Source organism: Podarcis muralis, chromosome 16 (genome assembly GCF_964188315.1).
Source record: "Podarcis muralis chromosome 16, rPodMur119.hap1.1, whole genome shotgun sequence".
NCBI classification, from domain to species: Eukaryota; Metazoa; Chordata; class Lepidosauria; order Squamata; family Lacertidae; genus Podarcis; species Podarcis muralis.
This window is the reverse complement of record NC_135670.1, coordinates 41527507-41744786: the sequence shown is the minus strand read 5'-3', so window position 1 is coordinate 41744786 and position 217280 is coordinate 41527507. Positions and strand designations below refer to the sequence as shown.

The 217280-nt window shown below is 48.5% G+C and overlaps 9 protein-coding genes across 23 annotated transcripts; 4 read left to right on the top strand and 5 right to left on the bottom strand.

The window, feature by feature from the left end:
• Positions 1-20789: 20789 nt before the first annotated feature.
• ASPHD2 (aspartate beta-hydroxylase domain containing 2) lies at positions 20790-29495 on the top strand. 3 transcript variants are annotated; one of them, XM_028710420.2, is made up of 4 exons: positions 20790-20897; positions 24351-25686; positions 27436-27549; positions 28393-29495. In XM_028710420.2, exons 2-4 carry the CDS (start codon positions 24882-24884, stop codon positions 28500-28502), a joined length of 1029 nt encoding a protein of 342 aa, XP_028566253.2. In that variant the 5' UTR covers positions 20790-20897; positions 24351-24881; the 3' UTR covers positions 28503-29495. The 3 variants fall into 3 exon arrangements, with proteins under 3 accessions (XP_028566253.2, XP_028566254.2, XP_028566255.2); XM_028710421.2 differs by lacking the exon at positions 20790-20897 and adding an exon at positions 21194-22349; XM_028710422.2 differs by lacking the exon at positions 20790-20897 and adding an exon at positions 23538-24110.
• Positions 29496-30271: 776 nt separating this feature from the next.
• On the bottom strand, positions 30272-48343 carry HPS4 (HPS4 biogenesis of lysosomal organelles complex 3 subunit 2). 5 transcript variants are annotated; one of them, XM_028710414.2, is made up of 14 exons: positions 47962-48100; positions 47276-47784; positions 46151-46241; positions 45710-45853; positions 45044-45151; positions 44329-44445; positions 44127-44221; positions 43255-43327; positions 42187-42223; positions 36753-36849; positions 35891-36068; positions 34852-34984; positions 34001-34109; positions 30272-31479 (listed from the first exon to the last, which is right to left on the bottom strand). In XM_028710414.2, the coding sequence occupies exons 2-14, from the start codon at positions 47314-47316 to the stop codon at positions 31308-31310; spliced, it is 1395 nt and encodes a 464-aa protein (XP_028566247.2). In that variant the 5' UTR covers positions 47317-47784; positions 47962-48100; the 3' UTR covers positions 30272-31307. The 5 variants fall into 5 exon arrangements, with proteins under 5 accessions (XP_028566247.2, XP_028566251.2, XP_028566248.2 ...); XM_028710418.2 differs by lacking the exon at positions 47276-47784 and having other exon boundaries at positions 47962-48343; XM_028710415.2 differs by having other exon boundaries at positions 35990-36068; positions 47276-48100.
• Positions 48344-48536: 193 nt separating this feature from the next.
• On the top strand, positions 48537-53025 carry SRRD (SRR1 domain containing). Of its 2 annotated transcripts, XM_077920256.1 has the most exons (7): positions 48540-48982; positions 49994-50034; positions 50204-50475; positions 50556-50654; positions 50848-50999; positions 51468-51513; positions 52282-53025. In XM_077920256.1, the coding sequence occupies exons 1-7, from the start codon at positions 48765-48767 to the stop codon at positions 52468-52470; spliced, it is 1017 nt and encodes a 338-aa protein (XP_077776382.1). In that variant the 5' UTR covers positions 48540-48764; the 3' UTR covers positions 52471-53025. The 2 variants fall into 2 exon arrangements, with proteins under 2 accessions (XP_077776381.1, XP_077776382.1); XM_077920255.1 differs by lacking the exon at positions 49994-50034 and having other exon boundaries at positions 48537-48982.
• A 162-nt stretch (positions 53026-53187) lies between these two features.
• TFIP11 (tuftelin interacting protein 11) lies at positions 53188-71979 on the bottom strand. 2 transcript variants are annotated; one of them, XM_028710410.2, is made up of 14 exons: positions 71895-71979; positions 67263-67331; positions 66515-66742; positions 66099-66252; positions 65336-65492; positions 64603-64730; positions 63831-63983; positions 62137-62652; positions 61067-61173; positions 58401-58569; positions 57528-57771; positions 55969-56111; positions 54856-55021; positions 53188-53896 (listed from the first exon to the last, which is right to left on the bottom strand). In XM_028710410.2, the coding sequence occupies exons 1-14, from the start codon at positions 71969-71971 to the stop codon at positions 53541-53543; spliced, it is 2667 nt and encodes an 888-aa protein (XP_028566243.2). In that variant the 5' UTR covers positions 71972-71979; the 3' UTR covers positions 53188-53540. The 2 variants fall into 2 exon arrangements, with proteins under 2 accessions (XP_028566243.2, XP_028566245.1); XM_028710412.2 differs by having other exon boundaries at positions 66515-66725; positions 71895-71912.
• Positions 71980-85800: 13821 nt separating this feature from the next.
• Positions 85801-107961, bottom strand: LOC144325741 (uncharacterized). 2 transcript variants are annotated; one of them, XM_077919966.1, is made up of 3 exons: positions 107485-107961; positions 105974-106071; positions 85801-89958 (listed from the first exon to the last, which is right to left on the bottom strand). In XM_077919966.1, exons 1-3 carry the CDS (start codon positions 107643-107645, stop codon positions 88892-88894), a joined length of 1326 nt encoding a protein of 441 aa, XP_077776092.1. In that variant the 5' UTR covers positions 107646-107961; the 3' UTR covers positions 85801-88891. The 2 variants fall into 2 exon arrangements, with proteins under 2 accessions (XP_077776092.1, XP_077776091.1); XM_077919965.1 differs by having other exon boundaries at positions 105974-107961.
• A 138-nt stretch (positions 107962-108099) lies between these two features.
• TPST2 (tyrosylprotein sulfotransferase 2) lies at positions 108100-123600 on the bottom strand. 4 transcript variants are annotated; one of them, XM_028710032.2, is made up of 7 exons: positions 123345-123599; positions 114295-114392; positions 112672-113597; positions 110557-110755; positions 109390-109440; positions 108828-108876; positions 108100-108585 (listed from the first exon to the last, which is right to left on the bottom strand). In XM_028710032.2, the coding sequence occupies exons 3-6, from the start codon at positions 113508-113510 to the stop codon at positions 108847-108849; spliced, it is 1119 nt and encodes a 372-aa protein (XP_028565865.1). In that variant the 5' UTR covers positions 113511-113597; positions 114295-114392; positions 123345-123599; the 3' UTR covers positions 108100-108585; positions 108828-108846. The 4 variants fall into 4 exon arrangements, with proteins under 4 accessions (XP_028565865.1, XP_077776093.1, XP_028565867.1 ...); XM_077919967.1 differs by lacking the exon at positions 123345-123599 and adding an exon at positions 122288-122641; XM_028710034.2 differs by lacking the exon at positions 109390-109440 and having other exon boundaries at positions 123345-123600.
• Positions 123601-127268: 3668 nt separating this feature from the next.
• Positions 127269-137369, bottom strand: CRYBB1 (crystallin beta B1). The gene is made up of 5 exons (XM_028710267.2): positions 136988-137369; positions 134975-135093; positions 130243-130375; positions 129928-130073; positions 127269-127609 (listed from the first exon to the last, which is right to left on the bottom strand). Exons 1-5 carry the CDS (start codon positions 137120-137122, stop codon positions 127429-127431), a joined length of 714 nt encoding a protein of 237 aa, XP_028566100.2. The 5' UTR covers positions 137123-137369; the 3' UTR covers positions 127269-127428.
• A 1050-nt stretch (positions 137370-138419) lies between these two features.
• Positions 138420-145196, top strand: CRYBA4 (crystallin beta A4). Its single transcript, XM_028711022.2, has 6 exons — positions 138420-139444; positions 140335-140389; positions 141240-141358; positions 142033-142174; positions 143549-143691; positions 144247-145196. The coding sequence occupies exons 1-6, from the start codon at positions 139377-139379 to the stop codon at positions 144392-144394; spliced, it is 675 nt and encodes a 224-aa protein (XP_028566855.2). The 5' UTR covers positions 138420-139376; the 3' UTR covers positions 144395-145196.
• A 20796-nt stretch (positions 145197-165992) lies between these two features.
• On the top strand, positions 165993-200241 carry PITPNB (phosphatidylinositol transfer protein beta). 3 transcript variants are annotated; one of them, XM_028709230.2, is made up of 12 exons: positions 165993-166118; positions 172071-172101; positions 173629-173774; positions 174197-174288; positions 176029-176036; positions 177200-177274; positions 178179-178262; positions 194090-194167; positions 195583-195693; positions 195929-196051; positions 197479-197564; positions 198682-200241. In XM_028709230.2, exons 1-11 carry the CDS (start codon positions 166099-166101, stop codon positions 197524-197526), a joined length of 816 nt encoding a protein of 271 aa, XP_028565063.1. In that variant the 5' UTR covers positions 165993-166098; the 3' UTR covers positions 197527-197564; positions 198682-200241. The 3 variants fall into 3 exon arrangements, with proteins under 3 accessions (XP_028565063.1, XP_028565062.1, XP_028565064.1); XM_028709229.2 differs by lacking the exon at positions 197479-197564; XM_028709231.2 differs by lacking the exons at positions 165993-166118; positions 197479-197564 and adding an exon at positions 166314-166415.
• The last annotated feature ends 17039 nt before the right edge of the window (positions 200242-217280 follow it).

Genomic DNA, 217280 nt, shown 5'->3' with positions numbered 1-217280 from the left:
GGCTGCTTCTCCAGTATTCCTGGGGCAGAAGGAAGGCTCCCTGGAGGAAGAAGGCAAATGCGTGACTTGCCCAACAAGGGAAGCCAGATCCAGACCCTTTGCTAAGGGAGAACCGCATCCTGCAAAGAGCCCAGCTCCAGAAACCCAGCAATTCACCAAAGCTTAGGTGATCAATGGCAATTCAGAGCTTAATGCCAACCCCAGGACAAACCCTGTAGAGCCTTACCAAAGGGGGGTTTCCTGACTCAGGAACCCCACAAAGTGGAGTCCCCGACTTCATTCATTCTGTTAGTCAGTCAGTCAGTACCCCACTTTTCCCCCTGATGGGACTCCAGACAGCTTACAGCTAAAAACACAGAAAGAACAATAATTAAAAAGCAATTAGACATTGATAAGATTAAAACAATATACACATATAAAATCTGTTAAAACCATACCAATATAAAATTGACTTGAATACTACAAGCATTAATAATTTGGGACAGAAGGTGAATACCAATACAGAGTCTATTGAAAAATTATTACAGGAATCTGCTTCGACCCGAAAGATAGCTGAAGAAGCAAAAGATATTGCAACTGCTACTCAAGAGAAGATACCACCAGTATATAAGCAATTGGAGGATCACGGTTTGATATTGTCTATGATTGAATTGAAAGAGAAACAAAGAAATTTAAGAATCAGGGCTGTACCAGAACGTGAGAAAGATAATCTGGCTGACTTTCTTACACAGGAATTTACTGATTTTTGGCAACAGGACTTGGGGAAGGAAGAATTTAAGATAGTGAATGCATTTAGACTTGGAAGAGGACAAAGGAGGAACAAGGTGAGGGACTGCTTGATTACGCTTCGAACAAAAGAGGAGAGAGACAAAATTTTGAATCTGCACTATCAAAGGACTTTGGAAATTCACGACTCAAGTGTGGAGATATTTAAGGACATTCCAAAACATCTTCTGGACTTAAGCCTTAACTACGGAGACCTAGTTGCCCTGTTGAGAAGAAATAGAATTCTCTTTGGGTGGGAATTTCCTCAAGGCCTATCCTTTAAATACAAAGGAAGAAAGATAAAAATAAGATCAGTTAACGATAAAGACAGGTTTCTGAAAGATCACGAAGAAGATCTACAGAAAGAAGCGGAATCCGGAGAAGAGCCAAAAGCACTGGAAAAAGAAATACTAGACATAGCAAACTTATCTTTTGGATTGCACGGTCCAGAGAAAGAGACACCATTGACAGAACAAGAACAGACACTTGGTGCAGTAGGAGGCAAAGCGAAGTAACCCCATCATGGCTCTGCAACTTTTAAGTTGGAATTGTAACGATCTGAACTCTCCTCGGAAGAGAAAAAGTGTTTTTCATTTACTAAAAAAGGAACAATTGGACTTGATTTGTCTACAAGAAACACATGTAACAAGGTTACACAGGAAACTACTTATTAATAAGAGATTGGGACAGGAGCTTATCTCATCTGACAAAGTTAAAAAAAGAGGAGTCGTGATATATGCAAAGGAGAGATTATTACCAAAATTAATCTTTAAAGATGAACAAGGAAGATTCCTGGCAATTGAAATTCAAGTTCAAGGAGAGAAATTTCTGATTGTAGGAATTTATGCACCGAATGAGGGGAAATATCAATTTTTTTAAAAGTTGCATGAGACCTTACTGGACTATTTGGATTACAATCTGATTTTGATGGGGGACATGAATGGAGTAGTATCTACAAACATGGACAAGGCACAAAGACAGGTAGTTACCAAGGATGGTAGACTACCAAAAACATTTTTTGAGATGACAGACAATATGGATTTAGTGGACATTTGGAGAATAAAGAACCCCTTGGGAAGAGAGAGAACCTTCTTTTCTGAAGCCAAGATGACATGGACTAGAATTGACCAAATATGGGTAACTAGAGGAATGGCACCAAAGATAAAGAAAGTGGAAATCTGCCCAAAAACTTGCTCCGACCATAACGCTGTAAGGATGGAGATGAAGCAAATATCAACTGGCTCCTTCAGATGGAGGATGAATGACACCTTATTTAGAGATGAAGAAGTGTATAAAAAGGCCCAAAAAACTTTGAGAGATTATTTTGAGATAAATATGAATACCAATGTAGAAAAAAGAGTAATCTGGGACGCAAGCAAAGCTGTTATGAGAGGGTTTTTGATACAACAGAATGCAATAAAGAAGAGAAGTCAAAATGAGAAGAAAGATAAAATTTTGGAGAAAATAAAAGAAAGTGAGAAGAAATTGAGAGCAAAACCAAAGTCGCAGGAGATTTTGAGAGAAATAAAATTATATCAAGTACAATATATGGAAATGATGAATCAGGAAATAGAATGGAAAATTAAACAAATGAGACAAAAAACATTTGAATCAGCTAACAAATGTGGGAAATTGCTGGCTTGGCAAATGAAAAAAAGACAAAAATTAAATGCTATTACAAACCTAGACGTGGAAGGAAAGAACATACATAACCCAATTGAGATTAGAAACTGTTTCCAGAGGTATTTTAAACAATTATACACACAAGGGCTACAGAAAGAAATGGACGTAGACCGATTTTTGAAGACAAATGGATTACAAAAAATCTCCCAAGAAAGCAAATTAATGTTGAACTATAAAATATCTGAACAGGAAGTAGAAGGTGCCATTCAAAATATGCAATTGGGCAAATCTCCAGGACCGGATGGGCTGACTTCTAGATATTATAGATCTTTAAAAGAGTGGCTATTACAACCTTTGAAGGAAGTTTGCAATGAAATTCTGGAAGGGAAGAGGGCACCAGAGTCGTGGAAAGAGGCGTATATTACACTTATACCGAAAACAGAGACTGAAAAGACTCAGCTTAAGAACTACCGCCCTATATCGTTACTTAATGTGGATTACAAAATTTTTGCTGACATTTTGGCCAAGAGATTGAAAAAAGTATTGATGGAAGAGATTCATAAAGACCAAGCGGGCTTTCTTCCGGGAAGACACTTGTCTCATAATTTGAGGAACATAATTGATATCTTGGAAAAACTAGAAGTGAATATAAACACTATAGCAGTTCTGATATTTGTGGACGCGGAGAAAGCTGTTGACAACATCTCTTGGAGTTTTATGAAAAAGAACCTACAGGGGATGGGGGTAGGCCAAGGTTTTGAAAATGGTATAGGTGCAATATACTCTGAACAAAAGGCTAAATTAATTGTAAATAATGTGGTGACGGAAGAATTTAAGATAGAAAAAGGGACACGACAGGGGTGCCCAATTTCCCCATTGCTTTTTATATCGGTCCTGGAGGTTCTGCTGAATATGATTAGAAGGGACCGGTTGGTTAAAGGTATACAGGTCGGAGCCAAACAGTACAAACTGAGAGCATTTGCAGATGACTTAGTATTGACGTTACAGGAGCCAGAATCTAGTACTAAAAGGGATTTAGAACTAATTCAAGAATTTGGTCAAGTGGCAGGATTTAAACTGAACAAGTTAAAAACTAAGGTTTTAGAGAAAAATTTAACACCGATTGAAAGAGAGAGGTTTCAGAATGAGACAGGCTTGACTGTGGTTAAGAAAGTGAAATACCTGGGGATTAATATGACAGCTAAAAATGGGAACTTATTTAAAGATAATTATGAAAAATGTTGGACGGAAGTGAAAAAGGACTTAGAAATTTGGTCAAACTTGAAGCTTTCACTGTTGGGTCGTATTGCTGTGATAAAAATGAATGTATTGCCTAGAATGCTGTTTTTGTTTCAAACATTGCAAATTGTGGACAAGATGGACTGTTTCAAGAAGTGGCAGAGAGATATTTCTAGATTTGTCTGGCAGGGCAAGAAGCCCAGAATAAAATTTAAGATATTAACTGATGCAAAGGAAAGGGGTGGATTTGCCCTGCCAGACTTTAAACTTTACTATGAATCAGCAGCCTTTTGCTGGTTGAAAGAATGGCTGCTTCTGGAAAACACAGACATTTTGGACTTAGAAGGTTTTAACAATGTATTTGGATGGCATGCATATCTGTGGTATGACAAGGTTAAAGTGCATAAAGTATTTAAAAACCATATTGTCAGGAAAGCATTGTTTAATGTTTGGATAAGATATAAGGAATTATTGGAAAATAAAACCCCAAGGTGGCTGTCACCAATGGAAGCAAAAGCACAGAAAAAGCTCAATATGGAGGCCAAATGGCCGAAATATTGGGAAATTTTGGAACAAGAGGGACATAGACTGAAACTGCAGAGTTTTGAGAAACTAAAAAACAAAGTGCGAGATTGGCTTCATTATTATCAGATAATGGAGGCATATAATTTGGACAAGAAAATTGGCTTCCAGGTGGAAAAATCAAAATTAGAAACAGAACGGTTAGAACCCAAAACTAAGATTTTGTCAAAGATGTATAACTTGCTGTTGGACCCCAGTCAAGCTTGCAAAAATCTATCATTTGCCCGATAATAAATGTTGGAAATGTAAAGAAACTGAAGGTACATTCTTTCACCTTTGGTGGACGTGCCCAAGGATTAAGCCTTTCTGGGAGATGATATATAATGAAATGAAAAAGGTATTTAAATATACCTCTCTGAAGAAACCAAAGGCCTTCCTTCTGGGCATTGTCGGCCAATTGGTGCCAAAGAAGGACAAAACTTTTTTTATGTACGCTACAACAGCAGCAAGAATACTCATTGCAAAATATTGGAAGACACAAGATCTACCCACTTTGGAAGAATGGCAGACGAAGGTGATGGACTATATGGGATTGGCAGAAATGACTGGCAGAATCCGAGACCAGGGAGAAGAGTCGGTGGAAGAAGATTGGAAGAAATTCAAAGACTATTGTCAGGGGCTCAGGGACTGAGCCACAGGAGAAGGAGGAGATGGAGAGCGAAGGGGAACAATCGGAGGGGAGCGCAGGAGGGTGTGACAGTGACCAGAGAGATTCCCTGAGTCTCTCCAGTGAATCAGAAGATTCCCAGAAGGAGGCCCCCAGGGTCAGGGCAAGGGGGGCCAGTGGGGAGTCGCCAAGCGGCAGCTGGAAATCAGGGCTAGCTTCCCCACCAGAGCGCAGCGGGGGGGAAGAATCCCACAGATTAGAACAAAAGCCTCCTCCTGCAGGAGGAGAGAGGGAGGCAGGACTGACCACGCCTCCGTCAGAGAGTGGAGGGGCGGAGGAGAGAGCAGGGCCGGCCAGCCTCCCTGAAGGAGAAAGCAGTGAAGGGAGCAGTGTAGCCGTTAGGAGGAAAGTGGGCGGCTGGGCGCGAGCGCCAAGTTCAAATGTAGAGGCGCGAGGGACAGCAGAAAATTCGGATTGGGAGCCAGGTCCCAAAGCCCGCCGGAGACAGGGGGAGGAGTCAGAAGAATCCGCCTCCGAAGAGTCCAGGAGGGTTGGGACCCCAGAGGGCAGGAGGACCCGGAGGCGAAAGGAGCAGAGGGAGGAAAGGAAGAGGTGGAGCAAAGCTCGGGTATTGAACTGGTGTAAAGGAGGGGCGGATTCAGACGGGACTTCGCCGGTCTAAGGACTCAGACGTAGCGCTGCGCGCCATGGATGTCAAACCAACAATGAACCACAATAAAGACTTTTGTTTATAAAGAGCAACTGGCGTTGGTCCTTTGTGAGCTGGGACCTGAGGCACCGCTGACAACTATCTACAGAAATATTGTAAAATTAATGAATGTTAGAATGATGTTGGATAGAAATTAAGTGGTTTCCAGCTGTAATGCTTTAAGAGAAGATTTGCTGAATAATTGACTAGAAATTGGAATACAGAAAGGGGAAGCATGAGGAAGTCGGGGAAGTAAGGTATAAGAAAATAAGATTTGGAACTATACTTGTTTTTTTCCCTTTGTTGTTTGTTATATGTATTGTATTGTTATGTTTTGTTTTTGTTGTTATATGAAAAAACCCTTAATAAAAATTTATAAAAAAAATAAAAATCAAATTGGCTGCAAGCCAAAGGCCAGGCGGAACAACTCTGTCTTACAGGCCCTGCGGAAAGAAATCAAATCCTGCAGGGCCCTGGTCTCATGAGGCAGAGCGTTCCACCAGGCCAGTGTTGAAAAGGCCCTGGCTCTGGTTGAAGCTAATCTGACTTCCTTAGGGCCTGGGACCACTAGGGTGTTGTTATTTATGGACCTTGAGGCTCTCCGTGGGGCATACCAGGAGAGGCGGTCCCGTAGGTACGAGGGTCCTAGGCCGTGAAGGGCTTTAAAGGTCAAAAGCAGCACCTTAAATCTGACCCTGTACTCCACCGGGAGCCAGTGCAGTTGGAAAAGCACTGGGTGAATATGCTCCCATGGCAGAGACCCCGTAGGAGCCTCGCTGCAGCATTCTGCACCCGCTGGAGTTTCTGGGACAGCTTCAAGGGCAGCCCCGCGTAGAGCGAATTAAAGTGGTTAAACCACAGAACCTAGGACTTGCCTATCAGAAGGTCGGCAGTTCGGATGCCCGCGACGGGGTGAGCTCCCGTTGCTCAGTCCCTGCTCCTGCCAACCTAGCAGTTCAAAAGCACGTCAAAAGTGCAAGTAGATCAATACCGTATTTTTCGCTGTATAAGACACACCAAACCATAAGACGCACCTAGTTTTTGGAGGAGGAAAACAAGAAAAAAAATATTCTGAATTCCAGAAGCCAGGACAGCAAGAGGGATCGCAGCTCAGCCATCCCTCTTGCTGTCCTAGCTTATGGGATAGCCGCGCGCAGCCACTCCCGGGAGAGGCTGAACGTGACTAAGCAAGAAGCCAGGACAGCAAGCGGGATCACAGCGCAGCGATCCTGCTTGCTGTCCTGGCTTATGGGATACAGCCTCTCCCTGGCAGTGGCATGAATTCTCCCCCTGCCCAGGAGAGACTGTGCACGGCTAAGGCTCCCCCAAGAGCCTCACTCCCTTTAAAGAGTGCGTGGAGTGTGTGTGCAGCTCTTGGGGCCCCCAAGAGCCACACACATGCTCCGCACGGCTCTTTAAAGGGAGTGCTGAGCAGAGCCTCCCGCCTGCATTCGCTCCATAAGACGCGCGCACATTTCCCCTTACTTTTTAGGAGGGAAAGGTGCGTCTTATAGAGCGAAAAATGCGGTAGGTGCCGCTCCGGCAGGAAGGTAAACGGCGTTTCCGTATGCTGCTCTGGTTCACCAGAAGCAGCTTAGTTATGCTGGCCACATGACCCGGAAGCTGTACGCCGGCTCCCTTGGCCAATAAAGTGAGATGAGCGCCGCAACCCCAGAGTCTGTCACGACTGGACCTAATGCTCAGGGGTCCCTTTACCTTTACCTATCCCAATTGTAACTGGACAAGGCCAATTCAACGAGTGGCAAAAAACGATTTTGAGGTTTGTATGGCAGAGCTAGATGCCTAGAATAAAATTCAAACTGGGCATGGTTGGCCAATTGGTGCCAAAGAAGGATAGAACTTTCTTTATGTATGCTACAACAGCAGCAAGAATACTTATTGCAAAGTATTGGAAGACACAAGATCTACCCACTCTGGAAGAATGGCAGATGAAGGTGATGGACTATATGGAACTGGCGGAAATGACTGGCAGAATCCGAGAGCAGGGAGAAGAGTCGGTGGAAGAAGATTGGAAGAAAGTTAAAGACTATCTACAGAAATACTGCAAAATTAATGAATGTTAGAATGATGTTGGAATGAAGTTAAGTGGTTTTAGCAGCAATGTTATAAAGGAGTATGTAAAAATGGATTGTTAACAGATGAGAATCTAAAGTTATAATATATTAAGATAAAGGATTAAGATAAAAACAAAGAGGGAAAGGATTTGCTGAAATAACTAACTGAACCGGAATACAAAAAAGGGAGGTGTGAGGAGGTCAGGGAAACAAGTAAATGAAAGATAAGACATGGAAAGATTGATTTGTTTTTAATTGTCTTTACCTTTCTGTATTTTGTACAGTGGTACCCCGCAAGACGAATGCCTCGCAAGACGGAAAACCCGCAAGACGAAAGGGTTTTCTGTTTTGGAGGCGCTTCGCAAGACGAATTTCCCTATGGGCTTGCATCGCAAGACGAAAGCCCATAGGGAAATGCTGGCGGTCGGGAGCAAAGACTTTCGCCCACAGCCGGCCTTCAGAAGAGGTCTTCTCCCCGTGGGAAGACCTGCCCCAGCCGCCCCGCTTCGGAACGCTGTTCCGAAGCGGGGAGGGGGGGCGGGAAGACCTGCCCCAGCCGCCCCACTACGGAACGCTGTTCCGAAGCGGGGAGGGGGGGCGGGATCACCTGCCCCAGCCGCCCCACTTCGGAACGCTGTTCCGAAGCGGGGAGGGGGGGCGGGATCACCTGCCCCAGCCGCCCCACTTCGGAACGCTGTTCCGAAGCGGGGAGGGGGGGCGGGAAGACCTGCCCCAGCCGCCCCACTTCGGAACGCTGTTCCGAAGCGGGGAGGGGGGGCGGGATCACCTGCCCCAGCCGCCCCACTTCGGAACGCTGTTCCGAAGCGGGGAGGGGGGGCGGGATCACCTGCCCCAGCCGCCCCACTTCGGAACGCTGTTCCGAAGCGGGGAGGGGGGGCGGGATCACCTGCCCCAGCCGCCCCACTTCGGAACGCTGTTCCGAAGCGGGGAGGGGGGGCGGGGACACCTGCCCCAGCCGCCCCACTTCGGAACGCTGTTCCGAAGCGGGGAGGGGGGGCGGGAAGACCTGCCCCAGCCGCCCCACTTCGGAACGCTGTTCCGAAGCGGGGAGGGGGGGCGGGATCACCTGCCCCAGCCGCCCCACTTCGGAACGCTGTTCCGAAGCGGGGAGGGGGGGCGGGGACACCTGTCCCAGCCGCCCCACTTCGGAACGCTGTTCCGAAGCGGGGAGGGGGGGCGGGAAGACCTGCCCCAGCCGCCCCACTTCGGAACGCTGTTCCGAAGCGGGGAGGGGGGGCGGGAAGACCTGCCCCAGCCGCCCCACTTCGGAACGCTGTTCCGAAGCGGGGCGGGGGGCGGGAACACCTTCTGAAGGCGGGCAGGGGGCGAAAGTCTTTGTCCCCCCTGCCTGCCTTCCCAGGGGCTTTTAAATCGCCCCGGACAGCGGAGAAGTCCTCCGCTGTCGGGGCGATTTTAAAATGCCGCCCGCCAGCATTTTAAGATCGCCGGGACAGCGGAGAAGTCCTCCGCTGTCCCAGGGTTTTTTAAAATGCTGGGGGTGGGAAGAAAAGCCCTTGTCCCCCCCCCCCCCCAGCCTTCAGAAAAGGTCCGGGGACAGACTGTCCCCGGACCTGGTCTGAAGGCGGTTTCCCTAGGAACGCATTAATTGATTTTCAATGCATTCCTATGGGAAACCGTGCATCGCAAGACGAAAAAACCGCAAGACGAAGAGACTTGCGGAACGAATTAATTTCGTCTTGCGAGGCACCACTGTATTTTGTATTTTTTTTCTTTTTTCTCTTTTTCCTATTTTTGTAATCTTTTCTGAAACTTTAATAAATATCATTTAAAAAAAAAGAATAAGATTCAAACTTTTGACAGATAAAAAGGAAAGAGGAGGCTTATCACTAACGGATCTTAAGATATATTATGAAGCTGCATGTATAACATGTTTAAAAGAATGGTTCAGTTTGGAAAATATGGATATATTAGATCTGGAAGGGTTCAGAAATAGATACGGGTGGCATGCATACCTTTGGTATGACAAGATTGGAGTACATAAGGACTTTTAAAATCACGTCATAAAAAGACCACTTTATGTAGTTTGGATAAGATATAAAGAGTGGTTTGAAAGGAAGACTCCATGGCGGCTGTCACCCCAAGAGGCATTTTCAGATTATGGTAGACTCATAATCTGGGGAACCGGGTTCGCGTCTCCGCTCCTCCACATGCAGCCTCTGGGTGACCTTGGGCTAGTCGCACTTCTTTGAAGTCTCTCAGCCTCACTCACCCCACAGAGTGTTTGTTGTGGGGGAGGAAGGGAAAGGAGAATTGTAGCCGCTTTGAGACTCCTTTGGGTAGTGATAAAGCGGGATATCAAATGCAAAACTCTTCTCTCTTCTTCATTGAAAAGATTAAACATGAAAGGAAAATGGTTGCCTTACAGAGACATGTTGTCAAAAGAGAATAATGTAATTAATGTAATTATTTTATCAAGTTGGATGGAATACCATCAAATGAATGACATCTTTTCAAAGGATAAAAAAGTAAGAGAGTTTGAACAAACAAAATCAATAATAGAAACTGCGGTACTACAAAATAACAAAAAATACTGTCCAATGTCTATGAGTGTTTACTAGAACGGCACACAAAAGTTGAAGAAATCAAAAGTGTCACGATTAAATGGGAAATTGAGTATGAAAAGTGGATAAAATTATGGAACACTGAGCTAAAGTTCACAGCGTGTACATTGTTAAAAGAAAATTTGTTTAAAATGATGTGCAGATGGTACCTCACGCCAATTAAATTGTCAAAAATGTATAAAACAGGAAATAAGAATTGTTGGAAGTGTGGGGTGAAAGAAGGCAGTTTCTTTTGACGCGCAGCATAAATTAATAATGCAGAGTTTTAAAGAATAAAAGCTTTACTGAGTTAAAATAAACTTCTTCATAAACAACATGGTTCCAAACAGTTTGACTGAGATTACATACTGATTCTGTTCACAGCTGAAACAGACTGACTCTCACTGACATCTTACAGAGAGCACAAAAGAGAAAACTGGCTACTAAGTCACATGTCAGAATGACTCAGCAGTTAGCAGTTAGGCCTGGATAACTTTAGTAGGCCCCAAATGATTGTGCAGTCCCAGCACTTCCCAGCCTGCTTTGCTGCTTCTGCTCTCATGTGTCTTTGTCACTTGACATCTTTCACACATGGTGGACATGTGACAAAGTGAAAACGTATAACAATAATAATTTATTATTTATAACCCGCCCATCTGGCTGGGCTTCCCCAGCCACTCTGGGCGGCTTCCAAAAAAATATTAAAATACTATAATACATCAAACATTAAAAGCTTCCCTTAACTTATTGAGAAAACATGTATAATGAACTAAAGAAGATCTTTAGGTATACGTTTTTGAAAAAAACAGTCATTCCTGTTGGGAATGGTGGGAAAGGATATCAATAAGAATAACCAGAAACTGTTTTTATACACAACAACAGTGGTGAGGCTTTTGCTGGCCCAGGTGTGGAAACAGCAACAAATGCTAACAGTAGAAAAGTGGCATTATAAGGAGTATGCAGAAATAGCCAAACTAACAGCAAAATTCAACATCAGGGTGATGAAATATATCAAAAAGAATGGGGAAAATTTATGTTATATATAGAGAAGATGATGTGAAATAGAACTGAAATAAACCTCATAATGGGAAAATACAAAGAAATTTATTGGACAATAATATCAAAATGAATTAAAAATGTATACTATGACCAAGGTTGAACAGTATTTGTAAATGAATATAGACAGACAACAAGAACTGTATATATAGAAAGATTTATTTGTTTATGGACATTTCATGGACAAAAATTGAAGAACAACAACTACCGTATATACAAAATGGATAAAGACGATGCAAAAAGACGACACAAAAAAGCCAGAAGAAGGAAGGAGGGAAGTCAGCTCTTGAGAGCAAGAATAAATGTAAAATGTAATATAATATGTGTATGTATAGTATGTAATTATAAAAAACCAATAAAGATCACCTTAAAAAAACCAAAAAAACCAGCATTGCCCCAGCCCTTTCATTCAAAGTGATCAGTTCCAAAAGCCTTGGAGCACTGAAGGAAGAAGCCAGTCCAGCTTCTCTCAGGAGGGAGTTCCAAAGCTGCCTGGCAGCCGCCACCACTGAAAAGGCCCTCTCCTTTGTCCCCCCCCCCCCAAGCCTGCCCGTTGTCTCCCCCACAGATCTCAGAGCCCAGGCAGCTTTGTACGGGGGAACACGGTCTTTCAGACGGCCTGGACCGAGGGCTTTATAAGTCATAACCAGCCCTCTGAATTGTGCCTGGAAACAGACCAGCAGCCTAAAACCAGCCCCAGTCCACAGTCTGGCCGCAGCTCTTTGGGCTAGATGGGGTTTCTAAGCTGTTATGTACTGAAGTTCTCACCCTGGGCCAGCAGGGGGATACTGTAGATAGTTCAGGTCTACATGTGCAAATAAGGGATCGAAAGTGACGTTCAGTGATTGGAGTTACAGAAAGTTGTTACAGTTACATTGTACTGGAGCTCTATATAAGCAGGCTAGCTGAACCCTTCAGTTCAGTTCTGTTCTAGCCTCTGAATAAACAAGAGCTGTTTGAAGAATCGCTGTGTCGTCTGATATGTTCACCCACAACTGACAGTAAGAGCTGTTTGACAGTGGAATTTGCTGCCAAGGAGTGTGGTGGAGTCTCCTTCTTTGGAGGTCTTTAAGCAGAGGCTTGACAACCATATGTCAGGAGTGCTCTGATGGTGTTTCCTGCTTGGCAGGGGGTTGGACTCGATGGCCCTTGTGGTCTTTTCCAACTCTATGATTCTATGATTAACACAAGCACTTTTTTATTTGCTTCGCAGAAGAGGGTCCTTCACAGCCATGCCAGTCATCCTATGGCTGGTTGCTTCCTCATAAGCCCCATTTCTCTTTAAAAAAAAAAAAAAAAGATATTTATTAGAATTTTACAAAATGAAAAAAGGAAAAAGAAAAATACAAAATAAAAATAGATAAAAAACAATTCCATCTTTCCATCACTTTCTTTCATTTGCTTATTTCCCGGACCTCCTCACACCTCCCTTTTTGTATTCCAGTTCAATTTGTTAGTTCAGCAAATCCTTCCCCTCTTTGTTTATCCTAATCTTTAATCTTAATATAATGTAACATTAAATTTTTTGTCTGTTAATAGTCCTTTTATTTTTCATACTCCTTATAGCGTTATAGCTAAAAACCACATAACTTTTCATCCAACATCATTCTAACATTCATTAATTTTACAATATTTCTGTAGGTAGTCTTTAAATTTCTTCCAATCTTCTTCCACCGACTCTTCTCCCTGGTCTCGGATTCTGCCGGTCATTTCTGCCAGTTCCATGTAGTCCATCACCTTCATCTGCCATTCTTCCAGGGTGGGTAGATCTTGTGTCTTCCAATACTTTGCGATAAGTATTCTTGCTGCTGTCGTGGCATACATAAAGAAAGTTCTATCCTTCTTTGGCACCAATTGGCCGACTATGCCCAGGAGAAAGGCCTCTGGTTTCTTCAGAAAGGTATATTTAAATACCTTTTTCATTTCATTATATATCATCTCCCAGAAAGCCTTAATCCTTGGGCACGTCCACCAAAGTTGAAAGAATGTACCTTCAGTTTCTTTACATTTCCAACACTTATTATCAGGCAAATGATAGATTTTTGCAAGCTTGACTGGTGTCATGTACCACCTGTATATCATTTTCATAATATTCTCTCTTAAGGCATTGCATGCCGTAAACTTCATACCTGTGGTCCATAACTGTTCCCAGTCAGCCATCATAATGTTATGTCCAACATCTTGAGCCCACTTAATCATAGCAGATTTCACCGTTTCATCCTGAGTATTCCATTTCAACAGCAAGTTATACATTCTTGACAAAGTCTTAGTTTTGGGATCTAACAGTTCTGTTTCCAATTTTGATTTTTCCACCTGGAATCCAATTTTCTTATCCAAATTGTATGCCTCCATTATTTGATAATAATGAAGCCAAGCTCGCACTTTGTTTTTTAGTTTTTCATAACTCTGCAATTTCAGTTTGTTTCCCACTTGTTCCAAAATTTCCCAATATTTCGGCCATTTGGCCTCCATATTGAGTTTTTTCTGAGCCTTCGCTTCCATCGGTGACAACCACCTTGGGGTTTTATTTTCAAGCAAATCCTTATATCTTGTCCAAACATTAAACAATGCTTTCCTGACAATATGGTTTTTAAATGCTTTATGTGCTTTGACCTTATCATACCACAGATATGCATGCCATCCAAATACATTATTAAAACCTTCCAGATCCAAAATGTCTGTGTTTTCAAGGAGTAGCCATTCTTTCAACCAGCAGAAAGCTGCTGATTCATAATAAAGTTTAAGGTCTGGCAGGGCAAATCCACCTCTTTCCTTTGCATCTGTTAATATTTTAAATTTTATTCTGGGCTTCTTGCCCTGCCAGACAAATCTAGAAATATCTCTCTGCCACTTCTTGAAACAATCCATTTTGTCCACAATTTGCAATGTTTACAACAAAAATAACATTCTTGGCAATACATTCATCTTTATCGCAGCAATACGGCCTAGCAGTGAAAGCTTCAAGTTTGACCAAATTTCTAAATCTTTTTTCACTTCCGACCAGCATTTTTCGTAATTGTCTTTAAATAAGTTCCCATTTTTAGCTGTCATGTTAATCCCCAGGTATTTCACTTTCTTAACCACTGTTAAACCTGTCACATTCTGAAGCCTCTCTCTTTCAATCACTGTTAAATTTTTCTCTAAAACCTTTGTTTTTAGTTTATTCAATTTGAATCCTGCAACCTGACCAAAATCTTGAATCAGTTCCAAAACTCTTTTGGTACTAGATTCTGGCTCCTGTAATGTCAGTACTAAATCATCTGCAAATGCTCTCAGTTTATACTGTTTAGCTCCGACTTGCACACCTTTAACCAACTGGTCCCATCTAATCATATTCAGCAAAACCTCCAGGACTGATATAAAGAGCAGTGGAGAAATTGGGCAACCTTGTCGTGTTCCTTTTTCTATCTTAAATTCCTCCGTAACCTCGTTATTAACAATTAACTTAGCCTTTTGTTCAGAGTAAATTGCACCTATACCATTCCCGAATCCTTCTCCCACCCCCATCCCCTGTAGGTTCTTCATAAAACTCCAAGAAATGTTGTCAAAGGCTTTCTCTGCGTCCACAAATATCAAAACTGCCTTAGTATTAATATTCACTTCTAGCTTTTCCAAGCTGTTAATTATATTCCTCAAATTATCAGACAAATGTCTGCCCGGAAGAAAGCCTGCTTGGTCTTTATGAATCTCTTCCATCAACACTTTTTTTAATCTCTTGGCCAAAATATCTGCAAAAATTTTGTAATCCACATTGAGTAATGATATGGGGCGATAGTTCTTAAGCTGGGTTTTTTCAGTCTCTGTTTTCGGTATAAGTGTAATGTACGCTTCTTTCCACGACTCTGGTGCCTTTTTCCCTTCCAATATTTCATTACAGACTTCCTTTAAAGGTTGTACTAACCATTCTTTTAAAGTTCTGTAATATCTGGAAGTCAATCCATCTGGTCCTGGAGATTTGCCCAATTGCATGTTCTGAATGGCACCTTCTATTTCCTGTTCAGATATTTTACAATTCAGCATTAATTTATTTTCTTGAGAAATTTTTTGTAATCCATTTATCTTCAAAAATCGATCTATGTCAACTTCTTTCTGTGGCCCTTGTGTGTATAGTTGTTTAAAATACCTCTGGAAACATTTTTTAATCTCGGCTGGGTTCTGTATGTTCCTTCCTTCCACTTCTAAATTTGTAATAGTATTTAATTTTTGTCTTTTTTTCATTTGCCAAGCCAACAATTTCCCACATTTGTTAGCTGATTCAAATGTCTTTTGTCTCATTTGTTTAATTTTCCATTCTATTTCCTGATTCATCATTTTCATATATTGTACTTGATATAACTTTATTTCTCTCAGGATCTCTTGCGACTTTGGTTTTGCTCTCAGTTTCTTCTCACTTTCTTTTATTTTCTCCAAAATTTTGTCTTTCTTCTCATTTTGGCTTCTCTTCTTTATTGCATTCTGTTGTATCAAGAACCCTCTCATAACGGCTTTGCTTGCGTCCCAGATAACTCTTTTTTCAACATTAGTGTTCATATTTATCTCAAAATAGTCTCTGATAGTTTTTTGGGCCTTCTTAATTACATTTTCATCTCTAAATAAGGTGTCATTCATCCTCCATCTAAAAGAGCCAGTTGATATTAGTTTCATCTCCATCTTCACAGCATTGTGGTCAGAGCAAGTTCTTGGACAGATTTCCACCTTCTTTATCTTTGTGGGTTTTTTTTATGAATGATATTTTATTGAAATTTTCACCTTATTACATTAAAAAGAAAAAAGAAAAAAAGAAAAAACAAAAAAGTTAAAAACACATAAAGTTTACATCCTTATTTTCAATAACATATTTCCCAGACTTCCCCATACCTCCCCTTCTTGTATTCCAATTCAAATTATTAGTTCAACAAGTTCTTGTCCCCAATTCTTAACCTATTTAAATTTAATTCATTTTAGAAAAACCAATTTAAACTTATAAACATCAATATTTGTACATCAGTGCTCATTCTTAAAACCTTTTTCTAAAGTCGACCCAAATTCCCTTCCACGAATTCCCCAATTTTCATACCAATAGCAAAACAGAATGAAAAAGAAAACAGAATATAATTGTACGCCCTTTGGATTCCCAAACCCCACCCCTCCCTTTCCTGGTTTTGATCCCCAACAAATGTCCATCAGTCTTAGTCTACTATCAGCCTGGAGACCCCACGTCCGAGGCTCTTAATTCTCTCACAGTTCCTCTCTGCCGGTTTTTTTGATAGTCCTTAGTGTTAAACACCAGATCTCGGAGAAGCTCTGTCCCAATAGGGTCCATGTTTCTTCCAGCCAGACCTCCATACTTAAAAGTGGAGCCCGAATCTTGTTTCTTACTCCTTTTAAGTCCAAATGTCCCAAAAGCTCCAACTTCCACCTTAATCAAATTTGTAATCCATAGGTCTTCAGATCTCCACATAAGGAGATCTCTCCATTCTTCAATCTCCAATTCAGACCAGATTTTCATCATCCAGTGCTTATTTTGCTTTGTAACCATCATGTCAGGCCTCTGGCTCTCCTTTGTCATTTGCCACATTGCATCTCCTCCTTCCTTTTCTTCCAAAACAACATATGTCTCTTTCCGCCTTCTTTATCTTTGGTGTCATTCCTCTAGTTACCCATATTTGGTCAATTCTGGTCCATGTCATTTTGGCTTCAGAAAAGAAAGTTCCCTCTCTACCCAAGGGATTCTTTGTTCTCCAGATATCAACTAAGTCCAGATTATCTGTCATCTCGAAAAAAGTTTTCGGTAGTCTACCATCCTTGGTGACCACCTGTCTTTGTGCCTTATCCATATTTGTAGATACCACTCCATTCATATCTCCCATCAAAATCAAGTTATAATCCATGTAGTTCATTAAGGTCTCATGCAACCTTTTAAAGAATTCAGATTTCCCCTCATTCGGTGCATAAACTCCTACTATCAAGAATTTCTCTCCTTGAATTTGAATTTCAATTGCCACAAATCTTCCTTGGTCATCTTTAAAAATAAATTTCGGTGATAATCTCTCCTTTGCGTAGATCACTACTCCTCTTTTTTTAACTTTGTCAGATGAAATAAACTCCTGTCCCAATCTTTTGTTAATCAGTACTTTTCTATGTAGCCTCATCACATGTGTTTCCTGTAGGCAAATCAAGTCCAATTGTTCCTTTTTCAATAAATGAAAAACATTTTTCCTTTTCCGGGGGGAGTTGAGACCATTACAATTCCAACTTAATAGTTGCAGAGCCATAATGTGGTTACTTTGCTTTTCCTCCAACTGCACCAAGTGTCTGTTCTTGCTCTGTCGGTGGCGTCACTTTCTCTGAACCAGGCAATCCAAAAGATAAATTTGCTATATCTAGCATTCCTCTTTCCAGTGCTCTTGGCTCTTCCCCAGATTCCGCTTCTTTCTGTAAATCTTCTCCGTGATCTTTCAAAAATCTATCTTTGTCGTCAAGTGATCTTATTTTAATCTTCCTTCCTTTGTATTTAAAAGACAGGCCTTGGGGGAATTCCCACCTAAAAATGATTCTGTTACTTCTCAGCAAGGCGACCAGGTCTCCGTAGTTAAACCTGAGATCCAAAAGATGTTTTGGGATGTCCTTAAATATCTCAACACTTGACTGATAAATTTCCAAGGTCTTTCGGAAGTGCAGATTCAAGATTTTATCTCTCTCCTCTTTTGTTCGAAGAGTAATGAGGCAGTATCTCACCTTATTCTTCTTTCCTCCTCTTCCAAGCCTAAATGCACTCACTATCTTAAATTCTTCCTTCCCCGAGTCTAATTGCCAAAATTCTGTAAATTCCTTTGTAAGAAAGTCAGCCAAGTTGTCTTTCTCAAGTTCAGGTACAGCCCTGATCCTCAAATTCGTTTGTTTCTCCTTCAATTCAACCATAGAAAACATCAACCTGTAGTCGTCAAGTTGTCTGTGTATCGGTGGTATCTTCTCTTCGGCGGCAGTTGCTATCTCCTTTGCTTCTTCAGCAGTCTTTCGAGTCTGGGTGGATTCTTGAAGCAATTTCTCAATAGACTCTGTGTTAGACCTTCTGTCCCAAGTTATTTATGCTTGTAGTGTTTTGGTCAATTTCTCAATCCCCGGAGGTAGACCTGCTCCTCCAAAGGGCAGCTGCTGTTTCCTCTCCCTGATCTCCCACACATACATCTCTTCCCCCCGCCGCTAAAATGATGCCAGGAAGTTAGATTGTGCCACAAGATAACCCTCCTTCTAGAGCTATTGAAGGGCAACCGCTGCATGTGTCTCTTGATGATCATGTGAAATTGGTGCTCGCATAGACCTCGGTTCCAGTGCATTTCCCAGGAGCTGCAGTGGCCTCTTAAGACCTCATAACTTGGGAGTTCATAGTTTATTCATTTTATTGCATTTCTATGCCACCTTTTTCCTCTGCAGGGTGCAGGAAGCTGCTTGACAGTGAAACAGTCTTCCTCGGAAGGTGTTAGACTCTCCTTTACCCTCCGGGTCCCTTCCAACTCTACAGTTCTCTGATTTCTATGATTTTCTGGCCATAGTTAAACAACCATCCTATGCTTTTCCAACTAACATTATTGAGATCTGGTCCAAAATTAGAACAAGCAGGTAAAAGTGTGCTACAGTTTGGCCTGAGATGGAAACAAACCCAAGCAACTCTTTGTGTGCAGAAGGGTATTCCACATTCCCATCACTTACTTCCATGAATCTTGCACCTAGAGACAGTTGTTATATGACAGAAATACTCACTGTTTCATCTGCTAAAACTGAGAATCTCAGGAAATAGCAGGCCTTCACAACAATAGTCTCTCTCAAAATCATGCCACACAACTTTATTCCTCTGCGTTCTTGCATCCCCTGCAAAATGTCTATTCTGTTGCCTGTGGCCCTGGTCTTACCACAAAGAGCAAGGTCCTGTGACTCATAACACCCAGTGTTACATATTGCAGCTTCTGTTCATTCATTCCATCATTTATTGGATTTCTATCCCACCTTCTTCTCCGAAGAGCTCAAGGTGGCGAACACGGTTCTTCCCCTCCCCACAATAACCCTGTGTTGAGAGAGGCAGTGACTGGCATTCAAGGTTCATGGCCGACTGGGGATTTGAACCCTGGTCTCCTGGGTCCTAGTCCAACACTGTAACCACTACACCACACTTTCCCCTAGTACCTCTTGCATATGACATTAAGCAGCATTTAGCAAGGCATGGTAGTCCTTTCCAGGGAAGGCAGGTAGCAGCTCAAAGCCAAAGTCCTTTTAATAAATATTAGGAAAGGGAGATGGGGGCAGAGCTGATCTCACGCACACATTTGGGAGGAATCGGGTATCTTTGGGGAGGCCTGACTCAACTTGCAAGGAGGAGAGCTCACAACTAGCAGAGCTAACAGTAGCCAAGAAGAATCTTATTCCTGCTTCATTTCAGCTGCCTGACCCACTTTGGCTGCAAATAAAACAAAAGCAGCAGGAAGTTTAATCTCCTAGAGGGCTTAACTCATTGCTCACCAGACTGGAGCCAAAAGCCTTTGGGATGCCAAGGTGGCTGACCCCAGAAGAGCAGGCAGCCCTGGAAACATGCAGAAGGAGGAGCCAGGCTTACAGTGGGGTTCCCCATTACAGGGCAAGCATGCCAGAAGCATGAAGTTGGCAGCTACTGTACCTTGGAAGGAGCTCAGAGCATCCCATGAAAGAGTAACTCCATCTTCATACTTTGTAGAGTCTTGGAAGAGACCGAAGGTGGCTCGTGCCAGTGGGGATGGAGATCAGTCTGCTCTCCTGGAAATGTTTGTCCGCTTTACCTGAGAATTGTAGAGTTGGAAGGGACCCAAGGGTCATCTGGTCCAACCCCAAGCAATGCAGAAACCACACCAGAAGAATCCATGAGAGGTGGCTATGTGACATCTTGCTTAAAAATTTCCCGTAAGGAAGAGTCAATCACCTTCTGAGAGAGTCCATTCCACTGTCGAACAGTAGGCCTGTGATCCCCCAGGACCTATTCTGAGCCCACTGACTTCAGTGATTAGTCCTGAGTGTGGCTTGATTGTACGAAATTGTTCTAAGCAAATTAGAGTTGGCTCCTATGACCCGCTCACGCTGGCCGGACACTGAGGTCCACCTGGAGGGTCTTATGGTGGCTGTGTCCTGGGAGGAGTGAGGCTGCAGGGAACCAGGCACAGGGCCTTCTCCGTGATGGCCCCGCCCTGTGCAATGACTTTGCACAGGCTTCTGGAGAAGGCAGCCCTGTAGCGGGAAGCTTTTAACGTTTAATCCTCTTTTGGTAGATGCTGGAAGCCGCGCAGAGCGGCTGGGGCAACCCATACAGATGGCTGGGGTACAAATCATAAAAGTAGGATGACATGATGGTGAAGATGATCCTTTCGCAAAGCAAAGGACGCCGTCCCGCCTGCGGTGCTTTTAGCCGCGCCGCTCTCCGCCCGCAGCAGGCGGCCCTCTGCACATGCCCCGGGCCCGCGCGGCGGCGGCGGGCGGAGAGCGGCGCGGTCCTCCCGCCGGGGCGGGCGCTGGCTCGGCGGCCCCTCCCGCGCGGCGCCGACGTCGGGCTGCTGGGAGTTGTGGTCCGCGCTGCCGAGCCGCCGCCGGAGAGCCTCGCCGTGCCGGGAGCGCCGAGGGCTGCCGGGAGCGTCGGCGGGAAGCGCGGGCAGCAGCAGCAGGTAGGTGGGCCGCTGGGCAGGTGGGCGCCGGAGAGCAGGCGCGTCTCCCTCCGTGGCCGCCTCGGCCGCGCCGGAGCCGGGCGCTCGGTCCGGGCGGCGGGCGCAGCCAGCAAGTGCGTCGCCTGCCGCCTCCGCGAAGAGCGCGTGGCCCCGATCCCGCCCGCCGGGGGACGCGAGGGCGGCGCTCTGCACATGCTCGAAGGCGGCCCCTTTCGCGCCATCTCGGGCTGGCTGGGCCTCGGCAAGCGAGCGGCCGACCCGGCGGCTCTGCAAGCCGGAGAGCCCCGCGGAGCCAGGGCGGGGAGGACTCCCGGGCCGAGCCCTTGGCGCCCGAAGGAGCTGGGACGCCGGGTGCGCCGGGGAGGCTGCGGGGGCGTCTGGCTCGGCCGTGCGACTCACAGCCGAGCCCCTCCTGAGCACCTCTTCTTCAGGACTACACCGGCAGGGCAGGAAAGTACTCTGCACATGCTCGGGAGGCCCTCTTTAAACGTGTTCTGGGCTGGTCAGCCGTTGCAACTGAACCTGGACTTCCAGAGAATATGAACAGGGACTGGGGGAGGTGCTCGGAGTTGCTGCTCTCAAACCCCTCCGCTCATGCTCAGGAGTACTTCCTGGCATTCCAAGGCTCCACGGGACAAGAGAAGTGGGGAGGAGGACGGACCTCCAGGCGCCCCATCGCCTGCCCCCAAGTGCTCCAGGCAGCCCAGGCCCCCTGACTGGGATCCTCGGGCAATTGCTTTGGCTTGGGTACTCCCCCAGGCGATGGCTTTGGCTGCTCTCCAATGCTCTAGGAACCATCTGCTTCACCCCGGCTTATCATCCTGGGAGGTTTCCCTCCTTGCCTGCCAGGAGATTCCTTGAGAGCAGGGGAGGGCTCTCCCCCACCCCCAATATTCTTGCACACACACACACACACACACACCCTTACACCTCCTGTGCGTGACACTTCCTGCTGCTTCTGCACCTCAGTCCTTACATAACAGCTTTTCCTGCCTAGGAGTTTCTCCACTTGCCACTCTGGAGTGTGCAGTACAAGTGCAGTTTGGAAATGGATACTCTCCCCTCCTCTCTCCCCATCCTTTCCTGTGCCCTCAATTCCAAAGTGACAAGGCTGTTCATGCAAACACGCTGGAAGCAGCCTGAGCAGGTCCTGGGCACGTCCAGACCAGAGGAAGGAAATCCAGGCAGCGTTTGCTTCCTGCATGGGAAATGCCATCATAAACTGGTTTGCTGCTGTGTCACAGTATTTGCTGCCTGCCCACCAATCCACTTCCATTTGCCATGTGGCAGTGCTGGCCCCTGGTTGGTGTCCACGTCTCCCAGAACCTTTCAGCACCAGTACCAGGCCTGGGCTCCAAGGTGGGCCAGCCGGAGGCAGGAAGGAAAGGGCTCTGGGTCTTGCCAGAGGACCCAACACTCAGGAGGCTGCAGAGATCTCAGCCTGAGCAGAAGGTGAGCCCAGCTCTGGGTTTGTTGTAGCATGGAGATGGAGACCAAGTTAATTAAATTTCGGGGGCGGGTGTCTCCCAGCAACGAGGAAGCTTTTTATTGCCTGCTTGGTTGGATTGGGTGAGTTACCTTATTTCCTTGGGGTTCTTTTTGCAGCGCCCATGGGGTGCTGTGGGGCTCATTCTGGAACTTCACCAAGTGCCTGGAGCCTGGGTGTCCAGAACACAGTCAGGCAAGTAGTCTTTGGGGGTTCTCCCAAGTCTGAGGACCATCGTTTGGGGCTTGAGTTGAAGAAATGCTGTGGCAGTGGGCTCTCACGTCCTGCGTTTTGCTCTCATTGAGGCTGCTCCAAAAGCCCCCTGTTTAAATGGGGCAGTGGAATGGTAGCAGCAGAACAAGGGCCGGGTCTCTCCATGAGGTGGTCTCTGCCAGCTGTGCCCTCTGCTCAGGACAGGGTCCTGGCCCAACCCCCTTTCTGGGGACTAAGGGACCACTGGACCTCTGGTCCTGGCTGGTTTGGAATTGAGAAGTTCTCTCCCAAAGTCTGTCTCTGCTTGTTTGCAGCACAAAACACCAGGGATCTTTCTGCCATCCCAGGTAAGCAGGAGCCGCCTTGCGAATCTGGTGGCCCTGAGCCTGAATGCTCTTTGAGGGGAGTCTGGCTTTGGGTAAGGAAAGCTCTGCTGCGCAAGGCAGCCTCCTTCTGCTGACGTTTCCCTGGCACCTGTACAGGCTGGATGGGTCCTCAGTCGGACCCAGCAAGGTAGTTCCACCAGGGGAGCAGGCCTTCCTTGCAGAGCAGAGTAAATGGAACCACTCTGGGAGGTGATGCTGTTTGCAGCAGCACTCCAGAAGGGGCACTACCTGCCAGCTGGCAGGCGGGTGACTCAGGTGCCAATTGCCACGTTTGTGGTGAGTGGGTGGGACGCATTGTCAAGGGTGATTGACATGTGCGTGCGTGGGGGGGGAGTGGGGAAGGTGCCTCCTGCCCCTGCTGAGAGGGTGGGAGGGCTGAGTCTGGCGCTGCTGATTCAAATCTAGAGAGATGGAGCACAGGGCAGGCAAGCAAAGCTGGCAGGGCTGCTGGACTCCAGAACCATCTCTGGGAGCTGCACAGAGGGAGGGAGGGAGGGAGGGAGGGAGGGAGGGGGAGGAAAGCCAGCCTGCAGGTCTGCCCTGTCCTGTTCCACCACCACCCCCGCCCCGCTCCTGGACCAGCTTGAGGCATCCAGTGATTGGGAGCAGTGCAGCTAGAGCACTCTGCTCACCTAGAGAGCCAGCGTGGTCTAGTGGTTAGAGTGTCAGGCTAGGGCCTGGGAGACCAGTGTTCAAATCCCCACTTGGCCATGAAGCTCACTGGGTGACCTTGAGCCGCTCACAGTCTCGCTCAGCCTAGCCCAGCCCACAGGGTAGTTGTGAGGAGGAGGAGTTGTGCTCTCCTGTGCACCACCTGGAGCTCCGTGGAGAGAAAGGTGGGATGCAGTAAATTAAAAAAATAAAAATAAATCAGCAGTAGCCCAACCCTGGTGGCAAAATGACATGGGAGATGTGAGGGTGGGTTGTTGTTATTTTAACCGAGTGATGGGGAAGAGGGGTATTGCTGCTTCTGGCGCCACATGGGAGCTCATCTCAGCTTTGTCTACGTGCCAGAAGGTGATGGCAGATCAGAAGAAAGGTGTGTCCATGCAGTGCAGTTGGCCTCCCTTGAAGACTCTGGCCTGCGTCCCACTTGAGGGGGGGGCACAACTCTGCACAAGGGCCAAGGTAGGAAGCCTCCAGGGGCCGTCCAGACTTTCCTGCCCCCCAACTGCCATCTTCCCCCAGAGTCACTGGCCATGCCAGCTGCTGGAAGCTGGAGCCTCACAGGGTCTGCAGAGCCATCCTCCCTGCTTTTGGGAGTCCTCTACAACCTCCACACACAAGTGGAAAACAGGCTGGACAGGCAACGGGGCTCAGATGCAAGAGGGACCCGTTTTCTCAAGGCTCCTTCCTGTTTTCTTGCAGATCCTTCAATGTGAACAGAAACTGGGACCCTGACCGGGTGCTTGTGGAGGGAGCATGCGCCCCTTGTGCATCCGTTTAACCTGGGCAACAAATGAAGGAGGCCCCAGAGACCAGAGGACTCTGTTGCGGGTGACAGCAGCTTTGCAGGAGTGAAGTTGTTCCACAGATCCCAGATCTTATGGGGCTCCATGGCGCTCATTGGCTTGGAAGCAATGTGGGAGCATCTGTGGAAAGGCAGCGCCTGAGCTGAGCAGATTCTCCACTGTGCCCCTGGCTGCTTGAATTCTGGAACCTGCCTTTCAGGATGGCTGCCCCTGAAGCTTTCCCAGGTCTACGGCCCTGACGCAGGAGCTAGCGAGCCGCCACAGATGCAGCCTGTCCCCCTCCGGGACCCCCTGGCACTGCCTGCCCATGACTGGCCTCTCCCCACTTGCCCCTGTCAGCCTGCGTGGTGCGGGTGCCTGTGGAGATCTCGAGAACTGACTCTCCCTTGCATGCGCTAGAACCCGGCGCCCGTTCCGCTGCCCCAAGATGTCTCTGGAATGGCTGGCAGGATGGAGCGGGTCTCTGGACCGGCTGAGGGACTTGATCGCCAGTGGGATCCAATCTGTGCGGGACTGCGACACCACCGCCCTGGGCACCGTGGCCTTCCTGCTGGCCATGTTTGTGTGGTACTGCTACCACGTTGGGCGGGAGCAGCCCCGGACGTACGCCCTGGGGAACTCTCTCCTGCAGGGGGTGGACACCAACGGCCTGCAGAATGGCTACACCCACTGCCACTCCCCGGAGTGCGTCCGCTGCGCCCACAGCGACGGCCTGAACCAGAAACTCTACCACAACCTGCAGGAGTACGCCAAGCGCTACTCGTGGTCTGGGATGGGCCGCATCCGCAAGGGCATCCGCGAGCAGGGCCGCTACCTCAGCAGCCGCCCCTCCATCCAGAAGCCAGAGGTCTTCTTCCTGCCCGACCTGCCCACCATGCCCTACTTCCCCCGCGATGCCCAGAAGCACGACGTGGAGCTGCTGGAGCGCAACTTCCAGACCATCGCCTGCGAGTTTGAGGCCCTGTACAAGGCCTTCTCCAACTGCAGCTTGCCCCAGGGCTGGAAGGCCAACAGCACGCCCAGTGGCGAGTGGCTGACCTTCTACCTGGTCAACCAGGGCACCTGCGTGCCCCGGAACTGCCGCAAGTGCCCCCGGACCTATCGCCTGCTGGGCAGCCTGCGCACCTGCATTGGCAACGTTTTTGGGAATGCCTGCATCTCCATCCTGACGCCGGGTGCCGTTATCGCGGAGCACTACGGACCAACCAACATCCGCATCCGCTGCCACCTGGGTAGGCACCTTCGGTTTACCTTCAGTTCTGGCCTCCTCCCTTTCAGGAGAGCCTCCCTTGACTGTGCCCTTAGCAGTCAGGGGCTCTGGGCACAGACGGAGCAACCGTCCTGGATGGAAGCACAGCAGCTTGGAGGGCAGCTCAGCCCCCTTACCTGCTGGGTGGCAAAGATTCTGGTGGGCAGCTCTGGGGAGCATCATGAAAGCGAGGCTGACCTGTGGCCCTCCATCTGTTGCTGGACTCCAGCTCCCAGCGGCCAGCCTGCCCAATGGTCAGGGAGGGCAGGAGTTGGGGTCTGCAACTGGAGAGGCCCCACAGCTACCCCATCCCTGCCTTGCTGTGGACTTTGCAGAAGTTGAGGCCTGAAAAGGAAGCTTTGCTACTCCTCCGGGGGAAATTTTCCCTTGAGGTGTGTGAGCCCTACACCTTACAGGTGCAAAGAGCACACACACCCCACTCCATACTTTGTAGGGTGGTGTGGTCCATGGATCTGTTCCTTAAAGGAGGGAGAAATTCTATAGGTCCTTTAAAACTGACGTGGGTTTCTTCCAGACGTCATGGCCCTCTGCAAATTGTTCAGGGCGCAGAGTTCCTTTTCAAGTCCTCTGTTTCCCAAGCAATTGATGGGCAGCCCCCTAAGAGTTAGAACAGCGGATTATGAAATGAGGAAACGCTGGGAATGCAAAGGGGGCCAAAAATCCACAGTAGTCTTGGGAATGGGCTCCCTCCGAAGGTGCTGGAGTCTCCTGCGCTGGAGATGGTGGCAGAGAGGTTGTGGGTGGCCATCTGCCAAGGAGTCTTTAGCTGCGATTCCTTCATTGGACCAGATGCCCCTTGGAGTCTACTACATCTCTACAATGTCAGGATTCTGTGCTTTCCTTTCCTTTTTTCCATGCAAAAGTCTGCACCCGACTGCATTTCCTGCCTTGCTTTCAAGTAGATAGCAAACGCAGCTCTCATTGTTTGCTGGGTGCAACTCGTGCTGCCAGGCTGGGCTGCTGCCATAGCAACCCCTGAGGCGGTCTTGCGTGCTTCCAGCCTGCCAGCCGGCCAATCTGAGACTGAAGCCTGGCGGATGCCTCCCTGCCTCCCATTAAAAGTGCCACAACGGCTGGTCTTGTTCAGCCAGGTAGGGCTGGCGTTAAGCGGGGTCAGTCTCGCACGGAGCTTGGCCTGGCGACTGCAAAGTATTTGGGACATGTTTGTGAAGGACAGCTCTAGGGCTGTTGCCGTGCCAGCCTATTCAAAGCCTCCCTGTCCCGATGCCATCCCAGGTGCCAGAGAGGCAGAGCGGTGTAGCTGGACTAGGTCCTGGGGGACACCAGGGTTTGAAACCCCCGTCAGCCACGAAACTGACTGGGTGACCTTAGGCCAGTCTAGCCTTCCTCACTGGGTTGTTGTGGGGATTAAATGAGCTGGAGAGCACCATATAGGCCACATGAGCTCCTTGGAAGAAAAAAGGTGGCTAATAATAATAATAGCATAGGGGGGTGATCATCTCCTTGGTGCCCCTCAAGACCTCTTCCTAGCGGAAAGAGTACGCTGGACCTGGTGGGCTCTGGATCCAGCCTGGCAAAGCAGCCCCTCTGTAGCAAGCCCAGGACTGCTAAAGGTAGAGGGCAAGATTGTAAAATCCACCCGCCTTCAGGGAACAAGGAAATGCAGGTGTTTTGGCTGGCTGGTGTTGGGCTGCTCCCATTGCCGTTCCTCCTTGGCTCTGCCCATCATGCATCTTCTTTCTTCCTGCAGGACTGAAGACCCCCAGCAATTGTGAACTTGTTGTGGGAGGGGAGCCCCAGTGCTGGGCGGAAGGGCGCTGCCTGCTCTTTGACGACTCTTTCCTGCACACGGCATTCCACGGTGGTAAGTCTGAAGCCCTGACACACCCAGAGGCTGGAGTGTGCCCTGAGGTGTTTTCCCAAGGGGCTGATGGGGGAGGGGAGGGCTTTGCTGGAAACAGGTGTGTGTGTCCCCCTAGTTCCACGTGATTCCCAAGCGCTGAGAAGGAAAAACCCTCTCTCTGCCTGACTCCTTGCAAACCTGCCTCAGTATGTCCCATGGCAACTTCTGACCCTTGCAGTCAGCTTCTGCAGGTCTAAATGACATTTCAGGTTGTTGGAAAAGGTACTTGTGTGCATGAGCATGGGAGAAATATGGAGGAGGGCAGGGAGAGACACTTTCAAGTGTTTCTTCCCACCGCCTTGAGGGCTAGCAGCTTGATTTTTTAAAAGAATAAAGATAACACCAGGCCTGAGTGCATGGTCCTGTGAAGCGCTCCCTAGTCCTGTTCCCTCTTGCATGCTGATTAACCATGGGGTGCACAGAATACTGGGGACTCTTTTCAGCAGAGCACAAAGGGGGCGCATCCTAACAGTGTTCTGACCAGAGCTGGGGAGGGGCTTTGTCCTGCAAGACCCAGAAAACACATCATGGTTCCAGCCGGCCTTAGTGGGGCTGCTGCTCCTGCCCCTCCACTGAGATACATACATACATACATACATACATACCTTCACAGCCATAGGAGACCTCATTAAACTGCCACGGCTGGGAACTGTAGTTTGTGAAGGGGCTGAGAGTTGTCAAGAGGCCCTGCCAGAACCGTTTATGGTGGCATCGTAGTACCCTAAAGGTATGGTAGTAAGAGAGATGGGACCTGGCGACCAAACTCACCCGCTGAACTGCTTGTCCTTCCTTTTCTTCCTCCAGGAGCCCCCGAGGAAGGACCCCGGGCCGTATTCATGGTGGACCTCTGGCACCCAAATGTCGCTGCTGCCGAGCGCCAAGCCCTTGACTTCATCTTTGCTCCCGGACGATGACGCAGCTTCCTTGGGCGCAGCAGGCTGGAGGGCAGGCAGAGGGTGCCATGCGGGGTGGCCTGGAGCCTGGAGCCCCCTCCCCAGTTGGCCTGCCTGTGCGAGGGTCTCACACACACAAACAAACTCCATGTGTAGCTCCTTTGCACCAGGTTTTTGGTCGTGGAAACTTCCACCTTGCAGTTTTCTCTTTCCTATTCTTTGCTTTGGGGGGGGGGGTGTGGAGGAGAGGCTCCCCAAGTCCTCCTTCCCACTCCCCACCTGCCCCCCTTTCTACTCTGTGGTTGGGCACCGTGCCACTGTAGTGTGTTAACGTTGCTGTGTTTTGCAGTGTCCTGACTTTAGAAGCTAACAACCCTGATGTTATTGATGAATGTAGCCATGTCAGTGTCACCTTGTCATCTTTAAAGACAAAAGCACCCCCCATTGGTCTAACTCAGAGGTGGGGGGGGGGAGGGGGCTCTTCTTGCTGTAGCTTTTCATGGGGGCTTGGATGGCCTGGGGTCCATTCTTCCCCCTACCTGTAAGAAAACAGGCCCCCTCCAACATCTCTATGTGCAACAGGTGAAAGCAGAGGTAGGGGGGACAAACTCTGTCCTCCCCCTAGCATAGAGCAGTGGTGTGGGACCCCCAGCCCCCCTCTCTCTCAAGCTTTGCATCAGCTTGCTTTGTGCCTTCTCCTCCCTTTTGGCCCCTGCTGCTTTCTGTCCTGGCCTTGAGCACTTGCTGCACATTCCTGCAAGGAAGAGGCGGATGCAGAGGTCGAGGGGGGTGGGTTGACCTCCTGGTAACTCCCCCCCCCCAGCTGCCAAGGGGAGGCTGAGCAGCCTGTCATGTATCTGGGAGGTGCAGAGTGGGGGCAGAAGAGGATTTATTTGATGCTCCCCTCCCAATCAGTGGCTGGAGGGAGACTTAAAGCGCAGTGTGTTACAGCTGGGGATATTTGTGCCGGCAAAAACCACAAAGGCTATCCAATAAAAAGAAGTTTTGCTTAAAGATGCAGTTGGTTTGTGGGAGGAGGCTGTGGAGCCCCTCCTAGCTGGAGTGGGCACAGAGGGTAAGCTGCCTTACGGTCTCCACCTCTCTTGCCCTTGGGGGCTGGGCTGTGCCTGGCACGACTCTCTTTTGTAGTTGCAGGAACCCCGGGAAGGAGGGGATCTGAATGGCAGCAGCCTCAAACACCTCCAAAAAGCGGTTGGGGGCACACGTGTGCCCCTTCAGAGGGAGGCAGGGAGTTTACAGCCCCCCCCCCAAGCCCGTCTGTGCCCTTGGTCTGCCTTTGCCAGATGTGTTGGACTGCAGCTAATAGCTGGGTTCTTGCATTGCAGGCCCTTGGGATTCCTTCCAACGCTTGACCCCCATAAGAACGTACGGTCAGGAGGGAGGGCAGGACTGTGAGTGGTGCATTTGAGCAAGCGTAGGGTGAACATGTGGGTCCAGGGTGGAGCATGACCCAAGGCTCCCTCTGCAAAGTGCTCCTTCCAGTCTCTCTCTCTCTCGGTGTGTGTGGGCAGCCTTCCCCACCCGCTGCCAGCATACGGCGCTCACAGATGGCAGCAAGTGGCCCTTCTCTGCAGGCAGCAGCGCAGAAGCTGTTTTGGTTCCCTGCCTTTGTTGCTCTTGCAAACACCCCTTCCTGGCGCAAGACCAAGCCACCCACAGCCCTGCTGCCTTCTGGTAACTCCCCCCCCCCCCCCAGCCTGTGCTCTCGCGACTCGCCTTCTGGCAGGCGAGGGGGGCTGGGGTGCCAGTGGGGCAGGAACAAGTGGGGCTTTTCTGGGCGGCAACTTTATTGCTGTGCTGGGGGACCTACAGAGCAGAGGGTAGGAGCTCCGGCCTTCTCAACACGCCCCCTCAAGGAAGGCAGCCAGTCGCTTTTCCTTCAGAAACATCTGCGACACGATCCAGGCACTTGATGCAAAGCGGAACTGGCTGAGAGCTGTGCACATGTTCCCACTTGCCCTGAAGGAGTACAAAGGTGCCACCACCTCAGAAGGCAGGGGGAGAGGAATGCATGGGCCCGCCGGTCCCCATCAGCACCATGTCCCTGTCTCCTCAAGCCCTGTCAGCCGTGACGAGGGTGGGCCAGCATCACGAGGGGAGTGTGCGCTGCCATTGGCAGCAGGCCATCTTTGGCGGAGGAGTCGATGTGCCCGTGCGCAAGAGCCAGGCAGGCCCCAGGGAGGAGGTGGGGGGGTGCACATGGCAGGAGGCTTAGCTGCAGAGCAACAAAAATGTCTGGTCAGTTGCCGGGGGAGAAGCTCCAGGCCTCCCCCCACGGTTTCAGAGCTCATCTAAAGCATCAAACAGCATTCAATAGAAAGCAAAGACAGAAACATCTGGAGGGCATCAAATTTGGAGAGGGGACGGTGGCCTGGTTTAGAAAAAGCCCTCCAATAAAAAGGGTTTTGAAGCTACACCCCTACTAAGCTCCACAGGAAAAATGAGCAGGGCAAGGAGCAAAAGATCTTTCTAGAGAAGCTAGCTCTCCAAAGGCAGGCAAAAGTCCATAGACGACGAGTGTCCAATGATGCGCTTTTGGGAGGGACGTGTTCCCTCAGAGGAGCTCTCTGGGAAAGCAGGGGAGCTATGATCTTGCCCCTTGGAGTGGGTAGCTGGGGGGTGGGCATCCATGTGCTCTCCCAGCTGGAACTGAGCCAAGGGGGGGCTTCTTCCAGCCATACGGTGGGGCTCTGAAGTCCTGACTGCCCTCAACCCATTTCATGGAACCAAAACAACAAAGACTCTGGTAACACTGTAAGAAGTCCCGGAGGATCGCAGCCCATGCAAGGAGGAGCCTCCTGGGTCTCAGAGAAGGTTCACTCCATGCTTGAGCAGCTTCTGCTTCGCCTTGCTGGCCAGGCCAAAGGCGCTGTCGTGAGGGTTGGGCATTCCTGAGTTGCGCAGAGGGGAGGCCACCTGCTGGAAGTAGGTCTCCTGGACGGCACTCCGACATGCGTACACAGCAGTAGAGGCGTTCCTGTGGGGTGAGAAAGCCATGTTTCACAGGTGTGACCAGAAGGCAGGAGAGACGCAAGCTTGACCCCATGCCAGTGCCTCTGCTGCTGCAAACAGGGATCAAGTCTAGAGAAGAGCCTGCTGGATCAGGCCAATGCCACCCCCCCAGCCCAGCATCCCCATAGCAGCCAGCCAGATGCCTCTTTCTTGCAACAAGGATTCAAGCCCAGAGCCCTCTTCCCCAGCAACTGGGAGGCAGAAGCATTCCTCCTTCCAAGTGGGAGGCAGAGCAGAGCCACAGTGGCGAGGAGCCATTGGCTGCCCTTTCCTCCACGAGAGAAACCTCTCTGTGAGGAAAGCCCAAATCTGCTGGGCCTTTTTAGTTTACAGGTGGTGGGAAGAGAGAGGAGATGTAGGTTCATGAGATCACATATGGTGTAGAGAAAAGGCAAGGAGGAAACTGGAAGCCAACAAGGTCATCTCTATTTTCTGGAACACACTTAAAGGACACTATTCAATTATAAGCAGATTTTCAGGGGAAACACAAAAGAGAACAGCTGTTTTTTGGTCAGCATTCTTTCAGGCAAGGAAGTTACACCTTGTCTGCTTCACTTGGGATCCCCATAGAAGCACTTTTATGCAGATTGTGTGAAGTAACGCTGCAGAGATAGACATGCGCCTGCATATGGAGACCGCTCAGTAAATGGCGGTTTTCTAGGGATCCCCCCGGCAAGGTGGAAGCTCAGTCCAAGGACAGGCAGCCGGCATCAGCCTTTCCCAACCTGGTGCTCTGCAGGGGATGCCAGCATGGCCAATGGTCAGGGGGAGCCCCACAACAGCCGGAAGGCAAAAGGCCTCTAAGCCTCATGAATTTCTCTGGCGATTTCCAAGAGAGCCTCAGCTGGCCTTCTTGAAAGCCAACGCAGGGTGTCAGGAGTGGCAGAGGCAAGCCTGGCCATGGCTTGGGCACATTAACAGCTGTGCTGAATGCAAGAGGAGGAGGGGCAGGGGGTCCTCTTCAACAAGCAAATGAAAACCCCACTTTTTGCTGAAAATACACAAACATAATGAACTGGAGCCTCAAGGAGAACTGAAAAAAGCGAGCAACTTGCTTGGTCAACGCAAATGACGAACAAGCAGGGAGTGGGCTGGTTAATGGGCATGGCTAATCTTTCAAAGCTTGCAGTCTTTCCTTTCAGCATAAATGTATTTGTCCTAGTTAGACCAGGGTGTGGCTTTGGTGTGCTGACATATGGTTGTCAAGCCTCTGCTTAAAGACCTCCAAAGAAGGAGACTCCACCACACTCCTTGGCAGCAAATTCCACTGTCGAACAGCTCTTACTGTCAGGAAGTTCTTCCTAATGTTTAGGTGGAATCTTCTTTCTTGTAGTTTGGATCCATTGCTCCGTGTCCGCTTCTCTGGAGCAGCAGAAAACAGCCTTTCTCCCTCCTCTATGTGACATCCTTTTATATATTTGTACATGGCTATCATATCACCCCGTAACCTCCTCTTCTCCAGGCTAAACATGCCCAGCTCCCTTAGCCGTTCCTCATAAGGCATCGTTTCCAGGCCTTTGACCATTTTGGTTGCCCTCCTCTGGACACGTTCCAGTTTGTCAGTGTCCTTCTTGAACTGTGGTGCCCAGAACTGGACACAGTACTCCAGGTGAGGTCTGACCAGAGCAGAATACAGTGGCACTATTACTTCCCTTGATCTAGATGCTATACTCCTATTGATGAGGCCCAGAATTGCATTGGCTTTTTTAGCTGCCGCGTCACACTGTTGGCTCATGTCAAGTTTGTGGTCAACCAAGACTCCTAGATCCTTTTCACATGTACTGCTCTCAAGCCAGGTGTCCCCCATCTTGTATTTGTGCCTCTCATTTTTTTTTTGCCCAAGTGCAATACTTTACATTTCTCCCTGTTAAAATTCATTAAAATTTAAAAAAAGTATTTAAAAGTATTCCAAGTGCAATACTTTACATTTCTCCCTGTTAAAATTCTCCCTGTTAAAAGGCTGTTATCATGCCTTCAGCTGAGAGGAAAGGGGGGGGGGGTGAGCACATGTGCAGAGCAGCAGGTGATGAGGAATGGAAATAAGCGGCCAATGCAGCCTTGGCCCCTCGAGCCAGGAGGGAAGCTGCCTCGCTCTGCCTGCTGGAACGCCACCATCTGCTTGCCAGCGTCACGGCTTGCTTCCGCCTGAGTGATCAGGGCCCAACAGCAAAACCTCCTTCCTCCCTGGCCAATTATAAGCCCTGCTGGCGCTCAGCCAACCAGCGGCTCTCACAGCGCCTGAGCAGCCGCCAGAGAAAGACGCTGCTTCTAAACCTTCCAAGGGCTGCTCCTTACTCTGAGGCCCAGATCTCATTCTGGCTCCAGAGACAACTGGCAGCTCCCTCTGCATGCCCACCTGCACCCCGGGCTTATTCCTGCCCTGCGTGCTTATGAGGCTCGCAGGCAGGAAGAAAAGCCAGGTGGGAGCTTTTTCAAAGGGAGCACTGTCTGTCATCTGCACGCGCACAGGGGCCTCCCCACCTTACCTGACCATTATTTCTGAAGCCGTGGGCAGCTGGTGGAAATTGGCATGGATCAGGCTGGCTGCCCTCAGGAAGGAACGGTCTGCAGGGCTATTAGCAGGCAGGAAGTTGGCTGCAACATGAAGGAAGGAGGAGCCAGGGGTTAGAATCTCAGGACGGCAGAGCTGGAAATCCAACCCTCGGCAATAATAATAATAATTTTTATTTATACCCCGCCCTCCCTGGCCAGAGCTGGGCTCAGGGCGGCTAACACCAGTAAAATTACAGTATAAACATAATTGGGAATCAATTTAAAATACAGGTTAAAATGCAATTTAAAATGCAGCCGCGTTTTGAAAGTAGCCCATAGATAAAAACCATAAGGGGAGGGAAACATAAGAGTCAGACTTGAGTCCAAACCAAAGGCCAAGCGGAACAGCTCTGTCTTGCAGGCCCTGAGGAAAGATGTCAAGTCCCGCAGGGCCCTAGTCTCTTGTGACAGAGCGTTCCACCAAGTCAGGGCCAGTACTGAAAAGGCCCTGGGCCCTAGTTGAGACCATTTTTGGACCTCCAAAATGTTGTCATTTGTGGACCTTAAGGTCCTCCACGGGGCATACTAGGAAAGGTGGTCCCGTAGGTACGTGGGTCCTAGGCCGCATAGGGCTAGGTGAACCACGATGCAATGTAGACCAGAAATGGGCTGAATAACAGCTTCCAGCATTCAGAGGTCTGCTGCCCCTGTCCCTTCCATACTGCCACGATAGCTGGAAGCCAAGAAGGACCCAAGAATCCCTAAGAGCAGCTCGACGGCTCCTGGCCGCTGACTCCCACAGAGCAGGCTCTCTCTGAGGCCCCCCTGCCCCCTCAGCACTTACTGGCCAGAACCTTCTGCACGGAGTCATAGTGCGCAAAGCCGTAGGTGACCTTGGCTGCAGAGAGGCTGTCCTTTGGGAGGGTCTCCTTCAGGTGGACCTCCAGGCCGTTCAGGGAGGCCAGGCTGCTGTGATACTGCAGGCCAAGGGAGAAAATTAGCTCACTATGCCTGGAGAAGGCACCTGCCCTGCGCACAACAGTCCCAGACCAGGCCAGGGCCAGCTCACACAGGACAGCGCTTGCTGAGCCGTGGCAGGGCCACACGGTTCCCCAGCCACGTGCCCATTGGCCTCGTCTCCCCAAAACATCCTCCTGCACACCCTTGGGATCAAGGCACAGCTTGTGGCTGCCAGGACCCTGCAGAGCCCTCCTAAGAAGGCTGACCTGGGAATCCCAGAGCAGAGCACACCCAACTGCACTTGGGTGTCTGGGGGCCAACACTCAGTGACAGAAAGTCCCTGGGCTCCATCCCTTCTGGCCACTCTACAGCATCGCAGGGGTAGTGAAAGCACCTCTTCTGACCAAGCTCTTTCCATTTGAGCACAGTGATAAGAAAGCCATTTCAGGGGGAAGGGAGGCTCCTACTCTGGCTAAGGACTGCAGCTCAGAACATCCCCCTGGCATGCAAAAGCTCCCAGGGTCAATCCCTGGCAGCACCTCTGGGGCACGGCTGGGAATGTCCTGGCCTGAAATCCTGGCAAGCAGCTGACAGAGCAGTTGATACTGAGCTAGATGGTCCAGTGGTCTGACTAGGTGCAAGGCAGGTCCCCCGTTTCCTCCCTCTCCAGCTCCACACTAGTTTGGTGCAGGCTCCTCTCATCAGCCCTGCCAGAGAGCCATGGAAAGTGGGACTTGCAATCCCTTGGCTTCTCCACCTCTTCCTCCCCAGGGATCCTGCAAAAACAAGGGACCCCTGCTGGCAGGAAGGCCATGGTGCAGGCTGCCACTCCCCAGAGGCCGAGCCACTTTGCTTGGTGGCAACCAAGGCTCAAGGGGGGGATGGGGTCCTTTGGCAGTAAGATGAACAAAGGAGTCTCTTACCACATCCTCAACAGAGGTTTTGGTGTGTGCAAAGTGCTCTTCAGCCAGGAGGGAGAGCACCAAGCCTCGAACATGGTGGACATACAAGACCATCCTTACCGAAGTGGTGCCACCTGACCCACCAGTTGCTCCAGCAGAAATCGGGCCATCTTTGCAGCTGCCTGGGCTTCCCTGGGACCTGAGAAAAAGAGAAAGAGGGAGACTTCTCTCTCTCTCCTGTAATTCTCCAACTAAAGATCCCCCAGTAAAAGTGGCTTGCAGAAGATTTGGGGACAGACCAAAGGAAGCCCTTCTTCACACTTATGGACAGGGAAAGCCCCCTTCTACTCCCTCTGCTCCTTCGCCAGATCCAAGGACTCCAGAGTGATTCCAGAGTCACCTACATGCTCCATTTGTAAAGGAATGGATGTGGAACAGCCCCACTCAGGGCTTCATCAGAGAGACAGGGTCTTCCTCCTCTGAATCTCTTTTCAATAGGGAAGCCCTCCAAGGGAGCTGAGGATGTGTGTGTTTGCTTTGTGCTATTTAGAGGTTTACTTACAATCAAGCAGTATAAACATTTTCTTAAATAAATAAGTTAGGACCTGCAGGGCAGCCCTAGTTTAGCAAGGAAAACTTAACTTGCAAAAAATACCCTGCCTTTACTCACAGCCCCAGTGATGGATACTGTTGGGGTTCAGGGGATTTGCAAAAAAGGATGGAAGTGTGTTAAACACCAATGCTTCCCTGTCGGCTTCCCTGTCTGACAGATCACACATAGCAGATCCAGGGTGCAAAGGAGGAACATATGCAGAGTCTGAAAGGAGGAACCAAAGCCAGGGCTGGCGAGAGGCCCTTGGCGGAGCTGCTGCTCCTGTCTTACCTGATCATCCACTCCACAGGGAAGTCCCGGAGGGCAGCTGCTTCATCATCCAAAAGGTAAACGGGGGTGATCCGGACCCCTGGAGGTAAAGGGGGCTCTGCAAAAGGGGTCAGAGCGCTGCTTAGGGAAAGGAAGAACGAGTCTTGGGTAGACTGTTTGGACCTATAAAGCGCAGCCCCAGTGCAAAGGGTACCTTCTGATAACCATGACGTTGGAGCATCGAAGGGCTTGCACACAATTACATACTGAAAAAATGGATTCAATGATGAAATCAGGCAGATTCTATGGTAAGGCGGGTCAAAAGAGAGGGCGGGTTTATGGGAAAGCAGTTCTAGGGAATTATATCCTTGAATGCAGGTTATACGACAATATTAGGGGCTGTTATTTTGATCCTCTTTTAAAGAAAATGAAATTTGGGGTGCTAAAAGGAAGCTGGGTTTCCTGCTCAGGCCACTGTTGTCTCCTTGGCAGGAAAGGCTGCTCTGCATAGCAGGAAGGCATGTAGCCGCCACTGCTGCAAACTGCCCTGGAGAGCGGAAAACATGAGAGACGCATATTAAAACAGTAAAGTGTATTATGAGACAAATGTTTTTAATACATTATATGCTTTACTATGAATCTGTTTCAAATTTATTACTCCTAATCACTAATTTTACTAATTACTAATTTTAAGTAGTGAGCACTATTTTCTTTCTTTTTCAATATAAGTTTATTTAAATTTTGTTTTCTGGCTTAAATTTTGTCACCTTCCTTTGTGCTGCTATGGTCCAAAGATTACTGCAATAAAAGTTATTCTGTTCTACAAAGTGATCCTTTTGTCTGTCTCCAATATGAACCAGCCCAGACCCTGCACTCCTCTTCATCAGAGAAGCCTCACCAGGCAAGTGAAGGGTGACCAGGGCCTTTTCAGTGGTGGCCCCATTTATGAAATGCTCTTCCCAGGGAAACCAGCTTGGCGCCATCATCACCATCAGGCTTTAGGTGCCAGGCTAAGATGAGACCATTTTTTTTACTCAGGCCTTCGGTAATTCAGTCGCCCCATGAGGCACTGCTCATCTTTTAGCAGAGCTGGGTAGATGGTAACCCAATTAATATGTCACTGGGTGCACATTTAATGCATTTTCACATTTATTTTTTTAAATTTTCTGAATTTAACTGTTTTATGCATGGTATTTTATCTTGTTGAGTCACTTTATTAATATTTATTTATATACATATTTATAGACTATTTCCCCCTTCATGGATCACTGCCTTGCAGTGGCGAAGGGGCTTGAATAACTCAGAGAAGCTATGAACTATGCTGAGCAGGGCCACCCAAGATGGACAGGTCATAGTGGAGAGTTTTGACCAAACGTGATCCACCTGGAGCAGGAACCGGCAAGCCACTCCAGTATCCCTGCCAAGAAAACTCCATGGACAAAGACAACAGGCACCAAAAAGTTATGACGCTGGAAGATGAGCCCCTCAGGTCAGAAGGCGTCCAACATGCTACTGAGGAAGAGCGGAGGGCAAGTACAAGTAGATCCAGAGCTGATGAAGTGGCTGGGCCAAAGCCGAAAGGACGCTCAGTTGCGGATATGCCTGGAAGCGAAAGGAAAGTCCAATGCTGTAAAGAAAAATATTGCATAGGAACCTGGAATATAAGAACCATGAACCTGGGTAAGTTGGATGTGGTCAAAAATGAGATGGCAAGAATAAATATTAACATCCTGGGCATCAGTGAGCTAAAATGGACAGGAATGGGCGAATTCAGTTCGGATGACTATCATATCTACTACTGTAGGCAAGAAACCCGTAAAAGAAATGGAGTGGCCCTCATAGTCAACAAAAGAGTGGCGAAAGCTGTACTGGGATGCAATCTCAAAAATGATAGAATGATCTCGATACGAATCCAAGGCAGACCTTTTAACATCACAGTAATCCAAGTTTATGCACCAACTACTGGTGCTGAAGAAACTGAAATTGACCAATTCTATGAAGACTTACAAGACCTTATAGAAGTGACACCAAAGAAGGATGTTCTTCTCATTATAGGGGATTGGAATGCTAAAGTAGGGAATCAAGAGATAAAAGGAACAACTGGCAAGTTTGGCCTTGGAGATCAAAACGAAGCAGGGCAAAGGCTAATAGAGTTCTGTCAAGAGAACAAAGCTGGTCATCACAAACACGCTTTTCCAACAACACAAGAGACGACTCTACACATGGACATCACCAGATGGGCAGCATCAAAATCAGATTGATTATATTCTCTGCAGCCAAAGATGGAGAAACTCTATACAGTCAGCAAAAACAAGACCTGGAGCTGACTGTGGCTCAGATCATCAGCTTCTTATAGCAAAATTCAAGCTTAAACTGAAGAAAGTAGGAAAAACCACTGGGCCGGTAAGATACAATCTAAACCAAATCCCTTATGAATACACAGTGGAAGTGAAGAACAGGTTTAAGGATTTAGATTTGCTGGACAGAGTGCCTGAAGAACTATGGGTGGGGGCTCGCAACATTATACAGGAGGCAGCAACTAAAACCATCCCAATGAAAAAGAAATGCAAGAAAGCAAAGTGGCTGCCCAACGAGGCCTTACAAATAGCGGGGGAGAGAAGGCAAGCAAAATGTGAGGGAGATAGTGAAAGATACAGGAAATTGAATGCAGATTTCCAAAGAATAGCAAGGAGAGACAAGAAGGCCTTCTTAAATGAGCAATGCAAAGAAATAGAGGAAAACAACAGAATGGGAAGAACCAGAGATCTGTTCAAGAAAACCGGAAATATGAAAGGAACATTTCGTACAAAGAATACCATAATAAAGGACAAAAGTGGTAAGGACCTAACAGAAGCAGAAGACATCAAGAATAGGTGGCAAGAATGCACAGAGGAATTATACCAGAAAGATATGGATGTCTCGTACACCCCAGGTAGTGTGGTTGCTGACCTTGAGCCAGACATCCTGGAGAGTGAAGTCAAATGGGCCTTAGAAAGCACTGCAAATAACAAGGCCAGTGGAAGTGATGGTATTCCAGCTGAACTATTTAAAATTTTAAAAGATGATGCTGTTAAGGTGCTACACTCAATATGCCAGCAAGTTTGGAAAACTCAGCAGTGGCCAGAGGATTGGAGAAGATCAGTCTACATCCCAATCCCAAAGAAAGGCAGTGCCAAAGAATGCTCTAACTACCGCACAATTGCACTCATTTCACATGCTAGCAAGGTTATGCTTAAAATTCTAGAAGGAAGGCTCAAGCAGTATGTGGACCGAGAACTCCCAGAAGTGCAAGCTGGATTTCGAAGAGGCAGAGGAACCAGAGACCAAATTGCAAACATGCGCTGGATTATGGAGAAAGCTAGAGAGTTCCAGAAAGACATCTACTTCTGCTTCATTGACTATGCAAAAGCCTTTGACTGTGTCGACCACAGCAAACTATGGCAAGTTCTTAAAGAAATGGGAGTGCCTGATCACCTCATCTGTCTCCTGAGAAATCTCTATGTGGGACAAGAAGCTACAGTTAGAACTGGATATGGAACAACTGATTGGTTCAAAATTGGGAAAGGAGTACGGCAAGGCTGTATATTGTCTCCCTGCTTATTTAACTTATATGCAGAATTCATCATGCGAAAGGCTGGGCTGGATGAATCCCAAACCGGAATTAAGATTGCCGGAAGAAATATCAACAACCTCAGATATGCAGATGACACAACCTTGATGGCAGAAAGTGAGGAGGAATTAAAGAACCTTTTAATGAGGGTGAAAGAGGAGAGCGCAAAATATGGTCTGAAGCTCAACATCAAAAAAACAAAGATCATGGCCACTGGGCCCATCACCTCCTGGCAAATAGAAGGGGAAGAAATGGAGGCAGTGAGAGATTTTACTTTCTTGGGCTCCATGATCACTGAGGATGGTGACAGCAGTCACGAAATTAAAAGACGCCTGCTCCTTGGGAGAAAGGCGATGGCAAACCTAGACAACATCTTAAAAAGCAGAGACATCACCTTGCCAACAAAGGTCCGTATAGTAAAAGCCATGGTTTTCCCAGTAGTGATGTATGGAAGTGAGAGCTGGACCATAAAGAAGGCTGATCGCCGAAGAATTGATGCTTTTGAATTCTGGTGCTGGAGGAGACTCTTGAGAGTCCCATGGACTGCAAGAAGATCAAACCTCTCCATTCTGAAGGAAATCAGCCCTGAGTGCTCACTGGAAGGACAGATCCTGAAGCTGAGGCTCCAATACTTTGGCCACCTCATGAGAAGAGAAGACTCCCTGGAAAAGACCCTGATGTTGGCAAAGATGGAGGGCACAAGGAGAAGGGGACGACAGAGGATGAAATGGTTGGATGGTGTTCTTGAAGCTACCAGCATGAGTTTGATCAAACTGCGGGAGGCAGTGGAGGACAGAAGTGCCTGGCGTGCTCTGGTCCATGGGGTCACGAAGAGTCGGACACGACTAAACGACTAAACAACAACATAGACTATTTCATAAAATAACACTGTAAAAGCATACAAAAAGTTATAAATGGACATCAAGTAGCCGTTGTGGAAATATGTGTTAATTGCTGGCATAAGCTTACCAGAATAGAAAAGTTTTCAGCAGGTGTTTAAAAGTGGCACCAAAGGTGCCTGCTGAAATTCTTGTGGCAGAGAGTCTGGGCCAATGGCACTAAAGGATCCGTTTCTGGTTGCGATCCAGTGAGCCTTGCCAACTGGGGGAACAATCAGCAATGCTCCTGCAGATGAGATGCTTTCTTTTTTAAGCAGATCCCACAAAGAGTAGAAAGCTGTTCTCTCAGGGGCTGGAGAGCAATGCTTCCTTGCTGTTCCATAGGATCATTTACCCGCATAATGCAAAACAGCCTGCCAGGGAATGGAGTTGAGCTCACCTGAAATGCCTTTCGTGGGATCACTACCCTACGTTAAACAGCCTCCAGACCACAAACTCTGGGGAGAGGGGAGGGTGAGTAGCATGGAGGTCTAGGAGCCAGCCATGTGTCAAGACCTCCATGGAAGCGGAGGGGTGAGAATGCAAAGGTCTCCAGGACTGGGAAGAACTGGGATGAGGGAAGCTCTCCGAGTAGCGCCAAGGAATCTGCAAGATGGGAGGAGGCACAATGCCTGCTGCCTAAAGATGCAGCCCTCTCCGAACCCCCCCTCCACCTGAGCACCCTTTGGATGTAGGAGTCTGTTCTGCTATGGGTTGTAGGCATCAGAGCTCAGACTCTGAGCATATGTGGGGCCCATTTCCCCCTTGCTGTGTTGTACCTCCAGCTTCTACACTCCTACACAGGTGGCAGGGCAGAGGAAAGGGCATGAAGGCCCAGCACCCAGAGACGCAAGACGGCTCCGTGCGGTCTCTCATGCAAGTAGTCCCTGGCAGACCCAGCCACCCACCAAGGCAGTCTCCCCCTCTGCCAGCCCAGCACGCCTCTCCCCTCCCTCCCGACACTTACCCTGAGTCTTCAGCACAGCCCCTTTTCCCGCCTCGCCCTGAAAGGGAAGGCAGAGAGTGGCACTGGGTGAGCTTGATAATAAAACAGCCAAGGCAGATGCCGGCAAGGGTTCCAGACTGGAGATAAGGACAGAAGAAAAGCCTGCTGGATCAGGCCAAAGGAGGCCCGTCTAGGTCTCAGAGTGGCCAGCCAGATGCCTGTGGCAAGCCACAAACCAGGAAGCAGGACCTGAGCACAAGAGCAACTCTACCCTCCTGCGGCTTCCAGCAAATGGAATTCACCTCCAACTGTGCAGGCTAAGCACTGTGGCTGGGAGCCATTCATAGCCCTTTCCTCCTCCTCTTCCTCCATGAACTTGTCTGATTCTCTTTTAAAGCCATCCCAGTTGGTGGCCATTCCTGCCTCCTGATGGAGCAAATTCCACAGTCCTGTATCTTCCAACATTCAGCTTCACTGAACGTCCACAAGTTCTAGTGCTATGAGAGAAAGGGGAGTTGACTTCATCCACTTTCTCCATACTAGGTATCATTTTATAAACTTCTGTCAGGTCACCTCTTCCTCGCCTTTTCTCTAAACGAAAAAGTCCCAAACGTGGCAACCTTTCCTCAGTGGGGGTTCCTTCGCCACCCTTTTCTGAACCTCCTCCAACTCCACAATATTGTTTTTGAGGGGAGGCGATCAAAACTGCACAGTCCTTCAAATGTGGCTGCACCATAGATTGGGGTGATGGCATTACACTGGCAGTTTTATTCTCAATTCCTTTTGTAAGATTTTTACTTAGAAAGTGTCTTCTGCTTCCGGGAAGAGTTTGGAGCTGTGGTTGCCTCGAGAGAAAACCTGGACATTTGAGGCAGGTGGTGGGTAAGGAGTGGCCATGAGAGGTTAGAAAGATCTAGTGAAGCCTTTTTAGACTTTCTTCAGCAATCATGAGAACCAGAAACCTGACTTTTAACATTAGCTTTCAGATTCCACCCCTGTACAGTAAGGAACCCATGCAACATGTTTTTCTCAGGTGCTGCGCCAGCACCGAACCACCCTTCTCCCTCCCTTGGCTGAGCTGAAGCTCACCTCTGAGGCTACATCCACCTCCTGCAGCAGAACTCGGGCAGTGAGGTCTGGCGGCAGCTGAGTGCTGACAACCCTGGGCAGGGATGGGGAAAGGAGAGATGGCAAGTATTAACACGAATGTCCCACTGGTTTCCTGAGGTTGGATGCTGTGTTCCCTCCTGGCTCTCAGCTGAGCACGGTGACCTAGGGAGAGCTGCAAATGCTGCTCAGAAACATTCAGTCGTGGCTTGATTTACCCGGAGTGGGCTGTGTGGCCCAATCCTTCCCAGATTCCAGCCACAAGACAGATCCCTGCATGCAGGGCAAGTCCTTTGGTCACCCTGTCAATCTCACCATCTGGGAGGCCCAAAGGGTGAGTCTATAGAAGCAGACATAGGAAATAGTGGGTGAAAATGTGGATTATGGCCTCTGTGAACAAATGTGAGGACAGTACAGAGCAAGTAGCAGGGCTGAATGACATGTGCACCAAACACACTTGCTCTGGAGTGCAGGAGGCTGCCTTAGACAAAGTCAGACTATTTGTGTTCACCTTCCTCAGTACTGTCTACACTGGCTGGCAGTGGCTCTCAAGGGTTCTAGGCAAGGGGGGTCTCTCTCCCAGCAGGTGCTATTGGGGATGCAAAGCAGGTGCTCTCTTAAAAGCCAAGCTTCCAGTCCTCAGCTTTCTGAAAGGGCTCATTTAACCTGGAGCAAGTCAGGTCCGTAGTCCATTCAGCTGTGCACTGTCTTTTCCAGCCCACCTTGGAGATGCCAATAGGGACTGAACTGAGGACCTTCTACATGCAGAGCAGGTGCTCCAGCACTGAGCTACACCAGCCTTTCTCCAATGGGGAGAGTGCAGGAGAGTCCACACAAGAAGTCATGAAACTCACAGCCCCTGGTAAGAAATGCATCCCGCCCGGACATGGAGGGTGCGCTGGCAGGTCTGCAGGATGAGAGCCGCTTTCAGCAGGAGCAAAGGCTCCACCTGGAGAGAGGAGCACAAAGGAGGCTGTCAGGGCTTCCTGACACCCTGTGGGGAGGGGAGGGGAGGGGAGAAGCCCCAAAGAAGCAGCAAGGTCTGCAGGGAGTTACTTTGGTTTTGTCCAAGGCCCAGAGGGAGTTGAAGATCCGGTGTAGGTCAGTGGTGTTTTGCTGCAGGTGCTCCACGTAGCGATCCCATGCCTGGTCCAGCTCCTCCTGGGCACGTTCCTGGGAAAGGACACAAGAGGCCATGTCAGCGGAGAGTTTATCCCTGGTGGGAGAGTTACAGGCTGCTTGTGGGCTGCAGGAAACTGTCCAACAGAAGCCAGGGCAGCAAAACGGAAGAGAAGAGGTCCCTAAGATTCCACAGGACTCAAGATTTCAGTCCGGGAAGCAGATCTGCACATCAGGACTCCGTTCTGGAGGACAAATAAAAGGAGCAGCCAAGGTGGAAATGTGCCCAGGCCCTTGCAAAGGGCTTTCCCCCCATGGCCAGCCTCTGAGCATCTTGGATTTGGGGGGTAGGAAGGAGAGGTGGGTCTGGATTGCCTTGAGAGACCCACATAACTTTCAAGTCACACAAAAGCCTTTGCTTAGAGAAGCCCACCTGTGAGGGAAGGCTGCAGCAGGCTGCAGAAGCCCCTCTGCAGGGCAAGGAGGCTGCAGAGAGCAGGCCAGCCTGAAGGTCAGCCAAGGCAAGACTAAGAGGTGTGGCTCAAGGCTGATGTGAGGGTCAGAACACAACAGGAAACAGGAGCGAAATGGCTAGGAGTCAAGGCAGCATCTGCTCAGCAAGGCCCCGCCGCCCCCTTGGACCAGCAATCACCATGTAAGCCTGGCGAACAGGCCCATTGTAGAAGCAGAAGAGTCCCATCAGCTGCTCCAGGAACCGCCTGCAGCTGATGTCAGGGAGGTCAGTAGTGCAGCCCAGCACCTGCAGCAGAGAGGAGGGAGGGAGACTCTTGATGAGTCCCATGGAACCAAGCCAAGCCAGGCCTATCTAATCAGGGCACTCAGATCCCCCATGACAGCCAAGAACATCCCTCTGAGAAGCCCACAAGCAAGGTGGGAGGGCAATCGGTGGCCCTCAGGAGGAAGGCTGCCTCTGAACATGGGCCTTCCATTCAGCTATCAGAGCAAAGTTCTCCCAATGTTATATAGAGGAGCACAAGAACAGAGCTGGAGAATCACCTGGATGAACATGTTGCTTACATCCCAGAAGCTCCAAGAAGCCCAGAAGCAGGGATGGCAGGCCAGTGCCTCTCCCATGTCTGCTCCTGGCAACTGGCACTCCAAGGTAGGCTGCCTCTGTTCCATTCAGCTAGCATGGCTAGCAGCTTCTTCCCATATAAATGGTTGCCATCATGCAGCCTGCCTGCACACCCACACCCATCTTTGAAGATTTCACCAACGCCAGCTTTATTCCTTCCTCGGGCTTTATTCCCACGCCCAGAAGAGCAACAACAACCTGTGTCGCCTTGCACTGACTCACCCAGATGTAGCTTCCATCCACTTTCACAGAGAGCTTGAGCTTCCTCAACCGTATGAGGCCAGGTGGAGAGCCCGAAATCTCCTCCATGCAGCGAACCACGCCAGCTATCTGTCCACACAGAAGCTCCTGATGGTCCAGAGGAGTCTGAGAGATGTGGGGAATGAAGAGCCACAAAATGGTTATGCTATGGATTAGCCTTGTCACATCCCAGGCTATGGAGATCTGCCGAGCTTGGAGCAAGAACGGACAAAACCACCACAGAGTGACAAAAGATTGCATCAGAACAGAGCTCTACCCCCGATATTACTAGGTCCCTGCCCCAAGGAGCAAATAGTACAATGTTTGCCAGCACAGAGGGATGAAGGAGAGGGCTACGGGGCCAACTGAGAACAAATAAAATTCTCCGCACGCAGATTTTGTGGGGAAATAAGGTAGCCCTACCTGACGGGGGTTGAAATAGCAGATCCCAGCCTGCGTAGGATCTCCTTCTTCCTTCACCTTTGAGCCGTCATAGAGGAAAAAGCAGTTCCACCTGGAAAACATCAGTGCCATGGCGTTCAGGATGCATCACCTCATGGGAGCAGTCAATATTCTCCAGAGGGCAACCTAGTTTTTCCCCAGGCAAGGGGGATCCGTATATGGTGATGTGGGGAAGCTATACAGTGGTACCTTGGGTTAAGTACTTAATTTGTTCCAGAGGTCCGTTCTTAACCTGAAACTGTTCTTAACCTGAAGCATCACTTTAGCTAATGGGGCCTCCTGCTGCTGCCGCCGCGCTGCCGGAGCACGATTTCTGTTCTCATCCTGAAGCAAAGTTCTTAACCTGAAGCACTATTTCTGGGTTAGCGGAGTCTGTAACCTGAAGCATAACCAGAAGCGTATGTAACCCGAGGTACCACTGTACTCCATAATTCTTGAAGGCATGTTTAGAAGGGAAGAGATTCAAAGTACAGCTACTGACTTTCCAGGTGACCTTGACGCTTCTTAAGAGAAAGGTTTCAAGTGTGTCAGAGACTCTTCACTTCCCTGCTCCTTGCATCTCAAAGGAACACACAGGGGCTGAAGAAGGCTAAAAGAAGCTGCCACAGAAACTAAGGAAGGGCACTGCCCCAGTACGAAGCGAATGAAACCAACCAGCCCACCCTTATTTAAATAAGAACATAACCCAAGAGCCATGCAGTCCAGCATCCTGTTTCTTACAGTGGCCGGCCAAATGCCCCTGGGAAACCCACAAGAAGGACATGTCGGCAGTAGAGTCATCTCCTGCTGCCATTCCCTGCCGACATGTATTCAGGGGTATGTTCCCTCTGCTGTCAGAGATAACAAAGAATCACTGCAGCAAGTAGCTGCAAATAGCCTTCTCCTCCATGAATTTGATATTGGAGGCCATCACATCTTGTGGTAGCACACTCCACAGTTTAAGGATGCACTGTGTAAAGAAACACAGGAATTGTGTCCTTCTTGAAACTCTCACTCTCATTTGCTCAACGTTGGAGTTTCAATTGTTTGTTTTTTAAAGAGAAAGATTGTAGGAAGCAGCCCCTAGGATGCTGTAATGGTACTTACCAGCCCCTGGAGGTTGGATCAGACTGCACACAGTCCGCCATTTAACTCAAATTCTCTTCACCACATCTCATTATCTTCACAAAGAGCTTCTCATCAGAAAAAGGTAGAAGAGGACTAGATCCATATTCCAGACAGTGGTTGATTGCTCCAAGAACCCATCACATACTTAGGTCCTGAGTGGGTTCTGAATAGGGATGGCCAAATCCCCCCAATGGGTGGCGGGGGGGGGGGGGGCTTTCTTAAAGATGCTGATGCCAACAGGTCCCCCTCAGCGTCATTTTCATGCCAAGCACATTCACCAAATATGGATGCTCAGTCAGACAGGACAAGAGAAACAACAGAGACCTTATTTAGCATCTCAGCAGCCATTTGGATGCCAGTTTGGGGACTGAAGAACGTTTTAGCTGAAGCTTCCAAACCAAGATTCTTTGAAGCTCTGTGTGTGTGTGTGTGTGTGTGTGTGTGTGGAATGTCTTGTGATTCCTGCTCCAGGCGTGGCTTCCTTCACTCTAAAATTAAGAACTGGATTAACGTATGAAGTCTGCTGCCCAAGTCATGTGACCCACAGCAGCTGATAAGTGCCCAGCATCCAATTTTAACAAGAGAGCCAGGATGGTGCAGTGCTGAAGGGGGTCAGAGTAGGACTTAGGCAAGGGTGGCTTAAAGATCCGACGAGGATAGCCAACCTCGCAGGTTTGTTGTGAGGTCCTGCCCCTTGAACACGGCACTGTGTCTTGAAGGAAGGGCAAGATTTTGAAAAGGAAACGAGAAGAAACCCAGCCAAGAAACTGCTTGCGTGTAGTGGCCGCGCCCCAATTCCACTGGTGAGCTCAGGGAGCCCAACTCTCCACCGGGGCTCGGGCTCTCTCGGCGAGGCGCCTCTGCAGCCTGACCCGAGGTGGGGGGAAGGACAGGAACGAGGCTCCCCAGGCCGTGGGGGGGAGAGCGAGGCCCCTCTGCTCTCGGGCTCCCTCTCCGGGCTAAAGTCCGGCGAGGAGAGGGCGGCGTGTGAGGCGGCAGAACGCAGAAGCCCCCCCACCCCGCGGGGAAAGAGGCGCTCTGTCCATGCTCAGAGGCCAGGCCTGCCCACTTCCCGAACCTGAGAGACAGAGAGAAGCCGCCAAGGGGCCCCGGCCTCTTCCGGGTTCCACCGCCACGCGCTCAACGGTCACATGACCGGCCCGACCCGCACGTGACGCGCAGAGAAGGGGGCGGACCGAGGCCTAGGGCGAAATGCGCAATAAACACATCCGGTTTGCGATCGAACCGGATCGGAGGAGAAAGGGAATGAACGGGCCAAAGAGAAGCGCCCTCGGAGACACTCCAAGGGCTGCCTCTGCCCGGGCTCCAACTCTGAGCCCTCCCTGCCCAATATTGTGCACCGTTTGTTGCGGAGTGGCGGTCGTAGCGTCGCTACTGCCCCGCATATGGCGGCTGCCGAGTGGGTGAGGGTAACGGAAGTGGTGTGTCTGCCACGCGCCTTTCCTCTATGGTCTCTACGGGTGCCGCGGAGGGACTCTCCTGGTGGAATCGCGCTCGCCCCTGGCTTTGCATGGAGCGCTGCCGAGCGGGCGAAGGCTGGGACGCCCCGGGAGGGAGCAGGAGGCGGCGGCGGCGCCAGCGGCGGAGAGAGGAGCGGGGCGGCGGAGAGGCCGAGAGCCCCGAGGACGCGGGAGAAAGGCAGAGGCGGCGGCTGCGGGAGGCGTGGTGAGGGGCCGTGGATCCTCCTTGGGCAGGGGCAGTCTACCCCGAGGGGCAGCTGCGGGTGGCAAATCACGCGCGGGCCGCCGGGAGGCTTCCGGGGGAAACCCTTCTCGGGGGAGCAGGCCAGGAGCGGGCGGGGCCAGTGGGCGTGACTTGGGACTTCCGAGACGGCACTCCAGCCAGAGTCGGAGAGCCCAGCAGGAGGGCAATCGGGGCATTTTCGCCCGCGGGGGAGGGGGCGGCCCCGGCTTGCCAAGAGGGCCACATGCAGCTTCAAGGCGGGCCTGAGGTTCCCCCTGGGCACGGCAGACTACCTCTGAATGCCCAGCTGCTGCAGGGCAAATCCCAGGGGAAATGTGCCGCATTCCTGCTCTGCTTCTGAGCTTCCCAAAGGCTCATAGCTGTGAAGGGGCCTCCTTGAAGTATCTGACTGGCTGCTGTTGGAAATGACGCCTTGGTCTGTCGGTCTTCGTGGAGCTGGTTCCCTCAGATGTTTTGGACTACAATTCACATTATCCTCAGCCAGCATTATTGTCTTTCCATCACTCGCAGCATCACAGCTGTGATAACTGCAGCTGATGGGAACTGTAGTCCAAACTAGCTGCAGAACTGGTCTGTAAACGGTTCTAATTTGCAGTAGATATATATATATAAGATATATATATATATATATATATATATATATATATATATATAATGTCCAGTAGCAACTTAACACTTCTAAGTTACGTGTGGGTTGGCAATTTGGCAGCAGTTGGCCAACAGGGAACTCTGTGTATGCTCAAGGATGCTGCTCCCTTATTACTTCACATATCCACTTGCATTTAAATCAGGTTCTGGGATTAAATCCTGATAAGTTTCTGCTAGTATCCTCAAAACCATCATAAAGAGGCTTACTGGATCAGACTAAGGGTCCAGCTAGTAAAGCCTGCTGATCCCACAAGATCCTTCCAGCCCTAAATTCCACCTTCTGTAACATAACTTCTTCCTCTTCTCCCTGCCTTTCTGTGACAGTTCAGAACTGCAGAGCTCAAAATTCTGGGATTCAAGCCTCGGTAAGTCTTGCATCTCAAGAGAGACCTTGGATTTTTATTTTGTAGCTACAGCCTTGGATTTGTGCCTGTTTGTAAGCAAATCTATCCAGGGGTGAAGGTGGTGGGGAGGCAAGATGCAGTCATGGCTGAAGTGGTATTAGTCTATATTGCACCCTCTTTCATTGCTCAGGAACCATCTTAAAATCCCTCCCCAAACACCCAGCAGCAGGGAAGGGGGTAACCAGACCTTACGTGGAGAAAGCCCTCTCTGCCTTTGAGAAGCTGCAGCTCACACCACCAGCTGAGTCAGTTCTTGAGCCCAGCTCCCAGCTGCAGCAGGAGCCCAGCCGCAGCAGAGCCCAGGACTTGCAGTGTGTGTGTTATGGCATTGGGAACTTCTCCTCTTGCGTTCAAGCGCGATACCAGCTGGCCTTCCTCCTGCTGCTGCTTGAGGAGCTGAAGGTGAGGGTCACAGCTGTGGCGGACTTGGGAGCAAAGCTCGCCAGAAGCACACAGGCAACATTCCCTCTCTCCCCTTGCAGATCCCTGAAGATCTGTGTTACATATTTGACCCTGTCTTTTCCACGCTGGAAATCAAAGTCCTTGCCCATCTTGGGCTCACTGTGCTCCTGGAGAATGAGGTGAGCTCCAGGAAGAGAGGAGCACGAACTCAGGGAGAAACGTGCCCAGGGATCAAAACACACAGCTGAGGACTGTGGCCTTTCTCAAAATGATTGATACCAAAAGTTCACAGCTGTTTAACTCCTTTAGCTCTTGTGGGGTGGGGGTTGGTTGCAGTTCTTGCAAGATAACACCCCTCTTCCTTGCATCCAGGAGGGAAAACGCTGCATCCACAATCCTACCATCTTCTACATGGTCCACTGCGGAAAAGCTCTCTATAACAACCTGCTCTGGAGCAACTGGTCCATAGAGGCCCTTTCCAAAACAGTCATCATAGGGAACAGCTTCAAGGGCATTGAAGACAGGTAGGGAACCCTTCTGCATCACCCAGCCCAAGAGCAGGCAGGGCTGCTGCTGCCCAGTGTCTATACAAGAACAGAATTGGCATTTTCCACTTGTCTTCCCAGGAAAATCTGGGTTTTGAAAATTCAACTCCTTTTTGCAGTGATTTCCTAAGAATTTTTGCAAGTATGGTAGTCTCTGAAGGCATTTAACCACACACAGAATGGGGAAGGCTTTGCTCTGCCTCCGCAGTTGGAGGGAGGGCTGCTTCTCCCCACAAGAGGGAGAGCGCTCTTATGCTCAACTGGCTTGCAAGTTTCCCACAGACATGTGGCTGGTCCCTGTGGGAACAGGATGCTGGATTAGATGAGCTGTTGACCAGACCCACAAACCCTCTGGATGTTCTTAGCTTAGCAGCACCCTCTGCTTAGTAGGCCGTGGTGTTGCCTTTGTTGCAACTGCCAATGATTTCTAATGCCCTTTGCTCCTAGGGTGCTGAGCAGGATATTCCAAAAGGACTACAGTTACATTGCAAAGGTATGGCTTTGTTGCTTGAATAACAGCGACTGTTCACCATCCAGCAGAAGCCCTTAATGCGTCAGCTCCTAACGGGGGGATGGGATCCACGCTTACCAACTCTTCTCCCTTATTCCCGCTTGGCTGTGTTCTCAGCAGCTTTGCTTTTGCTGGGCTTATAAAAGTGTTCCAAGAGCTGAGCACCCAGCTTCAAAGGCAACTCTCTTTACAAGCTAACTCCCTCATAAAACAAGCTGACTGAGGCTGCCCTTCTATCAAGCCCCACTCAGTGGAAAACAGGCATCTGGTGGGTCAGGGCATAGCAGAGCTCTTACACAAGAGTGGAGCTGCTCTGCACCCAGCAGACATGGAACCTGCTGGATTGCTTGAGTAGCCTTTGATGTGAGCTGGCTTTGGAATCTGCACATCCATTTTAGTCTTATTGGGCACTGTAAAACTTGAAAGCATGCCACACAAATACTGAGATCAGTGGTTAAGATAGGTAATGGAAAAGCTAAGGACCTGTCACCCCTCAGACTGGATTTCCAATTTCCATCCTGGAGGGATATGTCAGGTGATGACAACAGAGGATCACAGGTTCCCCAGCCATAGGGGATGAATTCTGAGTCGTCAAAATATCTGGTGTAGGGGCTTTCATAAATGTGGCACGTGGCTAGCTGTGGATCTGAGCCTGTTGCTCTCCTCCTTTCTCAAGGGCCAGATCAACAGCCCTTGAGAAAGGAGGAGGGCAACATTAACTGCCTCTTTGCTGTGCTTGACCATTTCTAGGTTTTAATAGCAACAGATGAAGAAGCCCTTCCTTCTCACCCTCAATACTTGGACATATTTAACGACACCTCTGTCCACTGCTTTCCTCTGGAGAAACTGAGGGACCTTCCCCCAGAGATCTGGAAGCTTCAGGAGGAGCCAGTTTACCCAGATGAGGATCAGCCAGAGATCATCAGAAACAAGAAATGAAATTCAATTCCAGAGGCTATGGACTGGAGGTGCAGGGCTGGGTTTGGGTTTCCTTCTTTGGAGAGGGGCTTGAGTTACTTCTGGTGTTGCAAAGAGTTCATGTTCATGTTAATGTCACACACACACCCCACCCTAAAGCAGATAACTAGCCACACTGTCTATTTGTGTGTTGCTCTATGGCATCTCCATGGGACAAATGAGGCATGCGCAGCATGCACAAGATGCCAAAGCTCTCCTTGTCTCTCTCTCGCTTGTTCACTGAGCGGCAGAGCTTGGGAGGATCAGTGGGGCAAACCCAAGCATCACCACTATCTCTGTTCAACTCTGGTCTGGTACCTCCTATGAGAGTTCCCTCATGGGATGGAAAAAGGGGCAGAGATCTGGTGGTGCTAGGCAAGCTGCCCAGTAGGACTGGGCTCCCTCATTAAGGGGGAGAGCCATTCACACTCCCAGCTGCTGCTTCACAATTAAGGCAGCAACTTCTCAGAAAACCAAGTTTCTCCACAAACCTTGTATTTCTAATAATGTTTTTAATTAAAAGCAACACACATTGAACTTTTGTGGTCATTTCTTATTGCCAGTTACCTCCTGCCTGTTCAACATTGTGAGCACGCCCTGACTCCTGCCAGGTCAAACTGCACCAACAGTGCTGTGATCTCACACTTGGAACTACTGTCTCACTCTAGCTGCTGCATCTCAAAACAGAGCTCAAAAAAAAAAAGTTGACATTTTTATTCAGGGCGTCAGCATTTTCTAGATGCACTGATTGGAAGCTCAGGTGGACTAAGGCTGAGCAAAGGGTGGAGGTGCTTCCAATCAGATTTAGTGGTTATGGTACTTGGCCCCCAGCCCTAGATACAGGGGGCTAGACACCTCACAACATTAGATGCACTTGGTTTGCACTGGTCTTTCCGCAGCCTGGCAGGAGAGTTTCAGCATAGCCCTCAACCCACACGCACTGGGGCAGCTCCCGCTCAGGGACTGCCTTCCTGCACCTCCCGGTCCCCAGTGAATGAGGCAAGGCAGCCTGCAAGGCAGTGCTGTGCCCCCTGAGTCCCAGCACCTTGTCCTCACTTTGCCATGTCGATGAGGCTCTGCAGGGAGGTGGGGACCCAGGTCTTCTCCCCCTGCACAAAGACCACACCCCGGTCAATGTAGATGACGATGCGGCCAAAAGTGTAGAGCTGCTTCCCTTCATGCCGTTTTCCAATGACTGGCATGAAGACGATGTTGTGCTCCTCCGCCTTGGTCTGGATGAGGTCCTTGAAATTCATGGGCACAGAGCCTGCGGCCATGCCGATCCCGCGCTGCGCCATGTTCTCAGCCTCCCGGCGCTCCTGCATCGCCTCATACTGGAAGTCCTTCCGGCGCTCTGTGTGTGTGAGGTAGGCAATGTTCTCGCGGGCCCCAGGCTGCATGTAGCCACCTGGCAGAGGAGCAAAGGGAGAGAGATGAGATGGCAGCTGGCAAATTTTTGCAGCCTGTGCTCTGCACACGCCCTCCTAGCACACAGCCAGAGCCCAAGGGAAGAGGACACAGGGGGTCACACAGCCTGCAAGGCTGCCCAATGAGCTGGAAAGGTGGAGCGAGGGGACAAAAAGCAGAAGAGGAGCCCTCAGCTGGATCAGGCCCAAGTGGGCCCATCTGGTCCAGCATCCTGTGTTCTCGGTGGCCAACCAGATGCCCCAGCGGGAAACCCGCAAGCAGAACCCGTGCACAAGAGCCCTCTCCCTCCTGTGGCTTCTAGCAACTGGTATTCAGAAGCATCACTGACTCTGACAGGGGAAACTGAGCACAGACATCCTGGCTGGTAGCCTTTGATAGCCCTTTCCTCCTCCATGAACCTGCCTAATCCTCCTTGAAAGCCATCCAAGTTGGGGGCCTCCTGGGGGAGCAAGTTCCATAGTTTAATAAACTATACACTGTCAGTGCAGTCCCTGTTGTTTCTCCCACTGTGCTGATTTTGACGAGGTAAGGAATAGCAGACCTTCTGAAATTGAGGCAAAGAGGAAGAGGAGAACCAACTGCTCTGGAGAGCTGGAAAGGACTATAAGAAACATGGGAGCTCATAGTGCAATTCTATGTGTGTCTCTTCAGAAGGACGACCCCTTGGATTCAGTGGGATTTACTCACGAGTAAGTGTGCAAAGCAAGGGTAGCCCAAATGGTGATCTCCAAATGTGGACTACCACCCTCCCCAATGGCCGCTTGAGGCTGGTGAAAATCGTGGCCCTTCTACAGGGCTCTGCAGCCTCAGTCTCTTCCATTTTCCTCCTCTATGAAAAGGGACACTATTGTTTTGAGCGACTGTTTCCAATGATGATCCTTGAATTACTTCACTGCCAAGCCAATGCAACATTTGTGTTGGCAACCATCACTCACGCACCGACACTGGAAGAGACCGCTCTGTTCATGATGTCCAGAGCCTCGTTGAATTTTTCCTTGATGGAGGGATGGGCCAGCACCTGGTCGGAGAACATCGACTTCCAGCCCAGGTACCACTTGGTGATCTCTTCGTAATTGGGGTTGTTGCTGAGCCAGGAGCACAACACCTGCAGGAGGAGGAGGGTCAGCAGCAGGGAGACCACAAGCAACCCACCCCACCCCCCAAGGCAGAGCTCACAGATCAGGGACTCAAGGCTTTACTTGGGCTGCGGACGGGACAGGCTCACGAGGAAGCAGCGTCCGATGCATTTATGATCCAGGGACAAGTATTTCAAGGGAAACCCAGAAGCCACCCAACTTCCAAAGGAGAGGGCCAGCAAAGCCCCTGGCAGCTCACATGGAACTGTAAAGGGGGGCACTGGTCAAAAGGAAAAAAACAAGTTCCAGCAACACCAATCCACCCCTGCTAGCAGAGAAGCCAGAAAACCAAGCAGGTCCAGAGAGATCAGATGAGCAGGAAGGGAAAGGGAGGAAAGATAGCACACAAGACGTTTCTTGTCAACTGTCCCTCGACAGAGATAATTATGTGGTGATTAATGATAACTGAGTTGTAAATCTTGGTTATCACATCTCTCTGGTCCTCTACTCTGGACTGTATGTACACAAAGGTGATGGCTGGCTGGTGAAAGACCCTGTGTGAGAGGCAAGGAAAGGAAGAGCTCCCAGGGTGGGAGGCTGGGAGAGGAAAGGGAAGCTCCCAGGTGAGAGCTGATGGGACACCCCCTTCTGTATGAGACATGGGTGAAGACCTGCCTTTGAGAGAGGACTTTGCACTTTTGTTGTTGTTGTTGTTCTAAAAACAGCCATAATAAAAGTTTTGTGGCAAACAGATAAATCAGGTGAGCCTGCCAAGCTGCAGGGCTCCAGTCCATTTCAGCAGGGGTACCAGGGGCAGGGTGGGGATTCCTTACTGCCTCTTCCCTGGAGCCACCCTTAAGCAAAAGCTGAACTGAATGTGAGTTCACAAAACCCAACACTGCTGTTTGTGGCAACCTCAGATGTCCCTAAGAAAAAGTGTGGCTGAACCCAGCCGGACACTGCTGGAGTCACACACCTGCAACCACTTGGGGAAGAAGTGCTTCTCCAGGATCCCCACAAGGCTAGAGACAGAGATCATCCCTTCCCAGTCCATCACCCAGAAGAAGGAGTCCATGTGCTGCTGGTGGGGGTTGATCATCAGCTCGTTCAGACACAAGCCTGTGGAGGAATGTGGAGACGGCAGCAAGCTTAAACCAGCTCAGCCTAGAGAGCAGAGGGACTTCTTTGCACGTGCACCCCCCCCAAAAAAAATGTTGATGTTCTCCCCTCAGGGAAACCAGCAAAGCTGCAACCAAGATAAACTTTGTAGGGATGATCGCTGGGTCCGGAGCACACTCCCCACCCGCAGGCAGCCTCAGCCTGCCTGCATGCGTGACCTTGGGGTGCGGAGCACACTCCCCCTCACAGACAAAGCCACAGCTGTCTGAACATCGTGCCCTCTGTCTAACCTTTTGTGATCTCAGTAGTCTGCGGTGTCCTGTCTGTGACCTTTGTCTCCTTCGTCATACACTGTGCAAGGGGAAAATGACGCGGTGGAAACAGGTGCCAAAATAACTTTGTACCACACCACGAGCTCGGGACTGGAAGAAGTATAAAGGTCACAGCCCAAAATGTATCCGCCTGGGTTTGCATATTTGTGTCAATAAAAGGAGCCTCCACAGAGCTGGCCGGCAGCTTGCATGCAGCTCACTTGTGCGCAGCTCACCTGCATTATCAACTCCTGCCTCATGTCCTTCACTTCAGAAACAACTTTCTCTAGTGAGGATCCCAAAAGCTCTTTCAAGCTGTAAGAGAGCAACTGCTGAACTCCCTGTTCCTTCTTCAGATACACTGAAACAGAAGTCACCAGACCCTTATATATAGTTAGAGGGTGGGGAGGGTTCACCCATTCCCACCACCCTTCTGAGTAATACCCCTCCCCACCCTCTCACTATATATAAGGGTCTGGTGACTTGTGTTTCAGTGTATCTGAAGAAGTGTGCATGCACACAAAAGCTCATACCAAGAACAAACTTAGTTGGTCTCTAAGGTGCTACTGGAAGGAATTTTTTAAATTTGTAACTCAGCAAGACAGCAAGCCAATAGGAAAAGTGTTCCAGAGCCAAAATCAGCTCCGGAGGCTGCTACCTGCCTGACCCCACTATCCACCCTGCCTCAAACTGACACCCTACCTACCTACCAAACAAACAAACCCAAATCATTGGATCAGCAAGAATTAAAGTGAGTTTAAGGCACGTGCAAATTCTGCATGCCCACGCTTTGGTCTCTGCCCCTCTTGCATGTGCTTCTGTGGGACAGTCCTGCTTCCTTAACCCCAGAAAGGTTTCTTGAGAGGCAGGGCACCCATTTTGCATGCAAGAAGGTCCAGGTTCAACCCGTGTCACTGTCTCCACGCAGGACAGGGAACATGCCTTGCCAGAAATCCCGGAGAGCCAGTCACTGTGTGTGTAGGCAATGCGGAGCTAAATGGACCTGTGGTCTGTTTTAGAAGAAGGCTGCTTCCCGCAAGGCCTCCAACCCCAGTCGCCCGCCTCCTGGTCTGCTGCAAAGGCAGCCCTGGGGGAACCGACTCACCCAGCTTGGGCACAATGTTCTTGATCATGAAGGCCTCCCAGGACCCCGGGGTGAAGACCTCCTTCCAGGGCTGCAGGATCAGCTTGGCCGAGGAGTCGCTGGGGTGCCATTTCTGGAGGGCGTTGGACAGCTTGTTGCGGATGGGCGAGTAGAGTGGTTCGAGCCGGGTGTGCATTAAGGGCAGCCAGGGGTGGATCCACGAGTGGATGGGGACCGTGTCCGTCAGGGGATTCCAGCTTTCCACCTTGAAGCAAGAGCAGCAGTAAGCCTTATGGGACACCCAGAGGCATTAACTTACTGCTTTTCTATCCCACCTTTTTCTCCAAGGAGCTCAACGTGGCATATGTAGTTCTTTCCTCCCTCATTTAATCCCTCACACCAATCCTGTGAGGTAGGCAGACTGAGAGGCAGTGACTGGTACAAGGTCACCCAGTGAGCTTTGCAGCCATATAGGGATTGGAACCCGGGTCTCCCAGGCTCTAGTCTGTTCCTTTAACCCAAGGGTAGGCAACCTAAGGCCCGGGGGCCGGATGCGGCCCAATCGCCTTCTCAATCCAGCCCACGGACGGTCTGGGAATCAGCGTGTTTTTACATGAGTAGAGTGTGTCCTTTTATTTAAAATGCATCTCTGGGTTATTTGTGGGGCATAGGAATTCGTTCATATTTTTCCCCAAAAAATATAGTCCGGCCCACCACATGGTCTGAGGGACAGCCCATGGCTGAAAAAGGTTGCTGACCCCTGCTCTAACCTCTACACCACGCTGCCTTTGCAACAAGGGCTTTCTGGTTAAGCCTCCTGCCCCACGCAACAAGCCCTGCTGAAACTTCAACGCCCAGTGTGCCTGAAAGGAGCCCCAAGAGCCCCTCGTCTACCTCTTTCTGCAACTTGGGGCAGATCAGCTGGTCCAGAATGTTGTCTAGTATCCAAACAGGAATGATGTGCCCCCAGCTGTCAAGGAAGTCCACCATCGGGATGCAGTTCCGGGGCTGCCACTGTGCTACCACGTTCCGCACGTACGGCATCCAAGTCTCCCACATCAACCTGAAGGATTAAAAATCTCAATTGAGCGGGGCCAGGGGCAGATCCAAACCACGCTTTGCTTCTTCAATAGGAACTAGGGGTGCTTTAAGAGATTTCCTTCTGATGGACAATGCAAATGCAGCTACTGTGTCTTCAAAACCTCCTTTCCCAGCTTCTCTCTTGGGCTTAGGGCAAGTCTGAAATCTCTCTCTCGTGATGTACACATGCCTAAGCAAGTTTGATGGACTCAAGGGTATATAGGCAGCAAAATGCTTTTCCATGTCATCAGCTTTTGCATTTCAAGCCTTAGCCAGAGAAAGGAGGTGCATGGTCTGCTCCAAAGCTTTTGCTGGACTCCCAGCTCCCATCAGACTCAGCCTGCAAGGCTGACGTCAGGGATGAAGCAGGTTGTTGCCTATGCTATGGTCACCTTCAGGTTAGATTGCTGCAATGCATGATGTGTGGAGCTGCCTTTGAAGACAATTTGGAAACTGCAGCTGGTGCAGAAGTCAACAGCCAGCTTATTGACCAGCGCAGTAAAGATTTAGTAAAAATTTGAATTATTAAGGAGATGCAGGGAGAGAAACTATAATATAAGGGTCCACAAAAGGGGGGAAGGGAAGTCCAAGGGAATAAGTTTATTGTTTTGCTTTTCTTTTTAACTGATGCTTATAAAATTTGAAAAATTGAGAAATAAAATTTTATTGACCAATGCAGGGGTAGTCTGAACCACATAATACCACTTCTGGCACAACTGGCTTGCAATTCACTTCTGGGCTCAATTCAAGGTGCTGGCTTTGACCTATGAAACCTTTCGTGGCTCAGGACCCCAATAACTCAAGCACCACCTCCCCCCCCCCCCCTGCATGAACCAACCTGGAGCCTGGGTTAGTCATCCGAGGCCCTTCTCCATGTGTTCCCTCTGAGGGAGGCATGAAGGGTGCCATTCTCAGTGGTAGCTCCCCATTTATGGAATTGTCTCCCCAGTTGCGTGGGGGTTGTGTGCTTGCATGAAACTGTAATTGAAACACCCTATTCCGCTGCCGCAGCCCTCCACCCTGCCCTGTTAGTGACATCTTTTATGACATTTTTGGGTCACTTCCAGGTTTGGCACTGGACAACATAGTGGGAGTTTCCTGTATCTACAGTATTTTTAAGTGCCAGGCAAAAACACTTTTTTTCCATCAGGCCTTCAGCCTTTGATTTGGAGGGTTTTGATATACCGTATTTTTCGCCCCATAGGACGCACCGCCCCATAGGACGCACCTAATTTTTTTTTTTGGGGGGGGGAAATAAAGAAAAAAAAATTTCCCCTCCCCAGGCACGGGGCAGGCGCGGGGGAAGCCCGAGCTTCCCCTGACCCCAGCCCACAGAACAGCCTGATATCCGCAAGCCTAGGGAGCCGCACTGGTCTCCCCAGGCTTGCAGAGAGGTGCGCGAAGCCCGGGGGCGCTCTTCAGCGCGCACCAGGCTTCGGAATGCAGGCAGCTCTGCGCTACCCTCCGGAGCCCCGCACGACTTCGCGCCAGGATCCAGAGGGTGGCGCAGAGCTGCAGGAAGCCCTGGAGCGCAGGCAGTTCCGCGCCACCCTCCGCGGCTTCGCGCCGGGATCCGGGGGGTGGCGCGGAGCTGCAAGAAGCACTGGAGCGCAGGCAGCTGCGCGCCACCCTCCGCAGCCCCGCACGGCTTCGCGCCGGGATCCGGAGGGTGGCGCAGAGCTGCAAGAAGCCATGGAGCGCAGGCAGCTCCGCGCCACCCTCCGCAGCCTCCTACGGAGGGCGCCCCGTGCTCCGCGCTGCCGGCTGCCGCCCGCAAGCCGTACACGCCCGGGGGGAGTTCCCCCGGGCGCGCAAGGCTTGCGGACACCTCCGCGAAGCACAGGGCGTCCTACGGAGGGCGCCCCGTGCTCCGCGCTGCAGGCTACCGCCCGCAAGCCTTGCGCGCTCGGGGGGAGATCTCCCAGGCGCGCAAGGCTTGCGGACAGCTGCGTGAAGCGCGGGGCGTCCTCCGAAGGTCGTCCCGTGCTCCACGCTGCAGGCTGCCGCCTGCAAGCCTTACGCGCCCGGGGGGAGTTCCCCCGGGCGTGCAAGGCTTGCGGATAGCTGCCTGGAGAGCGAGAGGTGTCGGTGTGCACCGACACCTCTCGCTCTCCAGGCTTCAGCAAAAGCCTGCATTCGCCCCATAGGACGCACACACATTTCCCCTTCATTTTTGGAGGGGGAAAAGTGCGTCCTATAGGGCGAAAAATACGGTATGTGGCCTGCTTCAATGCCTTTTTATAATTATGAATGCATGTTGGCTTAAATTTATGTGCTCCCTTTTTTTGTAAAGCACTTTCAGTTACTTTTGTATCTATAAAAAAGCAACTAATAAGTGCAATATATAATTATTATTAAGAAAATCCTCCCCGCAGCATTAAGGAAGGAATTGGATTAGCCAGGCCTGTTTGACCAGCACACGGCTGCTCCTCCCTTGGAGAGAAACTTCCCTGCCAAACCTGCACAGACGCTATGTTCACCTGTGAAAAGCATCCGAGGCAAGGTCCTGCCCACCGTGCGACAGCAACTGGTCGTTTTCCAGCAAGCTCTTCCACTTGGCTAGGATATCAGTGCCATACATGTGATCCTAGAGAGGAGAGGAGAGGCAGTGTGTTAGGTGTACAAGGCAATTGAGAGTCAAACGAAAAAAAGGGAGCTCCTATTTGGAGAAAGGGGACAGCTCTTTCCCCAAGGCTGGCATGGCGTATTGGGTTTATTTGGAAGGCTTTCTATTTGGTAAGGTGTTCTTCCTCACCCTGGACGCTTTTGGGGTGCGATGGCCAGAGTGTAGGACTCTTGGCTAGGGAGATGCACCTACAAAGTTCACAGGGTGACCATGCGCCAGTCACTCTCAGCCTGGCCTGCCTCACAGAGTTGTTGTGAGCAGCGGCATAGGTGCCCGCTGCGGCGCGTGCATCCTGCAGCTGGGGGCGGGGTGAGCCACCCATGGGAGCAGGGCATGCTGCGTGGAGCCTCTCCGCAGCCTCCCCTTCAGCTGTAGGGAGGCTGAGGGAGAGGCAGTGGGCAGATGCAAGCCTCACACTGCCATTTCAGGTAGCGCCAAGCCTACAGGCGCTCAAGCCACCACCTCACTCCCAGGAAGTACACGTGGCTCAGGCACGCTGCAGGCCCCGTAGTAATGCCGGCTCCTGCAGTATGGCACCCAGTGTCAGCCACATTTCTTTACATTTGTTGACTGAAGTAAAAGCTTTAGTGAGCCCTATTTTAATTTATTTATTTTATATATATAAAAAAACTCGTATTTTTGTCATTTTGTCCCCCCCCCACCTCAGTGATGACACCTGGGGTGGCCCGCACCCACCACACACCCCTTCCTCCGCCACTGGTTGTGAGGATAAAAAGAATAAAATGTTTGCACTCCCCTGCTAAACTCATTGGAGGGAGAGCAAGAAAAAAAGTAATTAAGAAACCCTTTATAGGCAGAAGGACAATTGGGGTTTGGGAAGCTGAGCTTGGCCAGAAAATGTGGGTGTTTGGCCACCCAATTGGCATGGCCCTTTTGCTGCTCCTGGTCTCTGAACCCACCCACCTTCAGAGGGTCCCAGTTTTTGAAGTAGTCCTTGACGAGAGGGAAGACAATGGCCACAGCCAGGTCCACGCGGTCGGACATCCGGTACTCTTCGTAGTATTTGTCCTGGAGGGTCTCAAAGATCCTGGCGCACTCAGGCAGGGTCAGGGGGTCCTTGCAGTTGGGCTGCATCCGCCTCTCACACTCCTCCACCAGCTCCAGGACCTCGCTGAGGTTGCGCGTGTCTGCCTCCTCCCGCTCCAGGACCTCCGCCATCTTGTCGATCTCATGGGTCAGGTTGACCACCATGTCCCTCTCGTACTGCAGCTGCCGGTCATTCTGGATGATCTCCTGCTCCGTCAGGTCAATGAGGAGCTGCAGGTTGTGCTCCAGTTCAGGCAGACTGAAGGCCTGCGCCTTGGAGTCCTTGCCCAGCGGTGGAGGCAGCTGGGGGTTGTCGTCAGGGATGTTGTGCTTCTGGCTGATCTGGCTGTAGCTGTAATAGACTTTCTGCTCCCGGCCGGTCATGTCAATCACCTTCCAAACAAGCAAACAAACAGAAAACCCCCAACAAGTTATAAGACCACTTTCAACCAACAGCAGGTACTGCTTCGTGGTGTCCTGGTGAGCAGAATCTATACAAAGAGGGTAAAACAATACTTTTCAGAGGGCCAATTTGGGCTGCTGGAGTAGTAGGCGACCTTTCAAAGTCCAGTCAATTCAAATTCCAAAGCTTGCATATTCCAGATGCAAACCTAAGTTTGGTACACTGCAGAATTACATTGCATCTTCTAATGAGCCCAGCACAGCCCAACACTTTTTGCCATTTGCAGTGATGGGACCGTCTGCAGGCTCCAAGGGAATGGTTCACAAGGGTCAGGGCATGTCTCTCCACTCCCACTTACCCCAGTGTGACCTTGGCTCCACCACTGCCCTCTTCTCCTGGGAAACCCAAGGGCTGACTACCATTTATTTCAGAGGACAGGGCAGGACTTAGCCCTAGGGCTCATGAGCCAATAATGAAATTAACCACAGACACCCAATGCCAACCGGCCATTTTTAAGAGCTGTACTTCTGTATGTCAAGGATTTGGGCTTCTAGGGAGCACGTGGGCTCTTGACTTCCCTTTCCAGTTCAAATCAAGCCAGGCAATTGTTCCAGAATGCAGCAGAGCTCTCTGTTGCTTTTCAAGCATTACATACAGAGGCAGGTTTGGACTTGCCAGCATGAAAGGGCACAAGAGCTAACAGGTCAGAATAGGTCATGCCAGTCACCTGCTTACAACCTCAATCCTGGAGGAATATTAAGGGAAAAGAAAGACACCTAACTCTTGAACCTGGGAGAAAAGCTTCCTTGGCTCATCATCTTCTGTATTTCCCTCAGCAAAGGGACCTGTTGCAAGCCAGTCAAAGCTCCCCCTCGCTGAGGACAAAGGTCAGAGAACGAGCCAGGAGGAGAGCGCTCTGAGTAGTTACTAGCCAGGACGGCTCTGCTGTGTCTCCACTGTGGAAGGCAGCAATGCTCCCAAAGACCAGTTTCTGGAAACTGCAGGAGCGAGGGCTCTCATGCTTGGACCTTGCTTGTGGATTTCCCACATGCAGCTGGTTGGCCACTGTCAGAAGATGATGAACTACATGGGGCCCCCTTGGCCTTATCCAGCAGGCTCTTTCTTTTTCTGAAACCTGCCCCATCTTGCTTTGGACAATCAGCCTCACCTTCACTTGTGCCAGCTCCTTCTGAGGTGCCGACAGTTGCTTCCCAGCCCGGCCTTTGGCTTTCAGTTCCTCCACAGTCTTGTAGGTGTACTTTGGCTTCTTCTTGCCCCCACCTGGGTCCTTCCGCCACTGGCTGAGCTCCTTCTGGAACTCCTGGGATGAAAGAAGAGATGGGAGAAGTGCAAGATGGAGGAGGGAAACACTCCACTGGGGACTGCAGAGCACCAAACCCTTTCCTTGGTCTGGGGCTGAGCAGGGAATATTGCCAGTGGACTATGTCCAGGGGAGGGGAGGGGGGGTTCACTCTTTTAAAGGTCTGCGCCAACAGGCACCAACCAACCCTAGCTCTGGTCCACAATATGGTCTTCTACAGGACATGCCTGAAAGCAAAAAGCAAGGCTTTAACTCTCTCAGTCCTACCAGCTGCCAACATAAGTTGTTATGTGTACAGAAATGAACTGCCAACCCAGGTTCCAAGAACTGCTTTGTACCCCGTTTAAACATTTGCCAAGGGAAGAAAGAATCACAGAATTGTAGAGTTGGAAGAGACCCAAAGCATCATCTAGTACAACCCTCTGCAGTGCAGGGATCACAGCTGCTCTCATGCACAGAGCCAGATACAACAGTCAAATGCAGAAGGCAGTTTTTGTTAGGATGTAAACACCATTGTAAGAAATCACTACATTTCTTCCACACAGGTCCCCAAATGTGGCAATGAGGAGAGTTGGGGGAGGGGGAGAAATGAGGAGAAGGAAAGGGGGGGCGGGAATACCTCCTCTGCCTCTTCGTCTGAGTCAACAACAGGGAAGTCCTGCAAGGACTGTGTGGTTCGCTCAGAGCCATACGCCCCTATGGCTGCCTTGCCTTTCCTCTGCTTAGCTTCAATAGGGTTGATGATACCTAAGAAAATTCACAGCTGTTAGTGAAGTGAATATAAGAACACAGAATGATCAGAGCTGCCTGGAAAGGGAGGCAAAATAGCCCAGCAGCAGCTCTACTATTCCCTGCGCTTGAGCCCTGGTTGGCTCTTCTATTTTCAGAAAGCCTGCCCCCCATATATTTCCCCACCCACATCAAAAAGAGCTGATGGGGTTGCATCTCTTGGTCTTAAAGGGCCAGGCAGTTAATTAGCCCTGTGGCACTCTGGGAAAGGAGTGCTGCTGCTTCCCCTACTGTTCATCCTGGATGAAGTGCAATTTTCCTATCTGGACATTTCATGTTAACCAGAATCTTTGCAAGTAGCCACTGTTTAACGCCTTCCCCAACCTGGTGCCTTCCAGATGTGTTAACTACAAGTCCCATCAGCCTCTGCCAGCACAGCTGACGGTCAGGTTGGCCAAGGCTGGTTTACAATTTCTGTGCCAGTTTTACATACAGATCAAAATTAACTGATAGGCTGATTCTGCTTGAAGGAGAAAGAAAGGCAGATACCAACTTGGTTTTTGTTTTCCTGGGGTCTTCTTTAAAAGCCTGTACAACAAATCAAGTGGGGTGCTGGGCCATACCTTGAGCATTCTTTCCAAGGCCCCTTCCAGGCACATAGCCCATTTTTTGAAGAAGTTTCTGCCCAATTCCTTTTGTATGCCTCTCCCAGCTACCAAAGTCCATAAAAGATTTGGTTCCTCCTATGAAGCCCTTCTGGCTCGGTTTGAAATTGCCACCCTGTTAAAACACACACAAAAAGATGAATTAAATATCATAGTTCATGGGTAGGCAAACTAAGGCCCAGGGGCTGGATCTGGCCCAATCGCCTTCTAAATCCGGCCGGCGGACGGTCCAAGAATCAGCATGTTTTTACATGAGTAGAATGTGTCCTTTTGTTTAAAATGCATCTCTGGGTTATTTGTAGGGCCTGCCTGGTGTTTTTACATGAGTAGAATGTGTGTTTTTATTTAAAATGCATCTCTGGGTTATTTGTGGGGCACAGGAATTCATTCATATTCCCCCCCCCAAAAAAAAAAAATCTGCCCCGCCCCACAAGGTCTGAGGGACAGTGGACCGGCCCCCTGCTGAAAAAGTTTGCTGGCCCCTGTCCTAGTTCATTCAGTGCCTGGCTCTACTGACAGCTCTATTACTAAAGCACTGGTGTGTCTCAGGCCAGACATTTATTTGGGGTGTTTATAGTTGAGACTGTGCACATTCCACACCAACAAAATCCAGACTGTGTGGTTCTTCCTGTTGCGGTTAGTGCTTCCTGAGGTTCTTTAAGACACTCCAGAACCACAATTAAAATGCAGTGATTTATGGCCCAATTAACTAAGAACTCACTGTCTTTAACTTCTTTGGCACAAACTCTTTGGGGATTTCTTCCTGCTTCAGAGGCTTCTCATCCTCATCAGAATCTTCATCTGTTATCTCATCAGCTGCTGGCTTCTTTAGCCCAGCACTGATAAAGTTAACAGGCGCCGAGTAATCTTTAGACCTAGGTTAAGAAAAAATACATTTATTCAGAGATGTTTCTGTAGTCTACAGATATGCATTTAGACATGAGATAGCTTTTTCCTGATTAAATTCACTGTTGAGAGACATCTATGCTACTTGTCAAGTTAATAACGCAAAATCAGAAGCTGACATATACAATCAAGGGAGGTGTTAATCAAGGGTTTGGAAACAGGGGTGCAGAACCTTCAAGAACAGCCTCACAAATCACAACATTCCCGATCACTTCCTCGGGGGGCCAGTACCGTTTGCCCCCAAAGCTGGGCCTCTCATCATCAGAATCGTGCTCAGCCCACATGCCATAGGTGGCCTCCTCCTTGGTCTGCCAGTGGCGCTGCCGGTTGGGATTGAACTCATTCTGAAGGTCCCAGTCGGTGATCTCAAATTTCTCCATCTCCACATCGTCATCAGCAGCAGCGTCATTTTTGCCATACAAATGGGACAGCGACATGATGCCTTGTTGGAGTAAGAAACTGGCATAGGTATGGGGAGAGGAAGCAGAAGATGAAGAAATAACCCAGGAAGCTCCCTGTGCACACTCCCCAACCCCTCAACCTGCTCCCTGACCTAGCTCTCTCCCTCTGACCATTCCTTTCCCCACTCCTTGTCTATATGTGATCCCCTGCCTGCCCCTCATCTCCCAAAATACACAAGCCACCTTGACTCTACTCCTAAACCTGGCCCCAGGTTCCTCTACAATCTTAACCTTTGCTGCTGCCCACTCTCCCTCCTGGTTATTCCTACAATTACCCCAATATAAAATGATTAAGGGTATGTGTGCCTCCCCGATTTTGGGACTTTTTAATTAAGAGAAAAGGTGAGCAAGAGGTATGACAAGATAGGAGTAAGTGAATAGAGGCTCTTCTCCCTCTCATAGCACATGACATTGGTGTTAAGAGTGTCAGATGAGGGCCTGGGAGATCAGGGTTTGAATTCCCCAACTAGCCATAAAGCTCACTGGGTGACCTTGGGGGAGTCACTGCCTCAGCTTACCTCACAGGGCTGTTGTGGGGACCCAGGAGGGGGAGAATCAGCTTGAGCTCTTGAAAGAAAAGGTGGTGCCTAAATGCAACAAAGAAATATAATAATGATGACAAGTGAGGTGCGCGTTGGAAGATTCAGGACAGACCCAAGGAAGCACATTGTTAAGTGACGGAACTCCCTCCTGCCGGAGGCAGCGGTGGCTATTAACTCGCAGGGCCTCCGGAGAGGACTGGGCAAACTCACAGAGGGTGGTAAGGCTAGCGATGGCGACCAGGCAGGTTCTTTTTATCATATGTGCTGTCTTGTAGTAAGGTTGAAGCTTACTGGGATACAATATATAATGAACTGAAAAAGATGTTTAAAATGACAAACTTGTAAAAAAATCCCAGAAGCCTTCCTTTTGGGAATTATAGGGACAGAATAGAATAGAATAGAATAGAATAGAATAGAATAGATTCTTTATTGTCATTACACAAGTGCAACATTGCACAAGTGCAACGAAATTGGATGCCATCCCTTAAAACAACAAAAGCAAAACAACAACAACAACCAAACAAACCACATTCCAGCCACACCCACACCAACACCCATCAAACTCCCAGGTCACACTATCGAGTTACAGCATTCAAAAAGGCCACAGCTCTTGGATAGAAACTGTTTTTCAGTCTATTTGTCTTTGACTTGATGTTTCTATATCTCCTGCCAGAAGGCAGTAGTGCAAACAGACTGTGTCCCGGGTGAGATGAATCCTGCAGGATGTTATTTGCTTTCCTAAGACAACGGGAACCGTACAGTTCTTCCAAAGATGGGAGAGGATGACCAATAATCCTTTGGGCTGTGGTTATGACCTTCTGGAGCACCTTCCTCTCCCTAGCTGTACAACTGGAGAACCAAGCACAAATACAGTATGTAAGAATGCTCTCTATGGAGCCTCGGTAGAAGGACACCAGCAGTCTCTCACTCAGATTGTTCTTCTTTAAAAGTCTGAGGAAATAAATTCTCTGCTGGGCCTTCTTCACCAGAGCAGTGGTATTTGCGCTCCAAGTCATGCCCTGATCGATAGTTACTCCCAAAAACCTGAATTCCGCCACCCTCTCCACCCGTTCCCCGTTGATATACAAGGGCTGAATGTCCGCCTTTTTTTTCCTGTAATCCACCACCAATTCCTTGGTCTTAGCCGTATTAAGAGCCAGATTGTTCTCTCCACACCAAACACAGAGCCGCTCCACCTCGTCCCGATAGGCGGACTCATCCCCTCCTGAAATGAGCCCTACCACCGTAGTGTCATCAGCAAACTTGATGATTTTGTTGCTGGAATAGATGGCTGTACAGTCATACGTATAGAGAGCATAGAGCAGGGGACTCAACACACAACCCTGTGGTGAGCCGGTGTTAAGGCTAAGGGCTGTGGACATATGTGACCCTACTCTAACCCTCTGAGAACGTTCTGACAAAAAATCCAAAACCCAGAGACAGGTGGAGTTGGAGAGTCCAATCGCCTCTAGCTTGGACACCAGTCTATGGGGGAGGATAGTGTTAAAAGCAGAGCTAAAATCCACAAACAGCAGCCTCACATAACTCCCCGGCTGCTCCAGATGGGACAGAGCAGCATGGAGAGTGGTGTTGATAGCGTCTTCTGTGGATCTATTTGCCCTGTATGCAAACTGGTAGTTGTCAAAAGTTGATGGAAGACAGGAAATAATGTGACGGCGCACCAGTTTCTCAAAACACTTCATGATGATTGGAGTCAGTGCAACTGGTCTATAGTCATTCAAACTACTGATTGTGGATTTTTTAGGCAGAGGAACAATAGTTGACGACTTCAGGCAGGGTGGGACAATAGACTGGTGTAAGGACTTATTGAAGATCTTAGTAAAGACCCTCGCCAGCTGATCCGCACAGCCCTTCAACACCTTTCCAGTGATGCCATCAGGTCCAGCCGCCTTCCTCGGATTCGCCATCCTCAATACCTGTCTCACCTCATGTTCCTCTACCGTGAATGAGGGGCCCCTATGGGCTGGTGGCTGTAATACCGGCGTCTCAGGTGGCTCCTTCTCGAAGCGAGCAAAGAAGAGGTTAAGCTCCTCCGCCAGCAAAGGGTCACCGTCGACAGCACCAAGGTTAGGTTTGTAGTTGGTAATATGCTGAATCCCCTGCCACATCTGTCTTGTGTTGTTGCTCCTTAAATTATCCTCAATCCTCAGCCTATAATCCAATTTTGCCCGTCGAATACCCCTCCTCAAGTTTGCTCTTGCTACACTGTAAAGCTGCACCTCGCCTGACCTGAAAGCCCTGTTCCTTTCCCGCAACAGGCACTGGACCTCTCTATTCATCCAGGGTTTCTGATTGGGGTAAAACCGGATGGATTTATTTACTGTGACAGTGTCTGTGCAGTGATTGATATAGCACAGAACTGCCGCCGTGTGCTCCTCCAGGTCTGAACTATCGAAAATATCCCAATTGGTTCTCTCAAAACAGTCCTGCAGCTGGTGAATAGCACCTTCAGGCCAGATTTTAACAGATTTTAATATTGTGGGAGCCCGTTTCCTGAGTGGGATATATGCTGGTACCAGGAACAGAGACATATGGTCGGACTGGCCCAAGTGTGGCAGCTGTAAAGCCCTATAGCCGTGATTTACATTCGAATAAACTTTATCCAGTGTCTTGTCCCCTCTTGTGGGACATTTCACATGCTGATAGAGCGTTGGGAGCACTGTTTTAAGTTCAACATGGTTGAAGTCTCCCGCAATGATGTGCACAGCTTCAGGATACTTGTCTTGCTGGCTGCTGATAAGGTCCTGCAGGCATCCCAAAGCCAAGTTGGCATTGGCATCTGGTGGCACGTACACACCAGTTAACATAACAGCTGTGAACTCCCTAGGGAGATAGGCTGGTCTACATTTAACAGCCACATATTCCAAATCCGGTGAACAGTGACTGCCCACAGTCTTCGAATTATTGGACCAGCATTTGTTCACATATACACACAGCCCCCCTCCTTTGGTTTTTCCGAAGTCCATGCCTCGGTCATGACGATGTACCGCACAGCCTTCCAACTGAATAGCTGTGTCTGGTATGGACGGTTGAAGCCATGTCTCAATGACAAATAAAACGCAGCAATCTTTTACAAGGCTGTTCTTTGCTGCCTGCAGCCTCAATTCATCCATCTTGTTGGCAAGAGATCTCACATTAGCAAGAAATATGCTAGGGAGCGGTGGTTTAGATGGACTCCTCTGCAATCTTACCAGGACGCCAGCCCGACAACCCCGCCTTTGCCTCCTGTCTCTACGCCGCCTTCGCCTCCTCCCTGGAGGCATAGTAATCCATGGAGAGCCCGGTGGCCTGGCTACTCCCACAGGAACGTTATCTGGGCGAAAATAATCAGCTCTTACAGCTTGTTCACACTGTAACCCGACCTTCAGAAGTTCCTGCCTGCTGTAAATCTTTCTTGCCCGGCCAGACATACTCAGACCAAGTAAAAATAATAAAAACAAAACAAAACGCTGAGGGAGAGCACTAAGCCGCAGCGTCTATGCGCGCTGCCATCTTGTATATCTTGTATCCGGTTACTGGCTATTGGATTCCCATTAAACCACTCCTTTCCTTATCTGCTTGTTCAAGGCTGAATTAATTTTCGGTCCTCTTCACAATCAGGAAGGTGCAAATCCCGTGTAGACAAATGGCATCCCAAAGCCAGCGCCCTACAGCAGCTGAACTGTCAGTTGGACTTTAACTGCCAGTTGGACTTTACCTGGCTACTCCCACAGGAACGTTATCTGGGCGAAAATAATCAGCTCTTACAGCTTGTTCACACTGTAACCCGACCTTCAGAAGTTCCTGCCTGCTGTAAATCTTTCTTGCCCGGCCAGACATACTCAGACCAAGTAAAAATAGTAAAAACAAAACAAACAAAACAGAACGCTAAGGGAGAGCACTAAGCCGCAGCGTCTATGCGCGCCGCCATCTTGGATCATCAACTTGTAAAAAAATCCCAGAAGCCTTCCTTTTGGGAATTATAGGGACAGAACTACCCAAACCCAAACTGTATAGAAATTTATTCATGTATGAGACTACAGCGGCAAGAATGTTGCTTGCCCAAAAAGGGAAAGTCCCAGCAAAAGAAGAATGGATGCAAAAACTTATGGAATATGCAGAAATAGAGAAACTTACCAGAAAAATAAGAAATCAAAATAACAAACTTTTTATAAAATAATAGAAATGGTTTATTGAATATTTATTAAATATTTACAAACAAACTAAACAGATAAGAACATTGGCAGGATTACTGTAATAACCTGCAGATTTAAGAGAGTATGTATATAAATTAGTTGAATAAATGAGTAAATTAATTTGGAATATGCAGAAAACATTAAAAATAAATTTAAGGAAAATCAGGAGGGGGAAGGAAGTCGAGTTTTGAAATGTTAAAATGATTGCAAAATTATTGAAGTGTATAAAACTGAAAATCAATAAAAGGGGATGGCGACCAGGCAGAGTGGCTCTGGCCGGGGCCGCAGCTGAGCCTCCCTCCGCAGCACCACGGAGCCTCCAGGCCCAGCGGCAGTCTGCCCGGGACTCCTTTGGAGGCGCCGCGCCTGCTGGGCCCCTCCCGCTCCGCCCCCCCCCCCCCGCCTCACTCACCGCCTCGCCCGCCGGTCGCCCGAGGCAAAGGAGACGCGCATGCGCAACCAGCCGCTTCCGCCGGAACCAGGAACCATAGATGCGGAAGGAAGGGCGCCGGGAGGGAAAAGGCCCCTCCTTCCCTCGGACTCGGTGGTCCTGGCGGAGGACGGAGCCCTCTCGGAAGGAAGGAAGGTGGGGGGAGAGGATCCCCTGACCATGGGCAGAGTGCCCTTCCTTCCAGACTGTGTGTGCCCCGCCCGCTCCCCAATTCGGAGCCCGCTTTTGTTTGGCTCTTGGCGGCGAGACTTTTGCAGCCCGCATTCACACGTGGCGTCGGCAACACGCGGGTTCCAGAGGCGTGTCCGGGAGGGAAGTCTTTGCCAAAGCAGCCACGGCTCCAGCTGGAGGAGCAGGCAAGCGGCCCCCGACCCCTCCACGGAGCCCCTTGTGGGCTTTTGATGCTTCTTACTTGCCCGGCTTGTGGGTTTAGAATAATTTATAAATGAGCCAGTAGATTCTGGTTTATTTGGCCAGGTTTATAATCCTCCTTTCAACAACACTTTGTAGATTTTTCTTTTTACAATCAAGAGGTATATAAATTTTATGAAATAAACACCAGAAAGTTTCCTAGCTAATAATTGCTGCCAAGTGTGTTCATAGAATTATATAATTGTAGAGTTGGAAGTGTTGCCAAGGGTCATTTAGTCCATCCCCTTGCATAGTTAAGAGAGTCCCTGACAGATGACCCTCCAGCCTCTGCCTAAAAATGTTCCTTGAGGGAGAGTCCACCCCTTCCAGCTTGACGGAAAAAGGTAAAAGGCGGATCTACACGGATCCTCGTGAATTCATATGATTTTTTCATTCAAATTAAATAAAACCACCATGATACTGTAGACCATGTCTTACTCTGTAGAAAGCATCAAAAAAATCACGCATCCACTGTTTCGGGGGGGCGCAGGGGCGCAAAAACATGGTTAAAAAACACGGATCCTCATGGATCCTCATGATTTTTGCACTAGATCAGCCCAAACTCACTTTCAAATTACAAATCATGTCCAGGGGCACAACATCCACCACAGAAATCACGCATCCACGGCTTCCTGGCGAAACCGTGGCCCAAAAACGTGGTTTTCAAGAACGGATCTTCATGGATCCACACGCTTTCTGCATCGGGCCAACCCAAACTCACCGTCAAATCACATATCATAGTAAGGGGCACAGCCTACAACACAAAAAACTCGGATCCACACCTGCCTGGCCACGCCCTGGCCCAAAAACGTGGTTCCGAAGCACGGATCCTCATGAATCCTTATGATTTTTGCACTAGATCAGCCCAAACTCACCGTCAAATCACACATCATGTCCAGGGGCACAGCTTACACCACAAAAAACTCGGATCCATGGCTTCCTGGCCATTCCATGGCCCAAAAACGTGGTTCCAAAGCACGGATCCTCATGGATCTTCACGCTTTCTGCATTGTGCCAACCCAAACTCACTATCAAATCACACATCATTCCCAGGGGCACAGCCTGCACCACAAAAAACTCGGATCCACGGCTTCCTGGCCACTCCATGGCCCAAAAACGTGGGTCCAAAGCACGGATCCTCATGGATCCTCACGCTTTTTGCATTGGACCAACCCAAACTCACCGTCAAATCACACATCATTCCCAGGGGCACAGCCTGCACCACAAAAAACTCGGATCCACGGTTATCTGGCAATGCCATGGCCCAAAAACGTGGTTCCGAAGCACGGATCCTCATGGATCCTCACACTTTTTGCATTGGGCCAACCCAAACTCACCGTCAAATCACACATCATTCCCAGGGGCACAGCTTACACCACAAAAAACTCGGATCCACGGCTTCCTCCCCACTCCATGGCCCAAAAACGTGGTTCCAAAGCACGGATCCTCATGGATCCTCACGCTTTTTGCATTGGACCAACCCAAACTCACCGTCAAATCACACATCATTCCCAGGGGCACAGCCTGCACCACAAAAAACTCAGATCCACGGTTATCTGGCAATGCCATGGCCCAAAAACGTGGTTCCGAAGCACGGATCCTCATGGATCCTCACACTTTTTGCATTGGGCCAACCCAAACTCACCGTCAAATCACACATCATGTCCAGGGGCACAGCTTACACCACAAAAAACTCGGATCCACGGCTTCCTGGCCACTCCATGGCCCAAAAACGTGGTTCCAAAGCACGGATCCTCATGGATCCTCACGCTTTCTGCATTGTGCCAACCCAAACTCACCATCAAATCACACATCATTCCCAGGGGCACAGCCTGCACCACAAAAAACTCGGATCCACGGCTTCCTGGCCACTTCATGGCCCAAAAACGTGGTTCCAAAGCACGGATCCTCATGGATCCTCACGCTTTTTGCATTGGGCCAACCCAAACTCACCGTCAAATCACACATCATTCCCAGGGGCACAGCCTGCACCACAAAAAACTCGGATCCACGGCTTCCTGGCCACTTCATGGCCCAAAAACGTGGTTCCAAAGCACGGATCCTCATGGATCCTCACGCTTTCTGCATTGGACCAACCCAAACTCACCGTCAAATCACACATCATTCCCAGGGGCACAGCCTGCACCACAAAAAACTCGGATCCACGGCTTCCTGGCCACTTCATGGCCCAAAAACGTGGTTTTGAAGCACGGATCCTCATGGATCCTCACGCTTTCTGCATTGGACCAACCCAAACTCACCGTCAAATCACACATCATTCCCAGGGGCACAGCCTGCACCACAAAAAACTCGGATCCATGGCTTCCTGGCCACTTCATGGCCCAAAAACGTGGTTCCGAAGCACGGATCCTCATGGATCCTCACACTTTTTGCATTGGGCCAACCCAAACTCACCGTCAAATCACACATCATTCCCAGGGGCACAGCCTGCACCACAAAAAACTCGGATCCACGGTTATCTGGCAATGCCATGGCCCAAAAACGTGGTTCCGAAGCACGGATCCTCATGGATCCTCACACTTTTTGCATTGGGCCAACCCAAACTCACCGTCAAATCACACATCATGTCCAGGGGCACAGCTTACACCACAAAAAACTCGGATCCACGGCTTCCTCCCCACTCCATGGCCCAAAAACGTGGTTCCAAAGCACGGATCCTCATGGATCCTCACGCTTTTTGCATTGGACCAACCCAAACTCACTGTCAAATTACACATCATGTCCAGGGGCACAGCATCCACCACAGAAATCACGGATCCACGGCTTCCTGGCCATACCGTGGCCCAAAAACATGGTTTTCAAGAACGGATCCTCATGGATCCTCACGCTTTTTGCATTGGGCCAACCCAAACTCACTGTCAAATCACACATCATGTCCAGGGGCACAGCTTACACCACAAAAAACTCGGATCCACGGCTTCCTGGCCACTCCATGGCCCAAAAACGTGGTTTTAAAGCACGGATCTTCATGGATCCTCACGCTTTTTGCATTGGGCCAACCCAAAATCACTGTCAAATCACATATCATAGCCTGGGGCACAGCCTACACCCCAAAAAACTCGGATCCACACCTGCCTGGCCATACCGTGGCCCAAAAACGTGGTTCCGAAGCATGGATCCTCATGGATCCTCATGATTTTTGCACAAGACCATCCCAAAGTCACTATCAGATCAAACATCATGGCCAGGGGCACAGCATCCACCACAAAAATCACGGATCCACGGCTTCCTGGCCATACCGTGGCCCAAAAACGTGGTTCCGGACCACGGATCCTCATGGATCTTCACGCTTTTTGCATTGGACCACCCCAAACTCACTGTCAAATCACACATCATAGCCAGGAGCACAGCCTACACCACAAAAGTCACGGATCCATGACTTCCTGGTAAATCCATGGCCCGAAAATGTGGTTTTGAAGGACGGATCCTCATGGATCCTCACGCTTTTTGCATTGAGCTACCCTAAACTCACCGTCAAATCACACATCATGTCCAGGGGCACAGCCTACACAACAAAAAACTCGGATCCACGGTTATCTGGCAACGCCATAGACCAAAAACGTGGTTTCGAAGCACGGATCCTCATGGGTCCTCATTATTTTTGCACTAGATCAGCCCAAAGTCACCATCAGATCAAACATCATGGCCAGGGGCACAGCATCCACCACAAAAATCATGGATCCACGGCTTCCTGGCCATACCGTGGCCCAAAAACGTGGTTTTGAAGGTCGGATCTGCACGGATCCTAACGCTTTTTGCATTAGGCCACCCCAAATTCACTGTCATATCAAACATCATGTCCAGGGGCACAGCCTGCAGCACAGAAAACTCAGGTCCACGGTTATCTGGCAACGGCATGGCCCAAAAACGTGGTTTTGAAGGTCGGATCTGCACAGATCCTAACGCTTTTTGCATTAGGCCACCCCAAATTCACTGTCATATCAAACATCATGTCCAGGGGCACAGCCTGCAGCACAGAAAACTCAGGTCCACGGTTATCTGGCAACGGCATGGCCCAAAGACATGGTTTTGAAGCACGGATCCTCATGGATCCTCACGCTTTTCGCATTGGGCCAACCCAAACTCACCGTCAGATCACACGTCATAGCCATGGGCACAGCCTGCACCACAAAAATCACGGATCCACGGCTTCCTGGTCATACCGTGGCCCAAAAACGTGGTTTTGAAGCACGGATCCTCATGGATCCTCACGCTTTTTGCACTAGATCAGCCCAAATTCACCATCAAATCACACATCATCGCCGGCGGCACAGCCCGGACCACAAAAAACTGAGATCCACGGCTTCCTGGCCATACCGTGGCCCAAAAACGTAGTTTTGAAGCACGGATCCTCATGGATCCTTACGCTTTTCGCATTGGGCCAGGCCAAACTCATCATAAAAGCTTTTTGACACCTAATCGTCTCCGCCTCTCATTGCGCGGGAGTCTCCTGCGCAGGGTGGGCGTGGGTAGCGGAGTGCCTGGGCTCTCTTCACTGACTTCCAGGGAAGAATCCCGGAGCCCTTCCACCTCCTCTTCCCATTGCTCTCCTGGACTCTTGGTGTCACGCGTATTTCCTTCCCCTTCCACCAAGCTGAGTCTCCCCCTTGTGCTAGGACCTTCACCTGCAGAATCTGAGACCCTCTCCCTCTCCCGTGTCTCTGATGTCAGTTCCCTGACAGCTGCCATTAGACCCTGGATTGCAAAAGAAATAATACAGTACTGTAGGAAAAACTATTTTGAAAGACAAGACAAATATTTTCAAGTGGAAATTGATGCTGTTCCTCCCAAGAAGAGACAAATCTTGAACGAGAGTTATATTACTGTGTCTCGACCTTGCCCAGAGGGATGGAAGGATACACTAACCTATTGCTCAGATATTTTACCTTCCTTGTTTGAAGGCTGCTGGCCACTATGTTTCTTGAAGGAAGGGGGCAGGAGGCCCAGTGGTGACCTAACTATGGTTTACTGTGAAGGAAACTGCAAGGACTGGTACCACTGCTTTCACATAGGCATTGATTCAAAAGATCTTCCAGAGGTTTTCGTGTGTCCAGACTGTCAATCCACTGTGGCCAAATAGATTTTGAAACTGCAAAGTGTCATATTCCACAGGTTGGTATAATACAGCAAAATCCAAACATATAGTTTTCATCATCATGGCAGGGATGGTCCTTTTCCGTAGAATTCTTATTTATGGAGTTAGTTTTTATATCCTGCTTTTCTCTACTTGAAGAAGTCTCAAAGTGGCTAAAAATCTCCTTTCCCTTCCACCCCCACAACAGACACCTTGTGAGGTAGGTGGGGCTGAGAGAGTTCAGAGAGAAGTGTGACTGGCCCAAGGTCACCCAGCAGCTGCATGTGGAGGAGCGGGGAAGCGAACCCAGCTCACCAGATTAGAGTCCACCCCTCTTAATCACTACACCACAGAATCGTATCTCTTAAAACTCTGGAGCAAGCTGTTCAGTTCAGCCTTGTAGTGATACTGATTTGAGGAGGAAAGGTTGGTGATGAGCAAGATCTGTTCCCATTTCCCAACACAGAGACCATAGAGCAGTTTCTTTTGGGAGCTGATCCTGCAGAGTGTTTCTGTTCAGAATTTCCGTGGCAGAAATCGGCTAAGTGCCTTTATAAACATTCAGCTTCTCAAATTGGAGGTGGAGGGCAGAGAAGGTGCTAGTCCTTACCTCCCTCCTCCCAGCCCCATGATCCGTTGCCCAATGGGCTGAATTTCAGGGCTTTTGCATGCAAAGGGCAAGCTTGTTCTTTACTTGTTTAGATCTTTAAACTTGGGAACAGATATTTGGCTCCATGACCACAATGACCAAAAGGTTCAGCTTCTAGAGGACTGGAAAGATCATGATTGTACTTCCCCTACCCTCAGCCCTAACTCCGTTGAGTATTTTTTGTTATGAGACTGAGTGTTTGGGGCTGATGCCGTGGCATTCTTGTCCGGGGGCTTGATGGAAAAACAGAAAAGTGACCCTCACCTAACTCTCCAATGCCCTTCAACAAGAATGCTGTAGGAAATATTGCTAAGCCCAAAGGGAGGCAATTTGCTTCAGCTCACCTTGTTAATGGCAGAGCAAAAGCTATGCGTGTGTCATTCTCAACCAGTCTACTTTCAGGACTGATTTTAGAACCCTCTTATATCAGGCCACATGGTCACTGGGGTGGCTCCATCATGCAACCATGACTATCCACACAGGGACCATCTATTTTTGTTTTTTTCTGATACTGGATTTTAAGTTACAGTTACATCTTTTAAAACAACTGTCAGTATATCACACTGTATTGAGTGCATGTCGGATCTCGTCTTCAGTTTTCCTTTTTCTGTGAACCGTCCCTTGGAGCTCTCCGGGCCCCATCCTGTTATTTGGCTCTGCCCAATGACCCACCCTTGCATCGCAGTGTTCACCTTCTGTTGTCAGATATTTCGGTTTTTAAGCCTTTGTGCTTTTTTATGTTTGTACATATTTTATGGGCTAATAGCCGTAAATAAATGAATGAATGAATAAGTATCACACTGTATTCCCTGACAGGTTGCTAATACACCAGAGGACAGGGTCAGAATTCAAAATGACCTGAATAGCCTAGAGAGCTGGGCCAAAACCAACAATATGGAGTTCAATAGGGAGAAATGTAAGGTACTACACCTGGATAGAAAAAATGAAATGCACAGGTGGGGGACACTTGGCTTGACAACAGTACCAGTGAAAGGGATCTGGGAGTCTTGGTCGACCACAAGCTGAATATGAGTCAACAGCGTGATGTGGCAGCTAAGAACGCCAATGCAATTCTGGGCTGCATCAATAGGAGTATAGTGTCTAGATCAAGTGAAGGAATGCTACCACACTATTCTGGTTGGTCAGACCACACCTGAAATACTGTGTCCAGTTGAAGAAGGATATTGTCAAGCTGGAACATGTCCAGAGGTGGGTGACCAAAATGTAAAAGGTCTGTAATCCAAGCCCTATGAGGAGAGACTTAGGGAGCTGGATTTGTTTAATCTAGAGAAGAGAAGATTAAGGAGTGACATGATAGCCATGTTTAAATATTTGAAGGGATGTCATGTTGAAGAGGGAGCAAGCTTGTTTTCTGCTGTTCTAGAGACTAGGATGCAGAATAATAGATTCAAACTATGGGAAAAGAGATTCCACCTGGGCGCGGTAATCCAGTCAGGGAAAAAGGGAGGCATACTATGTTTAGGGCACCATTTCCAGCCTCTTCTCCTTTTCGGGGTGAGAATAGTGGATCCTAAAAAGGGCTGCTCAGTCATGGATACAGCTGCTGAGCTGCTCAACTGCCTTATTCCTTGAGTCAGAACGACTGAACGCCCATGTGTCGGTTCATGACTAGGGGCTTCACATTCCTGCCCCTGTAGCCATTTAGTGATCGCCATGGGGGTTGGGTTTGGGGGGGTTGGGTTGGGTTTTTGGAAGATGCCTGTGCGTGAATTTGTTTTATGTGTGTAGATCAGTGCACACTGACCAACGCACAGCCTTCGCAGTAGGGCTCTGTTCTGATGGCATGAGTAGTCACGACGAACTGGTGGATCCTATCTCATGCAGCCTTCATCCGCCTTCACAGCCGTTGTAACACACTGCTTGTTATCACCCGCCTGTTCTGCCATTGAGGACTTCTTGGCTCATTCTTTGTCTAGCTCCTTCCCTGTTATGTACTAAGCTTGGATCCTAGAACAATAGGCAAGTAGGATCCTAGAATGCAAGAATTGATTGGCTTGCAGGAAAGACCAATCAGGCTCCAGGAGGGAAGCAGAACCAGCCATTCAGACGGGACTCATTGTGTAAATAATGTATATAAAAGCCTGAGGTTTTGGGGGAAATTCAGTCACTGTTTTACAAGCTGCAATAAAGAGCATGAAATCACTACAGGACTCTGAGCATATTTAATTTTCTTTGACCTTACCACCTTGGGTGACCCTGCTGGGAGTACGAGATTCCCAACGGCTTCACTCACAAGGGTCATAGGAATGTGCAAGCCCACTCACCATGACAAGTGAGAGAACTGAGATAGATTGCACTGAGCCCTGGTCTCATTAGACAAAGTGTTCCACCAAAAAGGCTCTGGCTCTGGTTGAGGACAGCTGGATATGTTTTGGGCCAGGGACCACCAGTAGGTTGCTGTTAGATGAGCATCACACTCATGGGGGTGTATTGGAAGATAATTCCCACAGATAAGAAAGGTCACAGACTGTTTAGGGCTTTAAAGATTAGCACCAAAACATTGAACCTGATTTGATACTCCACCTGGAGCCAATCCAGCTAATTAACAACCAACTGAATGTGGGCTCTCCACAAAGTCCAAGAAAGAACTCATGCATCTGCATTTTAGACCATTTGGAGTTTCTGGAGCAGTCTCAAGGGTAGCCCTGCATATCTCTCTCTCTCTCTCTCTCTCTCTCTCTCTCTCACACACACACACACACACACAGACACATATTTAAACCCTGCACTCCCCGGCTCAGGTGTATAGCAAGTTAAAGTACTCTAGTACTGTATGCAGGTGACTACTGCATGGATCACCATGGCTAGGTTGGAAAGGGACAGGTACAGTGCCGATTGCCTAACCTGACATAGATTCAAAAATTCCAGTTTGGCTACATTTGTGACCAATGCCTCCATAGAGACAGAAGCATCCAGGATCACACCAGGACTCCTGATGGCAGCTACAGGTGACTATTGCACCCCATGAAGAGCTGGGAGCTGGCAAACCAAACTGAAATTATTCTGGCCCAGCCATTGGACGCCCATCTTTAAAGGATAGAGATTCAGCCGACACTGTTTCCTCCATCCCAGCACACCCACCTAAAAATTGGCCAATATATCCAGGGTAGCATCTGGCCAGGGCCATGAAGCAGTAGATCCATGATGTTTGTGGTCAGATCTGTGGTTATCTACAAGATATGTGAATGAAGGGTGAATTTGGGGTTCCCCAATGCAAAAAGTGTGATGATCCATGAGGATCCGTGCTTCAAAACCATGTTTTTGAGCCATGGAGTGGCCAGGAAGCCATGGATCCGTGATTTTTCTGGTGCAGGCTGTGCCCCTGGAAATGATGTGTGATTTGCCGTTGATTTTTGGTTGGCCCAATGAAAAAAGCGTGAGGATCCATGAGGATCCGTGCTTCAAAACCACGTTTTTGGGCCACGGTATGGTCAGGAAGCCGTGGATCCATGATTTTTGTGGTGCAGGCTGTGCTTCTGGACATGATGTGTGATTTGACGGTGAGTTTGGGGTGGCCCGATGCAAAAAGCGTGAGGATCCATGAGGATCCGTGCTTCAAAACCACGTTTTTGGGCCATGAAGTGGCCAGGAAGCCGTGGATCCGAGTTTTCTGTGGTGCAGGCTCTGCCCCTGGGAATGATGTGTGATTTGATGGTGAGTTTGGGGTGGCCCGATGCAGAAAGCGTGAGGATCCATGAGGATCCGTGCTTCAAAACCACGTTTTTGGGCCATGGAGTGGCCAGGAAGCCGTGGATCCGTGATTTTTGTGGTGGATGCTGTGCCCCTGGCCATGATGTTTGATCTGATAGTGACTTTGGGATGGTCTTGTGCAAAAATCAGGAGGATCCATGAGGATCCATGCTTTGGAACCACGTTTTTGGGCCACGGTATGGCCAGGCAGGTGTGGATCCGAGTTTTTTGTGGTGTAGGCTGTGCCCCTGGAAATGATATGTGATTTGACAGTGATTTTGGGTTGGCTCAATGCAAAAAGCGTGAGGATCCATGAAGATCCGTGCTTTAAAACCACGTTTTTGGGCCACGGTATGGCCAGGAAGCCGTGGATCCATGATTTTTGTGGTGCAGGCTGTGCCCCTGGATATGATGTGTGATTTGACAGTGAGTTTGGGTTGGCCCAATGCAAAAAGTGTGAGGATCCATGAGGATCCGTGCTTCAAAACCACGTTTTTGGGCCATGGATTGGCCAGGAAGCCGTGGGTCCGAGTTTTTTGTGGTGTAAGCTGTGCCCCTGGACATGATGTGTGATTTGACAGTGAGTTTGGGGTGGCCAAATGCAAAAAGCGTGAGGATCCATGAGGATCCGTGCTTCAAAACCACGTTTTTGGGCCACGGTATGGTCAGGAAGCCGTGGATCCGTGATTTTTGTGGTGCAGGCTGTGCCTCTGGACATGATGTGTGATTTGACGGTGAGTTTGGGGTGGCCCGATGCAAAAAGCGTGAGGATCCATGAGGATCCGTGCTTCAAAACCACGTTTTTGGGCCATGAAGTGGCCAGGAAGCCATGGATCCGAGTTTTCTGTGGTGCAGGCTCTGCCCCTGGGAATGATGTGTGATTTGATGGTGAGTTTGGGGTGGCCCGATGCAGAAAGCGTGAGGATCCATGAGGATCCGTGCTTCAAAACCACGTTTTTGGGCCTTGGAGTGGCCAGGAAGCCGTGGATCCGAGATTTTTGTGGTGTAAGCTGTGCCCCTGGGAATGATGTGTGATTTGACAGTGAGTTTGGGTTGGCCCAATGCAGAAAGCGTGAGGATCCATGAGGATCCGTGCTTCAAAACCACGTTTTTGGGCCACGGTATGGTCAGGAAGCCGTGGATCCATGATTTTTGTGGTGCAGGCTGTGCTTCTGGACATGATGTGTGATTTGACGGTGAGTTTGGGGTGGCCCGATGCAAAAAGCGTGAGGATCCATGAGGATCCGTGCTTCAAAACCACGTTTTTGGGCCATGAAGTGGCCAGGAAGCCGTGGATCCGAGTTTTCTGTGGTGCAGGCTCTGCCCCTGGGAATGATGTGTGATTTGATGGTGAGTTTGGGGTGGCCCGATGCAGAAAGCGTGAGGATCCATGAGGATCCGTGCTTCGGAACCACGTTTTTGGGCCTTGGAGTGGCCAGGAAGCCGTGGATCCGAGATTTTTGTGGTGTAAGCTGTGCCCCTGGACATGATGTGTGATTTGACAGTGAGTTTGGGTTGGCCCAATGCAGAAAGCGTGAGGATCCATGAGGATCCGTGCTTCAAAACCACGTTTTTGGGCCACGGTATGGTCAGGAAGCCGTGGATCCGAGTTTTTTGTGGTGCAGGCTGTGCCCCTGGACATGATGTGTGATTTGATGGTGCGTTTGGGTTGGCCCAATGCAAAAAGCGTGAGGATCCATGAGGATCCGTGCTTCAAAACCACGTTTTTGGGCCTTGGAGTGGCCAGGAAGCCGTGGATCCGAGATTTTTGTGGTGTAAGCTGTGCCCCTGGGAATGATGTGTGATTTGACAGTGAGTTTGGGTTGGCCCAATGCAGAAAGCGTGAGGATCCATGAGGATCCGTGCTTCAAAACCACGTTTTTGGGCCACGGTATGGTCAGGAAGCCGTGGATCCATGATTTTTGTGGTGCAGGCTGTGCTTCTGGACATGATGTGTGATTTGACAGTGAGTTTGGGTTGGCCCAATGCAGAAAGCGTGAGGATCCATGAGGATCCGTGCTTCAAAACCACGTTTTTGGGCCACGGTATGGTCAGGAAGCCGTGGATCCGTGATTTTTGTGGTGCAGGCTGTGCCTCTGGACATGATGTGTGATTTGTCGGTGAGTTTGGGGTGGCCCGATGCAAAAAGCATGAGGATCCATGAGGATCTGTGGTTCGGAACCAAGTTTTTGGGCCACGGTTTCGCCAGGAAGCCGTGGATACGTGATTTTTGTGTTGCATGCTGTGCTGCTGGCCATGATGTTTGATCTGATGGTGACTTTGGGCTGATCTAGTGCAAAAATCATGAGGATTCATGAGGATCCGTGCTTCGGAACCACGTTTTTGGGCTAGGGCGTGGCCAGGCAGGCGTGGATCTGAGTTTTTTGTGGTGTAGGCTGTGCCCCTGGCTATGATGTGTGATTTGACGGTGAGTTTGGGTTGGCCCAATGCAAAAAGTGTGAGGATCCATGAGGATCCGTTCTTGAAAACCACGTTTTTGGGCCATGGTATGGCCAGGAAGCCATGGATCCGTGATTTCTGTGGTGGATGTTGTGCCCCTGGACATGATGTGTAATTTGAAAGTGAGTTTGGGCTGATCTAGTGCAAAAATCATGAGGATTCATGAGGATCCGTGTTTTTTAACCATGTTTTTGCGCCATTGCGGCACCACGAAACAGTGGATGCGTGATTTTTTTGGTTCCTCCTACCGACTAAGATGTGGTCTACAGTAGCATGGTGTTTTTATTTTGTTTCAATATAAAAATCATATGAATTCATGAGGATCCGTGCCTCGGATCCATGTTTTTATGGTGCTGCAGCGCGGCAAATTGTTGGATCCACGTTTTTTATAGTCCAGTTTGTAGGCGTGCCTTCTAGGTGTGATTTGACACTGCATTTGTTGGAATTATTTTTAAAAAACTGGAGGATCCATGAGGATCCGTGTAGATCCGCCTTTTATGCAGACCCCAGCTTGACTATGTACTCAGGAATAGCACCTGCTCTTCCTGAAGATCTAGACAGGTTCTAGGTTGCACACACATTTTTCTTCTATTATGCTATCTTCACACAGGGATATTGTCTTTGGGAATCCACACTATGGAAAACGGGGTGGGGGTGGAGAGAGAGGCAGGCAGGCAGGCAGGGCAGTGATTTGACAAATTGTCTCCAATAGATTTCCACTTCTCAGTGGATGTGTTACTGGAAACTGGTGGGGGAAAACAAACAGCCTGCATTGCTTCAAGAGCCTTGCCGGCCAAAAGACATCAGAGTGGCCACCGCCATTTCTTTCCATAAAGGACTTGGGCTAATGGGGGGGGGGCTGACAAACAGGGGGAAGTTGTATTGTAAGGACATTTTCTCTCTTTTTGACCTCCAGCCCTTGTGCTTAAAGGTTAAAGATATGTGTACAAGCAGCAAGAATAGTCTCAAAATTACATGATTGCCTCAAGATATCCAACTAATATAGGACTAGTAAATAGTATCTTCTATGTATTTTGTGTTATTAAGTAGGAATGTTGCTAATTCCTACTTAATATGTCTGCTAATTATGTTACAGATAGGTAGCCGTGTTGGTCTGCCATAGTCAAAACAAAAAAAATTCCTTCCAGTAGCACCTTAAAGACCAACTAAGTTAGTTCTTGGTATGAGCTTTCGTGTGGTGGGAATGGGTGATTGGCAGATAGCTGTGATGAGCCTTCTCACCCCTTGCTTTTTCCTGCAAGACCTATTGCAGTCGTCAAGAGTCGTCAACAGGCTCATCACAGCTATCTGCCAATCACCCATTCCCACCACACGAAAGCTCATACCAAGAACTAACTTAGTTGGTCTTTAAGGTGCTACTGGAAGGATTTTTTTTTGTTTTTGCTAATTATGTATTACTCCCACAGAGGGGGGACCCAATTTTGTGTATAATTGTTATTATGTTTAATGTATAGTGCATACCTATGAACAGTAGAAGTGGGACGTTGGTGGCGCTGTGGTCTCAACCACATTCTTGACAAGTTCTTAGTATTGGGTTCTAACAATTCTGTTTCTAATTTTGACCTCTCCATCTGGAAGCCTATTTTCCTGTCCTGTTTAAATATCTCATTTATCTGAAGATAATGCAACCAGTCTCGTACTTTGGACTTTAATTTCTCATAACTCTGTAATTTAACTTTTTCACCATCTTGTTCTAAAATTTCACAGTATTTTGGCCATTTAGACTCCATATTGAGTTTTTTCACCTCTTTGGCTTCCATTGGTGACAACCACCTGGGAGTTTTACTTTCCAATAAATCTTTATACCGCATCCAAACATTGTATAACGCTTTCCTAACAATATGGTTTTTGAAACCTTTATGCAATTTTACCTTGTCATACCATATATATGCATGCCAGCCAAATCTATTATCAAACCCTTCCAGATCCAAGATGTCTGTATTCTCAAGAAGCAGCCAATGTTTCAACCAGCAGAAAGCTGCCGATTCATAGTAGAGTCTTAAGTACGGCAGGGCAAACCCCCCTCTATCTTTTGCATCAGTTAAAATCTTAAATTTTATTCTGGGCTTTTAGCCCTGCCAGACAAATTTAGATATGTCTTTCTGCCACTTCTTGAAACAGTCCATCTTGTCCAAAATCTGCAACGTCTGGAATAAAAACAACATCCTAGGCAATACATTCATCTTGATGACAGCAATTCGGCCTAACAAGGAGAGTCTCAACCTTGACCATATTTCTAGATCTTTCTTTACTTCTGTCCAACATTTGTCATAATTGTCCTTAAATAAGTTCACATTCTTAGATGTTAAGTTTACCCCCAGGTACTTCACTTTTTTCGTTGTCACTAAACCTGTTTCACTCTGAAACTTCTCTTTTTCGGCCAATGTTAGGTTTTTCTCCAACACTTTCATTTTCTGTTTGTTCAGTTTAAATCCTGCTACTTGACCAAATATCTCAATTAGTTCTAATACTCTTTTAGTACTAGTATCTGGCTGTTGCAAGGTCAATACTAGGTCATCTGCAAATGCCCTTAGCTTGTAATGTCTGGCTCCGACCTGAACTCCTTTAACCAACTGGTCCCCTCTGATCATGTTTAACAAAACCTCCAGGACTGATATAAAAAGTAAAGGGGATATTGGGCATCCCTCTCGTGTACCTTTTTCTATGGGTATTTCTTCCGTAACCACATTATTTACAATTAACTTTGCTTTTTGTTTAGAATATATTGCACCTATACCATTTTCAAAACCTTGGCCTACCCCCATCCCTTGGAGATTCTTCTTCATAAAGCTCCAGCAAATATTATCAAAGGCTTTCTCCGCATCCACAAAAATTAAAACAGCCTTCCTATTAATGTCCACTTCTAACAGTTCCAAAATGTCTATAATGTTCCTCACATTATCTGACATATGTCTCCCTGGAAGAAAGCCAGTTTGGTCCTTATGAATCTCCCCTACCAACACTCTCTTCAGTCTTTTTGCCAAAATGTCTGCAAAAATTTTGTAATCCACATTAAGTAGTGATATAGGGCGGTAGTTTTTAACCTGGTTCTTTTCAGTCTCAGTTTTCGGTATAAGTGAAATAAAAGCTTCTTTCCACGATTCAGGTGCCTTTTTCCCCTCCAAAATTTTGTTACAAACTTCCTTCAGTGGTTGTACTAACCATTCCTTCAACGCTTTGTAATATTTAGCGGTCAAACCATCTGGTCCTGGAGATTTTCCCAGTTGCATATTCTGAATGGCACCCTCTATTTCTTGTCCTGATATTTTCTCATTCAAAATCATTTTGCTTTGCTCTGAAATTTTTGGTAATCCATATTTCTTGATAAATTCTTCTATTTCCTGTTCGTTAACTGGCCCTTGTGCATATAATTTCCTGAAGAAACTTTGAAAACAATTACTTATCTCGTTTGGTTTGTAAATAATCTTTCCATCCATTTCTAAACTTGTAACAGTGTTCAATTTTTGCCTCTTTTTCAATTGCCATGACAGAAGTTTCCCACATTTATCTGCTGATTCAAATGTCTTTTGTCTCATTTGCTTTATTTTCCATTCTATCTCTTGATTCATCAATTCCATATATTGCATCTGGTAGTGCTTTATTTCTCTCAAAATCTCATGAGACTTTGGTTTAGACCTCAATTTCTTTTCACCTTCTTTCATTTTTTCCAAAAAAATTTCTTTCCTCTCATTCTGCTTTTTCCTCTTTATGGAGTTCTGTTGTATTAGGAAACCTCGCATCACGGCCTTGCTTGCGTCCCAAATTATTCTTTTTTCCACTTCTGTTCTCAGATTTATCTCAAAGTAATCTTTCAATGTTTTTTGGGCCTTCTTGTAAATCTCTTCATCTCTAAATAGGGTGTCATTCATTCTCCATCTAAAGGATCCAGTTGATGTTAGTTTCATCTCCATCTTTACAGCGTTATGGTCGGAGCAAGTCTTTGGGCAGAGTTCTACTTTTTTTATCCTTGGCGCCATACTACTAGTTACCCAAATTTGGTCAATTCTTGTCCATGTCATTTTTGCTTCAGAGAAAAAAGTTCCCTCTCTCTCAAGAGGGTTCCTTGTTCTCCAAATGTCAATCAAGTCCATAGTTTCAGTCATTTCAAAGAAAGTCTTTGGTAATCTCCCTTCCTTGGAAATTACTTGTCTCTGTGCCTTGTCCATGTTTGTGGAGACCACACCATTCATGTCTCCCATCATTACTACTTTATAATCTAGATAGTCCATTAAAGTCTCATGCAACTTCTTAAAGAATTCCGCCTTCCCATCATTTGGTGCATAAATTCCAACTATCAAAATTTTTTCTCCTTGAACTTGTATTTCAATTGCCAGGTATCTTCCTTGTTCATCTTTAAATATCATCTTTGGGGCCAATTTTTCTTTTGCATAAATCACCACACCTCTTTTCTTAACTTTATCAGATGAAATAAATTCCTGTCCAAGTCTCTTATTTACCAGTAATTTTCTATGTATCCTGGTCACATGAGTTTCTTGTAGACATATTAGGTCTAATTGTTCTCTCTTCAAAATATGGAAAACTTGGCGTCTTTTTCGGGGGAGGTTCAAACCATTGCAGTTCCAACTAAAAAGTTGCAGAGACATTTTGTTATTAAGTACCTGTTCCTCCGACTGCTCCGAGCTTTTGTTCGTCTTCAGATGGTGGTATAAGTCCAAATGATAAGTTTGCAATATCTGTCGATCCTTTTTCTTCTGATGTTGTTTCTACTGTTCCTTTCTGCAACTCCTCCTGGTATCTCTCCAGAAACTGTTCTTTATCTTGGACTGTTCTTATTTTGACCTTCCTTCCTTTAAAGTTAAAGGACAATCCTTGTGGAAACTCCCACCTGAAAGGTATGATATTTTTCTTCAGCAGGTAGGCCAAATCTTTGTAGAAGGCTCTCACCTCCAAAATGTATTTAGGGATATCTTTGAAGATTTGTACTTGACTATTTTCAATCTCCAATGCCTTTTGATAATGCAGGTTCAATATTTTATCTCTTTCTTCTTTGGATCTCAATGTAATCAAGCAATCCCTTGGCTTCTTACCTTGCCTCCTGCCCAGCCGAAAAGCTGTTGTTATTTCAAATTCTTCTTCCTGCAAGTCTTCTTGCCAAAATTCCGAAAAGTTCTGTGTAAGGAAGTCCACAAGGCTGTCTCCCTCACTCTCAGGAACCAATCTCAATTTCAAATTTTTCTCCTTTCTCTGTAATTCCAGCAAAGATAGGGCTGCATCATGTTCATTCACTTTTTTTGTAATCGGCACAAGCTTCTCCCTTGTCTCTTCTGCAGTATTTTTTGCACTTTCAGCAATCTTTCGTGTTTCAGAACTTTCTTGAATCAATTTATTAATAGATTCTGTATTAGATGCTACACTTGCAGTATTCAAGTCCAATCTTGCTGTCAGTTCTGTCAATTTTTTTGAATTTTCCGTAGACAGCTTTGTCAGTGCTTCTAAAGATTGGTTTATTTTGAGCAGTGCCTGTGTCATTGATTCCATAGATGCTGTTGCCACTTTTTCCTGTACAGCTGGTGTTATGCCTGGTATTGAGCCCCTTTTCTTTTGTGTTTGTTTTGCTTTAGATCTAGTTGTTATCTCTTCTGCTGGACCACTCATATCCTCAAGGTCGTTCTCACAGGAAAGACTTGCAAGGATTTTCCAATCATTTTTGGACCTTCCTGCTGAGTGAAAAGAATAGAACACTACTGAGAAAATGTTTCACCCAAGTAATTGAGTAAAAGAACGGCATGTGTTTTGTGTTTTTAATGTGATATCCCATGTCCACCTATGCGCACTGCTTCGCTTGTGAATAGCCTTAAGAGGTCTGACATGCAAGTTTCTTCAGGTTAATACAAAAGCATCCATTTACAAAACATGGTTATTATTTGTGGGGCAAATTTTTTTAGTAAAAATTATACCCCCAGAGGGGGGATTGTTATAGGAATTCTAAGGTCTCACATATATATAAATGAAATGTTCATAAATGTACAAGGCTAACGGATACGTAAGTATATAAACCATGTGTCAGAGCTGCTCCCCGATCCCAGCTCACAGAGGATCACGCTAGCCAGCGTTCGCTTTATAAAAGTCTTTATTGAGTTACAGTTTCCATTTCCAAGCTGCTGCGTGCAACTCTACGTCTTATGGCTAGACCGGCGAAGCTCCGTCTGAATCTCCGCCCCTCGTACACCAACTTAATATCCTCGCCTTACTCCACCTTTTCCGCCTGACCGTCCTTCTCTGGGTCCCTCTGCTCCCCGTGGTCTCCTCCCTCCGGGACTCCTCTGACGCTGACCCCCCGGACCCTCCTGTCTCCTTGCGTCGGGCTTTAGGACCTGGCTCCCTTTCCGGGCTGCTTACTGCGCCGCCTTCCTGTGCATTTGAACTTGGCGCGCGCGCCCAGCCTTCCACTTTCCGCTTGACCATTTCTTCGCTCCCCGATGGGGGCGTGGTCACTCCTGACTCATGCCCTCCTCCCTGCTGCGAGCTGCCAGGGCTCGATCCCTGACGTCCTTCCTCTCCACTGCGCTCTGGTGGGGATGCTGGCCCCGATTTCCAACTGCTGCCCTCTGAACCCCAGCTGGTCCCTTCCTCCTGGGGTGTCCCCCTAGGCCCCCCCTTTGCTCTGGCCACTGGCGCCCCTTTCTGTGAATCTTCCGATTCACTGGAAAGACTCGGAGATCTCGGGTCGTCGTCATCACTCATCCTTTCTTCGGACTCCTCCCCCTCACTCTCTGTTTCCTCCCTTGCCCTCGCCTCTGCTCCTGAACCCCTGACATCCATCCCCCCCTCGAAGCCCCCCTTTCCCCCCTCCCCTCCTTCCGGTGCGGGAGCTGGGTGCTGCCGAGTCATGGGGACGAATGCCGGATACAGTTCGCTTCCCTTGGCGGGCCTCCAACTGAAGACTTCCGATTCTTCCTCCCTGCGCTCGTCGACAGCGGTCACCTCCGCTTCCATCTCTGTGCCGCCGTGCTCGAAGCCCAGGTCCTCCCCGAACATGTCCACGTCCGTCTCCGCCTCAGTCGTTCCCGGGTCCGTCGCTCAACCTGGAACCTCCAGCCACTGCCTGCGCCACTGCTCCTCTGGTCTATCGTCCCACCAATACGAGGGCTCTGAGGCAGATCCCGAGGGCGACCCCTCCGGGGAACGCGTGTCCATTGTCGGTTCCTCGTCCGAGTCGAACCCGTGGAAAGTGCTGGCTGAAAGTGTCGGTGTGAAAAGCCAATCGTCGAAAAAGTCTGCTGGCATGGGCCTGTGTGGGAAAAGGGCGTGAAACTCGTCCTTGAGCAGAGGTTCCTCCAAGGCGTAGCCTGGCACCCAGCTGTTGGCACTGGCCGGGAAGCCCTCCTTGGCGAGGAGGTATTCTACTCCCTCTTCTCCCCATCTAGAGTCCAAAATCTCTGTGACCTCGTTGATGGACTCCTCTTGTGTCACTCCCCCTTGTTTGGTTCCCTCTCGTAGCGGACTCGGAGCCGTTCCTGGTTCCTGAAACCTGTGAGGTGTCTTGTAGGGAGTGAGTACCGACCTGTGGAACACCGGATGCATTCTGGAACCCTCCGGAAGCATCAGCCTGAAAGCCACCGGGTTGATCTGTTCTTCGACTTGGTAGGGCCCTAGTTGTTTATGCCCTAGTTTCTTCTTCGCTAATGACCTGGCCGGCACTGCTTGGGCTGCCAACCAGACCCAGTCTCCCACCTGGATCTCTTCGCCGACTCTCCTGTGTTTGTCCGCTTGCACCTTGTATGCGTGTTTAGCCAGCTCCAGGTGCCGCCGAAGTTGATCGTGGACCTTTTGCAACTCTGACGCGAACGCGTCTGCTGTCTGCGGCTCCCCTTCCCCCATTCTTTCCAGTCCCGGGAAGGTTCTGGGGTGCCTTCCATTGTTGGCGAAGAACGGCGTCACCCCTGTGGACACGTGTTTCGTGTTGTTGTAGGCGAACTCGGCGAGCGGCAGGTAGTCCACCCACGTCGCAGGCTGTTGATTTGCGTAGCATCTCAGGTACTGCTGCATGATGGCATTGACCCGCTCCGCTTGCCCGTTGGTCTGCGGGTGTCTAGCCGAAGCCAGGTTGATCTTGACGTTCAGGAAGCCCATCAGTTTCTGCCAGAAGTTCGAGATGAACTGCCGCCCCCTGTCAGACAGTATAGACCGCGGCAGACCGTGAACCTTGAACACGTGATCTATGAACAGTTTGGCGGTTTGTTCCGCCGTGGCCACCTTCGCACACGGAATGAAATGTGCCATCTTGGAGAACAAGTCCACCACCACTAGCACTGCCGTTTTGCCCCTCGAGCTGGGCAGATCCGTGACAAAGTCCAGGGCCACTCTCTCCCATGGTTCGAACGGGGTTTGCAGAGGTTCCAGCAGTCCCGCCGGCGGTCTGTGTACTAGTTTGGCCCTCTGGCAGGTGTCGCACCTTGCCACGTAGTCCGCGACTTCTCCTCTCATTCTGGGCCACCAGAAGTCTCTGGCGACTAATTCTATCGTCTTCTCTGTGCCAAAGTGCCCGGCAGTGGGCGCGTCGTGCAACTGCTGCAGTACCTTGGCGCGAAGATCGTCCCCTGGCACGTAGATGGCCCCTTTACGGAGGAGTAATCCATCGTGAACCTGGAACTCGTCGGTCGCCGCCGTGCCCCTGTGCGCCTCTGCCATCTTTGCTCGCGCGAAAGAGTCGTACCGCAATGCACGTCGTACCGCCTCCAGGTCAACAGTCACCGAAGCGCACGCCCACGCTGCCGGTGCGAAGATATGCATGGCCGCCGCTGGCGTCGCCTCTTCGAGGTACTGCGGTTTACGGGAGAGGGCGTCCGCCATGATGTTGGTGTCCCCCGGGACATACTCTATACGGAAGTCGAAGTCCGCAAAGAACTCTGCCCAACGTATTTGCCTCTGGTTCAGGAACCTCGCCGTGCGCCAGTGCTCCAGATTCTTGTGGTCCATGCGGACCTGCACTGTGTGCTTGGCTCCAATCAGGAAGTGCCTCCACGCCTTGAAGGCTGCATGAATGGCTAACAACTCCCTGTCCCAGATGGTGTAGTTCTGTTCTGACTTGGTGAGCTTCCTGGAGTAGAACGCTCCCGGCCTCCAAGCCCCCTGCGGGTCTTGCTGCAACAGAACTGCTCCTACGGCTCTGTCTGAAGCGTCCGTCTCCACCCTCATTGGTCTGCTGGGGTTGACGTGTAGTAGCTGCTCCTCCGACGCGAAGAGACGCTTGAGTGCCTGAAAGGACTGCTCTGCTTGCGCCGTCCAGATGAATTTCTTCTTCTTGGAGCTGAGCGTGTCCGTGATGGCCGCCGTCTGCATCGCGAACCCCTTGATGAACTTGCGATAGAAGTTCGCAAAGCCCACAAACCGCTGGACCTCCTTCCGGTTGCGCGGACTTTTCCAATCCAAAACTGCGCGAACCTTGGCGCTGTCCATTGTGAGCCCTTTGTCTGACAACCTGTAGCCCAGGAAGTCCACCTCCGACACGTCGAACTGGCATTTTTCCAGCTTGGCGTAGAGCCTATGCTGCTGTAGTCTGCTCAGCACTTCTTTGACGTCTGTGTCGTGATCGTGCTGCGATTCAGAAAAGATGAGTATGTCATCTAGGAAACAGACACACTTCTTGTAGAGCAGCCCTGCCAAGACGTGATGCATAAAAGCTTGAAAGCAGTGGGAGCCATTTTGTAATCCAAAAGGCATAACTCTGTATTCGTAGGTGCCCAGGGGCGTGAACATGGCCGTCTTCCACTCGTCGCCCTCCCGCATACGAATGAGGTTGTACGCCCCTCGGAGGTCCAACTTGGTGAAGACGCGTCCTTTGCGCACCGTCGCGAGGAGGTCGTCGATCCTGGGCATGGGGAAGTCCGATGGCTTGGTCACAGCGTTCAAAATCCGATAGTCCACCACGAGCCTTTTTTGGGGCGTGTTTTTCTTCTTGACAAAGAATACCGGACTGCCCCCCACTGCCTTGGACTCTCGGATGAAACCGCGCTCCAGATTGTGATCTATGAACTCCTTGAGGTCCTGTAGTTCGTCCTCAGACATGGAGTACAGTTTCCCCTTTGGCAACGCCGCCCCTGGTAGGAGGTCGATCTTGCAGTCGTATGGTCTGTGGGGGGGTAGCTTGTCCGCCTCCTTCTCGCAGAAAACCTCCAAAAAGTCTGCGTACTTGTGGGGAACAGCTTGCAGCGTCCCAAGCTGCAGCTGTGACTCCTCTTCCTCTCCCTCCTGCTGGGGCAGGATGCAGTGTTCAGCACAATAGGAAGAGCCGAAAGTCAGCTGCCTCTGATTCCACGCCATCGCCGGGCTGTGCTTGTCCAGCCAACTCATGCCCAGTACAATGGGCGTGTCCGATAATTGAGTGACATTGAAGCTGATGACTTCCCTGTGGTTCCCAAGTCGCATCACCATTGGTGGCGTTTGCTTCACGACTTGCCCCCCGAGCAGCTCCCTGCCATCCACCGTGACTACCTGCAGGGGCAGTGTGGCAGGCAGCAACTGTATATCGTGCTGGTCGACGAAGTCTTGCCCTATAAAGTCCGCATTGCTTCCTGAGTCAATAGTGATTGGCACGTCCATGGTGAGTCCATTGGGTAGTTGGAGCGATGCGGTGAGCCGCACTACTGGTTTGGGCGGGAGGGGGTCCGTGGGTTGCAACATCTCTGGGGACTGCTTCACTGACACGTCTGGCTGGGCCCCAGTGCCTCTGTCTCCAGCCAGACTCCTTCGTTTCCCTGCTGTGGTTCTCCTTGCTGAGTCGCTGCAGTTACCATTGCTGAGGCTGCAGTGTGCTTGTGGAGCCTCTGGGGACACTCTTTCGCCATGTGCTGGGGATTGTCGCAGATGTAGCACTTCCGGTTCCCTCTAGGAGGCTTTGCTTTCACTGCTCCCGGTGCTAGGGCTCTGGTTGCTGACTGAGCCCTTGCACCGCCAACCTCCATAGGTTCCGCTCCTCCTCCTGGCGGAGGCGTGGATTGCGCACGCGCTGCTTCTCTGGGAACGAAGGAGTAGCCTCTGGCTGGTTCGCGCCCTCCGCGCCCTTCGTCCTTGCCCCAAGGACGTTCCTCCAGACGGACCCCAACTGCGAGCGCCCTCTGAACGATCTCCTGCGTGCTCCGGGGTCTCTCCCCCCTCACAATTTCGTCCTTAACCGGGCCGCTCAAGCCTTCCCAAAACAGGTCTCTGACTGGCACCGAATCTCTGTCCCATTCCAGGGCACTGACCAATGCAAAAAAGCGGGCATGATACTGCCGTACACTGGCCCTCCCCTGCTTAAGTCCATGCACCTCCTTCCGGGCAAGATCCACGTCTATGCTTGATAAGAAGCACCCATCCATCGCTTTAATGAAGGCATCCGCATTTTGGAGCGCCGGATCCTTATCTCTCCACAAATTGCGCAGCCATGCTTTAGCATCTCCATGCAAATGGGACATGATAAACCCCACCTTCTCTTGCTCATCTCTAAAGTCCTTTTCCAGCAGTTGCAGTGCACACTTTACATCTGCTCTAAAGTTGGGGTACTGTTGCAAATTCCCATCGAAGTGAGAGACTAGACCGCCTGCTCGTCTCCCCAACCCAATCCCCTCCGGTCTGGGTGTCAGTTGCCCTTGCTTCGTAAGCATTTCCAATCTGACCTGGAGATCTCTGTAGGCGGCAGCTGCGTCCTCCTCTCTCTTCCTGGATGCAAGTACCTCGGCATTCAGTTGTGTCACTGCTTCTCTGAGATCCGCTATCTGTTGTTCGGCCGTCATCTTGTCTGCCGTTCGTGAGCTCTCAAGTAGGCACCAGCCTTCTCTCCTCTCCGCTAGGCTTTCGATGCCCAGAGAAATGAGAGACGGAGCTTACTGTCAGAGCTGCTCCCCGATCCCAGCTCACAGAGGATCACGCTAGCCAGCGTTCGCTTTATAAAAGTCTTTATTGAGTTACAGTTTCCATTTCCAAGCTGCTGCGTGCAACTCTACGTCTTATGGCTAGACCGGCGAAGCTCCGTCTGAATCTCCGCCCCTCGTACACCAACTTAATATCCTCGCCTTACTCCACCTTTTCCGCCTGACCGTCCTTCTCTGGGTCCCTCTGCTCCCCGTGGTCTCCTCCCTCCGGGACTCCTCTGACGCTGACCCCCCGGACCCTCCTGTCTCCTTGCGTCGGGCTTTAGGACCTGGCTCCCTTTCCGGGCTGCTTACTGCGCCGCCTTCCTGTGCATTTGAACTTGGCGCGCGCGCCCAGCCTTCCACTTTCCGCTTGACCATTTCTTCGCTCCCCGATGGGGGCGTGGTCACTCCTGACTCATGCCCTCCTCCCTGCTGCGAGCTGCCAGGGCTCGATCCCTGACGTCCTTCCTCTCCACTGCGCTCTGGTGGGGATGCTGGCCCCGATTTCCAACTGCTGCCCTCTGAACCCCAGCTGGTCCCTTCCTCCTGGGGTGTCCCCCTAGGCCCCCCCTTTGCTCTGGCCACTGGCGCCCCTTTCTGTGAATCTTCCGATTCACTGGAAAGACTCGGAGATCTCGGGTCGTCGTCATCACTCATCCTTTCTTCGGACTCCTCCCCCTCACTCTCTGTTTCCTCCCTTGCCCTCGCCTCTGCTCCTGAAGCCCTGACACCATGTTTCTGAAATACTACAGGAGAGCAATCCTGAAGCCATTTTGACTCTTCCAGTGACCTCAAATATTTTCTGCAGTGAGGAAGGAAATGGGAAAAATCTTCCCATTGTCTCTTTGCTCACAAATCCTGTCTTAAGGGTGTATTGTGCATGAATAGGGTGAGCCTGTGGCATGGATTCAGGAACTAAGTATTTAGCATCTCAAAAGGAATGGCCAGGCTGCCCAGGTAAACCAATCAAGTGACCATTATCAGTATCAGTATATTACAGTCGATCAGGTATATGAAGACGAGCAGCAAAGTCAGTCCTCAGGGAATGTGCAGGCGACCTTGGAACGGACAGCTCATGGAAGAACCCCGACCAAACCTAAGAGGAGGCGTGTAGTGGTGATAGGGGATTCCCTACTGAGGGGAACAGAAGCAGTGATCTGTGGGCCTGACAAGATGTCTCAGGAGGTGTGCTGTCTCCCCGGGGCTAAGATCCAAGATGTAACTGAACGACTGCAAGGAATCATAAAACCCACTGACAAATACCCCTTCCTCTTGGTTCATGTGGGAACCAATGACACTGCAAGCAATAGCCTCCAGAAGATCAAAAGAGACTACGAGACTCTGGGCAGGAAATTGAAGCAATTAAATGCACAAATTGTCATCTCATCTGTCCTCCCAGTGGCCCAGGGAGAGAGAGAAAAATAGTGGAAGTGAACAGCTGGCTTCGCAAATGGTGTAAACAGGAACGGTTTGGATTCTTAGATCACGGACTGCAGTTTCTTGAAGATGGACTTCTGGCAAGCGATTGGCTGCACCTCACAACGGTTGGGAGGAATGTTTTTGCCAAAAATCTCAGAAACCTCATCAGGAGGGCTTTAAACTAACTAATGTGGGGGAGGGAGACAGTGCTCCTGAAGGTAGGAGTCTATCAATTGATGAAGATGATCATCCAAATGTCATAGACCAAATGGAGCAAACAGCACGCAGACCTAGTGGTGGGAGGAAAAAATCCTTAAATAAGAGACACGGGGGAATGATTAATGGACTTCAATGTCTGTACACTAATGCGCAAAGCATGGGAAATAAACAAGATGAGCTTAAGCTCTTGGTACAGCAAACTAAATATGACATAATAGGCATCACTGAAACCTGGTGGGATAAGTCCCACGATTGGAATGTAATAATGGAGGGATACAAGCTATTTCAGAGAAACAGACCAGACAAGAAAGGAGGAGGAGTGGCGTTATATGTCAGGGATGTGTATACCTGTGAAGAGATCCAAGGTTTAGAACCTCAAAGCCAAAGTGAGAGCATTTGGGTCAAAATTAAGGGAGAGAAGAATAATAGAGACCTCATTGTGGGAGTTTACTATAGATCTCCAAGCCAAACGGAGGACATAGATGATGCCTTCCTGGAACAGATGGCCAAGCATGCAAAAGGAAGGGAGATAGTAGTAATGGGGGACTTCAATTACCCAGATATTTGTTGGATGTCAAACTCAGCCAAGAGCATAAGGTCAAACAGATTCCTCACTGGCCTTGCAGACAACTTCATTGTCCAGAAAGTGGGAGAAGCAACAAGAGGAACAGCCATTTTAGATCTGGTCCTAACCAATGTTGATGACCTGGTTAGTGGGGTAGAAGTGGAAGGATCATTAGGCGCGAGTGATCATGCTCTTCTGAAGTTTACTATACAGCGGAAAGGAGCAGCCAAGCATACTAGGACTCAATTTGTTGACTTTAAGAAAGCCGACTTCGTAAAACTTAGGGAAGTGCTGGGTGAGATCCCATGGACAGTAATACTAAAAGGAAAGGGAGTTCATGATGGCTGGGAGTTTGTTAAGAGGGAGATAGTAAAAGCACAACTTCAGGCAATACCAATGAGACGGAAACATGGAAGGTGCCTAAAGAAGCCAGGGTGGCTATCTAAAGAACTTTTAACTGAGTTAAGATTAAAAAAGGATGTGTACAAAAAATGGAAAAGGGGGGAAACCACCAAAGAGGAATTCAAACAAATAGCCAGCACGTGTAGACACAAAGCCAGAAAAGCTAAAGCACAGAATGAACTCAGGCTTGCTAGAGAGGTTAAAAGCAACAAAAAAGGCTTTTATGGGTATGTCCGTAGCAAAAGGAAGAACAAAGAAACAGTGGGGTCACTCAGAGGAGAAGATGGTGAAATGCAAACAGGGGACACAGAAAGGGCTGAACTCCTCAATGCCTTCTTTGCCTCAGTCTTCTCCGATAAAGAAAACAATGCCCGACCTGAAGAATTTGGAGCAAATGATTCAGCAGAGGAAACACAGCCCAGAATAACTAAGGAGATAGTACAAGAATACTTGGCTAGTTTAGATGTATTCAAGTCTCCAGGGCCAGATGAACTGCATCCAAGAGTATTAAAAGAACTGGCAAATGTGATCTCAGAACCACTGGCAGTCATCTTTGAGAATTCCTGGAGAACAGGCGAAGTCCCGGCAGACTGAAGGAGAGCAAATGCTGTCCCTATTTTCAAAAAGGGGAAAAGAGAGGACCCAAATAATTATCGCCCAGTCAGTCTGACATCAATACCAGGGAAGATTCTGGAGCAGATCATTAAGCAAACAGTCTGTGAGCACCTAGAAAGGAATGCTGTGATCACCAATAGTCAGCATGGATTTCTGAAAAATAAGTCATGTCAGACTAACCTGATCTCGTTTTTTGACAGAATTACAAGCCTGGTAGATGAAGGGAACGCAGTGGATGTAGCCTACCTTGATTTCAGCAAGGCATTTGACAAGGTGCCCCATGATATTCTTGTAAAGAAGCTGGTAATATGCGGTCTTGACTATGCTACCACTCAGTGGATTTGTAACTGGCTGACTGACCGAACCCAAAGGGTGCTCATCAATGGTTCCTCTTCATCCTGGAGAAGAGTGACTAGTGGGGTGCCACAGGGTTCTGTCTTGGGCCCGGTCTTATTCAACATCTTTATCAACGACTTGGATGATGGACTCAAGGGCATCCTGATCAAATTTGCAGATGACACCAAACTGGGAGGGGTGGCTAACACCCCAGAGGACTTGATCACACTTCAAAACGACCTTGACAGATTAGAGAACTGGGCCAAAACAAACAAGATGAACTTTAACAGGGAGAAATGTAAAGTATTGCACTTGGGCAAAAAAAATGAGAGGCACAAATACAAGATGGGGGACACCTGGCTTGAGAGCAGTACATGTGAAAAGGATCTAGGAGTCTTGGTTGACCACAAACTTGACATGAGCCAACAGTGTGACGCGGCAGCTAAAAAAGCCAATGCAATTCTGGGCTGCATCAATAGGAGTATAGCATCTAGATCAAGGGAAGTAATAGTGCCACTGTATTCTGCTCTGGTCAGACCTCACCTGGAGTACTGTGTCCAGTTCTGGGCACCACAGTTCAAGAAGGACACTGACAAACTGGAACGTGTCCAGAGGAGGGCAACCAAAGTGGTCAAAGGCCTGGAAACAATGCCTTATGAGGAACGGCTAAGGGAGCTGGGCATGGTTTAGCCTGGAGAAGAGGAGGTTAAGGGGTGATATGATAGCCATGTTCAAATATATAAAAGGATGTCATATAGAGGAGGGAGAAAGGTTGTTTTCTGCTGCTCCAGAGAAGCGGACACGGAGCAATGGATCCAAACTACAAGAAAGAAGATTCCACCTAAACATAAGAACTTCCTGACAGTAAGAGCTGTTCGACAGTGGAATTTGCTGCCAAGGAGTGTGGTGGAGTCTCCTTCTTTGGAGGTCTTTAAGCAGAGGCTTGACAACCATATGTCAGGAGTGCTCTGATGGTGTTTCCTGCTTGGCAGGGGGTTGGACTCGATGGCCCTTGTGGTCTATTCCAACTCTATGATTCTATGATCCTGCTAGACAGGATTTCTGCTGTAGCCTGCCCTTTCTGTGATGTATGTATGATGTTTGGGGGGGGGGGGTCTTGAGCTACAGGGTAAAATGGTAAAGGTACCCCTGCCCATACGGGCCAGTCGTGTCCGACTCTAGGGTTGTGTGCTCATCTCATTTAAGAGGCCGGGAGCCAGCGCTGTCCAAAGACACTTCCGGGTCACGTGGCCAGCGTGACGAAGCTGCTCTGGCGAGCCAGCACCAGCGCAGCACGTGGAAACGGCGTTTAAATTCCCGCTATAAAGCGGTCCCTATTTATCTACTTGCACTTAGGGGTGCTTTCGAACTGCTAGGTGGGCAGGAGCTGGGACCGAAAGACGGGAGCTCACCCGGCCGCGGGGATTCGAACCGCCGACCATACGACCGGCAAGTCCTAGGCACTGAGGTTTTACCCACAGCGCCACCTCTACAAGGTTGGTAATTGCAAAAGTCTATATAAGAGCTGACCTTGAGCCAGACATCCTGGAGAGTGAAATCAAATGGGCCTTAGAAAGCACTGCTAATAACAAGGCCAGTGGAAGTGATGGTATTCCAGCTGAACTACAGTGGTACCCCGCAAGACGAATGCCTCGCAAGACGGAAAACCCGCAAGACGAAAGGGTTTTCTGTTTTGGAGGCGCTTCGCAAGACGAATTTCCCTATGGGCTTGCATCGCAAGACGAAAGCCCATAGGGAAATGCTGGCGGTCGGGAGCAAAGACTTTCGCCCACAGCCGGCCTTCAGAAGAGGACCTCTTCTGAAGGCCGGCGGGGGGCAAAAGTCTTTGCTCCCCCCCGCCTGCCTTCCCCCCGCCTGCCCCGGGCGATCTTAAAATGCTGGCGGGCGGGAGCGAAGCGTTCGCTGCCGACCCCCAGCATTTTAAAATCTCCTCGGGACAGAGACTTCTCTGCTGTCCCTTGGAGATTTTAAAATGCTGGGGTCGGCAGCGAACGCTTCGCTCCCGACCCCCAGCATTTTAAAACCTTCCCGGGACACGGGGAGATTTTAAAATGCTGGGGTCGGCAGCGCTTCGCTCCCGACCCCCAGCATTTTAAAACGCTGTTCCGAAGGGGGGAGCGGGATCACCTGCCCCAGCCGCCCCACTTCGGAACGCTGTTCCGAAGCGGGGAGGGGGGGCGGGAAGACCTGCCCCAGCCGCCCCACTTCGGAACGCTGTTCCGAAGCGGGGAGGGGGGGCGGGAAGACCTGCCCCAGCCGCCCCACTTCGGAACGCTGTTCCGAAGCGGGGAGGGGGGGCGGGATCACCTGCCCCAGCCGCCCCACTTCGGAACGCTGTTCCGAAGCGGGGAGGGGGGGGCGGGGACACCTGCCCCAGCCGCCCCACTTCGGAACGCTGTTCCGAAGCGGGGAGGGGGGGCGGGATCACCTGCCCCAGCCGCCCCACTTCGGAACGCTGTTCCGAAGCGGGGAGGGGGGCGGGATCACCTGCCCCAGCCGCCCCACTTCGGAACGCTGTTCCGAAGCGGGGAGGGGGGGCGGGATCACCTGCCCCAGCCGCCCCACTTCGGAACGCTGTTCCGAAGCGGGGAGGTGGGGCGGGAAGACCTGCCCCAGCCGCCCCACTTCGGAACGCTGTTCCGAAGCGGGGAGGGGGGGCGGGATCACCTGCCCCAGCCGCCCCACTTCGGAACGCTGTTCCGAAGCGGGGAGGGGGGGCGGGATCACCTGCCCCAGCCGCCCCACTTCGGAACGCTGTTCCGAAGCGGGGAGGGGGGGCGGGGACACCTGCCCCAGCTGCCCCACTTCGGAACGCTGTTCCGAAGCGGGGAGGGGGGGCGGGATCACCTGCCCCAGCCGCCCCACTTCGGAACGCTGTTCCGAAGCGGGGAGGGGGGCGGGATCACCTGCCCCAGCCGCCCCACTTCGGAACGCTGTTCCGAAGCGGGGAGGGGGGGCAGGGACACCTGCCCCAGCCGCCCCACTTCGGAACGCTGTTCCGAAGCGGGGAGGGGGGGCGGGGAGACCTGCCCCAGCCGCCCCACTTCGGAACGCTGTTCCGAAGCGGGGAGGGGGGGCGGGAACACCTTCTGAAGGCGGGCGGGGGGCAAAAGTCTTTGTCCCCCCTGCCTGCCTTCCCAGGGGCTTTTAAATCGCCCCGGACAGCGGAGAAGTCCTCCGCTGTCCGGGGCGATTTTAAAATGCCGCCCGCCAGCATTTTAAGATCGCCCCGGACAGCGGAGAAGTCCTCCGCTGTCCCAGGGTTTTTTAAAATGCTGGGGGTGGGAAGAAAAGCCCTTGCCCCCCCCCCCAGCCTTCAGAAGAGGTCGGGGACAGACTGTCCCCGGACCTGGTCTGAAGGCGGTTTCCCTAGGAACGCATTAATTGATTTTCAATGCATTCCTATGGGAAACCGTGCATCGCAAGACGAAAAAACCGCAAGACGAAGAGACTTGCGGAACGAATTAATTTCGTCTTGCGAGGCACCACTGTATTTAAAATTTTAAAAGATGATGTTGTTAAGGTGCTACACTCAATATGCCAGCAAGTTTGTAAAACTCAGCAGTGGCCAGAGGATTGGAGAAGATCAGTCTACATCCCAATCCCAAAGAAAGGCAGTGCCAAAGAATGCTCCAACTACCGCACAATTGCACTCATTTCACACACTAGAAAGGTTATGCTTAAAATTCTAGAAGGAAGGCTCAAGCAGTATGTGGACCGAGAATTCCCAGAAGTGCAAGCTGGATTTCGAAGAGGCAGAGGAACCAGAGACCAAATTGCAAACATGCGCTGGATTATGGAGAAAGCTAGAGAGTTCCAGAAAGACATCTACTTCTGCTTCATTGACTATGCAAAAGCCTTTGACTGTGTCGACCACAGCAAACTATGGCAAGTTCTTAAAGAAATGGGAGTGCCTGATCACCTCATCTGTCTCCTGAGAAATCTCTATGTGGGACAAGAAGCTACAGTTAGAACTGGATATGGAACAACTGATTGGTTCAAAATTGGGAAAAGAGTATGACAAGGCTGTATATTGTCTCCCTGCTTATTTAACTTATATGCCGGAAGAAATAGCAACAACCTCAGATATGCAGATGACACAACCTTGATGGCAGAAAGTGAGGAGGAATTAAAGAACCTTTTATTGAGGGTGAAAGAGGAGAGCGCAAAATATGGTCTGAAGCTCAACATCAAAAAACGAAGGTCATGGCCACTGGGCCCATCACCTCCTAGCAAATAGAAGGGGAAGAAATGGAGGCAGTGAGAGATTTTACTTTCTTGGGCTCCATGATCACTGCAAATGGTGACAGCAGCCACGAAATTAAAAGACGCCTGCTTCTGGGGAGAAAAGCAATGACAAACCTAGACAGCATCATAAAAAGCAGAGACATCACCTTGCCAACAAAGGTCCGCATAGTAAAAGCTATGGTTTTCCCAATAGTGATGTATGGAAGTGAGAGCTGGACCATAAAGAAGGCTGATCGCCGAAGAATGGATGCTTTTGAATTATGGTGCTGGAGGAGACTCTTGAGAGTCCCATGGACTGCAAGAAGATCAAACGTATCTGTCAGAGCTGGCTCCAGGTCCCAGCTCACAGAGGACCAACGCTAGCCGGCAGTAATGTACAAAAGTCTTTATTGAAGTACAGTTTCCATTTTCAAGCCGCAGCGCCCCAGCTCTACGTCTTAGAGGCTAGACTGGCGAAGCTCCATCTGAGTCTCCACCCCCTGTACACCAACTTAAGGCTCTAATCTTACTCCACCTTTTCCGTCTCTCCTTTCTCCTCTGGGTCCTTCTGCCCCCCGGGGTCTCCTCCTTTCTGGACTCTTCTGACGCTGACCCCCCTGACTCCTCCCCCTCTTTTCGGCGGGCTTTGGGACCTGGCTCCCTATCCGGGCTGCCAACTGCGCCGCCCTCCTGTACATTTGAACTTGGCGCGCGCGCCCAGCTTTCGACCTTCCTCTTGACCGTTTCCTCGCTCCCCGATGGAGGCATTGCCAATCCTGACTCATGTCCTCCCGCTGGCGGTGAGCCGCCTGCTCCCGATACCTGGGACTCCTCCCCCCTACTGCGCTCTGGTGGGGAAGCTGGTCCTGATTTCCAACTGCTGCTCTCTGAGTCCCCTCTGGCCCCCTTTTCCTGGGGTGTCCCCCTCGGCACCCCCCTTGCTCTGACCATGGGAGCCCCTTTCTGTGAATCCTCCAATTCGCTGGAAAGACTCAGAGACCTCGGACCTCTGTCATCGCTAACATTTCCTTCGGATTCCTCCCCCTCACTCTCTATTTCTTCCCTTTCCTGTGCCTCTGCTCCTGAGCCCCTGACAGTATCCATTCTTCAGGAAATCAGCCCTGAGTGCTCACTGGAAGGACAGATTGTGAAGCTGAGGCTCCAATACTTTGGCCACCTCATGAGAAGAGAAGACTTCCTGGAAAAGACCCTGATGTTGGGAAAGACTGAGGGCACAAGGAGAAGGGGACGATGGAGGACGAGATGGCTGGACAGTGTTCTCGAAGCTACCAGCATGAGTTTGACCAAACTGTGGGAGGCAGTGGAAGACAGAAGTGCCTGGCGTGCTCTGGTCCATGGGACACGACAAGGCTGTATATTGTCTCCCTGCTTAAACGACTAAACGACTAAACAATAACAATATAAGAGCTTGTGCACCATTGTTCTGGGTTCCTCTCCTTCCTCCCTGTGGAGGGGGGGATGGAGGACCCTGTTGCAACAGTTTAATAAAGGTCATGCTCACTAGCTGCTTTGCTTCTCAATATTCTCGTACCAATAGAGAACCTACATAAGGACTCTCTCTGTATGGGCTCTTGGATACCCCATAAGGGATAAAGGAGCAGAAACAAGAGGGACAACATTTCCCCAGCACTACCCAAAATGAAGAGTTGCTGATGACCCCCTTGGAGGGAACCACTCCTGGAGCCCCCGTCTGCGCCAAGACTAGAGTCTCCTCTGTGAGAAAGTGGGACCCCCACTCAAATACCTCTGCCCAGCCAGGCCCTCTGGCTCACAGTCCCCCCCCCCGCCCCCCGGCACAGCAGCCTCCCTCTCAATGCTCCGCTGGGCCTCCGTGCCAATAACCAAGCCGGCTCCAAATGGCGTCTGGTAGCTTTTGAGCGTGATCAAATATTAATCTCACAAAATTGGGGGGGGGGGGGTAAACAGGGGGAACACGCCGGCAGAGCCATCAAGGATTCATGCGCCCACTGCCAGCACATGGCAGCACATCCATTACGGCAGCCAGGCGCTCACCTCGGTCTGGGAAGTTCATTTTGTGGCTGGCTGGCTGGCTGGCTGGCTTGCTAGCTGCTCCTTGCTCTCCAAAAACACCCAGGCGGGAGAGAGATTCTCTGTGGTGGGGAGGGAGGGAGGGAAGAAGGACAAGGTCAGTCAGATGCTGAGCAGGGAGTGGGGGGGGGGGCTTGGAGCCACAAGGAGCAAGAGATTCCCCTTCTCGGCAGCATGGGTGCTGTTTCTCAGCAGCGGTCAACTGGGCTCCTCCTCCACCCACCCCAAGACACGCAGTTATGACACAAGCCCACACAAAAGCGGGTTGCATTTGCAAACAACACCAAACCGAGCGCTGGGTGTGCAAACAAGCAGCCGTGTTGTTGAACCATTTATATATAGCTTAACACTGTAATTCAGGGATGGAGGACGTCAAAGGTTGCAGGACTGCAGCTCTCACTCTCCATCCCATCCGCACCCCCCGGGTGGCTGTTGGTCAGGGGTAATGGAAGTTGTCCTATCTGGTGGGTCACAGATTACCTGTCCCAGGATTAGATAAATGTCTGCAAATGAGAGTGATTTAAAGCAAATGCAGCAACTGTTGGTTTAGCAACAGACCAAAATGGGACAAGTTCATAGAAATGTAGGATCGGAAGGGTCCAGAGGGTCATCTAGTCCAACACCTTCAGAAAGTTCTCTTTACTTGTACTTTGGATCCATTGGTTTGGGTCCTATCCTCCAGAGCAATGGAAAACAAATGGCAGCCCCTCAGATATTGGAAGGTGGCTTTCCTCTCCCCTCTCGCCCTTTTCTCCTCCAGACTAAGCATCCCCAACTCCCTGAACTGTTCCTCCTAAGGAGCTTGGCTACCCTCCTCTGCGCACCCTTCCAGCTTGCCATGAGCCTTCGTTTAACTGTGTTGCCCAGAACTGAGCACAGGACTCCAGGTCTGACCAAGGCAGAATTGGTGTCACCATTAGTTCCCTGGGTCTGGACTTCTGTTGCTGCAGCATAGAATTACATTAGCTTTTTTTTTGCTGCTGCAGTTTTATTTTTCTCATCCTCTCCCCTGCCAGTTTTGATAACTTGGTTGTCACCCAGAAGGTGAGAAAAGCTGCAGACTTTTAGGTGAATGGAAGATAAGAGCTCCGCTTATGTGATACCAAGTTGTTGTCTCTCTGCCTTGGTGCTACATTTCCTGCTCAATCTGGCATCACTTTGCAGGCCAGGAAATATTGGCGTTGACACAACAGGCCCTTAAAGGATGAAACAGATGCAGCCCTTGCTTTGGTGCATCACACAGGGGACACGAAGAGACTTTTGTGATGCTTAGCATGGTGGGCTGGCAAGGGGGTGAGGAGGGATTGCTTGATGAGAAGGGATGGAGAGGCCGTGAAAGGTGTGCAAGCAGAAGCTTGTTTGGGGTCTTGGTAGGGTTTGTCCCTCGTTGCAGAGGAATCCCCCCTCCCCCGCTAGTTCAGTGGCAAAGAAGCAGAGCTGTGCAGGGAGAGGATGGCATTAGTGTATTGGAGTACCTTTCATGCTGGCACAGCCTTTGGTGGTGGTGACCCCCATGTAGTGGCACTATTTTGCCCTTTTTAATAGGGGTGTGCTCCCCATGTGTACACACATTCTTGGGCAATGCTGGCTCCAGAGCACCTTGAGTGGGCCTCTTAACCTGGAAGAGGCAGGACATACAAATGGATCATTATCTTTGGCAGCACCTGAGCTTCTTCTGTGCAAAGTAGAAAGGGCAGCACTCTCAGGGCAAGGGGCCCTCGGCTGCTTTGGGCCCCTAACAAATGGCCCTCCTGACCACCCTAGTCTGGAGCCCTCTCCCTCCCTCTCTCTCTGCCCCACTCTCCTTGTGTCTGCAAGTAAGAAGAGTTCAAAGTAACCAGGAAAGTCACCAAGTCCTGCTATAGCTTTATAGACATGTCCCTGCCTATCATTCAGTTCTGTGCCGCACTTGTGCCTACAGAGACAGTCACACATTTTCTCTTTTCTACAAACATGGGTGTGTGTGTGTTAATTTCAATATGATGACAACAGGAACAATCTTCTATGTAAAGAGTGGCTTTGTGGTTACAGCACTTGAATACTGTATCTGAACCATTCTTAGCTCAGGTGAAATAAAGGAAGGCAACATGTGAAGGAGACAGCCTCATATATTTATTAAAGAATTAATAAATAAATCTATTTTATTTTTGTAAATTACAAATGAGATAATTAAAAGGAGGCAAATTTGGGATTGTTGCTTATAAGACAAAAGCGCTGTAACGAGGTTATATTAATGGAGCTATCTGAGGTCTGCAAATTAGAGAACAAAAATTACAAGACACTTTTAAAAGGTCCCCAGTAGACCACTATAAAATCTTCTCCAATATACTTTGTGGTTCTCTTTTATTTCCACAGATTTCACCCTTTTACCACAGGGAGTGTTCAAACAAGGGAGTCAGAATTGTCCAAACCTGGCAAATAAATGCACACACACATACATACACACACAAAAGGTGTTTCACAGAGAGCACTTGATTTGGCAATATCAGTAGCAAGCAATATGCTTGGATAACGGAGCTCCACTGTTGCTGGTTGCAAATTTTCTCCTCTTCAGAGCAACGGGAAGCAATTTGCATCTAAAGGAGGCAAAGAGGAAGGTAGAAAAAAGTTACTCCTGGAACTCAATGCCAAACTATTGATATTTATTATATTAATGCCAGTGCTGCCACCCAAAATATATAAGTTTAGGATTACAAGGCAAAGCTTTCAGACATATCCCCCCACTCCTAATTTTTATAAACTTAGGGAAGCTGAGAATTGAGAGAAATAAGTTCTACTACCCTGGCAAGAAGATCTGCTCACCTTCTCAAATACGTACCTGGAAATCACTAGCTTTGTCAGTGAAAAGCAGTAGTATTTTGTGCACCCTGCAAAAAGACACAAGACAGAAAAAATAGCATATTATTTGTGCTCTTTTTACACTGGGAACTCTGCCTTTCTAAACTTGGCCAAGGAGGAGCAAAGTTAGTCTGCCAAAATATTAAATCAACCCTCTATATATCAGAATTGATATCTCAATTAGAAAAAGTCAAAGCTGTCTAAAAATGTGTAGAATTATACATTTCACCATGATGGAGCTTTTTTTCTTTTCTGTTTACAAATATGTGTAATTAGAAGAGAATGAAGGGGGAATCTCCATGGGAAGAACATTTCAGAGTCCCAGATGATCTCCTAAACATGGCTGCAATTCAGTTCCAAAGTGCAGAACCTCGAGATCAAGGCAAGGGGGAAAGAGGACATTTGCAGTTTCTCTTCAGTAGCTGCCCTGGGAGGGAGGGTCCAAAACATTCCTGGGTCTTTGGGGGGGGGGGACAAGCATAGAGGCAACAGAGAATAGAGCGGAAGAGATGGAGAAAGGTGACTGGGAAAGGGGAACTCACCTGGAGGTGTCCTTTCAGATTGGCAGGCGTTTTAAAATCCCCATTAAGAACCTGTGCAAAGAGCAAAAGGTCAGGTGAGGCCCCTGCCCGCCTAATATTTCCACACCTCTGATTTCACATTCAACTCTCACGGAGTCCACCTCCACTCTGAATGCTGCTCTTTGGCCACGGCATGAGTGATTACTCCTGCAGAATATCTCTGCGCAGTTGGGAAGCTGGCTATCCTCAATAATGCTGGCCCATTCTGGATTCTAGTCAATATTATGCAATGCAATGACTGACTGCAATTAGGACAATAAAGGCTGCAAATCACAGAATGGAAAGGAAGTGAACTGGAGAAATGGGGAAAGTGGGAAGAGGCTCTTCTTGACCTCTAGGAAGACACCTTTGGCTGTTCAGAGGAACACAGAAGAGCTCAGATAGAGAACAATATGTGTATCTTCTAGCTTTGAGAAATGGGGGTCCTTCAGCCACTAGGATGCTAGGAATGAGAGACAAGCACTTCCCAATTCTGCCCAACTTAACACAACTGGAATGTTTAAAATATCAAGGCCACCAGATCAGCTTGTATTGCAGGGAGCTTAAACCCCACACCCCACAACTCTTTAATGTACTTTCATGGGGGGGGGGGGAGGAGAGAGTGCTCCATTCTTGGTAGCCATGGAGATTAACCCTTTCCCTGATCTAGACTGTCTCTGAAAGTACTGGCATGCGTTTTTACCACTGCAGGGGCTCTTTGGATCCTTCTGGGGTATGAATCAGATCAGCATAGCTGCTCTGATCACATTCAGAAAACCTTTCCCTGCCGCAGCAACTGCATAATTACTTATTTATTTAAACAGGAGATCTGATCACAAATCTTCACCAGTACATTATCTTACAGCCCTGAGGAGAGTAAGAACTTTTGCTGCCTTTCTTGATATTGTACTAGTTGTTTCCCTTTCCTTGAACAATGAAGGCTTCGTGCTATTTTTTTTTAAAAAAATCACGTTCTCGAGCAGAATGCATTGTCACTGAACTGCTGCACCATAAACACAAACTTTAGTAATGCTAAAAGCCAGACAAGTTGATCTGCTACAGGATCTTTTATCACATGGCATAGATCTGGTGGAAACCACACAACCCAGCTACCGTCACCTGAAGGATGACAGGCTTAGTGGCACTCACCCTGTGTGTGTTGTTGATCACCAGAGGGTCTGGATTCCCATAGTTGGGTGGATTTGCATAGGGGTCATAGCCCAGCCTAGCCAGCATGGGAGCAATCTGAGCCATGTCCTGCAGCACATCTGCCGGGATGTGCCCCAGCCACTTCGTCAAGGCCTCTGTGTTCACTGGCTTGATCACCTGGTCCGTGGATCGCTCAATCCTGCACAATAGCAAGAAAACAGTAAGAACCGGCTAGAGCAGAGAGGCAAGGGGTGGCACCTGCTCACGTTCTCTCTTGATTTCTTCAACCTTCCACAGTCCCTAGTTTTCGCTGTGAGGCCCTTAATTGGCTTCTCTTTACTGTAGCCATTGCTAAATGACCGTAGAAGGCCACAGCAATTGAGCCAGGACAAAATTCAGTGTACAAACAGAAGTTTAAGCCTAGTTCTCAGTTTAAGCTTTAAATGCAGTTCATCGCTTCAATTTAAAAGTTTTTAGCATAGGTTTAAAAAGGTAAAGGTACCCCTGCCCGTACGGGCCAGTCTTGACAGACTCTGGGGTTGTGCGCCCATCTCACTCAAGAGGCCGGGGGCCAGCGCTGTCCGGAGACACTTCCGGATCACGTGGCCAGCGTGACAAAGCTGCATCTGGCAAGCCAGCGCAGCACATGGAAACGCCGTTTACCTTCCCGCCAGTAAGCGGTCCCTATTTATCTACTTGCACCCAGGGGTGCTTTCGAACTGCTAGGTTGGCAGGCGCTGGGACCGAGCAGCGGGAGCGCACCCCGCCGCGGGGATTCGAACCGCCGACCTTTCGATCGGCAAGCCCTAGGCGCTGAGGCTTTTACCCACAGTGCCACCCGCGTCCCTAGTATAGGTTTAGGCAAGAGCTAATTTTAACAAACCAGGACGAGGGTGGCACTGTGGGACAGAGCCTAGGGCTTGCCGATCAGAAGGTTGGCGGTTCGAATCCCCGCGACGGGGTGAGCTCCCGTTGCTCTGCCCCAGCTCCTGCCAACCTAGCAGTTCGAAAGCACGTCAAAGTGCAAGTAGATAAATAGGTACCGCTCCGGCGGGAAGGTAAACGGCGTTTCCGTGCGCTGCTCTGGTTCACCAGAAGCAGCTTAGTCATGCTGGCCACATGACCCGGAAGCTGTACGCCAGCTCCCTTGGCCAATAAAGCGAAATGAGCGCTGCAACCCCAGAGTCGTACGCGATTGGACCTAACGGTCAGGGGTCCCTTTACCTTTACCTAATTTTAACAAGCTTGCATTCATAGGAGGTGCTTAACTATCCGAACCCTCATGTCATCACCACTGCCTCTGGTCCACAGCTGAACCACGTGCCCTTGTTGCAACAAGGCTCTCAATCCCCACGGCTATATAAGTTTAAAGGTAGTTTGCAAGGAAGCCCAGCTCTACAAAGCAAGAGGCTGCCCCAGGCAGGGAAGCACCCAGGAAAACACTAACAATGGCCAGGTGAATTAAGCGCTTGTGTGAGTTTAGCAACAGACGAGGAGGTCAGATATTAAAAACTCCACACTGAGCCTGGAGGGAGGGGAAACAGCTTTGAAGCTAGAAAAGCAGCAGGGCTGGAGGAAAAGTAGGATATAAATTAAGCAAGTCAATACAGGGAGGCTTTGAGGGGGACTTTGCCTCCTACAGCTCCTTGTGTGTGAGTTTTAAGAAATGAGTTTCCCCTATGACTTTCCTTGCTAGTTTCCAGAGCTAAATTTGCAGCCCCCTCCTGCAGCTGTAGCAAAGCAGCTTCCCTGGGCTCTACCTGGAAGACAGATGGAGCTCTTCGTCCCTCCCATGCCAGATTCTCAATGGACAGGAGAGCCCTCCAATCACGTTTTAATGATCCCTTGCAAAGTCTAACTCAGTGCTGTCTCTGCTGGCTGGCGGTGGTTCTCCAGGGTTCCACATGGGGGACTTTCTCTGCCCTCTCTGGAGATGCCATCAGCAGAGACGGAACCTAGGATCTTCTGCACCCAAGGAGATGCTCTTAAGACTCAGCTGCACCCTATCCCATATTGTGTGTGAACTAAGGCATGACAATTCCAGAGATGACGGCCAGTGTGCTAGGAATGCACACATCTCAAGCACTGCAGCAAGGCTGCAGCACAGACACTCACTTGGAAAGGGAGACTCCGCCTGGCTTCCCAATCAGCTCCTCGTGGTGCAAGACGGCATCGCTCCAGGCGATGTCCAGGAATTCCATGATGGCCTGCATCGTTTTTTGGGGGTGCAGAACAAGCTGCTCATAGTAGATGGGGAGGCATCGCGAGAGCCCAATCTCCAAGCACTGGGAGTGCATCACCTCAATGGCTTTGTTCCACTTGATCAAGCAGTCCCGGTAGCTGCGGAGGTCAAAGCCGGCAATGGTGACTTTCCTGGTGATCATGGAGTGGACGGAAGCCCGGCCGTCACGCACCATCAGGAGAAACTTGGAGTTTGGGAAGATGCGGGAGAGGTACAGGGAGGACTTGAGCGTGAAGGGGTCTTTGTTGCAGAGGTACCTGGCTGGCTCTCCGTGCTTGGCAATCACCTCCAGGATGAAGGCCTGCATGGCGGCATCCAAGACTTGGTCAGTCACCCCAGCCTCGTCCAAGCGCATCTTCTCCCGGCCAGATTTGGACCAGGCTTGGCGCATGGCTAGCACACGCGGGATGATGCGTGTCTCCTCCCCACAGCGTACTTCCGGGTGAGCATCCAGCATGGCACGCATCAGTGTAGTCCCGCTCCGGGGGACGCCACCGATGAATATCAGAGGCATCTCCTTGCTGTAACGGTATTCCACCCGGTTGGAGTCCAACATCACCAGCTCCTCGTTCTCCGGGCGCATCAGTCCCCGGTTGGCGCCTTGGCCCAGTATGTGTTGGCATTGCAGCATCTGTTGGCCCAGGTGGGCAGAGACCATCAGGGCAATGGCAAAGCCCACCCCCATAAGAACCCGCCTCATGGTCACCCGCATCCTCTCCCCATCCACATGGGCCCAGGATCCGGAGGTGCTCTCCCCACTTTCAGCATTCGGAGGATGGAAGACCAAGCCACAGACTCCCTGGAAAGGACAGAAGCCAACCATTCAAGACAGGGACGGATACTTGTTCTTTGGGCATTTAGCTTAATATTTTCATTGCATTCTATTCCTTTATGGGGAGAACAAGGGAGCCAAACTGCTTAGTAGCGGTCCATCTACTTTAGTTTTGTCTACACTGACTGGCAATGGCCATCTAAATTTTCAGAAGAGCATTTTCCTCCAGTACTACCAGAAGATGCCAGAATTGAACCTGGGACGTTTTGCATGCAAAGCAGGTGCTCAACCACTTTGAACCTTCTGGACCTTCTCTTCATCCAGTTCTAACACTCCCCCAAGGCTGACTGCCAATAGACCCCTTGAACTCTTGGAGGGAACCACTCCTGGAGCCCCCGTCTGCGCCAAGACTAGAGTCTCCTCTGTGAGAAAGTGGGACCCCCACTCAAATACCTCTGCCCAGCCAGGCCCTCTGGCTCACAGTCCCCCCCCCCCCGCCCCCCGGCACAGCAGCCTCCCTCTCAATGCTCCGCTGGGCCTCCATGCCAATAACCAAGCCGGCTCCAAATGGCGTCTGGTAGCTTTTGAGCGTGATCAAATATTAATCTCACAAAATGGGGGGGGGGGGGGTAAACAGGGGGAACACGCCGGCAGAGCCATCAAGGATTCATGCGCCCACTGCCAGCACATGGCAGCACATCCATTACGGCAGCCAGGCGCTCACCTCGGTCTGGGAAGTTCATTTTGTGGCTGGCTGGCTGGCTGGCTGGCTTGCTAGCTGCTCCTTGCTCTCCAAAAACACCCAGGCGGGAGAGAGATTCTCTGTGGTGGGGAGGGAGGGAGGGAAGAAGGACAAGGTCAGTCAGATGCTGAGCAGGGAGTGGGGGGGGGGCTTGGAGCCACAAGGAGCAAGAGATTCCCCTTCTCGGCAGCATGGGTGCTGTTTCTCAGCAGCGGTCAACTGGGCTCCTCCTCCACCCACCCCAAGACACGCAGTTATGACACAAGCCCACACAAAAGCGGGTTGCATTTGCAAACAACACCAAACCGAGCGCTGGGTGTGCAAACAAGCAGCCGTGTTGTTGAACCATTTATATATAGCTTAACACTGTAATTCAGGGATGGAGGACGTCAAAGGTTGCAGGACTGCAGCTCCCAACATCCTGAGAGCTACAGAGGTTCCACATCCCAGTTCCACAAAATTATGCATCCAGTTGAACAGACATAAATACCCTGCTGCTGTTTAAGTGATCATTTCCATCCCAAGCTGGAAGAAGGACACATGATAAGAGCCCTCATCTCGCTAGAGGTCATTCTGAAGGCCAGATTTTCCATGATGCCCTCGGTCGCTTGGCAATGTTACCACATGCTAGACGGCCAACCAAGGAGTAGCAATGTGTGGCAAAATGTAGCAAAAGTGTATTTATCCTACAAGAGGCAATTTTTTAAAAAACACATAAAATTTCCACTTGAGTTAGAATGGGAGGCAAATAACTATTGTCTAAATGGCTCTTCATTGGGGCTTCTTTACAACTACAGATTCACTCCAAATGGCCCAAGGCAATCTAAATGTTTTTGGTGGAAGCTACCCCAGGTTAAAGTGTGGTGTCGGCAGGCACTGACTTGTCCCCATCTTAAAAAAGGGACCCCTCAAATGCGCAGCCCACAGAATAAGCCTGTCACCATGGCAACCTGGGGCAGCCATGTTGTACAAAGTGAAGCAAAGCAGGGGACATAAACATCCCTTAAAGGGCTTCAGCCATGAGCAGCCTTCCCTCCTCTTATTTATAGATTCGCACACGCACAAATGTGTATAATATGACTTAAGGGGGGAAAGGCCTGTCAACAGTTCAAAGAAGAAACTTCCTCTTTGCAATCTCAGAGAAATCTGCTCTCATCCACTTAGCCATTGTGTTTAGAATAGCACAAAGCAGCTACATTCGGTGTTGTTTGTTTTGCTAAATGTTGGGAATACATGTGGAATATCATCAAAAGTGGGTTTTTATTGTCATTTTATGTTGTGAATCACCCTGAGATCTAAGGGTATGGGGTGTACACAAATTTAATAAATAAAATAATCAAAAGCGGAATGCTCAACAGAGGTTTAATATTAATTTCCTAAAGGTACATTGAATCAATTAGTAAGTGTCTGGAGGGCACCATTTTGGCGAAGGCCAGACTCGCACCCTGATGGCCTGTCTGGCAATCATCAAGGCAGCATCAGCATCTTGATGATAACAAACTCTCTCTGAAGCACAGGAGGTTGTCCCAATGCTACAGCAACTGAGCATGTGTTTAGCTCAGGAGGGAAGCTTTGGCTAACAGCCTTGCGCACAGGCTCCGCAGACAAAGATGGCAAGAACTACAACGCATAGAACAGCACAAAGGGCACAGGTGGAAAGTGGTGGGAGCCACCCGGAAGATCGGGGGGGGGGGGGGAGTTGCCCAAAGGTTTCATAAACACATCTTTGCACACCTTCTGTCGTGTCCCCCTCTACCCCCTACTCCCAATTCCCCATCACTTGCTGCTTCCTTGCTCCTCTCTTTCATTGGAGATGCGACTGGGGTGTTGATGTGCCCTTCATCCGAGGATCACAGGGTGGTTTAAAATATAAAAACACAACATTGGTGCCCATGGGAGCTTTCTTCCCAATACAAACAGCAGTGTCAGGGGAGCGATTTAAACCTGCATTCTGTAAAGAAACATTTGACACAGAACCTAGTTTGGACCTAAGGCATTATTTGGGGTGAGTTCACGCACTCACTTACACCTAAACACACGTATACATATATGGCCGCAATAACAAACGGGACTTGTGTATTTGCAACAGCCATCACTGATCAATTGCTACACAGGGAGCAGTGTTCAGCACTGCACCACCACTGGAAGAAACTTAAGAAAAGTTAAAAAGCAGAAGACATGTCAATTTATTTACTATGCATTTCATTTCCTCCCAGAAACTCAGATCACAATGCTTTTCTAAGGGGATAGTTTACGTGTTTAGTTGATGCACACTCATGAGTGATTCAACTTCACTTGGTTACACACAGAGAGAAACAAAAATAAACTGAGGCTGCAGTCTTAAAGCTACTAACCAAATGAACCTGGGAACTTTTGCCCCTGAGCTATGTTCCCAACTCAGGGGAGACTCAGAGGGTAGAAAGGGAGAGGTGTGTCACCTTACATCCTGCCACCAATTCTCCCCCATAATTGCTGTTTCTGAGTCCCTCATGCCCTGCAAGCGGGCCTTGGTTCTGATCACGGAGCTTGGCTGGGGAGAATGGCAGGTGGGCATATTCCTTGGGAGAAGATGCAGACTAGGGAAAGCGGGAAAGCATAAGCTCACTCTTGCTGAATCTCTCCTGCAATCGCAACCCCCCCCCCCCGAAAGAGAGAACATTAACGCAAGATCCGTCCCAACTTGTAAACTAGGCTCCTTTACCAAGAGCTGGAGGAGCAGAAGGGCTGACTGTGCAGTCCAGCAAGTCTCCAAATCTATCTGCTTAAACCCTGGTGTCCTACTTGCAAAGAAGGTAGTAAAGGGTTATGTTCTTGTGGCCACGTGTTCTTGTGGCCTTACAGACTTTTCAAAAAGTAGTTCAAATGGATGGAGATACTCTAGAACCATCACATGTGCTTGTTGCTAAGGAAATTCTGAGCCGTGCAGCTCACTGCCAAGAGAGATATTCATAGGAGAGGACCCTTTGGACGTTCTCCATGCATTCCTACAAAGCGCCTCACCAGGGATGGCAGAACAAACGCCAGCTTCTTCTTCAGCAAGGTTTAAATAAAATCAGCAATGATTCAACAGATGCTGCTGAGTGCATATGCACTCAGTTGTGGACTGCCTTGGGGAGTTTTTGTGATCGGAAGGGCATTTCATTATCCGGCTTAAACTCCAGGGCATTTTGGAAGTAATAAATTGGTGCAAGGCTTTTTCCCTTTAATAAAGTCTCCTGTTCCAGAAGGAGCGAGTGAGATGGTGGGGAGGGAAACGACAGCAGGAAGCTTGTCTTTGATTGCAGGTGTTCTGCACACCACCAAGCCTGCCAAGGTGGAATATGCCACTTGCTCTGCCACCCATGAGACGAGGCCAGGCACTCTGGGATTGCTGAGGGAAGGCAGAGATCCCACAAGCAGGAAAGGGCCAAAGGCCCCCACTGCCTTATAACCAATTGTGCCCTGGAGTTGCCTAGCTCCATATTGTCTACAAGGAAAGAGGCCGGGGCTCCAGTGTTTCAGACGGGAGACGTTTCCAGCCCTGCCTGGAGATCAAGATTGGAACTTTTTGTGGGCACAGCTTTCCCTCCGAGTTCCAGGCTGCCCTGCCTTTGTAACCTTCTGCTTCAAGGCAGCACCCTCCATCCAACAACATGCAAGGCAGTCCAAACTACTGACAGCAGTAGAAGGTGGGCAGCAACCCAGATCATCTGCTGATGAGAAATTGCTCTCTGCCCACAGGAGAACAATCCACAAAGCAGGCAAGGTGTTTGCCACGCAAGGTCCAAGTTAAGGCCTCTTGGCTTACAAAGTGAGAGGACAGTTAAAGAGTCTAATCCAAGCCCACCAGAGCCCCCCCCCCCAAGCATATTCCAAGTGTCCTCCTTCACAGAGCAGAAACCAAACAGTGAGAGTTACCTACCCCCAAAGAGGGTAGGGAAAAAACAGGTGGCAATGAACTCCCATTGTGGACACCCCCATGGGAATTGGCCTACAGATGGGCTGAGCAATTGTGGCTCTCCAGATCTTGAGGGGCTACAACACTCATCATCCTCTACCCTGGCCCTGTGGACTGGGGCTGATGGGAGTTAAAAGTCTCACAGCATATGGAGGGCCAACGTCTTCTCCATCTCTGGGCTACCTGGTGAGCTCCTCATTCAGTTCACCATTTCCTGCATGGTCCGCACTTTGAAGTTTTGTGTCCCAGTGCTCTCTAGCTTTTGCCTTGGAGCCTTCCCCTCAAAAACCTACTGTCTGAAGCTGAAGCACAACAAAGAGCAATTCAAGTTTTCCAAAGATTGCCATTTCCTCCATTTCTGTATTTTTCATGTGGAAAGCTCTGGGGCAAAAAAAGAACACTCAGACCTGGAGCCTCAAAGCGTGGGCTGTGCCTGGAAAGTGTGGAGGAAAGGTAAGTGTGGAGAAGCCCTCAGTATCTGCTAATTTTCAGGGCTGCAACCCTTGGATGGGGCAGGCTACGCCGTGACCTGTTGAGCAGCCCTTTCTTTGATGCCTCCATCCCTGCTACTGCCAGACAGAGACAGAGAGTGCAGCAATACCTGCTGCTTCCCTCCTTGACTCTAAATTAGGGAACACTAGGAGGAAGCATGAGGGTGAAGGGATGCCAACACAGCTGCAGTGGAACTGGGACAACCAGCTATCGTGGCACTTTGCTAGTGATGGAGTTGGCCAGAGGATGGGCATGAACCCAATCTGACATAGAAACAGGAGACGTGGACCAGGAAAGGGGCTGGGTTTGGCCCCCAGAGCAATTTTATGTGGCACCTGCTGGCCTCCTCAAAAATATTTTCAGGTTTTGTTTGTAAGTCTGTGTGAGAGAGTCCACGCTTGCAAGTATTGCAGCTCTCTCTTGGTCTGGGTTTGCCATAAGTTGATGCACATCTGCAAGCCAGTGTGGTGTAGTGGTTAAGAGCAGTAGTCTCATAATCTGGTGAACCGGGTTCGCTTCCTTGCTCCTCCACATGCAGCTGCTGGGTGACCTTGGGCCAGTCACACTTCTCTGAAGTCTCTCAGCCCCACTCACCTCACAGAGTGTTTGTTGTGGGGAAGGAATGGAAAGGAGAAGGTTAGCCGCTTTGAGACTCCTGAAGGGGAGTGAAAGGCGGGATATCAAATCCAAACTCAAATACACATGCTCCATATTTACGAAGCATTCACCGATGGATTGCTCTGATTTCATTATGGAGGCATCCCAAGCCCCAACAAAACAGGTCAGGTGAACAGTACCAAGATTGGCCATCACTATCCCAGGCAATTAAAAGACTGGCGCATGGCTATCAGTGACTTCCCAAGAGACATCAGAAAGTGTTCATGAGTGCGTGCCCATGTTTCAAAATATCCACCTGCAAATAAGCTACATTATTTAAAAAATAAATACACAAGCTGAAAGTCCTGCTTGCTGAGTGCAGATCATTCCCTGTTTTCTTATTGTTTGGCAAAGAAGTCTTCCTGTCCAGCAGCCAAGAGTCTCCGCTGGAACCCATGTCTCTTCCACTGCAAAATGACCAAAAATCACACAAGCTCAGGAGATAACCTGCTGATGCAGCAGCATTTAATTCACCCACAGTACAGTGGTTATTCCAAATCCCTTGTGAACTAAGAGTTGCTTTCCAAAGCTCACAGTCTTTCATTGATGGTACAGTTCGGATTTGGTGCAACTGCTGATTATGAAGGTTTGGGAAAATGCAGCACAGCATACAAAGACACCCCACCTCCTCAGGCCCGTATCCGTCTATGACGGGGGCAAACAAACAAAAATCAGGCCTTGAAATCACTAGAGCAAATTGCAGAAATGCAAACAGAGGCTCAATTGAATTTAAATCCCCCATTATCAAGAGAGTTGGGGCAATATAAATCTACATCAGTTGGAAATGGTTGTGTTGAGTTTGCTATTGGAATTTCCATGACGCCTGGCCTCACAAAAGAGCAATAGAAATGTTGCCAGCTGAACTGCTGTTATCAAGTGTGCCAGCCCAGCAATGCCTCACCTGACTGCTCACCTGGGCACGCAAGTGACAATGTGGAACAGCTTGAGATGATGCCAGGGAGGCCCCGGGCACGTCTGCTGTGTAAGTGGCTTGCCCCACCACAGCCCCCTGGCAGCCAGCTGCTCACTCACTCTCCACAAGCCCCCTGGCTTCGTGGAGCTCACTCCATCCAAGACACCGCTTTTGCTAAATGGCCTCCTGCAGAAGAGCAGCAAGGCAGCCGCTGCACACTCAGCTTCAGAGAAGCTTCCTCTGGAGGCCAGCCAAGCCCAAACAGCATATCCGCAAGGCAGAGGAAGTGCAGCATCGTGAAGCTAAAGCATCAGCTCCTCCCCCATCACTACCCCTTTTTGCACGGCAAGCAGTCAAAATCCTGCGAGGAAGCTTCTGGGTTGCACAGGGCTGTTTCCCAAAGGATGCAAGTTTCAGAGCAGCAATTAAAACGAAAGTGATGGGTGTCCTGCACGCTGTAGGGCTGAGGTCACAGTCTCATCTTCTTTGAAAGACAAAAGGAGCAGAAGGCTTTGGGAGCTACCAGGGCAAACAGTGTTTCCATCAGAAATGGCTGATACCCGAGACCCTGTAAGCTGTATTGGCTGGCTAGGCCAAGAGCATGGCCTGGAACAAGGCAGCCACAGAATTGGGGAACAGCATCACGGCAAAGTGGGAGGGGGAGCATGTGATGTGAAGACGGGAGGAGAGGTGAAGGTCCCAGGCATCTTTCATCAGGAAAGTACAATCCTGGCACAGGATTTGCTTCCTCTCCACTTATCTATACTGTACCCCATTTTCTCCCACCAGCACCCTCACCTCACCAACAGCAGCCTGTCAGGCACTTATTTTCACCACCACAGCCACTTGGGTAGCCCTGAACCCATGAGGACTAGGATCATGACTCTTAAGTTGAAAAAATAATAATCATTGGAGGGAAGTAAGATTCAACCTGCTCTTGTTTAATGGGATTGTCCCAAACAATGAAAATCATTTGGAGATACGGAATAAAAAGGAAAATGTTTTTCTCCTTCAAATTCTCATAGCGCACATTCTTAATTGTAAGCATACTGGCTATGAAATCAGATCCTCCCATATACAGTATGCTATGGAAAATAGTTTTAAGAAACAGAATGGGGGGGGGGGGGGAGAGAGAGAGAGAGAATCCCAGAGTCTAACAGAGGATGTTGCAAAGGTGGAAGAAACATTGAAAGAGTTCCTTGCCTTCAAGGGAAAGCAAAAGAATTTGGGGCTTCTTAGCAAAGAAAAAGATGGTGTTGCCTGTAGTGCAGCTATGGAGAGAGAGAGAGAGAGAGAGAGAGTGTTTATCTCCCTCTCACAATACTATGGAGTCATCCTAAGAAACGGATGGCAAATTCAAGACAGAGGAGAGCCACTTTCATGCCATACATTTGAAGCACTAGGATACCACTACAAAAACGCTACTTAAAGCACTATGTTGCCATCTAAAATTCCCTATGAAGAGGGAGAGACTACCGTATTTTTCACTCTATAAGACGCACCAGACCACAAGACGCACCTAGTTTTTGGAGGAGGAAAACAAGGAAAAAAATATTCTGAATCTCAGAAGCCAGAACAGCAAGAGGGATCACTACGCAGTGAAAGCAGCAACCCCTCTTGCTGTTCTGGCTTCAGGGATAGCTGCACAGCCTGCATTTGCTCCATAAGACGCACACACATATCCCCTTACTTTTTAGGAGGGAAAAAGTGAGTCTTATAGAGCAAAAAAATACAGTACTCTGCAAATTGTAGCTCTGGGAGGGGAATGGGGGTCTCCTCACAACTCTCAGCACCCTGCTTAAAAATGTATCCTAGCCCTTGAAACATGCGCCCCTACACAGAATTACCTAACAGAGCCTCCCTGTCACTTGATGTGTTGGTGGCTCTGCCTTGGGTGGCTTCTGAAAAGGAGAGGTCTATCCACACCTGCCACCCACAATGGTTGCATGGAACCTCAGGGGTCAGAAGCAGCCTACCTGGGAAGAGCAGGTGCTGGGGGACCAGCAGGTGGGGCAGTCCTCTTGGTGGGCTTCTCCCTGGGGCACCTGGCTGGCCATGGCAGGTAACAGGAACCTTTGCTCCAGCCACAGCTCCTCCTTTAGCCCCAGGCCATTGTCCTGTGACTTTCCTCACCCTCTGCTGATCAGTTAGCGGGGAGACAGGAGCATGCAGTGGCCTCGGGGTCATGCGCACAAGCAACCTTCGCTCCCTCGGCCCATTGGTGACCACCTTCAGCTGTCACACCACAAGGGACTTGAGCCTCTTGCTCTCACACAGGAAGGCGGATGTCCCATTCAGGCCGCACAGCAGCACACCCTGTTCCTGCCCAACTGCAGGGGAAGAGAGAGGAAGTCGCCTACATAAGGCCACACAAGTTCCTAGCCCACAACTTGTGTAGCCCAAGAAAAACCCTTTTCTTCAAGCTGGACAATCCTTTATTGACAAGGCCCAGAAAAGACTCCCCAGGGTGAGAGCAGGGCCTGAAAGCTGCCCAAGCCACCCCCATGGCCCCACAAGCCACTCTCCTCAAGGCTGGTGGGCTCAGCAGGAAGCCAAAGGCCAGACAGGAGAGAGGAAAGGGGGCACCCGTGGGGTGAAGAGGGGGGCCTGGAGCCACACCCGTGGGTGGCTGAGTACCAGGTACCAGGGTCCCCCCCCCCCGCCTCGCATCCCCACCAGTGCAGAAACCAACAGCCTGGAGGGTAGGAGCAGCTCAAGCGCAGCCCAGTCGTGTCTGGCCCCCCCCCCCGCGCCCCAGGTCGGAGATGCCAAACGGCCTAAGAGAGGGGGGGGGCGCCGCTTTGGCCGACCTGAGCAGGCAAAAGGCCTCTGCTCTCGACTCAACTTCTCCCGCAGCTTTTTCCAAAGGGCAGCGCATCTCTCCGCGCACAAGGCTGGACAGTTCCCCCATCAGGGCCGCCATGTGCCTGTCTCACCGGGCCGCCCCCCGCCATGTTCTGGTCCTGCGGGGCCCGAAGCCGCGGGCGGGCGACCCCTCCCCCTCTCCCTTCTGCGGGACCCCCGAGCACTCACCGCCTGGATGGGGCGCCGCCGGGCAGCAGAGAGAGGAGCGCGGGCGGCGGCGGCGGGCGGCTTCGGCGGCGCCTCCTTCGCTCCTCCCGCTGCCCGCCCCGAGACCACGTCACGCGCAACCGGGAGCAGGAAGGCGCCCGCCGCCCCCGCCTGCCGCCTGGGGCTCCCGGGCCTCTTCTTGCCGAAAGGAGGAGTCGGCAAAGGGCTCCTCTTTTTCGCTCTTCGAAAGATGGCAACCCGCCTTCCTCCCAGCAGCTCAGCGGGATTAGGGCGGGGCGATACCTGGTTTTCAACATTGCGATATATCACCGCTAAATATCCCGATATATATCTGCAGCGGAGGAGGACCTTGTCACGCCTCCCCATGGCAGCAGAGGGTCCCACCATATTTCGCCGCAGTGGTGGAGGGCCTTAAAATGTAAGGAAGTAGTAGATTTAATAAAAAAAAATCTTAAATAAACTTCCATTTATATATTTTCAACTTATTTCAGTGATTTACTAGTAAAGTTGCATCTGCTTCCACACTCAGAGGTCTAAGTGGAATCTGTGCATGCATAAGCCCCATTGAGTTCTACTAAACTTACTTCTACTTTCCTGAGAGTACGTTTCATTGAATTCAGTAGGGCTTGCTTGTGAGCAGACACACATTTGCTTGCGTTGCTCACTGAAAAACGCCCTCCCCACCATTCTCACAAGGTACCCAACCTTCCAGTTAAGCATAAGGCTGCCAGCCAAATCTTCTCCCCTCCATTCCCCCCCACCCAAGACTTCATTCCATCAATCTCTCCCTTTTTATCAAAGGGTATGAGGGAGGGATGGGACATGAGTGGCACTGTGGATTAAACCACTGAGCCTCTTGGGCTTGCCAATCAGAAGGTCGGCGGTTCAAATCCCTGTGACGGGGTTCCTGCTCCTGCCAACCTAGAAGTTCAAAAGCACGTCAAAGTGCAAGTAGATAAATAGGTACTGCTCCGGCGGGAAGGTAAACAGTGTTTCTGTGTGCTGCTCTGGTTCGCCAGTCATGCTGGCCACATGACCCAGAAGCTGTACGCCGGCTCCCTCGGCCAATAAAGCGAGATGAGCGCCGCAACCTCAGAGTCGTCCGCAACTGGACCTAATGGTCAGGGGTCCCTTTACCTTTATGAGGGAGGGAGGGCAAGCAAGCAAAGACTTACGCTTCTTTAAATAAATAAAAAAACCCACCATTCCTTATTAATATGGAGGAAAGCTACTTAGGGGAACCAACAACATAAACACCACCAGAAAATGAAAATAAAAACTCTTCCTCCTTTTTTTTCCCAGCAGTGTGTGTGAGTGTGATGAAAGAAAGAAGAGCTTTCCAGTTCTTTGTTTACACTGCCTGCAAAGTATCTGCAAAGCATTGTTCAGCTGGGAAGCTATTAATTCTCCACCTCCTTTTGTTTACTGGTGTATTGCCTTGTTGAAACACTTATCACATGTTATTTCAATACCAGTCTTCAACTATTTATTGCACAGCCCTAAGCAGGGTGTCTGTAGAAGTTCTCCTGGGCCTTGTTTTATCCCCACCACAGCAATCCTGTGGGGCAAGTTAGGTGCTGCCTGCCAGCTTCCTCTGCCTTCCCTCTCAGTGTTGCCTTGATAACACAAAAGTTAGAAGGACTTGATTGATTGATTGATTGATTGATTGATTGATTGCATTTATACCCCATATTTTTTCTCCATGGAGCTCAAGGTGGTGTGTATGGTCCTCCTTGCATGGAAGCATCTGCCTGGGAGTTCATGCTTCAGAAGCCCTCTTTTCCTTCCCAGAGCTGTGACTTGCTTGGATGAGGAAGGACTGTAGCTTGGTGTGGGTGTCAAACCCGGGAGCTTCTGTGGGAGGCTGCAGCCCAGCCCAGCCCCATCTGAATTGCCTTCAGGCTGCTGCAGAGGACCCACTGACACCCACAGCCTTGCAGACATAGCCCTTCCAGTCCCAAGCCTTCTTCAGCTACGCAGAGTTAACAGAAAGTATGCTGTGCCCAACAGAGTTTAATTTCTCTTTTTAAAAGGACACAGGAGGCTAAAAGTCTAGCTGGGGGCATACCCTTGAACTTGGAGGCCTTGATTCTGTGTGTGTGAGAGAAAAGAGACTCACTGGGTTGTTCGCTGAGACACAAGTTTGTGGATTAAGGGCCCAAAAACACTTCTGCTGGGCCTAGAAAGCAGCTGTACGAGTGGTTTTTGGCTTGCCTGGTGCTTCCTAGGCACGAATCAGAGCAGTTTCCCCCTTGCCCCACGCCTTTCTCAGCGAAAACCTACTCTTTAGCTCTGAACTGGAACAAATAGCAATCTGCAGAAAACCAATATTGCTGTTTGCTTCACTTGAGCTTTAAAAAGCAGGTTTTCACATGGAAAGCTCTGGAGCAAGAGAAAAAGAGGGAGCAAGGTGCTTGGAAACGGAGCTTTAAGACACAGACTTGTGGCTGGAAAGAGCAGGGCAAAAAGTCAGTGTAGATGAGCCCTGAGTTGTAGCATCACAATCTGACCTGAAGGGTAAATACGTAAATAAATAAATAAATGGTTTGCATCTCAGGCTGATCCCCAAGGACTTTAAATGATCAGGTACTGTACTCTCTTTTCCTTGAAGGAGGGTGAAAGGCCGTCCATCAAAAAAACCTACCCGTCTCCACGCACCCCAATAAACACCCACCCACAGGAATCTCATGGAACCAGTGGTGGACCTACATGGTGGAGGCCCTGAAGCTTGAACTGTCATGGGAGCCCCTTCACAACCAGCAATGGTCTGGGTAACCCCTGTCATCATCTTCATCTGTTCTATGACAGATCAGCCCTTTTTAATACGGTATATATTGTCATGAACGCATCTGCCCCAAGTAGAGAGGCACAGCTTGAGTTAGGAAGCAGCCAGCAGCAGGAAAGCTTGCCTTCCTCTCAGACACCTGGGAGCAGTCGCTGTCTACTCCCCCTGACACTGAAAGGAATGCAGATAAGAGGCTAGCAGAGGGCGGGATGGAGAGAAGCCAACTCACTGAAGAAGCACAGGCAGGCTCAGAAAGGCGGGGGAGCATTTCCTCACCGGAAGAGGAGGCAATTACCGTAATCCTATGAGCCCAAGGAGTAGACATATGGGAAAGGTATTTGACAGGAAACAAACCCAGAAACATAAGAGCCATAGGTTCAGGATATTCTGTAGAAGCAGGAAGAACTCCTCAGAAGGGTCAGCTGAATTGTAGGGTACGGAAGCTCCGACAGAGCATCTGAGGCTGATTGTTTGTTTTGTAATAAATATTCAAGCTAATTATGACTTGTGTGCTGTGTTACCAAGACGGCAACCTGGGCTCCTGACATTACACACACACACACATACACACACTACTACTGCATTACAGATTTTGATTAAAATGGTATGGTATATAAATTAATTAATTAAATAATATGGGGGGTGAAAATCAGGGAAATGTTATATACAGTGGTACGTACTTAATTTGTTCCGGAGGTCCGTTCTTAACCTGAAACTGTTCTTAACCTGAAGCACCACTTTAGCTAATGGGGCCTCCTGCTGCTGCCGTGCCGCCACCGTGTGATTTCTGTTCTGAAGCAAAGTTCTTAACCCGAGGTAGTATTTCTGGGTTAGCGGAGTCTGTAACCTGAAGCGTATATAACCTGAAGCATGTGTAACCTGAGGTACCATTGTACATGCGTGATGCACTTTTTAAAGCAATTTTTAAAGCAAAGTGAACTCCAGTCTTTTGGGACCCCTCCAGGATGGGGGCTCTGAAGCGGAAGCTTCATTCGTTTCATAGAAGATTCGCCCCTGTGGGGAACTATCACAATCCCAGAGCTAAATCCCAATGGGACATGGTAGAAACACACACACACAATTTTTAATCCTCTTCTTGACTATATTTTAGTTTGGATAACTACACAAATTTTGTCCACCAAAGTGCAATGTACAAGGGGAAGGTTTGGTGAACACAAAAGGGGAGCGCTGCTCTTGCTTGTAGCAGGTCCCTCGGGGGGGGGGGGGGAGGCAGCGTCTTCTCCTCCACCTGCTCCACCACACTTCTCAGGTTCTCTGCCGGCTGCCCGAGGGGCTCACTCAGTTTGAGGGGCTCCTGGCTGGAAGGAAGCAGCCTTGGGGGGCCCACAGCATGTCACGGATGCGCCGGATGGACTGGATCTGCGGCTGGGAGGCGGCCCACTCATTCCAGTGTGCAAAGTCTCCTCTCTCAAAGAGATACTGGTAACCCCGATAGCCAGGGTACTGGTAGCCCACCCAGCTGTGGGGGGGACAAAGAGAAGGCTGGCATCAGTAAACACAGGGAGGAGAAGGTGCCCAGCTATCTCTCGCCCAGGGCTCAGCTGCCCAAAGCCAAAGCCACAGGGCAGCCAAGGTAGGGCGGCCTGGCTTTCATAAAAGCCAGTGGTTAAAAAATCACCCCAAAGCAACACGGATCATAGGGATCCAGTGCAGTTATGGGAGGCTGCGGTCTTCAGGAAGAACTTTCTGAGGGTAAGAACTGTCCGACTGCAGAACAGAGAGCTTTGGAAGGCTGTGGACTCTCCTTCCTTGGGAGTTTTTAATCAGAGGTTGGATGGTGGTCTGCCATGGATGCTTTAGATGAGATTCCTGCCTTGCAGGGGGTTGGACTAGAGGACCCTTGGGGTCCCTTCCAACTCTACCATTCTATGATTCTGTGATTCAGACTTTTCAAAACAGAGAACCACCTTCAGCCCAAACATGCATTTGGGAGGATCCGCTTCTTAGTTTTGTGCTGCCTATTTGTGTGGTGGTGGGGATGCTAGTGCTGCTGTTTCCACAAGGAAAGCCCTGCAAGAGAATCAGGCCAAAAGGCAACATCCTGCTTCCTGCAACTGCCAGCCAGATGCCCATGGGAAGCCCAGAAGCCAAAGCTCTCCCCTGCTTGTACCCAGGAACTGATATTCAGAAATAAACTGCCTCTGCACATGGAGGCTCCATCTCACCATCATGATGACTAAGACTAACTGACATAAGGACTCCCCCTTCTCTTTTCCCAAGTCCCCATTATATAGCTACTTCAGCTATTGACAACCCCTCTTATCTTGCAGTTCCAAAAATTAATGTTGTGTGGGAAGGATTTCCATGGTCTCGCCCAAATCTCCTGCCCATCAATTTCACTGGATGATCCCAAAGTCCTAGCATGATGAGAGAGGGAGGAAAAATCCCACTTTGTGGGAGCAACAGAGGCAGATTCCTCTCCTTAGGGAAATACGCCACCCAAAGCTCATTTGAACACCAGTAATGTAGGATAGGGACGCAGGTGGCCCTGTGGGTAAAACCTCAGCGCCTAGGACTTGCCGATCGTATGGTCGGCGGTTCAAATCCCCACAGCGGGGTGAGCTCCTGTCGTTCGGTCCCAGCTCCTGCCCACCTAGCAGTTCGAAAGCACTCTTAAGTGCAAGTAGATGAATAGGTACCACTTTATAGCGGGAAGGTAAACGGTGTTTCCGTGTGCTGCGCTGGTGCTGGCTCGCCAGAGCAGCTTCGTCACACTGGCCACGTGACCCGGAAGTGTCTCCGGACAGCGCTGGCCCCCGGCCTCTTAAATGAGATGGGTGCACAACCCTAGAGTCGGACACGACTGGCCCGTACGGGCAGGGGTACCTTTACCTTTACCATTAATGTACAATACCCAGCTTCATATAACAAACATGCTTATCCTAATTAATGCATGAAGGGGTTAATGCCATAGAGTAAGCTGTCTTGCCAGGCTTAGCTAGGTCACTCCCCCTCACCTTGGGGAAAAGGTAATCAAGCCTATTGTTCACCCTCAGTCTACCTGAGACGCTCAGCATGTAAAGTGATCTGAGCGGCTTGCTCCAAGCTCAGACCTCATGGCTCTTACAAACCACTCTTCAATTCCTATACCGATAATTATTTAGGAACTTTCACCACTGTAACTAAACCAAGTTTTACTGCCTCTGCAACTTTTCCTGAATGCTATATGGAAAAGCACATAAATCTGACCATTGGAGAGTTGGTAAGTAAACTGTTTTTACTTACAAACTGTTTTAAACTTACCAAGCATGTGGTCTTTTTCTATGCTGGGGTAAGAGGGGGCTATTTGGGAACTCGCAAGGGTATTTTTTAAAGGTCTAGCAGCCTATATTTGCACTGCATATATTGTGATTTTAAATCTCTGCTGGGGTTCTCTCACCAAAGAGTACTTGCCCCAATCCTGGATCTGGCACCCAGGAAATTCTTTTTATATCTGTTTTTTCCTTGCCACTATGAAGTGGAGTGCTTAGCATTCGGAACTCACCATTCCCTGTCAGGATCTGCGGTTAATGCCAGGGGCTGCAGCCCAAACCCTTTCTTCTCCAGGAGGAATATACGAAGCTACCTTAGACCAAGTCAGAGCATTGGTCCATCGAGCTCAGTATGGCCTACACTGACTGGCAGAGGTCCCTCACAGAGGAAGTCTCTCCCAGCCCTGCCTGGAGATGCTGCCAGGAATTGAACCTGGGGTCTTCTGCACGAGCTACGGAGCTTTCCCAAAGAGAAATGGCACCCATTGATTCAGAGGGAAGCGGTCAGATCCAGGCTCTGACTTACATTCCACTGGGCACCTTCACGCTGCCCAGACGCCCACAGAAACCGTGGGCCCAGAGGGTTGGCACGTCGTCTTCCTGGATCTCCATCTTGTTTCCCCTGAAGTTGGCACTTTCAAAGAGGAGGATCTTCTGCTCTTGGGCCTCCTGCTGCGAGAGAGAGGGTGGGGGCATCAACTGCTCCTCTTCCTCACCCCCCAGGTTCCCAGGCCACAGCAAGAGGTGGCAGAATGAGATTGCGAGGGAGGAAGAGGTCTGGGAGGGAGTGGGGCCCTCAGCAGATGCCCAAAGGCACTACCCTGGCTAGGCCTGGACTCACCATTCTCACGGGGCGCAGGGAGCGGAAGCAGTCGCTGCGGCAGCTGCTGGACCAGGTGTCCCATCGCGGGTACTCGCCCTTCTCCAGGATGAACATTTCGCCACGCAGGTTGCACTGCTCAAAGGCCACCCAGCTGAGGGCAGCGTGCAAAGGAAGGTGTGTCCAGAGGACGGAGGACATTGGCAGCCACAAGACAGAAAGATGGAGGGTGACTGGATGCAGCAGAGCACCTGTGACTTGGCAGTCAGCATTTCAAGACAGCAAGGTCCTGGGCGGGGGGGGGGGCCTCCTCCCCTCCCACATGTAGAACCCAGCTGGAGTGGCAGCTAAATCTTCCTTCAGCACTCCAGAGGGCAAGGGCTCTGCTTGGGAGGCAGAGGGCAGCACTGTCTTCCAAGGCTTTAGCTCACACCCCGCCCCCCCCCCCCCGATTTGCGACCTGATGGCGAAGATCATCAACTTTGGGTGGGCCTAGCCCCCTCAGATATTTTAGGGGGGGCCAAAGACCCCTTGGCCCCTGGGAGTTGATTCCTGTGGGGGAGAGTACTGCTGCTATTGCCCTTGTGTCCTGCTTGGGGGTTTCCCAGAAGAGGGTTCTGGCTGGGTAGTGTAAGAGCAAGATGGTGGGCTAGATCCCCTCCCCCGGCCTCATCCAGCTAGAGGGCTCTTCTTAGGTGCTTGAGTTGAGATTCCTGCATTGCAGGGGGTTGGACTAGATGACTCTTGGGGTCCCTTCCAACTGCATTTCTATGATTAGATGCTGATGGGGACCACAAGTGGGTGGTAGGACAACTTTGTGGCATGTGCCACACACCAGCAGGAATACCTCCGTCTGTCCCTCCTATTAGCGGATTTAACTTCCATTTCAGTTGACCCTCTCCAGATTTAAAGGTCCATTTCTTCTGCTCTGGAGTCCATCTTCCTGATGTTACATTTGCTGTGACTCATTGTAGCTTTGCTGGGATTCCTTAAGCATTACCGGCAAAAGTAATAATAATTTGTAATAATAATACAGTAGTACCTCAGGTTAAGTACTTAATTTGTTCTGGAGGTCTGTACTTAACCTGAAACTGTTCTTAACCTGAAGCACCACTTTAGCTAATGGGGCCTCCTGCTGCTGCCGCGCCACCGGAGCACGATTTCTGTTCTCATCCTGAAGCAAAGTTCTTAACCTGAAGCACTATTTCTGGGTTAGTGGAGTGTATAACCTGAAGCGTCTGTAACCTGAAGCGTATGTAACCCGAGGTACCACTGTAATTTATTACTTATATCCCACCCATCTGGGCAGGCCTCCCCAGCCACTCTGGACGACTAGTGAACAGTTGAAAGTCAAGGCTGCTGGCTGAAAGCAAAGCATTTTTGCAAATCAGCTCAGCTCAAAATGTGACTAGATTTACTGCAAGCAGAACTACTTGTCAGGTCATAGCTCCCATTCCTTGAACTGTGATATGCCTAAGGAAGCAGAGTAGCCTAGATTAGAATGAGAATGTGTTCTTATAGTTACAGGTAGGTAGCCGTGTTGGTCTGCCGTAGTCGTAACAAAATTTAAAAATTCCTACTTCCGGGTTGACGCGATCTGGAAATGGCGGATTCCCTCCGAGCTCCGGAGGGAACCGGCTCCACTGAGGATGGGTCTTTGCCGCGCCGGCGACGCGGGGACCCTTAAAAACCGCAGGCGCGAAAGCCTGCGGACTGAAGACTCGGCGGGTGCCTTAAGCGCCCCCCCTGATTCGCAAAGAGCCTTTTTAAAGGCTGCGGAGGGGATACGGGGGTGGCGTGGCACTGAGAGTCGATCGCTACCTCGGTGGAGTGAAGCCGCGAGCCAGGACCAGAGAGCGCTGACTTCCTTCCTTGAAAATTTGGACTGAAAGAATTACCCGTGAGTAAGACGGATTGGGACTATATAAAAATTTTACCTTGAATTGGAGACGATCGGGGGGTGTGCTAAAAGGAAGTCCGCACCCCCCCTCTTGCAGACGATCTAAGCAACGGCATAAGAGCTAAGCTGGAGAGCCTACCCCTGGTGGGGTGAGTTAAAAAGGACACTAGCTTCCAAGATTTAACTAAAGGAAATTTTGGGCTGGAGAGTGGAGCTTTGGGAACCTTCTTTTTGTTTTAAACAACCCCCCCTCCCGGGCCCGGGAACGTCCTGCTTTGGTGCCTGTGTAAGAGCTGCGGAGTTTGACAGCTGTCAAAGCTGTCAAACGGTCGGTTTAAAGTGCAAAAAGTGTCATCTCTGGACTAAGACGAGTTACAATTGAGTTAAAATCGTTGGAAACAAAGTAATAATAATTAGTGAAAGGATTGTTGGTGAAAAGGCTAATAAGTAACCAGATTCCCCCTAGGGGGAACTCTGTGAAACTACAATGGATACAATGGCTGTGGAAGGAAAGCTACTGGTGGAAATTGAAAGGATGTTTCAACTGGTGGGAACTCTACAAGAGCAGAGTTTGGCCATGAATAAACAGCTTGAGACTATGACCTTGGGAATAGGCAACTCTGCTCTTGGTATTGAGGACCTCAACGAGAAAGAATTCACAGCTGAATGGGAAACAATACCTACAGAGCTGGAAGAGACTAAACAACAAGAAAAAGAAGAAGTAACCCTGGGAAGTAAAAACCAAAAGTTGACATCTGCGGAATATAAGCAAGGAAACGCTGGGAACACATCTACTACAAGTCTGCGAAAGATACAGAAGAAGAAGAAGGGGGCCCCGGGACAAAATGGAATACAGAAACCTAAAATAAAGAAATATGCTTGGGGCCTCCGTTGGGACTTTGATCTTGAAGAGATAGACTTTGTGGAAATTCTTCAGCAGTTACCTTTGAACCCTCTTGTGGGAAGAGGAAACACTTTGATGGTGAAAGAACTTTTCCCAGACTTGATGATTGACATAAAGGACTACCAACGGGACAGGCGGAGAGGGACTGAGAGGGATTTGAAAGCCTCGGACGTGAGGAACCCAGGCTGAGAAACTCGATCTTGGACTTTTATTGGGAAGGGACAAAAACCGGGGATGGGAGGGAGGGAAGAAGAGACTCTTAAAAACTCTTAAGACTTTTAGGTTTGGTTAATATGACTCTTAATTAAGATAAAATGAAAATCGATGGAAGAGAACTTAAGTCCAACTTAGGAAAATTAATTCTTATTACAAAATAAGGTGATGAATAACATTGTTAAGAGGAGAAAACCAACTTGCTGATATAATCTTGAAACTGGGATGCACGAGGGGAGGTGGGGGGAAGTCAGGGAACAAGTTTATGAAACGGGGATTGGTTGATTTTATACATGTTTTTGTCTTTGTCTTTTTCTTTTTTCTTTTTTTTATTTTTTTCCTTTGAGTATGTTTTGTCTTTATAAAACCAGAAAACCAAATAAAAATTTTATTAAAAAAAAAAAAAAAATTTAAAAATTCCTTCCAGCAGCACCTTAGAGACCAACTAAGTTTGTTATTGGTATGAGCTTTTGTGTATCTGAAGAAGTGTGCATGCACACAAAAGCTCATACCAATAACAAACTTAGTTGGTCTCTAAGGTGCTGCTGGAAGGAATTTTTTTAATTTTGTTTCATATATTATGTTAGAAGCTTCCCAGTGTGGCTGGGGCAACCCAGTCAGATGGTCAGGGTATAAGTAAATAATAATAATAATAATAATAATAATAATAATAATAATAATAATAATAATGCCTTTAAAGCATGGCGAAGTGGAGCATCCTCACTCCCACCAGAGGAAGTGATGGCCAGCAACTCTGATGTCTTGGAAAGAGTACTGGAGAGATGGATGGAGGAGAGAGCTGTCAAGGGCTTCTGGGCCCCAGGGCTCGGTCTGTTGGAGGCAGTAACACTTCTGAATATCACCAGTCACTGGAAACTGTTGGAAGGAGACTGGTCTTGCACTTGGGCTCTGCTTGTGGGCTTCCCATAATAAGCATCTGGCTTGCTACTATGAAAACAGGATGTTGGACCAGATGGGCCATGGGCCTGATCCAGCAGGCTCTTCTTCTGGGCTTATGTTTGGAGGTATAAAATGGCTGTAAAAGGGGATTTAGTGCTTGCTTTGGGGGCATCAATTTTTGCTTGCTTTAACCAAAGGCATTCATTTTGTTCTCCCTTTCACTCCCACCTGTAGATTAGCATGCCTCCAAGGCTTCATCCAATTTTGCATGATTACTTTGTATTTAGATGCATAATTGCATTCAAGTGAGTTTACTTCGAGGTTAGTGTGCACAATGGACCCTCTCACCATGAGCTCTTCTCTGCCGCTTCCTCACAAAAAAAGCCTAGGTTGCTGCAATCTGGCACCCACTTACCTGGGAGTAAGCCCTATAAACCACAAAGAGACTTACTTTTGAGCAAACATGTCTACTGAGTAGTAGAATCTGCAGAAAATAGCTTACATGGAGTACTTTATCGCAAGCTGAGATTTCAAGGAGACCCTAACAAGAAAGGGAAGGGGGGTGTATCCAAAGAGCTCATTTGTCAACCCCAACTCTGATTTCATTCATTGACTAGAAACACGAAAACATAGCAGCCTGCCTGGCTCATCTCACATAAAATAGGGGAGAGGTCTTATGTTGCTTCCTTGTTTTCTTTCTAGGAGGGTAGAGATTTACTTTTTTAAAAAGAAGGAAGAAAGCGAATCACCTGGGACTCCTATTGGCTATGGAGCCTAGCACATCCCCATCTCCAGTACCTGCCTCTCGATAACCCTGTTTGGCTGAGATCACTTACGGTCCAGAGGTTGCCAGGACACTGCGCACCCGGTCAAATCCATGGTCCCCCAGGTTCAGGCATGCACTGGTGAACTCCATCTGCTTGCCCTGGAAGTTCTCCTGGTCAAACACAATGATCTGAAAGAAGCAATATGAAACGTCTCCTGGGGGCGTAGGGGGAGAAGCACAAGCAGCAGTTATTAGAGGATTTGTTTCTTTATTTGCTATGGACATTTATACTCTCTCATTCCCTGAAAGGTCCCAGGGCAGGCAGCACATATAGATTAAAGCCCCAGTTTGGCAATGTAAAACCAGAACAAAATGCATCAACAGCACAGATGCGATTACAAGAAGATCCAGCCAGAATAGGTCATTTTGCTGCCCCAAATCAAAATATGAACCCTGAGAAGTCTGTGCCACGTCGGACGGGGCCAGCTGCCAGAGGGCTACTTACTGCTCCATTGACACCTTAAGGAATGAGCGCTCAGGGAGGGTGGCTTGAATGTCCAGGGATGTGGCAGAGGTGAGCTCTGGAGCCACATGTACCAGATTCAAATCCTTCAGCAGGGATTAAGGAACAGCATAAATCCCATTTTCATACTTTGTAGCTCACAAACTCCCTGCTGGGTTAATACAAGAACACATGCGTGTTTGCACACATGCATGCACACCCAAACACATATATCCCTGGTGTGCTTGGTGAGGAAATGGCCATGTAGTGAACTTTCTCTGCCACCCTCTGTTCTTCCTGTGTTTCCGCCACCCAGCTGCCGTATCTTCTTTTATTCCTGTCAGTTGCCAGAGCCCCCTTTCAATTTCCCATTTAATTCAGATTCTGGTAAGATGTTTCAGGGCGCCATGTCCAGGGTTGGTGCCTTTGCCTTACAGAGGAAAGACTAGTATGGTGAAGCTATTTTGTAAGGTTTCTATACAGAAAAAGCAAGCAGAGCATATGGGGAGGTGAATGCCAACCCCTCTGATAAGACAGCAGACCCTGGAGAAAGATGCAGCTCTTTATGATTTTTTGCTTTTCTTTACATCCCACTTTTTCTCCACGGACCTCAAGATAGCTTGCATTCCCCCCATATACACCTTGATCCTCACAAGAACCTAGTGGGCCAGGCTAGGCTGAGAGCCAAACCCCCTCCTGGCAGGCATTGGGTAGGGGGGAGACGTTCTGGGCACAGAAGCAGAGCCTTAGCAGAGGGTTGATTCTGCCCTGGTTTGTTCTGTGATGCCAGCCCACTATTTCTGTCTGAGGGGGGATAAAAGATGACAAGAGCGAGGCGAAGCCAACCAGTATCTTTGTGGTACAAGAAGTTACAGGATTTCAGCAGGAATTGTGGGCTAGGCACTGACTGAAAGTGAAGCAGTGTGACCAGCCCAAATCTTGTGAGGGTGCAACAGTATTGGAAATGGGATTGCCCATGGCTCCCCCTGAGCATTGTGAATACAAATCACCCTGCATGCCCCATAGGAAGGATATCTAGAGGGGTCCCCAGGGGTGGAACCTGGGTCCCCCGTGGCCTCCCCAGTCCGAGGGGGGCATGTCATGGGCTCTTCCCCACAGCCGCCTGCTGTTTCTTTCAGGAGGTCAGATGTGTTTGTCTGGGTGGAGAGAGTGAGCAGCCCTGCATAGGGAAGCTTTTTAAGGTTTCATGTTTCACTATGTTTTGATATATGCTGGAAGCTGCCCGGAGTGGCTGGGGCAGCCCAGTCGGATGGAAGGGAGTACAAATCAATGGTTGTTGTTGTTATCACTTTCCTGAAGCTCTGGTGGCCATTCCATTGCAGCAGAGAGAAAGAGAGCTGCAAGTATCTCCTCACCATTCTTTCCAGTTCTGGTCTACCAGCCACTGACCTAACCAAAGGATAGGGACTGGGCTTCCAACAGGGCTCTCTTCCCTTCCCCTCCCAAGACAGGCCCAGACTGGATGCAGCACCGAAGGGACAGCCATGCGCTCTAAGGGATCAGGGCCTCCTCCCCATGTCCTGCCTCTCTGCTCAGAACTGGCACTTTCTCCCAACTCACCCGGAAAGGTTCTGCAGAGGACTCTTCACTCTGACTGCTGGAATCAGGGGATGAGTTGGTGGATGGGGTGGGACTGTCTTTTTCCTTCCTGTCCGTGTCATGGCTGGGAGGGGTGGTTCTTGTGCTTTCGGACATGGCCGTGTCTGGGTAAGACCTGAAATTGTAATACCTGTTCAGTTAGAAAGCACCTTTTCAGGTCCCTACCCTACATATCAGGAGCAGTCTCATGCCACCTCCTGCCCTTTCCTGCTGACTCCCTCTGGTTTCTCAAAAGAAAAGCACTTTTTGCGTACTTTTCCACACAACTAATCATAAGCTGCAAATTAAAATACGACTGCTATTGTCCTGGGACACACTTCCTTACTGCAGGAGCATTCTGGTGAAATATGCTGTTACTTCTCCTTCCAATATCTAACTTGTGGGGTAGAGTTTGTCGCTTCCCAAAATTCATCTTGCCCTTTTGGTACTATTCTGTTTTCCACCCCTGCCTTTTGCTGCCAGTTCCTTTCTGCCCTTTCTTCAGGGCAGTGTGTGCTTTTCATCAATGCTCAGAGGAAAGAACCTAGGAAGGGCCTGCTGGATCAGGGCAATGGGGGACCACCTCACGCAGCCTCCTGTTCTCACAGTGGCCAAACAGAGGCGTCATTGGGAAACCCACAAGCAATGGAGTCCCAGAGCCCTCTGCCCTCCTGTGGTTTCTAGCAACTGGCATTCTGAAGCACAGCTGTCTGCAGTTGGGGACACAGCCATGATGGGTGCAGCCATTGATAGCCTTCCCCGCCTCCATGAATCTGCCCGGCACTCTTTCAAAGCCATTGAGGTTGGTGGCCATCACTGCCTCCTGCGGGAAGAACGACTTTCTGCTCCCTGTCCTGATAACATTTCTTTGATCTGGTCCATCTTCCTGCTGCTCAGAACCTGAGCCATCTTTCCCGCTGCTTGAGGGACTGACGAGAAGGTTTCCATGGTGAAGGAAGTGAGCAAGAAAAGGGCTCTCCCCGGGAAATGAAGGCAGATCTCATGCCTTGATGGGGTGGGACACACACGGACACACACACACACACACACACACACACACACGTAGTAGCCAGAAGCCCCCAGATGTCTCCAGGATGCAGGGCACCTTCCCTCCACCTCTTACCTGGGTTGCTGATGCTTCGTGGTGGAGTGATTGGGCTGGTGTCGTGACTCCCCTGCATTTTATACACTCTCGTTTTATGCCCTAGCCAGGGCAAAGCCCAGGAGGACACAATGGAGATGCTTGGTCATCGGAGTCCTCCTCAAAGGCCACAGTCATCACATCTTGCAATGAGGGCACTCAGCTGGAAAACCACCAGATATCCACCCCAGCCCTGCCCTCTGCTCCACAATACCCGCCACCACCCCCGCCGCCGCCGCCACCAGACTGGTCCTCCCTCCCAAGCAGAGCAGTTGCTGATGAAGCAGCTTCCATTGTGGAGCTTGTGAAAAGGCCTTCCTGGGCTGAGGAATATTTTGCAACTCAGTCTGTATGCCAGGCTATAAATAGCATCCCAAGCAGGGCACGCAGCCCCAAGACCACCTACCCAATCTCCAGGCCTCCTGGACCAGCCAAGAGAGCCACGCAGTGAGGGAGACCCAGGTTCAAACATTCATTGGTACCCTGGGTGGTTCTGAGCAGATCCCCATCCCAGTCTCCCCTTTGTCCCACTCCACAGGGTTGCTGTGGCTTGTCAGTGCCATGAGGGAGGCATCCACAGAAGAACATAGGAAGAGTCCTGCTGGATCAGGCCAAAGGCCCATCTAGTCCACAATCCGCTCCTGCCTACGGTCAGTCAGACACCCACAAGGCGGGGGCTGATGGCAACTGGCATTGGAAAAGGTGCCCTGCTGCCAACAGTGGAGGCAGGACAAGCCATCGTGGCTGGTAGCCATTGATAGCCATTTCCTCCATGAATTTGTCTTGCCTCCTTCATAAGAGCTGGTGGCCGTTGCTACTTCCTGTGGGAAGGAGACCCAAAGTTTAACCAGGCGCTACTCTGTCTTACACCTTCCAACATTCAGCTTCACCAGACCGCCCTGCTGGCTTCTAGCATGATATAGGTGGCTTTCTCTCTATCCTCTTCCTCCACCTCGCACACCATTTCGTAGGCATTCTGCTTATGCTCTGAGGCACTCCTCATCCCCTTGTTTATGGGCCAAGCTTAGCATCAGGGAAATAGTAGTTCTGCACACAGGGGCTGCTCTGAACCCCACCACGTGCCCAGTGACTTTTTTCCTGTCTCCAGTTCCTGCGCTGAGAGGAAGAGAGGGAGAGTGACTGTGAGGGGTCGGGCTCTGGATGAGGCCAGCTTGATCCTCTGGGAGACAGACTTTTGTTCTGGCCTGTGCTGAGTCAGGGCATTTGGGGATGCACAGCGGATATAAAAATCCCTCTGGAGAAGAGCTGATGGGGAGAGTCTGGCTGGAGCTCACCAGGTAAGTGCTGTTGGAAGTCCCATGGGGGACAGGCAGGCATGGCTCCGTTCGCTTCAACCCTAGAACAGGTTCAGGCAGACTTGGGTACAATCCTGGAACTAGCAACCCCAGGCAATGGGTGTGAACTATTGACTCGAGGAAGGATTGGATGTCATTTTCCAAGGGCAACGTGCCCTGATAGGTGTCTTAGTGGCAAGAAAGGGGAACCATACTCTGCACATGCTCTGTGGCAAACTCATCCGCAAGTGCTGTCTAGTGGTAAAAGAATCTGTCAATGTCGGTTCTCTTAGTTCCTCATTTTCCCCCAACCTTAAATTTGGTTATTCACATTTCTATAACAATTTGAAGGTTGTCCTTTTTTAAATCTTCATGTGTATTCTTAAGCATTTTAGTGCAAATTTCTTCTGCTAAAGATATTTATGTGAACAATTTTGACCAACGTACACATTTTGCAAGCAGTTTGCTCTAATAGAATACAACTGTGTATGCTATTTTCACAAATATACCCATTTTTAATGCACATTTCACCCTAATATTTGAATGTTTGAAAACTTTGGTTAGTTGGAAAACTTCATTGCAAAAATTCATATATGTGCAATTTCAAAGGGTAGGTCTGCGTTTGGTTCTCATCTTGTTAAGGAAAGTGTAAATGTGATAAAATGTGGTTTAAATGCGTCCTGAATTGAGTGTCTTCCCTGCCCTAGTCCTGGCTGAAGGCAGGTCCCTTGAGTAATCGCTACTCTTGCCCTTTCCACATGTTTCTCCTTTATCCCAGCTTTTCCGTATTGGAAGGATGAGTGGTGTGGCCTGGAAAAGAGGTTTCCAGCATTAACATTAGCTCCCCAAGACGTCCTGTAACACCTTTGGCCCTGCGCTTTTCTCCCCTACAGGGAAGCAGAGTCTACCATGAGTCATCACAGCGGAAAAGTCTCTGGACTTTGGAAGGTATGGAGCAATGAGCCATGTGTATAGCAGGGTTGTAGAGTAGTCCCAGGGAACAAACTTTTTTGCAGGGGGGGGGGGGACGGTATCAAGAAACTGTGAAGGCAGAGAACAGAAATTTGGGGCAGGTTGCTTGAAACCAATTAACAGAAGCAAATCATGTTATTTATCTTACACTTCCGATCTGCCAGGTGCTTCACTGCATTCATTGTGCTCTCCCCCCAAGTACCCTGTCAGTTAGGCTTGCAGCCGTCCCATTTTGCAGATAGAGAGCTGAGGCTTAGAGTGAGTGAATTCTTCAAGGCTAAACAAGGAGTCCAGGACAGGGAAGGACTTGAGCTCAGATGTTTCTGCACTAAGGAGGGATCATATGGTGTAGTGATTTGGGAGCACTTGGCTCAGGCCTGTGTTCAAATCCCCTCAAAATCTCCCTTCCCCTCCCTCCTACTTCACTGGCTCTTCTGGGGATAAGATGAGGTCATTTGCATTCATGTGCTTCCTCGTGTTTGCTCACGCAGGCAGGTGCTTCTCCCCAGAGGTGCTGCTTGTGGGGTTGAATGCGGACGCATGCCTTCATATACGACTGTGGCGGGCATTGAGTGTGTGGCTTCTTCCACTCATCCCTGCACTCTGGAAAAGGGGGTCAGGGTCACTTCTGGCTGCTCCTGACCCTGCTCTCGACCAAGCCTTCAACCCACCAGTGAGGAATGAGAGACCCTCACCCACCAGTGCCCCTTCAATCCTGCCAGTCTGAGGGCAGATCTCTGAGCAGCGACAGCAGGTTCTCTGGTGGGCTTTCCTCCCTGCTCCCCCCTCCCCAGGACCCTGAGCCCCCACCCTCGTCTCTTCTCAGATTGTGGCCTGGGACGAGCCCGCCTTCCAGGGCCGGAAGCATGAGTTCACCTCTGAGTGCTACGACATCACATTGTGTGGCTTCGACAATGTCTGCTCAGCCCGCGTTGAGAGCGGCACGTGAGTTGGCTCCCTACTGCTTCCCAGAACTCTTGCCCACTTTCTTGCTTTTCCTGGGACCCCTTCACCCCACTGCCCCTGCCTCGTCCTCCCCTTCGCTCTGGTGGCGAATGCCTCGCTCACACGTCGTGAGTGGCCCTTGCTGAGCTTCAGAGCCTTACTCCTTTCCTCAGAGTTCCTAGCAGGTAAAACCCTAGACCTGTTCAGATGGGAAGTGTTGTGCAGTGGTTAGTGCTGAGCTGGGACGTTGGGAGACCAGGGTTCAAGTCTTTGCTCAGCCACAAGGCTCCACTGGGTGACCATGGGTCCATCACGGTCTCTCAGCCTAGCCTACCTCACAGGGTTGTTGTGAGGATGGTATGGGGAGCGCTTTGGAGGAAAGAAGGAGGGATATAAATGTAGTGAATCAATAAAATAGCTCCAGCTGCCTTGGAGAGTGAATGTGCACAGGACTATGCTGTGTGCAGCGGGGAGAGAGTGCGCCTGGCCTGTCTTGTGCATTCACGCCAATGTCTGCACACAAACATTCCGGCACCATGCAGGGCACAGCTGGATGATGCTTTTCTAGCCTGCTGGGGCCGAGCTTTGTTTGCAGAATGTTCCTTCCCCCCTCATCCCCCAAGCTAAGCCTGCACCTTCCTGGCTACAGAGGCCCACCTCCTTTCTCACCACAGGTGGGTCGGCTTTGAGCACCCCGGTTTCCAGGGGCAGCAGTTTGTGCTGGAGCAAGGCGACTACCCCTGCTGGGAAGCCTGGAGCGGAAGCAACGCCTACCATGCCCACCGGCTGAGCTCCTTCCGGACCATCTCCTGTGCGGTGAGCAACTGGGGTGGGCCAGCAGGAGGCTGCCTGGAGGGAGTTGTAGCCCAGGCTGCCTGAGGGTGGCAGGGTGCCAGCCTTGCATGCAGACGGTCCCAGGCTGAGTCCCTGGCAGCATCTCTAGGGAGGGCCAGCGAAAGACCCTGCCTGAAACCTGCAGAGCCTCTGCCTGCCTGCGCACGCAATACTGAGCAGGCGGACCAAGGTTTAGACTCCAAATTATGTTCCTTGGTGAGAGTAGGGTTGCTCTGCTGAGGAATCATAGAAATGTAGAGTTGGAAGGGGCCCCAAGGGCCATCTAGTCCAACCCCCTGGAATGCAGGAATCTCAGCTAAAGCCTCCATGACAGGTGGCCATACATCCTTTGCTTAGAAACCGCAAAGAAAGGAGAGTCCACCACCTTCCCAGGGAGACTGTTCCACTGTCAATCAGCTCTTACAGTCAAACAGTTATTCCTGGTGTTTAGTCAGAATCTCCTTTCTTGGAACCTGAAGTCCAAGTCCTCCCCTCTGACTTGCTAAGCTCAGCTTTTTTATTTCGCTAACAAACTTAAGATGAGCCAGGTGGAATCAGACTCAGGTGGGTCCATCTAGCTGAGCATCCTACATCCCGCAGTGGCTGAGCCAAGGAGCCTACCCAGCAGCCCTGAAGGTAGCATCCTCCTCATCTTGTTTAGTCCCAGCAGCTGTTACTCAGAGATAGACTGCTTCTAAACCTGGGGGTTAAGAATGTTGCTTCTCCATTAATTTCCCTCATTCCCTTTGAAAGCCTTCTGGACCAGCAGGCATCACCAAGTCTCAGACAGGAGCTAATGGTTGAAGTAAATCACTGAGAAGTCCCTCCTGTGGTCTGCCCTGGGTCTACTGCCAAAGAACTTCATAGCTTTGTGCCAGCAAGCCCACTGGAACCCAGCTGTCAGCCACACTGCCTTAGAGGTCACAGGGAAAGTCAAAACCGACCAGGTTTGTCTGGTGGCATTTAGAAACCAAGCCCTGCACTACTGACATCTGGAGAGGCAGGAGGTAGCTCAGCCAAGCCTCTCATCCCTCCAGGAGAAGCGTCAGTAGGAGGAAGCAGCCAGCATCTCCTTGACACAGGAACGCAGCCCTTGGGGTGTCCGTGGGCTGCCGGGCTTTCGTCACTCCTGACTAAGGGCCACACTGGCCTGGCGGGAATTGTTCACATCCAGCATCTGAAGGACTGTAGGTTGCTCACCTGCGCCTTAACAGATTTGGCTCCTTGGCTGTAGAGGTCCAAGAGCTGCAGGACAGACATGGTGGCTGGTATTATTATTGATATTGTTGTTATTTGCATTTATTAATAATGAGGAGTCCAGGCCAGTGCCTAAGATGATGTTTTTGCCCTGCGCAGAATCACCGGGAGAGCAAGATGACCATATTTGAGCAGGAAAATTTTATGGGACGCAAAGGGGAGCTGAGTGATGACTACCCATCTCTCAAGGCGATGGGCTGGGGCAGCAATGAGGTGGGGTCCCTCCGTGCGAGTTCTGGAGCGTAAGTACTTTTTGGGGGCCCTGCCAAGTACTCCTCTTCCATTTGTTTCTCAGGGCTGGAACTGAGGGTCACATTTCTCAGGGCGAGTTTCAAAGGAGAGCTGAGCTAGCATATTGCAACGTTTTCGTGTCCCTGGACTTGTCTTTGGTAGAGAAAGGGCTTCCTCCTCCTTTCTGCAAGGGATTGATTGATAGCAATAGGATGGAGCCAATACAACTTTGCACAACAAGGCCTGATGGCCTGGCCTGTGACATTACCTTCTGGTGTTTCTGTGGGCCCTCTGGTTTGAAGAAGGTAGCTCCCTGAACCCAGCAGAGCGGAGGCCTTGCCATTCTTAGGGGCCTCTGCTCCCTAAGAATAAACAGCAGCAGGGAATTCTATGCGGATGAGGATGGTGTGTGGCCTTGTAAAATCAGAGTTTTCTCGCAGCCTCCAAACACCCCCTGCCCTCTGAGCACTTTGAGGGAGTCCTGAGCCCCTGGCAGCCCTGCTCTGTGCTGGCTTGATCTCCCCACATCTCAGCTGATTTCTGCCCCCTCCTTTCTGTCTCCTCAGATGGGTATGCTTCCAGTTCCCTGGGTACCGGGGCTTCCAGTACGTCGTGGAGAGCGATTGCCATGGGGGCGAATACAAGCATGTCCGGGAACTGGGATCTCATGCTCAGACCTCCCAGGTGCAATCCATTCGCCGAGTGCAGCACTGAGCAAGCCCCATGCAGCGTCTGCCACTTGCCTGGCCCCTGGGTGGGTCTGCCAAGCCGAGGGTTACTTCATCCTGTGCTCCCCTTGCCATGCACTGGCACAGTGGAATAATTGCCAGGCCACAGCAAGGATTTCCTCCGATGGTGTGTTGTCAAGTGCATTTGTTTAAACTCTTCTGAATATCTGGCTGTCACAGGCAGAGAGAAAAAGCCAAGGATCTCTACCCATCTAATGTTGTAACCCAAGGCATCTGGAAGACTCTCAGAAGGCATTGCCTACTCCCACCTCCCCCAAACCCATGAACACCACAACTCTCAGGAGGCTGCAGTCTCCCTTTCATGCCAGTGGTGTGGCATCTTCCCTAGGGAGCACTTCTCCCTCCCTTCCCACCCCTATTCCATCACCAGGCCAAGGAAAGTTTCACATATAAGCCAGAGAGATGCCAGCCAGCAGTGGCTCTGAAGCAATTATAGGGCTGCTCCCTCAACTCAGACAACTGTCAAATATTCGCAAAGGAGTGGTAGAAGCATTGTGCTGATAAGAGTTTCACTCTTTGGGGTGGCATGGGGGGTAGGAAAGGGGTGCGTGGGAGAGAAATTTTGCACAGTGAAATTGCTTGGTTTGTGCATGAACTTCACTGCTTTAAGGTCGGATTCCACTGCAGTAATCAGGAGACATTTCCTTACAAGAGAGATTGGGGTGGGAGTTGGAGATGATCCCTGGGGAATGGCTGAGGGAACTCCATCAGGAAATTAGTGTTGGCTGAAACTGCTAATAAAATCACCATATTAATGACTGTCTCAATACATTGACCTCAAACTTATTGCTGCCACAAGCATGGATGGATCGGAATGGGGTGCTGGTACAAGAGAAGGGAGGGTCCTGAGCGTGAGGCCTGAATGTGTTCAGAGGCAGTCCACCTGTGAAGAACAGCATGGGCATACTACACACCATACCTGCTTGGGAGGGGACACAGCAGGAAATAGGATCTCCCATTGTCTCCAGCTGCGGGACTTTTTTTATTATAATATTTTTATTAAATTTTCAAGAAAAATAACAAAAACAAAAAACACACAATAACAAATACAATAACAACCAAAATATATACAAAACAATATCAAATTGATAAAATGGGATTCTCCGAATCCCGTGACTCCCCTCTCCCCCCACCCACTGCATAGCATTTCCACTCCAAATTATTATTATTTACCTCAGATTTTCTGTACTATTTCTAAAATTACAAGTGTTTTTAAAATCCTGCCAATGTATTAACCTGTTTACAATACTTTTGCAAAAGCATAATAAACATTTCCCATTCTTTTTAAAATTTATTGTCATTTTGATTTCTGAGCTTTCCAGTTAGTTTCTAGTCCAGTAACTTGGTTTGCCAATCTTCTTTGGTTGGGACTGCTTCCTCTTTCCATCTTTGGGCTAACAGTATCCGGGCAGCCGTCGTAGCGTACAGAAACTTTATTTTCTGGTCTTTTGGAATCTCTGCTCCTACAATACCTAATAAAAAGACTTCTGTTTTTTTTTTTTAACAAAGGTTACTCTAAACATTTATTTCATTTCATTATAAATCATTTCCCAAAAGTTTTTAACCTTCCTACATTCCCACCACATATATAACGTACCCTCTGTTTCTTTACATTAACAACACTTATTAGATCTTTTTGCTAATTTAACCGGGGTTAGACACCACTGATACATAATTTTCATATAATTCTCTTTCAGCAGAGTACATGCAGTAAATTTCATATCTGTCTTCCAAAGCCTTTCCCAATCCGCCATTAATATATTATGTCCCACATCTTTCGCCCATTTTATCATAACACATTTGACCTGTTCCTCTTTGGTGTCCAACTCCCAAGAGCAGATTGTAGATTTTTGACAGCACTTTTGTACTATCTTCTACTATTTCTCTTTGAAGTCTTGACACTTCATAACTAAATTCTTTCTTTTTATCATTTTAAAGTGTTTCATTTAATTTAAAATATTGTAACCATCTGTTACTTTTTCTCTAACGTCTTCAAAATCTTTTAATTTTAATTGGTTGTCCTCATATTCACTTTTTTCATAGATATTACTTCTAATGGGGAAAGCCACCATGGTGTTTTCTGTTCTAATAGATCTTTGTATTTCTCCCAGACTTAAAGAATCAAGTTTATTATTATATGATTATAAAAACTTTTGAGGCCTTAGATAGATACGCATGACAACCAAATCTATTATCATGACCTAAGAAATCAGCATTTGTTAAATTCATCCAACCCCGGATCCAGCAAATTCAAGATGCTTCATAATATAATCTTAAATCCAGTAAAGAGAAACCTCCTCTGTCTTTAACATCTATTAATAATTTGTGTTTAATTCTTGGTTTTCCCTCTCTCCAGATAACTCTTGATATGTCTTTTTGCCATTCTTTGAAGCAGCTCACACTGCTTACCACCAGGACTGATTGAAACCAAAACAATGTTTTCGGCAATATGTTCCTCTTTATCACTGAAATTCCACAAACTCAGCTGTGGAACTCTTCTTAGGATTCTCATTGGGAAGGCCCTTTGTGTCCACTGATATAAACAAAACAAAAAACAATCCAAATCCTACCTCTCCTCCCCTTTCATAGCCCCACCTCTATGCCTATCCTTCTCCTCCACTAAGATCTCCTCCTTATGACCCATACTGATCAACGGCAGTTGGTGCCTTTTAAGCCAGCAGCAAGAGATTTCACAAAGGCTGCTGGGGAGTTCTCTTGCCACCCATCTTGAGTCTGGGCCCCTCCAGCCACTCCTGAGTTGAGGTGCTTCTTCAGACCTTGGAGGCACCTGATCTTCCACCTGCCAGCTTGCAGAGTGTGGGCAGCCCAGTCAGAAAACAGGTCCATTTAGCTTAGTGTTGCCGACACTGGCCGGCAACAATGGCTCTCCAGGGTTTCAGGGAAGAGTCTCTCCTTGTTCTACCTGGAGCTGCTGCTGGGGACCAACCTTAGGAACTTTGCTTTCTTCCCAGGTGGCAAACGCTTCCATCTGCTAGCCTTTGTGGGCTGTCGAGCTTCCCAATGATATAGCTGCTGGTCCCCTCTGATAAGGGCGAGGCCAACATGCCCACCCCCATCCCATAACCACACCGGCCGATTTCCAGCTGGACTGTGACTATACTTGGCCATGATGAGGCCAGAGGGGGCTGAAGACTTGGAGTCTGCTGCCGACAGCTCCCTGCACAGTACAAGTTGCTAGTCACCCTGACCTCTGGTGGGAGTGGATTCCACGGTTCATTGATGCCGTGTGTGAAGAAGTCCTTCTTCTTGCCTGTCCTGAATTGTCCAAGATTCTGCTCCATTGGATGACTCCTTGGGGTTCTAGCTTTACAAGTAAGTGGAGAAAGGTTTTTCTCTGCTCACATTCTCCACTCTGTGCATCATTTTACACCTCTGCCATGCCCACAATTTACTTTTTCTAAACTAAAAGGGCCAAATGTTGTAACCTTGCCATACAAGGGATCTGCTCTAGTTCCTCGAGCATATCAGCTACCCTTTTCTGAACCTTTTCCAGCTCTACAATACATTTTTTGAGGGTAACACACCCATGTGCTATTATACATTTTAAAGCACTGTCCCTCCAGTAAGCCTGACATTTGGTTTCTTTTTAAATCATCAAGCTTTATGCCCTCAAGTGCACATGTGTGGTCCAGTGCTGGAGGGCTTTGATGTTCCAAGGTTCTCTGTCATCCTTTCCTCTTTGGGGGTGTTGGGTAAGGTTTAAAGGGGGGGTGGATGGATGGAGAGCTCTTACCATCAGTGTGCTGCTCACTTCTAGCTTGGCTCAACGCTTGTGATGCAGACATCAGCTACAGGCACAGAAACTATGATGGCGACTTCAGAACTATGGTTTCTGCCCATACATACAAATTTGATTTAATTGCTTGATTAGTCCAGCTCATGGGATTAATCAGCTAAGGATTCTTTCACCATGCAATTGCCTTACTTCTAGCTTTCCACAAGTGATTTTGGGGACAAAAGTTGTGGGAGGCAAAAGAGTTGCAGGGTGGGGAGAGAATGGTGGGAGAATCTCTACAGATGCAAAAGGCCAGTCATGTAGGGGAAGTTGAGGTTAAAAAGCCAAGCTGTGAGCCAGGAAGCTCCCAGTTCCAATCTTGCAATGGTCCTCCTTCCTTGGAAGTTTTTAAGCAGAGTTTGGACGGCCATCTGTCACGGATGCTTTAGCTGAGATTCCTGCAGTGCAGGTGACTAGATGACTCTTGTGGTCCCTTCCAGCTCTACAATTCTATGATTCTATGCTGTTTCCCCAACAATCCCACAAACATTTCAGGACAAATCCTCCTCTTCATCACTGCTGCAATGCAACCTGCCACCTTGGCATTCTGTTAGTTTCGCAGTCTGTTTACTCACCCCTGATAAATTTGTCTTCAGCACTCATGGGGGGGGGGAGTGAGGGGGTGTGTATCTTCCCTGGGCTGAATGACATGATTTTGACCCAACCCATTAATTAATAGCTCATTAGGAGCCCAAATTTGTGATAGATCAGCAGTGGACTTGGCACACTGGCTTAACTTAATGATTTCTTGCATTACTTTGCTAATCATCTTTAGTCTGATTCAATTCATCTCAATGTGACTATGCTAATTTCTAATTAGGGCTGAAATGCCAATCCTGCATATGAACTGCAGGCAACCGTCTTAAGGCAACGGCCGAGGATCCTCTTTTGCCGGCCAAGTTCCTCTCTGGCAAGGTGTATTTGCATGCTGGTGGTGCAAGCAGCCCCCTCTGGCCGCTTCCTTCCTTTCGCTCCTTGCTTTGTCTTGGGAGGGGGGGAATGTGCAAATGGGTCTCAGCTGCTGAGCTTCTCAGGGAAGGCAGGAAACTTTGCAAGAAAAGTACGCCTGCTAATTCAAAACATTTATGTTAGCCGATATAAATTTATTTAGTGCCATAAATTACATAATTGAATTTTTATTTCCTTCATATATTTGAGTGAAATAACTAATATTTTGAGTCGGCTTGGCCTGCAGATGTCTTTCACAGGAACATATTTCCTGTAATATTATGCCTGTATAAAGCTGACATTTAAACGGTTTAATAAATGAGCAGTTGTTTGACTTGTTTCAGATTCAATACATTCTGGAATATTAATAAAATATATTTCATAAGGCAGCTCAATAGACCATCGCCATACAAAGACCATGATTTATTAGGGATACTTTTGCTATTAGGGAGGGACAGATACTCAAAATGTCATTAAGGTTAAAATAATAATCAATCACACTAATTAGACCCTATTTTTCATATGCAAATATAATTAAGCATACACTTCCCAATAACTTTAAAGAGAATTATTGGAGCGGCAGAAAGGGTGCTAGAGAGAGGGAAGGAGAGAGGGGTCCCCTTTTTCACTAATGGAGCAACCGTTTCCCCACTTGAACATGCAAACAAAACCACTTTGTGTTTTTCCCATAACTCAAAAAAATTCAGGCAGCATCAGGGAATAACGAGGCCTTCAGGGGGAAGCTGCTTTGGGGAAGCAGAGGTAAATTCTGAAGTGCAGGAGCCATAATGAGAGGCCCCCACAGCAGCCACAGAACCATGGAGAATGCAAAAATGCAGCCAGCTGCTCCGATCATGTGTATAACACCCACACACCCTAAACAGCAGCAACACCATAACATCCCAAGATCACAACCCTACACATTGTTTCCGGGGAGGAAGCTCAACAGACCTAGGATACATTGACTTCTGACTGCTAAAGTGCAGCTTGTAAAGCACATTGAGCTTTAGCAAAAGAACTTCAGCTAGCTGAAATGTAACCTTTAGCTTTTAATTAGAAGTGCAAACAACCCAGCGAACATGTGTTAATCATTAAAACTGCAAGCATGAAGTAGGAACCCCTTCAAAGAAAAGAGGGGTCCAGCCTCTATCTGATTGTCTTCCTCATTCTCCTTTCATGCTAATCAGTCATAAACAATAGCAAAGCTTAAAAGCTTCATCAAGACCTGATTCACAGAGCCAGGAGGGTCTGCGAGGCAGCATGGCACTCCAGCAGATGACACCATTACCCCCGCGCTGAAAAAAATCCCAGACCTGCTCTCCTGCTCTGCACAACAAAATGATAGAGGTGGCTAAAAAACAACAGGGAGAGATAGAGGACCGCAGAGGAGGAAGCTCCCAGTGATTTATTTGCCCTAACAAATAAACAAGTCCAAGCTATTGTTCTTCAGGGGCAAAATGGTTTATTTGCCAGTTATGTAAAAAAATGCTGTTTTAATGGAGGTCCTGCCTCTGAGGACTGCTAAAGGCAGGAGAGCAACTCTCTGCCACTGTTGTGAGCTTGGGTAGTTGGAATGTAGGTGTCACCGGAAATCACCCCCCCCCCTTGTACACTCGTGTCGCATAAGCACCACACTCACACCTACACGCACCCCCCCTTTACTCAACCAGGGATGACCCTTTAGAGGGCTGTCTCCTAAAAGCCTTCCGTAGATAAGGAAGCGCTAACCTGTCATTTTCCCTTCGACTCTCCGTGCCGCCCTATCTTTATTATGGGTAGACCGGACGACTGAACTCCAGGTCAACCAGCAACCGCGTTAACCAATCAGCGTTACCGAACAGCGCCCCTTGCGGCGGCTACGCTGGTACTGCAGGCTGCAAGCGTCTGCTCCCTCACCTTTTGACAGCTCTCAATCGATTGTTTCCGAGTTCACTGAACCGTGACTGACCTAATCAAAATGTTACAAGTTGTTTCCGAAAAGGAAAAGTGCTTTGAACTTCAGTGACTGTGTTCTTTATAAATTCACCAAAAATCAGCCGTACTATGGATTCTCACCGGACCACTTTTATTACGCTCCATATGACAAGGACTATCAAAGGGGGGTGGACTGGGGTTGGCCGGCCATAATCCCTGAACCGTGCAGTCACGTACCAAGCTGCCCTTCTCCGGATGGCGGGGCAGCCTTGATGGCCCTCGGGAGGGCCCAGACGGTATGCCATCAGAAACACAATAAACTGCTTATGGGAGTGTATTCCACCCGACTCCGAATAAAGGACCCTGGCCGGATCCCCCTCAGGGGGTAGGAAGACTTCGCCCTTTCCTTTGTTTCTGTAAATGACTTGTGAGGAGGGGGCAGAGGAGGTCACTGCCAGGTGACCGGCTGCTCAGATTACCTAGGAAACTCCTCCTCGACTCCTCCTGTTCATTAATAAAATTATGATGTAGATATGATGTAATTCTGTGGGTGTAGTCAAGGGGATTAGTGGTTAATAAAAGTTAGGGTCTTCCATTGTTCGGGGCTTCCATCTTGCTTCACTTCGTGGATGGTGGGAGCCCTGTCGCGACAGTTTTTCCTTAATAAAGACCAAGCCTACTGGCTGCTGTTTTGCTCTAACTTGCTCTGGTCGGTGTCTTTGTTTGTCCAAGAGAGCCCTCGGATTGTCCGGTAACAGTTTTTGGCGACCCAGATGGGACGCTTGGTTCTCCTACAGAGGTGAGGGGGGAGATAGAGGGGATCGGGCGCCACCGGGTAACCTTAGCTCGGGGATCCCTTTCTTCCTCTCCCTGCCTCCTCTTTGTGGGCGGTAATCAACTGTCACCAAAAGCCCAACCAGAGAGAGCAAAGGCGAGGTAAAGCCGGCTAAAGAAAGGATCCCGGGATCTACGAGGGACATCTTCGAACGTGAGTATGGTTTGAAGACAAATACATTGGGAGGGGGGTGGGAAAGTAACGTCCTCACGACAGCCAGACTTTCCTTCTGTCTTTTCCGACGTTCCCCGCGGGGTCGTCCAGGAACGTCCTTCTACTATCCTTTTCTCCCAATCCTCCCCTTTCGGAAAGTGGCCAGGGAGATTGCAGAACTATACTGTCTGACGTTCCCCCTCGGGGTCGTCCAGGAACGTCGAAACCTTTCCCTTTCTCTTCCCCAAGTTCTTACGCGGTCTGTGACCGGGGAAATTGTGGTGCTTTACTGTTTTCCGACGTTCCCCCTCGGGGTCGTCCAGGAACGTCTTAATCTCTCTATCCCTTTTCTCCCCCGTTTTCCGTCTTGGAAATAGGTCCGGGAAAGCGTGGCTCTTTACTGTCTTTCTCTGACGCCCATCCCTCGGAGTCGTCTGGAGGCGTCCCTCAAAGCTCTCTCTCTTCTTCCCTATCCTTCTATCCGCTAATTACGCAAACGAAGCCGCCCCTCCTGCCCGGCGACCTTTGTTAGGGATGACCCGGGTACGTGAGAAAGCAAGGTCGTTTGTTTCCTTTCCATACTTGACTTTTCTCGGATCCCGATCTGGCATTGCACTGCGCAAGCGTCCAGTAGGAGATTTCGAACTTAGTCCCAAAGGCTAGGCAGGAGGCTGTCGTGAAGGGAGAAGGGGCGGAACCCGGGTTGGGGCCCCACACTAGGGACAGTTGTGTAAACTGTGGTGTAAGGATCCGCTGTTGTGTGACGGGTGGAGTGAGAGACCCGTGGAATAAGGTTTGGTGTCTAAGGTTGCAAAGGTCTAAGTTGAGAAATCCAGCCAAAGGATAGGCAGGTCTAAGTTCAAGTAGAGATAATAGAGATACCTCATTTACTGAAAGAATATTATTTTTTCCTTTTTTTTCCCCCCTTGTGTATGTGTGTGTGTGTATTGTAGTCTTGTCCTCGCCCTTCCCCTGTTTGTGCTCTTTCCCTAACTATAGTAAGCAGTAGAGCGATGGGTGCCCACGCATCCCAGCACTCTGACTGGGCTCCTCCCGGTGACCAGGCATCTATGAAGCCTTGCCGCCCTGGAGAGGACTCCGATACCCCTCTACAATTTGTTTTCCTTAGTTGGAAGGAATTAAGAGGGAGAAAGGGACTCTCAAAGTCGAAACTGAGGGATCTCTGTAACATCTCGTGGGTCGCATTCACCCACCATTTAGAACCGACCTCAAGGTGGCCCCCCCACGGGTCCTTTAACATCGAGAGGATACGAGCACTTAAGACGTACTTGGCTGATGAAAAACCCCGCCAACTCTATTACCTAAATGCTTTCGTCGAAGCCCGGGACTTGTTTCAACAAAAGCAGGCTCAAGTCGTCCGACAAATGGCCGTTCTTAAGACGACCAGACCCCCCCCTTATGATGAGATTAGAGCCCAGGAGGAGCAATTGGACAGAAGTCTCATCCCCTTCTACTACTCTGGGCCACGTGCTCCCCAACCATCGGGATCAGGGACAGGAGCAGGCGGAGGAAGTGGAAGGCAAAGGGAAAGCGCAGCCAATAATACCACTGCCCCGTCCCAAGCCTTGCCAAATGCACAACCACCTAACCCCAACAACAGCCCGCCAAGCTCCAGGGGAGACGAACCGGACCTAGATCTAGGGCCCTTGCTCAATGGCCAATTACTGAACGAAGGTAGAGAGGGTCCCGTCTCCAGCAGGACCCGAAACCGAGACGTTCCGTTAAACGGAGAGGTGGAAGGTGCCTACCCCTTGCGAGCTCTGCCCATACCGCCAGTCAGAGCTGGAGACCCACCCCGCATGGTCTTCACCCATCAACCTTTCCTCACTTCGGATTTGATGAATTGGTCGGACAAAATGCCCTCCTTAAGAGACGACCCCGATAAATGTCACCGCCAGATAGCCACCATTTTCTCGACTCATAATCCTACGTGGGCGGATGTGCACATGTTACTTGGGGCCCTCTTTAACGAGGCAGAAAAAAGGGAGATACTGGCAAAGGCGGGGGAAGCCCTGACCCGGGAAGGTTACCAACCAAATCGTCCCGCCACCATGACCCCACTGACTGCTCAAACTATACTTAATGACCCGGACTGGGACTATAACACAGATAATGGAATATGGGGTCTAAAGATCTTCAAAAAGGCCATCCTAGATGGAATCAAAGCTGCTGGTCAGCGAACCGTAAACTGGACTAAAGTCCAGACCGTCCTTCAAGGACCAGAGGAACACCCGTCTGACTATTACACCCGACTAGTTTCGGCAATCAAAACCTGGGGTGGGATAGACCCAGAAAATACCCAACATGAAGTTATAGTCAAGGGCTTTTTCAAGGATCAGGCTACAGCGGATATACGGAAAGCCTTGAATTCCCACCTGGGGTACGATGGGAAAACTATAACTGAAATACTCTCCATCGCCAAATCAGTGTTCAATTCTAGGGACGAACGAAGGAAAAGGGATCAAAAACCTGACTCACCACGAGTACTGGCTTATGCGGGAGGGGTTCCCCCTTACAAGGATAAACAATGGGGACCCGACCCAAGGGAAACTCGTATTTGCTACAAATGCGAACGAAAGGGACATATCAGGAAGTTTTGCCCCTACCTTACTGGCGCGGCAGAACCAGAGTTCGGCGATAGAAAACTATCCAGAACAGACCCACCTTATGGACATAATTCAACAGTGACCCAACCACAACACCGCACCGGTCCTCCCCCTCCTCAACCTAGACCCAGGAACCACCCTCAAGACCCGACAAACCCCTTTAAACCAGCCAATCGCACTACAAATCCGGCTCACGAAATGGTAATGGACGAGTATCAATCGTACTGACAACTAAAAGCAGGTCCCGACCCTTTCCCATATCTCTGCCCCGTCTTGCAACTCTCGTCCTCTGACCCAATATGTACCCTGCAAATCGATGGACAAACCTACAATTGCCTTTTGGACACTGGGGCCACCTACTCCACCCTTACTGGTAGCCACCTAACCCCAGGGGAAGATACCCGAACCGTAATGGGACTGGACGGAATTCCCCGAAACTGCCCTCTTTCCAAACCTGCGAACGTTTCGGTTGGACCCCTATCTGTAAACCATACTTTCCTACTAACCTCTAGCCCGGTAAACCTCTTGGGAAGGGACCTGCTCTGCAAACTGAATGCCACTATACAGTGTGGCCAGGAAGGCATTTACTTACACATGCCGGATGAATCGATCTTTAATTTCCAGGGAGTCCTGCAAGAAGCCCAGACTCAAATTATTGACCTCCCGCCTGAACTTCTGAATAATGTCTCTCCAACCCTATGGGGAACAGAGTCAACCTCCATAGGGCTCCTAAAATCTGCAACTCCAGTGATAGTCAACTACAGGCAAGATTTACCCTTTCCTTGCACTAAACAATACCCTCTCCCTCCCGAAGCAATACAGGGATTAACTCCGATGATTGAAGAATTTTTAAAAATGGGAGTTCTGGTCCCATGTGCATCCCCTTGCAATACCCCTCTCCTCCCCGTCAAAAAGCCCAATACAAGCCCGGTCAAATGGCGTTTAGTACAAGACCTTAGGCTCGTGAACTCTTTCGTCATTCCCCGACATGCTGTAGTCGCTAATCCACACCATCTCTTAAGCACCATACCGGAGGGAACTGTAGTTTACTCGGTCATAGATCTATGCTCTGCCTTTTTCAGTATCCCAGTAGATCCTAAGAGCCAATTTCTTTTTGCCTTCACGTGGCAGACCGGGCAACTAACTTGGACTCGGCTGCCCCAAGGGTATGTGGAATCCCCAGCAATTTTTTCATCAATCCTGCACCAAGATTTAGCAGATGTGACCCTACCGGGAGGCTCTGCTCTGAGGCTTTACGTCGATGACATCTTGCTCTGCGGGCGGGACTTAGACTCGTGCAAAAATGATACCATTGCCCTCCTGAACATATTAGCAGATAAGGGGCATAAGGTGTCCCCGAAAAAGATACAGTATTGTAAAGAGGAAGTCAAGTATCTAGGTCACATCTTGGGGAAAGGCACCCGCGCCCTGACCACAGATCGGATCGAAACAATCACAAAACTCCCGTTACCAAAGACAAAGAGACAACTTAGAGGGTTTATTGGAATGAGTGGATTCTGCCGAGCTTGGATTCCCCGCTACGGAGAATTCACCCGTCCCCTTACAGCAATGACACATGAAGACGCCCCAGACCAATTGCAATGGTCTGCAGAGGCACTTGAAGCGTTTGAATCTATAAAGAGGGAGCTGAGATCGGCACCCGCCCTTGGACTCCCAGACTACAGACTACCCTTTACTTTATACGTGCATGAGAACAGGGGAGTAGCTTCTGGAGTTCTTACACAACCATTCCAAGGGAAAAACAGACCCGTTGCTTACTATAGCCTCCAACTTGACACTACAGTCCTAGGGAATGTGGGATGCCTCAGAGCCGTAGCAGCGGCAGCCCTGCTCCTTGAAAAGGCACAAGAAACAGTTTTAGGACACGACCTCACCGTAAACGTTCCCCATGCGGTCGCTACCCTACTCAGCCTGCAAGGATGCCAGCGATTCACTATCCAACGCCTAAACAAATACGAAGCTATTCTCCTCAGCCCATCCAACGTTACTATAAAACGAGTAAACTCCCTAAACCCTGCTACCCTCCTTCCCCTCCCCGACGACGGGACCCCACATCATGACTGCTCCCAAATAGTCCGGCACCTAGAGAAACCCAGAGAGGACCTTGATTACCTCCCCCTTACCGACCCTGACCTCGTTCTGTACACAGACGGGAGCTCCAAAGTTGTGGGAGGGGAACGCAAAAGCGGATATGCCGTGGTCACTGACGAAGGAACCCTTGAGGCACGGCCCGTTAACGCGCGATACAGCGCACAGGCTGCTGAACTCATCGCACTAATTAGAGCCTGTGAGTTAGGAGCAGGACAGAAGATCACCATATACACAGACTCAAAATATTGCTTTGGACTGGTACATGCAACTGGCCAGATCTGGTTACAGAGGGGTTTCTTGACTTCAGCAGGCACCCAAATTGCACATGCCCCCTTAGTACAACGCCTCATGGACTCTATCCACCTCCCCGAAGCTATCGCAGTAGTCCATTGTAAAGCGCATACCAAAGGGAAGGACCCCATCTCGATAGGAAATAGATGTGCTGACCGCGCGGCACAAGAAGCCGCCCTTCAACCTCTCTCCACCGACAATGAATTCCAGGGACCCCAAATTCCATCAGATGTAAACTTCAATGAGATGTATCAAACCGCCACCAAAGAGGAGATTAAGGGGTGGGAAGAACAAGGCGCTCATTTTGACAAAGGGATCTGGTATTTCCCAGATAAAAGACTTATTATGCCAAGACTGTGGGTACCTAAACATTTAAGAGTTCTCCACCAACTCACCCACTGGGGAAGAGAGAAACTTATTGACACTATGCAACGCTGCTGGTATGCCCCGGGCTTGGCTCTTGCTGCTAAAACTGTTGTGAAAAACTGTCACACATGTCAGAGCTTTAATCCGAAGCATACCGCCAGGTGTCCCTCAGGAGCAAGACCATGGGCTTTCGTCCCATTCGAAAGCCTCCAGATAGATTTCATAGACCTACCCCCGTGTCAAGGCTATAGGCATGCTCTGGTAATCATTGATCAATTGACCGGGTGGATAGAATGCTTCCCCACCCGCAGGGCCACGGCACACGCCGTCGCAAAAAACCTCATCCAAGAAATCATACCCCGATTCGGAGTGCCTAGGCACATAGACAGCGACAGGGGTTCACATTTTACTTCAGACATAATCCGACAAGTTGCCGGTGCCTTAGGGATCAAATGGAAATTACATACCCCATACCACCCTCCCTCCTCGGGGCAAGTCGAACGGATGAACCAGCAGCTTAAAATGCAGCTAGGAAAACTTTGCAAGGACTCTGGCATGAAATGGGTTAATGCCCTTCCATTAGTTTTGCATAATCTAAGAGCCTGCCCACGCGAGAACCTAAAACTATCTCCCTATGAATTGCTATTCGGCCGACCCTCCCCTGTGTATAATACCCAATTTCCAACCTCAGAACTAGAGGTGGGCGAGTCAGAATTAACCAAATACGTAATACAACTCCAAAAACAACTCGTAACCCTCCACAAATACGCAGCCTCAGGCCAAAACATCCCCCTAGATGAAAACATCCACCCATACAAACCAGGCGACTGGATACTAGCAAAAACTTACCATAAGGTACCCCTACAGCCCACGTGGGAAGGCCCTTATCAAGTACTTTTAACCACTCCAACTTCCGTTAAGGTAGCAGAAAAAACAGCCTGGTTGCACCACACCCGCTGCAAACCTGCTCTACCACCTGAACCAGACACAGAGGAAACACCATACTGCACCCCGCCTCGCCCGCCACACCTCGACCACGTTGCAGAGGACGCCCAACAGACCGGACCAGATCGGGGCACGAATCGAGCCCAACAGACCGGACCAGATCGGGGCACGAATCGAGCCCAACAGACCGGACCAGATCGGGGCACGAATCGAGCCCAACAGACCGGACCAGATCGGGGCACGAATCGGGCCCAACAGACCGGACCAGCTCAACCACTTGCACCAACCCACTGGACCTCCGAACTTGTTCCGCCAACCGACCAGACCGACCAACCCCCGATTCGTCTAAGACTCCGTAAAACAACTCCGCTTTTGACAGCTCGGCAGTTTGACAGCTCCGCTTTTGACAGCCCGGCAGTTTGACAGCTCCGCTTTTGACAGCTCGGCAGTTTGACAGCTCCGCTTTTGACAGCCCGGCAGTTTGACAGCTCCGCTTTTGACAGCCTCACAGTTTGACAGCACCGCTTTAGACTACGTTGAAACCTCATCACGATGACAACCGCCATACTCATTTTCTCCATCCTGACCACAACCTCAGCCTTTTCTCGACACGCCATAACCACTCATGCCTCCTGCCCAGGATTACAAATGGAATACAAATACCTTGACTATGGGATTGTGGATATGGTAAAAAAGGGTACTCCAGACCGCATCGGAGATTTCGACTTCTGCTTACCTGAGACCCGCGTTCTCCTTCGCCATTGCATACTACCAACCCTTACCAATCACCAAACCTGGGAACTTTTTATCCGCTCACCCTCTTACACACCACTAGGCAAATTCGTCCTCACCAAAGATGATTCGTGGAACCGTGCCCATTGCTTCAATGGTTCATATGTGCTTTTCTCTGATGGCACCCCTCAAAGGACCCTAAACTGGACACTCCTAGACAATGGTGGCGCTGAGTCCGTTTACACGGACAAGAATCACGCCACAAACCAAATAATACACGGATTCTACTGCCAACGAGTGGACTCTGCTCCTCGTCAGACCATCCTGCAAGGAATTTGCCTCCGAAGGTACTGCTGCGTCTGGGACATCGGACTCGCTTCCGATTGGGACGGGAAAGCGTACCTTGAAGGCTGGCACCACTCAGTTCCTCCACCGACAGAATGGGACACTACCGGACCCCAAAGGTGCGGAGGACTCACCACAAACCTCACCTATCTGATGCGACAAGATCCGCTTCACCCCGCTGGCACGGCACCACGGCAAAAGGGGGAACTGTCAGTATCCGAAAACCCCCAGAATAATGACCTTTTATCTACCTGGCACTCAAACACCTACGTTAAATTAATTTCTCAAATCGCACAACAAACAACAACCAACGAATGCTGGATCTGCGCCAATGCTCCCGCACATCTTCACAGTGGCATACCATTTCTGGGAGTGCCCCTCACCCTACAACAACATCTCTCTGCGGACGTGCGATCCTGGAACCTCACCGCCGTGAACCTGACCCACCAGTACATCTACCTGACTGGACCCACTACAGGTGATCTCTGCCGAAGGTTCAGCGGAAGCGACAAAGTCATTGGCGAAAGCACCTGTAAGTACACCATTGACATTGCTTTAAATGGCAGGATCACCCTGTGGCACCAAGGCAACCCCTCCATCCACCCCAGTTTGGTAGCTGCTTGGAGGCGCGTTATGACTTTACCCACCTCCTGGACCCCCTCCCCGGTCTCCCAATGCTTTTTCCGCACCTTCCTTACCGGTCGCATTGACTCATGTTTACAAGGGTTGTTCTGGGTTTGTGGCCACCGTGGCTACGTCTGGGCTAGCCCCCACTCCCGTGGCGCTTGTTACCTCGGCCTCATCCTCCCAGGAATCCGGGTCACTCAAGAACTGCCCCTCGGGAGAAGGCGAAATAAGAGGGCAAAGGACTTGTCACAGCTCTCCGATGTAGCTGCCAATAGCGAAACATACGGCCGGGCTCTTTTTCCCGCGTACGGAGCCGGCTCTAACCATGTCGATATACTCAAATTAACGGACATCTTGTTAAATTTCATGGAGGAGTCTAACGCAGCTACTCAGTCTATCCTGACGGAACTTACGGAGGTCCGTCAGACTGCGATACAGAACCGCCTTGCTTTGGACTATGTTCTCGCCTCGACTGGAGGCGTATGTGCCCTCGTCGGAACCGAGTGTTGCACACACGTATCCGACCAAACCCTTAACATCACCGGACACTTAAACAATATCCATAAACTGGCCGACGGACTCAAGGACATTCAGCACGAAGGGCTTTCAGACATACAGCTGTGGAACTGGCTGCCTGGGTCAGGCTGGATAAAACAACTCCTAGGGAACGGACTCCTGATCCTCATCACTGTAACCATCTGCATCGCTGTTTTCTGCTGCGCGATCCACTGCTTCCCAGTGTGCTGTCAGACCTGCGGACCTTGCCTTCCCACCCCTCGTCAGCGGTCGGCTACCACTTATGGATTACCAACACCAGGAACTCGGCCACCCCTCGTTGAACTGACACCCCTGGAAAACCACTGCAATCTGGACACTAGGTATGACATGTCGAACTTTTATTGACTTATGCGGAGAGAAGGATTGCGCGGTCTGCCTACCTTCGCAATCTTATCTCCGAAGGGGGGAACTGTCACCGGAAATCACCCCCCCCCCTTGTACACTCGTGTCGCATAAGCACCACACTCACACCTACACGCACCCCCCCTTTACTCAACCAGGGATGACCCTTTAGAGGGCTGTCTCCTAAAAGCCTTCCGTAGATAAGGAAGCGCTAACCTGTCATTTTCCCTTCGACTCTCCGTGCCGCCCTATCTTTATTATGGGTAGACCGGACGACTGAACTCCAGGTCAACCAGCAACCGCGTTAACCAATCAGCGTTACCGAACAGCGCCCCTTGCGGCGGCTACGCTGGTACTGCAGGCTGCAAGCGTCTGCTCCCTCACCTTTTGACAGCTCTCAATCGATTGTTTCCGAGTTCACTGAACCGTGACTGACCTAATCAAAATGTTACAAGTTGTTTCCGAAAAGGAAAAGTGCTTTGAACTTCAGTGACTGTGTTCTTTATAAATTCACCAAAAATCAGCCGTACTATGGATTCTCACCGGACCACTTTTATTACGCTCCATATGACAAGGACTATCAAAGGGGGGTGGACTGGGGTTGGCCGGCCATAATCCCTGAACCGTGCAGTCACGTACCAAGCTGCCCTTCTCCGGATGGCGGGGCAGCCTTGATGGCCCTCGGGAGGGCCCAGACGGTATGCCATCAGAAACACAATAAACTGCTTATGGGAGTGTATTCCACCCGACTCCGAATAAAGGACCCTGGCCGGATCCCCCTCAGGGGGTAGGAAGACTTCGCCCTTTCCTTTGTTTCTGTAAATGACTTGTGAGGAGGGGGCAGAGGAGGTCACTGCCAGGTGACCGGCTGCTCAGATTACCTAGGAAACTCCTCCTCGACTCCTCCTGTTCATTAATAAAATTATGATGTAGATATGATGTAATTCTGTGGGTGTAGTCAAGGGGATTAGTGGTTAATAAAAGTTAGGGTCTTCCATTGTTCGGGGCTTCCATCTTGCTTCACTTCGTGGATGGTGGGAGCCCTGTCGCGACAGTTTTTCCTTAATAAAGACCAAGCCTACTGGCTGCTGTTTTGCTCTAACTTGCTCTGGTCGGTGTCTTTGTTTGTCCAAGAGAGCCCTCGGATTGTCCGGTAACATAGGACAACGGATGAGAGCCTTCCTTGTATTGTTTTGAAATACATTCATATGTTAGCAACATAACTACCCTTCTACCTCTTCTGTGCTGTCCAAAACTGTCTCACTGCCACATGCGCCAGAGCATCCTGTGCTACTTTGGACCGTGCCCCTATTTGAATTCCCCTGCGAGGAAGGAGGAATGGTCCTCATAGTCAACAAAAGAGTGGCGAAAGCTGTACAGGGATGCAATCTTAAAAATGATAGAATGATCTCGATACGAATCCAAGGCAGACCTTTTAACATCACAGTAATTCTAGTTTATGCACCAACCACTGATGCTGAAGAAACTGAAATTGACCAATTCTATGAAGACTTACAACACCTTATAGAAATGACACCAAAGAAGGATGTTCTTCTCATTATAGGGGATTGGAATGCTAAAGTAGGGAATCAAGAGATAAAAGGAACAACTGGCAAGTTTGGAGTTCAAAACGAAGCAGGGCAAAGGCTAATTGAGTTCTACCAAGAGAACAAGCTGGTCATCACAAACACTCTTTTCCAACAACACAAGAGACGACTCTACACATGGACATCACCAGATAGGCAGCATCGAAATCAGATTGATTATATTCTCTGCAGCCAAAAATGGAGAAGCTCTATACAACCAGCAAAAACAAGACTTGGAGATGACTGTGGCTCAGATCATCAGCTTCTTACAGCAAAATTCAAGCTTAAACTGAAGAAAGTAGGAAAAACCACTGGGCCGGTAAGATACAATCTAAATCAAAACCTTTATGAATACACAGTGGAAGTGAGGACAGGAATAAGGATTTAGATTTGCTGGACAGAGTGCCTGAAGAACTATGGGTGGAGGCTTGCAACATTATACAGGAGGCAGCAACTAAAACCATCCCAATGAAAAGGAAATGCAAGAAAGCAAAGTGGCTGTCCATCGAGGCCTTACAAATAGCAGGGGAGAGAAGGCAAGCAAAATGCGAGGGAGATAGTGAAAGATACAGGAAATTGAATGCAATTTCCAAAAAATAGCAAGGAGAGACAAGAAGGCCTTCTTAAACGAGCAATGCAAAGAAATAGAGGAAAACAATAGAATGGGAAGAACCAGAGATCTGTTCAAGAAAATTGGAGATATGAAAGGAACATTTTGTACAAAGATTACCATAATAAAGGACAAAAGTGGTAAGGACCTAACAGAAGCAGAAGACATCAAGAAGAGGTGGCAAGAATACACAGAGGAATTATACCAGAAAGATATGGATGTCTCGTACACCCCAGGTAGTGTGGTTGCTGACCTTGAGCCAGACATCCTGGAGAGTGAAGTCAAATGGGCCTTAGAAAGCACTGCTAATAACAAGGCCAGTGGAAGTGATGGTATTCCAGCTGAACTATTTAAAATTTTAAACGATGATGCTGTTAAGGTGCTACACTCAATATGCCAGCAAGTTTGGAAAACTCAGCAGTGGCCAGAGGATTGGAGAAGATCAGTCTACATCCCAATCCCAAAGAAGGGCAGTTCCAAAGAATGCACCAACTACTGCACAATTGCACTCATTTCACACACTAGCAAGGTTATGCTTAAAATTCTACAAGGCAGGCTTAAGACGTATGTGGACCGAGAACTCCCAGAAGTGCAAGCTGGATTTCGAAGGGGCAGAGGAACCAGAGACCAAATTGCAAACATACGCTGGAATATGGAGAAAGCTACAGAGTTCCAGAAAGACGTCTACTTCTGCTTCATTGACTATGCAAAAGCCTTTGACTGTGTCGACCACAGCAAACTATGGCAAGTTCTTAAAGAAATGGGAGTGCCTGATCACCTCATCTGTCTCCCGAGAAATCTCTATGTGGGACAAGAAGCTACAGTTTGAACTGGATATGGAACAACTGATTGATTCAAAATTGGGAAAGGACAAGGCTGTATATTGTCTCCCTGCTTATTTAACTTATATGCAGAATTCATCATGCGAAAGGCTGGGCTGGATGAATCCCTAGCCGGAATTAAGATTGCCGGAAGAAATATCAACAACCTCAGATATGCAGATGACACAATCATGATGGCAGAAAGTGAGGAGGAGTTAAAGAAGCTCTTAATGAGGGTGAGAGAGGAGAGCGCAAAATATGGTCTGAAGCTCAACATCAAAAAAATGAAGATCATGGCCACTGGGCCCATCACCTCCTGGCAAATAGAAGGGGAAGAAATGGAGGCAGTGAGAGATTTTACTTTCTTGGGCTCCATGATCACTGCAGATGGTGACAGCAGCCACGAAATTAAAAGACGCCTGCTTCTGGGGAGAAAAGCAATGACAAACCTAGGCAGCATCTTAAAAAGCAGAGACATCACCTTGCCAACAAAGGTCCGTATAGTAAAAGCTATGGTTTTCCCAGTAGTGATGTATGGAAGTGAGAGCTGGACCATCAAGAAGGCTGATCGCCGAAGAATGGATGCTTTTGAATTATGGTGCTGGAGGAGACTCTTGAGAGTCCCATGGACTGTAAGAAGATCAAACCTCTCCATTCTGAAGGAAATCAGCCCTGGGTGCTCACTGGAAGGACAGATTGTGAAGCTGAGGCTCCAATACTTTAGCCAACCTCACGAGAAGAGAAGACTCCCTGGAAAAGACCCTGATGTTGGGAAAGATGAAGGGCGCAAGAAGGGGACGACGGAGGACGAGATAGCTGGACAGTGTTCTCGAAGCTAACAGCATGAGTTTGACCAAACTGCGGGAGGCAGTGGAAGACAGGAGCGCCTGGCGTGCTCTGGTCCAGGGGGTCATGAAGAGTCGGACACGACTAAACAGCAACAAGCGAGGAAGGAGGACTCTGCATTTCTCAGTCCAAATCCCACAGATCAGTATTCTGCGGGTAATCAGAGAGCCCTGTTTAGTTATGCTATAAAAATGTGGGGTTGTTCTTTGGGTCTATATATTCTCCGTGGGTGTATATATTCCATATATTCTCCGTGAGTGGCCTATATATTCCCGGTGTGTGTCGCTTGTTTCTGGGGCGATGCTCAGCGCCCTTTGGCTTGGCAAAGGTCTTTATGAAGCGTCTCTGAAGGGACTCGCGGCATAGAAGCAAAGAACGGTAGAGCTGGAAGGGACCCCAAGGATCTTCTAGTCCCACCTCCTGCAGTGCAGGAATAGGCAGCCGTCCCAGGCGGGGAGTCGACCGACAGCCGGCGTGTTCTCAGCTTTAGCCAGCGGAGGTGTCCAGGCAGGAGGCCACGGCAGCAAAGACTCGGAAGCGCCAAAGCTGCTTCGTGTAAATCACAGAAACCATTACGACTACTACTAATTATTATTATCATTATTATGATTTCCACCCGCGGTCGGTCCCGTTCTCCGCCCACCGCCGGGACGCCTCTCCCCCGAGAGCCGCCTCCCGCCGGGGCCGGAGGGCTCCGCCCGCCGGGAGGAAGCGAGGGCGGGGAGGGGCTCAGCGCCGCCCGGGCCTCCAGCCGCCTCCTCCCCGGCGCCCCGGCAGGGCTGGTCCGGACGCGCCAGAAGCGGGCTCCGCAGACGGGCCCGGAAGCCGCTCCCTTGGGCGGCCGGATGTCCGCCTCGGCTTGCTGCGAGTCACTTCCGGCCGCGCTCCGCTCCCCGCCCGGCCTCCGGGCGCCGGGTGGCGCTGGTTGGCTAGAACCGGGGCGCCCTTGTCATTGGCTGGAGACTACGGCCCGTCCGCTCGCGCGCTCCGCCAATGAGCGAATGCGTCGGGACGCTGTGGCGCGGGCGGACACTCCCGGCCGTCGTGCCTTCCCAAGTACCCGCTCCTATTGGTGGGTCAGCTCGGCAAGGTCACGACGGCGATTGGCTGCTCTCTTCGTTCGGGGCGGGGAGCAGCTCCCGGAAGGTGCGCGGTGCGCTATGGGCAGGAGGCGCCGGTCGCGCCTGCGCGTTGGCCTCCTGTCTGCGGGGGAAGATGGTGCTCATCAAGGAATTGTGAGTGGCCGGAGCGGGGAGGGGGAGGGGGGTCCTTCCTCCGGCCTCGCCCCCCCGCCCGACTCCCCCCGCCGAAGCCCCGAGGCGCTCAGGGGAGCCAGGCGGAGGGACGGAGGGAGGCGGCGGCGGCGGCGGCCGGCCCTGGGGCGCCTCCTGCGCTTCTCGGTGGCTTTTGGGGGGGGGGGGAGCGCTAGTCCAGGCCGGGCCGGCTTGTATTTTGCTAGCTGGCCGGGTTTCGTATGGGCTTCTCCGTGAGAGAGAAACTCGGTCGAGCAGAAGGGGAAGATCGCTGGGAAGGCAAGTCGCCTCCACTCCTGGCGAGCCCAGGGGCCGCACCTGCGGGGATGGGTTGATGCCAGTTCCCCTAAGAAAAGCAACAGCTTCAATTCCAGACAATGTCAGATGGTATTTAACTAGAAGAAACGCGAACTTTCTGCCTGGAGGCAGGAATATCATTTTCCTATCCATGTGGAGCTTTGCTCACTTATAAGGAATTGGGGAGGGCGTTTAAGACCCATTTTGAAACGTATGTTGAGTGGGATACATAAAGTTAAGCAGAATTTAGATCCTTCTGAGCCTTGCTGGACACATTATCCTGTAGAGTGAGCTGCTTTGGGTTGTTCCTATTTTATTTCGGGGAATACGGGATCCAGTGAGCATCTTGTGCTATTGACTGGGCAGCACTTGCGTTATAGAATTCCTGTAATGTACCTGAATGTTTTGTATTGGAGCCAAACTTCATTACAGGGTTGCAGTCACAAACACTTTTGTGGAAAGGTTTATCCACAGGGATGATAGTTGTTTCCAAACCCCAGTGGTGAAATGTGAAGTTATCATCTAGGTTTAATCAGTGATACTGAAGAAATGAGCCCTTAGGCATGCTTCACTAAATTCATTGATGCAATCCAGTGTCTGGATCTGTGCAGGAGAGAGCTTTGCGTCTCGCTGAACCTATTGCTTTAGGTAGGAGTTGTCTTTTTTAGTCTCTGCTGTTCAATGATGCCTTGGGGGAAGGGGGAAAGAGGTGGAGGGGGAATGGGGGTTGGGGTTGGGTGGCAATGCTTCTACAGTCATACCTCAGGTTGAAGTAGCTTCAGGTTGAGCTTTTTCGGGTTGCGCTCCGCGGCGACCCAGAAGTAACGGAATGCGCTACTTCCGGGTTTCGCCGCTTGCACATGTGCAGACACTCAAAATGACGTCATGCACGGAAGCAGCGAATCGCGACCCAAGCAGACGTGGGCTGCATTCGCTTCAGGATGCGAACGGGGCTCCGGAACGGATCACATTCGTATCCAGAGGTACCACTGTATTCTACTTAGTGAATGTGGGGGTTTTGTGTCAGCATCAGTTGTGTGGGTTCTCTTTACTATTCGCTTGTGGTGAGAGAGTTTAGGGGTGGCCCAGGGTGTGGTTGTCTTTGATTGACTGTAGTGAAATCTGTTTTTGTGTGTGAGTGGGGTGTGTGTGTGTGTGGTTTTGGATCAGGTTAGCCAGATTGATTTGTATGCTGTTGGTGGGTTCTTGCTGTTATCTTGTTGTATATGTGATAAAGGGTAACTATGCCGGGGTGAAGACGTCTTCTTCGATTTGTCCCCGTGGCAGTTTCAGTTTGTTGGTTAGTTTTTCTAATAAGACTGTTTTGCATACTATTTGATACCATTACTTCTGACAGATCTCTCCAGTGTCAGGGTTTGATGCTTCTGGCTGCTGAGAGTAGGTGGGTTATGAGCTCCTTGTGATGTGAGTGGGCATTGTCTTGGAAGATGTTTAGTAGGGCCAGTTCTGGGGTGACTTGTAATACTTGCTTAGTTATTTTGCATATTTCTTGTATGATTGATGTCCATAAGAGTTGGATTTTAGGACGTTCCCATCACATGTGGAGGTATGTGCCTGTGGAGGTGCATCCTCTCCAGCATTTTGGTGAGGCTCCGGGGTGTATTAGTGTTCGTGGTTTTAGGTACCACCTGTAAGTGAGTTTCAGAGTGAGTTCTTTTCTTTTCACTGATACAGATTTAAAGGGAGGTTTAGACCACATTCTGGTCCATTGGGTGGGGTTAATCTCAAAGCCTATGTCATCCCCCCATTGTTTTTTGATTACATTTAGGGGTTTTGTGGGATTTTGGAGTAGTATTTTGTATATTGCGGATACCATCCCTTTGCCATGTTTTCGAAGGTTGTCAGGGGCCTAGTTGCTGCTGACTTTACTACTGGATTGTTTAAGAGGGCATGTAATTGGTGGTGTGTTAGTCAGGCCATTTGGGTGTCCCCTAGTTTGCCTTGTATTCTTGTGTTGATATGGGTTTGTTATTTTTGTAGAAATCTGTTAGGTGGTATAAGCTTTGGTTTGCCAGGTTTTTATCTGGAGGTTTTGTGCTGCATGGTGGAATAGCAAGTGGTGTGCCAGGGGAATTAGTGGGGATGGGGTTGGGGATAGTTTACCTATTTCTTTCCATGCTTTAAGCATGGTCTGTGTGAACCTGCTTAGTGTTGTGGGGATTTCCCTTAGTTTGTTTGGGTATGCTGTGGTGTGGGTATTTTCAGTTGTATTCCTCTCCAGGTGTACCCATTGTTTTGTCTCGTCTTACAGGATGTAAGGGATTATGTGGTGAACTTGGTTGGCAATGTAATACGCTTCTATGTTTGGGGTTACCCATCTTTCTTCTGAGGAGGGGAGGTGCAGGCATTGGGGCTTATTCTTGTTTTTTTGTGAGAGAAGATAAATGAGTGTAATTTTCTCTGCCATTTGCAAAGTTGGGCTGGGGGAATCCAGACTGGGAGGGTTTGGAATAGGTATGTTAATTTTGGGAGGGTGATAATTTTGATCATGGCGATTTTGTGTGAGAGAGTGAAGCTGGTGTTGTTCCACCTCTTCAGGGATTTGTTGATTTGTTACCTCAAGGGGTTGTAGTTGTGGAGGTATAATTTGTTGAGGTTTCTGGTTATTTGTACCCCTAGGTATCTGAACTTGGTGTGGCAAAGTTTTATGTTGGTGATGCTGGTGAATTCTTTTTGGGTATGGGGGGGCAGCGTTGAAGCACATAGCCTCAGACTTTGCAAAATTTACCTGTAGTCCTGACACCTTTGCAAATGTGTTGAGTTCAACACACATCAACATTCTACATGTCTGGATAGGTTTGCCTAAACAAAAATGTTTTAGCAGGTGCTGAAAAAGAGTACAGTGAAGGCACCTGCCTGATATCAGTAGGCAGGGATCCATTTCAATCTAGGTTCAGGTGTGGTATTTAGAGATGAGAAGGCCTGGAAAAAAACCTGGAAAAATGAGGGGGAACCAGTCCCCCCCCCTTTTCCCCAATAGATGGCTATAAAGGACAAAGGAGGCTTTTCCCCACCCGATCTGAAATTATACTATGAGGCAGCCTGCTTCACATGGCTGAAAGACTGGTGCATGCTGCAGGACCCAGGCACGCTTACCTGATATACAGGAAAGCCAAAGTCCATAAATTCACAAATCATATAATAATTTTGCAGTCTGGGAGAAATATAAAGACCTGTTGGAGCCCAAAGTCCCATGGTGGACTTCCCCAATAGAAACCTCTGCGGTGAAAAGGAAAAATACCCAGGAAATTTGGCCAAAATACAAAACACCAGATAACCAACTAAAACTAAAAAGTTTTGAGGAAATAAGAGAGTTCATTGCAGATTGCTTCCAATACTATTAGGTATATGAAAAATTCAAATCTGATAAACAAAAGGGGTTTGCAATAGAAACTTCTCGACTCGAATCTGAGCTAGTAAATTCTAAAACAAAAAAACCCTTTCAAAAGTATACCAACTCCCCCTTGACTGGGAAGTCAAGGAGGGGGGGGGGGGTTACAACGGCCATGGTTAAGTGGTTACAAGACTTTGGGCACTCAGTAACTATGTCCCAATGGGAAAACAATTGGAAATTTACAAATTGTTATGCCTTAAGAGAGAATTTCTTAAAAATGCAGCACCGATGATACTTAACACCCTGGAAACTCTCGAAGATGTATAAAGGTGTCCCAAGCAATTGTTGGAGATGTGGAGATAAATCAGGTACTCTCTATCCCATGTGGTGGCTATGTAAGAAAATCCCGGTATTTTGGGAGAGCATCCATTCAGAATTACAAAAAATGCTAAAGATCTCCTTTAACAGAAAACCAGAACCGTATCTTCTGGGAATTACAGATTTGGATATCCTCCCAAAAATGAAGGGTGTCTTTTTATATGCTATGGTTGCAGCAAGAGTTCTTATTGCTGCAAAATGGAAGAGTGATGAAATCCCCTCTATTCATGAATGGACTCAAAAATTGACAGAATATGCAGAGTTAGATAGTCTATCAGAAAAATAAAGAATAAACCAAAACAGGATTTTGTCTCAAAATGGGAGGTCTTTAAAGTATATTTGAAAAATAATTACAGCAGTTTAAACTCTGTTGCTTTAAGAAAGACATGAGATCTTAGACAAACTAAGAATTAGTTAAATTATGATAAAAGTGTGCATTGGTAACAAGTAATACATAATTGAAGTAAGGAATAGACGGGAGGTCGGGTCTATAGTTCAAAGACCAAATCTTGCTTTATTGTTTTGTAAATAATTTTGTGTTCATTATTATTTTCATTTGTATTTTTAGTTTTCTTCCTTTTTTTTCCTCAGTGTGTCACCAAAACAGCAAATAAAATTTAAAAAGAAAAAAACAGCTTTGGGAGAAAAACGGGGGGAAACTGGTTTCCCCTCCCATATTTTCCGGTTTCCCCCCAGGCCTTCCCATCTCTAGGTATCCTAAACTGGATCGGTTGAGTGGGCATGCTTTATATTGCTTCCACTCCTACCTCCAGATATTTAGTGGCACATTTTCACAAGCCCATCATTAAAGTGCCACTAAATAGCTGTAGAAAAAATAACCCAGGCAATCAGATCCAGTGTTGCCTCTGGTGGAGGGGAAGGGAGAAAAACCCAGGAAAGAAGATTGCCCATATCCTTGCAGTTCTCTGAAGGGGTGTCTGCCTTTGGTGCTTCCCCTTATGAGGACCTGGCATTAGTGACAACAAGCCCAGTCAAAATCCCTGGAAGTCAGAGGGTGGGGGGACTGAAGTGGCAGATTAAGCTGAAAAGGGCTGAAGGGAAAAGGAGCCAGGGGAGTCTTTCCCCACAACCCTGCTGCTTATTTCTTTCTCGGACATGTGAGAAAAGCAGCACCCCCATAAAATTGCATATTTACTTATATGTATATATCTGTATATATAATTAAGTATATTGGGACGCGGGTGGCACTGTGGGTTAAACCACAGAGCCTAGGACTTGCCAATCAGAAGGTTGATGGTTCGAATCCCCATGACAGGGTGAACTCCCGTTGCTCGGTCCCTGCTCCTGCCGACCTAGCAGTTCGGAAGCACACAGTGCAAGTAGATAAATAGGTGCTGCTCCGGCAGGAAGGTAAACAGTGTTTCCATGTGCTGCTCTGGTTCGCCAGAAGCGGCTTAGTCATTGCTGGCCACATGACCCGGAAGCTGTCTGCGGACAAATGCCGGCTCCCTCGGCCAGTAAAGCGAGATGAGCGCCGCAACCCCAGAGTCCGCGACTGGACCTAACAGTCATGGGTCCCTTTACCTTTAATTAACTATATTAATAGTATATATTAAATATATTGAACACTTTAATTTACAGTATGAAAATTTAATTCAGTATATGGCCCACAGGTTCTGTGTCAAAGTCCTCTCGCAGCCCACTTGGTATGAAAAGTTGGATAGCCCTTTTCTAGAACAAAAAACACTGCAAAGCTTATTAGCCAATTCTTGTTTGTTTTCAGGGCAGGATTTGAGCTTTCTTGTAGTTGAGTGAAACTGTTCCACCCCTTGCATCAAGAAACTGCTTTATCTGCAAACATAAATCCTTAGCCAGCCTTGTACTGTTGTGGACCTCTTTCGAAGTTGTCTTACATGCATGGCCTCTTCTCTTTTGTCTTTCAGCCGTGTGGTCCTGCCCTGCTCTGTCCAAGAGGTACGTGTGTCCCTGCCCCGTTCCCCTGGTGATCAAATTTTTATTTGGATTGAATCAAGTTAGAAGCTGCCTGCTTCTTTTCCTGGCAATGGTTGCCCCATCCTTCCGAAAATGGATCGGCTGTCACCGCCCAGAGAAGTGTCACCAATCCTTTGCTGCTCACAAGGGCCTGGCAGCTGCTTCCTTGTTATTTGGGATTATGTGACTCTGGTTACTGGTGAAGATATGAGTTTCCAGCCAGCTCTCGACTCCCCTTCAGCCCAGGAAGATGAGGGTGTGAAAAGGGGCTGGGGTTCCTCCTGGCCTTGTGCTTGGATGGGCAAGGCAGTTCGGCAGGCAAACATTTATCTGCCTTTGAAGATGGTTCAGCTGCCTGGATGTTTGTGTTCAGAGGACATGAAACTGGTTCTGTGTCAGATACTTTGGCTACCTGCTTTCTTCTGTGATAAATTGACCCTTAAAGCTGCAAGCCAGGAGTGCCAGTCCTGCAGCCTGTGGGCCAGATTTAGCCAACCATATCATAGGAAGTGGCTGGCAAATGCCAGCTTTATACTCACAGTAGAAATAGTCCTCTGTCTGCTTGTTAATAGTGAAATGCAGTATTGCTAGCCACCTCATCTCTTACGTGGGTGTGTGGAGAAAGGCTTCTTTTTAATTTGCACAGAATGATTTACAAAACAAAAGGCAGCGTTTCCAGACATACCCAAGTGCTGGATTGGGGTGGGCTAGAAATGCTCGGTGGGGTTGGGAGTGGGTGCTTTGCTCCTGCATGACTGGTGAGTTTATATATTTGTGTGTGTATATGCATTTATATTGGCTGTGTCTGCCACTGGGGTGTGGCCCTTTAAAAAATGACTGGCTGTCAGTGCCACCCTTGGGCCCCCATTCCTCCCTGAATGCCTTGGGGCCAGAGTGCTTAAGGCTCACCTGCCCAGGTGCCAAGCACATTCACAGAGGCTCTGCTACTAGGTCGATACCATTGGTGGATACAAAAGACAGAGTCCTTTTCAGTGGAGGCTACAGATCTGTGCATGTCCCTCCCTCCCAGAAGGAGGTCTGTCTCTGACTTCTTCCCTGACTGCTTCTAAGTGGGCTTTAAACATGATATTTTAACCTGCCTTTAACTGAAGCTTTAAACTAACATGTTCATTGATCTTTATTGGGAATTGTTTTGCTTTTTTAAAAATTAGACATGTTGTAAAATGTTCTTAAGAACGAGTGTAAGCCGTCTTGGGAAACAGTTTTCTCTTGAGCCTTAGCAGAGATCTCTTGGTGAATGGTAGTCCTGTATGTGGGGTGCCAGGAGAACCCCTGGCCGTATTGGAGCATGGGGTTTTATTGGCCAAAGAACAGAGCATTGTGGGGACAACAGCAAGGGGAACTCTTGTGGGGTTTCCCTTATGCTGGGCTTTCCCAGCCGTTCCACAAATATCACAGTTATGTGTGGTGGGCTGCTGAAAGATACGAGGCACTTTACAAAAAAAGAATCTTAACATTCCTTTCTCCTCCCTCCCCCCCCCCCTTTAGTATCAAGTTGGACAACTTTATTCTGTGGCTGAAGCCAGTAAAAATGAAACTGGTGGTGGTGAAGGGATTCAAGTCTTAACCAATGAGCCTTATGAGAAGGATGGCGAAAAAGGACAGTATACGCACAAGATTTACCACCTGAAGAGGTAAGAGAAGGGGCTGCTTGCAGAGAGGTGTGTCTGAAAGAGTGGGGTGACTCAGCCTTAATCCCTGATAGGCAGCCTGGGAGCTACAGGAGCTTCCCTTTCTGAGTGCCCCCCTCAGCTTCCACTCTTGAGGGCACGACAGATATCAGCAGCTGGGGTGGGCTGGAGAGACATCCTCCTTCGGACTTGATGACCTTTCCTTGTCCACCATACCTCCCTCCCTCTGACCTTGTTGGCAATGCGACACTCTTGGAAAGAGGCAGAGCTGAGCCCCTGACTTTAGTACAACTGTATTTGCCATTGCTGAGGCTGTGCATGCCAATAGAATGTGTTTGTGTAAGGGATGCCTCTTGGAGCAGGTGCCTGGACCATACTTCTCTTGGCAAGGCTCACATCTGACATCCCACTTTGGTTTATTGCAGCAAAGTTCCTGGGTTTGTGCGGATGTTTGCTCCAGAAGGTTCGTTGGTATTCCATGAAAAGGCCTGGAATGCCTATCCTTACTGCAGGACGAGTGAGTCTCCTTTCCCCATTCTTTAGCTATGTGGTTTCAAAGGTATTCAAGCAAAACACCACTGTGGGGCCGGGCCAGGCAGGAAAATAATCTGCCACTTCAGTCCCCCACCTCCACCCTCTGACTTCCAGGGATTTTGACTGGGCTTGTTGTCACTAATGCCAGGTCCTCATAAGGGGAAGCACCAAAGGCCTGAACCCTTCATAGAACTGCAAGGATATGGGCGATCTCAAACTCTTCAGAGTTGTCTGCAACTGGGATTGCTTTTATTGGAGTTGTGGCTCAGTTCTGACCTGTCTGAAGTTATAAAGAGCTGCTTTCTCAGGCGGGGGACGGGGGGCGGGTTGCTTGTGCCCGTGGCGCATGCAGTGTGTGCCTTAGCCTGGACCTGAAGCTGCAGGAGCCACATGTGTCTGTGAGAGATCGCACCAAGCACCAATCAAACAAGGGGTTCTTAAGCTGTGATGTCCAGAGGGGCTTTTTTGCAGTTTGCAGTGCCTTGTTTTATTTGTTTTTAGCTCATATCTTTTCATGATGCCTGCTTTGATGCTGTTTGTATTTTAGTATTTCACAAGTAACCTTGAATACGGTTTTTTAGAGTGGCCAACCTGCCTTTTCACAATGCAGCCACCAGAATTGAACACAGTATTCTAAGTTCACCATACGTTTGGATAACAGCATTATGATGTGGTGGTGGTTGTTTTTTTAAGTTAAATCACTCTCATTTATTAAGTTAAAAAGCACCAACATTTCATTGAGGCCTAAGCTCTTCTTCCATCACAAACTCAAATCTGGCTGCAAGTTTTGAAAAGGATCTTGACTTCTAAAAAAGGATTCAGCATTTAGGGAATTCCAAGCTGCAGGATAGAGACACGTTCAGAGCAGGCTAACAACCTCAAGGGATCCCTCTCTGACGTTTGGGAGATCTCTCCTCTCCCAGGGTTCTCTTCTTGCAAGCCTAAGACGGGGAATGAGCAGCAGGGGTGGCTGCCCCAGCGATGGGAGAGAGGGTGCACGTGGGGATGGACTGGGGGTGTCAAGGGCCATGGCAATCCAGATGAGGAGGGAACCACCATAAGGTGCTGCCTTGGTCAGGACCAGGTCCCCTGTCACTGTGTAGTAATACAGGGCGCCGGAGAACATGCCCAGGGATAGGGGGCTGCCAGCCATCAAGGGATAGCGGCTGTGGGGCACAGCCAGGAGACCAGGCTGTGGAGGAAGTGATATTTGTTGGCTGTCTCATAGAGCTCTTTTAAGTAGACATCCTGGTCACTCTGAGGGAAACCATGAGCCCTGTAGGTGGCTGCCCTGATTGCTGCAGTCCCACTCAGTGCTCCAAGCCATCGGGGGGAAACCCCAGCGCCTGCAACCATTCTTATCCCCAAGTGAAAATGTATCCACAGCATTATGATGTTGACATTATTTTAGATCTCTATCACATCAAGTTTTATTTATTTAGGTTGTATACTGCCCTATACCCGTAGAGCGCAAGGTGGTTCACAACATAAAATTGCAATACAAAAAAAAAAAAAAAATACACAATAAAAACAAAGACAACCTAATAACCCCCCTAGTACTTTCTAGCCCTCAGGTACAGAAGCTGTTCTTAGGCAAAAGTTACTCATATTTGTTGTGAGACCAGCAATTTCACCCTTGAGTTCTGTAAATAAGAATGTTGAGATACATTCATACCTGTTTGTTTACCTTTTCTTTTTCTTTCCATGTCTTGGTGGGCTTCAGTTGTAACGGTGAGTACTATGTTTCTCTTGGCTTGTGAATAGGCTGAACTGTTGGCACCTTTGAAGCTTTTTAGCTCTTCTTGGTTGAATGTAGGCACCTGGGTCCTCAGTGTGAGGTCCCTCTGTGAGGGGTTCAATCTTTCAGGGGCAGTCCTGCTTCTATGATAGTGCTCAACAGTAGAGTACCACCCCTCCTCATGACAGCCATTTTGTGCTGGTGCCCACAATGCTTTTATCAAGGTATGAGTACAGGCACCTCATTTTTAAAAAGAAAAAAACAGCAGTCTTACCTTTCTCTGAAAATGGTTTCCCTCCTTCACAGCCTTCAATCATCAACACATGCCACATTCAGCTCTGTGAGAGCTAAACTGGGGGTGGTGGGTCAGATAAAAGTTTTAGTCTGTGGTGTGTTTAACACTTCCCCACTTGCCATTACAATACAGCTAAAATAATAAAGTGGGGCGACGTTCTGGAGCTTGCCTGTTTGGGCATTGCTGCGGTGTCCCCTCCCCAACACGGATGTGGTAGCTGTGGCCAGGATCCTACAAGGATGGGCTGGAGGGGAGTCTTGTCTAGTTCATGTGGGTTGCTTAGTGGAGGGTAAGTCTGTAAGGCAGGGTGCAGAGACTGCTGCTCGAGGCGGGGGGGGGGGGGAGTCATTCATGATGGAGTTCCATGTTTATTTTGTGTAGGTATTGCCCAATAGTTAGGCACCTTACAGTAACAATAGTATAAAATGATAAACAATAAAATAAAAAGCAGGGAATTTAATTAGGCCAACCTCAAAACAAAACACTCCATTGGTGGTCTGCCTACAAATGTTTGCCTGCCCTGTTACGCAGGAGGGTTAGGGAGGGTGGAGAAAGGTGCTTTGCCCTACCTGCTCTGGGCAGTGCTCTCCTATGAATCTGCTGTTGTGGGGTATAGGGAGGGGACATTTGCAGGAAAGAATCTGGTTGGTTGGAAGCTTCAAGCATTCTCCTGCTTCCTGACAGTTCTCTTCCTCCACCACACATGTACTTGCCTTTGAGTTGGGGGTGGGAATCAGGTTTGCCTCCCCCCATCCCTGATTGCCTCTCTAAAGACCAGATGGATATATTGCAAAAGACTGGAAGAGGATTTACAAATGAACCACATTAGTTACTGCCTTATTTATCTTTTATCTTTGATAGAATGAATATATGAAAGACGACTTCTTCATCAAAATTGAGACTTGGCATAAATCAGATTTGGGAACATCTAACAATGTAAGTTGGAGAGCCACATTTTGCCACCACCTTGTTTGGGCAAGGCCTTTACTGCTGCTGCTTCTTTGCCAGACAGCAGACTCCAGAGCTTGACAGCCACTAAGCAACGCTAGGGGTGGGGGCGGGGGCACGGGGGTTCATACCAAAGCAAATGTTTCTCCCCTGCCCTGAGTGCTCAGACTGTACTTCAGCCTCTGGCTCCATCCAACTCTGGTACAGTGGTACCTCGGGTTAAATACTTAATTCGTTCCAGAGGTCCGTACTTAACCTGAAACTGTTCTTAACCTGAAGCACCACTTTAGCTAATGGGGCCTCCTGCTGCTGCCGCGCCACCGGAGCACGATTTCTGTTCTCATCCTGAAGCAAAGGTCTTAACCTGAACCACTATTTCTGGGTTAGTGGAGTCTGTAACCCGAAGCGTATGTAACCTGAGGCCCCACTGTATTTTAAACATGTATGTATACTGACGTTTAGCAATTAGTTCAAGGTAGTTAAGAAATTTCTAAAGCAAGCACATCAACAATAAATACATGCAAAAAACCCAGCAGATAAATACTCATTCAGTTTAAAATATTAAAGTTAATTTTTAAAATGTTTTTAAATGCTCAGGTGAAAGAAAGTTACATTAAATGTGAAACTAACTCCCTTTAAAATGAGACATGCAAGTTCCTCTCAAAATGGTCTCACGCCCTCCTTTTGCCTTGTTGTGTTTGCAGCCGGTGGTCCATATTGGGTGGGTGAGCTGCAGCCTGACAGTGGCCCCAGTCAGAGGGAAATGGATTCACATTGACTCTACCCTCAAGGCCACATTGTAGGATCTCTTCCTCCTTTGAGCCAGGAGGGCATTATTGGGGAAACTCTTAGTTGCTGCCCAGGTTGACCCCATTTCCTCTCCTCCCTGCAGGTGCACGACTTAGATCCAAATACGTGGAAGAACGTGGAAGTTGTCCACATTGACATTGCTGACAGGAGCCAAGTCGAGCCTGGAGTAAGTGGTCTCATGCAGCTGCAGATCACACAACTCAGGGTGCTGCAGACACTTCTGGTGGGGTTAATCACATGGGCCTGTGGAAGGCTTTTTTCCCCTGGATCAGTGCCTTCATTGAAACTTTTTGCTGTTTTTTTGCTAGTCCACCTGCCCTGCTTGGCTTGGCATCTGCTGTATCTGAAGGGCAGAAGCACCTCTAGCCTTGTTTCTGCCCCTTCCTCCCCCAGGCCTCACAGAGACCAGCAGTGGGGTGGGGGTGGAGATTCTCCAGCATTTTCCCTCCACGTCCTTGCACTGTGTTGGGGGGGGGGGATGCATTCAGGTGCCTTCTTAGCTTGCAAATGTGCCTCTTCCCTCCCCCCCATGCCCATTGTAATATGGGCTGAGGGAAGGGGAAGGAGTGTTCCTTTCTGAGTGCCAAGGACAATGTCGCCACAGCAGACGAAGAAGAGAGGCCATTAAAGGCGAGGTAAATGGAGGCAGAAGCAGCCAGGTTTTTTGGGGGGGGGGGAGGGGCTGCTGGGACACCCACAGCACCAAAGGTGGGAACACCTCTGCAGAACACATTTTTTAAAAAATTTAATTGTTGAAATGTTGGGAGTGCACAAGAGCTCTTCGGCGAGGGGATCCAGGCTGCAGGTTAGCTGCTTCAGCTGTAGAGTGAGTGAATGATCCTTGTGCAGAACAACGTAGTGCAGTTGTACCTTGGTTTTTGAACAGCTTAGTTCACAAACCACTTGGAATTCAAACACCGCAAACCTGGAAGTAGGTGTTCCAGTTTGCAAACTTTGCCTTGGAAGCCGAACGTCCGTCGCGGCTTCCAATTGGCTGCAGGACGTTCCTGCACCAATCGGAAGCCGCACTTTGGTTTCCGAACATTTCAGAAGTCAAACGGATTTCAGGAATGCATTCTTTTTGAAAACCAAGGTTCGACTGTACTGTAATCCTGAACAGCTCTCCCCACTCTCCTCCTCCTTGCTCTGTGTTGCATTTAACACAGTTAACTCCTTTCTGAACGCTCCAAATGAATTATAGGAACCGCTCGCAAAAGTGAGGAATGATGACAGCCCCCATTTTCCCTCTGCAATTTGTCCCTACTTGGTAGTTGGAGGACTCGTGCATCCCAGTTGTGCTGTCCTAGCTTTACTTCAAGGTCTGGAAGCGTTTGACCTTGGAAGGGCTTACAGTTCCTGCACAGAATTGGGCCATCACACCCCACTGCTCAGACCTCCCTTTGCTGGGATTCGCTCTCCTCTTTTCATCAGGCTTAACCTTTGAAGCGACTTTTTTGTTCTTTTTGTTTCAGCACGGTCCGTGGAATGTTTAGCAACACTTGTCATATTTTGCCTGTTCCTATGTTGGTTTAGAAAGGGGATCTCTCAGCAGTAAAGGCCCTTCCTGTTGCTTCCCCCCATCCCCGGCCCCGGAGTGTTTTTGTAGTAGAAAGAGCTCTTTGCTATCCTCTCGGAATCAGGCCGCAGCCTGGCTATTCTTGGTGCTGCAGACTTGGCTGAAAAGTGAGCAGATAACCCTGTGAGGGGAGCACAGGGATTTTTTTTTTGCTCTCCAGCTGCTCATGTGCTGCTCATGTTATGCTTAGCATTCGGCCTTCGACTTGAGTGAACCTTGGCCAAACCATCTTTGCAAGGCGGTGCCTTTTGTTCCAAGGCTCTAATCAATGAGCAGCTGGCCCCAAGCTCTGTGTGCTCTTGAAGGTCCTAATGAAACTCAGATGCCAGCTCTTTGCCTCTCCAAATGTATACAAATGGTTCATTTGACATCTGCTGCTTTCTTAAGGTATAAATGGAAAGCTGGCCCCTTCTAATCATCTCCAGAGGTTTGTCTAAGCAGTTTTACGTGATTTGTATACAAAAGTCACTTCCCAAGAGAGGAGGAATCTTTTAAAGTGTAAGCAGAAGGAGACACACAATTAACTACAGAAAGGCCTCTGCTTTTGGAAGTGATTTGGAAGAAAATGAGCAGAGTGAAAACCCAGAAATTGAAATCAGCTTCTTGCCTTTTCTCTGTGCCCAGGGGCTGGGGGTTCTCTTGCTTGCCCCCTCTTCTGCCCAGGCCCAGGCCAGCTTCCCGGCACCATCTCCTTGGCTTTCCGTCTGGCAAGGGACCTGGGCCACAAGTTCAGGCCCATCCATGATGGTTCAGTCACTTGCATCACCTCCCTGTCAGTTGTCTTGGCTTCCCTCGCCATCCTAGGGCTGCCATCCTGATTGGATGGAGGAGGACCTCCGAGGAAGCTCTGCCCTCAGGGCACTGTCATCTTAGCTAGCCTTTTTATCTGGACCACCCCTTTGGGTCTTCATTCAGCAAGCCAGCCTCATTGCGTCTTGCATGTGAACCATGAGCTACTGCTGCAGCTTCCAGGGTGTGGGGGTTGAAATGCACAAAGTGGGGAGGGTCTTCCAACAGTTTCCTTCCCTTGGCAACAGGCTTGTGGAGAGGAAGAAGGAGCAGCAGCAGCAGCACCCCCAGACACCAGAGCACGAACCACTGCCTGCCTTTCCTGAACTCCCTCCTGGGCAGTTGGCTAAAGGGCTAGCAAGGATCACCTTGATCCCTGCAGGGCTCCTTCCTTGGTGGTCTCTACAGCTCCTGGGAACCCCCTTGGCAGGACGGTCAAGAGCCCTGGCTGTTGTTCCACCTCCACGTGCTGCCCCTGCTGTTTTCCCCACGCAGACACACGCTGTGACAGGATCCTCCATCTGCCTCCCTCCACGCTGACTTGCATATTGAGTGAATCTTTTGAATGTGCTTCCTCTTGTTTTAACATTCCTGCTAATTTAGTTTTAATACATGAAATTAGGTTAAGAGAAGTGAGGAGCTGCAATCTTGCTGGAGGCGCCTGCTGTGGTTTGACATGAAGCCACGGCTGACTCTGGTTCCAGCACTTTTTAATGCTGTTCTTCAAAGGGCTCATTAGCATATATATATATATCACACATCAGCCACCCTACGAAAGCAATATATATATATATATATATATATATATATATATATATATATATATATATATATATAATGCAGCGGTTGTTGTGGAAAGTGTTTCTGAGTGAATTGACAGTCTCTCTAACAATATGGAGAGCAGGATTTTTCACATTAAATGAAAACATATTGGAGAGAACAAGCCATTCCCATAACCTTGAAATATCACTGGGGCTCACCAGAGTTGCTCAGTATGCATTTGGTTGTAAAAATGTTTTGCCAGCAGTTGGGAATCACCATCCTAGAGAAAAGGTGAATCCAACTGTGACAGCCTTCCAAAGGATCTGTAAAACTGCAGCAAGTCAAGCCCACTCCCCTTTCTAGGGAGCAGAAGCAAAGGGCAGCCGATTGACTCACGTTCCTGCCTGTCACGCCACAAAGGGGATAGTGTCCCCATTCTGCCCACCTGCCTACACACCAACACCCCCACAAAGCTGCCTGTGGGTGGGGTTTCCCCTTTCTTCCTTGCTCCCCTTCTCCTTGTGCCCTCAATCTTTCCCAACATCGGGGTCTTTTCCAGGGAGTCTTCTCTTCTCATGAGGTGGCCAAAGTATTGGTGCCTCAGCTTCACGATCTGTCCTTCCAGTGAGCACTCAGGGCTGATTTCCTTAAGAATGGATGCGTTTGATCTTCTTGCAGTCCATGGGACTCTCAAGAGTCTCCTCCAGCACCATAATTCAAAAGCATCAATTCTTCGGCGATCAGCCTCCTTTATGGTCCAGCTCTCACTTCCATACATCACTACTGGGAAAACCATGGCTTTTACTATACGGACCTTTGTTGGCAAGGTGATGTCTCTGCTTTTTAAGATACTGTCTAAGTTTGCCATCGCCTTTCTCCCAAGAAGCAGTCGTCTTTTAATTTCGTGACTGCTGTCACCATCTGCCATGATCATGGAGCCCAAGAAAGCAAAATCTCTCACTACCTCCATTTCTTTTTTTTTTTTTTTTTTTAAATATTTTTTATTGGTTTTACAAAATTTTTAAAAGAAACAAACAAACACTAAAGGTGACAGACATACACGTATAGTTTCAAACATATTTTCATAAACCTCTTTTCTTGGACTTCCCCATACCCCCCCCCCTCTGCATCCCAATGTCCATAATTCAACCAGCAACTCCCCATTGTTACTTTCCATTCTCTATCATCTTAATCCTCTTTTGTAATTCTAACCTTATATCCTGAACCCCTTTGTTTCTGGGAACCACAACATTTTAACATTCATTAAGTTTATAGTAGTCCTTAAGATAACTTTTAAATTTTGTCCATTCTTCTTCCACCGTCTCTTTTCGTTGGTCACGGATTCTGCCTGTCATCTCGGCCAATGTCATATACTCCATCACTTTCATCTGCCATTCTTCCAGAGTGGGTAGATCTTGTGTCTTCCAATACTTTGCGATGAGTATTCTTGCTGCTGTTGAAGCGTACATGAAGAAAGTTCTATCCCTCTTTGCCACCAATTGGCCGACAATGCCCAAGAGGAAGGCCTCTGGTTTTTTAGAAAAGGTACATTTAAGTACTTTTTTAATTTCATTATAGATCATTTCCCAGAAGGCCTTAATCTTCGGGCATGCCCACCAAAGGTGGTAGAAGGTACCTTCAGTCTCCTTACACTTCCAACATTTGTTATCGGGCAGATGATAAATTTTTGCCAGCTTGACTGGGGTCATGTACCACCTGTAAATCATTTTCATTATGTTTTCTCTTAGGGCATTACATGCCGTAAACTTAACACCGGTGGTCCATAACTGTTCCCAGTCAGCGAGCATAATGTCATGTCCAATATCTTGTGCCCATTTAATCATAGCTGATTTCACCATTTCATCCTGTGTATTCCATTTCAGCAACAAGTTATACATTCTTGATAAATTCTTAGTGTTGGGTTCTAGCAGTTCAATCTCTAGTTTTGATTTTTCCACCTGAAAGCCAATTTTCCTGTCCTGTTTGAAAAGCTCCATTATTTGATAATATTGAAGCCAGTTTTGTACTTTATGTTTCAATTTGTCATAGCTTTGTAATTTCCACTTATCTCCATCCTGTTCCAAAATTTCCCAATACTTCGGCCATCCGACCTCCATATTGAGTTTCTTTACTGCTTTAGCCTCGACTGGTGACACCCATCTAGGGGTTTTGTTTTCCAACAGATCTTTATATCTCATCCATACATTAAACAATGCTTTTCTAACAATGTGATTTTTAAAGGCACTATGCTGCTTAATTTTGTCATACCATAAATATGCATGCCAACCAAAAACATTGTTAAAACCTTCCAGATCCAAAATGTCTGTGTTCTCGAGGAGCATCCATTCCTTCAGCCAGCAAAAAGCTGCTGCCTCATAGTACAATTTTAAGTCCGGCAGGGCAAACCCCCCTCTTTCTTTAGCATCTGTCAATATCTTAAATTTGATTCTGGGCTTTTTGCCCTGCCAGACAAATTTCGAAATATCTTTCTGCCACCTCTTGAAACATTCCATCTTGTCAAGAATCTGCAAGGTCTGGAACAAAAACAACATTCTAGGCAGTACATTCATTTTGATCACTGCAATTCGGCCTAACATTGACAATTTCAAATTTGACCATATTTCTAGATCTTTTTTAATTTCTGACCAACATTTTTCATAGTTGTCCTTGTATAAATTCACATTTTTAGATGTTAAGTAAACCCCTAGGTATTTCACCTTCTTGACTACTGTCAAACCTGTCTCCTCTTGGAATTTCTCCTTTTCCATGTCTGTTAGGTTTTTCCCTAAAACTTTAGTTTTTTGCTTATTCAGCTTAAATCCAGCTACCTGGCCAAACTGTTGTATTATTTCTAAAACCTTTTTCGTACTAGTGTTTGGCTCTTGCAAAGTCAATACTAAGTCATCTGCAAACGCTCTTAACTTGTAATGTTTAGCTCCGACCTGCACTCCCTTAACCTGCTGGTCATTTCTTATCATATTCAGCAACACCTCCAGAACCGAGATAAAAAGTAATGGGGAGATCGGGCACCCCTGTCGTGTTCCTTTTTCTATCTTCAGTTCCTCAGTCACAACATTATTTACAATCAGTTTAGCTTTTTGTTCGGAATATATTGCAGCCATACCATTTTCAAAACCCTGGCCTACCCCCATCCCATGAAGATTCTTCTTCATAAAACTCCAAGAAATATTGTCAAAGGCTTTCTCCGCATCCACAAAGATCAGTACTGCTTTAGTGTTTATATTCACCTCTAGCTTTTCCAAAATGTCTATTACATTCCTTACATTATCTGCCAGGTGTCTTTTAGGGAGAAAGCCTGCTTGGTCCTTATGAATCTTCTCCATCAGCACTCTTTTAAATCTTTTTGCCAAAATGTCTGCAAAAATTTTGTAATCCACATTGAGCAATGATATTGGGCGGTAGTTCTTAAGTTGGGTCTTTTCAGTCTCTGACTTTGGTATGAGTGAAATATAAGCTTCTTTCCACGATTCAGGTGCCCTTTTTCCTTCAAAGATCTCGTTACAAACTTCTCTTAATGGTTGAATCAGCCATTCCTTCAAAGATTTGTAGTATCCGGAAGTCAGTCCATCTGGTCCTGGAGATTTGCCCAATTGCATATTCTGAATGGCAGCCTCTATCTCTTGTTCTGAAATTCTCTGGTTCAAATCCATCTTACTTTGGTGAGAGATATTTTGTAATCCATATTTTCCAAGGAATTTGTCTATATCTTCTTCATTTTGCGGGCCTTGAGTATAAAGTTTTTTGAAGTAGCTTAAGAAGCAATTTCTAATTTCGTTGGGTTTAGAGATATTTTTCCCATCCACCTCTAGGCTTGTAACTGTATTTAATTTCTGCCTTTTCTTGAGTTGCCATGCCAAAAGTTTGCCACATTTATTTGCTGATTCAAAAGTCTTTTGCTTCATTTGCTTTATCTTCCATTCTATCTCTTGGTTCATCAATTCCATATATTGTGTTTGATACAACTTAATCTCTCTTAAGATGTCCTGAGACTTTGGTTTTGTTCTTAATTTTTTCTCTCCTTCCTTTATCATTTCCAAAATCTTTTCTTTTTTCTCATTTTGTTTTTTCCTCTTTATTGAATTTTGTTGAATCAAAAATCCTCTCATCACTGCCTTACTTGCGTCCCAGACCACTCTTTTCTCCACGTCGGTCCTCAGATTTATTTCAAAGTAGTCTTTTAGGGTCTTTTGGGCCTTCGTGAGAATCTCCTTATCTCGAAAGAGGGTGTCATTCATTCTCCATCTAAATTGACCAGTCATTGTGAGTTTCATCTCCATCTTCACGGCGTTATGGTCGGAGCAAGTTTTTGGGCAGATTTCCACTTTCTTAATCTTTGGGGCCATTCCACTAGTAATCCAAATTTGATCGATTCTGGTCCAGGTCATCATTGCTTGGGAGAAGAAAGTTCCCTCTCTCTCCAGAGGGTTCCTTGTTCTCCATATGTCTATCAAGCCCATATTTTCTGTCATTTCAAAAAAAGTCTTAGGGAGTCTCCCTTCCTTGCTAACTGTTAGTCTTTGTGCCTTGTCCATATTAGTGGAGACCACGCCATTCATGTCTCCCATAATTATCATATTGTAATCCAAATAGTCAGTCAGGGTTTCATGAAGTCTCTTAAAGAAGTCAGATTTGCCTTCATTCGGTGCATAAATTCCAACCACTAGAAATTTTTCTCCTTGTATTTGTATCTCCACAGCCAGGTATCTCCCTTGTTCGTCCTTGAATATCATTTTTGGGGCCCATTTCTCTTTCACATATATTACCACTCCTCTTTTCTTAACTTTGTCTAATGAAATGAATTCTTGTCCTAGCCTTTTATTTGTGAGTAGTCTCCTGTGAGCTCTGGTTATGTGGGTTTCTTGTAGACATATCAGGTCCAATTGTTCTCTGTTCAATATATGAAATACTTGTCTTCTCTTCAAGGGCCCATTGAGCCCATTACAATTCCAGCTAAGAAATTGCAGAGCCATCTTATTGTTTTTCTAAACTCCTCCAACAGCTCCAAGTTGTTGCTCTTCTTCTGATGGTAGTAGTTTTTGTCCGATCGACAGATTCAAAATCTCCAATGCTCTCCTCTGTTCTGCAAGTGCGTCCACAGTCCCCTTCTGCAGGTCCTCCTGATTTCTTGCCAGAAATTTGTCCTTGTCTTGGATTGTCTTTATTTTCACCTTCTTTGCCTTATAGTCAAATGACAGTCCTTGTGGGAACTCCCACCTAAAGCGAATGGAATTTTTCTTAAGCAGAAGAGCCAAATCCTTGTAGAAGCTTCTTAAATCCAAAATGTATTTTGGGATATCTTTAAAGATCTGTATAGCTGAATTTCCGATTTGCGAGGCCTTTTCAAAGTGTAGTCCTAATATTTTGTCTCTTTCCTCCTTGGATCTGAGTGTGATTAAGCAATCTCTCGGGGTCTTTCTGTCTTGTTTTTTACCCAATCTGAAAGCTGTCGTGATTTTAAATTCGTCTTCCTCAAGGTCCCAGCAATCCACAAACTCCCGTGTCAGATATTCCACAAGATTGTCTCTTTCATTCTCCGGAATCAGTCTTAATTTCAAGTTTCTCTCTTTTCTCTGTAACTCCCACAAGGCCAAAGTCGCATCATGCTCATAAACCTTCTTAGCAATCGGCTCTAATTTCTCCTGTGTCTCTCCAGCAGTAGCTTTAGCATCTTCAGCTATTTGGCGCGTGGTAGCGTTTTCCTCCACCAATTTATTTATGGATTCTGTATTCTGGTTTAATCTTACTGATATTTCTGTTAATTTTTGTGTATTCTCTGAAGTCTGTTTTGTCAAAGACTCCAGAGTTTGGTTTATCTTGAGAAGAGCATCTGTCAGAGCTTCCATAGAGGCGGCTGTTCCTTTATCTTGTCCTGTTGTTCCTGCTGATCCGGCTGTTACGCCTGAAATTGAGCCTCTTTTCTTTGTCTGTTGCTGCTGCAGCTGTTGTTGTTGTTGTTGCTTGGTCTTAGCTCTTGTAACAATCTCTTCTTGTGAGCCACTCATGTCAAGGTCAGTTCCCACGGGATTTGTCCTCCGTTGGAAAATTCCACTGTCCTAGGCCGTGCCGGACTTTACTTTATCCTCTAGAGGGAGCAAATCAAAATGGCCACAGAACCAGATAACAAACACGAAAACAAAGGAGAATGTCCAAAGATGTAAAAAAGGAGATTGGCACAGTCAAAGTCAATGTTACTAAAAACTTATAACTTCCAATTGCCACAGTTGCCCAATTTATATTGCTTCTTCTTGTAATATATTGTAGCCAGGCACTGTGAAAACTTTGTATCAAAGTGTCGCTTTGCAGGGAAAAGTCAGTTCAGTGTCCTAAAAAGGCAGACCGTTTCATGCTTTCAATAGGTGAGACAGCAGAGGTTTTTTACTTCAAAAGAATCGTGCAGTTATTAATCTCATTCACCTCCCCTCTGCCCTGCTAGCTAGAGGGGAGATCAAAGGTCTAAATGTCCGGTTTAACTGATCAAAGAGCGGGTTTCAACGGATGCAAGTCTAGAGTTCCGTTGCTTTCACTTTCATGCAGTCGGGGGGAGGCAGACTTCCTTGATTTAACTCTCCCCGTTTTTAGCCCAATTTACTAAATTTAAAAGGTCCCGATTATTCTCCAACTCCTACTCACGGGAATTCAGTCCAAATTTTCTTTTCAGGAAGAAGTCGGCGCTCTCCGCTTATGGCGACGCGGCTTCACTTCGCAGGCTGGGTAGCGACTCTCAGCACCGCGCTCACTCCCGATGTCGATCCGTAGCCTTTAAAAAGGCTCTTTCACGGTACCGGGGGGCGCAAAGGTGCCCACCGAGTCTCCTTGTTCTCAGGCTTCAGCGCCTGGGATTTTAGGGGTCCCCCGCTCGCCGTAGCGGGTAAGACCCGAACTTGCGAAGCAGTCCTTCTCCGGAGCTCGGAGGTAGGACCGCCATTAAGCGCTGGCACCGACCGGAAGTCCTCACTACCTCCATTTCTTCCCCTTCTGTTTGCCAGGAGGTGATGGGACCAGTTGCCATGATCTTCGTTTTTATGATGTTGAGCTTCAAACCATATTTTGTGCTCTCCTCTTTCACCCTCAATAAAAGGTTCTTTAATTCCTCCTCACTTTCTGCCATCAAGGTTGTGTCATCTGCATATCTGAGGCTGTTGATATTTCTTCCGGCAATCTTAATTCCAGTTTGGGATTCATCCAGCCCAGCCTTTCACATGATGAATTCTGCATATAAGTTAAATAAGCAGGGAGACAATATACAGCCTTGCCGTACTCCTTTCCCAATTTTGAACCAGTCAGTTGTTCCATATCCAGTTCTAACTGTAGCTTCTTGTCCCACATAGAGATTTCTCAGGAGACAGATGAGGTGATCAGGCACTCCCATTTCTTTAAGAACTTGCCATAGTTTGCTGTGGTCGACACAGTCAAAGGCTTTTGCATAGTCAATGAAGCAGAAGTAGATGTCTTTCTGGAACTCTGTAGCTTTCTCCATAATCCAGCGCATGTTTGCAATTTGGTCTCTGGTTCCTCTGCCCCTTTCAAATCCAGCTTGCACTTCTGGGAGTTCTCGGTCCACATACTGCTTGAGCCTTCCTTGTAGAATTTTAAGCATAACCTTTCTAATGTGTGAAATGAGTGCAATTGTGCGGTAGTTGGAGCATTCTTTGGCACTGCCCTTCTTTGGGATTGGGATGTAGACTGATCTTCTCCAATCCTCTGGCCACTGCTGAGTTTTCCAAACTTGCTGGCATATTGAGTGTAGCACCTTAACAGCATCATCGTTTAAAATTTTAAATAGTTCAGCTGGAATACCATCACTTCCACTGGCCTTGTTATTAGCAGTGCTTTCTAAGGCCCATTTGACTTCACTCTCCAGGATGTCTGGCTCAAGGTCAGCAACCACACTACCTGGGGTGTACGAGCCATCCATTTTTTTCTGGTATAATTCCTCTGTGTATTCTTGCCACCTCTTCTTGATGTCTTCTGCTTCTGTTAGGTCCTTTCCACTTTTGTCTTTTATTATGGTAATCTTTGTACGAAATGTTCCTTTCATATTTCCAATTTTCTTGAACAGATCTCTGGTTTTTCCCTTTTGTATTGTTTTCCTCTATTTCTTTGCATTGCTCATTTAAGAAGGCCTTCTTGTCTCTCCTTGCTATTTTTTGGAAATCTACATTCAATTTCCTGTATCTTTCACTATCTCCCTCGCACTTTGCTTGCCTTCTCTCCCCCGCTATTTGTAAGGCCTCGTTGGACAGCCACTTTGCTTCCTTGCATTTCCTTTTCATTGGGATGGTTTTAGTTGCTGCCTCCTGTATAATGTTACGAGCCTCCATCCATAGTTCTTCGGGCACTCTGTCCACCAAATCTAAATTCTTAAACCTGTTCCTCACTTCTACTGTGTATTCATAATGGATTTGACTTAGATTGTATCTTACTGGCCCAGTGGTTTTTCCTACTTTCTTCAGTTTAAGCTTGAATTTTGCTGTAAGAAGCTGATGATCTGAGCTACAGTCAGCTCCAGGTCTTGTTTTTGCTTCTCCATCTTTGGCTGCAGAGAATATAATCAATCTGATTTCGATGCTGCCCATCTGGTGATGTCCATGTGTAGAGAGTCGTCTCTTGTGTTGTTGGAAAAGAGTGTTTGTGATGACCAGCTTGTTCTCTTGACAGAACTCTATTAGCCTTTGCCCTGCTTCGTTTTGAACTCCAAGGCCAAACTTGCCAGTTGTTCCTTTTATCTCTTGATTCCCTACTTTAGCATTCCAATCCCCTATAATGAGAAGAACATCCTTCTTTGGTGTCACTTCTATAAGGTCTTGTAAGTCTTCATAGAATTGGTCAGTTTCAGTTTCTTCAGCATCAGTGGTTGGTGCATAAACTTGGATTACTGTGATGTTAAAAGGTCTGCCTTGGATTCATATCGAGATCATTCTATCATTTTTGAGATTGCATCCCAGTACAGCTTTCACCACTCTTTTGTTGACTATGAGGGCCACTCCATTTCTTTTACGGGTTTCCTGCCCACAGTAGTAGATATGATGGTCATCCGAACTGAATTCGCCCATTCCCGTCCATTTTAGTTCACTGATGCCCAGGATGTCAATATTTATTCTTGCCATCTCATTTTTGACCACATCCAACTTACCAAGGTTCATGGTTCTTACATTCCAGGTTCCTATGCAATATTTTTCTTTACAGCATTGGACTTTCCTTTCGCTTCCAGGCATATCCGCAACTGAGCGTCCTTTCGGCTTTGGCCCATCCGCTTCATCAGCTCTGAATCTACTTGTACTTGTCCTCCGCTCTTCCTCAGTAGCATGTTGGACGCCTTCCGACCTGAGGGGCTCATCTTCCAGCGTCATAACTTTTATATGCCTGTTGCCTTTGTCCATGGAGTTTTCTTGGCAGGGACACTGGAGTGGCTTGCCGGTTCTTGCTCCAGATGGATCACATTTGGTCAAAACTCTCCACTATGACCTGTCCATCTTGGGTGGCCCTGCACGGCATAGCTCATAGCTTCTCTGAGTTATTCAAGCCCCTTCTCAACAGCAAGGCAGTGATCCATGAAGGGGACAACAACAGTTAAAGGCCTTTTTTGCCACAAAAATGGCCTTCAAAATAGCTGCAATACAAATCAGAATTGTAGAGTTGGAGGGGACCCCAAGGGTCATCTAGTCCAACCCCCTGCAATGCAGGGATCTGAACTAAATCATCCATGACAAACGACCCTCCAACCTCTGATTAAAAACTTCCAAGGAAGGAGAGTCCACCACCTCTTGTGGACGTCCGTTCCACTGACAAACAGATCTTAGTTTCAGAAAGTTTTTCCTGATGTTTAGTGAGAATCTCCTTTCTTGTACCTTGGAGGCATTGGTTCGAGTCCTCCCCTCTAGAGCAGGAGAAAACAAGCTTGCTCCCTCTTCCATGTGACAGCCCTTGACATATTTGAAGATGACTATCATGTTTCCTCAGTTTCCTCTTTACCAGGCTAAATATACCCAGTTCCCTCAAGTGTTCCTCATAAAACTTGGTTTCCAGACCCTTGATCATCTTAGTCACCCTCCTCTGCACACCTTCCGGCTTTTTAAATTGTGGTGCCCAGAACTGGACACGGTCCTCCAGGTGTGGTCTGACTAAGGCAGAATAGAGTCAAACTATTAGTTCTCTTCATTTGGACACTATACTTCTGCTGATACACCAAAGAATGACATTAGTTTTTTCCACTGTTGCATCACACTGTTGGCTCATGTTAATCTTGTGGTCCACCAAAACCCCTAGATTCTTTCCACATATACTATTGACAACCCAGGTGTCTCCCATCTTATATTTGTGCAGATAGTTCTTCCCGCCTCAGTGTAAAACCTTACATTTGTTTCTATTAGAATTAATTTTGTTAGTTTGGGCCCAGTTCTCCAATCTGTTAAAGTCATATTGAATCCAGATTCTGCTTTCTGCGACATTAGCTAACCCTCCCAACTTGGTGTCATCTGCACATTTGATGTGCATTCCCTGAATTCCTTTCTCCAAGTTGTTGAACAACAAAGGGCCCAGAATTGAACCCTGTGTCACCCCACCTGTCCCTTTTTTCCAGGATGATGAGGAACCATTAGTGAACACTCCTTAGGTTTGGTCAGCCAACCAGATACAAATTGAGGTATCATGGGGGACTTGTCAGAAGCTTTACTAAAATCAAGATGCATTAGGTCCTCAGCATTCCCCTGATCCACCAAGCTTCTAACTCATCAAAAGAAGAAATGAGATTCGCCTGGCATGATTTGTTCTTGAGAAACCCATGCTGGGTCTTAGTAATCACAGGGCTCACAGATCAACTGTTGAATTATCGGTTCTAGGACCTTTCCTGGTATCTGCATCAAGCTGACTGGTTGGTACTTACCTGTGTCTTCCTCCTCCACCACCACCCCCTTTTCAAGATGGGGGCAACATTTACTCGTTTCCAGTCTACAGGGACCTCACCTGTTCTGCAAGAATTCTAAATAATTATAGACAGAAGCTCTGAGATTACATCTGCAAGCTCTTTTAGTACCTGTGGGTGACCTCATCAGGCCCCGGAGATTTGAGTTCATTTAAAGAAGCCTAGTGTTTCCTTAGCACCTCTTTTCCTATCTTGGGCTGCAGCTCCCTCCTGGCAACTCCTAGGGGCCATTGGAAGTGGCTTAAGTGCTGCTCTTCTGCCCAGGAGGGAGGCCTGCCCACAAGATGGTGCTCTCGTTGCCGGGCAAAGAAGGAGGAATCTGAAGCAACCAGCCATTGAAGATTTGCCTGGGCTGCACTGGTTTGATAATGAGATGAAGAGTCTGTAGTTGGTGGCAAGGAGAAGGCAGCTGCTCAGCCACGTCTCTCTCCCATTCCCCAATAGCCTCCGAGTTGGCTCTGCTGGACAGTTGCTTCTCTGTAACTCAGAATTAGAGCTGAGGTGATGTTTGCTCTGTGCTGTAGTTGTTGGACGCAGAAGGAAAAAATACATGCCAAGAGTGATTGTGGCAATTGCACAGGAATCCCTTGGCTTCAACTGACTTAAGGCCAAGGTCCCAACTTGCACCTGGCCAGAGCCTGGCGTGTGCACCTAGAGCTGGGAGCAAATGCCGAGGGAGGGCAGCAGAACTCCCATCTTCCAAAACTGCTAATGGAGCATTTTGCTTTCTCTGGTATCCATGGGATTGATTCTTGCATACCTGTTCATCATCCTGATGGGGGCAGGGCGGTGGGGGGTCCCAGAGGCTGGACAGTCTTCCATTCTGTTGGTCATATGTCTGGACACGGATTTTTAAAGCCTGCTCACCCACTGGCATAAACAAGTCCAAAATGCTCTCCCTCAACAACAGATGTGACCATCTGTGATTCTGCAGTGTCGGGGGTGGGGGGACAAGACTTTTTTTGGAATGTGTTCACTTGCTGCCATCCTTGCTATCCTTTAGGCATCAAGTGAAGTCCAAACTTTTAAATGGACTTAGGATTCCTTAATGAGGCTTCCTAAATAAATAAATAACACCTGTGTGTAGAGATATTGATGGAAGACACATTGGGAAGTCAGCTTAAGGGCGAGTCTTCTGGAAAAGTGGCCAGTATTGTGTTAAATTCCCCTTTTTAGGGGAATTAGCTGCTGCTAAATCAGGGGTCAGCAACCTTTTTCAGCTGTGGACTGAAATGTAGCTAAAGCGGGCCTCTGGAATTGGCCCATTCTGGGGTGGCATCACAGTTATACCAGGAAGGTGTGGATTCCCAGCAGTGTGTGAGGCTTTCTTCTTCTCTTCCCCTTGCAAGTTCAACACAATTTCCCCAGCTGTATTTTTTTATTGTTAGGCAAGGCGGTGCTAATGTTCTAATGAGATTTCACACCTTGGCTGGTAAAGTGGCCAATTAGATGTGGGGGTTGCATGCTTAACCCTACGCCCCAACCAAGTGGGCTCAGTTTTGAAATCATCTTCATGATGTTGTCCAGGGGTCAGCAAACTTTTTCAGCAAGGGGCCGATCCGCTGTCCCTCAGACCTTGTGGGGGGCTAGCCATTTTTTTTGGGGGGGGAGAATGAATTCCTATGCCCCACAAATAATCCAGAGGTGCATTTTAAGTAAAAGGACACATTCTACTCATGTAAAAACACCCTGATTCCCCGGACCCGTCTGCAGGCCGGATTTAGAAGGCAGTTGGGCCACATCTGGCCCCCGGACCTTAGGTTGCCTACCCCTGTACTAAATGAACAGAACACAGCTATACTCTCCTTTATTCTACAGCTTCTGTGGCTCCTACTTGATTGTTTTTTGGCAATGAAAAATGCTGCCTGAGTGCCCCCCCCAAAAAACCCCATCCTAATTCCTCATTGGGCTTTTGATTTCACAGGACTACAAAGCTGATGAGGACCCAGCCTTGTTCCAGTCAGTCAAGACCAAGAGAGGCCCTTTGGGACCTAACTGGAAGGTAATACTATTTGACTTTTCTGTCCTAATCAACAGAAAAAGTCAACACGGAATAGCTCTTGAGCAGGGATTGCCAACCCAGCACCCACAAGCGCTGTGGTCCTTTGGTGCCCCCAGGATGAACCATAATCGTAAATTCCCAGCTTTTGTTTTAAAAAAGTTTCTAGCCTTTTTTAGAACCAGATATATGAAATAAAACATATAGACTATTACTGTTTTGGGGGGTTGAGAATCTAGCCTGCTGTACCTTTTCAGTGTTTTGCTTTGTGCCTCTCCCTCTGAGTCACCCCCTTTGGCCACGAGTGTGAGAGAGGGAGAGGTGTGCATCTGTTTGGTGTGTTTGTGAGAGAAGGACAAGAGCAAGTGTCTGGGTAGTTTGGGGGGGGGAGTGGGGGGAGGTATGTCTGCATAGGTGAACTGTGAGAGTGAGGTACAGGTGAAGCATTTGCCCTTGAGTGAGAGGCATGTTTGCCTGTGGTCTGTGTCTGGGCGAGGGAGGGAGGGAGGGAGGGATTTTTCTCCTGGCTGTGGCTTGAGGCCTGAATTGGGGGGTTGTAGGCATAGATCTCTTAAAGCTCCCTTCTCCTGTGAATGGGTGAGAGTCAAGGCAAAACTGGCATGTTAGTTTTCTATCATGGTGCCGGATTTTTGAAGCATTCAGCATCCTAATTAATCCTAACTGCTTCCTATTAATCTGCAACCACAGCAGGTATACATGCTGGTTGCCTTTAAACTATTTAAACCTTGAATCTTCTTTGCATGTGGAATGTCTGAAGTTTGAGATGGGCGGGGGAGAGACTCCCTCCTCGGAAACCCTGTAGAACCATGGCTGCCGTTCCGTGGAGGCAATACTGAGCTAGAAGGGTCTGACTTGGCACAAGGCAGCTTCCTGCGTTCCTATGAGAACAGGGGTACTGTGAATATTAAATCTCTTTTGAGCCTTCTTTTGATATGAAATGGCACACCTGCTCTTGAACTGAATGTAGCATTGATAAAATATCGGTTCATTTATTCTGGCTCTTTGCTGCCCTCGCCTCTTCCGGGGCACCAGCATTTCTTGCTGTGTGGTAGGATATTGCCCAGCCTCCCTATCAGCCCTTTTCTCTGAGGAGGGTGACTGGCCTGTGTGTGAAAATGTGCACCAGCTAGAACTGCATTGCACAGCCATGTTGGAAGGAAGACTGCCCACTGGGCCAGAGGCCTCCTGGGTGCATCTTAATCAGCCATCGAAAAGCACTGACAGTGAGGGCCCAAAGCAGCCTTGGAGAGGAAGTCCTGTTCCATAGAATTGTGGTTTGATTTTTTAGTAGTGATGACTTCAAGGTAAGACACTTCAATTCAGTTCCCAGAGTCTGCCTGATGCCTGTCAAACAGAAACGCCCCACTCACCTTCTTCTTTTGCTTCTCTGCAAACAGAAGGAGTTGTCTGCTGATGGAGACTGTCCGAAAATGTGTGCTTACAAGCTGGTGACAATCAAGTTTAAGTGGTGGGGACTGCAGAACAAAATAGAGAACTTTATTCAGAAGGTGAGAAGCTGGGAATGTTTGTCAGAGCTTGGAGGAGACAAGCTTCTCGCGTGTTGATTTGAATTGCTTGGTTTGACTTTGGAAGAATTGCCTTCTTGGGGGTAGATCTGCTTCTGGACTGATCCCTTAGTCCTGTGAGAGAGGCAGCTATGAAGGCTGCAGGAGAAATAGAACAGCAGTTGCTTAGTGAACCTGAGGGACTGTGGCCTCAGCCTGCTTTTTTTTCTCTCTAAAGCAAGAAAAAAGGATATTTACCAACTTCCATCGCCAGCTCTTCTGCTGGATTGACAGGTGGATTGACCTCACAATGGAGGACATCCGGCGGATGGAGGATGAAACGCAGAGAGAGCTGGAAGCGGTAAGAGTGCTCTTGCAGAGGTTTCTGACTTGGCTCAGCTGCCATGTTCTGCTGCATTCAGGCCTTCTGGGAAATGCAGGACTGCACTTTGTTGGAGCATTACTGTGGTGGGAGAGACTGCTCAGCCCTCTGGAGGCTCACTCTTGAAGCAAAAAGGACAAGAGTGGCAAACAGAGCTTGTAGGCAGGCTGCTCACTTGAGCCAGCCCCCCTTTTTAAAAGGGCAAACCACAGATTGATGGGCTAACTGCCTCTTTGACCAGGACATCCTGGCCAGTCTGCAGGGCTTTCCTTTCCCCTGTATGAAGTTTGGCTATTAAAACTTGCCTTGGCTTTTTGCTGGATATGTGTGCTTGTTCTGTACGCTTCTGAATTACTGCTAATGCTACTAACGCTACAAGGGACATCTCCCCATAGAGCAGAGTGGCTGAGAAACCTGAGGAAAGAGTCAGAGCAGGAAGGAAGATCCCCAAGAGAGCAAGGGGCTACTTGTTTCATGCCCCCTGGTGTCTGCCACATTCTTCTTCTGCTGCTCATTTGTTCAATCCTCCAGCGAACAAGGATTTTACAGTACATGTACATCATGGAGACTGTCCTGTGTTTCCTTCCTGTCCTCCCTCCATGGAGGTAAATGCAGGTTGCTCTTGGGCTCTGCAGCCCATCCAGCCCTTGCTGCGGTGCTCCTTGAAGCTGCTGCCCTCTTCACAAGCATCTCTGTGTCTCTGGGCAGCCCAGTTGCACAGATGCTTCCTCATGTGATCAGAGGCACGGGGGTGCTGAGGGGTGCCAAGACTGCCTAGCCTGGAGGGAGGGGGAATGGGCTTTACGGACCTCTTGCCCCCTCAGGACCCGGTTTCTTGCCTTGAGCTCTTCTGGCCTTCCTCCTTCCTTGAAGGTCTCTGGCTGCCTTGGCTCACCTCTTCTTCAGCCAGCTTTTCTGTTTCTTCTTGACATCTTGTTGTGTGTGCTCCTTCTCTGATTCATCTCACCTCCTGCATCCCACCTTCTTTCTGTCCGTTGTGACTAACATCTTGCATCTGGTGGTTGTTTGCCCTTCATAGGAGGCCCCAGCAGGGGAGAGATGTTGCAGGACAGGTGTTTTCAACTGTTTTAGACCCAGGGACCACTTTTAACCCTAACATACATTTGGGGATCCATTTCTTAACCTTTTAATATATATTTGCTTGGTGGTAGTTCCTCCTCTTCTTTTTCCATTTCTCCTCCCCTGGGCAACTCGGAGTTTGCCGTTTGCTTGAACTGTGTGCTGTTGGTTGCAAATGGAGCGCTCGTCCTTCCTCTCACTTGCTTCAAGGCACAAGGCTATTTGATACTGGCTACCAGAGGCTTTTCTCTGACCAGTGTAATCCTTTCCAACTAAATCCTCCTCTGTTAACTGCCTAGTGGCTGACAGTTTTATTTTGCATCTAGATGCGTAAGAAGGGTTCCGTCCGAGGTACGTTGGCTGCCGATGTCTAGAGGAATCTTCTGTAGGGTCAGAGGCCAAATGAAGCTGTGTAAGTGACTTGGGTGCTGAGGATCTCATGCCTCTCCTGCCAAAGGACATTTCCTGCCAAGGGGAGTTACTGTATCACTCAAATGATGCCACAGTGCTCCTCTAGCCTCCTTTTCCTCCTTTCCCAGCTCAGGCGCTGGCACCTCAATGCAGGCATTTCATTTGTTATTTACTTTACTTAAAAGAGTTATAGCCCACCTTTCATGATGATGAGGTACAGCATAATATAAATGATAAAGAACTGATCAGTAAAACAAAAAAATAATTCTTTAAGATGCCAGTAAACAAAAGGTGATGAAAACAGTTGCAGAAAAGAAGAAGCTAAAAGCCTTAAAAGCCTTGGTAAGGAGGCGCATTTTCACTTGGGGATCTGGTGTGCCTGTCAGGGGAGGGCATTTCGCCAGCCAACATGGCGACACACTCCAGGGCAAAGGCATCTCCTCAGAGCGACACACTCTGGGTCCTTGCTTCACCCCAACACTGAGTGGCTTTTCTTGTGAACGTGACAGCTGTGGTTTTATATCAGAATGTTAAAAAAACAAACAAACCCCACCCTCACCCCAGTAGCAGAACCTCATACTTTCCTGCCACACCCTAGATATACCCTAGACAGAGCTATCTGGGTCGCTCAGGACTTTGCTCTGAAGTAGGAGGGGCACTAAAAACTGGAAAAGAAGTAACAGGCTGCAGGCCTTTCCTCATTTTGCAAGGTGTATCCGAGCCATAGTCACACTCTAGGCTGTTTCTCTCAAGTTAGCATGTTTGGGCTCCCAAGGAATTCCAGGAAGGCCAGATCTTCCTACTGAATGAACTACAGGCTCTTGAGCCCCAAAGTTTGGCCTTCATACCTAAATGCACAACATCAGGATCTCTTATTCTGAGTGGGACACCCTGCAAATCGCTGAATGCTGCTTCAATTGTAAATTGACATTCACATCAGCTTCACAACATTCCCTTGGTGGTTTAGCTGCACGATGTAAAGATGGCTTCCCTGGAGAAATGTTCAAGAGCATTTGTCTGTCTGTCTGTCTGTCTGTCTCTCTGTCTGTCTATCTGTCTATCAGTGAAAACTGGTCACTGACTGACGGACTCTTCCCCCCCCCTCTCCCCCCATACAGTTGCGTAACCAAGGTGAAGTGAGAGGGACAAGTGCTGCCAATGACGAATGAAGACCGATCTGTGCTCAAGTCGCATACATGGCGTGTTGATACAACTGTGTGTGTGTGCATGTGGGTGCATGATTTTTGCACGTGCAATCATGCATGCACACGCACACGCTCACACACACATATGGTGTGCATTTGTACAGAGAGACCGCTGCAGTTTCTCCAAGGTACTGAATCTCTTCCAAAAGAGACAGAAGCTGCTTTCATTATGTATACCCAAAGCAAATAAAGCCACCTAGTGTCATTTAAGAGAGGAAGAGATTGTTGAATTATGCTAATTGGTATGTTTCAAGACTGTTGATGCTGGACCAATTCTTTCCCTCTTGTTTTATGCCTGTCTTGAGTGTCTCTTCCTGACATGCTAGGACATGCCTTGTCTTTTATGCTTAGGTTTGGATCAGAAGTTAATTCCCCATTTTGTGTTTCCTTCATGATTTTGTAATAGGAACTCTGAATGTATTTATAGCTATTTATTTCTAGATTGTCACTATCTTGGAATCAAATCAGAACTGTTTATTGGCAGTAAGGATCATTTCCCCCTCTATTGAGTGAAACATACAAACACAACTTTTATCTGTCTGCTGCAAAAGGATCTGTCTTATTGGAGTTTTCTACATTGGAAAATCAAGTGTTTCTTCATTATAATTGGCAAAATAAGAAAATGCTTATAAGTCATAAGCATCAGGAGTAAAGGCATTACTGAAAACTTGTCAGTTCTGTCCTTAAGCATAAATTACCATAAAAGCAAAGCGCCCAAAAAGAGCCAAAGCGGCTGCTTTCTGGAAAGGTTGCCTTTTCCAACAGTTTCATTCGGAAGCTATGCAGAAGTTCAGGAGTTTTGCACCAAGCACATGATCACATAAAGCTGGCACTCCATAGAAATTTCTTAAAGCTGTTTTCAGTTGAGGAAGGTGAATTGTATCTTGGATATAACTATCACAGTGCTTAGTAGCTCAGCAGCAAATATTCCAGGACCCCAAGCAAGCTTAGAGTTTGGGTTTGGCTTTCTGTTTGAGAGCTAATGGACTTTTGTTTGTTTGGTCGAAAGGCGCTGAGGTCTGATGAGCTCACCCTCTTTTTGAATGAGGCAAGCATGCCGCTGGCTTGTGCGGGGGGAGGCACTTAAAGTGCAATAGAAGCTTGCTGCATTTTCATCTGGAGCCTGACCTTTCCAGGATTATGGTGCTTCTTCATCACCCCACCAGATGATTAGCTTTGTAAATATATAAATACTGTTTTTAAGAGACTTGCTCCTCTAGGCTTGTTGCTCATAAAATAATCCAAGGGCTGGCTTTTCCCATGCAAGAGTCTGCTCCCACCAATACAAAGGAGAGCCCCAATACCTGCCCCAAACAGCAAGTTACACAATGCATCAGTTGTGTGGGTTTGGTGGGGGGGTGGTGGTTCGTAATAAACGAAGAGGGGGAACTTTGTAGCGAATGTAAAACTTAGTTTACTTCTGCAGTTTCTAAACTGTATTAAGAAAATTTAAATAAATTTGCTCAGAAAATACTCCTTGTCTGTTGTGTTCAGCTCTGGTGAAGAAGGGCAGAATTAGAAGCAGTGGAGGGCGTAGAACTGGTTCAGAGGGAGGGGCAGGCAGAGCCTTCAGTCTGGAAGGTCGCTTTGCCTGAAGCCTCACAGAATGGCCATTTTATCAGCCAAAGAGCAGCAGCCGATAGTCCTTTAGGAATTGCCCTCATCTGATGCTCAAAGAAGGCAATATCCACACAGGCTAAGAAAAAGCAACGGTTTGGTTAGAGTCCCTCCCACCCCACCCCAATTATGCCACCAAGGCCCTGGGACAGGCAAAACTGAGTATGCAGCTGCTCGATTATAGGAAGATGTTCCTGTGATCGTGAAATTTGGCCATCTTAACTTTGCAATCCATTAGTGTTTATGGCCGGGGCTGGGGGGTTATGTCACTTTATCATATATGAATACATTTTTTGGGCTCTTTCTGAGATTTGGTTCCCCTCTCCCTTCTTCTCTGATTCTTTTCATCCTCTATTGTAGTGAGTGTGGCTCAGTAGTCAGTCTGCATTGCCTCTTATTTGGGATCAAAAGAGACAGAGGCCACTTAGCAGGTGAAGGGAGCAGGAAAGAGACTGTGCACCAAAGAAGGCAAAGATTGCAAGCCTGCAAGACTTTATTGTATGTGAGCTGCTCTGGGAGCTTTTTGCCTGAATAATAGGTACAAATGCTCTAAATAAATTAATAATGGTGGTGATGAAATAATAGAAGAAGCTGCCTTGGCATGAGCACCAGATCCACAATGGCATCCTGATCTTCGTTGGTTGTGCATCCTTTGATGGAGTCCCTTCAGGAAAGGGCTTGTGTGCCATTTTGAGCTGGATTCCCTGTCATATGAGGGATCCATGAAGGTGCCATTTTGGTGCTCAGTTCTAGAGAACGCTCTGCCAGGCAGCGCATCCCAGTGGATCTGCAGCCTCTCTGGTGATTGAGCTCAAGCAGCCCAGTCGTCCCAAAGGCATCCTGGCTGCCTGCTGGGCCGAGGGTGAGGAAAGCAATGCTTGCCGTCTCGAGCAATGCAGCTTTGTCCTTTTTAATATGTCCAAGTGACAAAGTTGAAAGGTGGGCCTGGGGCGCTAATGAGTTTGAAGTTATTATGATCTGCCCATTAAGTGTTAGCCTTCACCATCATGTTCATTGTCCCCACAAAGTGAGAGTGTAGGAAGTGCTCTGCAGTGTCTCCTTCCTGGGCCTGGAGGTGATTTAACACTCTTATTTATTGATTCTCTTGATTAAACTCTAATTTTATCTCCTATAAGTGTGGAAGATTTACATGAAGTATGTTCCATGAAGCCTGTGGCACATTAGAATAATTGAGTTCATTCTCTCTAGAGTCCTCATCTGCACTTGGAATGCATTATTTTTATTTTATGTATCCTACTTAGTTTTTTCAGGCTTTGGTTTGCTAGGCCACGATTATTTCTAAAGTATCTTGTGTTCCAGATATCATTCATCTGTATTGCTTTCTGCTTAACAACAACAAAAAAAATCCACTCCAGAACAGACATCACCCCACCCCTAAAGAAGAGTCAAGCAATAGAGGAACTTCAAATTACTGCAACCTATTAACTACAAATTCTAAAGATACTAAATTCTGTCAGCTGCGACTTGAACCAAGACAAAGGACAAGTGTTAAATGGCTTGCCAATGCCAATATATTTGTGTTATTGCCAGCTCTGTTGCCAACTGCCACTGTTAATAGCATGTTTGTCACTATCCATGCCAGTTGGTTGGGGATCACCATCTGATGAAGGCTATGGACCTTCTTCCCAGAAAAGGACATACACACACACACAAAGATTTGCATACAACTGATTTTATCACGTTGGAAAAATAAATGTTTGTGCCAAATTAATGGACCCTTGGTTAAGAACCCTTGCTCACTACATTTCATTTCCCTTTGACCTTAGTATTTACAATTCTACCTGCATCCCAAAAACAACTTATGTGTACTTACATATACCAGCAACTCACAGCAACACTGCATGCATTTGGTGACATAGGCTAGTGTCCATAAAAGCTTATGCTATAATAAATGTGTTAATACTTAAGGTGTCATCAGATGCTAAGTTGCTTCAGACACACGAGTGGCCTTTTCAGTAAGATGCCCAGAGACCAAGAACTGATAATTGCCTAGCTATTCTCATACTTGATTTAAGCGGCTGGATTTCAAGTTCTCGTGTGAAGGGAAAAAATCACCTTTCTGTACAACATTCAGAATCATACAAGCCTCCACTATCCTCCCTCTTTCTTAGATGTTGATTTGGGGTTGTGTCTAATGTTATTTACTCAGTGTAAACAAACTTAATGGGCACAATCAACTTAGGCCCATTAATTTCAATGGGTCTACAGTGAGGACAACTGGCATTGGCTTACAACCCATTTTTTGTAACCAAAAGCCCCAGACACCATCAGAACAATTCTCCCAACTCCTTGATCATTTCCTGCAGCTGAGATGGGACAACACGAGCTGAACACTGCACTCCAAAGGTGGCCACACCATGGGTCAAAGCATTTTTATTTTCCTGATGATCCCTAACATGGAATTGGCCATTCACCTGGTATATAGAGAGTGGCTTGGGCTGAGGGACCCCACTGTCTTTGGGCTCTCAGCATTCTGCTGAATCTCCACAGCCTTGGCCGCTTCTCGGGACGTGCCTAACTCCAGATCATTTTTATATTAAATAACACCAGTTGCGTTACTGCTAACATCCCTTGACTGTAAGGACCATATGTTGCTAATCCTCGCCTTCCTCTTCCTAATTACCAATACATCAGAGGACTTTGCGTTGGCTCCAGGTTTTGGGGGGCCTCTGGGCCCTCTTGCTTCAGGTCTAGCCAACAGAACCTCAGCAGATGCCTGGCTGTGCAAAGGACTGTGTCAGAAGATTTTTAGAATTAAAATGATGCCTGCAGTCTTGCCACCACGCTCAGGGGTTGGCAAGGGTGGCACAAGTTTTCAGGAGGCCCTAAGTGCCCTCACAGCCCAGCGAAAGGATTACCAGGTAACAATGAGTAGCCTTCAGTCTGCAGCAGTGACCGTGAATGGCCAGGATTGAGCAGCTGAACTTGCCATGGTCTGCCCCACTTTAATTTCCTCATGATGCAGTTCCACTGGGCCTGGTATTCTTAAAGCACCAGACGCCTCTCAGTTTTTCTATAGGGGACTCGGATGGCCAGGCATCAACAATAGTGGGCTCTGCTGGGACCCTAGCAATTACGCAAGGATGCTGGTGCCATACGATGAGGCAGGATTTTCCTTTGTACAGAGAATACTGATTTTGTGTATGTGTGTGATTCTTCTGTAGCTTTCAATAATTTAATGCCTCAGTGTGTCCTTGTTTCACATGACACTCCATTTTTTCCAAAGACACCAGACTACTGGATGACACAAGCCCACCTGGGCACAGGAGCAAATCACTGTTTATAGAACCATAGAATCGTAGATTTGGAAGGAACCACTAGTCCAACCCCCTGCAATGCAGGAATCCTTTGCCCAGTGTGGGGCTCAAACCTATGACCCTGAGAGTAAGCATCTCATGCTTTCCCGACGGAGCTAGATAACCAACACCTCACAACCAGTTAAGAATTCATTGCATGAAGTCATCCATCTATCAAACAGGCTAAGGGTTAGCGGCTATCTCAGACATAGGAAGCTGTCTGGTCATTGGTCCAAGCAGCTCAGGATTGTGGGCAACGTGAATGTCTTTCCCAGCCCTATCTAGAGGTGTTGTCAGGGCAGGACCCTACTGCTGAACTATGCAAGGTAAGTAATAGTTAAAGTGTGGAAGGGAACGTGGGTTTTTGGGGCATCTCTCTTTGCTCCTGTCACCTTCCCAGAGTCATTCCTTGGATGGTCTTTCCTCTATCTGTGTGAGAGTCGTGTGTATTTGAGTCCAATGACCAGTAGGTGGTGGTGAAGGATGTGAGAATAGGCCTGACTTCCTCTGATCGCTTCCCCCCCCCCCCTCACTGTGCAAGATCACCATTCCTTGTAGGACGGAGGGGCAAGGAAGACTACTGCTGCTGCTGCTTTTACACAAACTACTCAAGCCAGCTACACATATTGAAGGACTTTAACCAAAAGCAGCTGTTCATGGAGTGAAAATGCAGATTGCATGTTTATAAAATGGAAAGCAATTAGATTGTATATAATATCCTAGGACTCTGCTTGCAGAGAGTTGGATGCATGTAGTGCACAGGGAATTGTGATTGCTTCCTCTCCTCACCCCCTTCCTGTACTGAATGATCAGGATTTAAAAGAGACAGGCGGCAATCTCAGAACTATATGCATGGAAGCAGCTGTTTTTGAAAGCTACATTGCCTGTGTTGGCTGTTTGAATCCTTAGTTGTGGTTATATTGAATGTCTGGGAGTCCCCAGTGCCTGGAAGAGCTACCAAGCTTGGGGGGTGTTTTTGTGTGTGTTGGGGAGAGCAGTTTTCCCCAAGGGATCCCAGTGACATTGTCCAATTCCCTGCACTACTGGAGTTAACATTTTCTGGATGGCCTCCTGGTTGTCCCCCAGCCTCCTTCCTTTCACATTCTGCTCTAGGAACACTCCCTTCAGCTCAAGAGAATTCAGAAGCTGTGGGTGACCAGTTGGAAGAAAGTTAATCAGTTTCTGAGAGCTCTCTCCTGGCTTTTGCCATTGACACATCATGTGTGCTGAGGGGGCTATGTACTTCTGGCTAACTCTGTCTTGGCCCTCATCAGAGCACACCCAAGAACAAAAGTAAGGAGGGCAATTAGCTCTGCACGGGGAATAATCACCACCTAAAATGTTTGCAAAGCACAATCAAGAGGACTGAGTGAAATGGGGAGAAGAGGGCAAAGGGAAGGCTGCCTGCTCCCACAGTTCTTAGTGATGAAGGAGAGTGGATAAGGAAGGAGCAAGTGAGGGACTTCCTCCCTCAGAGAGCTTCTGCATCTGGATTGTGCAGTTTTGTGCCCTTTCCTAGCAATCCGTTAAGGCTTCAGTGCAAATAAAGAGCTGCTCATGTTAAAGGACTTTTGTGTGTACTTCAACAGAGAAGCCTGGAGGCCAACTGAGCAAGTGGAGAATCTTTTTCTGAGCTGGTCAAGAATTTCCAGGGGAACGTGGACTCCATTTATACTACATGGAGAGAGTCTGTGAATGGAGCATATTCCGAACCACTTCACTAAGAGGAATTTGGTATCCACTCTAATAACTACCCCCCATTCCACTTCAGCAATATTAACCCCTCGCCTTCCCCAATCGCGACTTGGGCTTCACAGGCAGAGGTGACACATCAAAGGAGATGGTCAGAGATGGTGGGCACAGGCTTCATGTGTGACTGGTCAACAAAACATCCCATCCATTAATTGAGAGAGAGAGGCAAAAACTCCACACTTACAGATAGGAGAGGCTGTGCCATTTACAGTATATACCAGGTAACTTTGAAAGGGTTGTCGGGTGGGGGGGGGGTCCATGTTCTCCACTGACCAACCTCAGTATTACCTATTAGGTCAGGGAAAGGAAGCATGTGGTGCCTATAGATTGTTGGACTGCAGTTCCCATCATCCCTGGCTGTCGCCCACACTGGCTGGAGCTGGTGGGATCCAATGGCATCTGAAAGCCCACAGGGTCCCCATCCCTTCAATTGAGGACACCTTGGTTGCTCCTCGGATAGATTTCCTGTTGGCACTAGAAGCCAAAGCTGGCCAGGATTCTCATTTGTGCAACAAATCACCCTTTTGCTTTCTTTTCTGTATTCTGTATTAAAAGGCAAGTGGTCTGAATAAAGAAGTTTTAATCTCACAAGAACTGAAATGCTTGTATAAAAAAGTCTTCCTGAGCCAGGAAGTCCGTGGCTCAAACTGAGCCTTCTCAGGGTGCCCTTAGGGAAGCCTCCTGGCCTCCATTACATGGTTGCTGCAAGGATCACTGGGGTGGTGCATTTGAACACTTAAGTGAAAACTAAAGATGATAGCAAGGCTGCAACACTGAACCGATTAGAAAAGCCTTTTGCTTGAGGAAAAGGTGCTTCTGACTAATTGGGTGGAACATTTTTAAAAGAGCCTTCTTACTTATAAAACACATAGATAGCATTCTTCCCATCTGGGGGGCTGAAGTGGGGGGGGGGTTAGTGCTACAGAAAAGGTGGCTGTTGTGCTCAGGTCATGCGAGTGAGCTTCCTCCCATGGGGCATCTGTGAAAACAGGATGCTGGACATGATGAGCCCCTTTGGCCTCATCCAGCTGCTGCAAGGCTCTCCTGCTACAAGAGGGAATCCCTTATCCAGGATGGTGTCTCCTGGGACATTGCCTGAGAACAAAGTATGTTGCTGTTTCCCCTTCAAACCTGTATTTAATGAAATAATTGATTCAACAATGTGATCATATATGTGTACTGAGAAGTAATCCCATTGAATTCACTGAATTCCCAAAATCAGTCAGTTTAGGATAGCCTTAACTTTTTAGGATTACAGTGTTTATTTTTAATTAGATGACAGCTGTAATAAAAATATGCAAAATATGTTCTAGAAATGCTAAGTATTAACAGAGGAATCACCTCAACCCTTGCACTCCAGCTCAGTCATTGAGATCATCTGCAGGAGCATTGCTGGTCATTCCCTGAGCTGGCAAGGCTGAGCTGGAAAAGAAACGGAGGGAGAGAGAGCCCATCACAACACCCCCTCCCAGGAAGAGCAGCCAGCCCCCCTTTTTGGGGATTAAATGGGGGGGGCTGGGGGAAGATGGAGCCCTAAAGGCAGGAGTCAGTTCACCAGAGCAGGCCAAGGCCTGGAGAGGGATCTAAGAGATGGGGTGCAGGGAGAGGGTCTGCTCAGCCCGTCCTTTGGCTGTCCTTTGCAGCACCCTGAATCTTGCAGGGGGTGGTGGGAGGGGGAGTTCTGCCAGAATGATGCTGTGCAAGGGGGAGAAGGGCTCCATCCTGGCTGAGGGGGGAGGGGCTCCTCCAAATCTGTCTCATTTCCCCTTGTTGTTATGGTGTATGTTACAAAATGAAGGAAGCGTTGCGCCATCTTCCCCAAGCCCTTACAGGCCCTCTGTGAAAGCATATTTGTGGAACTTTTGTTTCTCAAGGCTTCTCAGGTCAATGTGTCAAAAGAAGTCCTCTCACTCATTGGGTTTCTATTTTCTTCTGCATAAGTTTTCAGGGCCAGCCCTGCAGTTAGGCAGAGGGAGGCAGCTGCCTTAGGCAGCTCATTTTGAGTGTTAGGAAAGGGCAGCAGATTGTTAACGATTTAGAATCATAGAGTTGGAAGAGACCACAAGGGCCATCGAGTCCAACCCCCTGCCAAGCAGGAAACACCATCAGAGCACTCCTGACATATGGTTGTCAAGCCTCTGCTTAAAGACCTCCAAAGAAGGAGACTCCACCACACTCCTTGGCAGCAAATTCCACTGTCAAACAGCTCTTACTGTCAGGAAGCTCTTCCTAATGTTTAGGTGGAATCTTCTTTCTTGTAGTTTGGATCCATTGCTCCGTGTCCGCTTCTCTGGAGCAGCAGAAAACAACCTTTCTCCCTCCTCTATGTGACATCCTTTTATATATTTGAACATGGCTATCATATCACCCCTTAACCTCCTCTTCTCCAGGCTAAACATGCCCAGCTCCCTTAGCCGTTCCTCATAAGGCATCCTTTCCAGGCCTTTGACCATTTTGGTTGCCCTCCTCTGGACACATTCCAGTTTGTCAGTGTCCTTCTTGAACTGTGGTGCCCAGAACTGGACACAGTACTCCAGGTCTCCAGATTTGATCTGTTCCTTCATGCATTTTTACTGCTAGGAAGGGAGAGAAGCACTTGTGAGTTCCCCCCACCCCTCCAAAATACTACGACTGGCCTTGGATACTCTGCATCTTGATCTGACGCCATTTGTTGCTCTGCCAACACTCGGCCAAGTGTCATGTGCCTACGCTGGTGATGCTCCAGCCCTCTTTTATGGGAAGAAGCAAGCCCTTTCCCTCAGCAGCTTTCCTACAAAGGTAAATGGGCCAATTCTCTCACTAGGTGAGCTAAATTATGGAAACCCCCTGTGAATATGTGTAGAATCATTCTTTTAGTGTGGCAGCACTATCACTCCGTGCCTATTGTTATTGTCACCTGGTAGGTGCCTTTGGTGTGTTCTCTTTAGGGCCTTCTTGAAACATTTTGTTTAGACAAGCCTATCCAGACACAAAAATGCTGATGTATTTTAATTTCTTTTTAGTTTACTGCTAATTTTAATGTTTTTCTATTCCTTGTTTTTAACTATTTTTACTGATAATTTTCATATTTCTTAAAAAAACAACACTTACATGTTTTGTTACAATCTAGCGCTAAAATGTTGTTAAATAAATAAATGAGATGTTTTAACTTCTTCCACCATTGGTATCAGCTGCTGAGCCCCAAAATTCTGCACAATGCATTTAAAAATGGGCCAATCATTTTATGTTTGAGATCTGTACAATTGTCAATTATATGGAGACTGCAAACAGTCTGAAATAATTTTCTCTCTGTGTGTCAGAAACACTAGAATTTAGAACCTCTCAATGAATTTAATTTGTTCAAATCAAAATGAAATACTTTTTTCATGCAGTACAGAAGTAGCCTGTGGAATTCATTGCTACAAGATGTTAAGATGGCCACTGATACAGAAGAATTAAAAAATACATTAAACTGTGCACCCATTCACCTTTATTAGGGCTGCTCCCCATTACAGTTTCATGCATGCTGTTTTATAGTGTGTGAGAAACAACCCTCTGGCTTTTAAGCTACAAATAGTATTTCATTCTCTGTGTAGGGGGAGTAGTCCTGTAACCACCAAAATCTGGGGGCAGCCACCACAAGTCCCTGCTTATGAGTTGCCTAGAAACTTCTTGCTGGTGACTGTTGGAATGAACAACAGTGCTGGATTACATGGACAATAGGTGGGCACTCAGGTTGTCGATTTACACAGGCCCTTTTTGAAGCTCCATGCTCAGTGGCAGAAACTAATTCTATTTGCCACAGGAATACGCTAATCAATCCCCCCGCCGCCACCCCCCATTTCAGACAGGAGGAAGCACAAATCAAATTTTGGAGTGGAACCTTTGCTTCTCAAAGGCTATAGATGCAGCTCTGACTTGCATTTTACTGAAATGGCTTCTTTATAGCAAGCAAAGGTAAGATACGTTTTTGCTGGATGAAGTAATTTAAAAGAGTCTTTCTTGCTGGTGACTGACTGAGCTCAAGTGCTTGTTTTGTGCAGTTTACATGTCAGTATTTCTAGTTAGATTCTCAGTGGTAATGAGCCCACAAAGTTGATTGCTGCAGGGGAGAGAGTATCATTCTCAATAGCTTTGCTGAATAATTATGGACTAAGCTAAACTCTTGCATTTCCTTGCTAATTGTGTATGGTTGGTGATGTTTTATGTATGGTGCATTCATTTTGTTTTAAAGGACATGTATTTTGCTGTGCAGCAACTTTTCTCAGCAAGTTGAATTGGCCTTCGTTTGTACAGTGCCTGTATAACATCCAATCATGTGGCTCAGCCTTGGCATGTTCTAAACAGCAGCCGGACCTCACGTGTCAGAAGCCCCCCACCCTTCCCGGTTCCACATGGATACGGCAGCAATAGCTCTGTTGTATTCTTTTCTGCACTATAAAATTGAGTTTGAGAATTTTCAGTTTGGATGCCACTGAATGGTCCTGGCACTGGTGGTCTCAAAGTGAGGTGCAAGTCTCATGAATTCCAGTGGAATTTATTTCCAAACCTGGCACTGTGATCTGAAACATTCTTGTTGGAGCAGTTGCTATTTCCAGTGACAGGATAATATTGAATAGTATTTCTGGATCTGTGAATAGCAAGTTTGGGTTAGGCTTGGCAAGTAACATGGATTTATTGTACGGCCTTGAACAAATCTTATAAGAGCAGCCTGTATGGAATGAGGTCAAATCCAGCACCCTGTTTCTAACGGTAGGTTACCAGAGGTTTTTAGGAAGGCCACAAGCATAGCATGAAAACAATGGCTCTCTCTAGCAATTGGTATTCATAGGTATACTACCTCTGAACATGGAAGCTTGTTTAGTTATCATGGCCCACAGCAGTTGATGTTACGTATCTACTAACATACCTGTTACGTTGCCTCCCAGCTGCAACCCTTTACTGCAACCTGGGAGTAAGTAAATTGCACATACTAAACCTAACTTCCAAGTAAATGTATGGGATTGCACTATAAGCATCTTTAATATCCATTTGAGCTATTGATCATCATCACATCTTGTTGCAACCAATTCCATAAAATAGTTATGTGATTTGTTTAGAAGCTCATTGTTTTGTCTGCCCTTAGTCTACTGGCATTTGGTTTCATTAGAAGACCTTGAGTTTTGTTGTTTTCCAAGAGGAAAGGAGGCGGGGGACCCATAGATCTACTTTCTTCACACTTTAACATTATGCAACACTTAACATTAGAGCTCTCTTGTCAGGCCTGGTCTGTAGTTGACATGTTTCTGAGCTAAAAAGCCTCAGGCTGAGACAATTTAGCTGTTACTCATAAAAAAGTTGCCCCAGTCCCTTGAAAAATTGGTTGCTCTTTTCTGCACCTTTTCTAGCTCCCGCCTTGCAATGAGGCGATCAGGAGAGGACCCACTATGCCAGTATGGTTGTATTATAGATTACCAAGCATATAAAGATACTTTCAAACCCTAAGCTCTAATACTTTCAATTTCCTAATCCTCTGTGGTGCCTTTTTCATTCATTGCACTACACAGGGAGCTGACATTGTCACTGAGCCATCCACACAAGCTCAATATTCCTTTTTAACTAGGCCTTTGGTTGACCTGATCAACATCCCATACCCTTTTAAAATGTGGCTCTTTTTTGGGGGGGGGATATTATTGGGTTATTGCTTTTATTTTTATTTTATATACTGTGATCCTTTTATGTGAACCGCCCTGAGACCTCTGGGTATACAGTGGTACCTTGGGTTACATACACTTCAGGTTACATATGCTTCAGGTTACAGACTCCGCTAACCCAGAAATATTACCTTGGGTTAAGAACTTTGCTTCAGGATGAGAACAGAAATCGTGCGGCGGCGGCACGGCAGCAGTGGCAGGCCCCATTAGCTAAAGTGGTGCTTCAGGTTAAGAACAGTTTCAGGTTAAGAACAGACCTCCAGAACAAATTAAGTTCTTAACCAGAGGTACCACTGTATATAAACAAAACAAAACAAAACAAAACAAAACAAAACAAAACAAAACAAAAGTTATCTTCTTCCTGATTAGTCTTCTCACTACCAGTTCATGCCTCATCAGTAAATATGTGAAGTTGGGTGGGGGGAGGTTGAATAATTTTACACTAACTGAAAATCTAATTGATTATTTTCTTGCCCATTCATCCAGTTTGAAGACAGCTGTGGGAAGCACTTATTAGCTTGCTTGGATTTTCAGAGTCCTGTAGTTGCTAGCTCTCAGATTTCATTGCATATCTGGAAAACAGGAATAACAATTATTGACTTCACTGGGCTCTTCTGACAGACAGCACAGAACAATTGCAGAGATGTTGTACTGGTGTAGCACTTGGGAAATGTTATCCTAAGTACTTTTGTGCTAGTAACAGTTATCCTGAGTTTTGCAGACTTCATATCACCATCCTAAACATAATTACTTAAAAAGAAGTGAGTCTTCTAGACAACATTGGTCTCTGATACCAATGCCCGTAGAAGGAACAAGACAGGCCACTTTTTAATGGTCCCCTGCATAACAATCCTACAAATAGAAAAACAGCACAAGGAGAGAGTGCTTAAGCTACTCCTTCCATGTTTGTGATCTCGTCTTAAACTAGGGAGACACATGTCATAGCTGCGTGTTTCTGGGTTCACATGCTGGTCCTTAATTAATTAACAGACTCTTAACTGGTACAGGGTCTAATCATTACAAACCACAAGCCTTTTAAAGTGTCCACGTTGCACTTAAATTGTTTTCAAACCCATCAACTTCAGCAGCTCCAAGCCAATTTAAGTGGCTTGTGGGAAGCAGCCAATTTTTCCATGTATAGGACTGTTTGGTCCTGTGATGCAATTAATTGCACCCTTCCAGAATGCAATTTTGTGATGTTGCAGGTGCTGAAAGGGAGAGATAGCAAATTATCTCAGCTTTTGTTTTTCAAATTGCTGCTTTCTTCCATGTATAACCTTGATGCACTGGAGCACTGAGCTGCAAACAGCAAAATTAAACAATTTAAAGGACTCCACACAGAGATGTAAACAAATTCAGAATGGTGGAAACTGCCAAGAACTGCACATCTGGGAAGAGTAAGGGGCTGCAGTAGATCATGGAGAGCTTCAACAGCAGTTTGGCATATGGTGTAAGAGGGGCATTTACCGTATTTTTTGCTCTATAAGACTCACTTTTTCCCTCCTAAAAAGTAAGGGGAAATGTGTGTGCGTCTTATGGAGCGAATGCAGGCTGCACAGCTATCACAGAAGCCAGAACAGCAAGAGGGATTGCTGCTTTCACTGTGCAGCGATCCCTCTTGCTGTTCTGGCTTCTGAGATTCAGAATATTTTTTTTATTGTTTTCCTGCTCCAAAAACTAGGTGCGTCTTGTGGTCTGGTGCGTCTTATAGAGCGAAAAATACGGTACTTAAAAAGGACAAAGTTCCTTCTGGTTACATGCTCTTACTAAAGGAGCTCTCTGGATCATGGCCAGAATGATTCTACTTCATGATGGAGTTCAGCTGGCATAAGCACGTGAAAAGAGAATTATAAATGGTGGGTTCAGGCTGTCTAGTTATTTTCCCCCTTAGGGACCTTGATATTTAACCACTTTTAAAATTTTAAGTGGGCAGGGGGAGAAATATTTAGAATAATATTTTTCAGGTTTCTAAATTTTAACTTTAATAAAAAGATACTTGCACATGCATTTCTTGCATACTGCTTACTCCAGCTCCAGTGTGCTCCCACCACTGTTGTTTAAAGCTTGAATACACATGACGTTAGCCACAATCCATCTGCATCCTGTAGTTTCTTGAGAAACACTGCTGTTTGATGCGTTTTCCCTGAAACCATTTGCCATCTGATTTGAAGACTTAAGACTCAGTTAAGCTGAGGTGCCTACATCTGCGGCAGCCGCTGTATATGTGCAGATGATGGCTCCGTGGAATAGGAGTTCTGGGGGCTGGGGGAAAAACAAGCCAGGCAATGTGCATTGGGTGAAGACATCTCCACCCCTCTTTAGCATGCACACCAATGTGAAACTGTGACTTGAAATGCAGCAGGGGAAAACGAGCCTGCTGTCTTTCAAGCTGCTAATGTCTACATAGCCCCACACCAGTCCATTCCTACCCCGGAATGCCTCTTTGTCATAGGTTGGTCAGATCACTTCCTGGTGCAACTGGACTTCTCCGCGACCCTTCCCCTCTGCAGGGAGATGGGACCAATTCGGATGGTTCACCCCCACCACTTAATGGATCCAAATGGTTTCCAGAGAGTGGTAGGGGATTCTTTATCCCATGTTGATGGCCTTTCAGCTGATTCCCTGGTGGCCCGCTGGAATGCGGAGCTAACCAGGGCTATCGACTGTCTGGCTCCGAAGCGCCCTCTCCGATTGCATGGAGCCCAGACAGCCGCATAGTTTTCTTCAGAGCTGAGGGTGAGGAAACAATCACTGAGACAGCTAGAGCGTTGGTGGCAGAAAACTCTTTCTGAATCGGACTGGACACGGGTTAGAGCTCAACGTCAAACCTACCAAGTGGCGATAGCGATGGTGAAGAAGACTTTTCTTCACCACCTCTATTGCATCTGCAGAAAATAGTAGCAGGAGACTCTTTCAGGTGGTTCGCAATTTAACGGAACCACCTTTACCCCAAGATCTCCTGCAACGATTTTGCAAAGTTTTTTGCAGATAAAGTCGCTCATATTCGGAAGGAGGTAGAATCATAGAATTATAGAATCATAGAGTTGGAAGAGACCACAAGGGCCATCGAGTCCAACCCCCTGCCAAGCAGGAAACACCATCAGAGCACTCCTGACATATGGTTGTCAAGCCTCTGCTTAAAGACCTCCAAAGAAGGAGACTCCACCACACTCCTTGGCAGCAAATTCCACTGTCAAACAGCTCTTACTGTCAGGAAGTTCTTCCTAATGTTTAGGTGGAATCTTCTTTCTTGTAGTTTGGATCCATTCCTCCGTGTCCGCTTCTCTGGAGCAGCAGAAAACAACCTTTCTCCCTCCTCTATGTGACATCCTTTTATATATTTGAACATGGCTATCCTATCACCCCTTAACCTCCTCTTCTCCAGGCTAAACATGCCCAGCTCCCTTAGCCGTTCCTCATAAGGCATCCTTTCCAGGCCTTTGACCATTTTGGTTGCCCTCCTCTGGACACGTTCCAGTTTGTCAGTGTCCTTCTTGAACTGTGGTGCCCAGAACTGGACACAGTACTCCAGGTGAGGTCTGACCAGAGCAGAATACAGTGGCACTATTACTTCCCTTGATCTAGATGCTATACTCCTATTGATGCAGCCCAGAATTGCATTGGCTTTTTTAGCTGCCGCGTCACACTGTTGGCTCATGTCAAGTTTGTGGTCAACCAAGACTCCTAGATCCTTTTCACATGTACTGCTCTCAAGCCAGGTGTCACCCATCTTGTATTTGTGCCTCTCATTTTTTTTGCCCAAGTGCAATACTTTACATTTCTCCCTGTTAAAGTTCATCTTGTTTGTTTTGGCCCAGTTCTCTAATCTGTCAAGGTCGTTTTGAAGTGTGATCCTGTCCTCTGGGGTGTTAGCCACCCCTCCCAGTTTGGTGTCATCTGCAAATTTGATCAGGATGCCCTTGAGTCCATCATCCAAGTCGTTGATAAAGATGTTGAATAAGACCGGGCCCAAGACAGAACCCTGTGGCACCCCACTAGTCACTCTTCTCCGGGATGAAGAGGAACCATTGATGAGCACCCTTTGGGTTCGGTCAGTCAGCCAGTTACAAATCCACTGAGTGGTAGCATAGTCAAGACCGCATTTTACCAGCTTCTTTACAAGAATATCATGGGGCACCTTGTCGAATGCCTTGCTGAAATCAAGGTAGGCTACATCCACTGCGTTCCCTTCATCTACCAGGCTTGTAATTCTGTCAAAAAACGAGATCAGGTTAGTCTGACATGACTTATTTTTCAGAAATCCATGCTGACTATTGGTGATCACAGCATTCCTTTCTAGGTGCTCACAGACTGTTTGCTTAATGATCTGCTCCAGAATCTTCCCTGGTATTGATGTCAGACTGACTGGGCGATAATTATTTGGGTCCTCTCTTTTCCCCTTTTTGAAAATAGGGACAACATTTGCCCTCCTCCAGTCTGCCGGGACTTCGCCTGTTCTCCAGGAATTCTCAAAGATGACTGCCAGTGGTTCTGAGATCACATTTGCCAGTTCTTTTAATACTCTTGGATGCAGTTCATCTGGCCCTGGAGACTTGAATACATCTAGACTAGCCAAGTATTCTTGTACTATCTCCTTAGTTATTCTGGGCTGTGTTTCCTCTGCTGAATCATTTGCTCCAAATTCTTCAGGTCGGGCATTGTTTTCTTTATCGGAGAAGACTGAGGCAAAGAAGGCATTGAGGAGTTCAGCCCTTTCTGTGTCCCCTGTTTGCATTTCACCATCTTCTCCTCTGAGTGACCCCACTGTTTCTTTGTTCTTCCTTTTGCTACGAACATACCCATAAAAGCCTTTTTTGTTGCTTTTAACCTCTCTAGCAAGCCTGAGTTCATTCTGTGCTTTAGCTTTTCTGACTTTGTGTCTACACGTGCTGGCTATTTGTTTGAATTCCTCTTTGGTGGTTTCCCCCCTTTTCCATTTTTTGTACACATCCTTTTTTAATCTTAACTCAGTTAAAAGTTCTTTAGATAGCCACCCTGGCTTCTTTAGGCACCTTCCATGTTTCCGTCTCATTGGTATTGCCTGAAGTTGTGCTTTTACTATCTCCCTCTTAACAAACTCCCAGCCATCATGAACTCCCTTTCCTTTTAGTATTACTGTCCATGGGATCTCACCCAGCACTTCCCTAAGTTTTATGAAGTCGGCTTTCTTAAAGTCAAGAAATTGAGTCCTAGTATGCTTGGCTGCTCCTTTCCGCTGTATAATAAACTTCAGAAGAGCATGATCACTCGCGCCTAATGATCCTTCCACTTCTACCCCACTAACCAGGTCCTCAACATTGGTTAGGACCAGATCTAAAATGGCTGTTCCTCTTGTTGCTTCTCCCACTTTCTGGACAATGAAGTTGTCTGCAAGGCCAGTGAAGAATCTGTTTGACCTTATGCTCTTGGCTGAGTTTGACATCCAACAAATATCCGGGTAATTGAAGTCCCCCATTACTACTATCTCCCTTCCTTTTGCATGCTTGGCCATCTGTTCCAGGAAGGCATCATCTATGTCCTCCGTTTGGCTTGGAGATCTATAGTAAACTCCCACAATGAGGTCTCTATTATTCTTCTCTCCCTTAATTTTGACCCAAATGCTCTCACTTTGGCTTTGAGGTTCTAAATCTTGGATCTCTTCACAGGTATACACATCCCTGACATATAACGCCACTCCTCCTCCTTTCTTGTCTGGTCTGTTTCTCTGAAATAGCTTGTATCCCTCCATTATTACATTCCAATCGTGGGACTTATCCCACCAGGTTTCAGTGATGCCTATCATGTCATATTTAGTTTGCTGTACCAAGAGCTCAAGCTCATCTTGTTTATTTCCCATGCTTTGCGCATTAGTGTACAGACATTGAAGTCCATTAATCATTCCCCCGTGTCTCTTATTTAAGGATTTTTTCCTCCCACCACTAGGTCTGCGTGCTGTTTGCTCCAATTGGTCTATGACATTTGGATGATCATCTTCATCAATTGATAGACTCCTACCTTCAGGAGCACTGTCTCCCCCACATTAGTTAGTTTAAAGCCCTCCTGATGAGGTTTCTGAGATTTTTGGCAAAAACATTCCTCCCAACCGTTGTGAGGTGCAGCCCATCGCTTGCCAGAAGTCCATCTTCAAGAAACTGCAGTCCGTGATCTAAGAATC

Coding starts and splice junctions, on each gene's coding strand:
- ASPHD2 (XM_028710420.2), top strand. CDS start 24,882: ATGTCTCTGGAATGGCTGGCAGGATGGAGCGGGTCTCTGGACCGGCTG. Junction 25,687..27,435: donor CCGCATCCGCTGCCACCTGG/GTAGGCACCTTC, acceptor TTCTTCCTGCAG/GACTGAAGACCCCCAGCAAT. Junction 27,550..28,392: donor GCACACGGCATTCCACGGTG/GTAAGTCTGAAG, acceptor TTCTTCCTCCAG/GAGCCCCCGAGGAAGGACCC.
- HPS4 (XM_028710414.2), bottom strand. CDS start 47,316: ATGGCGGACTGTGTGCAGTCTGATCCAACCTCCAGGGGCTG. Junction 45,854..46,150: donor GCTATTTCAACCCCCGTCAG/GTAGGGCTACCT, acceptor CACATCTCTCAG/ACTCCTCTGGACCATCAGGA. Junction 44,446..45,043: donor CTGTTCGCCAGGCTTACATG/GTGATTGCTGGT, acceptor GTCCTTTCCCAG/GAACGTGCCCAGGAGGAGCT.
- SRRD (XM_077920255.1), top strand. CDS start 48,703: ATGGCGGCTGCCGAGTGGGTGAGGGTAACGGAAGTGGTGTGTCTGCCA. Junction 50,476..50,555: donor TGCTGCTTGAGGAGCTGAAG/GTGAGGGTCACA, acceptor CTCCCCTTGCAG/ATCCCTGAAGATCTGTGTTA. Junction 51,514..52,281: donor ACTACAGTTACATTGCAAAG/GTATGGCTTTGT, acceptor GACCATTTCTAG/GTTTTAATAGCAACAGATGA.
- TFIP11 (XM_028710410.2), bottom strand. CDS start 71,971: ATGGTTCCTGGTTCCGGCGGAAGCGGCTGGTTGCGCATGCGCGTCTCC. Junction 67,332..71,894: donor GGCGACCGGCGGGCGAGGCG/GTGAGTGAGGCG, acceptor TGTTGCATTTAG/GCACCACCTTTTCTTTCAAG. Junction 57,772..58,400: donor GCCCCAAGTTGCAGAAAGAG/GTAGACGAGGGG, acceptor TCTTGCTTCAAG/GTGGAAAGCTGGAATCCCCT.
- LOC144325741 (XM_077919965.1), bottom strand. CDS start 106,280: ATGCAACCCGCTTTTGTGTGGGCTTGTGTCATAACTGCGTGTCTTGGG. Junction 89,959..105,973: donor AATGAACTTCCCAGACCGAG/GTGAGCGCCTGG, acceptor TTCACTCAGCAG/GAAGGTCCAAAAATGATTGG.
- TPST2 (XM_028710032.2), bottom strand. CDS start 113,510: ATGCGGGTGACCATGAGGCGGGTTCTTATGGGGGTGGGCTTTGCCATT. Junction 110,756..112,671: donor GGCGGAGTCTCCCTTTCCAA/GTGAGTGTCTGT, acceptor GCTATTGTGCAG/GATTGAGCGATCCACGGACC. Junction 109,441..110,556: donor TGATCAACAACACACACAGG/GTGAGTGCCACT, acceptor CTCTTTGCACAG/GTTCTTAATGGGGATTTTAA.
- CRYBB1 (XM_028710267.2), bottom strand. CDS start 137,122: ATGTCCGAAAGCACAAGAACCACCCCTCCCAGCCATGACACGGACAGG. Junction 135,094..136,987: donor CCTCTGCAGAACCTTTCCGG/GTGAGTTGGGAG, acceptor TGCTTCTTTCAG/ATCATTGTGTTTGACCAGGA. Junction 130,376..134,974: donor GTCCTGGCAACCTCTGGACC/GTAAGTGATCTC, acceptor CGCTGCCCTCAG/CTGGGTGGCCTTTGAGCAGT.
- CRYBA4 (XM_028711022.2), top strand. CDS start 139,377: ATGCACAGCGGATATAAAAATCCCTCTGGAGAAGAGCTGATGGGGAGA. Junction 139,445..140,334: donor GTCTGGCTGGAGCTCACCAG/GTAAGTGCTGTT, acceptor TCTCCCCTACAG/GGAAGCAGAGTCTACCATGA. Junction 142,175..143,548: donor TCCGGACCATCTCCTGTGCG/GTGAGCAACTGG, acceptor TGCCCTGCGCAG/AATCACCGGGAGAGCAAGAT.
- PITPNB (XM_028709229.2), top strand. CDS start 166,099: ATGGTGCTCATCAAGGAATT. Junction 194,168..195,582: donor CTTTGGGACCTAACTGGAAG/GTAATACTATTT, acceptor CTCTGCAAACAG/AAGGAGTTGTCTGCTGATGG. Junction 196,052..198,681: donor CGCAGAGAGAGCTGGAAGCG/GTAAGAGTGCTC, acceptor CCCCCCATACAG/TTGCGTAACCAAGGTGAAGT.